Below are 267,742 nucleotides of genomic sequence, written 5' to 3'. Positions count from 1 at the left end.
TGTTCATAGACGGTTCACACGAACTAGAATTTCCATCTTCTCTACTCACTTCTGCTCGTGTCCTTTTTACCAGTTCTTGTGAGTCTTTGGTTCTTGGTAAATTTTTCCTGGAAAGGATAAGTGGTTTCACCAGTGTTTTTCCCAATTCCTCAAGAAAAATTCGCCGATTTGTAAGTTTATTGGTGTTCCATTGGGGATTTATTGATGTCCATAAAACGAACGCGTTGTAGGCAGAAATGTCCTGCATATTATAAAAAACAATCATGGGCCAGCGATTTGTCTTTCTCTTACATGTAGATGTACCAACAAGCTGATCTAGAGTATCCACTGCTCCCTTACTGGAATTATAATCTAAAATAATTTGGGGCTTTTTGTCATTTCTGTCACTAATAGCCTTTTCATGATGCAAAGTATTCATAAGAACAACATTTTTATTTTTTTTAGGAATATAGTTAACAACAGTGGTATCTTGCGTGAAGTAAAAATACGAACTATGAACTTCTTTATTCGCAATTTGTGCTGGAAGCTCTGGTTTATTTTTTCTTATAGTCCCCAGCATTGTATTTTTTCTTTTTAGAAGAAGTTGACCTAAATTGTACGATGTAAAAAAGTTATCGCAAGTAATATTGTGGCCTTTCAAAGCATTAGTCAAGTCGCACACCACACGCATTCCCTGATTTCGTTCTGGCGCGGCACCTGCTTATTTTCCTGTATAGATCTGCAATTTTAGAGCATAAGAACTTTTGGTGTCACATAAAGCCCAAATTTGTATACCATATTTCGCTGGCTTGCTTGGAATGTACTGTTTGAAGGGACAGCGACCTCTAAAGGCTACTAATTGCTCGTCGATAGTAACATTTTCATCAGGGTTAAAAAATTTTGGTAGATTTTCCACCCATTTTCCCCAAATTTCACGTATTGCAGCAAGTTTATCTAATCGTCTCCTATCCTGTCTAGTAGTCTTGTTATCAAAACGTATCACTTGCGAAATTTTTGTAAACACTTCAAGGGACATTATTGCTCGAAATATACTACGACCAGTTTCTTCATTCCACAAACTTTTAGTTGATTCACCATGGGACTTAAAAACTCCAGCTAACAATAAAAGACCAATGTATGCTTGAAAACCAATTTTATCCAAGTCTTTCCAGTGGGTTCCAAAAACACGCTGGCCTTCCATGTTTGTCATATTAATAATTTGGTTTGCAACTATGTCAGAAAAGAGAACGTCAAATGAATTTTTGATATCGAAAATTCGTGCACATCCGTACCTTGTAACTCCTGGAGCATTATTTATAACATTGGCGGTAGAAAAACGACCGCGTTGATAAGGAGGATCAAGCGACCACTGAATATTACCATCTTTCGAAGGAACTGTTACAGAAGGTTCTACAGGATGTGGTACGTAGAATGGAATAACAGAATCATCACTACTTTCTTCTTCACTCTCACTACTTGTATGGCTTTCTGTTTCTGATATGTATTCATCACTGTCTGACACGTTCGCGAGCTCGCGCAGCTCATTTTCGGTTAAAGTTTATTCGTTTACCAAATACCCATCAGTAAACATGAGCACGTGTTGATATTTGCCGTCTCATTCGTCAAGAGGCTATTAAATATAATTTATTAGACAGATTCTCATGTTACAGATCCCAACTTGCCATCATTTTAAATTCAAATTGTATCGTGTTGATTTTTAAGTTAATATATTGTGTTATATTTATGTTATAGTTATTGTTAAGTTATTTACTGGTCGTGTTATTTTTTAGAGTTTAGTTTAATTGTGATATAATGATTAATTTTCAAGAAATTCTTACACTAACAGTTTCAAAAGTAAATATTTTTAAAAATCATATGATACATAGGTCGTACATCAGTACGACCCTGTTTGGCTTACACGTGGTTCTATTGACGATTGGGAATTTGTAGAATGAATAGGGTTTAGCGTTCTTCGATGCGACATTATCAACATGCAAAAATAGACTTAAATGTATATGAATGGCATGAATGCGCTTGACATATCATCAGTGTCCTACTACTTGTCTATCACCCCCACTTCCTTCTACATGACGTGCCCTTCTACCTGACATCGTCCAGCTACACTTCAAATTTTTTACAAGTTCTAGCTTGCAGAAACTTGTTTTTATTTATAAACTTACATGACTGACAAACACTGTTAGAAAATATAAAACACTGCCAACTAAACATACGTACACAGGAAATTTTTAACGGTTTAAATACGTGGGTCATATTGACCCGAACGTATCATAGATAACAATTTTATTTTTATCAAAAAAATCAGGAAGTTGAAGTTTTATCTCATATGCAATTGAAAGACCTCAGATTAGGTAATAAAGTCACGGAATACCAAAACGTTACGCCGCGTAATAATTTGTAAAATAAGAAATAATTTTTATTTTGGGTCAAATAGACCCGAACAGGACAGCAGGGTTAAACAAAAATTCAATCTCTCTTGAACAAGAATTGAGGCGTTTATTTAAGAAACAACATAAGTCCAAAATTTTGATTTTGTAGAAAATGAAAAAAACGCTCTCTCGAGTTTATTACCATATTTCGAAAAACTTTTAAATTGTACATTGACGAATATAAGTTAAATAAAGGTTTTCTGACTATTACTTCTTAGGTAAAAAAACAAAAATCTTGGACTTATGTTGTTTTTAAAAGAAAAAAAAAATAAAATAAAAGTAATGTTATAAACTTAAGTTTTTATTGAATTTTAAGTTACAAAAAATAATTAGGATTCATCACAACCACTACTGTTGTCATCTTCATCGATTTTTAAGGCATCATTGCCCTGCAGATTTTGTCGCGTAAAAATGCCTTCATAAAATACGCTAAATACGGTAAGAGATTCCTTAAATTTTTCAGTTTAACAGATGAAATTGGCACAGCTTGCAAATAACTTAGTGTGAGTTTTATTAAACTATTATAGTTGTTGCTACTTTACTTCTGACAATAGAGGATCTCCATGGACCATTGTAGATATCCTTCAACTGCACTACAGCCGTTTCTGCAGTAATTTCGAACATGCGCACTAGTTTTAGAGAAATTGGCGGTTTAGTTGTAGTAGCTAACAGAATGACGAACATCCATTTTCATGTACTCATAAAACTCCTTTGCTCTTTTTGAATGAATCCGCTTTTCAACCATTAGCTGCGCCTTTTCAGCAGACCGTTCTGGTGCACTTTTAATTTGTTCTTTGAGAAGGCAGCACGTACTGCAAGTATCGGAGGCAAGTGACTTAAAACCTATGTTATACTCGTTTATAAAAATCCTCCAAAACGTAATGCATTTCACTTTTAACTCCTCTTCACACTGATCATTACACATTTTACTTTATTAATACTTAACTCACTACTCAGATACAATCTTTTGGACTTCTTTCTGTTGAAATGTGATTCAGTTCCTCTGAGCTCTTTATGTACTCTAACACTTTTATTTATAGAGAAAATTATACAATTTAAATTTATGGGTAAGCAAATTTTGTTAATAACCACTTCATTATAAAATTTATCTGTGCTTTGACTATTTAATGAACAACCAACTAGAATGTGTGTTAAGTCTCCAAGTTCACCACATAAACATGAGGAATCATCAATTAAACCAATTTTACATTTATAGCTTGGTGACATTGCATGACTTGCTCTTATTCTGTTTAAAGTAATAATAAAGTTCCTGTTGTTTTGGTTGTGGAACCATCTTATTATTGAGATTTGGACTTGACATGATTTATAATTTAATCCTATTTGTTTGCTGTCATATAGTTCTTGCCATTTAGTCTTAAGTTGAACTTTAAGTGTGGAATTCAAATCTGTTTATGGAATACACTGGTTAATAGAATCTCTGTGTAAGTCTGAGGCGGATTTTGCAAACTTATCAGCAATTTTGTTTCCTTGTATACCCGAATGCCCTTTGATCCAAACTATTAGCACCTCCCGTTGTGAGCTAAGTATTTTGTAATTGGTCTGTAGTATTTCTACTTCTAGATGACTTAAGTTCTTGGCCGCACTTATATTTTTTAGTTTCTCTATGACACCTCTACAATCCGTAAATATGACACTTTTGAGTCTATACGTCCTAAGTATATATTTTAAAGCTTCACTTATTGCAAACGTTCCTGTTGTATATATCGTTGCCTCATCTGGTAATCTGAACTCTTCTTGAAATGATATTTTGAGATGTGATCGTAAAAAGTGGAACCTGTACGACTTTGTTTTGATCCATTGGTGTAAATCTGATAATAGTCAGGCTATCGTTGATTGACCGTTTCGAGGAAGTGGTCGTTCTTGTCAATCTGAAACGTCTTAATTTTTTTTAGAAAAAAGGAAATGCGGATGTTCTGAAAATATTGGTTGGGTTTTTGATGTGTACAGTACTGACCTGAGTTGGGAAAGAGTGGTATAACTTTCACAAATTAGCGGAGTTTTCTTTCTTAGCCAATAAGACTGTGTGAGTACTGAAATTGACAGTTCATGGATAGGAATTATATAACTTGCGGATTTAGCAAATGCTTTTGTAATAAACTTGTTAATAATTAGTTGCCTTCTTAGTTGTAACGGTGGTTCTACAGCTTCTGCTTCCATAATATTTATTGGGGTTGACTTGAGATATCCAAGACATACCTATTTTTAGACTTTTGTTTTTTTGGGTTTCTATTTTGTCTAAATGAATTTGTGCCGCTGATCCATACAAATGACTACCATAATCCAGGATTGATTTTATCATGGTTCTATAAAATAACAAGGCGATATTTGGGTCAGCCCCCATTTTGTATAACAAAAGGCTCTTAGTATGTTAATAGCGTTTTCAGACTTTTTTGTTATTTGATGGATACAATCTTTCCATAACAGTTTCCGATCTAGATATAATCCTAAGTATCTCACAACATTTTTTATTTGGAAATTATAAGGTCCCAGTTTTACATGATCCTGTTCAATGTTTCGTTTTCGGCTAAATAATTTATAATTAAACGGATTTATACCTAAAAATCATTGAATATGTATCTCTTCCGGATGGTTACAGTAATAAAACTTACTTCAATAATGTAATTAATTAATATTCCAGATAGATATTCAATGATTTTCAAGTATAAAATTTGAATTCAATATATACCTATATAAATATCATCCTTTTAATTATAAATATAGGAATTAATGCGAATTCGAGAAATAATAAAAATGCAAAAAAAATAATTTCAAATGAAAGATAAAAAACAATGGACTACCTAAGCTCTGACGTCACAATGGGTGGGGATTTTAAAAACATTTCCAAACAAATCTGTTTTACGTGTATTTCTCCCATAAGAGCTTGGATTTTTTTTTATTTTAAAGAATAGATAAAGATTTATTATGGACTTTTGGTTCTGAACATTCATTCTGTGAGATTGGTTTTATTTGTTGTTTGTGAATTTGTGAGGTAAGAATATCAAATACTGTGGTATTACAATATTTACTGTCAAAGTTCATATTTTAAGGTTATATTTTGTTTGATTAAAACTTTAATTATTTTTTCTTTATTTCAAAGTATTTTGTTGTTGTTTTTATCAGGTTATTTCAAAATTAATCAATAAATCATTGAATTTATTTACGAAAATGAAAATATTTAACTTAATGTTTTCTTCTTTTTTAGGTGCCAGTAATTTTATCCCATAAAAAGACTAAAAAGATATTCGCAAATATTCGTTTTGGGGCAAACATTGGTTTACAGTTTAACCAAATGGAAGCAATAAAACAAGAAATCAGTGAGGAGACCTGTGAAGTAAAAATAGAGAATAATGGATTGGATGATGCTCTTTTGGATAGCTTTAAATACGAAATTAAGGAAGAATCCAGATTAGAAAGTACAAATTATACTTTTGATTGTTTAGCTTTGAAGGAATTTCCACTAAAGGCTGAAATAGAAGAACAATATGGAAATCAACTTATCTGTTTTAAAGAAGAAACCAAAGAAGGTAAGTAAAAATACCTACATTTCAATGCTTTTCCCAATTCAATAAGTGGATTTGGTTGGCACAACAGCAATTTTATTATAAGACAGTTCATGAAAAAATTTAGAGTGATGGATAAAGACTTGCAATCATATCTATTAACAAAGAATTCGTCTATATTCTTTGCTATTAATCTTGAGAAGGCACAAATTTACCAGAGATCCACTGTGGTGGACATTAGCATAGACATATATAATACCAAATACAAAGACATTAGGTGAGAAAGGGGTGCTAACTGAATGTGTGAAAGTGATGTATCAGAAGGTAACAACTAATATTAGAATAAATGCAGGTTAAACTGGCAAATTTTGTGTGGAAGTAAGGCTTCAGCAAGGGTTCTGTGAACCTAACTTTAAGGGGAGATCCTTGGTCTTTAATGTACACAGATGATGTTGCATTAGTAGGAAAGTTTGAGAGAGAACTGGAGGAAAGACTAGAGCAGTGGAGACAGGCACTTGAAGAAAAAGGATTAAAATTAGGACAAAACAGAATGACAAAACAAAAAAGATGGTATTCTAAATCCAGTTAGAGTAGTTAAGTAGCTTGCATAAAAAAGAACTCACAATAGATATGTTAACAAACTAAATTAAAAAAAATGTAGCAAACTACAAAAATTAACACAACAGCAAAATTCAAATAAAACAGCTGATCTAAAATAAATTGAAAAATAGAAAACTTTTGAGCTGGACAAAAAAACAATTTATTTTACTGTATACAATCATAAATTTAAGATTTCTTTACTGCCAGAATCTGAGCTGTGTCTATTATGATTGGTAGAATGTTAACCATATTTTTTTCTCTAATATACATTGGTTTAGTGCCTCTTTCCACATATTTATAACAGCACTATCCAAATGTCTATCTTTACCAAATTAATTCAATAGAGTTGAATCCCTAGTGATAAGGAGGTAGTCTCAACACTTCATGGCCATTTTCTCTTAGTAGCTCATCAATTAGGTATATACACATTATCTTCTCCTTCATTTTTGCAATTTGTAATAATTTAGGGTTTGTGAGTTTTGCATCATACTTGATGTTGTTTGTTGTCAATCAGGTAATAATTTTCATTCTAGTTGCAATAGTGGAAGGTTGCTTTTCTAAAAAACACTGTGATATGGAACATTATCTATCAAAGTTAATGATGGGTCTTACAAATTGGGAACTGGTTATTCACTTATCCCTTTCATTTCATTTCCAATATTTTTATGTCTATGTATTGTTTCATTCAGGCAACCTGTGGCTCTGTTTGCTGTATTCACTTGATCTTCCACTTCTCTTTCGATTGTTCATAGCTAAATGATGCAATAATGATGATGATAATGTAATGCCCTAGATATTTAAACTCCATCACTTGTTCTATTATCTAGCCTTCCAGCTCTAATTTACATCTTATAGTTGGTTCGCTATTCTCTGTTTGAACTGTCTAGTGAATGTAGTAATTATTTTTTTGCGAAGTTAAGTAGTTATTTTTGACAGACTAGAAGTGGCTGGAAATTATTATACAACCAAGCACATGTACTTCTAGCCAATGTTATTAGTACACAAACTAAACAGTAAATAAAATAGAACTTTACGAATTACTGACAATCAATATGTATTTATTTTCACCATATAATACATAGTTATGTTAAATTATACCAACTGAAATATATCTTTTACATATATGGGTTTAGTATGGTTTTTTTATGGGTTTAGCATACACTTCAACTATTTATAATAATTCTTCTTTTTTCAATGAAAGAACTCTGTAATAAAAGTTTACTTATGCTGTTAATACTGTGAGCTAGGAATTTCTGTGTTGTAGGTTTCCAGCTATGAATCTGTCAAAATATACCCTAGTTGATCAAATGGACCTTAGCAGACTTGCTGTTGTAACCATGCATATTTTCTTTTTTGGGGAAATTAACATATCAAGTTTCTGGGGGTTATATTAATTAATTAATTATTGGTGCAGCCTATGTTGTAATTCATCTTCACTTTGAGAGTGTAGTATTGTGTCATATGCATAACAAATTATTTTAAGTTGTTTTTCTCTCATTTGATATCCTTTTTTAGTTCTTACTTTTTTTATTGTGTCATCCATAATCAGGTTGAACAATGGGGGACTCAGGGAATACTTCTCTGTCTTATTTCATTGAAAGCTTCAGTTGGGTCAGTTAGTTGCTATTGTGTTGTTTTAGTACTGTAGATATTTTCAATCATTTTGATTATTCCTTATTCCTTCTTAAGGTCCACGAATTCCTTTGTAATTTTCTGGCTATGATTTCTCCCTTTTTGAAGATAGGTATTAGGATGGCTGATCTCCATTAACGTGGTATTTTGTTTTGTTCTATTATTTGTTGGATTGTTAGTGGAAAAGAAATTGTTAATGTGTGTTGCTTAACATTAATATTATTTTTCTACATAATTTAATACAGTACCAAAAGTTTGTTTATTTATATATCTTTTACTCATGGAATAAAGACCTTAGTGAAACTTACTAAGGTTAATTTTTTACAATATACATAGACAGATGAATTAAATTATTACACACACTGAACAAAATGCTACTGCAATTTTATGAATGATAAATCATATCATTTATAAAGTGGGAGCAAGTATTCATTATGTCTGAAAATGGTATATTTCCAAAACAATTCTTTGTGAATCTTGAAGTGCTCACAGAGAATAAAAGTATTTTAATATGCCATTTGACTATTATGCAGGTCCTTGGGACTTTGGTAGATCAGCTATATGTATGCTCTCTACCAATGTCTGATAGACCTCCTATTTTGCCCTTGTAAACCCTGCTTCTCATAGCAACAGTAAGTTCTGTCATAGCTGCCTTACTTTGCTTGAGGTCTATATGCAGAATTTTGATTGGAGCCATCGAAGCCTTTGATTCTCTTGATGGATACCTTTTTAAGTTCCTAATATGCATTGTAATGAGTAGCCCTCAAAGCTTTATATGATACCTCGTCAATCATGTAGACTAGGGTTTGTGCATCCTCCCCTATCTTCTGATTTTCTAACAACCAGTCTTCTGGCTTAAATTCTTCATTTTGCCTCTTTAGACAGGTCCTGATGATTGCTTCATCAGCCACAGGGTCTCTTTGCTAAACAACGTTTGATGGAACTGCAGAAATTTATTCTAACCTCCCATAGGAGCCTCATCAACTGGTTGTTCCAGCTTGTTAATGATCAGGTCTTCTTGATCCCGATCTAGTTGAGTATCAGGATGGTGTCTGTGTGTCACCGTCATTCTGAATACTTTTGTCACATTGGTATATTCCCTAGTCTGCTCATTAGAGGTCCTTGGTTTTTTAGCAACCCTTTTTTACGGGTGGGTGATGGTATTCTCCCAAGGTCTCTTTTAACCCCTGGTGTTCCCGATACTCCCGCTTTGATTTTCTTAGGATTTGCTATAGTCCATGGCACAGCAGCCATTTTTGCCTCGCTCATCTTCCTTTGTTGAACTCCAGAGCGGCGTTTTTGTGATATTTCGCTTAGAAGTCTTTCCCTTCCGAATGCCTTCCAGCTGAGTATTTGGGACATGTACATAATACGCGACAGGAGTCCTGAATGGAGTAGCGCGGAGCGTTACCTTTTACAAGCTTGGGAAGCTGTGAAGGTATTCTACTGGAGCGGCACGCCTCCACACGGAGCTCCAGCCCATCTTAGTCTCTCCACCCTAATAAATTTCACAATATCTGGATCTATGTATAACTGGTGTAATTCAAAGATATATCTTCGACGCCACAAACCATTTTCATTTATGGCTCCAAATACCTTTTAAAGTATTTTTCTCTCAAAGATACCAAGTAGTCTTTTGTTGTTTTGGGATTAGTCCATATTTCAGCCCCATTTGTCGATACTGGTCTTATTAAGGCCTTTTAAATGTTCTCTTAGCTATTGTTATGCATCATTTTAATTTGTTGCTTGTTGTGTATGTTGTATTGACTAGCGATTCAAGATATGCGAATTCTTTGGCTTGCTCAAAGGTATCATTGTTAATTTGGATTCTCTGTTGAAGATTGTGACGGTTTTAAGCAACCAATATATATTTGATTTTCTCATTTACAACAAGCCCTAGTTCACACTCTGCGTTTGAAAACTTTGTAAAACACTGCTTTATACTGCACGCTGGTGCATCGACCTGTCTTAGACCTTTATTAATATTAAAGAAAGTAGAGTTTTTTCCTTGAATTCTAACGAATGAGCTTACCTTTTGCGTTGCTAGTTTTGTGAATTAAATTAACTTAGGTGAGATCCCAAACTCTACTACTGCATTATATAGTGCAGTTCTTTTAACACTGTCATAGGCTGCTTTAAATACAGTGAAGAGATCATGTATATATATTATATTCTAGTGACTTTTCTAAAATTTGCCGATGTGCTTATATTTGGTGTGTAGTTGACTTTCCGGCAGTGAGTTTGCATTGGTAATGTCCAATAATATCTTTGTAAATAATTTAAGTCTCTCAAAAAGTATGTTTCCGAGTATTTTATATGCAGATACTAACATAATGGCTATATATTTCTTACAATGTAGTTCATCACCTTTTTTATGCACTAGGCATATTATACCCTTTCACCATTCGCCTGGTATCAATTTATGCTGCTGTATAAGTACTACAATATCAATAAATACCTAAATCAAATAGACAGTGACAGATTCTTACAATATTAAAATTATACTATTATCTTACATAATAAAAATGTATTAAAAAAATAAAAGTATTGTTTGTACTCAGTAAATTGCTGAAGATCATCTCTGCTGTGATAGGATCAATTCGTTGAGTTTTTCAGCGATGGAGAGAGACTTCTGGACTTCTCTAACGCACAGGGCCGCAATCAGGAGTAATAACCATCTAACAGGTTTATTTAAAAAAAATTATAAACAAGTTTCTTAAACAAATGATCCACAAAGTACCAATTCAATATGTCTACTTAGTTTATCAACAATATATAAATAGTCAACATATATATCACGGCATCTTATGCTTCTATAAAACATAAATGCAGATGCCTAATATAAATACTTATTATGTTTATGGCAATATATTTTTTGTATTGATTAATTTCTTATAGTAAATGTTTATAGTTGATTTATATTTTAGGTTTTACTCAGGAGGAGAACAAAATTAAAATTATGGAATCATTTTTTGAACATTCACCCCGTAAACGATACTATACGAGCCGACAGGCTGAAAGGAAAACCGTAAACAAAAATATAAAAATTCAGCCTAGTGAAGGACATTACAATGGTGAAATTTGTTTCAAGAAGTTTTCTGAAACATCTCGTTTGAACAGTCATTTGAGAGTGCACACTCAAGAAAACCTTCACAAGTGTGAAGGGTTTTCTATAGGAAGTAATTTGAAAAAACATTTAAGAGTGCTCACTGGAGAGAAACCTTACAAGTGTGAAATTTGTTCCAAGAAGTTTTCTGACACATATCATTTGAACATTCATTTAAGAGTGCACACTGAAGAAAAACCTTACAAGTGTGACATTTGTTTTAAGCAGTTTTCTATAGGAAGTAATTTGAAAAAACATTTAAGAGTGCACACTGGAGAGAAACCTTACAAGTGTGATATTTGTTTCAAGAAGTTTTCTAACACATCTAATTTGAACATTCATTTGAGAGTGCACAGTGGAAAAAAACCTCACAAGTGTGAAATTTGTTGTAAAGAGTTTAACCAAGCAGGAAATTTGAAAAGACATTTGATAGTGCACACTGAGGAAAAACCTTACAAGTGTGAAATTTGTTCCAAGAAGTTTTCTGATACATATCATTTGAACATTCATTTAAGAGTGCACACTGAAGAAAAACCTTACAAGTGTGAAATTTGTTTTAAGCGGTTTTCTATAGGAAGTTATTTGAAAAAACATTTAAGAGTGCACACTGGCGAGAAACTTTACAGTTGTGAAATTTGTTCCAAGAAGTTTTCTAACACTTCTCATTTGAACATTCATTTGAGAGTGCACAGTGGAAAAAAACCTTACAAGTGTGAAATTTGTTGTAAACAGTTTAGACAAGCAGGTACTTTGAAAAGACATTTGAGAGTCCACACTGAGGAAAAACCTTACAAGTGTGAAATTTGTTTTAAGCAGTTTTCTATACTAAGTAATATGAAAAAACATTTAAGAGTGCACACTGGAGAGAAACCTTATAAGTGTGAAATTTGTTTGAAGAGGTTTACTGAAACAACTCATTTGAACACTCATTTGAGAGTGCACACTGAAGAAAAACCTTACAAGTGTGAAATTTGTTGTAAAGAGTTTAGTCAAGCAGGTTCTTTGAGAACACATTTCAGAGTGCACACTGAGGAAAAACCGTACAAGTGTGAAATTTGTTGTAAACAGTTTAGCCAAGCAGATTCTTTGAAAAAACATTTGAGAGTCCACACTAAGGAAAAACCTTATAAGTGTGAAATTTGTTTGAAGCAGTTTTCTACAGGAAGTAATTTGAGAAAACATTTAAGATTGCACACTAGATAGAAACCTTACAAGTGTGAAATTTGTTTAAAGTTTTCTGAAACATCTCATTTGAACAGTCATTTGAGAGTGCAAACAGGTTCTTTGAAAACACATTTGAGAGTGCATAGTGAGGAAAAACCTTAAAAGTATAAAATTTGTTTTAAGCAGTTTTCTACAGTAATTTGCACACATTTTAGAGAGGACACTGGGGAAATTTATTTTAAAGCGTTTACCCTTCAAACTAATTTCAGAAATACATTTGATGGTACACAATGGAGAAAAACCTTACAAGTTTAAAATTTCTTGTAAACAGTTTAGCGAAACATATTATTTGATAACACATTTGGGAGTACACATCGGAGAAAAACCTTATGTGTTAAATTTGTTTTAAGTAGGGTAGTGACGCAGGTTCTTTCAAAAGATATCTGAAATTGCCCACTGGAGATAAACTTTAATTAACTATTCTTCTTGAGACTACTAGGAATGCACGCTGGAAATCCCGTCTCGTACTTTGTCCCGCGGGACGAGATGGGACAGCGATTTTTTCTGCGGGACGAGACGTTCCGCATGTCCCGCAAAAACTACCTTTTTATTATTATCGGAATGATTTCATTATATTTGAAAATAAAAAATATTTATTAAAATTAAAAAGTTTTCTGTTTTAATATTTCATTTTAATAAAACATACACTAGATCAGCGTTTCCCAAAGTTTTTTGGCCAAGGAGCACTATTCAGTACAGAAATTCTGTAGGGAGCACTTACCATAGTGCACCTGAAACCACATAGGTGCCACAGAGAACGAGAGATATTAGATGGGGGGGGGGGGGATATTAACCATTATATTTTCTATTCACTTTATAATTTTTGTTTTAATCGCAAACATGAGAAACTGAATTACATGTAACGAAAAACAAAAAAAAAATGAACACAAAGATCCTATTTCTAAAATCTTAAAAAACGTAATGTTTTCATTTTAATGTGAAGAATGAAGCTGCCTTGATTTGCACAGGTTAATAATATCCGGTTGAATTTGAGATAAATGCAATCCAATATCAGGTTCCGCGTTCAGTGGGGATCTATATTTTGTTTTAGTGGCGACATAGGCACATAATGCTGCTTTACATAAGTATGTTGTTGCAAAATGGAGAAGAATAATTTTCGCTTTACCTGACAAAATTTTACATTCGTCTTTGAGTTGACACCAAAAATCTACTAGCGATTTACTTTAAAATTTTTTTTTATCGCGAATTCTGATGTCAAATCTATCAGGCATTCATACTGCTGGGATGTTAATGAAGCTGGTTTTTTTTTAACATTGCAAGGTATGGATCTGCAACCCAGAAGTTTTCTTTAATTTTGTCGTGGAATTCCCCAGGAAAATAATTATGGAAGTTTTCAAGTAAATTTAGCAAATTGGAGTGTGGAATTCGTTAAAGACAGCTTTAGGTATATCCGATTCCAGTTCTTTTCGAAATTCTGTGATTAGTGACAAGCTATCCAGATTTTTACTTTTCACCAATTCTGCCCAAAACATTAATTTCTTCCTATACGCTTGCATTTTATCAGTGGCGTTAAAGACAGTTATTGTCATTCCCTGAAATGAGAGACTAACCTCTTTGACCTTGGTAAAAATATCTGTTAAATATGCCAATTGAATTAACCAATGCTCGTTACACAATCGATCATCCACGGCAAAATTGCTGTCAATTAGGAAGGTTCTAACTTCTGCTCTCATTTCAAAGAGCCCAGCTAAACATTTGCCGCGAGAAAGCCACATTATTTCTGTATGAAGAAGTAAAGATGAATGTATACTGCCGATGAAATGGCACATCACTCTAAACAGCTTCGTATTCAGTGATCGTGATTTGATATAATTAATTATCCTCACGGTTTCGCCCTAGATTACTTTTAAGGCGTCATTTTTTTTTACTGCGAGGCTATGGCGGTGGAGGATACAGTGCCTACTGCTGCATTCCTTGGTTTTTTCCTTTATTCTTAAAATGACGCAGTTATCCCAGGGAATGCCATTCTCGGCGAAAAAGCTTTCTATTAACTTGAAAATTTCCACACCAGTTGTGTTAGTTATCAATGGTTTGCAAAAAAGTAGAAAAGATCCTCTTGAAAAGACTCACAAGTGCTTGTACCTCACAAATGCTATTAAAATTGCCAATCCAGCTACATCTGTTGACTCCTCTATCTGTAGTGAAAACTTGGTAGATTTTATTCGAGAAAATAAGATAGCTCTCACATCCTCTGCCAAGTCTCCGATACGGCGCGAGATTGGATTATTTGACAAAGGTACCGTGCTTACTAGTTTCTTGGCTTTATTGTCCAGCATACATTCAATTATGTCCTTGACGCACGCTTTAATGTGATTTTCCGCGATGGTGTGATTTTCACCTGCTTGAGCAACGCGGTAACTGACCAAGTGGGACGCCAAAAAGCATTTTCGTTAACATTTTAGCTGGAAAAATTGAACTGTTTGGCAACACTTTGCCGCAAATTACGCAGTGGTTTGTTATCACCGGTCTCAGCGAATCCAATTTCTTCTCCTTTCTCTTTATAAGCAATTCTGCTTGTTTATTGGCGGATTAATACCTCTATGGAAGGTTGTCACTCCATCTTTTGCACGGTCGTTCCATACTTCTGCCGATTGGTGTCTTGTCTTGTAGCACTGCGTACTACAATGATATATGCAAGGCCAGAATCGCTCGTTGTCGAAGAATGTTGGGCAGGGTTTTTTTAAACATATAGAAACTATATCGTATCCAAGCACAATTAGATAATATGAAATTATAATTTATTATTGGACGCCACCCCTGGTTTATCCTCGAAGGGGACGAGCAAAAAAATTAAGATTTATCGAAGGTTTATAAGAAAACTATACTTTATTATTTCTTAGTAATGAACAAAAAGAAAACATTAAAAGTTATGTCATCCCAAAAGGATAACAAAATACCATTTCATGTTTACATTACCATAAACAAAAAAGCTTTGTATCGTATTAAATTAAGAATTAGTTATAAAGTAAATGAATATTCCCAAATTTCGAAATTTGTGTACATTGAAAATAATATAGTTATTTATCAACTAGGAATAATAGAGAAAATAAACCTTTAAATAAAATTAAAACACTTCACTACATTTTCATTCTTTGAGTTCATAATCATTTCTCGTTTTCTTGAAAGAAGATATAATAAAAATTGGTACAACCCGAATCTGCTCTGTTTCTTTTCTTATTTAATCAGTCAACCAAATAAACCATTGATTCGGCTCCATCCTATATCAATCCACCACCATCCTAGATAAGAGGGGTTAGGTATTCCATAAAAAAAATATGGCTATTGGACTAGGATTTGGAATAACTCCATACCAATATTATCTTGAGACATGTATCAGAAATATATCAGCATTATAGCCTCTCCAATAAGGGTCTAAAAATAAATATCTATCTGAAATATGGACAAGAAAAGGATTTCTTAGCTCACCTCTAAATGAGACCCACTTCGGAAACACGTCTTAACGGTTGGACGTTCTTAACAGAAAAAAAGGGAGACGCTATTCTTGCGCTCTCTGAAATTGGGCGTGAGTGACAAGTTGATAAATAGGCTCATCTACCGGATATATTTGGGAATTACAGAAGAATCCTTGAGTCGGCTACAGGTACTTGACAGATAGATGGGGTTAGTAGTTTTATTTAAAAAAAAAATAATCGAAATTATAATGATTTTCTTTTAAATCTTTTGAAACGGTTACAGTCTCTTGCTATTTTGACGACACGGATCTCCTCCATTCCGCTTATGTGGTTATTCCATTCTTTTTTTTCTATTTTGTGTCCATTCATTTATACAATGTACGTTACATTTTCTTTTAATGTCTTCACTTCTCTTTCGATCTCAGCGTATTTCCTGTAATTATTCTTAGTACCCCTATTTCTGCAGTTTCCAGTAGCCTTTGCATTGTGGCTTTGTCGGGTCGTGTTTCTGAGGCATAGGTATGTCATTGTTGGTCTAATTGAATCTAATTTGTATACGATAAATTAATATCCAATAAAAATAAGTTTTTGGTCACTTATTTCTGATTTTTAATACTACTGCACATATTAATTATCATCATCTTGTAATTCCAATTTGACATGATATCTCACTGTTAGTTTCAGCCATCGATGAGTGCTCCGCGAAGCACAGTTTGAGAAACGCTGCACTAGATGATCAAATTATTATGATTGCTCAGAAAATGTTTCATATTTGTTCTTTGTTCATGTTTTATAGTAAAATCATATGCTGCTACACAATTAAGGTGTGCCAATAAGGAATAATTCAAATTTACCGCGCCGTAATGCTTGTTTGTAATTGGTCCAACCTCAGGCAAGTTTACTCCACTAAATTATGACATTTTGACACTAATGACATTTATGAAATTTTAAAACTCAAAATATATCGACGATTTTTTGTATTTTCTGCGTTATTCCTTTAATTTTTAGATTTTTTGTTTGCATTTATATAAAAAACTTCCTCTTCTCTGACCAATGGGTCTATTAATTAAAATAGGAAGACTAAGATGGGCAGGATATCTGGCAAGATCACAGCAGAAGAACCCTCCTAGAAGAATCCTTATGTCACAACCTGTGGGAAGTAGAAGTAGGGGTAGACCAAAACTCAGATGGAGGGATGGTGTAGATGAGGATGGTAGACAAATAGGCGCAGCAAACTGGCAACAGTTGGCAATGGATAGAACTGACTGGCGTAATAGACTTGGGAAGGTCGAGGCTCTTTTATAGGGCTGTAGCACCAATGATGATGATGAGTTGTGATTTGTGACATACGTATTACTTTTTTCAGAGCCAGATTGAACAGTATACAGGGGAGAGGGTCTACCTGGCGCAGCCTGTTATTTGTTTTAAAAGGTACAGACAGTTTCCCCTGAATTCGTACTCTACATTAAACTTTTTTAAGAGTTAGTTTTGTTAAATTTACCAACTGATTTAGTATTCTTAGCTCTTTCATCGCGTTAAACATTTCTCTTCTATTCACAGATTCGTAGGCTGCTTTGTAGTCTATAAATATGTGATGAGTATCAATGCCATATTCCAGTGTTTTTCCCAAAATTTGTTTCAGGGTTGCAATCTGATGAATTGTCGATTTACCACCTCTGAAACCAGCCTGGTATTTTCCTACTATCCCTTCTACATACGCTGCCATACGGTGACATACTTAGTACTTAAAAATATTTTACACGTTGGATTTAGGAGCGTAATTCATATGTGGTTAGAGCATTCAAAGATATCTCCTTTTTTGTGTATGGTGCAAAGTATTCCAATATTCCGATCATTGGGGAGAGATTTCTGTGTCCATATTTCTTTTATAAGCTACTGTAATGCCATTATGGTATCATGGCCGTCTTCTATATATAGTTCAGCTGGGAGATTATCTATTCCGGGTGGTTTGTTTCTGGCTAGTTTTTTAACTGCGTCTTTAACTTCTAGAATCGTTGGTCGTTCCTTTTCCCTCTCGTCTGTTTCTCTTACCTCATCTCTTTCGTCTTTCAGGTTTTTTTTCCTCTATATTAAGTGCCTGGTTAAAGTATTCTACCCATCTATTCAATACATCTTTCCTTGTTGTTAAAAGGTCGCCATTCTGACTTTCTTATAGAATGCTGTGAATTTTTTTTTCTTTTGATACAAAAAAAAAGCGAAACCACTTAAATAAGGAACTTAAATTATATAGAAAACCTCTAGAGAGAAAAGGATTTCAGAGCATAAGTATGATCAATTTATAAAAAATTTCGTTTTCCAATTTTATGTTTTATTTATTTAATTTTTAATGCGAGCAATAATTAAAAAATAAAATCATAAGTTTAATTCGTATTTATTCAAAGTACAGAGAAATATGAAGTAAAACACAATTAGTGCTTGCTATTACCCAATGAGAGGGATGATCATGATGCTCTGGTACAAATTGTTCAATTCGTGATGGAACAGCTGTCAGTGTGAAGTCATTTAAATATTGAATACTGAAGATAAAATTATTCTTTAGTGATATTTTATTATATATGAATATAACACTAAACCAAAATGTGATACACAAACTTAGATAATATATAGCCCGTATTAGTTGAATTATTTTTAAGATGGGAGTTAAGTTTTAATCTTTCTTGTGACAAAATCGCTAAAAATCCATGAGAAAAAGTAAATTCACGCTATAGCAAGCATTTTTAAAAAAGTCTTTTTTTTTTTAAATAGCGCCCAGTAGTTTTTCAATTTTCTTTAAAAATATTATAAAATATCTATATTAAAATTTTTATATAATAAAACTATATAATAAAAAAACTAAAATAATTTTTTTTTTAAATGTCATAAAGGTTTTTCACTCTTTTTTGGTCTTTTTGTTTTGCTTTGAACAACACAGCTTAACACACAATAAATACAATACTGTAAATACACTAAAAATAAATATTGTGACAACTGCAATCACGTCTAATAGAAAGTATTGGTACCATCGTAGATCCATTGCTGCTACTCTCAGGTGTTGCGCCCCCTTATGCCTGACTACGAATTCAGTCCAATAAACTGCCAGATCTAGCGGTTTCATGGGACGATCATGGAATAGACTAGATCTGATTTTAGCGTTTTCTCTGTATCTAAAAAATAAATTATGATAAATTTATTAAGTAATTTTTAGTTTTTAATAAACAATTCAATTAATAGAGAAAAAATTTGTATGTTTAGGAATCTGTTTTTAAGATGCCTTGAGATTACTCTCATGGATTTTATGTTTGTCCTATAGATTTTTTCGTGGTATTGAAGAATGAATCATCTACGTTTTTAATCTAATAGTTTACATATTACGTAGGCCTAGGGTTTACATTTGCTGTTTTTTTGTCACAGAAAATATAACAGTTATCGCCTTATATTCAATTGACATACTTAGGGAAAGTGTTGTACCTTGAACCATTTTTTTTAAGTCGATATTTGGGTAAAGATAACTTTAAATAAAGAAATTATGGATAAACAAGATTCCTTTATTTAATCAGTTTTTTAATATACATTTACAATTTAAATATAAATGAAATAAGTACTTGAAAAATAAGTAAATAAAATAATCACACTCTGGTCTGGGGTACAACATAAGGTTGTACCTTGGAACAACTCCTTATTGTACATATTTTGTAAGAGAAAACAAACTTAAAAATAAACTTCATTTAACAATATAAATTATAAATAACCGATAAACTAAACAACATTGTATTGACTAAAATCAACTGCAAATATAAGTTATGCCTCTTGCCGTTTTGACAAAACTACAGATTTAGGTTCAGGAAGACGCAGTATCACATCAGAGTTGTTGACAAAAGAAGGGTCTTCATTATTATTATAGGTATAAAATTTTTAGATGCTACCGTACCGTCAATTTTCTTGTAAAATTTAACGTTATAACCGTCATTAAGGACATTAATAACTTGGGCTACAAAATGTCGCTTTATTTTTTTGTAGCTAATTCTACTAAAACAAAATTATTGCTGTTAATTTGATAATTTTCTTCATTTTCTTTGTCTTTCGCTTCTGCTATAATTTTCTCAAAAAACTCTTCTTCATCTGATGACCAATCTTGCAGTGTAAGACTTACTTCACTGTCATCTTCGCTACTTTCATTTTTCTTTTTGTTTATTATTTTTCTTTTCGGGATTTCTTCTGGTTCTTCTTCATTAAATACTTTCCGCTTTATCTATCTTCCACACGTGTTAAACTGCTCTTGGGTTTTTGCCGATTTATATTGTTTTATTTCTTCTTTAACAGGTGTATGTGTCAAAATTGCACTTCTTGCCTTTCTTCCCTTCCTCTTAGTTTCTGTTCTTGGTGCTGCCTTCGGAACAGGCCTAATTTCGTATGGAGAAACTATAGTTTGGTTGTCTCGACATGTAGAGGGTGTAGATATTATTTGTTGCGGTTATTGTCATCGTTATTAGCATCTTTATTACTTGCAATACTATTAAAAGGTTCTGGTTCGAACTGTTCAGGTCGCTCGGTGACGTAGGCCGATAAAAATTTATCTTCACTGAAAACAGTGTCATTAAATGGCCAAATTCCTCTCACAAGAAAGGCTTTCACAATATTGTTAATCGAAAAAGTCTTCGAATATGCCATTTTAATTATTTCGGAAATGTCTTAGATGCTTATAGGTTTTCCTGGATTATTTGTTAACCACTGATTTGAAGATTGGTTAAAAAACGTTTTATATGGATCAAAAACAGTTCTGCCAAGTGGCTTGTGAGATGTCTGGGACGGTATAGTTAATAATACCATTTCATTATCTTTTGCCAAATTTATTGCAGGAACCGAGATATGTGATTCATGGTTGTCACATATAAGAAGCACTTTGTCATTTATGGATAGCTTAACGTGAGCTATAAAGTACTTCATATATGTTACAAATAAATTTTCGTTTATCCATCCTGAAGGATTTGCATCCCCTGTTGCTCCGGAAGGAGCACCCTTTAGCATGTGTTCCTTAAAGTGTACTCGAGTGAATATAAGCATAGGGGGCACCTGATTACCAACTGCATTTATAGCTGCCACCATAGTTATGTTGACTCCTCGTTTTCTAGAAGTTACACTTACCTATACCTATTTGTTTTTGACCTTTTTGTGCTAATATTTTTGGAGAAACATCAACGGTAGTATTACCAGTTTCATTAACATTATATATTTTGTTTGTCTCAAAATGGTAGCGATCGTAACAACTTTTTGTTACGTTAACAAAGAAGTTTAAAACAGTGTTTTTGTTGAAAGTAGTAGCTCTTGCAATACTTGTAACTTCTGGTTGTCGCTACAGTTGGATTTTAAGTAAAAATCCTCGTATCTACTCCCTCCCAGCTTGTTTTTCTTCTAACTAAGGATTTGGAATTTTCTTATTATTCCTGTTAGCAAATTCGTATGCTAAGTTCTTTCTTTGGTAGACCATAATCTATCTGTTTTTGGGTAATCTATTAAAATATGTTCTTCATCGCCTGTGAAAATTAGCTTAGTGGTTTTTGAAATATTATTTTCTTTTGCTGCTTCACATATGGAAAGATGCCGTACAAGAACATCTTCTACAGTGGCTTTAAGGTTTTCTAGATTAACTACATTACGTTTGATTCCCATCTTGCTTCAAGGCATTTTCTAAAAACAAAAAAAATATTTTATTTTTAGAGCAGTATTTTGTCTAATATTGAGAGCATGTACCTTGGACCACTCCAAGGTACATTTCTTTTATTGGACCAAAGTACATTAAAAGCAGATACCATTTTCCAAGTTCATATTGTGTTTTAGGGTATGTTTAAAAATTCTGTCAGTATTGCATTTAAAAGAAGAATATACAACAAACTTACCTACATAGGAACTGTTACCCAATATTAACAGAAAATCATATAACACTTTAAACTTTAAAATCAAAATTTTTACTTTCACGCCGAATGAAAAAATATCAAGACCTACAGCTATACAGAATGATCTTTTATTCCAACAAAAACAGGATGTGGCGACATCTCTTGGAACCAGTACGAAACTGAAATCATGCGAGATCACACAGATTTCTACAAATACGCAAAATGTCAATTGGTCAAAGGTATATTTGGTTTAAGGTACAACCCTACACATATAACCGTCAAGTTTTAAAGACTCGTTATTTATCAAATGCTATGAATTCATTATTTCTTCTTCTTTATGTGCCATGTCCAAATATCGTGCGTTGGTTATCCAATTCGCTGTACTAATTGTGTTGAAGGCAGGTTGGAAAAGGGATGTAGAGGATCTAGTTAACCATTGCCCTAGGTTTCAAATTCATGAAGCTCTTCTTCGATCTGGCCTCTTCTTCCGTCTACCTTGCCTTCTATTAGTAAATGGATTAATTGTATCCCTCTGTACCTCTCATCAAGGTCCAGCCTCGGCACCATATAAAAAAGTAGAGAATACATAACGTCTGACTAATCTATTTTTCAATCTCAAAGTGATAACGCTTCCAAATAAGATTTTCTTCATCTTAAAAATGCAGCTATGGCCTTCTCTATACGTATTATAATTTCTTTGCCCTGTATCATCTCATTTAGATTACAACCACGTAATACTGTTGATTATTTCAAGATGTTCTTCATAAGCTGTTACCACTTCTGGTTGTATTGGCGATTTACAGAAAACCATCAATTTTGTCTTTGTGGTGTTAAGGCTTTAGTCCATATTCATCACTGGCTCTCCTATCAATATACTTCTTTCAATTAGATGTTGAAGTTCTCCTTAACTACTTGCAATTAACACCGTGTCATCTGCGTACCTCAAATGATCAATATTGACGCTTTTAATTTTGATACCGAATTGACAATTTTTTAATGTTTTATTGAAATCGAATGTTTTCCTATGAACGAATGATACGTAGGTTTTTAACATCAATATCTAAGTACCTGCTGAAAAATGTCCATCATTTTAGTATTTTCTTCTCGATCGAAGACCTTCTCAAATAATAAAAAATATATAAACCAGATTTGTGCATCGACATCTGTGCATCTCTGGACTATAACTTGAATACTAAACAGTGCTTCTTTAGTTCCAAGGCTATTGCGGAACCCCTACTAAGTGCCACTAACCATTAAGTTGTTCTTCTATTTTATCTTTGAGTGCAAAATTCAAAAAAATATTTTTAAAACATGGCTCATCATGCTGATGGTTCGGTAGTCATTACATCTTTTCGGATTTGCTTTTTTCGATATCGTCTCAAAACTCGACACTAGCTAATCCGTTAGCATATACCTAGTCTCATAAATTTTGTTAAAAATATGAAGAGGAGATCTTTTAATTTATTGTTTATTGGTTATATTGCACCATCAGTGGAATCACAGCTACAAGTCTGTTCCAAGCCCTTCTTTCAGTGCGTCACTAATTGTGACGTCATATAGGATTTTAAGAATGTCGAGAATTATTGCATGACATTTAAGTTAAATCTGACAGTTGAAGGATCGTAATCGGCTAAATGTGAAAAAGTTATTTTTTGAAAATGTGGAGTAAAAACTTTAAGAATTCAAATTTTTTTTAATTTACATATTAGAGGTCCCGTCCTGTATAAAAATTTTTATTGCGCATTATATTGGAACGGCAGTTTGTCATAATTCCTATTCTATACATTCCAAGGAAAGTGCTCAATTAGCTAAGATTTATTATAAGATTAGTATTTAAGCTACTAATATAAATATTTTTTAAAATAATTTAAAACTTACTTCACGAACGGCAGAAACTGGTAATAAAGTTGTCCCAGCCTCTTTTTCTAATTGAAAATAATTTAATAATTTTAATATTAGTCTTTGTACATTCTCGGTATATCTCGATATATTCAAAATATTTTTATGACAATAAATACCAAATTAAATTGTCACTGTAAAATGTCTTAGAATAATATCCTGGAATGACAATTATCATTTTATCAGTTGACATTGTCAAAGTACTGTCACTATCGAGACCATCTGCGTCAAATTATATTTATGCGCATCGTTGATTGGATATCTATTTAGCGTATTCTAAACTCCAACCAATTATATATCCGTAAATAGAATTCGCTTTAACATGCAAATACCAGTGAACAATATATAATTTTCTAAGTTCTGTGTATAATAATCACAAACTCACGTTTTTTTCTGTCACTTCTAGCTTAATGCGTTAGACAGAATTCGATCAACTGTGACGCACTGAAAGAAGGGTTTGGGATGAACTATAGTTATGAGTTGAAGCCTACTTCAGAACAATCCTCAATTAGCTCCTGTCTCTGACAATTTTTCTTCATGCTCCAATTCGAATAGATTTTAAATCAACCTGAGGACGTGACTGGATACCTTGGCCACTACAATACTCACACCGGCCTCCACTACCTTCGTATTTGACCCAGTGGCTCCCCCTATTATGTCTTATAAAACACTGAAGTTGTACTTTCGACGCTTTTGTAACAGTTTCAAGATTTTCTCTTCTTTGATTCACATTTGTTCATATTCAGTAATCCTTGAGAGACTGACCATCGAAACTTAAACATCTTCACTTTTTCAATAAAGTCACAATGAGTAATGTATGAATTAACAAATGCAATATCTAAATATCCCCAAAATAAACGATACCACTATTTTTTTTATCTACAATTCATACCATAGGTGGTACTATGGTATGAACAAGGTAAGTTGATCAGCATGATCTACCCCACCCATATTATGATTATAATCATCCACAACTACTGGACAACTTATATCAGCTTTTGTACCATCTTTATTTGTTCTTTAGACTGATGTCTGCTCGGTTCCGTGGAAGTTAGTTGCAAAGTTCACGATTCTATTGTCCTTCCATTTGAAAATACCTATGATTGTGTTGGAGTACATGTAATCAAAGTCTCCCCCTTTAAGAGCTTTATCTTCGGCTAAAGTTTTATGAAATTCCTTTCTATTATTGCGAATTGTTCCACACGCTAAAGTATGTTCAAGTCGCAGTTTTTCCATTAAATGTATTGATGTGAAGAAATTATCAAAATAGATGATTTTATTTTTGCCACAATGTGGCTTCGTTAATGTCAACACAACACATTCTCCTAATCCATGGCATCTAAATTCATTTTCCAGTAGTTGTTCTTTCTTGCCTTGATACATATTAAAATTTAAAATATACCCTTTTGGTCAGCTAAGACCAAATTTTATATTCTCATTTTATAGGCTTCTGGGGATTATATTGTTTTAGAGTCGACCTACCCTTGAAAAGTATCATACTTTTATCAACGGCGACCCTTATTCTGATTGAGTTTTTCCATAACTGGGGTAATTTGTATAGCCTGTCTCTGTTGTTTTTTGGAATTTATAAGTTATTGTTGCAACGAATATTTACTAAAATTTTCTCAAAGCGATTACGTGACATTGCGTTAGTAAATAGAGAAACGCCTAACTTGGCACTTCCATTCCAGTAATGTTTCCAGTTTGGCAGTTGGTGATAGGCCATAAAGAAATTGATGCCAATGAAACTGAGGAGCTCTTTTTCCGTGAGATTCAATTGTATATTTCTCTGGATAGCGTAGAAATTACTTTGGTAAGTGATATTGCCTATGATGGAGCCAAGAACTTTTAAGAAAACGATGGTAGGAGTTTCAGAACTATCAATTCCTCGACCACACCTTCCAGCTCTGGATAATCGGATATTATTTTGGTTTTAACACTACATTTCTTCCATCTATGAGTAGGTTGTTCTTGAACTTCATTATTAGCAGACTCTTTTGCTTCAACTTTTGATAAATGCAGCTTTCTGTTTATATTCTCAGTGTTTTGCCCAAAAGATTTTCTTGAAGTACACGCTTCCAGAGATACAGCAGTGATAGTGACTGATTCGCTTGAAATGGTTGGAGGGAGTCCAATATCTTGTAAAACAATATCCTGTTTCCCATCATTATTACCATCGGATTTATTTTCAAATGTATTTGGATATAAAGAATTAGACCCTGTGGCATTATCGTTATCATTCACTTCACTTAAAATGATCGGAGACAGTCTAATATCTTGTGAAATATTCACTTTTTTTCATCACCACTTGTTTTGAAATTATTTTTAAATGTATTTGGAAATAGCGAATCGAAATCCGTGTCACTATCATTATCACTTTTCTCTATATCAGTGTCAAAATTATTATCCAAGGGTAAGTTATCACCTGCCATAATTTCGTTGGCTATGTCTTGCAATTCTGTTTCAGAAAGAGGTTTGTTGTAAAACCATTTTATTTTTTTATGCTCGATATTATTCTTGACGGTACTTTTGCGGACTCTGAAACAAATACCGTTTTTGTACCTAAACCTTTTTTTTTACTTTGAACTAACCTTTGCATACTAGTAATACAAATTTACATTATACTCGTATATATATAATTAGAGCTTACCTTTTCTTGCGAAATGTCGAAAATACGATAAAAGTTAGGACTAATTGGATACTAACCTCACACCATGCACTTCAGAACGTAACTGATCAAATAGTACGTAACTGTTCACACTCTGTAGTACTTTAAAGTACAGTCGGGCAACAAAGGGTTAAACTACGTTTACTTCACTTAATTCCTGAACCCACAGAAGAACATACCTTTATATTTTCATTCTTAGTGGAAACGCCCTTAAATACCGAAATGCTTCGGTCAAAGACTCTGTGCACCTAACTATGATGTTGATGTTATCTACGTCTCTGACAACTTATACAGATTTTAAGAATATAGTGCCAGTCGTATTAATCTAGGACTCTCGAATTAATTTTTATAGGTTAAGGTTAAATAAGACACACGATCATCACCATCTCTTAATCTATTTGTGCGATGGAAGGTTCTTGAAAAATCATTCTAGATTTTGACCATGCTCGCTACTTCTGTGAGTATAAGTTTGGTTAGTTAAACAAAATGAAGCAGTATTTTGAATTCCAATATAGCCTACACAAGTTTATATCTATTAACTGAGTTGCATGCAGTGTTGAAATTCACGAATATGTGGTGGATGTCGACGCCAAACTCTAGGGTTTTTCAAGAATCTGTCTTATTTTAAAGATTTGATCTGCTGTTGATTTATTGGGTTCGAAGCCGTCTTGATCTCCTCCCACTATTCCTTCGGCGTAGGGGAGCATCTTTTTGAATAATATGTTATCACACACCATGATGTCTCCCTTTTTGTAAACTGGACACAGTATATACCCAATTTCTCTCCAGGAAAATTATCCGAACTGGATCTTGTTATTTTTCAATTTTAAAATGGCTTGTCTAATTTCTTCTTGGTAGGGAGTGGCTGCCGATCATTCTAATTCATTTGAATCATGGTAGTCTCTATATCTACTCTACCATCCCTATTTTGACAGGCTAGTAGTCTGGATTTGAATTTTTGTCTACAGATTTTTATGTATTGGTAGAATCTTCATGAGTCTTTTTTGTTATAAAGTTTAACAATCTCGTTTAGAACGTTTTCGTATTGCTTTCTTCTCCTCGAAATTTTCATAGTCTTCCAGAGTTTATCTCGTTCTGTGCTGCTGAAGTCTTTGTTTCTTCTGGAATTGTTAGATTTTAAACCACCTTTATCCACTGTGTGCGAAGCTTCTTTACATTTATGCTATGATTAGATTTTTATCGTTTTTTGGTAACGCTTTGTTTAAAATTTGCAAGTAACTATCTCTAGATTAATGATAGAGCAAACCCAAATAGAAAAAGTAGAGACATACAAATATCTGGGAACCTGGGTTGATGACAAAAATGACCAAAGCAGAGAAATCAAAGTCCGAATTGAAACTGCAAGGCAAGCATTTGTGAAAATGAAGACAATGCTTACCAACAGAGACCTTCAGTTGCATCTCAGATTGAGAACTCTAAGATGTCACATATTTTCTATCTTACTATATGGAATGGAAGCTTGGACATTGAAGAAACAACACATAAGAAAAATAGAAGCGTTCGAAATGTGGTGTTACAGAAGAATATTAAAAATTCAGTGGATTCAAAGGATTACCAATGCTGAGGTACTACGACGTCTAAATAAGGAGTTAGAAATTATGAACAGCATAAAAAGAAGAAAACTAGAGTATTTGGGTCACATAACCAGAGGAGAAAAATAGGAGCTGCTGAGAATTATTATGCAAGGAAGGATCCAAGGAAGAAGAAGCATAGGAAGAAGACGCATCTCCTGGCTGAGGAACCTTAGAGAATGGTTTAACTGTAGTTCACTACAACTTTTCAGAGCAGCAGCCAACAAAGTGACCATAGCCGTTATGATATCCAACCTCCGATAGGAGATGGAACTTTAAGAAGAAAATCTCTCTAGTGGTTTCAGATTTTAGCACCTTAGCATTATATTTCGTAGATTTTGTGCTATGGGCTTTTTTAGCGTTAGATATACGTGCTCTGAATTTTGCTCCTACAAGGTCTATATTAACACCTCTACGTGTTCCTACATCTAATAAATTGGCGAAATGGCGACTATCAATAAGTGTATGTTCAATTTAGTGTTTTTATCTGGTGGTTTTATGAATGTTTTGTGTGTGAAACATGTACTAACTACCATCATTCCCCATAGTGATTCGATTTCAATCAAGCACAAACCATTTTGGTTACAGACCGTTGGTCTGTAGATTGTCTTTTGATTAACTTTATCGTTAAGATTGCCAATAATTGTTTTTATATCGTAATTCTGAAATTGCCTATAAGTTCTTTTAAGTTAGTCATAAAATAGGTCTAGGTGGTAGTGTGTAAAACTACTTGTAGACGCCTGTGTACGTGGAAATCCCCTAGAAACAACGGAGAAGACGTTATTATAAGAAACCAAATAGACTATATACTTGTTAACAAAAGATATAGAAATGGTTTCAACAGTGTTAAAACCTACCCAGGCGTTGATATTCAATCTGACCACAATCCTTTATTGGGCGTGTATAGAACCAAGTTAAAGAAAACACGCGGAAAAACTGTAAAAAACATGACATAAGAAAAGTGAAATGTAATAAAGTAAAAGAAATAAAAGAAGATAGAATCCCTTAATAAAATGATAGACGACATTAAAGACAATTTTATGAAGAACGAAGAATTTTTTTTTTGGCATTTACTTTCGTCATTCAGCCAGTCTCGAAAGGTTATAATATATTCCTTAAAAAAGTATACACAGATAAGTACAGATTATTTCTCTCAGACAAATGCACAGCGATATCCCTAAAATGAAATAGACGAATAATTAATAGAAGAACACGTCGAAGGAAAATACAAGGACACTCGCTTCTCGTCTAGGGGTCCGTCAAGACATTTATTTTAACAGACAAACAATACTGGACCACGGATAAGGTATTGTATGTGTCTGACAAAAATATATATAATAACGGATTTATTACGGCTGTCGCCGCTTCTCCGCCCCCAATTTCCATCTTTTTCTGTCATATGCAGTTGCCTCTTCTAAGTCTCTTGCCGCCATTGCTTCATCAATCTCGTTGCGCCAACTTCTCCGTGGTCGTCCTCTCTTTCTTCTTTCAGGAGGGATCCATTCCAGTACTCTCCTAGGCCATCTGTACTCTGGCATTCTTTTAACATGTCCGAACCAGATTAATTGTTTTCTTTCTATGTCATCATTGATATTTCTCTCCATTTTCATTTCGTTTCTTATTTGTTCGTTTCTAACTCTCTCCAGTTTCGATCTACCGCAGCTTCGTCTCAGATAATCCATTTCTGTCGTCAAAAGTTTGTTTCTATTAGCTTTGGTGACGTCCCATACTTCCGAACCGTACAGTGTAATACTTTGGACTATACTACCGTAAATGTGTTTTTTGGTTTCTCGTCGAATTGTTTTTTGCCAGAGAAGAGAGTTTAAGGCACGGGTCGCTGCTCTGCCCTTGTTTATTCTTTCCCTGATTTCATCTGCGCTATTTCCCTTCTTGTTGAAAATGACCCCCAAATATTTGCAGGATTGCACGCCTTTGATTTTGTCGTCTTCCAAGACTAGGTCACATATTTCATCTGTTCCCACTGAGAGATATTCACATTTTGTCATATTCATGTTTAGACCTGCCACCTCATATTCTTCTTGCAGTTTTCTTACCATATAGCTAAGATCGTAGCTGTCTTCGGCAATTACTACCTGGTCATCCGCAAAGAAAAGTGTATATAGCTTGTTTTCTTCCACCGTTATTCCCATGTTTCTACATTTTTTTACCCATTTCACTAAGGATCTGTCCAAATAGATTTTAAATAAGGTGGGTGACAGACAGCAGCCTTGTCTTAGTCCTTTTGTTGTTTGAAAAGGAGAGGTGATTTCTTGTCCCATTTTAATTCTTGCAAAGTTTTGTTCGTAATATTTTTGAGTGGCGTTAATAAGAATTGGGTTTATTTTCAAGTTACCCATTTCTATCCATAGTTGGGAGATCGGTACACTGTCATATGCTTTTTCCAAATCTATTAAAGCTATATGAGTTTCTCTATTTCTCTGCACTCTGACAAAAATTCTATAATTAAATTATATATTGTTACAGAACCTATGGCTAACAAAGACTGTATATTATATGGAGCGTATGTATTGCATTTAGTTAATTTTGTATACAGGGAGTTTGAATGCTGAATAAATTTAGGACATTCAAAGAAGATGTGATCGAGGTCACCTAGCTTGCCGCAATGTTTGCAACTATCATCATCGATGACTTTAATTTTAAATAAATGGCATGGGTAGCATGCATGCCCAAAGCGTATTCGATTTATAGTAGTAATATATTTACGAGGAGCTTTGAAATTCTGAAACCAGGTTGTTTGAGGTAGAGTTGGTTGTAAAGAGGTAGAGGAAGAACGAATAAGGTAAGAATAAGACATGAATGACGGCCGAGATTCTGCAGCTGATGGAAGAAAGAAGAAAAAACAAGAACAATAACTCTATGTATAAAACATTACAACGAGATATACAGAGAAAGATCAGAGAAGCCAAACAGAAAGAACGAGAAAAAATGCCAGGAAATCGAAATTCTACAAAGTAAATACGACGACTTCAACGTGCATAAAAAGGTAAGAGAAATTACAGGCAAATGTAAAAACAGAAAAGTAAACTTGTTAATGGCAACGGAGAGGTAATCGTGCACAAAAAGAGTATTAATAATACCTGGAAAAATTACATACGAAATTTATTTTTTGATGAGAGTAAGAACCAGTCCCCAACACCTACAGAAACAGGACCACCTATACTAGTGGCAGAAATAAAAGCAGCCATAATATCACTAAAAGAAGGAAGAGCTCCAGGACCAGACGGAGTATAGTCTGAATTTCTTAAACTTCTTGATGATGAAGAATACTATGTAAAATCTTTAATAATATCTATGACACAGGCAATATTCCAAAAGATTGGCTAGTTTTAGAATTTATTACGTTACCAAAGAAATAGAGAGCGAAAAAGTGCTGAGAATATAAGCTAATAAGTCTAATGAACCATACACTAAAACTTTTTCTTAAAATTATTCATCGCAGAATATACAAGCTATGCGAAGAGAGAATACAAGACACACAGTTTGGATTCATGAAAGGCGTAGGTACGAGAGATTCACTCTTTAGTCTTCAGGTATTATTCATTATTTCAAAGATGCAGAGATATGACTTGTGATATCTACACCTGCTTTGTGGACTACCACAAAGCATTTGATACAGTTCAACACCGAAAAATTATGGATTTTCTAACAAAAGTCCAAATAGATGATAAAGACCCGCGTATAATACAAAATTTATACTGGAACCAATCAGTCACAATAAGAACAAATCTTGGAGATGAACCGACGGAAGCGATCCAGATTCTGCGAGGCGTTAGATGAGGATGTATACTTTCACCTATATTATTCAACCTATATTCAGACGAAACATTTAGTGAAGCCTTGGAAAATTGCGAACATGGAATCCTTTCAAATGAAAAACGCCTAAACAACTTCCGCTATGCAGATGACACCGGTATTTTTGCAGACAGTTTAAACAGTTTACAGCAACTAATAAACAAAGTAAATGACGTAAGTTAAAGATATGGACTGCAAGTAAACATATCAATAACTAAATTTATGGTCATCAGCAAAAATAAAATTAGAGACGTCCAACTGCTTATCAATAATACACCAATGGACCGAGTAAAACAGTTTACCTATCTTGAAACAGTAGTAAACGAACAATGGGATGACCTACAAGAAGTAAAATGTAGAATAGAGAAGACTAGGAGTGCATTCAACAACATGGCCAAACGCTTTAAAAGCCACAACCTTACTGGAGATATACAGATCCTTATTCTTAATCCTAAATACAGATTATTGAAAATAATCAAGGAATCGGGAGAAGAAGAATATCATGGTTAAAAAACCTGAGGAAATGGTTCTCCACAACAACAACTAATCTATTTAAAGCATCGGTAGTAAAATAATTATAGCCAGAATGATCGCCAATATTCGAAATGAATAGACACCAAAAGAAGAAGATAAAATAGGTTCTTCTAGCTTTCTTTATCTTCAGTGGGAGCATGGATCTTGACGAGATTGTAGTTAAATACCCTGCCCTTCATTCGAATTCTACATACTCTTACGTGTTTTTTTCAGTATGAATCCTACACCAAAAATATGATTGCTTTTATTTTCGATTTTATCGAAATTTATTTCGATATACTCTTTATGAGTACGAGAAACCAATTCCCTAAGGATGTTTGCTTAGTTGAGGAGATATGTTGTGGAATGCAATTTTAGATTCCCCATTTTCTCTAACTACACCTTTATCAACGTCTGTTTGCCTTGCAATTCTTAGAAGGCACAGATTAAAGCAAAAATCTGGATTTTGGTTTCGTTAATTAGAAATCTTCGGATTTTTAGTTCGTGATTTACTTCTGCCATCATTTAACACTTTTGAAACTGCCAGTTGAATGATATATCGGGTTCTGTCTTGTCATTATCACTTTATCTCTTGTAGGTTCCCATAGTTCTGTTGTAACAAAAATAAAGACGAAGCTTATACGACAAAATAAGGCTTCAGATAGATTTACATTTGGAGAAACATGTGCAATATAACAGTTGCTAATAGTGTCCAAATGCTTCGAAACCACTATTAACTTATTAATTCATTTTTACTTTAATCAAAGCTTTTACTTTAATAAAAACTGTGCTCGATATCTGCCTTTTATTTGATTAAAGTTCATTTATTCGAGCATCCAACCATATAGCACTTTATTAATTAATTGTAAAATGCCAACTTAATTCACAAATTCTAAAGACGTCAAATTATAGTCAAAGTATATTAGTGAAATTTGTGACGACCGATTTGATAGATAAAAATACGAAAATGTTGAGAATCAAAGTAACTACAAAGTAACTACTTGTACTTACCAAGGATGATTCTAGATTTATTATTTTCATTTAGTCAACTAGCCCCGGTCTTCCCTACTTTCAATATTCTTAGATATGCAGTTCATACTTCTGTTATGGGCAGTTCGATACATTTTCTTTAGAAAATGATTGTCTAATATTTATTCTAATATAGGGAAACGTAAAAAAACATATTATATTATTTGACTTACTTTGGATTTGTCAGTAACTCGTGTAGAGCATTAGTCAATTTATCTTCAGTTATTTCTAGGATAGGAAGGTTTAAACCGTAACCTGCCTGTTTCGCTTTAGCTGCGTTCATCTTCTGATCTGCGAATACCGGCAAGGCCAATATAGGAACTCCGTGGTAAACTGTTTCCAAAGTGCTTAGCAAACCTCCATGTGTAATGAAGAGTTTTAAATTAGGATGGGCTAAAATAAAGAAAATGGTGTGAAAAAATGGATAAGATGAGTGATTCTAAATCTTACGTAGGACAGACGATTATACAAAAATAAAGACATGGCCAAATACAAGAAACAAATACTTTAAAAAAATCAATAAAGCAGGCAGTGGCGTGCGCCGACATTTTTGGAAAGGGAAGCGATTCAATAATGGTATAAAAAATACTTTGATTACGATGGTCGAGATCAAAATATGTACCTACTTAATGGGTATAAACCTATATATTACTACCTTTACTACCTGTAACTTATAAGGTCTAAAAAAAAATTAAAATTAAAATATAAAATTACCAGTAAAAACTATAGTTTCTTTAACCCTTTCAGTTCCAGAGATACTTATAGAAGGATCAGTACCCGGAACCATCCTTAAATCCCAGATATTGATATCATAGAAATAATACCTTTCTAATGAATAGAAGCTCCTATAAACATTTTTTAATTAATTTTAAACAATTTAATTTTCATAATTGATGTTGTGTTGTTACTAAAACAATATGGTACTGAAAAGTACCGCTGGGACAAATTCAGAATGGAAAAAAATATTAAGGCATATTCAGTGCTATTCTATAACGTTCCTCAGATCGAATCGAAATGCTCCAGTCGAATCGAAATCTTTGTGAATCGTAATGTTTCACATCGATCACTGCTTGGATCGGTATTCTATAACCCGGGTAGAAGAAAACACAAATCGAAAACATTGATTTCGATTTCCCTCGGTTTAAAAACAGTGGCAACGTCGAATTTTATAGGGAATGACAGATTGATAGATAAATTTGAATTTGAATCCATTTTTTAAATTAATTATAAAATCCCAATGGCTACTCCAAGCAAGAAGAAAGTATCTGTAGAACAACTAAATTATATGGTGGATTTTTTTACAAAAAATAAAATTTTGCTTCACGGAAAAACCAAGCCTTCAGAAGCTAACAACAAGCTTGTTGAAAAATTATGGGATGAGATTACTTTAGCTCTAAATGCTATGGGTTGTGGTCCCAGCAAATTAAAATTGCAATGGAAAAAGGTAATTAGTTGTGTTTAATATTATACAGTATTATATAAAGATTTGGTAATACAGGCACCTATTAAATTTATGATTTTTTTTAGACTTTTATTGACTGGAAAAGCCATACCAAGAAAAAGGCCCGTGATGCTATTAGAGCTAAAAATAAGACGGGCGGGGGTGAAGCAGGCTCAAAAATATTAACTCCTGTAGAGGAGAAACTAATGGCTGCCCTGTCATATATTACAGTTACGGGGGCAGATGTAAATGAGATAGGTATTAATATGAATTCAAACAGCGAATCACTGGAAATAATACAGGATAATAATAGCCCACCTGAATGCCTAGTATTTGAAGTTGTCGAGGAAACCCAAAATTTGGAACAAATTGCTGGGGCCACAGAGGATTGCAGCACAATAAATCCTGGGAGAGGAAACGTTGACAATGAAGAATTTCTGCAATATTTGGGTCGATCTGTGAACCCTTCTCATAAATTAAAAAAAAAAATCTATTGTAAAAGGTACGCTGCATTTCAGTAGAAAGTGATTTTTGTTTGTAATTTAAATTAAAAAATTGTGTAAACGTGCAACACAGTATTTTATTTTTTCAGGAAAGTCATCCAATTTGCAGAAAGCGGCAGAAGCCTATATGGAAGGACAAAAGCAGACTGCCGATATAATTAATAAATTAATTGATTCTGCGGCTAAGACTGAGACTGGCAATAAATATAAGGAAAAACAACTTCAATTGAAGGAATTAGAATTAAATATACGCTTACTAGAAGCTAAAAATAAATCTAGGGAATTAGACTTAAGGCATAGAGAAATTAGGATTAGGGAAGTAGAATTAGGACTTGATGTTGCAGATGATGATGCACAAAGTGATAGTTCTGTTGACAACCTTTTTACAACAACATTTTAGACAAATGTATATTTATCTATTCTGTTACTGTGAGAAGTGTCCAACATATAATTTTAGATATAGGTAGTAAAATAATGTAAATAGTTAAAATATATATAGGTAGCAATTATTATTTTATTTTAGTATTATGACTTGCTGAATAAATAAATAAAATACACATTTTTTACCGGTTTCTTTATTTTTTAAATATACATAAAAACTTTTTTTTATAAAATTCCTTTATAAAATATATAATAATAAAAACCCTATCGGGCTACATTACAGAACGTTTTCGAAATTAATATTCCATCATCAGTACTATCTGGATGTACATGTTTGAAGCCACTAAATATGTGGCTAAAAACCCTTTACAATATTATTTGATTAACTTTGAGTTACATTTTTTTAAATTATAAACTATAATGTTTAAGTCACAAAAGGAATTAATTACATGGCAACACAAGACTACACTGGGGTTGCTATTCCTTAGATGAAGTGTCTGTGAGGACTTGTGTTGATAGCAACTGCTATACATAAAAACATTTATTTACACAACATTAAACATAAAAGAATGATAATAGGTCAAAAATTCAAGGTAAATAATATATCCGGTGCACTTTAACTTCAAGGGTCTATTTGATAAAAAAAATAAAAAATACAAATTTTAAATCTTAATTGAAATAATTTCGTATTAACTGACTTCTTACTCTTCTGCCAGCAGCCAATCTATCATCTTCTGGCACTACAACAAAAATACAAATTTAAGTTTTATACAAAAGTATGTTAATTTTTATTATGCTTTCTAAACACCGTCAAGAAATCGCCGAAAACACCGTCAAACATTGTCAAGCAAAAGCAAACTTACAATTATTTTGTTGCAAATTTTCCTCCAGGTCATTTACAAATAGATGTTCGTCTGGCTCTATATTGTTTGACACAAGAATGTTATGTAATACACAACATGCATTAAATATATGGGCAGCTCTGACAGGACTGTAATGCAAAACTCTATGCTTTAATAGGCAACGAAAACGGTTTCACCGGCAACGGCAACGGTTTCACCTTTCAACGGCAACGGAAGTACAGTTTCTTACTGTGGTATGTGCAGACGTATATCTTCCTTCTGGAGTATTTTGTTGAGCTCCTTCTATTGGAGTTAGTAGCCAAGGTTGTAAAGGATAGCCAGAATCACCTAAAAATATATTTAACAATTATTTATTCAAAAAACAAGTTTAGTATGGATACCTAACAACCAGAATCCTCGTTCGTCATGATTGTATCTTTCTTCCATATGTAAAGAAATTCTAGACATGTTCCATATGGCTGAATCATGCATGGATCCAGGATATCTTGCATTGCAATTCAAAATTTTCAAATTTGAGTCACATATCTAAGCAAAATATAAGTTAGTGGTTGTCCTAAATTTATGAAATTTTAATACATACCAGTTGGCAATTAATACTGTAAAATCCCTTTCTGTTCAGGTATGCAAAACCTGGATGTATAGGATGATCTACAGCAGGTGCCACTATAGCAATATGTGTGCAGTCAATGCACCCTATTACTCCTGGGAAGTTAAATTTGGCCATAAAGCTAAAATTTAAACCATATTTTTAACAATTTCTGATCAGCCAGATTAACAGATTCAAATAAATATAATTACCCTTGAGTTATTATGTGTTTCTCTTCTATTGTACTGGGAAATTGAATGTACCTTTCACTTATTTGAGTTGAAAGTATTTCACTAACATTTTTTATACATCGACTAACTATTGACTGACTCATACCCAATAAAAAGTCTTGTCCAACACCTTTTTGATAATTGCCTTGGCCATAAAAATGTAAAGCACACAAAACCTGAAAGCAAACTTATTTAAATACCTCATATAACTTAGTATATACAAGTATACTTTATTATAGTACAGATAACAATATTTAATGAATAAGTTATATCTTAAGTTGCTTTACCTTTAAATGATTCGGTACATGTGTAATTCTTTTTTTCTCGGCCAAAAAAGGTTCAATTTCATCTATAAGGTCCATTGCTATTTCTTTAGGCAAACGGTACAAGCCCTTAAACAAGTCTTCAGGGATTTCGAAAGGATTACTTGCATCCCTAACAGTTCGTCTTTGAAGATTGAATATTTGCCTACAGAAACAAAAAAATAATTGATAAACAAATACACATGTATCTTTTAAAATACTTCCGATACTAAAAGTTATACCTATATCACATTTTTTTTATTACAAAATGTTCTATTTACCTTTGTAATTCTTCTTCAATTTCAATTCCAAGATTGATACCGAAATTAAATTGAAAATCCATAATGAAACTTAGGAATACAATTTTAATTCAAATATAAAAATAAAATTTGAAGTTTTAGCAAATCAAATTTCGATATCGAAAAGTCATTTCGACAGAATAAACGCTGTCGAAATCAATTTCGATTTACGATTTCGATTGTAGAAATGAAAAAAGTTATGGAATATCATTTAGGACCATTTCTATTCGACTTGACAATTTCGATTCGATTTTACTCATTTCTATCATCGAAATGAGTTACGGAATAGGTCTGATTATAGTACCTAAATATATATTTCAATTATTTATCTCATGATATTTTATGAAACAGTTCTTATTTTGATTAATACATAGAAAAACTTTACATAAAGAACAAATTGACATAGGTTTAGATTGTATTTTGTTCATACTACAAACTGCACATCTTCCCCTTAAATGAACAAATTTTGGCCAGTAATTTCCTCTATTGAACAATCTTATTTCCAAAGAAACGCTAAAATCTTGCCGTCGTTTTTTTCCTCTTGTTTTTTCTGTGGAAGGAAGCAAAACAGAGGCTACTAGTAAGGTCTCTACGAAAATCCAACAAATTTTTTAGAGGTAGCTCTAATACTTTTTTAGCTATAAAGAAACTATTTACAAAGTTTAGTTCTAGGCATGCCCAAAAAATTCGATGCTACCATTAATTAGATCTTCTGTCCAAACCGTAACATTGCCTTAGTTGGTCGTGATGGTCTATACCGCTCATAGATTCGTTATAATCTTTTATTATTTGGGGTGCTGGGATGTTGATATTTTTACCATCACGTTGTTTTCGTTTCAATGTGTTTGATTCACTCCTGTGAAAGTTGGAAGCAGCGGTGACTATGCGATTATCCTTCCACTTAAAAAAAGAAATTTCTGTATTAGAAATATGGTAGTCAAAGTCACCTCTAGAAAGTTTTTTATCTTCTAACAGGTTTTTAGAAAGATCCTTTCTATTAGCTCGGATCGTACCACACGCTAAAGTAGTTTCAGCTTTCAGTTTCTCCAGTAGTTTTGTAGTGGTGTAAAAGTTATCGAAAAAAAAAAAAAATTATTTTTTCTTAAGTTTGCTTTTGTCAAAGATAAAACAACTGGTTCATCTAAATTATATTTAGAGTATTTCCCTTGATTTTTTTAGTTTTTGCCTTGATATACTAGAAATTTTTTTACAAAGCCATCCACGTCAGAGTAACACTAGATCTTATACCCTCTTTTTATCGGTTTTATCGGATTATATTGTTTAATACTCCTCTAATACTCCTTTAATTTCCCTCAAAGAGAGGAAAATGCAATAGTTGGGTCATGTGTTGAGAGGTGAATTACTTCAAGTTATACTGGAAGGAAAAGTACAGGGCAAAAGATCAGTAGGAAGACGCCAGAACTCGTGGCTGAAAGACCTGAGGAGATGGTTCGACCGCTCATCCGCAGAGATCTTTCGCGCAGCAGTTTCCAAAACTACAATTGCCATTTGGATCGCCAACCTTCGAAAGGAGACGGCGCAATAAGAAGAAAAAGATTGTTTAATAGATTATCGGACTGAAAATTTTACAATTGACTCGTCGAAACACATTTTCTGTCCACCACAATAATTACCAAATTGAGAATTTAGACAATCCAGCAAAGGTTTAATTTTATATAACCGATCGGTATTATTTTTTGGTAGAAACTTTAACATCTTTAATATTATCCATGCCTCGAAAACAAACCAAGTTAAGTCGGTGTGCTAATCAGTGAACGAAAATTGCGTGTTTAAATTTTTCCTTTACTTTAGCTTGAAGAGCTGCTAACTAACCAGCCATTACCGCAGCATCATCATAGCTCTGGGCGGCAAGTTTGGAGCACATTCTAACTTCTAACAAGTATCACAAATAACTTTAACACATAATATTGTTCTGAAGCTATTTTCTTGTGGCATTTTAAAGTAATTACTATTTAAATGGGAATAAGCCACAGTTAAAGGTTAAAGTACGTTTATTGACGTTTCAATTTCCACTTCGGAAATCGTTCTCAAAATACAAAAAATTTTGTATTAGTAAATTAGTAAATTCAATTAGTATTAGTAATAAATTAATAAATAATATTTTTATTACTTACCCAATAAATCTGCTTGTGGAAACCATTTTCCAAGTTGAACGTTCTTGGGTAAATTTGGTATATTTCCATCGTATTTCCAAAGAACTTTTTGTTTTAGTTTTCCTAAAGCATTGACTATAGCTCTTAGTATCTCGGGTGCCATCTGAGTTGGATCAACGTTCGTACCAAGACTAAAGTACACAACTCCTTCTTTGGCTTTGTCCATAAATACTTTTAGATCTTTCGGTAACTCTTTTGCAGGCTTGATGTGGTGACCACCAATGTTGATCATGTTGGGTACTAGAGGTATAGGTTGATTGGCGCTTTCATGGGTTACCAGAAATACTAATGAAGCATTATAAAAAGCAGCATCCTGATCTGTGCATTTTGGAAAATGTTCACTCATTAACTTCTTTTGTTGGGGCATAAAATATAAGTGTTTGGTAATATAGTTACTCAGAAGTAAAACTGAGTTTACTGTTCTTTGCCACAAATTCATGTTGCTATCGTAATTTAAGAAGAAATCTGGAAAGTACGATGGTTCAAGTGGACTGCCTACCATAGGGTTTACCCAGAAACTTGGTCCAGTTACACTAAAGACAATTAATGGAGCATTGTAATGACACTGCAGAATATTTAGAGCATCTGTTTTAAAATTTTGTACAATTACTACGTCAAATTTTTCATTTGAACTAATCAATTTTTTAAAATTTTCATGGTTTAGTGCAGCATTAGTAATTTGATTACCGATAAAGTTCATAAATCCACTTATTATAAACGGATTTATATTGCCCAATTCAATATGTGATGCTAAAAATAAACAAAAATATTAAAAATCATAATAACTTTTGCGCTTTCAATATTTTGCGCTTCCATTACAAGGTGTAGAAAGTGGGCCAAAAAACGATCGATTATCGACAAGTATGTGTATGTAGTATTTTGCAGGCAGTACCCAGAGATTCGCAGCAGTTCGAACAGAGAACAGAAACACCAAGTACATCAACATAGAACGAGAAGTCCGTCAAGGGTGCATTTTATCCCCCCTATTATTTAATGTATATGCCGAACATATAATCAGAGCTTCTCTTGAAGATCGCCCTGAAGGTGCCAGAGTCAATGGAATCATCATTAACAATATAAGATATGCCGATGACACCGTAGTATTAGCAGAAACAGAAGACCAACTAAATATAGTGATGAACATATTATCAGAAGAAAGTCACAGGTTGGGCTTGGACATTAACTTTTCCAAAACCAAAATTCTGGTATTCCACAAAAACCCCCAAGAACAAGTTACACCTAACATACAAATAAATGGTATCACCCTTCCCAAAGTTCCCAAAGCTTCATATACCTGGGCAGAGAACTAAATAGTCAACTAGAGCACTCAAAAGAAATTAGAAGACGCATTGAAATAGCAAGATCTGGTTTCATGAATATGCGTAAAATGCTCTGTAACCCCAAGCTATCAGTCTCAATAAGATTGAGAACACTAAAGTGTTATGTGTGGTCTCTATTATTATATGGCTGTGAGACCTGGGCATTAAAACAGTATGACGTCAACAAATTAAATTCATTTGAAATGTGGATGTACCGCCGAATGCTAAGAATACGCTAGACCAGCAGAACTACGAATGAAGAAGTACTGAGAGCAATGTTTTCTGAACAAGTATCAGTTCAATATAGGATCCTTCTCCTCATTCCTTGAGCCCTTGTTAGGGCGTGGTAACACTCTAAATATTATTAGCTTGGTGCTGTTTCCATTGGCTGCGATGCTGTGCCAGGTTCAGTCCAATAGTGATATTGGACAATATTGGACAGATATACCCAAGCTAATGAGTGCTGATAAAAATGAGTGCTTGAAAAACCGAAATATTAGAGGTAGACTTAATAATCTAAATAACTACTTACACAAGTGGAATTTTTTTTATGGTAGATGCAAAAAAAGAAAATACAGTAGACGGTACAGTAGACTAGCGCGAAGCTTCATGCTATGTTTTCCGTATTTTTAAAATTTAAAAATTGAATAAAGTAATTTGATTATTTATTTAATGTTTATATTTTAAACAAATTACATTATATTAAAATAATTCAATAAATTATTATGTTTGCTTCTAACGCTACCTGTATAGTATTAACCAAGCATGTTGTTTACTTCTGACAGACCAGTCAAATTTAACTAAATTAATAATTACATATAAATAAATATTATTTGATAGGGCAATTAATTATTGTATAAACTAAATAAGATGTTTAAATAATTGTCATAAAAATTTAAACAGATAGATGATTCAATATTGTTATTAATTGGGTGGCATTTATGATGTTTAAATTTTGACAATCGTTGCGAATCGAATCTTTTATTGGCAGATATTCCTTTAATTTTTTACGTCTTATTTAATGTCTGTATTTTGTTACTTATTTTTTATGCAGTTTTTAATTTAGATCTGCTTAGAATAAATATAGGGTGACTAATATTGAATTGATCTAGAGTAGTGAATTGATGTGAAGAACCGCTATCTGCTGTATCTGTAGAGTAGGGGGGGGGGGCGAGTTAAGTTCAGCAGCACTTAGGCCACAATTGATCCATTGTGCATTCTCCCAGGGAGCTGTTGTCCTTAGCTCATTGTCCATCCTACCAGTTCTAGGAAGGTGAACAAGTCACCAGGAGACTTCTCCCTTGGCTCAGGTGTGCGCCAGGACTCGCCGAACGCGTACTCTCATATTAACGATAACTCCGGGAATTCACATAGGATATGCTCTACAGTTTCGTCTTCTCGTTCACACTTCCTGCATAGAAGTGTGTCTACTAGCCCCAGTGTGTGGAGGTGTTTGCTTAGTTGACAATGACCAATTAAAAAACCAACTGTCAAGCGTAGGTTTTTCCTGGTCATTTCCAAGTATTTCTTTGATGCTAATTTTGCAAGGTTACTTAGTGTTACCCTGGCAAGTCTAAATCTTTGACCTTCTTCCCATCTTTTTACGGTTTGCATATGGGAGTGACATTTGACAATTTCCGCGATTGTTGTAGTTGACCAACCACAAAAATCCCCAGGTTCTAGCCAATAGGTTAGCAATGCGTTTGCCTTTCATCCTACAGTGTCCTTTAACCCACCTCAGGATGATGGTATTACCATCCGAAGCTTGAGTTAGTAACTCGTGACACTCCGTTACTAACCCTGACGTGACACGTGGTCTATTCAAGGTTAGTAGCGCTTGTCTATTATCTGTGCAGATAAATATAGTTTTCTTGGTTATACCCTTTTGGGTCATCTCTTTTGCGGCTATGGAGAAAACAGCCAGTTCTGTCTGAACTACGCTGGCATTTTTGCCCATACCCCTTTTACCCACTTTATACTTACGTTCTGTGATCTGGAGTATATCCCGCATCCTGAGCGGGATCGTCCATTTTGGAGTCATCAGTGTATATGCAATAGGCATTTGCCACGTTTGTATCCCTATACTGTCTTGTTTGGATTTTGTAGGGTTTGTCAAGGTAAAATCAAGGGTAAAAGATCCATAGGAAGACGAAGAATTTCCTGGCTAAGAAACCTAAGAGAGTGGTATAGTTGCAGCTCAGTAGATCTTTTCAGAGCAGCCGGCAGTAAGGTACTGTCATCGCCAGTTAACTTGGCGGTGCGCACAAACCCAAAATTGCTTAGTGGCTTAGGTGGTGGTCTTTAGTATCCTCCCAGTTATCAGGTGCGTAACACTTAAGTGATTTGCAGCTATTATTTTTCAGACTTCTTATTATTTCGGATAGTTAAGTGTATTTGTGACAATTTCTAACGATGGCGTTGAAAAATAGTAGAAAGAATAATTCTGTTATCAGTGGACAATCTCGGGAGATTATATTTAATGTGTTTAATTATTTCAAAAATATTAAACTCGAAGCAGAGACCCTAAAAACTGTGAAAGAAAATACAGCTAAAGCAACAGGTAAGTTTGTACTTACAATAAATTAATTTTAATTAGACGACTTCTAAATAATAACAAAACCGCACTACGGTGGTCTATTTGGACCAAAAATAACTCTATATTTTTATTTCATTTTAATTATATATTATTTTTAAAACACAATAGTTCTATTTCCATTTATAAGGCATTTTCTTCCCACTGGTGGAAATATTTTGTTTGTTTATGTCTACCTTGTATTAAATTAAAATAGATCAAAAATAGGTGAATATTTGACATACATAATAATGTTGACAGCTTACCACACTTACAAAAAATTTAAATTATTCGTTATTTTACAAAAAATGATCCAGAGTTCAGCACAATTCTATTACACATAAAATACAGAAAAATTAATCACGTGGATAGTTTCTTAGGTTTTTTGCTGATTACACACCTCACAGCAAGCTACAATATGATACATGTATATTTGCAAAATTTCGGGTTTCCCTTTTCGTACAGTATTTTCAATGCCCTCTTTTACCTATGAAAAAAAACCTATGACAAACAAACAAACCTATGGCTTGTTTTTAAACCAGGAGGAGTAATTCAAATTTACCTTTAATTTTTTTTTACCTTTAATAATTTTATAATGCTATAATATTTATGGATTACCGTCGAAGGCCGTCATGATCAACCCAAAAAGAAGATATAATATATTTGCAGAATTTTCTAGCGACTTTCTTGGCTGTGAAACTTTTTAGTTTACTCCTCCTGGTTTAAAAACAAAACATAGTGGAGGATTTGGTTGATTTTGTGTCGGCATTCCAGATTATTGCATAACAGTTTGTCGAATATACGAGAGCAAATATTATCCTCCACGGGTGTAATTTCCTCAACAAAATAATTGTTTGCCTACGTTTGGAAGAGTATGTCATAATCCCACAGGTATTTCCCTCACTATAGTCGAAGTTGTTATTTCACGTAGATTTTACTAAAAGACATTCGAGACATTATAATATTTACTTATTTAGTGTAAAAACATGTAAAATGTAAATAATAATTTTGAAATAATACCAAGAGTTAATGGATTTTGGGAACAGCTTTGACCTTGAAAATGCCACAAAGAATATAACTAAATATCTCTTTTCTTACTCAGACTCTTTAAAGTCTTTTACAATATTTTAGAATCGAAGATATGTAATTATATTATTAATGTATTGGATTTTGACAAGAGCTATGCATTACGCCTATTTAGTACACAAGTTTATGTGAAATGTTCAAGGTCATAGCTGTTCCCGAAATCCATTACCTCGACCTGTATAATTTGTTTACGATTAAAAAGACATTAATAGATTACGTCAAATTCAAAAAAATATTACTTGCTAATGACATAAGTATTTGTATAATACAGTTAAATAGCAAAACAGGTCAAATATTTCTCAGTATTTAAAATTTGGTATTTAAAACCCATTAAATTCATGACTTTCTCCTAATGACTGATTATGAAAGCGGGCGTTAAATTAGTTAGGACTAGTGTAATATATTGTGTACTGTCTTTCGATATGGCAGTAAATATAGACATTTTTATACACCTACATCCTAGATAAAATAAATCACTATAGTTACTAATTCTTTTACAGGCATTTCCATCAGAACAATCGAAAGAATAACAAGCGAGGCAAAATGTTCTTTGAAAAATACCGGCAGAGTCCATTTTTCCAGTCCAGGCAAAAAACGAGTCAGTAGATCAATCATAGATTTGCCGGAATACCAAATAAGCGACATTCGCAGAATAATTTACGATTTTTATAAAACAGAAAAATGTCGGGTTACGGTAAAAAAATTAAAACAAAAAATTCACAACGATTTGGATATCACAATTTCACAAACATCTTTAAGGCGACTTCTACGCAAAATGCAATTTCGTTGGAGGAAAACCGAAAACAACCGAAAAGTGCTTGTAGAAAAAAGTGCAATAAGAGCTTTGAGAATAAAATATCTGAGGCAAATCAAATATTTTCGGAGTCAAAATAGGCCAATCGTGTATGTTGACGAGACCTACTTACACAGCGGTCATACTTCTTCAAAGAACTGGACTGACGAATCAACCAAGGGGTTATTTTCAAATATTTTCAAAGGTCAACGACTAATAATAGTGCATGCCGGTGGGGATATGGGATTCATAAAAAATGGGTTATTAATCTTTAAATCAGGTTCAAAATCAGGGGATTACCACTCTGAAATGAATTCAGACAACTATGGAAAGTGGTTACAAGAACATTTATTACCTAATTTACCTGCTAACTCGGTATTAGTTTTTGATAACGCACCTTATCACAGCATTCAGTTGGAGCGGGCGCCTACATCAAACTCAAACAAAAATCAAATGATAGAATGGTTAATGCAGAAAAATATTTCATTTACACCTAGTGCTTTAAAACCTGAACTGTATGAAATAATTAAATATCATAAAACTCATCATGTAAAATACAAATTCGACGAAATTCTACGTGCGCATGGCCATATTCCTTTACGTTTACCTCCTTACCATCCTGACCTAAACCCTATCGAACTAATATGGGCGACAGTCAAAAATAATATAAGGCAGAAAAACGTTACATTTAAGCTAACTGACGTACAAAAACTCGCCGAGGAAGAATTCACTAATATTGATGCAAATGAGTGGAGAAAACGATGTTACCATGTCATTAAGAAGGAAGATGAGTATATGGACAGCGAGATAGTTGCTGATAACGCCACGCAAATAGCTCCAATTATTATAAATCTTGACAGTGACTCTTCCAGTACAGAGTTTTCTTCTTCCGAAGATGAAGATGAAGAAAATTATTAACAATCAATTAATTTTCAAATAGATACCACTTTTCAACACGGGTACTTGTTTTAGTGTTATAATAAAACCAAAATATTAAAATTAAATAATTACTGTGTTGCATTTATTTATACAATATCCTCCATTTAATTTGAAACCCAATATCAAAGTAGATTTGTGAATTAAATTCAGTCAATATTTTATAATTTGTTTACTAAGTTAAATAAATATTATAAACTGTTGTATAAACAATGGCTTACTATTTAAATTGAATAAAACAAAATTACAATTTCGTCTTTCTAATAATATATTAAAGCTTGCGAAAAATATTACTTTTTTAATTGTGTAATAATTATTTGACCTATACCGCTACGCTACTGAATATACTTATCAGAAATAGTAAACCAATAGGATGAATCATAGGGCGTAAACATAATTTATTTCTCTGTGACGTTGTGCGTACTCCCTCGCCAAGTTAGCTGGCGATGATTGTACGGATAGCTGTGATGATAGCCAACCTCCGATAGGAGAAGGAACTATAAGAAGAAGAAGAAGAGTTTGTCAAAGACAAACTTTGGTTTAATTGAGTCATAGCCTGCCTGTAGTAGGGGTAGCGCATCCAGCTCTCTCCGAGAGAAACGAGTTCTCAATTGTCCCATTCCTACATCAAGGTTTGCACCAGCTGAGCGCAGTCGCATCATTGTCACTAGCGCCACCTCTTTGACATATATATCTAGAGGCGTGATGCCAATGACCAACTTCATTACAGCAGTTGGTGTTGTTTTCATGGCACCAGTTATATAAAGGATGATTTTTTACTTATTTTTTCATACTGTCTTGTATTTATTTAACTACTGCGATATTGATATTAGGAGATTTTAACGCCAAAATTGAAAAACAAAAAAAAAAAAACAAGATTGGAAATTTCGGATTGGGCACAAGAAACGCAAGAGGAGGGAACTTATGGTATTCCTGGAAGAAGTAAACATGTATGCTATAAGTAATGAAGATCTTGGTGGGTAAGTTCGAATTGATTCTTCACATTATTACGACCAAATTGACCACATTAACAAAAATATAAATAAAAATCTTCTCGAAGCTGAACTACAGATCGCAAAGATAACAAGAACTAAAGAAGACAAAATAAGCAACGAAACTAAACAGCTAATGAAGGAAAGCAGACAACTACTAGAGGAAAACAAACGTCACACTCAAGCATACGTAGAACTTAATACATAAAAAAATTAAAAAAGAACTAAAACGCGACATAAAAATGGAACGAAAACTTAATAGAGCAAGTCATTGAAAAAAAAAAAAAAAAAAAACAGAGACCTTAAATGTCTAAGACCAACACTGGGCACCCAAAAAATCGTCAAAATTAAAAACAGCAGTAATAAGCGACAATAAGGGAAGGACAAATATAAAATAACAAAGATAGTCGAAGACTTTTACAAAACCTTGTACAGCTGGCAAAGAATGCTCTTAATGAATCAACAAAAGAAAACGTCAAAAGAAAAATAAAAAAAACGTGGGATTAGTGATACTACCGAACATAGAGGGATTCAAAATGGAAAGAGCTTTAAAAGAGCTATAAAATATAAAAGCTCCAAGACACAGCGGTATAATTGACGGACACTTAAAAACAAGCAAAACAGTAACAATCCCTATACTTATAGAGCTATTAAATATATGCTTCCATAATAGCAAAATCTCTAAAGACTAGAATGAGAGTCTAGTAGTACTCTTACACAAAAAAGGGGACAAATTTCGCAAAGGATATAGTACATCAGACCATCTGCTGACAATGAGAACACTGAGAGAAGGCCAATGAGTACCAACTACCCGTATTTCTTGCCTACATAGATTATGAAAAGGCATTTGCTAGTATCGAGATGGGGGTTATAGAACAAGCTATTAATAATTGAATAGATTAGAGATATATGCAACTAATACATAATATATATGAAAACGCAACTATGATAGTACAACTAGACGAAAATAGAAATCACATCTTCATTAATAGAGGAATTAGACAAGGGGACTTAAAATCTCTAAAGTTTTTTAATCTATCTCTAGAAGATGTCGTTAAAACTACAAACTGGTAAACATATGGCATCAACGTTAATGGGAACAAGTTAAACCACCTCAGATTTGCTGACGACATCGTGATTATAGCGAGCACATTCGAGGAATTACATGACCAACACAGACGATCCTAGACGTAGAACTATAAATGGTAGTGAGATAGAACAAGTCCGGGAATATATCTAACTAGGACAAATTCTGATACTTGACAAAGAAAGCTAAAGTGCGCAAATTACTAGATGAGCAAGACTGGCATGGAAAGGATTTGGAAAATTCAGTTGGATACTGAAGAACCGCAAAAGACCTCAATACTTGAGGAGCAAAGTGTGTAACCATTGCATCCTTCCTATCATGACATATGAAAAGAGCAATGTTAGGTATACGACTGTCAGATAAAAAGAGGAACAACTGAGTAAGATCAAAAACAAAAGTTGAGGATATCACAACAAAAACTGCCAAACTTAAATGGAGCTTCGCAGGTCACACTGCTAGACAAAAAGTCCAACGTGGGAACGCCACAATACAACATTGAAGACCTTACAAATGTAGACGACCAAGAGAAGGACCACAAATGAGACTAATGGATGACATCAAAAGAATAGCCGGAACAAATCGGAAGTATGTTGCTCAGGCTAGAGATCGACCGAAGGAGTTTGGAGAGGTCTATGTCCAAAAATGGACGAGATAAGACTAAGAAAAATATATTGATACGCTATCAAACTATTTTTACAATTATTGATAACTGTTCAGTGTGATAAGAAAAAATAAAACCTTCTTTAGACCAATAAATATTTTTGTTTTTTATTTAAAATATGTTTAAAGCTAAAATGTATTTTTTTGTGAAAGAATGCCAAATATTGTATTTTATATGATAGTTAAAAAACTTTATTACATAGCAAAAGAAATCACCTTTTTTTTCGTCTGCTAAACCTGTTAAAACGACATCCTTATAGCCTTTTAGCGGATTTTTATCTTCATAAGGACTAACTATTGTTACTTGGTGTCCAGCTTCTATAAGACCCCTTCCTAGTGCATTTGCAAGAATAAAATGGCTACGTGAAACCATAGGGCTAACCATGAGGACATTATAGTTATGCACTGAATATATTAATGTGGATAAAATTAAAATAGTTATCTTCATTATATCTGTAACAAAAAGACAGTAATAATATACCGAGCCATCAAGAAATATCGTAAATAAAATAGTAGGTAAAAATAATATATTAAAATAGTAGGTAGAAATATCGTAATTAATTGACAAGAATATATACCAAAAAATCGAGAAAAATCATAGAGTGGATCGAGAAATTTACAATTAAATGATGCTATTTGGCAATTTAGCAAAAAACGTTTATTTTGTCGTTCTCAAAATTCAACAAAAAAGTTGTTTTTTGTTTTGGTAGGGGAGCAGGAGGCTAGTTGTAACAATTTTCTTAAAATAAAATATATCTTGACAGCTTCTTCTTCTTCTTCTTCCTTCTTATATGTAGGATTTGAAGCCTGTTTCTTTTTTAATATTAGCCTCCTAAATTGTTTAAATTATCGCACCATCTTTTTCTTGGTCTGCCAATACTTCTTCGTCCATTTGGTGACTTATCTCCATTTATGTCTTCTATATTGCATGTTCTGCTTATGTTTTCGCTTCTCTCCCTATCAAACAGACTTTTTCATGATATTCGTCGAAGTATTTTCATCTTTGTTGTTTCTAATAGTCGTCTTGTTTTAGATGTGTCAGGTCTTAGGTATTTGTTCTTCCAGATTGTGTCCTTAAGAGATCCCGCTGCCTTACTTGCTTTTAAGCTTTGTTGTCGTACTTCTTCTTCAACGTCTCCGTTACTAGTTATGTCTATTCCCAGATATCTAAACCTTCCTTCCTGCTTTATTATATATCTTGACATCGATTTTTCCAGTTATCACTAATTAAACACTCAACGCTACTTTAACTTGTTCTAAACAAAATTGAACTAAAGAACAGTTCAGCAGTTTACCAAAAAAGTGTACGAAACTTTACAAACCATTAAAAATTTCATTTTCCAAATTTTTAATACAAAAAAGTAAAGTTTTTCTGATATATTTATTCTGCGTGTGTTCTGTTCACATAGTTCGTAAACGGACCAAAGAGCCCAACCTCTAAGGGTTGCAGATGATGGGAGCAATGAGGAGAAAATGATAACATAATAACATTATTTTCATTTGCTTTTGCGACAACAATAATATTCTGTAACATTCCCTTGGTTTATGACTGAACTACGGCCTGGAAGACCGCTGTCGCCGCTGTAATAACCTAGTCCTATATAGTTAAGGGAGACTTAGCTCTGCGAGCGGATGCGAGGCTTCTTGGTCCACTAGTCCGAACTGGTCGTGATTCCGCCTTCGCGGAATTAGAAGAGGGTAAGAAAATTTGGATAGAGGCTGAAGGACATTCAGATGTAGGCCCTGTAAAGAGTTAGAGGTTATTGGCTTACGTTAGAAGCCGGAGAGATGTGCAAAGCGAAAAATGTGTTCTCTTCTAGTCTCTACCTGAATCGGTCGGGAAAGAACAAGCCAATTTTCAATCTTACTATATATTTAATAAATCGTAAGTCTACAACTAATACAAGATATATGAGATAAGTAGTTATTGTTTTATCAAATTTTGCGAAGGGAGACGAGAATAGATTTTACCAAGGAAGTATAAAAGGCGGACAACCTACTATTATTTGTTTTCCCCATCGGTTAGTATTTATGTTTCGTTACCTTAGCGTATTTAGGCCCTAGCTAAAGAATACGTCTTGTAGTCCGATCTGGAACTCAGGAACAGTCTGAATGAACGCTGGGAGCACTGTACGTTATCGCGATTCTAAGAGAGACGAAAATTCGATACTATACTCTCTACCTTCCCGTCGGACACGATACCGCGCTAGTTGAGCTGAACACACGGGGTCCAACTAACACTTCACTGGGTGTCGGGCACTCACTGCTAGAGCGCCAAGTACCCACTGGCGCCGGTCGCCGAGCACTACTTCCTGGCTCGGTCGACGAACACTACTGCCTCGTTGACCAATTTTTTCCTTTTTATGCCCCGCAGCACGTACCTTCAATTACTGGTCACAGTCCGAAGTAAAGCATTGCGTCTTACCGCTTTCCCCTAGAGTTTTTGCTGATCGCGCCGTCTGCTCCACGTGCTAAAATGGATCATGCGATGTGTAACCTCCTAGCTCAGCTTAATTCTTATCGTTGGTGTGTCGCTTCATTTTATTATTTTTCAACGAAGGTCTAAAGTGTCGTAATTTTTAAACATTCGGAGCTGACCTGATACCGAAACTTACTTGTGTAATACACGTTAACTAGGTCAATTTTCATTCTTTGTTTAATTTGAAATATATACGTTAAACTATATCGAATTTTTTTATTATTTATTTAATTTGGAGTATATAATAATTATTTAATTAATTATAATTATTCTTTTCTAGGCTAACTACCCCTTATTTTGTTTCTTTTATTTTCTTGCTATGTTGACTTGTTACATACCGGGCTAACTGATTATCGATTGCGTTTGGGGGGTGGGGTTGTTTCCCTTGGGTATGTGGCTGATACATTACCATTCGCATGTGAGTTATGATTATTGAGTAACAAAAGAACTGGGCTCTTTCTTGGTGGATTCAGAATGCTTGATAAAATGTTCCATAAAGGCAATAAATTCTTTGACGCCAACGTTAGTCCTGTTAAAATATGTTGTTCGACTCGGATGTTCTAGTGACGTGGCTTCTGGTATTCTTAGTGATAAATGTGGATTTCTACGCACACAATTTTTGGAATCTATCTGGATCAGCTGTGTGATTTTGATCCCGAGAAGAAGGAATGGTAAAGAAATGGAAAATAGTACATGATGTGATGAATCAAAATTTACAAAAAAAGGGAATATTTAATAGGCACAATTCACATTACTGAAGTAAATCAACCCTTAACAAGAGTACGTGGTTTTCAGAAGCGATCAGAGTTTAAATTCTTCAGTACGATCAGGCACAACTAGGTTGTAGCTCTCCACTTTTATGATGATAACTTAAACTACTTGTTTTGGGTGAAAGATATCCCAATATATTTAAAGTAAATCTACTTAATATTCACTCAATATCACTCAATTTACGCATTCTTCTTTGTTTAATTCTAAACGAGCCATTTCTATTACTTTGTAAAAGTGTCAATAATCACAAAATAATGACAATTATGACATCTTTATGCAAGGTCTATTAAAATAAAAGTGTTTAGAAATTCGATTTCGATGTAAATTACTAAAATAACGTTACCTACTCTTTGCGTGAAAAACATTTCAAAAGATTATGATCGTAAATTGAAGAACTTTGAAAAGTTTGTCTCTATCTGTCAAAATTTTTGAGAAAAGATGAATAACTCAAAAACTATGAAGTTTTGACTTATGCTACTTTACACAAATTTTGTTTAGAATTTTACGCAGAATCTAAAAATGCAATAATATACAGGGTGTTCTATTTAAAATAACAACAAAATTGCTGTTTACTTCCGGTATAACAGGAAGTGGCATGTTTGTCAAAATATTTTCTTTAAGTTTATCATAACTTGTAATCCTAATAAACTAATTTTCATAAATATCGTGTAAGTAGTTTTCGATGTATAGCTAGTGTAAACTCGTCGTGAAACACCCTAATAACAGATAAAGTATCGAGTGACAATTTTTGTAAGTTATTATCACACAATAACTCAAAAGTCGACATGTATTTTGGTTCAACATTGAACTACGTACTATATTTAGACTACTTATTTTACTATTAATCTAATATTATCTAGAAAATAAGTTGTTCAAATAATCTTCTTCTTCTTCTTCTTCTGGTTCCTCTCCGTTTCCGATGTTGGAAATCATATTGGCAATCATGACCTTGCTCGATGCGGCTCGAAACAGCTCCGTTGAGGTTTTCTTAAACCATGTTCTTAAATTCCGCAGCCATGATATTCTCCTTCTACCGGGTCCCCGCTTACCTTTGACTTTACCTTGCAATATAGCCTGCAGCAGGGAGTAACGGTGCTGATTTTTCGTAACGTGTCCCAGATATTACAATTTTATGCGTTTGATCATAAACACAATCTCTGGTTCCTTCTTCATTTTTTCTAGAACTTCCTTGTTCGTGATCCTTGCTGTCCATGATATTCTCAGCATTCTTCTATAAAGCCACATCTCAAATGCTTCAAGTTTTTTAATAGTGGTGTCTGTAAGCGTCCATGCCTCCGCCCCGTACAACAACACAGAGAAAACATAGCAGAGTTCAAATGATACTTAGCTACAATGTAGATCTTATTTTATCATAAGTGCAATTCAATTTAGTTGCAAATTTAATATAAGATAACTAACAATGTATTAAAATACATTACACGTTAAGGTAGATAATAATATGTAACTGAATAAATATAAACTATTTCTTTTCAAAGAGTAACATTAGAAGAAAACCCCAAAAAAGCAAACCACAAAAAAAACAAAAGTTAACATTACGCGTAATCTTCTATCGCTGTCCTCTGTTTCAAGCGTCGGATTTCAACACGAAGTTCAACCACGATTTTATCGATATTTTAATCTTTCCAACCGCCATCCACTTTGTCTTTAAAATATTAATTTTAAGGCCTCTCCGATAACTTGTTTCACTGACTAAATTTACTAATGTCTGTAATAGATCTTATAGCTAATAATATTTAGAGTGTTACCAGGCCCTGGCAAGGGCTCAAGGAATAAGGAGGAGGAGATCTTGTAAATTTTCTGCAAGAACGACTGTATCGTCAGCGTATCTTATGCTATTGATTACTTCTTCGCCTAATGTTTCTCCATCTTGTCTGTAATCCAAAGCCTCCCTAAAGATTCTCCCTATAACTCCAATTATCCGGATTAATTGAGACCGGACCCGATCCGGATAATCAAAAATCCGGATAATTGGATATTTCTCGAAAAAGGCCTTTTCCGGGAAAGAAACGTAATTACAGCAAAACACAATGGAGAACATATACGGTATTTATTATGAAAAACAATACAGTATACACAACAATATGTAAATGACAAAGTTTACATTACGTAATATTGACACACAATACTGAATCACAGAAAATGAATTATTTTTTTCATATCAGGCAGAGTCAGTTGTTTTGCTGACTTGAATCGTTTCCGCGCCGCCAAGTCTCGCATTCTTTTGACGGTGAGGAGTTGCAGGTGGTCACACTCTGGTTGCCGCTCCATCCACTTAAGCTCGTTGTCTAGCCTTACAAATGCCTCACTAGCAGTCGGCCCCTCGTCTAGCTCGGTAGAAAAGTCCTCGTCTTCCGGTTCTGGGTCATCACTTTCTGCTGTCACAACACTTTGGACGACTCATTATCATCGAGAATCTGGAATCCGGTATCCGTAGAATCACTTAACAACCACTACTCTACATCCTTTGCACTGCACTCGAAACATCCATGATATGTCTGATTTCTTCAACCGTTACGTCGTCATTTTCCTCCTCTCTCTCCTCCTCTTCTTTTTGGCGCTGCTTCTCTTTCTGTAGCTCCTCCTTTGTTGAAATTCCTTTCAATTTATTTCAAGCCCTTCTCAATGTCGCCGTAACCATACTCCACGCTTCCGCCACCATATACGAGCAATCTTTTAAATTGATTTTTTTGTGATGAGCGACAATGCCTTCTTCATTTTCATTTTCTATCAACAGTTTCCTAATCAATTGCCTCCTGTAATGACGCTTCATTATTTCAGTAACCGACTGATCCATCGGCTGCAACAAACTCGTTACGTTTGGTGGCAAAAACATTGCTCGAAATCTTCCATCTTCTCTTTCTAGCAGGTTTTCAGGGGATGAGTGGGTGCATTATCAATAAGTAACAGCACCTTCCTTTCCCAATGTCTTTTGATGTTTTTTGACTTTAGGTATGAATACTTCATCAAACCATTCTGTAACTAAAGTAGCAGTCATCCAAGCCTTTTTTTGGTGTTTATAGACCACGGGAAGTTTTTTTATATTCTTGAATGCCCTGGGATTTTTGGATTTTTCTATCATGAGTAGGGGTAATCTATGATTTCCGGTTGCGTTAGCACAATTAAGGGTAGTCACGCGCTTTTTGCTTACTTTGTGATCAGAAGCACTTGATTTTCTTTTGGAAGCCAATATAGTTTTTGGCAAGGCTTTCCAGTTTAGGCCCGTTTTATCAGCATTGTATACAAACTAAGGGTCATAACAATCTGGTTCAACCTTAAAAGTCGTATTCCGTGCCTGGCTTTAAAATTTCGTAGCCACCCATTACTCGCTTTAAATGAACCCACACTGTCCATTTTCTCGGCAAAAAGCATAGCTTTTTCACAAATAATAGGGCCTGAAAGAGGGTTCCCCGATGTTCGCTGCTGCAAGAACCACTTAAACACCACTTCTTCCAATTCTTTATTTTCAGCTGTTTTCATATTCCTTCTCGATGAACTTCCGTCTTTATTCGCGAGGACGGATACAAAGTTTACAATAGAGAATTTATTTTTTTTTTAATGTCAGATACTGTTGACATTCCCACTTTGTACACCTCGGCTAAATGTTTACCCGACACACCTTTATCCAACTGTTTGATAATTTTAATTTTATCGGCCAACGATAATACCACACGTTTCCTCTTAGAACTCATCGTAGCTCACTGAAAACAATAATCAAAACACTAAGGAACACCGACAAGTCAACACATCAATTCACTCTATTGCAGGTTGAAGAAGCACTAAACGATGAGGATGCAGACAGTCGAGAATGTTCGAAATAACTCGGAACTTCTCGCGAAGAGAGACATCGGTTCTGGATCGGTTTTGCCACATATCAATAAATTTACTAATTTGGTAATTAAGGTTTTACTGTTTACCGTCAAGGTACATTATTATTGCATACATATATTGTTATTGTATGAGAGGGGGCGAGGTGAAACTAATTACGGAAAATTGGGTGTCAAATGGTAAAAGGTCGAGAAACGCTGGTATAGAGTAATAGTGCGCATACGTGTGCACAATTTCTTCTTTGTGCATTACATCTTAAAACAATATATTTTTTAAACACTAATCATATGATACTTATAGTAATAAATGCAAACCATGCATACTTAAATACTTAATTATAAAAAATAACAGTTGTGAAAATCAACTAAAAAACATGGACTCACCGTCTTATTTGCTCCAGTTGAAAATTTTTAAATAACATGCACGAAATCAAAACACCTATAGGTATTACACTATTTTATGGAGTAAACTATTAATTTTTAATATACGTATATTCCAACTGTAATGATGAAATAGACATGAGCATTGCAATGGCCACATTGAGAGCTCGAAGATAGACAAGAAAATTACCTGAATAAAGGTCGAGATATAACAAAAATATCCAAGGACATTTTTTTCACGAGATTAAATCATATTCTTATGAAACAGTGTCATTTTTTAACAATAATAATTACAAAAAAGTGAATACCAAATATAAATTGTATCCAGTAGGGGACTTTGCTAGTTTGTTTACGATGCATATGCATATTAAAATATATGAAATATTTTTATATGTAGGTACTTCTATTTTGGGTAATTTAACATAAAGCTTATTGCGTTTTATCTTGGAATTTGCAATTCGTGTAATAGTTCTAATATTGGTAAATATGTTTTTTTTATAAAATTTTGAGTTTCACAACATTGAATAAATATTATGCAATGTTGATATCATCAATCTTTAGAATCTAATAAAAAACCTTCATAGTTTATTGTGAAGTTCATGGCTTGAGTATTTTAAAACAAATGCCCCGGCCTTTGGTTTAAAATAAAATAAACAAACGTTTTACTATTACTTAAATTTGAAACACTTACATAATGTTATTATATCGTTGTGTTGGTATCCAATTCGAACAAATCACTAAATTTTTTTTAAAGTATTACTTAGTATAAAGATAGCACTGGACAGTACCGGATTCATGTGAAATTATGTTTTTTTTTGTGGCATTGACTTTCGTCATTCAGCCAGTCTCAAAAGGTTATAATTTATAATATATTCCTTAAAAAAGTATACGCAGATAAGTACAGATTATTTCTCTCAGACAAATGCACAGCGATATCCCTAAAACGAAATAGACGAATAATTAATAGAAGAACACGTCGAAGGAAAATACAAGGACACTCGCTTCTCGTCTAGGGGTCCGTCAAGACATTTATTTTAACAGACAAACTGGACTTTAATACTGGACCACGGATAAGGTATTGTTACATATAGGATAAACAAAGGGTACAAGTCTAACCCTATACACGCTCATGAAAATTTTCATGAACCAGTACCAGATTTATAAAGCTATGCATGTGTCTGACAAAAATTCTATAATTAAATTATATATTGTTACAGAACCTATGGCTAACAAGGACTGTATATTATATGGAGCGTATGTATTGCATTTAGTTAATTTTGTATACAGGGAGTTTGAATGCTGAATGAATTTAGGACATTCAAAGAAGATGTGATCGAGGTCACCTAGCTTGCCGCAATGTTTGCAACTATCATCATCGATGACTTTAATTTTAAATAAATGGCATGGGTAGCATGCATGTCCAAAGCGTATTCGATTTATAGTAGTAATATATTTACGAGGAGCTTTGAAATTCTGAAACCAGGTTGTTTGAGGTAGAGTTGGTTGTAAAGAGGTATACCTTTTATGGTTTATAGAACAGTAATGTTTTCATTGCTCTTTCCATCTAAGTTGCTGATTTTTTTTGAAAATCGTAGTAACATCTGATGTGTTAAGCATATATTTCAACGTAGAGCCAGTTGTTACACTCATTTTAGCCAAGTGATCTACATATTCATTGTGTTTGAGACCAATATGTGCTTTGACCCAAATAAATTTTATGTTGACTCCAGTCGATGATAAATGATACAATCGGTCTTTTATTTCAAATATGTAGGGGTTGCTAAATGTTGAGGGCAATTCAATGTTTTTTATGCTCTGCAAAACTGAAAGGCAATCTGACAGAAGTAAGATATGTCTATTACAGGTGTTTTTAACATATTTTATAGCCTCAAGTATAGCTATTGATTCCGCAGAAAAGATTGAACATTCATATGGTAGTTTATACTTGAATTCTACGTTTGTAGCGGGTAAAAAGTATGCGCATCCAGTCCCCTCTGTTGTTTTTGATGCGTCCGTGTATATTACTGTGGCTTCCCTATAATCCTGCAGTAGAGATATTAGAAGATTGCTGCTCATAATGGTATTCTCACTATAAGTGGGTATTATAACCTGAGTTCTGTGGAATAAAGAATAGTAGTCTAAGCTTCTGTCAACCGTGCCCAATTTCTTGAAAAAAATAGGATTATTCTGTAATGCCATGCATAAAGGCGGGGAAGGTTTTTTCTCCCAATATTTGTTTGTAAGATCTGACTCGTTAAGTTGACGGACGCTTGAAAATAACTGGGAGTTAGTTAATAGCATTTTAAGAAGGCTTTTTTCACTTAAAAACTTCTTTTATTTTCCAGGGGTAGCTCAGCGGCTTCAACATATAAGGGTTGTTTAGGGGTTGATCTCATAGCACCCAAACATACCCTCATAATAGAATTTTGAAACGTGTCGATTTTTCTTAAAAGGTTCTTAGAGGCGGAACCATAAAGAGTAGCACCGTACTCTAGAATAGATCGTATATATGCGCGATAAAACAACAAGGATGTTTCTACATCGCAACCCCACCAGGTTTTAGTTATCATTCTGAGGAAATTGCTGCCTTTGTTACATCTATCAAGCATGTACTCTATGTGTTGTCTCCAAGTTAACTTCTTATCCAAAATAAGGCCTAGATATTTGACATGATTTTGAAGCTTAAAACATTGATCGTTCAGAATAATATTTTTATTTGTAGGAATGTTATGTCTTGTGAAGATATATACTACTGATTTTTCTATAGATAAATTGAGACCATTCTCTAAGAACCATGAAAAAAGGGGTTCACATACTTTGCTAAGGCTTTGTATACAGGTTTCATATTTTTTGTTTTCTGTATAGATGCAGAAATCGTCGGCATACTGTACGATTTTGAATGAACTGTTATTTATTTATTTTATTTATTTATATTATTATATTATTATATTTATTTATTTATCCAGAATATTTAACATCTCACCTGACAAGACGATGTACGGTGGACGCCTACGCAGAAATGCATGGCACCTTAAGAAGAAGTTGTATGTCAGAGCTGTATATATTGAATAGGATTGGAGATAAAACTGAGCCTTGTGGTATACCTTGATAATTATATCGCGGTCCAATTAGCTTGTTATTATGATCTCTTACATAGATGATCCTCTTTGTGTAAAATACAATTATTGTATCCACGAATGCGATTGGCATATGAAATAAATTAACCATTTTATTTCTTAAAGTTGACAAGCAAACTGATTCGTATGCTCCCTCAATATCCAAGAATAGTCCTGTTAAATAGTTGTTTCTGGTTTAGGTATTTTGTACATCTACCACAATGGTTGTTAGAGCATCTAGTGTTCCAAAGCTTCTTTTATAACCAAACTGATTTTCTGGAAGCAAATTATTTTTTTGTAACCACCAATCCAGTTTAAATTTTATGAGTCTCTCTAGAGTTTTAAAAACACAGGAAAGTAACGATATTGGTCTGTATGAATTTGCAATATTTGGATCTTTACCAGACTTTAGGATAGAAACCACAATGGCGTTTTTAAATGAATCAATAACGATGTTATTTTGAATGATGTTATTAAATACCTGTAACAGCAGATCTTTAGCGGCTCTTGGTAGGTTGATTAACATAGGGTATTTGATTTGATCAATCCCTGGGGAGGTATTATTGCCATTTTTGAGAGCGAAATCTAATCCAGATTTAGTTAAAGGTTTCAACAAAAAGTGATTGGATTGGTGACTTTGTTCGGATTGGTTAGAGAAATATTGAACCCAGGGAGGAGAAACTTTATTAAAGAAGTCATCTAAAACTTCATTTCTGAAAGGTTTTATACTATTCTGCGGTTTTCGATTCATTTTGTTGGCCTGAGACCATATTTGCTTAGAAGAGGTATTTTTGTTTAAATTGGAGCACCATGTGATCCAACTGGATTTAGCTTTTTGCTTCAACTGCTTTTTTGTTCGAGCAGTAACTTTGACATTTTAAGTAGTTATCAAAACTCGATGAAAGTTTGTAAGCTTTTAAAGCCTTTTTTCTTTCATTAATTAATATATTACATTCAGGGTCCCACCATGGTGGTGGGGGACGATTTTTGAGTTTAAGAATTTTATATTGAGAGATAGATTTTGAAGCAGATTCATTAATACAATTAATAAGAAAATTTTAATTTTCGTAAGTGTTTAAAGAGATACTATAGTTGACAAACATTTTTTCTATTAAGGATGTATAAAGTGACCAATTTGCTTTATTGATATTCCATTTGCCGAATGTTGAGAATTTGTAGGTTGTGGCTGCTGGAAAGCATGTTTATTACCAGAACTTTAAGGTAGTTTCGGGAAACATGCCTCGTAGTTTGCTAAGACAGAAAAACGATTGTTCGTTGTTATTTCTGAATATGAAGATTGAAAAAGCTTTTTGGCTTCTAAAAAGGATACTTTCTGTTCTATCATCAAATTTTTAATACGTTTCTGTTCCTCGTAAATTGGGCATAGTTTGGAAATCGATGTATGCTGTGTACTCTTGCAATGTATACATAATTTATTAAATTCAGAACAGTTAGGTTCTTCGGTTTTTACAGATCCACATAAAATACAATGTTCTTGGCTGCTTTTGCACTGTTTTAATATGTGTCCGAATCTCAAACATCTATAGCATTGTGTGACCCTGCCTATAAACTTTTCCACATTAAAATAAACAAAATTAACGGATATATGGCTGGGTAATATGTTACCTTCAAAGCTGACTACAATGGTCTTCTTAGGTACATACTCAGCTTTATCATCTTTTTCAATTTTCCTGTGCATTCGTCTGATGTCTACAATCCTTGAGTTTGAATTTATGTTTTGTTTTAAATAATCAACGTCGTAACTTGTGTCAACGTCTCGAATCAGACCCTTGACCTCTAAAAGGTGATTAGGTATGAAAGCTTTTAAGTTCAATTCTTTTAAATTTTTATTTGTGACCAACTTATTAGCTTCTACTATTGAATTTAATATTACTTTAACGCGATTTCTACCTATTCCCTTAATTTCCTGAATGTTTTGTACGTTTAGATTTTTGTGTAAAATATGTCCTACAAACATAGGATGCAAACGACCCAAACTTTGCTGATTAGTTTTTTCAACATATACGCAATAATTATTTAACGAGTACTTATCTGGATTTATCGAGTCAAATTGTTTTGGTTCGTCCTCCTTAGCACCTATTGTTCCCATTTCCATGACGGCAGCAGTACTTTGCATATTGGAAAAACTATCACTTTCACAAATAACTCCACTATCCCCATCTGGCGTCTTATTTTTTACGCCCCCCATGGGGGAGCGAAGTTTTTAAAATCTAACTTATTTAAATTGTTTTGATAAATTTAGAAACACGAAAAAACAAAAACTTGAACACTAATTAATAATAAATCGGTAAGCCGGTTATTGTTTTTTGACTTCTCTCTTCGAAGGTTCAAACGAAACTGTGGTTTTAACATTGTTGAGTATCAGTGAAACTCGTTGGTTGGAAAATATAATCTATCATATTAAAAACCATGAAATATGCCATTTCGGTAAACAAGACTTAAAATCTAAACTGAGTAGGCATAATGATAAATCTGTACTTCGATATAGCTTAAACTTTCTCCCCTCGGGTCGTGTCATGATGTTGCAGGTAAATACACACGTCAAAATAATTTCTCTCCTCCTGTGATCACTCCATGTAGATGACTTGATCCTGTTCGTTGACGCACAGGGAGTAGAAGTGCAGGGGTATGCGGATGATTTAGTAATTATGGAAAGAGGAAGATATCGTAATGTTTTATTCAGCACACCCCTTCTTCTTCTTGTAGTTCCTTCTCCTATCGGAGGTTGGCTATCATCACAGCTATCCGGACCTTATTGGCGGCTGCTCTGAAAAGATCTACTGAGCTGCAACTATACCACTCTCTTAGGCTTCTTGTCAAGAAATTCTTCGTCTTCCTATGGATCTTTTACCCTTGACTTTACCTTGCATTATGAGCCTTAATATCTCATATTTCGCACCTCAGGTAATGTGACCTAAATATTCAAGCTTTATTGTTTTAATGTGCTTTATGACCTCGCAATCCTTTTGTAGCCTTCTTAACACTTCTGATGGGTCCATGGTATTTTCAAAATCCTTCTATAGCACTACATCTCTCTTTATATTATCCACTTTTAGTGTCCAGCTTTCCATTTCATACAAAAAAGTCGAGAACACGTAGCATCTTAAGGCTGTTATCCTTAGCTTCAGAGGAAGGTCTCGATTAACAAACATTGTTTTCATTTTTATAAATGCTTGTCTTGCAATTTTAATGCGTGTCCTTATTTCTCTACCTTGGTCATTGTTTTCATTTACCCAGGTACCCAGATATTTGTAGTTATTCACTCTTTCTATTTGTTTTCCCTCGATATCTAGCCTTCCTACTGTATGCTGCTTAGAAATAATCATGCACTTGGTTTTCATAACGTTCATTTGTAGTCCATATTTGATACTAACTTGATGTAATCTATTTACTACGCGTTGCAGTGCTTCTAGACTGTCTGCAAAAACAGCTGTGTCGTCTGCGAATCTTATGTTGTTCAAGATTTTTCCGTTTATTGATATACCCTGTTGTACCTATGATATTGGTTCCTTTAAAATAGCTTCGCTGAACAGATTGAATAACAATGATGACAGCACGCAACCCAGTCTAACACCTCTTTTTTTTTTGTATAGTTTCTGTATCGATATGTTTGATTCTAACCTTTGCTTTTTGATTCCAGTACAGATTGACAACAACGGTATATCTCTACCATCCAAATTCGTTTCTTTTAACAGTTTTACGAGTTTCTGATGTCGTCCTCTATCAAAAGACTTTTGATAATCTGAAAAGCAGACATAGAGATCCTGGTTCATATCTAGTCGTCTTTGCGCGAGAACGTTTAAAGCGAACAGAGCCTTTCTCGTTCCTAGTCCTCCTCTGAATCCAAACTGGGTGTCATCTATATCTTCTTCTATTTTTTTGTATAGTCTTCTATGTATTATTTAGAGAAATGTCTTAAGCGTGTGGCTTATTAAGGAAATTGTTCTGTACTGGAAGCATTCTGTCGCATGTACTGACTTTGGTAGTGTTACAAACGTGGCCAGCAACCAATCTTCAGGTATTACTCCTTATATACTTTGTTGAACAGATCTAAAAGTATATGCAGTGTTTCTTCGTCAATGCATTTAATTAGCTCAGTAGAAATCTGATCTGGGCCTACTGATTTTGTGGTCTTTTCATTTCTAATTGATTGTTCTAATGCGCATATTATTATTTTCAGTCTTGTTTGTTCCTGTGGTTCTTCTTGTATCATTCTATCAACGACGAATAGTTTCATTATGTATTGCCAAAATCTTAGTTTATCTTTGATGTCTGCAATGAGTTTACCATTATCATCTTTGAGTATCTCATAGTGTGCTCGCTTTTTGGTGTTTATTAGTTCTTTTTAGTTTATTAGTTTTTTTTTCTGTCATACTCTTCTATTTCTATGCATTGATCTGTTAACCACTTTTCCTTGGCCTTTTTATCTCTACTTTAATTCTACTTTGTAGTTCTCGATATTTTGGCTCATTTCACCTTTTTGAATTTTCCTCTCTTCCAGTAATGCTAGAATTTCTGAAGTCATCCACTTCCGTTTTTTATTTCTCTTTTCAGGATTTAAATTTTCTTCTGCAGCCTTTAGTAATGCCTTCTGAATATTGCTCCACTTTTCATTGATATCTTTTGATGTCAACATTTCTTCTCCTACTTCTGTTAGATTTGAGTTGGCCTATTTGGATTACTTTTTGATGATTCAACATGTCACTTTTTTCTTAATTTTGTATAATCAAACGTTGGTTTGTTTTTAGGTATTACAATTTTTTTAGTTTCACGTGCATTCTAGTCATCAGCGAGTTATGATCTGAGTTGACATCTGCTCTGTATCATTTTTACTGCTTTAATTGAGTTTTTGTATCTATTTTTGACTAAAATATAGTCTATTTGATTTCTGACTATGCGGCCTTTGTTGTCTGCAGGAGATCTCCAAGTGTATAATCTTCTGTCGGGTAGTTGGAACATTGTGTTCATTATTGCAAAATGTTCATTTTGACAAAAATCCATAAGTCTATCCCCTCTTTCGTTTCTGTCACCTAGTCCTAATTCCTCAACATATTCGTCAACTTTTCCTCTCCCGAATTTAGCCTTAAAGTCCCGCATTACTATTGTAATGTCTTATTTTTTAATAAAAATTGTGTCTAACTTCATGTAAAAATGTTCTGTCCCCTCTTCATCCTTATACGCTGTTGGTGCGTATACTTGAATTAAGTTAACTTGTATTTTTGTCTTCAGTTGAACCATTATCACTCTCTCTGAGTAAGGAGTAAAGCTTATAACTGATTTATTAGTTTCTGTGTCTAACAAGCTTGCGACTCTATAGCGATCAGCCGGATCGTTTTTTTACCACCCTATGTTGTCATAATATCTTTTCTTTCACGGTTTACTTTATTCTCGCGTGATTATTTTACCTTTCCTGTTATCTTATTCTATATATCAAAAGGTTTCCCTGTTCCTCTAAAAATAGGGTGGTGCCCAAATAATTCCCTTCTCTTATCTTCTAACTTCTCGTCTCTGTATCTTCACTACTTCTCTAACTGATTCTTTATATTTGAGCTGTAATAAGAGCCCCGACCAAGATACCTCTACCAGACTGAAGCCCGAGCCTAGTACCGTTCTTTGTGTAACCTCTAATCTATCATTGATGAGGGTACAATGTAAGCTCACAGATACTTATATTTTGTCACTCTCTCTATGTGCTGTCCACCAAGAGTTAGTTGTTCATTATTTATCGGACTCCTTGATACTATCATAAATTTGGTCTTATCTGTGTTGATGTCAAACTAACTAACTTTCATAAATATCGTGTATTTACTGATATTTCTATGCAATTGACCATTAATCGTTTATCAGTTATTGGGTAATCTATTTCATTGTTGGTATTATAGTCCGGGCTTAGCCATGTCCATCGTCTGTGTATTTTTTTGTAAAAGGAGCTGTTCATTTGGTACATATTCTTTTCCAATAGGTAATGGAGTAGTTTTTCACCGCTCTCATTTCTGCCTGGAGTACCATAACTATTCAGTACAATTTCTGATGGTTGTTTTTTTTTTATCGAATTGTTGCATTAAATGCAAAACTTATTATTTCGCTGTATTTCGCTGTATATTCATCCTGTTGTTAATTTCTGAATTTAAAAATTTAGTTATTGGTCGCGTTTTATTTTAAAATGTAACAAAATATGTGTGTAAATAATAAATTCATATAATAAACAATTTTGCTTCCTATCATTTTTGTTTAATATTTATACCACCGAAATTTTTAAATATAATGTACGCAATGAGTTTCAGTTTCCAACCAGATTTCACCAGAACTACCTACACAACACAAATAATTTTATTTATAGTTGTAACGTTCTTAGAATATTATTGTTTACTTTGATCACTGCAATCTATGTATGTGCGTATACTTATACCTGTCATTTTCTGGTCAGGACAGGATTCGTAATCAAAGTGTTTTCATTTGAGGAAACATTTCATCATGATTTCATCATCCCTGTGTTGGGAACTTATAACTAAAAACGTTAAAAGTTATTGTATTAAACTAAATTTTTACTACCGTAAAATATGGTGAATTTGATCAATCTAAAATTATTCATTCAAAAATATTGTAAATTGTAAAATTAACTACATATTTTTTACTAATATGATTCAACAAGATCTAGACTTATTAAATATTTCTTCATAAAAAATATTTTTTTGATTAAGATTATCTCCAAAAAAGGCAAACAACTGGATGAACAATTTCATACTCTGAATGGGTATGAAATTAATAAGTAAAATAGGCTACTATTTTACTTATGAGCCTTTCCAGGTCTTGTAAAGTATCGGCTATTATTACCGTATCATCTGCAAATCTGATGTTGTTAACTAAGACAGAATAAGCGTTAAATAATAGAGGTGATAGTATGCAGCCTTGCCTGACTCCTCTCTTTATATCCATTTCTTCAGATGTATTTTTTTCAATCCGTACAATTGCTCGCTGATTGTAATAAAGGTTTGTTATTAGGTTTAAATCTCTTTCATCTAGGTTTTTATTTTTTAGAATTTCCATGAGTCGGTCATGTTTTATTTTATCAAACGCTTTATTGTAGCCTATAAAACAGACGTAAAGAGGACGGTTAACATCAAAACATCTCTGCGTCAGCACGTTGAAGGAGAATGGTGCCTCTCTGGTACCCATACCATTGCGGAACCCATATTTTGTGTCACTAATATCCTGCTCCAGTTTAGAGTGAATTCTGGCGTGGATAATTTTCAACAGAATTTTTAAGGCAACAACAGAGGAAGAAATTACACAAAGATTAGGACAAACAAGAACAGCAATCGACAACTTAACTCAGTATGGTGGGATAGACACCTAAATATGAAGACAAAAACGCAGATTTATAAAACATTAGTGCGAAGTATTATGACATATGGGGCTGAAAATTGGACCATAAACAAGAAAAACAGCAGTAAGATAGTAGCAACAGAGATGGAATGTCTGCGAAGATGCTGCAGAGTAACAAGAATGGATAGGAGAAGTAATGACGAAATAAAGCAAAGAACATCAATAGAAACAGACATACTAACATATATAGAACAAAAAAGATTAAAGTGGTATGGACATGTAAGAAGAACTAGCGACAGCAGATGGATAAAGAGAATAACCGAATGGAGCCCCATAGGAAGGAGGAAAAGAGGACGACCCCGAAAATCCTGGAGGAACGAAGTAGACGACGCCATGAGTAGGAGAGGCCTAAACGATGGAGAATGGAACAACAGAGAGATATGGAAACGGTTGAGCGAGGGAAGGCAGTGAATACTGTAGAATCCCTAAATATATATATTTTTAAGGTATGTAACATTAAACTTATGGTTCGATAGTCACTGCACTCTTTGGCAGACACACAAATGCTGATTCTACTATTATGTCCAGGTTTTTCTCGTTGACCAACTTTAATAGCTCGCTTGGTAATTCATCTGGACCAGCAGATTTATTGATTTTTATTGAGTTTAATGCCTGACTAACCTCTGATTCGGTTATCTCTGGACCTACATCTCACGTTTCGCTATCTACAGATGTACTAGCTTCTCTCTGGTCATGAAATAATTCCTCGATGTACTCTTTCCATCGTCGTAGTTTTTGTTCTGTCTCCAGTATAATATTTCCATTTTTGTCGAGCAATATATACGAGGTTCTTCTACTTCCTACTCCGGCTAGTTCTTTGACTTTTTTATGTAGATTAACGTTGTCATATCTTTTTTGCAGTACTTCTATTTCTTTACATTTTTCAGAAGAGTAGGTTTCTTTAGTCTCCCTAATTTTTCTTCTTATTTGGTTTTGAAGCTTTTTATAGCGGATCGTATTGATGGTTTTGTTTTTTCTCCTTTCATTCATCAACTCTAGAATTTCCTCGGTCATCCACTTTTTTTTTACATTTGGTTGTTGTAAGTACTTTCTTACTTGGCTTCAATATGGAGGTTTTGAAGAATTGCTACTGCTGCTCTACGTTGCAATTATTTCTTGGGTTTCTATCTAGATTTGTGTTGCTTTCTTGTTTCAGATTTTCTTTTGTTTCTTCTGACTTTAGTTTCTGTATGTTAAGTTTATTGTTGTTGCGGCTTTTTTGCGTCTTTTTTGGTTGAAGTTGAAACCTAGCAATAAGAATATTGTGATCAGAGGATACATCTGCTCCTGGATATGCCTTTACTGCCTGAAATGAGTTTCGATATCTGTGTTTTATTAGGATGTAGTCAATTTGATTTCTGACGATTTTGTTGTCTTTGTCAGCTGGCGATTTCCATGTATAAAGGCGTCGCTTAGGTAATTTAAAAAATGTATTTGCGGCTATCACATTATGCTTCTGGCAAAATTTTATTATTCTATTATCTATTCTATAGAATCATTCGCAGTTATCAATTTCGCCCCTTTGAATCAATTTCACCCCATTTTACAGTACAAAATATATAGTGAAGTCAACTAACATTTTTTTTTGTCTTTACATATAGTTAAGTCCATGGTTCTTTACCCGTGCGTCATCATTTAAAGCATAGGTATGACGAAGAAAATATTTTGACAGATATGTCACTTCCGGTTATACCGGAAATAAACAAGAACAACACAGACTAGATAACGTTCTTTCAGGAATTGACATTCTTCTTCTTCAGTGCCTTATCCGGTCCGGATGTTGGCGATCATCAAGGCTATCATGGTTTTGTTGACTGCTCTGCGAAACAGCTCCGCTGAGGTCATCCCAAACCATTGTCGGAGATTTTTCAACCACGAGATACGACGGCGCCCCGGTCCTCTTCTGCCAAATACTTTACCCTGCGTAACAAGTTGAAGAATTCGATATTTTTCTTCGTTCCGCATCACGTGGCCGAGGTACTCAAGCTTGCGTTGTTTAATTAAATTAAGCACTTCTTTTTCTTTTGTCATGCGCTGTAGGACTTCAACGTTGGTGACATGGTCCACATAAGATATTTTTAGTATCCTTCTGTATATCCACATCTCGAAGGCTTCGATTCGTTTTTCAGTGGCTTGCGTCAGTGTCCAGGCTTCAACTCCATACAGTAACACTGGAAGAACGTAGCACCTCACTATTCGCATCTTGGTTCCCAAACTAAGATCACTGCAGCACAGCAAGGATCTCAACTTAATAAATGCCTTAACTTAAGGAATTGACATGGAAGTTGAATTTATAAATACAGGGTATTCACTATGACACGCCATTTCTTTAAACTCAAACCACAGTTAGTCGATAATTGTAAATAAATTACCATATATTTTATAATTTTATTAAAAACATTTAAAAGACAATCGACTTCAATTGTCTTTTAAATAGTTGTTATAATTGTCGTTATTTCTGGTTATTGGCACTTTCACAAAGTGATGAGAAATGACTCGTTTAGAATTAAACAATGAGTGGACCACCGGAAAGGACCATTGTTTTCTATTCATCTATCTTCCAATGTCTAATCTAAAAATTTGTTTACCATTGTGTAACAAAGAGGCGGAGCTAGATCGTCAAGAAAACATGGTTTGCTAAATTCATGCTGTGGTAAACAATCTAAATAATTGGTTTTTAATTCTTTTGACACCTTGTCTACCGATTACTTAAACTAAAACTTTATTTTTTTATTAAATTTTAAGTGTATCTTCTTTATTACTACGACAAAGTAAGTGTAAAAATAGTATCAGAAAAAATATTTTTGCCAAACATTCAAGTTAGCTAAAAATGTGTGCCGGTGACACGGTACACAAATTTTGCAAAAACGTAAACTGAAAATTGAGACCGTGTGAGATGCCGGCAAACACACAGTCCCTACCAACTCGACGTAGATTACGTTACATGCCGACATCAATCACGAGATCTTGCTATTCATTTGTAATTAGGAATGTTATATGTATTATGTGTATTGAAACGCCATTCTAATAGATTTTGAGTAGCCAGTATCTGCAGCCAATATTTGAGTTTTTCGTAAGTAAAAATCACACTTAATAATACGTTCGTTTTTCGATATCACTCTTTTTGGTTTCTACTATGTCTGCAAAACAAATGAACCAATGGCTGACTTGGTAGGACCAAATCCCATAGGACTAGGATAATACTTCTGATATCGAGGAACCATTTTCCACCAAGAATGGGGAGAGGTAAATTGTGTATACTAAAAAGATTTAGTACATTCCGGAACGGGAGGAGTTCATAATGTATTAGATTGTGATATAACTCCAATAAAAATTTTATCTGCTATCATGGATGATGACGTATTAGACATAATTAGAATTCAAACGAATATTCAAGAATTACGAAGGGTAAATGGATACCCATTGCGAATAATGTTAAACTGCGAAAATTTTTCGCTATCATAATTTACATGGGCCTTGTAGTATATCCAAAATCATCTGATTACTGATCAATAAATCTTTTATTTGCAAATAAGTTTGTACCAGAACTTATGTCGCGTAATAGATTTCAGTCTGTACTACGACACCTGCATTTCTGTGATAATAGCACTAATGATCCCAATGCTCGACTAGACAAAATTAGACCATTAGCCGATATTGTTATACAAAAATACACACACTTAAAAACTTCCGGAAAAGTCCTCGTCATTGACGAATCGATGGTACCTTTTAGAAGTAGAATAATTTTTAAGCAATACATCCCTGGAAGAGCTTCCAAATATGGTGTAAAATTATTTAAAATGTGTGATTCTCAAGGTTATAATTACCACGTTAAAATTTACGAGGGTCAAATGAAGCAGAAAAATAGAGAAGAGAGGGCAAATAATACAGATGTTTATGAACTGCTTCAAGATTATGTTGGATATGGAAGAACTTTAGTAGTAGATAATTTTGATACTAACCCACAAAACCCACAATTAGCTCAAACGTTGTTAGAAAAAAAAAAAACTCATTTAGTTAGAACACTAAGAAAAAACGTTAAAAATTGTCTAAAGTCAATTCTAGAACCTAAAAAGTTGAACGTGGGGAAATTGTAGGGGAGGAGAGTAAAACAGGATATGTAATTGGGAATTGGAAGGATAAGAGAACCGTAAGTTTTTATTAACAAAACATACATTGAAAATGTGTGAATTAGCAAAAAATATATATAAAACTTGTGTATCCGTAAACGCCAACTGTATTTCTGATAGAATGGCTCATTGGCCCCAGTATGAGAAAAAGACAGGAAGATGTAAGAATAACAAAAGTAAAATGCACCAAATGCGATTGTTACGTATGTTTTGTTTCAGACAGAAACTGTGTGTGCAACAGAGGATTAAGATGTTAAGGTATCATCATAAGGTATGTTAAAATATTTCTATCATCCGATCTTGTTTTTCTCTTTTTATTACCACTCATCACAATGGCGTGCTTGGTAGAATACGGAATCCCTGTTAGAAAGGCCGCTTTTCTTATGATACTGCCTTTACAACAGATTGTTTTCATTGAAAACAATCTGTTTAAAAGTCGAAAACTCTTTTCTACAGTTCCAGTCTCAAGGTCGTTGTTTTTTATATTACTTAAATAATTGTCGACCATTATACTTTCTCTACCATTACTTGAGTTCTCTTACTTCCATGGACGAAAATCTATAGGTGATTTTTCCCATGGTCTAAACATTTTCTTTACACAAAGATAGACAGTTTCAAAAAGAAGAGACTAACTTCAGGGATACGACCCTGCCCTACGCGAGCCTTGATTCTCTCTCAACTCCTGTGGAGAGAAATGATGTCCTAACCCCATTCCTACCCAATACCTACTATCCTACCAATTTTCCAAACCAACTCACCAACCCGCCTGGCAAGCGTGGTGTTTAAATGCCAAAACCCCCTCAGCATGAACAGATATTCAAGAAAACGGCCCTCAGTCCCCGGCAGCTCGCTAGTTTCCAACCAAGGTAGCGGTAGGACTCACGGACAGCGGGCAGAGGGTGCGAAGAATCCCCGGGTTGTAGGAGGCTACCAAGAACGACCAAGGCTGCACATAATTACGTATAATGTAAGAACCTTATCTAAGGATGAAAAAATGACGGAAGAAGAACTCAAACATGTGAAATGGGATATTATAGAAATTAGCGAAGTCAAAAGAAGAGGTGAATATCAGGTCAAACTAAAATCAAGGAATATATTCCACTATAAAGGGGAAACAGAATCGACAACTGGAGGAATAGGTTTATTCGTACACAAAAAATTACAGAAAAATATACAGAGCATAGCCTGTATTACCCCAAGAGTGATGTACATAAATCTAAGACTAAATAAGAGATAAAATCTGAAAATAATCCAGGTGTACGCCCCCACCAGCGATTACGAAGATGAAATTGCTGAAGCCTTCTATGAAGAAATCGAAAGAGCAAAAAAGCAGGAACCGGCTCATTACAATCTGATAATGGGAGATTTTAACGAAAAACTCGGAAGGAAAAAGGACGAACAAGAAGTGGCAATCGAAGATTTTGGAATCGGAGTAAGAAACGAAAGAGGCGAAATGCGTACCAACTTTCTACTGCAACACAAATTGAATGCAATGAATACCTTTTTTAAGAAGAAACAAAATAGAAAATGGACGTGGGCTAGTCCAAACAGAAGAACTAAAAGCGAATATGATTATATAATAACAGACAAAAAGCAAATGATTCAAGATGTCACTGTACTTAATAAACTATCAGTAGGAAGCGACCACAGATCAGTAAGAGCTAGAGTAATGATAAACCTACAAAAAGAAAGAGCAAAGACGATAAACAGTTGCAAACGCATAGTTTGCAATTCACCAAATCAGCCAGAAACATACATAAAAATATAGCCGAAACTTTACAGAGTAATAATTCCAAACTTCTAAGTATTGACGATCACAATAAATTAAAACAGACTCGGTTAGAAACGCACAACTTAAATTTTGCAAGAAAAATGACACCAAAAGTGAAAAGATTAGCAAAGATACAAAAGCTCTCATGGAAATACGACGAACCCTAAGCGAAAACGAAAAGGGAAACAAAGAAGAATATAGAAAACTAAATAAAAGAATTTCAGCGGAAATTAGAAAAGATGTAAGAAGATATAATACTAATGAAATTACTTAAACAGTAGAAGAGAACAAAGGTTTAAAGATAATGTAAAGAAAACTCACACAAAGTAAAAAAGAAATATACAAGCTGAGAGATAAAGACGGAAAGGCAACAACAGATAAACAAAACATTCTGAAAATAACCAGAGAGTTTTATAAAGACCTCTATATCAGCCAAAAACCACAAGACAATTTCCTGACACGAGTAAAGACTCTCATGAATCAGAGATAGGAAATACTTTTACCCATTACTGTGTCAGAAGTAAGAGCAGATTTAAAGGAAATGAAGAACCATCGATCGCCTGGTGATGATGGACTCGTTATTGAGGCAGGAGGAGAAATTCTATTAAAATCAGTAAGCGAACTGTTTAATAAATGCTTACATGCGGATACGATTCCAAAAGACTAGAACAATGCAGTGATAGTCTTGTTACACAAAAAAGGCGCTATTACTAAATTAGAAAATTATAGACCCATCAGCCTCTTGACACATATGTACAAACTCTTTATGAAAATCTTAACAAAGAGACTAACACCTAAACTTGATTTCTATCAGCCCAAGGAACAGGCAGGCTTCAGGGCAGGATAAGGCACAAATGACCATTTGCATACCATAAAGATCTTAATAGAAAAGTGCATCGAGTACAACATACCACTGGTTCTTGCATTTGTCGATTACGAGAAGGCTTTTGATTCTGTAGAGTTTGAAACAGTACTGGAAGCCCTAAATCAAAGCCGAATAGATTACAGGTACACGACACTAATCAAAAACATCTACGAGAACGCTACATTAAGTGTACGACTAGACGAAGACACAGAAAGATTCAGCTAGGTCGAGGAGTTAGACAAGGAGACACTATTTCACCAAAATTGTTCACGGCAGCTCTAGAGTCAATATTTAAAAACACTCAATGGCAAGATATGGGCATCAATATAGATGGAGAAAGATTTGCAGATGATGTATTAATCGCAGATAACTTACAGGATACACTTTCTATGATACATTCGCTTAAAAGTCTGTCTGAAAAAGCAGGATTAAAGATAAACTTTGAGAAAACTAAACTTATGACAAATCTCTGAGTGAGTGGAAATATAACTATAAACAATAATACCATTCAACAAACAGACACTTACAAATATCTGGCACACGAGATCAAAATAAGCAAAGACAATCAAACACATGAAATACAGAGGTGAATAGGCCTGACATGGGCAGAATTTGGCAAATTAAGCCATATTATAAGAAGTCCAATTCCCATGTGTCTTGTGCTCAAGCGAAAGGTTTTTAACCAATGTGTTTTGCCTGTACAAACTTATGGAGCAGTGACTTTAACACTCACGCAAAAATCTTCGAATAAACTCAGAGTTACACAACGAGCCATGGAACGTGCAATGCTGAACGTGAGCCTTCATAACCACATAACAAACCAATAAATCAGGCAAAGATCAGAAGTTCAAGACGTCTAAGAAAGAACGACGGCGCTTAAGTGGAACTGGGCAGGGCACTTCGCCAGAACACAAGATGGACGGTGGACAAGACGTATTATGGAATGGAGGCCCAGAAACTATAAAAGAAGCTGAGGACGACCACCGACTAGATGGACCGATGATTATAAAACGTGTAGCAGGAAACTGGCTACAAGCGGCCCAGTGTAGAGAACACTGGAAAGAACTGAGATGCCCAGCAGTGGACGCGATTGGCTGATTGATGAAGGAAAAAAAGCAAGTTCATTAGTGGAACCGAATTCAAAATTATTCTGCGCATTATATTTGAAGCATTATTTGGATAAAACATCTCATTTTTGATGGTAAAAAATATCTTTAAAGGTGGTATTTGTTTGAATTTGCCGATGGACGATAGATAGATGGAGGCAACTTTACCAGAGTGACAATATTTTTTAAATCTTTTACTGATTCACCATAAATCTATACGCTGTTGGTATTGATTCAAGCTCTATATATATTCTGAACTTCCTATTTTAATAAAAATGTTTTGTTCACATTTGATTTTATTATTCCATCGAATACTCAATCAATACAACAGAACTCGAAATTGAGTTTACTTGCTTTTACTTGTACTCATAGCATGAATTATTCCTCTTTATATTTCACTGAAATCTCTTTTAATGTATTAAAATATCTGCAGTGGATATTATAGTTTCCAGGGTATACTAATACAAGCGAAAGAAAAAAAGTCCTGATACAAAAAATCCTAGTAACTAAAGACAAGTATATATTTGTTGTATACTAACACAAGCACTTTCCTTGTTTTTATTACTTACATAGGTTTACTTTAACCTTATTACTCTCAGCCCCCCAGCTAGGAATTAAATATTTTACATAATTTTAAAATACTTTTCTTTTCAATTCATTCATTTATGCCACTGTTTAATGTTTATACAATATGCGAAATATCTCATTTTTGCTTTACAAAAATAGTGCTTCATTTTTTTATAAAGAGAATTAAAATGTCACAAAGGTTGTACAAACATACTCAAACTATTAATATTTTTATTTCAGAGATGTCCTTCAGATTTGTTACTCAGACAAAAAAGTTAAGTATATACAAGTAAAAAACGTTTTTTTTTTCGTATTTTTATCGGAGCATTTATAATATCTGTGGTGTATGGGAGACCGGAGCATATAAGACCACCGGGTCATGTAGGAACATTGACAGATATGAAATGATTAATTTGAATTTCGCGTTGAATTTGCTAAAAAAGGTTGACAATAGTAAACCGTGCTTCAATGTCCGTGGAAGCGCGTAATGCAGCGTGTCTCAAACCGAAATTTTTTTAAGGCACTTTTCACACACTTAAGTGCCATAAAGACAATCAAACCTTATCGTTATTAAAGTATATTTGTTTGTCAAATTTTTGAGCCAGTCGCTCTGGATCTGCCCTTGCAGTAAACTTAGATTAAAACATTAATTACCAAATTACCGAGAATAAGTAAATTTATTGATATGTGGCAACACCAATCCAGAACCGATCGTCTCGTTTCGAGTTCCCAGTTCTCCTCTCTCCTCCTCAGACGCAAACCTTAGTAGAGTCAGTTTAGTCAGTCGTTCTGCACATGTTAAATTTATTGTGAATGTTTATGTTGTAGTTTGCGTGTATTAATTGCAGTTCACGGTATTAAAATATTCCAAGCAGTAGGTAAATATACTTAAATTTATACAAAATCTTGGATAAATTTTAAACTGGGCGTAAGCGAGCATTCGATACTAGTGAAGCATCAACAAGTGTACAGGCGAGAGTGGTTCCAAAAATAAAATCAAGAAAATATACTTAGATTACTAAAGATTACTTTAATTTTGTGTTTACGTTTACTGAAGTAAATGAAGAAGACCGGCCTTTATGTATCATTTGCTCAAAAATTTTAGCAGCCGACAGCATGAAACCAAATAAACTTCAAAGACATTTGGAAACGCTTCATAGTGAGTGCATGAATCAACCCCGAGAATTCTTCGAGTTAAAATTAAAATCACATGAAAAACAAAGATCATATCTAAAAAAAACTTTGACTGTGAATGAAAAAGCTTTACTTGCCTCTTATAAAACCTCCCATCAAATAGCTAGATGTAAAAAGCCTCACACTATTGGTGAAGAGCTTATTTTGCCAGCTGCAATTCAAATTGTAGAAACTATATTTGGAGATAATTTTGCCAAAAAATTGGAGTCTATACCTCTATCAAATGATACTATTGCCCGTCGAATTTGTGATATAGCTGAACATGTACAGGATCAGCTACTCGGGAAGTTGCGCGACAAGCTGTTTTTGTTGAGAATCACTGAGATAATATCTTTTCAGAGCAGTATTACAAGAAAAAAAAGCTTCGCCCAAATGGAATAAATCTACAGCAAATGAGGCTACTATCGCTGTTCAGAATGGCATGAGTTTGAGAGATGCTACTGAAAAATTCCAGATTCCAAAAGTAACGACGCTTAAAATTAGTAAGGCCACACAACGTTTCCATTCAGGAGCTCTCCCAGAACAGTTTTAAGCTTGCTTTTAGTGAAGAAGGTGAGATAATTTTCGTAAAACATCTATTTGATATGCAAAATATATATTACGGACTTGCATCACTTGATGTCCGTAGAGTTGCTTTTGACTTAGCTGAAAGACTTAAAATACCACATTTCTTCAATAAGGTGTTAAAGCGAGCAGATAATTGGCTGGCTGGACTGTTAAAACGTCACCCAAGCTTTCAGTATAAAAGTCTGAAGATACTAGTCTCAATAGTTATAATAAAAATAAAGTTAGCCATTTCTGTGATCTTTTAAGTCAAGTGATGGACAAATTTAGATTTACAGCTGATAATATAAATAATTTTGACGAATTGGGAATCACTACACTACATTTTCTCATATATCTCGATCATTTTATCAAATACGCAAAACCTACTCAGAAATATCCAGTTCTGCTAATCTTGGACGTCCATATTGTAAGTTATTTTATAAGCTAGAGAAAATAACATAACTCTTTTAACATTACCTTCACACTGCAGTCATTAAATGCAGCCGTTGGATCTTTGCTTTTTTGGACCATTGAATATAATTATTACCTGAGAAAAAATATCCGTATACGAAACGGTAGAATTATGCTGCAAAGCTTTTCAAAAAGTAACACTGTTAAAAAGAGCACTAAAGGATTTGAAAAAAGTTTCATATTTCCATATAACAGATATTTGACGATACTGAATTTCTGAGTATGTAGGGAACAGGGTTCCTGGCGCAACCCCTAAATGACAACCCTAAAATCGCAACCCCCGGTCGTAACTGCCAAACGGCTTAACGTAGGATGACGTACGAGGGTTCGTTGGAAATAGGATGAAAAATGGGATTGAACGCAATATGTGCCATGCGCATCGGAGCATGCCAAAAGGGCATTACGTCATATCTATGTTTCTATTGGTCCGATCGTGCCGTACGGGGGCTTATTGAGACGTTGAGACAAAAAACAAAGATGACGGCATTGTCAAATGGACGCTCTAACGTATCTTCGTTGCTATTGGCCTGATTTTGACATATAGGGTGTCAAATGAAAGCGGTGGTGGCACACACAGAAGCCAACTGTTTGGCTTCTGTCAACGTTCAATATTAACTGCCAATTCTTCTTCTTTTCCGTATAGTGCCTAACAGAACGTGACATTCGACGCAGAACGTGATGGAACGTGACAACGTCTACTGATAGACATGCACTACGTTCACCGTTAGACTTGTAACAGGAACAAGATTGATGATTTTGAAAAGGCAAGAGGTCCACATGTGAAGCAAATTACATTATTTATTCTGAACATCCATAAAAATATGTCAGATGGCATAGCACGACATATATGCTACACCTGTTTTCCTTACTATAAGATGTAAATTCCGCTGTGAACTGCTACTACTCCTTTGGCTTGTTTCAGAGATACATCAAACGCTATACACAATTTTTATTTACAAGCAACTCTGCTCACTTTTACTGCAGGCTATGGAGCAACGAAACAACCAACTTCTTCAGAACTGCTGAACACAGTAAAATCTCCTCCGTCATCGCAAAATCGACTTGGCGTCGTTCCGAATACCTTCCGAATCTACCAATCAGATTCCAGCATCATACACTCCACACCTTAAATTCCAACCAATCACATTCCATACTTTCTTAGTAAACAAACGCGCTGTCGTCATGACCTTATATTATTTGGTATTTCCAATTTCATAAAAAATTACTTTTCTTTTTGTTTACAAGTCTCGATATAACTAAACATCAAGATTACTATCTACCTTCATCTTTAACTAAAAGCTTTTTCCTTACTTTCAAAATTCTGTGTACAAAAGATTTCTATTTTGTATTCAAAGAATTATTCCTATACCTATGCCTTTGACATAATTGTTTATTAAAAATCGACTATTGTTATGATATCGATATTTAGCTGCTTTATCGTAGCTTAGAAAAACCATTACTGATTCTTATCTATTTGGTTTTTACAGAAATAATTCTCCTATTTATTTATTAAATCGAGTTTATTGGTCGATGCAATTAAATTTATATTATGATCTTTAAATATTTTAGACCAATTTAAACCAATTCTTTTCCAATTTTATGTTTTATATATTTAATTTTTAATGCGAGCAATAGTTAAAAAATAAAATCATAAGTTTAATTCGCATTTATTCAAAGTACAGAGAAAGATGAATTAAAACACAATTAATGCTTGCTGTTACCTAATGAGATGGATGATCATGATGCTCTGGTACAAATTGTTTAATTTGTGACGGAACAGCTGTCAGTGTGAAAGTCATTTAAATATTGAATGCAGAAGATAAAATATTCTTTAGTGATATTTTATTATATATGAATATAATACTAAACCAAAATGTGATACACAAACTTAGATAACATACAGACCGTATTAGTTGAATTATTTTTAAGATGAGAGTTAAGTTTTAATCTTTCTTGTGACAAAAACGCTAAAAATCCTTGAGAAAAAGTAGATTTACGTTATAGCAAGTATTTTAAAAGTCTTTTTTTTTCTTAAATAGACCCAGTAGTTTTTCAATTTTCTTTAAAAATGTCATAAAATGTCATGTTAAAATTTTTATATAATAAAACTATATAATAAAAAAACTAAAATAATTTTTTTTTAAATGTCATAAAGGTTTTTCACTCTTTTTTGGTCTTTTTGTTTTGCTTTGAACAACACAGCTTAACACACAATAAATATAATACTGTAAATACACTGAAAATGAATATTGTTACAACTGCAATCACGTCTAATAGAAAGTATTGGTACCATCGTAGATCCATTGCTCCTACTCTCAGGTGTTGCGCCCCCTTATGCCTGACTACGAATTCAGTCCAATAAACTGCCAGATCTAGTGGTTTCATGGGACGATCATGGAATAGACTAGATCTGATTTTAGCGTTTTCTCTGTATCTAAAAAATAAATTATGATAAATTTATTAAGTAATTTTTAGTTCTTAATAAACAATTCAATTAATAGAGAAAAAATTTGTATGTTTAGGAATCTGTTTTTGAGATGCCTTGAGATTACTCTCATGGATTTTATGTTTGTCCTATATATTTTTTCGTGGTATTGAAGAATGAATCATCTACCTTTTTAATCTAATAGTTTACATATTACGTAGGCCTAGAGTTTACATCTGCTGTTTTTTTTTTCACAGAAAATACAACAGCTATCGCACTATATTCAATTGGCATAGGGAAAGTGTTGTACCTTGGACCATTTTTTTTTAAATCGATATTTGGCTAAATATAACGTTAAATAAAGAAATTATGGATAAACAAGATTTCTTTATTTAATCAGTTTTGTAATATACATTTACAATTTCAATATAAATGAAATAAGTACTTGAAAAATAAGTAAATAAAATGATCACTCTCTGGTCTAGGGTACAACATAGGGTTTTACATTGGAACAACTCCTTATTGTACATATTTTGTAAGAGAAAACAGTACAATGTAACTTAAAAATAAACTTCATTTAACAATATAAATAACCGATAAACTAAACAACATTGTATTGACTAAAATTAACTGCAAATATAAGTTATGCCTCGTGCCATTTTGACAAAACTACAGATTTAGGTTCAGAAAGACGCAGTATCACATCAGAGTTGTTGACAAAAGGACAAAAGAAGTGTCTTCATTACTATTTTTTTTTTCAAATTTTTTAGATGCTACCGTACCATCAATTTCTACTACTTTCTACTTTCATTTTTCTTTTTCTTTTAGGAATTTCTTCTGGTAGTTCTTCTCCATTAAATACTTTCCATTTTACGTTTCTTTTACACGTTTTAAACTACCCTTGGGTTTTTGCCGATTTATATTGTTCTATTTCTTTTTTAGCAGGTGTATCTGTTAAAATTGCACTTCTTAGTTTCTTTTCTTGGTGCTGCCTTCGGAAAAGACCTAATTTCGTGTGGAGAAACTATACTTTGGTTGTCTCGACATGTAGATGGTGTAGACATTATTTATTGCGGTTATTGTCATCGTTATTAGCATCTTTATGACTTATAGCAATACTATTAGAAGGTTCTGGTTCGAACTGTTCAGGTCAGTCGGTCACGTAGGCCGATAAAAATTCATCTTCACTAAAAACAGTGTCAATAAATGGCCAAATTCCTGTCACAAGAAAGCCTTTCACAATATTGTTAACCAAAAAGGCCTTCGAATATGCCGTTCCAATTATTTCGGAAATGTCTTAGATGCTTATAGGTTTTTCTGGATTAGTTGATAATAACTGATTTGAAGCTTAGTTAAAAAACGTTTTGTATGGACCAAAAACTGCCAAGTTACTATATCTTGTGAGATGTATGGGACGGTATAGTTAATAATACCATTTCATTATCTTTTGCCAAATTTATTGGAGGAACCGAGATATGTGATTCATGGTTGTCACATATAAGAAGCACTTTGTCATTTATGGATAGCTTAACGTGAGCTATAAAGGGCTTCATATATGTTACAAATAAATTTTGGTTTATCCATTCTGATGGATTTGCAACCATTATTGCTCCAGAAGGAGCACCATTTAGCATGTGTTCCTTAAAGTGTACTCGAGGAAATATAAGCATAGGGGGCACCTGAACATGAACAGTAGTATTAACAGTTTCATCATCATTATATATTTTGTTTGCGTCAAAATGTAGCGATCGTAACAACTTTTTAAGTTAAAGAAATTTGAAACAGTGTTTTTGTTGAAAGCAGTAGCTCTTGCAATACTTGTAACTTTTGGTTTTCGTAAAGCTACAGTTGGATTCTAAGTAAAAATCCTCGTATCCACTCCCTCCCAGCTTGTTTTTCTTCTAACTAAGGATTTGGAATTTTCTTATTATTTTCGTTAGCAAATTCGTATGCTAATTTTTGAAGTTCTTTCTTTGGTAGGCCGTAATGTAACTTGGCCGCCGTTTTTAGATAATCTAACAAAAGATGTTCTTCATCATCTGTAAAAATTAGCTTAGTGATTTTAAAAGTGGTTTTTGAAATATTATTTTCTTTCATATGGAAAGATGCCGTACAAGGACATCTTCTACAGCGGCTTTAAGGTTTTCTAGATTAACTACATTACGTTTGATTCCCATCTTGCTTCAAGGCTTTTTTAAAAACAAAAAAAATATTTTATTTTTAGAGCAGTATTTTGTCTAATATTGAGAGCATGTACCTGGAGCATTGGACCAAGGTACAATAAAAGCAGATACCATTTTCCAGGTTCATATTGTTTTTTCCTATGTTTAACCTATGTTTTACCTATGTTTAAAAATTCGGTCAGTACTGCATTTAAAAGGAGAATATAACAAACTTACCTACATAGGAACTGTTACCCAATATTAACAGGAAATCCAATAACACTTATAAAAAATATCAAGACCTATAGCGATACAGAATGATCTTATTCCAACAAAAACAGGATGTAGCGACATCTCTTGAAAATAGTACAAAACTGAAATAATGCGAGATCACACAGATTTCTACAAATACGCAAAATGTCAATTGGTTCAAGGTAGATTTGGTTCAAGGTACAACCCTTTCCCCTATCTATATAATTGTCAAGTTTTAAAAACTCGTTATTTATCAAACTCTATGAATTCATTATTTCTTCTTCTTTATGTACCATGTCCAAATATCGTGCATTGGTTATCTAATTGGTTGTACTAATTGTGTTGACGGCAGGTTGGAAAAGGGATGTAGAGGATCTGGTTAACCATTGCCTCAGATTTCGAATTCACGAAGTTCGTCTTCGATCTGGCCCCTTCTTCCGTCTATCTTACTTTCTTTTATTAAATGTATTAATTATATCTCTCTGTACCTCTCATCAAGGTTCAGCCTCGGCACCATATAAAAGAGTAGTGAATACATAACATCTTTCTAATCTATTTTTCAATCTCAAAGTGATAATGTTTCCACATAAGATTTTCTTCATCTTAAAAATGTAGCTCTGACCTCTATACGTATTATAATTTCTGCCATGTCTCATCTCATTTAGATTACAACCACGTAGTACTGTTGATTCTTTCAAGATGTTCTTCATAAACTGTTACCACTTCTGGTTGTATTGGCGTTTTACAGAAAACCATCAAATTTGTCAGTGTGGTGTTAAGCTTTAGTCCATATTTATCACCGGCTCTCCTATGAATATACTCCAATCAATTAGATGTTGAAGTTCTCCTTAACTAATTGCAATTAACACCGTGTTATCTGCGTACCTCAAATTATCAATATTGACGCCATTAATTGTGATACCAAATTGACAATTTTTCATAATTTTATTGAAATCGAATGTTTTCGTATAAACAAATGATATGTAGGTTTTTAACATCAATAGAGAACAAAGTCCTTTACAAAATCGATAGAATACCTATAAACCAGATGATCGACATCTCTGCATCTCTGTAATATGACTTGAATACGAAACTGGTGAAATTCCATTCCACTCGATATAAATTTTCAACCATGTCGATATTGCAATTCTTACAAGAAATAAAGGAAGATATTTAACGGTACTTCTTGGGGTAAGAACCCTCCGCTACCTGCCTACATAATTTGAATATTATCAGTTAGTTGAGAAAAAGCTATTACCAAAGTCGGTTCATATAAACAGATCATTTATTGAAACCAGCAGTGTTGCCATTAGTTCGCTTTATACATAGAAACCACATTGCGTTAAGCAATTCTATTTGTAATTATATATAATACATAGTGAAAATAGCCTCAGTGAAAAGTGTAGTGAGATATTCCATATTACACTGTTTTCGGACAGATATCAGAAATAGCTATTTAATCTTAGCATTAAATATAAGGTAGTGTTTAATCTGTTTTTCATTCCAGCCTTTGGCTGGTGGTCCTTCAGCAACAGCTTATTCAGCCTTCAGCTTACAGCAACAGTGCTTCTTTAGTCCCAAGGTTATTGCGGAATCCAAACTGTGTGCCACTAAGTTGTTCTTCTATTTTATCCTTGAGTACAAAATTCAAAAAGATATTTTTAAAACGTGGCTCATCATGTTGATGGTTCGGTAGTCACTACATCTTTTCGTATTTGCTTTTTATGATATCGTCACAAAACTCGACACTAGCTAATCCGTTAGTATATACCTAATCTCATAAATTTTGTTAAAAATATAAAGAAGAGATCTTTTAATTTATTGTTTATTGGTTACATTGGTTATAATCTTAGATATGATTTTAAGTAGAAGGTATATAGTGTTCCTGTGGTCATCACCATCAGTGGAATCACAGTTCGTTATGAGTTGAAGCCTTCTTCAGAACAATCCTCCATTAGCTCCTGTCTCTGACAATTTTTCTCCATGCTCCAATTCGAATAGATTTTAAATCATCCTCTAGGTTGTTTTGATAACTGAGTCTCGATCTTCCTCAGGCTCGTTGTCCCATCGACCCTCTTCGGTCAAAAACTTTTCTGACTGTTGTACTCTCCTCTCGCCTGATTACATGTTCTACCTATCCAAAGCATATTATCTTAATGAATTTTACAACGCTAGGTTCCCCAAAACTTCTATATATCGTCTGCGTCACAATTATATCGTTATGGGTCACAACTAGTTCGAGTTTTAATTTCGGCCCTGATGTAACAGTAATTCTAGTCGAATTAACCACTTTGTCAGCAAGTGTTAGTGAAAGCCGGTACAGACAAACTCCAGGAACAGTTAAGAAAACTCTTTCAGACTGCTTGAATGGAGCCGAATTACCAAAAGAGTGGAAATTATCTATCATGTCAACTATCCACAAAAAGGGCAGCAAGGATCAGTGTGAAAATTACAGAGGAATTGCGGTAAACAGCACAATAAGTAGGATGTATGGGAAACTTATTAAGAACAAAATAGAAAATGACTATAGAGATTACGAAGCAGAGGAACAAGCTGGTTTTAGAGCTGGGCGATCCACAGTAGACCACCTGTACTCTATTACGCAAGTTATTGAAAAAAAAAACAGCCGTCAATAAAGAAGTTCACCTGATGTACGTAGACTTACAAAAAGCATATGACAGTGTACCCCTAAGTAAACTATGGTCAACCCTACAGCAAACCAACATTAAGCATGGTCTTATCAAAGCAGTCCAAAGTCTGTATAATGGAACGACTGCAAAAATTAAAACTGGATCAAGGATATCTGAAGGATTTAAGGTCACGAAAGGACTAAAGCAGGGTTGCTGTATTTCGCCCACCCTTTTCAAAATTTATCTGGAACAAGCACTCAAGCTGTGGAAAAGAAAATGTAATGGCATGGGAATTCCTCTCAATGACGAGACTACACTGTACACCTTATGTTTCGCTGATGACCAAATACTGATTGCTCAGGATCATGACGACTTGAGTTACATGACTCGGAAGCTAATAGAAGAATATAACAAATGGGGTCTCGAAGTCAACATTAAGAAAACTGAAGCCATGTGTATTGGAGGGACAAAACAGTCCATTATATTAGACGATGGGGTAGAAATTAGAAACTGTGATGAATACAAGTACCTGGGTATGAAGATAACTCAAGATGGAACACTCGATGCTGCTATAAAAGACAGAAACATACAGGGTAGAAAAGCCATATCCATGATGAACGGAATTCTGTGAGACCAAACAATATCTAAAGCGAACAAACAACTCATATACAACACCATACTTAAAAGTGTAATCACATATGGCAGCGAAGTTTGGCAAATGAAACAAAGAACAGAGAAACTGTTACTAGCAACAGAAATGGACTTCTGGAGAAGAGCAGCAGGAAAATCAAGAAGAGATCGGATACCAAATGAGAGAATACGTGAAATGATGGGAGTCAAGCATACAATAGTTGATGACATAAAAACAAAACAGTTAATATGGTACGGCCATGTACAGAGAATGCCAGATGACAGGATTCCAAAACAGATTTTGACGTGGACACCACAAGGGAGAAGGAAAAGAGGAAGGCCGAGAAAAAGATGGAGAGAGGGAATTGAAAAAGAACTAGAGGAAAGAGAAATCCCTCCAGGCCTATGGCTGAATAGAGAAGAATGGCGGTTAGGAGTCGGAAGGCGTCGGAGAACGCTGTAAACCGATAGTAGTAGTAGTAGTCAGCAAAGTTCTTAAACTCTTTATCTGTATTTTTCTGGAATATTGTACTAAAGTGCTGATTCGACATTTGTACCTTCGATGAAACTCTAGAACAGATGTTCGTGTGTATAAACTGCTCGGTTCCTTTAAATAGACAGTAATTAGACAAGTGTTATTGTAAGTGATACCCATATGATTTTCGGCGATAAATATTAGTGTATTTATAATTGTTAATGAGATATTTGTTATTTAGGGAGTTTATTTTGTAATAAGTGAGTCAAATAAAATTAGTTAAACTACGTTTAGGTACTTCACTTAGTTCCTCAACCCACAGAAGAACGTAACAATATTTTATATTTATATTTAGTTCCATTCTCAGTGAAAACGCCCTTAAATACCGGAATGCTTCCGTTAGAGAGTCTGTGCACGTAACTATGATGTTAATGTCATCTGCGTATCTGACAACTTAAACAGAGTTTAAGAAGATAGTGCCATTCGCATTAATCTAGGACTCTCGAATTAATTTTTATAGGACAAGGTTAAATAAGAGACACGATCATCACCATGTCTTAATCTATTTGTGCATTGACAAAATTCATGTACCCCCAACAATAAAATTGTTAGCAGGATGTTGGTCTTCTTGGCCTTTCGGCATACGACCGTTAGCTAGCCACTAACCCATACGAGTCCGACAACCTCCCAGTAGTACCTGTGTTGCAGCACTCACCCACCCCCCGGGGCGGAAAGGTGAACGCAGGTCGGGGCTTGACCTCGCACGTAGACAGGTAGCCGCCTAGGAGCTCTCCTCTACCACTCTTAAGTCTCCCAAGGTGGGTACGTGCCGTAAACCCACGCCCTTAATGGGGAAAGGGTGTATCAGGGACGCTGCACGTTCAACCTCATCTTGGTTCTGTAGAATAAGAGTAGAGTGGTCCCACGAGAGTCTCGTCTCGGATACTAGGAGTGTAGTCCGGCGACCTAACGCCAAAGCGCCCTGCGTGGGTTTCTACAAACCCGACACCTCGAAGGACGGCTCTCTACCTTTTCATTCCTTCCCATTAATCGCCTCTTACGACAGGCAGGGATAACAGCCCAGGCTGTATTCTTGTCTCCGCTGTTGTGTTAAGTTGTAAATCTACCTTAATATTTGTAAACTTACCTTAACATTAGTGACATATATGGCATATGACAAATAGAAGAAGAAGCCCGGGAGTGCAAGAGAAAGACAGACATTGACAGTCGACTCTTTAGAGATAATTATGTATTAGTATTAGTTTGTCTTGTAATAAATAAAATATACAGAAATAAGTCGTCTATTATAACAAAAAGCCCACAGAGAAGAACAAACATAGTGTCAGAAGTGGGATAATGACATCTTTTTAAAGCTTTGTTTAGATTACGGGGGCCCAGACAAACTCTCAAACTTTTATTATTTTTTTCGACTAAGACTCATTTTGTGTGTTAACTCTTTTTTTAATTATTAATTTTTACTGATTTATTTTTGCATATTGTTAAATTCAACTATGTCAGCTGGTTCTATACTCCTTCAGGTATTATACGTACATTTTTAATTTATTTGAATTCTCCGTAGAAAAAAGTTTAATCAAGCAAATTTTGACTGTCTTGCAAAATAAGTCTTCTAGCCCCGAGTGCGGGTTTAGTAATAATAACGGCCTGGTGTTAGTTGACTCAGTATTTTCTTATAATATTATAAGGGTAATAATAGTGGCACAATCCAAAAACGAATGCAGATTTAATTTTTTACGTTTGTTTTGACCATTGACATTAAGAAAATCTAACAATGAAAAACGAAACTCCCAAATCATCATCTGAATCACAAATGACGCAGAAGAAACAGTGATATTACTTTTGATCTTGCATTTGATGTCGAGTCCATCTGCTGCAATGGATGCATTGCACCTAGTCATCACCTATAGTGCTATTTCGATAGGGTTCTTCACATACCAGGTACTTAGTTTCACCCTTAGATTCCGAGGATGTAGGGTCATAATGAGCTGCAGACGTAGATGGAATCGGGCTTTCTTTCCGGAAAAGAAATTTTCGACAGTCTCTAATTTTCGTGTTCTTGATGTCTTTCTTTTGGTTGCATGTTTTTCTTTTATATGAACCTTTGTTTTATCTAGCATTCTGTCTTTCTTTCGCCAGATCATGTTTTATCAGAGTTTCGGTTAAAATAGCAGTTTGTGTCGTCGTCCGAGATTTTTTCGAATTTTGTCGAAGACCTGCTTTCGGAAACGACCTTACGTCTTCAGGAGAAAAAAATATCAAACTCGCAGGTTCTATTGTCAATGCGACTGTGTTTGCAAACAAATTGTCGTTAACATCTGAGAAATGTTGTAGAATTTTCGGTGGATTATGAATTCTCCATAATTTTAGCTTGCTCCACTATTGAAATATTTCTGTTGTTTTCGATAGCGTTTCCTTCTTTATTTGGTAGTGTAGGCCTATTTGCCACATATGATGGAAACTGTCTTACCTAGATTGTTTACCATCCAGTTATCCATAGCTGAATTGTAGTATTTTTTAGGGGTCCGTAAACACTCCTATTTAGAGCCTGCAATTTATGCGAGCAGTGCTCGCATATGGTTGTTGAGCAGCAAAAGTATAGGGTACCCCTTAGAACATCTTGTGTGAAACACAAAATTCTTGGCACATTTTACAAAATGCTGGCCTTTCATCCATCCTGATTAATTTGTATCTCCTAGGCTTCCGACAGGTGCATCTCTAATAAAGTCGACCCTGTAGTTTACCCTCGGGAAAATAAAGAACGGATGAAGAGTATTACCACTTGTTGAAGCTGCAACAGTGAGGGTTACAAGGGTTCCTCTTTCTGCCGACGTTAGTTTGCCTGTTTTCTTGAAGTTACGTCGTGCCACTATTTTATCTGGCTTCTGAACAGTTGTGATATCCGTCTTGTGATCGTTCCAAATATCCGAAGCTTGCAAATTCAGACGCTTATACACCGTTTCCAAATTGTTAAAAAAAATGTCTACATTTGATTTGTTAAATGAAGTGGCTCTTGACAAACTGATTCCTTTTGATATAAGATGTATACCAATCTGGATCTACCATTTTATTGTTTGTCCAGCTATCTGGAACTCGTAGATGGTTTGCACTGGCATACTGGAAGGAAAATTTTCTGAGCTCTTTGGGGGATAAACCGTACTAAATATATGAAGCTTGTCTATGTAATTATCTAGAAGTGTCTCTTGTTCCTCGTTGCACGCTTTAGCTGCACGTTCTAGCTTTACATTCCCACCATGTGATCTGGCTTTAACTACATAGCGCTGATGTGTTTTTTTGAGGTATTGAGAAGTCTTTTGCAACACTATTAACACTTCTGCCGTCATTTAAAACTGTTGAAACTGCAAGTTTAATGATATATCGGGTCCTGTCTTGTCCTTATCACTATTCCTCTTGTAGGTTGCCATAGTTCTGTTGTAAAAAATAAAGACCAAGTTTAGACGACGAAATAATGCTTCAGACATATTTATATTTGGAGAAACATATGCAATATAACAGTTGCTAATAGTTTCCAAATGCCTCGAGACCACTATTCTTCTTCTTCTTCACTGGGTTTACAACTCGGGGTGAGTCTTCGCTGCATCCACTATCGGCCTCCATCCTCTACGATCTTGCGCTTCTAGTTCCCATTGTTTTACCCCAATTCTAGATAAATCGGCTTCAACATCATTCTTCTATCTCTTTCTCGGTCGGCCTACTGATTTTCTACGATCTGGTCTTTCAAAAAACACTGTCTTTAACACTCTGTCATCCTCCGATCGTAACACGTGACCTGCCCATCTTATTCGGTTTGCCTTGATATGTCTAACTATGTTTTCAGTTCCATACAGAGTTACCAATTCAGCATTGCGGCGTCTTCGACTTATACAGTGTTAATTTAGATTTTCTCTTTAGCAGTTTCTCTTTAGCAGCTTCGAGCTTAATAATGTTGAAAGGGAGTATAATGCTCTATTTTCCGCAGCTATCCTTGCTGAGACCTCTTTTTCTATGTGGTTGTCCGCTGTGATTATCGCCCCTAGGTATTTAAACTCCTTTACTACTTCGCAGTTGTGATCATTAATACTGATGTTCTGCCTAACTCTTGGTCTTGGGTTTTTAGGTTACTACCATGTATTTCGTCTTTTCTTCATCTCAAGACCACTATCAACTTATTAATTCATTTTTACTTTAATCAGAATTTTTACTTTAATAAAAGACTGTGCTCGATATCTGCCTTTTATTTGATTAAAGTTCATTCGAGCATTCAACCATATATTACTTTATTAATTCATTGTAAAATGCCAACTTAATTCACAAATTCTGAAGACGTCAAATTATAGTCAAAGTATGTTACTTATCAGAAATCTTTAGTGAAATTTGTGACGACCGATTTGATAGATAAAAATACGAAAATGTTGAGAATCAAAGTAATTACTTACCAAGGATGATTCTAGATTTATTATTTTCATTTAGTCAACTAGCCCCGGTCTTCCCTACTTTCAATATTCTTAGATATGCAGTCCATACTTATCGTACGGGCAGTTCGATACATTTTCTTTAGAAAATGATTGTCTAATATTTAGTCTAATATAGGGAAACGTAAAAAAATATTATATTTTACACACTTACTTTGGATTTGTCAGTAACTCGTGTAGAGCATAAGTCAATTTATCTTCAGTTATTTCTAGGATAGGAAGGTTTAAACCGTAACCTGCCTGTTTTGCTTTAGCTGCGTTCATCTTCTGATCTGCGTATACCGGCAAGGCCAGTATAGGAACTCCGTGGTAAACTGTTTCCAAAGTGCTTAGCAAACCTCCATGTGTAATGAAGAGTTTTAAATTAGGATGGGCTAAAATAAAGAATCATATGTCATAATCAAATACCGTATCATAATCCAGTAGTATCTGTGAGAGAAGCTTGACCAAAGAAAATAAGAAAAACCATCATCCCAGCGTTAGACTTAAGCCAGCTAAAAAGTGAACACCTACGACAAACAGTGCAAGAAGAAATAAACACCAGCCTCAGAATAGCAGAAAGTCAAATCCGCAGAACAGACAATATAGATGAAAAACTTAAGTATATGAACACTACAATAAGAACTACGGGAAAGAAATACCTAATCAGATCTGCAAAGAAACACAAGGTATGGATGACACCAGACATACTAGGACTAATGGATGAAAGACGTAAAATGAAGAATAATGCACAAAAATACAGAGAGGTTGATAAGTACATAAAGCAAAGAATAAAGAAGGCCAAAGAATTATGGATTGAAGAACAATGTGTAGAAATGGAAAACTATGAAAGAAAATAGTCACATTCAAATGACACATTCAATGTACATAAAAAAGTAAAAGAAATTACAGGAACTCAAAGAAGACATCAAATAAGTTTGCTTATAAACAAAGACGGAAAGATTATTATAGATTTAACAGAAAAAAATTAATAGATGGAGTGAATACATAAGAGAATTGTTTGAGGACAACATAAATAACATTGTTCAGGTAAATGGTGAAACGGGAGATGAAATCCTAAAATGTGAAGTAGAAGCGGTACTTAGAAATTCCAAAACTGGAAAGGCAAATGGACCTGATGATGTTCCTACTGAATTGCTAAAGCTCTTGAATGATGACTCAATAGGTATAATATTGCACTTATTTAACACAATATACAAAACTTTGATTATACCTCAAGAGTGGCTGTTGTCTACATTCGTTACACTGCCAAAGAAATCCAATGCAAAAGAATGTTCAGAACATAGAACAATATCTTTAATGAGCCATCTACTAAAGATATTTCTAAAAGTCATCCACAACCGAGTTTATCAAAAGTTGGATTCAGATATTAATGATACACAGATGGAGTTCAGAAAGGGATTAGGTACTCGACAAGCTCTCTTCGGTTTGAATGTTCTTACACAAAGATGCCTAGATGGTAATCAGGAATGCATGTTTTATCGATTTTGAAAAAGCGTTTGACAGAGTACGCCATGATAAGCTAAAAGACATTCTTGAAAGAAAGAACATAGATAATAAAGATCTGCGAATAATTCTCAATCTATATTGGAATCAGAAAGCTAACATCAAAATAGAAAATGAGATATCACAAGCAATAGAAATACGTAGAGGACTACGACAGGGATGCATTTTGTCACCGCTGCTATTTAATGTTTAGAGTGAAAGCATCTGCCAGGAAACCCTTTTGCAAGCAAACGAAGCAATCGTAATCTATGGAGAGGTTGTAAATAATATTCGATGCGCAGACGACACTGTACTAGTTGCAAGAACAGTAGAAGAATTACAAGGATTACTTATAAATATAAATATTGCCTGCAACAATTATGGCATAAGTATCAATATTAAAAAAAATAAGTATATGGTCTTCAGTAAGAACATGACACAACCAACACATAATAGTATAAACGGCATTCAAATTGAAAAAGTATTAAGTTACAAATACTTGGGTACTTCAATAAACGAAACTCAAGACCAAAACAATGAAATAAAAAGACGTATCGAAATTGCCAGGGCCACTTTCATAAAGATGAGGAAATTCTTCTGCAACAGAGATATAAGCATCCCTCTCCGATTAAGAATGCTAAGGGGCTACGAAGAATATCACAGAATATCCCCTTACCTATAAAAATAAATGGGAATATTTTAGAACAGGTAAACCAATACAAATACCTTGGCTGTTGGATTAATTGCAAGCTGGACCCAGAACAAGAAATTAAAGCGAGAATTGCTCAAGCTAGGGATAGTTTCTTTAAGATGCGCGTTCTATTCTGCGATACACATATAAATATTAAATTGAGATTAAAACTTGTAAAATGTTTTATCTGGTCTGTTCTTCTCTACGGAGTCGAAACATGGCCTTTAAAAATAAAGAGCCTGAATAGAATCGAGGCATTTGAAATGTGGGTGTACCGTAGAATTTTAAAAATTCCTTGGACAGCACGAAAAACAAATGAAGAAGTACTAGCGAGACTCAATTTAGAAAAAGAACTATTGAGAACAGTCAAAAGAAGAAAAACCAGTTATTTAGGGCATTTGTTGCGCAACGAGAAATACTACATCCCTCAGTTGATAATAAAAGGCAAAATAGAAGGAAAGCGATGAATTGGAAGAAAAAAATTGTCCTGGTTACGTAATATCAGAAACTGGACAGGACTTGGATTTGAGGAACTCTTAAGAACAGCTGAAGATAGACAAACGTTTGCCACCATAACCGCTAACCTCCATTGATGGAGACGGCACTTGAAGAAGAAGAAGGGGCTACGTATTTAACACGCTATTATACGGTGTAGAGGCCTGGACTCTCAAGCAGAACAATATAAAAAATATTGAAAGTTTCGAGATGTGGTGCTACCGTCGAATGCTGAAGATAAGTTGGGTTAAAAGAGTTACAAATTTTGAAGTAATGCGAAGGATAGGAAAAGACCCAGAAATTTTGTCAACGATGAAACGAAGAAAACTCGAATATTTGGGTCACGTGATGAGGGGACATAAATACGCATTACTTCAAAATATAATGCAAGGAAAAATAGAAGGAAAACGGAATCCAGGCCGTAGAAGAATGTCATGGTTGCGTAATTTGAGAGAGTAGTTTGGCTGTACCACTAATGAACTCTTTAGGTCAGCTGTAAACAAGGTCAGGATAGCCTTGATGATTTCCAATCTCCGATAGGAGTGGCACAAGAAGAAGAAAAAGAAAATAAAGAAAATACTGCTAAAAAATATGGTGCGTCAACGAAGCAATTGATCAGATGTGTGATTCTAAATCTTACGTAGGAAAGACGATTATACAAAAATAAAGACACAGCAAAATACAAGTGGAAAATACTTTGAAAAGACAGCGAAAAGCGATTCAATAATGGTATAAAAAATATTTCCTTACGCGAGGATCGAGATGAAAATATATACCTACCTACTTAATGGGTATATACCTATATATTAGCGTCTGTTAACCCATTTGCTGCCTTGTTCCAAATCTGGAACAATTGTTAGTTTCGCTGCTGGTTACATGTCAGAGTTGGTCTTAAATCTGAAAAACTGTTTGTGTTTGGTAGTGTCAGAATAATACGTGCATACTGAATTTACCCACTGGTTTCGTATAAGTAGTGGCTTTTGTTGTGTGATTCATATCAAAATTTCAAGAAAGGTGCAGTTGTATAACTTCTAGCTTGATTATAGATATCTTCTTTTTAAGTTATATTATATGCAACAAAAAACACTGAAAACCTTGTTTTCAAAACTTCCACAACATTTATTATAAAATCTTAACACAACAGCTGTTTCTGCTAATTGTCTTTCTCAAGTGATCTATTTTTGGCATGCGTTTATACTTTATAGTCTTTAATGAAATAGGCTGAGGAGGGGAGAACTGTTTGTCTCAAGTTGGTCATTCAGACTTATATCTGTGTTTGTTAATTTGTTAATTTCCATAGATTCTAACAAGGATAGCTTAAGGCCTTTATGAATGTGAACAATTTGAAATTCGACATTAAAAGAATTATTATGATCTAGAAGATGAAGTGCGTATGTAGAATCTGTTTTTCTATTATTGAAAGCCCTTTTCTGTTCTTCTTCGTCATGTGCCATCTTCTCTAAGAAGGTTGGCAACCATCATGGCAATTCGCACTTTCGATACCGCTGCTCTAAAGAGGTCAGCAGAAGTGCAGTTAAACCAAGCTCTCAAATTGTTTAACCAGGAGATACGTCTTCTTCCTTTTACCCTGTATTCTTCCTTGTATTATTAATTGCAGGAAGTTATAACGCTCGCCCCTCAGGATTTTATGTTCTGCTATTTGTTTATTAAAATTTCTACCAGTTTGACCGATGTAAGTTTTTGGGCAGTCGCCACATTTAAGTTTGTATACACCACTGTGTAAGTGCTTTGTATTTTGGCTCTTGTTGTTTTTAATATATTTGCCTAAGTTGTTATTTGTTCTGAAAGCTGGTGTTATTTCTTCCTTTTTTATGTGTTTGGCTATTTTTGTTGATATTTTGCTGCTATTTGCTTAATTAAATTTAATTCTGTCTAAAAGTTGTATTTTGACATCGAAATTTCTGTTAATCTATGTAACATACTATGATAGGCTGCCAGTTTATGTTGTGTGGGATGGGATGATGAATTGTGTATATTCGTGTCAGTATGGGTAGGTTTATGAAATATGGAGAAGTTATGTTTGTTTTTAAGGCTGATAATTTTTAAATCTAAAAAATTTATGGATTGATTTTGTTCTGTTTCTATTGTAAATTCAATATGACTATGAAGTGAATTAATATACGATAAAAATTAGTTGAGTTGCCTATTAGTTCCTGTGAAACATACCAGTACGTTATCTACGTATCTCCACCAATATAAAAACTGTTTGAATATGGGATGTTTTGAAATCTTTGTCTCTAGATGACCCATAAAAATATCTGATAGCAATGGGTTTAGAGAATTGCCCATTATAAGTCCTGCACTGTTATTTGTATATATGTCTAAGCCCACTATGTCTGTATGTGATGTCTTCTTCCACTTTTCTGAAAATTCTTAAATGGATAATTTTACATTACATTCCCTTGCATTAGGTTTTTTGGTAATGTAATAAATGTTGATTTGAGCCAATCTCTCGGAATAATACCCGTATTATATATAGTATTATATAAGTCTACTAATACATTGATCCGATCTTCTGATATTAATTTAATTATTTCAGTTGGAATTGTGTCAGGCCCCGCAGTTTTATTAGATTTTGCCAGATTTATTGCATGTATTATTTCATCCTTAGTTATATTTGGACCTATATCATGTTCCTCGCAATCGTTCATGCTATCTTGTTTTGTCCTGTCATCCTCAAACAATTCTTGGACGTATTCTCCCCATCTGTTTAGTTTGCCTTTGATATCAGATATTATTTTACTATTCGTATCAACCAGGGTGTTAATATCGTTGGACCGTCTTATATCTGCTAATTCTTTAATTTTTTTGTGCAATTCAAAATTGTCATGATTTCTCTGGAGTTCTTCCATCTCTAAACATTTGTCGTTGTACCACTTCTCTTTAGCTGCCCGTATTTTTATCCTGATCTCCTTGTGTGTGGCTTTATATTCGTTTAACTTTTTTGTTTTTGTATGATCTTCTTTTGTCCATTAGTTGCCGGATCTCATCTGTCATCCATGGAGTCTTAGCTTCATCGATTTTGTGACTACTCAGCGTATCTTTAATTGGCATCATTAATGTGTTCTTAAATGTTTCCCATTTTTCGTTGGAATCTTCATTATCATTGATTATTGTTTTGCTTAACTCTTCGTTAATTTTCAACGTTAGTTCTACTTTTATATTTGGGTGTTTTAGCAGAGTGCTTATTTGTTGTGTCTTTTGTTGATTTTTTATTTTTTTTAAGTGGATTTCGAATTTTACGATTACTGGATTGTGGTCTGATGACACATCTGTTCCTGGATATGTCTTTGCCGATTTGATGAAGTTACAGTATCTCTTATTGATAAGGATATAATCTATCTGGTTCCTGGTAAGCTTCCACGCTTACCCAACTCTTGTTCCACCCATATACCTATCCACCTCTGCACATCTTCAATCTCACATCTCATTTTTACTTTTCACTACTTCTCTTTTTACATCTTGATTTAATTTTTTATATATCTTGTAATCTTTTTCCTTTTTCGTTGACATCCATTTCTAATACGCAGTTTTCTTTTCTTTTCTCTTGTTTACTAACGTTTGCATATTCTCCGACCACCATTCTTGATTTTTTGTTTCATGTTTGTCTTTATACCCAAAAGCTTCACTTGCAGCCTCATGAATACATTTTTTAAGTTGCTGGTATAATTCCTCCGCTGATATATTTTCTCGTTCCACATTTTGTAATTTTGTGGCCAGTCGTAATTTGTAAAGAAATTTCGTTGAATCTTCTTTTAAGCTTTCTAGGTTATATTTAGGGGATGTTACTTTTTGTCCCTTTTCTATATTCTGTATTCTGTCAGTTGCTTTCAGCTGGGAAGTTTGACGTTGGATTACATAGTCGATTATCGAGCGCAGATTCCTAGTAGGTTGTATCCATGTAAATTTGTGGATGTCTCTATGTTGAAAAAATCCATTCATAATTTTGAGGGACATTGTTTCACAAAAATCTCTAAGACACATTCCGTTGTTGTTTATTTGTTCCCCATATCTTCCTACGGCTCTGTTATTTTCTTCTCTCCCTACTCTGCCGTTTAAATCTCCTAGTATAAAGATTTCAGAGTTTTCTTTAACTTCAAAAAGTATTTCATTCATCTTGTTGTAGAAATCGTCTTTACTTTCTGGATCTGCATCTTCATTTGGGGCATACACTCCGACCTCCTTCCCGTTAATCGCTAGTTATGTTTAAAAATTCTAAGAATCGCTCTTGATGAATGCCATCAATCACATATCGCACAACAATGGATAACTTACGAAAATTTACGAAAAAGTTTTTATCAAGTGCATTTGAAACAAATGCTGCTTTGTTAATCTAATTTTTAATGTAAATCATTACAACGTCAGCAGTGCATTTAATTCAATCGTTTTGGATTCTGTTTGGTAGCTCAAAATGAACTGTCAAATTAATAAAATAATCTTTTAGGATCTCATCATATTTTGTTAAAAAGTTACAAGGTCTATATAATTTCCTCGATTAGCTGATTCATTTGTTTCATTATGACCTCTGAACCTTGATTCATGTTCTCCCAAGAAACAAGATACATATATTAATCGTTTTAAGATATCCTTACCTTTTTTACCCTTTTATTGTGAAATATGTTGCTTATTTTCAAATGATTGTCCAAACTATGTTCAATGTGATATGTCCCGAATGTTTTTTCTTTAAATTGTCAAAATTTTTTATTGAAGTTATACTTCTATACGCGCGCTCCACGTTGGAAATTTGTATGGGAGTGAATCTGTGAAATCATTACATATGTAAGATAATGAGTAAGAGAGAGACAGAAGATATATTTTCTCTCTCTTCCTCTCTCGAATATAAAAATGTTCCATTTGTATATATAATTTAATATTATATATATCATATAAAGATATATATACATATAATATTATACATATAATAAAATATTTATTAATATTATTATTTATGTGATGTTTTGTATTATTTATTAAATGTTCATAATTATATTAGTCTTTTGTATTTCAAAATAATAATCTCAATAAATCACTGTATGATCCAGAACTGTCAATTTTGAAATATCTTTGTGTCATGTCCTCGGTATTATAGTAGTCAGTATCCCCGCCTGTCACGCGGGAGACCGGGGTTCGATTCCCAGTCGGGGAGGACTTTTTTATTAATATTATTAACTTATTGTCATTTTTAAATACTTTTGGATATTGCATTTTAATTTGTATTGTATTATTATATGGAATTATGTTGCACTGTATTGTAGTGTATTTTTTTATGTATATTATTGTCATTTTTAATTTTAATACTTATGAATATTGCAGTTTAATTTGTATTGCATTATTATATTAATAACAAAATAAACAATGAATTTTACTGCAGAGTATGTGTAAAAAAAATTTTGCACTCAACTCCTTTCATACATATATGAAAATAAAAATATACATTTTCATTAAAATGTTGATTCAATCCTTCATTGTTAGTAAGTTGTTATTAATTATGTTTGTCTTTCTGCTATGTCTTACCTATAGAATTACATATGTAATGATTGTGCAGATTGACTCCCAAATAAATTTGTAACGAATGCGTGTATAGAAGTGTAACTTCCACCGGCAGTCCCACTGGACTGCCATACCCGTTTTTTTTCTTTTGTGAAAATTATTTAAATCTGTAATCATTTCTTCAAGGTCTGCTTAAACTACATATATAGAAGGAACATTGACTTTACAATAAAAACTGATTCGGCAAGTAGACAGCAAGATAATACATTATGAAAATGACAAATGATAATAAATTAGGGAAAAAATATTTTTATTACTTACCCAATAAATCTGCTTGTGGAAACCATTTTCCAAGTTGAACGTTCTTGGATAAATTTGGTATATTTCCATCGTATTTCCAAAGAACTTTTTGTTTTAGTTTTCCTAAAGCATTGACTATAGCTTTTAGTGTCTCGGGTGCCATCTGAGCTGGATCAACGTTCGTACCCAGACTAAAGTACACAACTCCTTCTTTGGCTTTGTCCATAAATATTTTTAGATCTTTCGGTAACTCTTTTGCAGGTTTGACGTGGTGACCACCAATGTTGATCATGTTGGGTACTAGAGGTATAGGTTGATTGGCGCTTTCATGGGTTATTAGAAATACTAATGAAGCATTATAAAAAGCAGCATCCTGATCTGTGCATTTTGGAAAATGTTCACTCATTAACTTCTTTTGTTGGGGCATAAAATATAAGTGTTTGGTGATATAGTTACTCAGAAGTAAAACCGAGTTTACTGTTCTTTGCCACAAATTCATGTTGCTATCGTAATTTAAGAAGAAATCTGGATAGTACGATGGTTCAAGTGGACTGCCTACCATAGGGTTTACCCAGAAACTTGCTCCAGCTACACTAAAGACAATTAATGGAGCATTGTAATGACACTGCAGAATATTTAGAGCGTCCGTTTTAAAATTTTGTACAATTATTACGTCAAATTTTTCATTTGAACTAATCAATTTCTTAAAATTTTTATGGTTTAGTACGGCATCAGTAATTTGATTACCGACAAAGTTCATAAATCCACTTAGTATAAAAGGATTTATACTGCCCAATTCAAGAGGTGATACTAAAAATAAACAAAAATATTAATAATAATAATAAATTTTACCAATAAAGTGACAAAAATGGGTCAACAAACGATCGATTATCGACAAGATTTGTATGCGGTATTTTGCAGGCAGTACCCAGAGATTCAAGTTTCTGAACAAGTATCAGTTCAATATAGGATCCTCCTCCTCATTCTTTGAGCCCTTGTTACGGCGTGGTAACACTCTAAATATTGTTACGATAAATATACTGGCCTAACTTTTATGACTAATTATTCTGTTTTATTGTAGAAATTTCGGTGGAAGTCTAGAACCAAAATTATGGTGAATGAGCCGGCTAAGCTTCTCGATCTTTCGATGCTGTTCTAGTATATCAGGATTTCGTATATAAATACAACATTTTTATATGGAGGGCAGTTAATACTCAAGACCCGCGCTCGCGAATTTGTACGTACGGATATATAAATTATTGTCAGATAAGTTAATATAAATAAAGAAATAAATTAAATCCGTAAGTGTTATAAATATTGAACCTTTTAATAAATTCACAACAAATGGTGTCAGAGTGAGATCGAACATAAATTAGACATAATAATAATACAAGTGAATATAAAATAAATTGTGAAAATGGCTACGATTTATGAGCTGACAGTGACTAATTTAAGAAGACATCTTGAAGACAGAGAATTAGCTTCCACCGGAAAAAAGGCTGAGTTAGTCCAACGACTAAAGAACGCTTTGCTAGAAGAAGGTCTAGATCCAGAGACTTATATATTTGAAGACGCTGTCATCTCGTCGATTTCGAAATTGGAGAACAAAGTTTCTGACGATATTTCGAAAGTTTCTTCTGATGTAGCCAAAGTTTCTGGTGATGTAGCCAAAGTTTCTGGTGATGTAGCCAAAGTTTCTGGTGATGTAGCCAAAGTTTCCGGCGACATCGCATCATTGGAGAACAAAGTATCCGGCGACATCGCTTCTTTAGAAAGCAAAGTTTCTAACGAGATTTCTTCTCTGGAAAGCAAAGTTTCTGCTAACATCTCTAAAGTCACTTCAGAGATATCTGCTCTTGACGATAGAGTGTCTTCGTTAAAAAACCAAGTTGCTGCCGATATGTTGGCCTTCGAAGAAAAGATATGGAAAGAGATGGAAAGGAAGATGGAGGAAACAGGGACAGCAGAGAGAGGTAACAATCCGATTACAGTGGAGATAAAAGAAGACGAGACGAAATGTAAGTTGGAGACACGGCCGAAATTTGAAGGAAGTGGAGGTTCTATTCATGTTAAAGTCCCAACTTTCGACGGAAAATCATCATGGAACAACTACATGAAACAGTTCGAATCAGCCGCAAGAGCAAATGGATGGTCTGAAAAAGAAAAGGCTGTAAACCTGACTATCGCTCTTCGAGGAGATGCCTTAGATGTGCTTCAGACCATAGCCGTAGAGGAGACCGATGATTTCGAACAACTGAAGAAGAGGTTAAATATGCGATATGGCCACGAACATTTGGAGCATGTATATCAGTCGCAGCTCAAAAATCGTAGACAGAAGAAAGATGAGGCTCTTCAAGAATATGAGGTAGATATTGCCAGATTGGTACGATATGCTTATCCAACAGCTCCCGAAGACATGATGGAAAAATTGGCCGTTCAAACGTTTATTGATGGTCTTCGTGATCATGAAATGCAGAGAACACTACGATTAGCTCGTCACAAGACGCTGGTTGATGTTTTATCCGCCGCCCTCGAATACGAGTCAGCTACGCAGGCCTCTGGCGGTTACAGTAAAGTTAGGACTGTAAAAGAGGAAGGAGATGAAGATAAACTTGACCAGCTCTTTAATTTGATGAAAAGCATGACATGCAAGAAAAAGAAGACCATAAAATCAAGAAACTCACCATCAGGAAAACCAGAACGAGTCAACCTTAGGGGGGCAGCTTCGACCCGGAACTCTTCCAAAGACCCTCTTATACTAATAGCTTCTTTGAAATGTCGTGAAGATAGTGTATATGTAGATGGAGACATAAATGGTAAAAAGCATACGTTGTTGGTGGATACCGGAGCGACCAGAACCATTATACGCCCGACAGTTATAAACAGCCGAAAGAAACTGTTACCAACGAGGTTACGACTTCGGACCGCTACAGGTGAAAATGCCAACATTCATGGAGAAATCCAGGTACAATTGGGAATTGGGGCAGAAAAGTTTGTCCATACTGTTATAGTTGCTGACATCGAAGAGGATGTTATATTAGGAATGGACGTAATGAATATGCATGGATTCCAATTGGATTTTAAGAATAAGGTAATCAAAGTTGGCAACGAGGAGGTATTTCTCCATCCACATAATGACAACACTGTGCAAGCAGCCATTACAGAAGATACAGTCGTGCCTGCGAGAAGCGAAACGATCATAGTAGCGCGACTACAGGGAATTGTAGACGAAGGGAGACCTGTTATGATGGAGCCTTGGAACCACGACGATGAGGTTGGCCGTGGAATCATAATTGGAAAGGAATTGGTGACTTCGGCTAAGGAAATTCCTGTGAGACTTATCAATGTCAACGACTACCCAGTGACCATAAAGAAAGAGACAAAAGTAGGAACTTGTGTACCTGTGACATCCATAATCCGTCAGGCGACAACATCTGATAATTCCAACGACAAATTCGACCAAATGGTTGCAGTTGCAGGACAGTCTCTAAATCAGATGGAGAAAAGGAAATTAAGGGAATTTCTGCGGCAGTATCGTGATATTTTCGTACCGAAAGGAGGAAAGACGGGAAGAACTACCGTTGTTAAGCATAAAATTGATACTGGTAATGCTAAGCCAATTCGTCAAACAGCTCGACGATTACCACAGGCGAAGAGAGAGGAAGCTGAAACGATTGTTCAGGAAATGAAGAAAGACGGGGTGATAGAACCTTCTACGAGCCCATGGGTCTCTCCGGTGGTCCTGGTTAAGAAGAAAGACGGAACGACGAGGTTCTGTGTGGATTACCGTTTGCTGAACAACGTTACCAAGAAAGATAGTTATCCTCTGCCTCGGATCGATGACACATTGGACACATTGGCTGGAAGTAAATTGTTTTCTACTTTAGATTTGAAGTCTGGATACTGGCAGGTAGAAATGGACCCAGTAGATAAAGAAAAGACAGCCTTCACCACAGGATCTGGATTGTGGCAATTCAACGTTATGCCATTTGGACTCTGTAATGCTCCTGCGACATTTGAGAGGCTTATGGAAAATGTGTTGAGAGGGTTATCTTGGAAAACATGCCTGGTTTATTTAGATGACATAATCGTCTTGGGGGAGACATTCGAAGATCATTTGAGGAATTTAGAAAACGTTTTTAATCGACTTAAAGCTGCCCAATTGATGTTAAACCCCAAGAAGTGCCAGCTATTTCAAGGTAAAGTCAATTATCTGGGTCATATAGTCAGTAAAGAAGGAGTGGCCGTGGATAAGGGAAAAATCGATTCCATTAAGGAATGGCCAAAACCAACTGACAAACATCAAGTGAGAAGTTTTCTTGGACTATGTACTTACTACCGGAGGTTTATTAAGAAGTTTGCAGATATCGCTAAGCCATTAACGCGACTTACAGAGGAAGCAAGAGAATACCGCTGGGATATAGACTGCCAAAATGCCTTTGAAACGTTGAAAAAGCATTTAATAACAGCACCAATTTTGGGGTATCCACTGCCAGAAGGAGAGTTCATCTTAGATACGGATGCAAGTAATGTGGGAATTGGGGGAGTGCTGTCTCAGATTCAAGGAGGACAGGAACGAGTCCTCGGATATTTTAGTAAAGTTCTTTCAAAACCTGAGCGGAATTATTGCGTCACGAGAAGAGAACTTCTAGCAGTAGTTAAATCAGTAGAGCACTTCTATCAATACCTCTATGGAAGGAAGTTTTTAATCCGAACCGACCATGCCGCCCTTAAGTGGTTGATGCAGTTTAAGAATCCAGAGGGTCAGATAGCCAGGTGGATCGAACGACTCCAAGAATACGATTTTAAGATTGAGCACCGAGCCGGAGTTAGCCACAGAAATGCTGATTCTCTTTCCAGAAGGCCATGCCCCGCAGAGTGTTCCCACTGCAACAAAACGGAATCCAAGGAAGCAGCAGTGCTAAGAACGACGATTGTCAACGACGACTGGACGCCTACTAAGATAAGGGAAGAACAAGAGAGAGATCCAGTTATACAGAAAATCCGAAAATGGAAAGAGGAAAACCGTCGACCACCTTGGCAGGAAATATCAAACCTATGCTCAGTAGTTAAGACGTATTGGGCCCAGTGGGACTCATTTATCATCGAAGATGGCTTGCTTAAACGAGTCCTGGAAAATGATGACGGTTCAGAGAAGAGAAGACAGTTGGTGATCCCAAGGAGCAGAATAGCCGAAGTACTTCGTCAGTTACACGACAGTCCATCGGGAGGGCATTTTGGTGTAAGGAAAACCCTTCAGCGAATTCGGGAACGGTTTTATTGGATGAACAGTTCCGACGACGTAAAAGACTGCTGTAAGAAATGTACTATTTGTGCTACGAGTAACGGGCCTCACCGGAAAAGGAGAGCTCCTATGAGACAATATAATGTTGGAAGCCCGTTTGAAAGAATAGCTTTGGACATTGCAGGGCCATTTCCAGAAAGTGAAAATGGGGGCAAGTACATGTTGGTAGTAATGGATTACTTCACTAAGTGGGTCGAGATTTACGCACTTCCAGACCAGAAGGCCGCCACCGTTGCAGATAAGTTGATCCAAGAATATATCAGCCGATTTGGAGTGCCTTTGGAGATCCATAGTGATCAAGGCAGGAACTTCGAAAGTGATCTATTCCAAGGAATATGTGATAGACTAGGCATGAAGAAAACAAGAACTACCGCGTATCATCCGCAATCGGATGGTATGGTAGAACGAATGAATAGGACAGTTGGCAAGTATTTGACAAAGATGGTGTCCGATCATCAGCGAGACTGGGACCAATACCTTCCGTTCTTCACAATGGCCTACAGATCTGCTGTTAACGAATCAACAGGCCAGACACCAGCCAGAGTCCTATTCGGACGCGAAATGCGACTACCTTGTGATCTAGAATTTGGGTGTCGACCTGGAGAAGATGTAGCAGGTGAAGATTATGTGATCGAATTACGAAGAAGAATGGACGATGTACATGAGTTGGTCCGTTCCCACCTTCAGATTGCTAGCGACCGAATGAAGAAACGGTACGATACACAAGCCGAAAAGGGTTGCTTTAAGAAGAACGACAAAGTATGGCTGTATAATCCCAAGAAGCGAAAAGGTTGTTCTCCCAAATTGCAGCAGTTTTGGGAAGGTCCATACCTCATCATGGAGAAGATCAACGATGTCATCTACCGAATAAGCAAGATTCCGAGGGGAAAGCCGATGATAGTACACCATAACCGGTTGGCATCTTTCGAAGGTGACCACGACGTAGATGAAGAAGTGGAAGTAAACCAAGTCCAAGATGTGTCTGACCTCACGTTTGAGGAATTCATGGGTGCCTATGGAGGTACCGGTAAAGCGAGACATGGTGTTACCACTGAAGAAAAGCAAGATCTACTCGCGCTCCCCGATGACTACTCGCTGGCCCTTACCATCCCGGCCAGTATCAAAGACGCACCAGGGTTGGCATCCGTCTTTCGAAGGAAGTTTGGTCGAGTTGCAGAACTTCAATGCCAAGTGCCAGCTCCCGGTAAAACCTTGAAACTCCAAGATGCATCACGTTACCTTTTCTACCTGGTAACAAAAGATACTGCCCGTGACCAACCTACCTACCGAGATGTATGGGAAGCCTTACTTCAATTGAGAGGGCACGTACTAGAGTCCGACGTGCAAAAGTTAGCCATGCCAAAGTTGGAGTGCCGCCAATTAGATTGGAGGGTTATCCGAAATATGGTGGAGGAGATCTTTAAAGACACCGAAGTCCAGGTGTTAGTCTGTTGCAATCCGCATAGTTACTGGTGCGGAGAGAAAACCGTCCCTTGTCATTTTTATACAACTGGAAGTTGTAAAAGAGGGTCCAGTTGCCGATACCAGCATACAGTTCCGGTTCCAGTCCCGACAAGGTTCCAGGAGGAACCATCTTTTAAGAGGGGGGCAATGTTACGATAAATATACTGGCCTAACTTTTATGACTAATTATTCTGTTTTATTGTAGAAATTTCGGTGGAAGTCTAGAACCAAAATTATGGTGAATGAGCCGGCTAAGCTTCTCGATCTTTCGATGCTGTTCTAGTATATCAGGATTTCGTATATAAATACAACATTTTTATATGGAGGGCAGTTAATACTCAAGACCCGCGCTCGCGAATTTGTACGTACGGATATATAAATTATTGTCAGATAAGTTAATATAAATAAAGAAATAAATTAAATCCGTAAGTGTTATAAATATTGAACCTTTTAATAAATTCACAACAATATTATTAGCTTGGTGCTGTTTCCATTGGCTGCAATGCTGTGCCAGGTTCAGTCAAATAGTGATATTGGACATTATTGGACAGATATACCCAAGTTAATGAGTGCTGATAAAAATGAGTGCTTGAAAACCCGAAATATTAGAGGTAAACTTAATAATCTGAATAATCACAAAGTGGAATTTTTTATTCGTGATAGATACAAAAAAGATAATACAGTAGGCGGTACAGTATACTAGCGCGAAGCTTCATGCTATGTTTTCTGTGTTTTTAAACTTAAATAATATTTTGAAAATTGAATAAAGTAATTTAATTATTTATTTATTGTTTGTATTTTAAACAATTTACACTATATTAAAATAATTCAATAAATTACTACGTTTGCTTCTAACGCTTCATGCTGTCATATTAACCAAGCATACGTTGTTTACTTCTGACAGACCAGTCATTTCAGACGAAATACTAAATTAATAATTACATATAAATAAATATCATTTGATAGGGAAATTAATTATTGTATAAACTAAATAAGATGTTTAAAAATAATAATTGTATTTATATGAAATTATTTTAAAACGAGATGTGTCATAAAAATTTAAACAGATAGATGATTCAATATTGTTATTAAGATTTAATCTTTTATTGACAGATATTCCTTTAATTTTTTTACGTCTTATTTAATGTCTGTATTTTGTTAGTTATTTCTTATGCAGTTTTTAATTTAAATCTGCTTAGAATAAATATGGGGTGACTAACATTGAATAGAGTAGTGAATTGATGTGAAGAACCGCTATTTCGTGTTTAAAGTTCCGCAGCACTCAGGCCACAATTGACTTATTGTGCATCATCCCAGAAAGCTGTCGTCCTTAGCTCATTGTCCATCCTGCCATTTATAAGAAGGTAAACAAGTCACCAGGAGACTTCTTCCTGCATAGAAGTGTGTCTACTAGCCTCAGTGTGAGGAGGTGTTTGCTTAGTTGACAATGACCAATTAAAAAAACGACTGTCAAACTGTCAAGTGTAGGTTTTTCCTGGTCATTCCCGAGTATTTCTTTGATGCTGATTTTTCAAGGTTACTTAGTGTTACCCTGGCAAGTCTAAATCCTTGCCGTTCTTCCCATCTTTTTACGGTTTGCATATGGGAGTAACATTAGACAATTTCCGCGATTGTTGCAGTTGACCAACCACAAAAATCCCCAGGTTCTATCCAATTGGTTAGCAATGCGTTTGCCTTTATTCCTACAGTGTCCTTTAACCCACCTCAGGATGATGGTATTACCATCCGAAGCTTGAGTTAGTGAAACTCCATTACTAACCCTGACGTGACACGTGGTCTATTCAAGGTTAGTAGCGCTTGTCTGCTATCTGTGCAGATAAATATAGTTTTCCCGGTTATACCCTTTTGAGTCATCTCTTTTGCGGCTATGGAGAAAAGAGCCAGTTCTGTCTGAACTACGCTGTCATTTTTGCCCATACTCCACTTTATTCTTAGGTTCAGTGATCTGGAGTATATCCCGCATCCTGAGCCTTCCTCCTTTTTGGAGTCATAAGTGTATATGCAATAGGCATTTGCCACGTTTGTTTCTCTATACTGTCTTGTTTGGATTTTGTAGGGTTTGTCAAAGACAAACTTTGGTTTAATTGAGTCACAGCCTGCCTGTAGCAGGGGTAGCGCCTCCAGCTCTCTCCGACAGAAACAAGTTCTCAATTGTCCCATTCCTATATCAAAGTTTTGTACCACCTGAGCGCAGTCGCATCATTGTCACGAGCATCACCTCTTTGACATATATGTCTAGAGGCGTGATGTCAATGACCAACTCCATTGCAGCAGTTGGTGTTGTTTTCATGGCACCTGTTATATAAAGGACGATTTTTTACTTATTTTTTCATACTGTCTTGTATTTACTTAACTACTACGATATTGATATTAGGAGATTTTAACGCCAAAATTGGAAAAAAAACTCCAAAAACAAGATTGGAAATTTCGGATTGGGCAATGGAAAGAGCAATGTCAGGTATACGACTGTCAGATCTGTGGCTGGAAGGCAAAAGGGGATAAGTCGATTTTTTGCAAAATAGTGTTATGTATACCATTCGACAGCATTTTTGATTCTGCACAATCTTGGTAAAGAGAGTTAAGTGAAAGTTTACTAATTAAAATATTATTATTGATCAAAAAGGGGTAACTTGGCTACAATTTAATCGTTACGACTGTTTTAAGGATATAACTTAAGATATCTTCTGGAGAGCAAAATAGTAATTACTAGTAAAATGGTATATGTGCACATATTTTCTAACATTATGAAATTAACTGAGAATCAAAACGATTTAAGTCATGTTAACTTGAGAATTATTCGAAATGTGTGCTAGTAAAAGGCATTAAATCAAGATATCCCCTTTTGCCGGAATGTGATAGAAGAAATATATATGAAAGTATTGCTGGGATATACAAAGTTATCCCTTTTTGCAAGAATGCGGTGTCCACGCAAATCATATTCGTATCAGTTTCTTGTCAGTACTTGTCTAGATTGTGAAGAGAGCACACGCAAATTTTATCAAGGAACGTTCACTACGATGGCAACTCGAAATAACAATTATTATTCCTCCACGTGTGGTATAATTGTTGATTATTGATCACTACATTCCATATTTTTTTTTTTAGTAAAAGAAAATGTACAGCAAGATTTTGACTCAGACGACAACGTAAAAGACCCGGCCTATGATCACATTCAAGAAGACCACCATAGTGATTCTGACATCGAACTGGAGAAAAATGACTCAAATGAACCAAATTTTGAAAACAATGAAGAACATGGCCAACCAATGCACAAAATATTGAAACGAAAAGTAGGAAAAAGAAAAAATAGACAGGTTTTACGAAATACGGGTAAAGGATATGAAACAAACAAAGGAAACGCAATAAAGCTAGGCAGTCACGGTCACTGCGAGATTGTAGAAGAAAGTGTAAAGAAAAAATATTTGATGAACATAGATTATCTCTGTTTCAAAATTACTGGGGAATGGGCAACTACGATAGAAGGGTAAGTTGTATTGCCTCATTAATTTAAATTTCTGACAAGAAGATTACTACTAACAGAAGTAATACTGATAAACCTTCAAAAAATAGCGAAAAGTGTTTTACATATTTTATAGAAATCCAAGGAGGAAGAATCCAATGCTGCAAGGTATGTTTTTGTGCTATTTTTGACGAAAGTAATAAATTTATAGAAACTGTTACAAAAAAGAAAATGTCATCCAACTGTGGTATTCCTATGGCTGATGGCAGAGGCAGGCATAAACCAAAAAACAAAATTTCCGAATCTAGAATGGAACTCACATATCAAAATTTCCTGCGTATGAGTCTCACTACTCACGAAAACATACTAGTAAAAAGTATCTAGTAGCAGAATTAACAAAAGCTAAGATGTATCAAATGTATACCCAGGACATAACATCTGAACCGGTTTCTTATAAAGTTTACTCTCAAACAATCGATAAATTAGTTTTAAAGTTTAAAAAACCAAGCAACGATGCCTGTAACAATTGTGATATTTTTCATAATCATATTAATATCAATAAGACAGCTGATGCAAGGAAAAAGCATGAGAATTTATTAGCAGATCATCATATAGAAGCTGAAACTGCTTACGAGTCAAAGAGATTAGACAAATTAAAATGTATAAACAGCAAAAGTAAAAAAATATTTGTATTTGACTTACAACAGGTTTTTCCTACTCCTTAGTTACAAACTAATACCGTATTTTACGTGCCAACAAAATTGCTTCTGGTTTATTTAAGAGTTTTGCTAATTTACCTTTTGAAATGCTTTCTGTTAAAAGAAATGTTAATAAAGAGAAAGAAGAGAGACAATACGACTGAAATTTGCTGGAGAAATATGAAATGGCTAAGATACACCAAGGAATTTGGCATTATTAATTTTAAAACATCGCTTCAGGAATATCAGCCATTTCAAGAAATAAATTTTAGAAGACAAAAAAAAAGATACACCCATCGATATCAAGAACATTACTTTAGATAATTTGTATGATAAGCCAAGACAAATAAGTGAAAAAAAAGTAAGCGATCTTTCAGACCTTATTGAGTTAGTTGATGAAAGTGCAAAAGAATGTTATCGTGGACTTGCCCAAATCCCACGAAATTCACAAGATCTGGATAATACAGCTGACACAGACCTAGACATAGATAATTATTTTAGTGATGACGATTTTTAATAAAATATTCTAAAACAAATATTTGTGTAATTTATTATTTTAAAGAAACAGCTTCCGAAAAATATTTGTGTTTATCAAAATTTTTTTTTCTTCCTGCGAAAGCTATTCTGTTCGTATTATATAGAATATATGTTTTTATTTTGTGTTTAGAATGCGCCTTTAATTCTCTTTCTAAGTATCATCTTGATCAATTGTTAATTTGTAAACGTATCATCAGATTGCTGTAGAAACATCCATGTTTAATAAACTTTTTGAAAAAATTTACGTTTATTTCTTGTTCTGTCAATGCTATATCCAGAACAAAATATTTTCTCTTGCTTTATTGTGGTTGCCCGTTGTAAGTAGAAATAACTGCAGTTAACACTACGGTGCACATATAATGTTAGCCAAGTTACTACCGAGCATAAGGGTATAAATCTACATAACCCCCTTTACCAAGATGATTTTATGTGAATTTCAACTATAACTTGACTTATCTCCTTATGCTTTCTTAAAATAATTAAAAATAATAAATATCCTAAAATATTTTTTTTAATTTATCAAAATATTGGACACATAGATATTAATTTAAGAAAAAACACTTAAATATATCTAACAGAATGTAAGTCGGATCTAGAAATATACAAACGTTACTAATATTACGTCTATAAGGTAACAAAAAGACCATATGAACTAAAAATGTCTGTACTGAAAAACTTCCAAATGAGGGTTATCCCCTTTTGCCTTCTAGCCACAGAGATAAAAAGAGAAACGACTGAGTAAGATTAAAAACAAAAGTTGAGGATATCACAACAAAAACTGCCAAACTCAAATGGAGCTTCGCAGGTCACACTGCTAGACAAGAAGACCAACGTTGAAACACCACAATACAACATTGGAGACCTTAAAAAGGTAGACGACCAAGAGGAGGACCACAAATGAGACTGATGGATGACATCAAAAGAATAGCCGGAACAAATCGGAAGTATGTTGCTCAGGCTAGAGATCGATCGAAGGTGTTTGGAGAGGTCTATGTCCAAAAATGGATGAGAGAAGACTAAGAATATATTGATATGATATCAAACTATTTTTATAATTATCGATAACTGTTCAATGTGATAAGAAAAAATAAAACTAAATAATAATAAAAAAATATTTTTGTTTTTATTTAAAATATTTTTAAGACTAAAAATATGTTTTTTGTGAAATAATGCCAAATATTGTATTTTATATGATAGTTAAAAAATTTTATTACATAGCAGAAGAAATGTGCCTCACCTTTTTTTTCTTCTGCTAAACCTGTTAAAACGACATCCTTATATCCTTTTAACGGATTTTTATCTTCATAAGGACTAACTATTGTTACTTGGTGTCCAGCTTCTATAAGACCCCTTCCTAGTGCATTTGCAAGAATAAAATGGCTAGGTGAAACCATAGGGCTAACCATGAGGACATTATAGTTATGCACTGAATATATTAATGTGGATAAAATTAAAATAGTTATCTTCATTATATCTGTAACAAAAAGACAGTAATAATATACCGAGCCATCAAGAAATATCGTAAATAAAATAGTAGGTAAAAATAATATAATAAAATAGTAGGTAGAAATATCGTAATTAATTGACAAGAATATATAGCAAATCATCAAGCAAAATCATAGAGTGGATCGAGAAATTTACAATTAAATGATGCTGGTTGGCAATTCAGTAAAAAACGTTTATTTTGCCGTTCTCAAAATTCAACAAAAAAGTTGTTGTTTCTTTTAGTTAGGAGCAGGGGGCTAGTTGTAACAATTTTCTTAAAATAAAATATATCTTGGCAGCTCCTTTTTCTTCTTCCTTCTTGTATGTAGGCTTTAAAGCCTGTTTATTTTTCAATATTAGGCTCTTATGTTTTCTTACTTATGTTTTCGCTTCTCTCCCTATCAAACAGACTTTTCCATGATATTTGTCGAAGTATTTTCATCTCTCTTGTTTCTAGTAGTCGTCTTGTTTTAGATGTGTCAGGTCTTGTCTGCGCCGTGTATGTTAATATAGGTCTAATTGCTGCTTTATAGATTCTTGTTTTTGTGTCTTGTCTTAGGTGTTTATTCTTCCAGATTTTGTCCTTAAGAGATCCCGCAGCCTTACTTGATTTTAAGCTTTGTTGTCGTACTTCTTTTTCAACATCTCCGTAACTAGTTATGTATATTCCCAGATATCTAAACCTTCCTTCCTGCTTTATTATATTATATCTTGATATCGATTTTCCCAGTTATCACTAATTAAACATTCAAAGCTTCTCTAACTCGTTTTAAACAGAATTGAACTAAAGAACAGTTTAGCAGTTTACCAAAAAAGTGTAATATTACAACTTACCCCGCGCTTGGAGTTAGTGGTAACATCTATTGAGGCAGGTTGTAACAGTACGAAACTTTACAAAACATTAAAAATTTCATTTTCCAAATTGTTAACACCAAAAAGTAAAGTTTTTCTGATATATTTATTCTGTGTGTGCTCTGTTCACATAGTTCGTAAAGAGACCATAGAGCCCAACCTCTAAGGGTTGCAGATGATGGGAGCAATGAGGAGAAAATCATAACATAATAACATTATTTTATTTTGCTTTTTCGACAACAATAATATTCGCATGTGAGTTATGATTATTGAGTAATAAAAGAACTGGGCTCTTTCTTGGTGGATTTAGAATGCTTGATAAAATGTTCCATAAAGACAATAAATTTTTTGATGCTAACGTTAGTCCTGTTAAATTATGTTGTTCGACTTCCGGTGTTCTAGTGACGTGGCTTCTGGAATTCTTAGAGATAAATGTGGATTTCTACGCACAAAATTTTGGAATCTATCTGGGTCAGCTGTGTGATTTTGATTCCGAGAAGAAGGAATGGTAAAGAAATGGAAAATAGTAACATGGTGTGATGAATCAAAATTTACAAAGAAACGGAATATTTAATAGGCATAAGTCGCATTACTGGAGCGAAGTAAATCAACCCTTAACGAGAGTACGTGGTTTTCAGGGGCGATAGGAGTTTAGAAGTCTTTTGTATGATCAGGCACAACTAGGTTGTAGCTCTTCACAACTAGGTTGTAGTATAATGATAACTTAAACTACTTTTTTTGAGTAAAAGATATCTTAATATATTTGAAGTAAATTTACTTAATATTCACTCAATATTATTCAATTTACGAATTCTTCATTGTTTAATTCTAAACGAGCCATTTCTATTACTTTGTAAAAGTGTCAATAATCACAAAATAATTACAATTATGACATCTTTATCCACGGCCTACTAACATAAAACAGTATATATTTTATCTTTAACATTAAACCATAATTATCTCCAAGAGTATCTCCTTTAGGTATAGAGAATCCTAATACTAATTGAAAGGCTTACTTACTTTTTCGTGTCTGGATCCGACTACAGTTGTTCTGCCCAATATCGGGCTACGCGTACACCCTTTGTATTTGCGAGCCATAAATCATCGAGGGTGCACTGTGATGGGCAAAGTCTGCATACTCTCAGGTGCTCCACGTTCTGTATTTCCCCACATTCACAAAGTGCGTCGCTGTCTGTCTTGATGCCCCATTTAATGAGGTTCTGTTTTACAGGGGCAACACCTGTGCGTATGCGATTCAGTGTCCGCCAGGTTCTCCAGTCCAGGTTCATTCCATTAGGTCGTTCTGGATGTAGGGGGAACAGTTCGGGTGGTTCGACGCTGACATTTCTCATAAACCTTTTCCTTGATTTAAGTCGGCTGATTCCTGACGGTTCGTCAAACCCGTATAATTGGTGCCTTTCATCGAAAGTTTGCCTGAACTTCTCCACATATGAAAGGCTATTTTATTTAAAATGATTGACTTACTGTGGTCTAAGGTTTAAAGAAATGGCGTATCATTTGTGAACACCCTGTGTTTAGAAATTCGATTTCGATGTAAATTACTAAAATAACGTTACCTACTCTTTGCGTGAAAATTTTTTCAAGTATTATGACCGTAAATTGATGAAATTTGAAAAGTTTGTCTCTATCTGTCAAAATTAAAAAAAATATATATATAACTCAAAAATTATGAAGTTTTGACCTATGCTACTTTATACCAATTTTGTGTAGAATTTTACGCAGAATCTAAAAATGCAATAATATACAGGGTGTTCTATTTAAAATAACAAAGTTGCTATTTACTTCCGGTATAACCGGAAGTGAAATGTCTGTCAAAATATTTTCTTTAAGTTTGTCATAACTTGTAATCCTAATAAACTAATTATCGGGCAAGTAGTTTCCGATGTACAACTAGTGCAAGCTCGTCGTGAAACACTCTGTATATTATAACAGACAAGGTATCGAGTGAAAATTTTTTAAGTTGTTATCACACAATAACTCAAAAGGCGACATGTATTGGTTCAACATTGAACTACGCACTATATTTAGACTACTTATTTTACTATTAATCTAATATTATCTAGAAAATAAGTTGTTTAAATATTATCCAGCAACAATGTAGATATTATTTAATCATAGGTGCAATTAAGATTAGTGTTAAGTTTAATATAAGATAACTAAAATTTATTTTTTTTAAATGTATATTACTCATTAATGACCGTACTTAAATCAAAAATACTCTCAATACCAGCAAAAATAAGAGTGTACAAGACAATAATTCGTCCCACAATAACGTATGGAAGCGAGACATGGACTCTGAACCAGCGGGAAACGACAAAATTACTGGTACTAGAAAGAAAGATACTGCAGAATCTATGGGCCTTGCAGAGAAGAAACAACAGGAGAATGGAGAAGAAGACACAATGATGAACTCCAGATAGTATATGGAGATGAAAACATAGTACTCTACATTAAAATAAACTGAATAAGATGGGCGGACCACTTACTAAGATCGGGTGGCGAAAGACTCCTGAACGCCACATTCTGGGAAAGGCCCGATCGCAGGAGGTCAGTTGGTCGCCCAAGAAAGAGATAGAAGGACGCAGTAGCCAGTGATCTACGCAAAAAGGGAATACAGTAATGAGAAATAACTGCTCAGGACCGACAACAATGGAGGGAAATAGTAAACGCGGCCAAGACTCACATAGAGTTGTAGAGCCAAATGTTGATGATGATAAACTAAAAACATATTATAATACATTACATGTTAAGGTAGATAATAATTATGTAATTGAATAAATAAAAACTTTTTCTTTTCAAAGAATAACATTAGAAGAAAACCCTAAAAAAACCAAACCACGAAAAAACATAAGTTAACATTACACGTAATCTTCTGTCGCTGTTCTCTGTTTCAACGGTCGGATTTCAATACGAAGTTCAACTACGATTTTATCCCTTTTTGGACACTGAAAACGTCATATGAGCTAAGCAAAAAAAAGGAAATTGAGATTTGAACCAGGGTGCGTCTTTCTGAAAATGTATTTCCGATTAATCTTTCCAACCACCATCCACTTTGTCTTTGAAATGTTAATTTTAAGGCCTCTCCGATAACTTGCTTCACTGACTAGATTTACTAATGTCTGGAGATTGTATAGCTAATAATATTTAGAGTGTAACCAGGCCCTAACAAGGGCTCAAGGACTGTATCTGCAGAGTATCTGATGTTGTTGATTACTTCTTCGCCTTATCTTTCTCCATCTGTCATTCAAAGCCTCTGATGGGTAGTTTTTCAATACTACTATCTCCCAGTGGCGGCTCGTGGCTTTAGAGACAGGGTCGGCAAGGTTTTTTGTCTCTTCAGATAGGTATCCCGTCTAATAAAAAGGCTCAATCATCATTTTTGACGTGACAAAGTCTTAAATTAGGTTGTGGCTCGGAGTCATTTAAGAAAAAGTGTAACGCCCGCTCACGTCTGTTATAGTGAGTCACCGAACGAGAGAGAGGCCCACCGGACCGGCGAATGCCTTGCGTCTCTCTCCCACTCAAACATGATCGGTCCGCTGCGCGCGGCACTAGAGAATTCGGCGCGTTGAATCGCTAAAGTTGAAAATCGTTGAAAGTATCGTCAGCTGTGTCTGTAGTGAAAATGTGGAGTGCTTAGATTCGTCATTTACAACAACTACAACAATAAAGGTAAATAATTGTACACTAATATTTCATTATCGTAAACTATTATTGATTGATTAATTGTTAGATTGACACAAAAGTTGAGAAACTGAGTTTATAGGTTATGTCATACTATTGACAAATGTTGATAGTGTTAAGTAAATTATTAGTTTAAATCACTCTGCAATCAATCGTAATTCAGTCGATTGAGAAGAAACAGCGCGTATTGCTAGTCAAACATTTAAAATAACAAATTATAACTTCTAACCTGTCAAAACAGGGCGACCAAACAAACGAACTAAACCGACCAATCACCACGCGCGGAGTTAGAATTTAACTGTGTTTAGCAAGAATTTCAAATTCCAATTTTAGTAAATGTTTTAATTTTCAACTTTACCATTTACATTTACAAATTTTAATTAATTTCAAATTTATTTAGCAAAAATTTGAACCTTCGATCTGAATAAGTGTTTTGATTTTCAAATTGATTCTTTAAAATTAAAAATATATATAATCAGAAGTGAACGTCACATAACATTATCTGTACTTATTATTATTTAATATGTAGGCAAATACATGTGACCATACTTGGTAGACACAATTGGAAATAGTAATTTTGACGTGACAACGTCTTAAATTAGGTTGTGGCTCGGAGTCACTCATGAAAAAGTGTAACGCCCGCTCACGTCTGTTACGATGAGTCACCGAACGAGAGAGAGGCCCGCCGGACCGGCGAATGCCTTGCGTCTCTCTCCAACTCAAACATGATCGGTCCGCTGCGCGCGCAGCACTAGAGAATTAGGCGCGTTGGAAATTAGTTAAGTTTAAGTTTACATGTACAATGTTTTAGTCTTCTTCTTCTTCTTCTAATGGCGCTACAACCCTTTGTGAGTCTTGGCCTGCTTAACAATGTTCTTCCATTCTGCCCTGTCGGATACTTTCCTTCGCCACTGCCTGATGTTCATGGTTTTAAGATCCCTCTCTACGTCGTCTATCCATCTTTTACGGGGCCTTCCTCTTGTTCTGTTTCCTTGGGGCTTCCATCTCTGGACTACTTTTACAGCTCGATTATCTGGCATTCTTTCTAGGTGACCAAGCCAGTTTAGTCTTTGTGACTTTACAAATCTGACAATATCTGCGCTCTGCATTAGTTCATCCAGCTCGTGATTCATTTTAATTCTCCACGAACCATCGCTGCATTGGGTTGGTCCAAATATCTTCCTTAGTATTTTGCGCTCAAATATTCTCAAATGATTTTCATCAGTGGTTGAGAGGGTCCACGTTTCACATCCATATGTGACCACTGGTCTAATTGCTGTTTTGTAGATTCTCAGCTTAGACTCACGATTCAGTAACTTACTTTTCATTAAGTCTTTGTATGCATAAAAGCACTTATTACCGCTAAGAATCCGTGCTTGTATTTCTTGACTGATGTTGTTGTTGTCATTTGTTATTGAGCCTAGGTAGGGAAAAGTGGAGGCATATTTGTAGGTATGGTTGTCTACCTTCAGATTCTCATGTTCATTCGATTTTGTGCACTCCATATATTTTGTTTTGCTTTCATTTATATATAGACCAAACGTAGCAGCTTCTCGTTTCAGTTCTATAACTTTTTCGCTGAATACACTTTTGTTGCGGCTTATTATGGCAACATCATCCGCATATGCGCATATTTGCATAGATCTTGTATTAATACAGCCGTTTATATCCAGTTTTCTAACAACAGCTTCTAAAGTTAGATTAAAAAGTGTTGTTGATAAGGCTTGTCTAACTCCATTTTCAATATCAAAGGCCTGCGTCATATCTCCATCTATTTTCACCATAGCTTTGGAACCCTCCAGAGTCATTCGTATAAGTTTAACCAACTTATTGGGTATCCCTAACATAGATAGTTGCTTTAACATCTTTTGTCGATCTACTCCATCAAACGCCTGTTTGAAATCGATATACAAGTTGTAAATAGGTATGTTATATTCAACACATTTTTCATGTATACCTCTTAACATATGTATTTGGTCAATAGTTGACCTCTTTGGTCTGAAGCCACATTGGTATTCACCAATAATCTCCTCCGAAAACGATTCCAGGCGGCTATATATAATTCCTGATAATATCTTGTAGATGACATTTAAAACTGTTATGCCCCTATAATTTTTGCAGAGTCGTTTGTCTCCCCCTTTGTACATAGGAAGTATGATTCCCACTTTCCAATCTTCTGGGATGACTTCTAGTGTCCATATGCGGTCGATTAGTTTATGGATACGCCTCCATAGCGCATGTCCACCATTCTTTATCAGTTCTGCAGTTATTCCATCTGTGCCAGGTGCTTTGTTATTTTTTAGATGTTTTATGACGTTTATCGTTTCTTCCAATGTTGGTTGCTCAACTAGTTGTTCTGCTGTGTGGTGAATTATCTCTTCATCTTCGTTTTGTTCTTTTTCTGGGTTTAACAGCTCTTGAAAATGCTCCTTCCACCTTTTCATTATTTCCTCTTTCTCGCTGATAATTGCCCCATTTTTGTCCTTGCAAACTGTTGATCTTGTTATGTATCCTTGGGTGCATTGCTTGATTTCCTGGTAAAATTTTCTAGCCTCTCTTCTGTTATTATAATCTGTAATTTGTTGTATTTTTCTATTCAACATTTCTCTCTTTTTCCTTCTGCATATTTTCTTTGCATCTTTTCTGAGTTCTTCATATGCCTTTCTATTCGATCGGGAATCCCTTTGTAGACATTTTTGTCTAGCTATATTTTTGCTATTTATTACTTGTTGGCAATCTTGGTCAAACCATTCCTCGTTTCTTTGGCTTGAGGTTTCACCCAATGTTTCCTTTGCCATATTTGTAATTGTCGTTTTGATGATATTCCATTCTTCTTCAATGTTGTTTTGTTCTCCTCTTTCACTTAATATTACTTTTATTTTCTGCTGGTACTCATTCTTCTTTTTAGGATTTTTAAACATATATGTATTCCATTTTCTTTGTTTGGCGCCTTTCTCTTTTCTTACCATTGATATTCTTTGTTTTATCTTCGATATAACCAAGAAATGGTCCGAATCGCAATTTGCGCCTCTATATGTTCTAACATCTGTTACGGAGGTTGCCCACCGCTTAAATATTAATATGTGATCAATTTGATTAAATTTATTAGTACCAGGTATCATCCAGGTTCCTTTATGAATATTTTTATGAGTTTTTGAATTTACGATGTTTTAGTAAACAAAATATATTTCTATAGTTAAAATTTGTGCAATTCTTATTTTCATTCAATTCCTTGTTCCTATTGTGCAATTTAATAATATTCATATCAATAAATATTCTACCGAGAAAAAGACGTTGTCACGTAAAATCTTCGCCCGTAAAACCGACTTTACAGGCAACCGATTTTTTTGTTTTTTTCCCTATATATTAAGAACCTTATCATGTCTATAAATTAACTCTAGTCTACGTTGTTTGAAAGTAGCGAAATAAATTATAATGTCATCGTAAAATTTATTAGTTGTTGAGAGATTTAAAATTTTTTTTTTCTGTTGACATGAGACAAGCTTGACATTCTCTCTGTTTCATGTTGTTGTTTGGACAATACGTTTTGATTCTTTTTAGGCAATAGAAATCCCGGTCATTTGACTCAGAAGTTGGTGGTAATGAGAGATTTAAAAACATTAATTTATTGATTTCGATAACAGTTTGTTGTGCTGAATTGCAGTATACAAAATTATACATATCTTTTAACTTATCCCACCTTTGGAAAAATATTTGGATCTGCATATAAAACTTTTAATTCATTTTCTAATTTTATTTTATTAAAGAATGATGGATAATTTTATAATTAACATTCCTAATAGATATCTTGGAAATTCTTTGACGTAACTTTTAAATTTTGAATCGTTACAGAGGTCAAAAATTTGCAAATCTTCAAAATTCAAAGAACAAGTATCTATTTGCATATTAATAGTATACAAAATTTCAAAATAATTTAGCAATTGTATTGCCAAAAATAAAATTTTGTTTAAAAATTCTTTTTTGTTTAGTAACAAAAAAGAAGATTTATTCACCATTGATAGATGTCTGAAAAAATGTAACAAATATATGGAAAATTAAATCAAAATGTGATATTTTACAGGTTTTATATATAAACTACAAAGAAATAATATAATTATAAATTTTGCTTAGATTTTGAATTTCTGATCTTTTGTCTAAATTATTATCACTTTTGCTAATACAAACCATTTCCAAAAAAGTCCTTTTGAATTTATTACTTTCACTACATAAAATTTTAATATCAAAATTCATAATATGGTCTTTATCGATTACATGTTCTGCCAAAGCACAAGATGGTTTTTTAATTCTGCAATCACTTTTGTGAGAAATAATGCGATTTGAAAGATTTCTTCCGGTCTCACCAACATACTCAGCTTCACACTGAGTACAACTAATGCTGTATACTCCATTTGTTTTATCTAATTTGTCTATAGGATACTTAGTTTTGGAATATAAAGATGAAATAGTTTTGATGTTTTTTGTTGCTATTTTTATATTGTCAATAACCTTTAGTGTTTGTATTAATTTAGGTGTTAATGATGGCATAAAAGGTAATGAATGATAATAGATCTTCTGATTGTTGGATACAATGTTCTGAGATTTAGCAAAAAAAGTGTTAAGTTATTTATATTAACAATATTAGAAAAAAGCATCCTATGTAGCATATCTGGAGGATAAGAGTTTTCAATTAAAATATTATTTAACAATTGAAGATTTCTTGTAGATAATCTGGATGAGAAAGCTTTAAAACACGTTCTTTTAATCCTGTTATAAGGTTCATTTTCATCTTATTGTCTGTATTTCTTGCAATTCTCATGTCAAAGAATGGTAGAGAATTATCTACGACTTCCTCAACATACTCAATTGTATATGTTGATTATGATTGTTGAAAATGTTGACTGTTTCATAAATTTTGTGTTTAGGAAGTGCCAAAACTAAATCATCTACATATCTTTTAATAAAAGGAATGAAAAAAGTGCACTTGTTGATACAATCACTGATAACATCATCCATGACATATTATTAACAATTAACAATTGTTAAAAGTTAAATATATATTTTAATATAAAAGTATTGCTTATATCTATTTTCTTTTACTTTGTGGGATTGCCGTAATTTTGATAAAATGTATCAGTTTATAAGTCCGACCTTGTATACAAATACCTAGAAGATTAAAACCGAAATATCTCGCAACGAACTGTACATAGGATTAACGCGACTGATCAGAAAGAACTCAGAACTGAGAACTTAGTAGATGACTAATGTCTAGAGCCCGACCCACTATTCTGAGCCGCGTAATGTAGGTTGCCTATTATGAATTTGAATCGGGGAAATTACTGACAGACTTACCAAAGAATATAGACGCTTATTAATTATAAACGTCTATTTTCTTTGGACTTACGCATGATGTCCGACATCGGATAATCATTTTTGACTAAAATAGATGTTAATAATTATTTTTCTTTCAAAACGAATTGTCATTAGAACAGGCAATTTTAGTTTTATCATATAATGATTTAATGACTCCCTTTATGGGAGTCAATAAATCATATCAACATTTATGTTGTGATTTGATTTATAAGTTAGATATAATTATGTTCATATGTGTTGGTTTTTTGTATTCATGCGTCCCATATCCACTATTTTCCTTTGAGATTAAAACATCCAGAAAAGGCAACGATTTATTTTATTTCTTTTCCATTCTAAGTTTTATTGACTCATCCTTTTTACCTTTTATTTATATTAATCAAAAGTGTTTCCAACAGATCATCTACATATTTTCAACGTATTGTGAGCTTTAAATTTTGATTAGGAATATTTGTTTTGAAGTCTTCCATCAATATATTAGCTAATTATGGATTTAAAGCACAGCCCAAAAATTTTGTTTATAGAAATCATTGTTTAGATGAAAATAAGTGTTGTCAGTAGATAATGTCAACAGCTCCGTTATAGCTGACACATTTAATTTGGTTCTAGTTGTTAATCTATCATTTTACAATTTGGTGCTAATTGTTTTCAAAGTTTCATCTAATGGTACATTTATATATAGACTATTTATTTATATAAAAACTTACTTAGAAAATATTAAATATAAAAATCAATGTACCAAATTATACTAACATTTAAAAAATATAGATAATTTTAATATTTGTGATTTTTTTTCTATCTAATCGTTGTTTTATTTAAGTCAAGCATAGCCACAGCTATACAGATCCCTGTTTATAGTAATAACTTCAGTTTGTTTTTGAATAATACATCTAGAAAAAGGTGCTACATATTTGATTCATTCATTCCTTGTAATGTGATTTTTTTGGCTTGCTTAAAAACGTTTTAGAGACCTTTTCTTTGTAATATCTATAAATGAATAATTTCCCCGTTTCGAAATACATTATTCAGCACAGTTATATAAAAATTATTTATTAAATGATGGTTAGTTCCTCGAAAAGCTCTGGCTTTTAATACTTTTTGTTGCGCATATGTACATATATCCAAATTATAAATCAAATCACAACATAAATGTTAAAAAAGGAGTTATTAAATCAATATATGATAGAACTAAAATTGCCTGTTCTAATTACAATTCGTTTTTGGAAGAAAAATAATTATTATAACATCTATTTTAGTAAAAAATGATTATACGATGTCGGACGTCATGCCTGAGTCTATCAGTAATTTTCCCGATTCAAATTCATAATAGACAACCTACATTACGCGGCTCAGAGTAGTGGGTCAGGCTCTAGACATTAGTGAGAAGATGCAGATGGTATAAAGAATATTCGAAATAACTCGGAACATCTCGCGAAGAGAGACATCGGTTCTGGATCGGTTTTGCCACATATAAATAAATTTACTTATTCTCGGTAATTTGGTAATTAATATACATAATAATTAATATAATAACATATATTGTACGAGAGGAGGCGAGGTGAAACAAATTATGGAAAATTGGGTGGCAAATGATAAAAGGTCGAGAAACGCTGGTATAGAGTAATAGTGCACAATTTCTTCTTTGTGCATTACATCTTAAAACAATATATTTTTTAAACACTAATCATATGATAATTATGGTAATAAATGCAATACCATGCATACTCAAATACTCAATTATAAAAAATAACAGTTGTGAAAATCAACTAAACACCTTGGACTCACCGTCTTATTTGCTCCAGTTGAAAATTTTTAAATAACATGCACGAAATCAAAACACCTATAGGTATTACACTATTTTATGGAGTAAACTATTATTTTTTAATTACATATATTCCAACCGTTAGGATGAAATAGACATGAGCATTGCAATTACAATGGCCATGACCACCTCACTTCTAGACAAGAGAACTACCTGAATAAAGGTCGAGATATAACAAGAATATCCAAGGACATTTATTCACGATATTGAATCATATTCTTGATTGATGATACAGTGTAATTTTTTAACTATAATAATTACAAAAAATTGGACACCAAATATAAATAATTGTTTCCAGTAGGGGACTTTGCCAGTTTGTTTATGATGCATATACATATTAAAATATATGAAATATTTTTACATGTAGGTACTTCTATTTTGGGTAAATTAACATAAAGCTTATTGCGTTTTTTCTTGGAATTTGCAATTTGTGCAATAGTTCTAATATTAGTAAATATGTCTTATAAAATTTTGATTTTCACAACATTAAATAAATATTATCCAATATTGATATCATCAATCTTTGGAATCTAATAAAAAACCATTGCTACTTGCTTGCAAAGGTCATGGCATGAGTATTTTAAAACAAAGGCGCCGGACTTTGGTTTAAAATAAAATAAGCAAACGTTTTCTTAATAATATTAAATTTGAAACACTTACATAATGTTACTAATATATCGTTCTGTTGGTATCCAATTTGAACAAATCACTAAATTTTTATTTAAAGAGCTGCATAAAGATAGTAAAAGTGGAAATAAGATATTCATAGATAATTCATAAGATTTAAAATACAGGGTGTTTCAAAAAGGTAATCACGTATTTCGGAGACAAAAATAAATTGATTGGATCCAACTTACTTTAGTACAAAAGTAAACACACAAAAAGGTACAGCCCTTTGATGTTGGAAAAATAAAAATTGTTTTTTTGCATTATCTCCTAAACTACTTGACATTTTGTTATAAAAATGAGCACGTTACTTTCTTGTTCTGAAAGCATTTTTCATACAAAGGAAACAACAAAATCTAAGCGCACAGAAAAATTTTAACGGGGGTGTGCAGCTCTAAATTCCCCAAACTTTTCAGTACCTTCAAGTCAAATACATTTTGTGGCCGCATTAATTTAACACGTTATTATTAAAAAAAAATTGCCCCTTATCACTTTTTTCAAAAAACAGTTTACGGTCGAGTTTAGGGCCAAGTTACGGCCCTTTTCATTAACCTTTAAAAAATTACGTGCAACTAAATAAATGGCTTAAATGAATTAAAAAGTACAAAAAGTCTATAACCTCTATAAATATGATATTACAATAAATGTTCAAAATGACCCCCTTTTTCTTCAATACACATTCGGTATCGTTTTAATAAGGAAAACCGAATGCGCTGAAAAATCCTTCTTTTCTGACGAAATTGATTTGCAGCTTCAATTATTCTAACCCTCAATTGTTGTTCGTCCTCTATTGTTATAGAATACACGTTCTCTTTCATAAACCCCCAAAAGCAAAAGTCCATGGGGTTAAGACTTTTACTTCTGGGTGGCCAAGAAATAGGTGCGTCACGACCCCTTTCAATCCACCGACCAGGATACTGCCTGCAAAGGTATTCCCGGACTTCATTACTGTAATGCGGTGGAACGTCATCTTGTAGAAACCACATATTTTGCCTTATTGCAATATTCACTTCAGAACCACAAATAATGATCAGTAATGATCACCATTTAAATTGTTCTAAAGAAATACTGGGCCTATTAGATTGTTATCCACAATTTCTGCCCAAACATTAACTTTGAAAGTCCTTTGGTGATGAGTCGTTTTTTTGGCGTGAGGATTTTCGTCGGCACAAATGTGCTCGTTATATATTTGTTATTCCATTTCTATTGAAGGTAGCCTCGTCGGTAAACAAAATATTTCTAATAAAATTAACGTTTCCAGTGTTTTCCATTAACAACAAATCGCAAAATCCAATCCTTTTAGGATAATCTTCAACCAATAACTCTTGAACCGTTGTTAAGTGATAGGGTTTAAGCATCTGATCCTTCAAATGCCTCCAAACCCTTACGTGAGGAACATTTAGTTAAGCAGCTATTACCCTTGCACTTGTTTCAGGTACTTCTTCAATGATTTCTAAAATCTCTTCATCAGTTGCATTCATTATTGAACGACCACTATTAATTTCCAGCAACTTGCAGTTGGAATGTACCCGTTTTCCGTAAACGACGATCAATGATCAGAAATAATCGTCTATCGGGTGTATTTCGATTGGGGTATTTTACTGCATAACACCTTGCGGCTGCTGTAAAATTTCTTTGACATTCACCTACGATATTCCCGATAGTTTATTGAAATCATAGTTTAATCTGATCCAACTTACCCAAAGTTAAACACATATCTGCCATTTCCTGAAATGTGTAGGCCATTGTAATATCAAAATTTTTAATATTAATCTTATTCACACAATAAATCATAGGTTCAAATTATTGACTATTATTGATAGAACTGTTTATAATTATTGTATTCTTAGAAATTAATTGTAATTTGATGGCCAACTAGGAAAAAACTAGATTTTCGAAAAAGTGATGAGAGGCAAAAAAGTTTTAAAAATAATGTGTTAAACTAATGATGCCACAAAATTTATTTGAGTTAAACGTACTCAAAAGTTTGGCGGAATTTAGGGCTGCACACCCCCCTTAAAATTTTTCTGTGCTCTTAGATTTTGTTGTTTCTTTTGTATGAAAAATGCTTTCGGAACAAGAGAGTAATGTGTCAATTTTTATTACAAAATGTCAAAAACAATTTTTATTTTGTAACTTTAAAGGGCTGTAACTTTTTTTTGTGTATAGTTTTGTACTAACGTAAGTTGGATTCGATCAATTTATTTTTGTCCCCGGAATACGTGATTTAATTTATAACATACCCTTTTGAAACACCCTGTATATCTATTTAAGTATCATTACGTAACTCATAAACACTGGACAGTACCGGATTCATGTGAAATTAAATATGCGCGCTGTTTTAACATTGTTGAGTATCAGTGAAACTCGTTGGATGGAAAATAGAATCTATCTTATTAAAAACCACGTAATATGCCTTTTCGGTAACAAAGAATCAAAATCTAAACCGAGCAGGTATAATGATAGATCTGTACCTCGACATGGCTTAAACGTTCTACCTTTGTCTGGACATGATATTGTAGGTAAATACACACGTCTCCTTCTATGATCACTCCTGGTATATGACTTGATCTTGTTCCTTGACGCACAGGGGATAGAAATGCAGAGCTTTGCAGATGATTTACTAATTATAGAAAGAGGAAAGTATCATAATGTTCTATCCAGTAACCTCTATTGGAACCAAACAGCAAAAGTGAGTTGAAAATGAACTGACCGAGGATATCCAGATTCGCCGTGGGGTCCAACAAGGGTGTATTTTATCATCCTTGTTATTCAATTTATACAGTGAAGCCATCTCAGAATTAGCTCTTGCCGACGTCAGTGAGGGCCTTATAATAAACGGTGAGCCACTTAATAATATAAGATATGCTGATGATAGCGTCCTTCTGACAGGAACACAAGAAGAACTGCAACACCTTGCTGAACAACTAAATATATATTGCAACGATTATGGACTAAAAATAAATTTGAAGAAAACCAAGTTCATGGTATTTACAAAAGCACAAAACATCAAAGTTAAGCGAGTACTAGATAATACAGAAATTGAACAAATATCTTCGTACAAATACCTTGGAGCATGGATCATAGAAGATACTGATCAGACAAAAGAAATAAGATGCCGCATTGAAATTGCACGGTCAACTTTTAATAGAATAAGAAAACTAATTTGTAATCGCGATATCAATATATCGCTCCGAATAAGAATGCTTCGATGTTATATTTTCTCTACCCTTTTGTATGGAGTTGAAGCTTGGACACTTAAAAAACCCAACATTGAGAACCTAGAACCATTCGAACTGTGGTGTTACAGACGAATTTTAAAAATATCATGGATGGATCGCTAAACAAACGAACAAGTTTAAATTCCATAAGAATCAGGAAACTGGGATACTTGAGACACATCATGAGAGGTGAAAAATCCGAACTACTAAGGAATATAATGCAGGGTAAAATCAAAGGCAGAAGAAGCGTAGGAAGACGTAAAATCTCGTATCTACGCAATCTCCGTGAATGGTTTGGATGCAGTATAATTGAACTATTCAGGAGAGTAACCAACAAAATTATAATTGCCAGAATGATTTTCAATCTCCGATAGGAGCGGAACTTGAGGAAGAAGATTCACTATTTGTTTAATTGTAATTTTGTAAAATGGCAAGGAAGTTAAACCCCTTTTGATGTGTCTCTCATACAAGTTATTGTTGTATTTTTAGTTTATTGGCGGCTTTATTGACGATTCTATTTAAGACCATATTTTATTGACCATATCCACGTGTTTATTAACAATTTTATTCAAGACCATTGGAGGACCTAACCTAAATTCTAATTAAATCATGAAAATTTATTGACCATTTGAGGACCTAACTACAGGACTTAACTAAACTTACTTAGGAAGCTACGTCCACATGTTACAACTGCAGCTCTCCGGAGTAAACACCTAATTAGTAGGACACACAAGCAGCTCATCGACGCCATAAGTATCATCCTCACTAATTAATTGTTAAGCATTGGCAGGGTTGATTATTGTTTTTTATTTTTTTTAATAAATATGATTGGTTAAAATTTGTTTTATTTGCTATCATCTAAGGGTTCAGGTTCAATTCCTAGTTTAAGACAAGACGAACTCACACTTGAGATACTGAGCTAGGTAAGGCATAGACGATAAGCTCCCATGGTTGATCGAGGTATTATTTTTATAATAGTACTTCAATTCTCTTTGGTAGTCTTATCGTTACACATTTTCAACAAAATATTGATTCAATCCTTCATTGATTATACTTCTATTACAGGTCAAATGTTGTTTATATACAGCAAACGATGCACCATATACCTATATACCTAATTATGTTTCTCTTTCTGCTCTCTCTTAACTATAGCATTAATATGTAATGATTGTGCAGATTGACTCCCATATAAATTTGTAACGGCGAACGCGTGTATAGAAGTATAACTTCTACCGGCAGTCCCACTGCTGGTAGAACCCCATTTTTTTTTATTTACTGAGTGATCCCAACATTGAAACTTGGCAGACCCTGTTAGGCATGTGTTTCAGCATATGGGTCATCGTTTTGCATTTGGTAGCTATAAAAACTTGAATCCTAAGCTCTTTATTCATACAGTGTTATAAGCAGTTGCAAGTTTGATGATAATTGGGCCTATTTACATGTGTTGTTCGTAGCCTTGCTTGAAAAATGTTGTTAGCAATAGGACCTAATCCTCACAATTTCGGTTTCAACTGAAGCCTGCCTGATCTTTTAGTAGAGATTGAAGTATAAGTGAACTTAACTTTAAAAGAGTACTTCCACAAAAGTGTACTACTCTTATTTATATACCGCAGTGAAAATGAATATAGTTAAACCATTTAAAAAATATATAAAACACGAAATATTTCAAACTAATAAATATTTATATTAAATCATTCATATTTATTCTTTCTTTTTTGTTTTACACAACACAAGCTAACACAAAAGATATATAATACTGTAATCACAAGAAAGATAACGACGGATACAGCTGCAATCACGTCAAGCAGCAGATATTGGTACCATCGAAGATCCATGGATCCTACCCTTAGGTGAGGCGCTCCCTTATGTCTAACGATGAATTCGGTCCAATAAACTGCCAGATCCATCGGTTTCATAGGGCGATCATGAAAGAGACTAGATCTGATTTTAACGGTTTCTCTATATCTATAAAACAGATTGAATTCAGTTAAGAAATAGAAAAATTGATCAAACTAGAAAAACTCGTATTGAATCTATAAAATTAGATATTTATGTAAAATACAAAAAACATAATTTGATAATACAACTTACTTTGGATTTGTTAACACCTCGTGTAGTGCATTAGTCAATTTCTCTTCAGTTACTTCTACTAAAGGAAGGCTAAAACCATAAGCTGCCTGTTGAGCTTTGGCTGCGTTCATATTTTGGTCAGCAAATACTGGTAAAGCCAATATGGGGACACCATAATAAACTGCTTCTAACGTACTTAACAAGCCTCCATGTGTCATGAATAGTTTTAGATTCGGATGAGCTAAAATAGAAAAAAAAATCTAGTTTGACAATGCAACAAGGTTAAACTATACGCTTCCTATATTCTAGGGAAAATGTAGTTTGCTATATTTTTACTCTAAATAAAACTCAAGTTAAACTTATTTTTATATATTCTTGCATCTTCTAAATTCATTGCTGTCATTGTTACACTGCGCTACTCCGTTTCTTTCTTTTCATCAGAGGAACCGATTCTAATATCTTTCGAGACTATAAATATATTTTGTAACATTACTTTACGTGTCCAAAGCAACCGTAACGTCGTCTTATTCTTCGTTTTCAACAGTTAATTTTATGAGCTTTATTAGCGCCTTGAATCTCCGAATCTTAACAGTTTTTCGTTTTGTACGTTGCCTGATTTTTTACTAGATTTGTGTCCTTGCACTTCCTTCGTTAATTTTACTTTTACTATTTAACTTTTTAATACAGATTACTCCTAAACATTTGCAAGTGTTAGGAACTTTTTGACTTTTTAATCAATATGGCAACTTTGCATCTGCATGTGCGTAAATTCAGAAACCAGAAGACGATATGCCTAATTGAAACGACATCGAACAACAACAAGTGCAATCGTAACCAGTGGCGGATCCAAGGGGGTGGTCACGGGGGTCATGATCACCCCAAAAAAAAATTAAATATCAATCAAATAATCCTAAACAAAAATAATTTAAATTCGATCAACCCTATAAGCAGGAAGTCAAGAGTTGAAATGATTCAAACTCATTTATTCTAGGGGTAAGTGTACAATTATGCGGAAGCCTTTTTAAATTGCTCTCTAAAAAAATCAATAATTCTAAATACGGTAATACCTAGACTAAGACTTCCACTACATAGTATGTAACACCAACTATGTAGAAAAGGGATTTTAAAAACAATTTAAAATATCTACTATTTTTATTAATTTATTAGTTAATTTATTAATTAATTTATTATATAAATGAATGCAAACGATTCCATGTAGGGCGATTACTGATGTCATTAATGCTATACTATGCAACAGATGTTTCCAAGTCATCATGGGCGACAAGACTAGTACCGAAATAAAACTGGTCACAGTCCGCATATCAAACATGTTGACGTAAACCAGGTCTCGCGTGTTATATCAGACGAAATCAAGACCATTCCAAAGTACTGACTACCAGCTCTGGGCCACATAGCCTCTTCATATGCTCGCCAAACATATACCATTGTCAAGGAGTATAGAAAAGTTAAAGCTGATTCTGAGTTCCAGTCCCCCAGGTTGGTATCACCCGCAGATACATAAGTAGGCTTCGATCAAGAAACAATCTTCTATTCCTCTAGACTCCGCAACAATTCTAGTTAAAAGAAACTCTAAGATAATCGATCGTTGGCAAGCAGAATGGGAAAATAATGCACCTCTTTCCTCTCGGAATATGTCATGTATTACAAGCAAGCCATAGGGTTTTGACCAACCTAGACGAATTACTTTCTGGTGGGTATCAATCCAAATTGCGATTATGGTGCTGCAAGACAAACCGTTAAACATCTAGTTGAGGAATTCCCGATCACATCCGACAGTGGAAATTCGTCGATTCCTTAGTTGCGACCAAATAGTCAATTTAATATATTTGTCAACAAAATGGTTGTTTATAAAAAAATAATTAATTATTATTATTTACCGTTTGTAATGTATTGCCCTCTTTGTTTATACACGGAACTTAACCGTGATTTAGCATACGTTAAATAAAAAAAAAATAAAATGGGACATCTTAGTTGTGTTAAATGAATCTTTTTTATTTTTAAATGCATATTTACAATCTACTCATAAACATATTGAGTAATTAGTAGATGTGATGGGGTACCGTTTAACGACAGTTCTCTATTTTCACCTATGTAACCAGGTCTTCTGGCCAAGTCCTCTTCAGTCTTGGTTCCTCCATTGGTGACTGATATAATTCACTGATAATTTGGCTGTGGTGAGTTGAATTAAGAATTTTGGCCCTGTTGACGGACTAGCTCTTAACATAAAGAAAACCAAATTTATGACAATTAGTAAAAAACCAATACTAAACGCTCAACTTACAATCAACCAACAGAATATCGAAAGAGTCGAGCAATATACATATCTAGGCACCAATTTAAATAGCCAATGGGACCACTCAACAGAAATTAAACAGCGAATAATAAAAGCAAAAGCAGCATTCGTTAGAATGAGAACCATTTTCAACAGTCGGGACATATCATTAAAAACAAAATGCCGTCTATTGAACTGCTACATATTCACAGTTCTGCTCTACGGAATGGGAGCATGGACGCTGACTATTGCATCTATGAATCTGACGGTTGACAGAGTTACTAATGTGGAGGTCCTGCATAGAATGGGGAAAAAAATGTGAAATTCTCATGACCGTCAAAACTAAAAAGTTGGAATATCTAGGACATGTAATGAGAAATCAAGAACGTTACGGCCTTCTCCAGCTGATTCTCCAAGGGAAAGTAAATGGTAAGAGAGGACCGGGAAGAAGACGCATTTCCTGGCTTTAAAATTTACGAAAGTGGTATATCACGACTACCACTGAACTGTTCCGCGCTGCAATAAACAAAGTAAAGATACCCGTGATGATCGCCAACATCCGGAACGGATAGGCACTTTAAGAAGAATAAGAAGGCCCTGTTGGCTTTAAGTGATATGATATCTTTTACAGTTGGTGCTTCTAGGTCATTGTGTATGGTTGCATTGCTCACACATCAAGGGGCGTTAGCTATCATACGCTGTGTTTTTGATTGGAAGGTCTGCAAACTTTTTGTGTTTAAGGGCTTGCTACAGCTCCAGAGTTCTACGCCGTAAGTCTATATTGGTTTTAGTGTGACTTTGTAAAGCAGTATTTTGTTTTCCAATAGCAGTTGTAATTTTCTGCCAAGTAACCAATTCATTTGTTTTAATTTTATATTGAGCTGAGTTTCTTCGGCGTTAATGTGTTGCTTCCAGGTAAGTTTTCGGTCCAAATGCAACACAAGATATTTCACAACGTCTCTAGCAGAAATGGGGCATTATTTAGACTAACTAAATTTTTCATTTTGAAAATCAATTCTCTAATGTATTCAAGTAATTTTGAAGCTTTTCAGATGCTATGTCTGTGTCTTTGTTTGAAACTAAAACGGTTATATCATTGGCAAAAGTCACCACTGTACCGTCATCTGTAATAGGTATATCAGCAGTAAAGATTAGGTACAGGAAGGGACCGAGAACACTTCCTGAGGAACTCCGGATTGGCTTGTGTGATCGATTGAAAATCATTATTAATTTTTACTTGGAACGGACGTTCGTTAATATAGGATTTCAGGATAAGGTACATATCGCTAAGCAGTGAAGATTTTAATTTATATAGCAAACCGTTATGCCAGACTTTATTAAAAGCCTGCTGAATATCGAGAAATACTGAGGCACACATAGTCTTTTCTTCCAAACTTTTCTTGATTTTATTTATTCTTCTATGACACTGTTGGATTGTTGAATATTTTTAAAGGAAGCCAAACTGATGTTCGGGTATTATGTTCTCGAGTTATTATAGAAACATAGGAATAAGGTTCTGTAGGCAATTTACCTGGCTTTCCAATTATTATAATATAACTGCAGCATTCTATTATAGATAATAGTAAGCATCAGAACTGCTTTCATGGGTAGATGTTTTAGGATTCTCCCATCGATTAAATCGTATCCCGAGACTTTGTGAGAGTTGTTACTCATTATTATTCTGTGAACCTCAAATGATGAGAATGCTTTTATTGGAGGTGATAGTTGGCAGTGTTCATCTAGATATTCGCTAAATACATCATCATTTATGTTTTGACCTAAATTTGAGGTAAATATATTTTCAAAATCTTTTCAACTAACGGAACTTACAGTCACAGGCGTAGAGAGTGTAGTCAGAATCCAAAACGACTTTTCCAGACCCTTCCATTGTAAAAATGGATTGAGACAGGGAGATGGACTGTCGTGTCTCTTATTTAACCTTGCACTAGAAAAAGTAATTCGAGAGTGCCATATTAATACGAATGGCACCATCTTTAATAAATTTGTACAAGTGGTCGGATATGCAGATGGCATAGACGTTATTGCTAGGTCCACAGAATCTCTGATCGAAGCATTTCGATCACTAAGGGCGTCTGCACTTAGAATGGGATTAAAAATAAACGCACAGAAAACCAAGTATATGTATTGTACTAGATCAGGCAACCAGATACCTAGACTATTAATTGATGATCTGGAACTGGAAGGTGTGGACTCCTTCGTCTACCTGGGCTTGCTGCTGACCAAAGACAATAATATCAGCGAAGAAATTAAAAGAAGAGTAGTGCTTGCCAATAAGTGCTATTATGGCTTGAGGAAACATATGGCCCCAAAACTACCCAGAAAAATTAAAGTTACCATATATAAAATACTAATAAGGCCAGTGTTAACATACGGGTCTGAAACGTGGTCACTTACACAGAACGACCAAGAATTGCTTTAACGTTTCGAGAGAAAAATTTTAAGAAAAATATATGGACGAATCCAAGAACAGGGTTTGTGGCGCAGGCGCTACAACTTTGAGTTATATAGAAGTTTTGGGGAACCTGACGTTGTAAAATATATTAAATTAGCACGCCTTCGATGGGTAGGACATGTAATTAGGCGAGATGAAGATGCAACGATCAGAAAAATTTTCGACCGAAGAGAACCAGTGAGAAGACGAGCCAGAGGAAGACCAAAACTTAGGTATCAAGATAACGATAGAGGGTGATCTAAAATCCATCGGAGTAAAAGCATGGAGAAGAGTTGCCAGAGACAGGGGCAAATGGAAGATTGTTCTGAAGAAGGCTTTGACTCATAACGAGCTGTAATGCCACTGATGATGATGATGATATTTTCTAAATATTCTGCAAATATATCAGCTTTTTCATTGTCAACAGCAATTTCATTGCGCCCAACTTCTATCAGGTTTTCTTATTGGAGGAATTGATAATGTCGGTTTCTTGAATTTTTTAGTTGCTCTCCATATAGAGGTGTCATTATTAGCTTGATTTAGCGCTAATGTTAGCTGATGTGTTAGTCTATTTAGCTGTGTCTTATCGGGTGGATTTTAAATGAATCTGATTATGTTAAGTAATATGTATATAATATGAATATTTTTGCCCTTACGATAATGATTCTAGTAACTTATTGTTCGTTTCATCACTCTTAGGTTATTTATTCTTATTTTGATGTTTGCTAGATTCTTAGGTAATCAAACAAACAAGTCATCCATTATATCATTATATTGAGGTCATTATGTTAAGATCATTATTTACATTATCTAATATCTAACTTATTGCAGTATTACAGATTTTGAATAATTGGGATGCAATGAAAATAAAGTAACGAGTACGATCAAATCTGATGTATTCTTTAAAAGGATAGGAAACCTTTTAATTTTTTATGTATTTATGTAAAATTTTGATGTATTTAGATATACATGTATATACATGTATATGTGTACATATAATAAACATAAAATTTATTAAAATATTAATTTTTGTCATCACTCACCTAATAAATCGGATTGTGGAAACCATTTTCCTAATTGAACGTTTTTGGACAAATTTGTTACGTTTCCATCGTGTTTCCAAAGAACTTTTTGTTTTATTTTTCCCAAAGCATTGACTATGGCTCGTAATTGCTCTGGCCTCATATTAGTAGGATCGACATTTGTACCAAGACTGAAGTACACCACTCCTTCCTTGGCTTTATCCATAAATTCTTTTAAATCTTTCGGTAATGTTTTTGCAGGCTTAATATGGTGACCACCAATATTGATCATATTGGGTACTAGAGGTACAGGTTGGTTGGCGCTTTCATGAGCTGTCACAAACACCAGTGAAGCGTTATAAAACGCTGCATCCTGATCAGTGCATTTTGGAAAATGTTCGCTCATGAACTTTTTTTGTTGAGGGATAAAATATAAATGTTTATGTACATAGTTAAATAGCAATAGAAGTGAATTAACCGTCCTTTGCCAAAAATTCATATTACTTGAATACTCTAAGAAAAAGTCTGGAAAATATGACGGTTCTAGAGGATTACCGACTATGGGATTTACCCAAAAGCTTGGTCCAGTTATACTAAAAACAATTAGTGGTGCATTGTAATGACATTGTAAAATATTTAGAGCGTCTGTTCTGAAGTTTTGTATAATTAAAACATCGAATTTTTCGTTCGAATTAATCAGCTGTTTAAAATTCGGATGGTGGAATGTATTATTGACAATTTGGTTGCCAACTTCAGCAAAGTGACTACTTATTGAAAATTGATTCATGTGGACCATGTCCATGGGAGAAATAGCTAAAACAAATAAAAATATGTATAAATTTATGTATAATTTTATGTATTTTAGTTAAATTTCCATATGTGAAATTAGGGAATGTTTGATTTGTTAAGCAATACTGTGAAATTGTCAGTGTTTGTTTGTTCAAATTAAAACGTCATTATAAAGAGACTTGTCACTTGAAACTTCATAGTCGATAATTTTTATTATAATGATGAGTTATATATGTAGTGAAATAACCACGCAATAGTCGAATAAACGCAGTAACAGAAGACCCAAAAAATACCCTATCCTTATATTTTATTTCTTTTATTTAGTTATTTTTTTTTAACACTTATAACCTTGTGTTACAGCAGCAATGCAGCACTAATACAGTACACAATGGTAGAGTGAAGTAGCACAGGCAGAAAAGCCGTTCAGGTAAAAGGTCCTTCAGGTAGGTCAAATGGACTAAGTTGGAACTTGAACATTGAGGTCACGTACCGACAAACGTGGGCTCGATGGCTAGACCGTTCGGATGCTCAGCCGACGAGGAGAACAAAAATTATTTTGCCAATTCGGCAGCTGAGTGACTGAGCACACACAATCCGGGCTGGGAGTCTTAGGTCCGTGACTTGCTGTCCGGAACACACATTTTGGGACACAAGTCCAAAGTCATGTAAAAATTAACTTCATATATTATGTCCTGCGATGGGGAGGGGTGGTTGGTTATAGCTTGAGGGTCAGATAGCTACCACTCCATTACGGAGTGTGACCGGTTGAATCTTCGAACATGGGTCCCACTGTTCCATTGAAACACATCTCACTCGGAGCTTCGGTTCTAAAAAAATTGTTGTGTGTATATAAGTAGCGGTCTGGAAAGTTCTTAGCTTGATAGTTAAAAACTCAATTTATTTTTTTATACAAATAATCTTTTCTTATATCAATACACTTTATTTAGCAGATTTGCAAAACGGGTATGTCCCACCTGTAGCGTTTTCCTTTAAACGTTGGCGCTGTCTGACTGATCCAAATCTGCGAAAAATGGGAAAATACTTCGTAATTAATTCTGTATATCTTTTAGTTTCCCCATTACAAAACAGTTTTAAGTAGATATTTATAGTCCTGGTAAAGATTTTTTTCTTTTTTAAGCTAGGCTCTTCTCCCAAGGGCTATCTGGCAGTCCCCTTAAAAGTTAAAAATAACATTTCTCTTTAATCCCAAAATACTGATCCCATGATCTGTCTCACCGATGGCGCTATTCTCGTCATCTTTTAAGATGAAAAAGTAGTTTATATCCATTCCTTAGATCGTTGACTGCTTTTAAACCCTTAACACATCAACCATTTCTTTAACATGTGTGTCTACCGGATAATCCTCAAGATTTTATGGATATCGCTTGCCTCAAACGAAGAAGTGCTACAAAGAATAGGCAAGGAACGAGAACTGTTTAGAACAGTGAAAGCTAGAAAAACATCATATCTAGGCCACATACTGAGAAATAATAAGTATCAATATGCTCAACTAAAGCGGGGAACACATCTAGGGGACCACGATCGCGATCGCGTCCACGATGGCGATGACGATTTCGGTTTCTATAGAAAGCGAACACATCGGACTGATAGCGACCTGCGATTTTATTAGTATAAATAATACAATTGGAAATATAGTTTATAAAATGTGCGATTTACAAGACGAAGAAGCATTGCAAAAGTAAATAAACGGTTTGACTTTATGTTCAATTTTTTTCATTTAAAAATGAAAAAAAGGAAAATATCATAAATCGTACCCAGAACTTCGCAGAGATAAGAACCGTTTGTATACATATTTTAAAATGAATTTTGAAAGTTTTGATGAAATATAGTAAAAAATAAAATGTATTTACCTCTTTTTTGTTTTGCTAAACCTGTTAAAACGACATCCTTATAGCCTTTTAAAGGATTTTTATCTTCGTAAGGACTAACAACTGTTACTTGGTGTCCAGCTTCTACAAGACCTCTACCTAGTTCGTTTCCAAGGATAAAATGACTTGGAGAAGCCATTGGGCTAATTAGGAGGATATTATAGTTATGTACAGAGCATATTAACGTCAATAAAATCAAAATAATCGCTTTCATCATCTGAAAAAAAAAACAAGACAAATGTTACGGGTAACAATAATATAATAAAAAAAAAACGAATTAAAAAATCAAGAAACATCCATCTCTATACGATTTTAAGAAAATACCAACCAGCTTTCAATTATTTTTTTACTTAAATTTTAAGAAATCTTAATAAAAACTTTAACATGTTCTATTTTAATTAGTGTAATATTTAATTCAAAATTAAATTAAAAATCCAAACGGATTACAAAATAAAGCAAAATTTTATTGTTATTATAGAGTGCCTAATACAGTACTTAAAAAACCGAAATCTTTGCAAAATACTTTTTTTTCATTAAAATAAACAATCCGAAATTTTAACATACGATATCGTCATTACACTTTCTTTTTTAACTTGATTTGAAACTTTTTTTGTGTTTATTTGTTTTATATTCCAAATAAATTAAAATGAGGTTAACTAAACTATTATCATATGAGTGCTTATATATAGTAATGTATTTTTTTTGTTTATTGTAGTAAATTCTTGAAATATGAAATGAAGAGGGCACTAACTACTAAAGAGTTCATGGCTTTGTTAGAAGGAGACTCAGATTGTAAAACTGCTGACTCACTTGATGTGGTTTATGTGTCGCCGGAATCAGATGAAGTTTTCGATCTAGAAGACATTGATGATAATATTATTTGTGAAGAAGAAATAAAATCGGATATTGCAGGTACATATGAAATACAAGTAACTGGGAATTCTGACGATTCTGATTATGATAATTGGACCACAGATCAAAACGTCCAAAGAAAAAACCAGGCAAAAATAATAAATCCAAATTTGTCCCAAGTTGAGAAAAACAGATACTCCTTCGTACTCAGTAGTAATTCAATATCAGTATGATTGACATTTAGACAATATAAAAGCCAACCATGGAGGTAAGTCACATATTGAAGTTTTTTCACTCTTTTTTGATAAATAAGTAATTGAGAGCATTCTATATTTTACAAATATTTATGCATCGCAGAATAACGTCAGGATTTTGAAAATATTGCATATATTATCTGGTTATCACACTCCGCGTCAAGTTGATATGTATTGGTCGAAGGATGAGAATAAAGAATTGTACATTATAAGAGAAAGCATGAGCCGACATAGATTTCGTTCAATCAATCACGAAGATAAGAGAAAAGTGAATAAGTATTCATATCTACATTAGTGTCAAACTTAGTATGTGGACGTCAATCTAAATTTATTTTACCAGATGAAACTAGATTTGACAATATTGGCCACATTACAAAAATTGACGATACTAGTGCAAGAATGTCAGATGTGCAAAAGTACTACTATTTCTTTGTAAGTAGGTACATTTTAAAAACCCTTAGAAGGGCTTCATCAAAATAACAAACGTTTTCGGAATAATAATTCCATCATCAGGTTAAAAGCAGGTTAACATGCCTGAACCACCAAAATATTAGGGTAAAACCCTTTACAGAAGTTAAAGTTGCCAAAAAATGTACATATTGTTGGTAAAAATGAAGGATGTTTAAGATTTTATTAGATTTAACTTCAGGCAACATATAACTATGCCTCACGTGAGTACCAGCGTCCGGAGGGTAGACCTCTTCAAACGGACTTCAGCTGGCAACTGAAGTTCTGGGTAACATTAATTACTTTAATGTTTTCAAACGTTCTAGAAAAACATCCTGGCTATTGTTCGATAGAAATGTATAGGTCTACCATTAAGGACATGTACATTTCTTTAAAAATGCCAAAATCGAACAAATGTCTAGAGTGTGAAGTTTTCAAAAACTTAGAAAAGAAAGCAGACAAGGAAAATAAAGAAATACCTCCGGAAAGTCTAGACAATTATAAAATTCACATTAATAAAGCAAAAAAGGCTAACGAATTCTATAAATCCGATGTTGTTCTTGCAAAAACCTTACCAGCACATGTAAAGTTTTTCTCAATGCTCAATGGACATACAAAAAGTTATTTTGCTTCTCATAATGCCAGGGATTAAAGATATCGGCACGATGGAATGGCTGGTCGAAAGGCACCCAACATTGTTGACTCAATTTTTACAGTTATAAATAGAGAACGTGATTTTACAAAATTTATTTTTTGGGCAGACAATTGTTCTGCTCAAAACAAAAATTGGACGATTTTTTCGGCATTGACTGTGATTTTAAACTGTCCAGATTTATCAGTAAAAGAAATAACTATAAAATATTTAACTAAAGGTCACACCCATATGTCAGACCATGGAAATATTGAAAAGAAAATACATAAAGTTGAGAACGTATACGATTTTAATAATTTGAAAGATGTTATCAAATGCTCAAGAAAGGCTTTAGAAATTTTAGAGGTCGAAAAATAATATAAATGGGAGTAAAAAAGAACATCCACAAGAAAAAATAACAATGTCTTAAAAAATTTTTAAATAAATTTGGTTGTAGAAGTGACTTTTAAAAGAGGATCAAAAACACTATTTTTCAAAACAATCTTTACCGAAGACAACACCGCACTTGACTTTTTGCAAAAAAAAATATGCAACTGAGCACTACTTACCCGCACCACTAACACTTACTAGGGGAATTCCAGAAGAAAAGAAAAAAGCTGTCCTTAAGGCTTTAGTTTCTGTTTACAGTTAAATAAAAAATATTTCACTTAAATAGTGTTTATAGATAAGTACAGCGAAACTTTTAAAGTTAATTGCATTTTTCTCGAAAAATATATGTCTGCAGATACTGTGTTTTTCATTGGGGCAGCCGAGCTGTAAATAAAGTTTGAATAGCCTTGATGATATCCAACCTCCAATAGGAAAGGAGCAGAAAGAAAAAGAAAATACTTTCTCTCAGAAGAGATCAAATCAAAAGCAATATGACAGTCTATGAAAGGTATGTGTAATATGATGTTAAATTCCGGGGTTTTCAGATGTTTTAAAATTTAGTCTGTTGAACTAGTTGATTTTCAAGTTTTGCTCTCAAAGATGTTACCATGGCTTAATTAGACACCTAAGATCAGATAACGTCGCAAGAAAGACAAAATGCCAAATATATAAAACCTTAATAAGACCGGTACTCACATATGGCTCAGAAACCTGGACACTCGCTAAAAGAGAGGAAACGTTGTTAGCCACCTTCGAAAGAAAAATCTTGCGACACATATATAAGGGCACAAAAGAAAACGGAATATGGCGAAGACGATACAACTCTGAACTATACAAAATATACCAGGATCCGGATATTATAACATTTATTAAAATAGGACGGCTGCGTTGGATAGGACATGTAGAAAGAATGGAAGAAGGCGAAATACCAAACAAAATATTCAAACAGATGCCAGTAGGAAAAAGAACAAGAGGAAGACCGAAACTGAGATACTTAGAACAAATAGAAAATGATATAACAACCTTAAAAATTAAAAAACTGGAGAAAAAAAGCACGAAACAGATCAGAATGGAGAAGAATCCTGGAACAGGCCAAGACCCAAAAAGGGTTGTCGAGCCAGTGATGATGATGATGATGATGATGCTCTCAAAGATTTTTTATTGTTCATATTATATAACTAAATTATTGTTCATATTATATACTATTGTTCATGTTATATAACTATATTTCAACAAAATTTAAAATAATTTTTTAGTAACCATGATAATAAAAAATATTTGATATTTTTGTCCATTCTTTAAAATAAATCTACTTACTTTGTACCATAAATAGATAATTTTGAATAAACAAACATTTTAAAACAATTTCAAGATGATAAATTTTAATCTACACTACCTGTATATTTTATATAGCACACCTAACTTTTTATCTAATAAAAGATATAAATAAATAATTTGAACAGCACTGCTTAAGAAAATTTGTAGAACAATTGTTGCAGGGTCACACTAAATTTTTACTAAATTTAGTTATAGTGTCCCCCTATTGACCCGACGAACTTTTCATTGTAAATATCTAATAATTATCACGAGATAGGAATAAACAGATTCGGACTGATATTAAGTTATACCCCAGCCATACTGAAATTGTGTAAGCACAAGTGATTAGCCATAATTAATTTACACAGAATAAAAATTTTAAATAGAAAGTTATTTGTAAATTGTGGTATCATAATATGTATAAACTCATGGACAAAAATATCGAATATTTTGGAATTTTACAATTTTTTGTGTAGTCACTATTATTTCAAAACAATTTTAGGTTATTGATATTACTCAGATAGTAGGATGATGTACTCAATTGGTTTAAAGTATTTTGACATTTATTAGACGTTTATTCAGCGTTTAGTGTCATTCGTAAATTTTATCATAAAAAACCTTTTTCACGTAAAGGAAAAACCATAGTAATTCGGCTATTTTTAGTTTAATTTATCAAGTTTAATTAAATATTATTTTGATTCAACTTCCTATAAACCCAAGCCCAAACAGCACAGATTGTAATTTTGTACGAAGAAGGATGTATACACAGATATCGCACGACGTCTAAGGAAAATTCAATCTACAGTTTCGAATACTTTAAAAAGGTACCACGAGACAGGAAATTTTGTATGAAGGCTTGATCAAGGAGGCCCAAGGCACCTCCGCAATTGATGACCATTTTTTGGTTCTTAATTCTACACGAAATTGCTCATTGATATCGATGCATCTCAGAAATGAGCTGCTAAATGTTAGACAAGTTAACGTGAGTTCTAAAACAGTTAGACGGAGATTAAAAGAAGCAAACTTAAAGCCTAGACGCCCTGCTAAAGTTCCACGTCTTCTCCAAAATCATAAAGCTTATCGTTTAGAATTTGCAATAACACATATTTAGTGGAATATTGACAACTGGTAAAGAGTTCTCTTCACCGATGACATCACGATCCTGTTATGGAAGCCAGATGGTCGAAACCGCGTCTACGGAGGAGTTGGAGAACGATTCGCTACGTAAAATTTCGCCCAGACCGTTAGTTTTTGAGGCATAATGCTTTGGAGAGGTATTAGTTGGGAGTGACGCATCATATTTGTGGAAGGGATTGAAAGGATGAATGATGACTCTTACGTTCAAAACATTCTATAAGATCATGTTTTGCCATCTGTTGGTTACATTGGAAATGACAGATTCATGTTAATGCACGATAATGCTCGACCACATGCCGCTGCCATATTGAGTAATTATCTTGATCAGGTCCAAATTCGAAGATTGGATTTGCCAACACTTAGCCCGGATTTAAATCCAAAAGAGCATATGTGGGATCAACTAAAACTCCACATACGACAAAGAAATCCCGTTCCAAATACGATAGAGTAGCTTCGGCTTGCTACACAGGACGAATGTAATTCAATTCCCCAAGGATATGTCCAAAATTTACTTGCAAGCATACCGACAAGTATACAAGCAGTAATATGAGCTAGAGAGGGAATATTCATTACTGATTATGTACTTGTTTTATTTAAAAAGACTTGTTTAAGCAATTTAAATTAGCATTTAAGTTTAGATTAAAATAATCTTATTTATCTAACATTAAGCATTACCTTTTTCTCAAATTTCTCCGCAAAAAAAACTTAAAATTGTTTATTAAATTTTGTTAAAATAAACTCCTCGTCACAATAAACAACTTGATTGACAAAATACACAGTCCATAACCTTTTTGGCGGTTTGTGGCGCCTTAGTTGCTTTGAACGGCTCTTTCCGAATGCTATTTACTCACATATCTGCCGATTTGATTCCGAAGTGAAGTAATGAATCCACTCAGTCATTTTGTGAGGTTTGTCCATAGTTATATACCGACTTATTCTAAAAAAACATGTACAGACAGCACAGATACTCTGAGACTCTTATTTTTGCTATGTTGTGAGAAAACACGGCACCCATTTGGAAAACAGCTTTCTTGTAACTAAATGTTCATGTATAATAGTGAAAACGTTACCCTTTGATAAATTTAGAGTATCAAAAATCTCTTGTATGTTACCTTTGCGGTTTTCCATAACAACTTTAAGCGTTTTTTTATGTTTTCAGAAGTTACTATCTCATTTCCCTGAAATCAAACATCGTCCATCAAAATTAAACGTAGGGTCCGACAGGGATGTATACTATCACCCTTGCTGTTCAACATATACTTTGAGGAAATCTTTCAAGAAGCAGTAGATGACGTTGAAGCCGAAATTCGATCCAACGGAGAATAACACGGTGGTATTCGCTGACAGTTATAAAGCCCTCCAGGAGTTAATGAATAGAATCACAGAAGTGAGTCAGATATAGGGACTTTCAGTAAGCATTAAGAAAACAAAATGTATGATGATCTCTAAGCAGGAATAGCGAATTAAAAGTATCAGTGTGAATGGTCTACCAATAGAAAGAGTAAAAACATACACCTACCTTGATACGAACGTCAATAAAAACTGGGACCATTCCCTAGAAATATACTGTAGGATAGAGAAAGCAAGATCTGCATTTCAAAAAATGGCTAAGCTATTTAAATGTCATGATTTATCAGGTTACTATGATGTTATATCTTTCTGTCCTATGCTATTCTAAGGAGTTGAGTTGTCGACTCTCACAGACGCTACCTGCAAGAAAATTGAGTCTTTCGAAATGTGGCTTTATCGTCGAATCCTCAAGATATCCTATACCAATCACGTTACTACAGGACTTTTTTTTATTAAGAATGTTTATTCTTAATAAAAGGACGTTTTATTAAGAATATGGGAATGCAGGAAAAGAGTTGTTAACTTAACAATTAATTCTACAAGGAAAAGTAAAAGGAAAAAATGGACACAACATCGACAAATGTTTTCAGAGCAGCAGTTTGCAAAATCACTCAGGTTTTTCCTAAAAACTGGTGTTTAAAAAGGTTTAAGATGTTCACAATTGAGTCTTTTTCTATAAAACGAGCTACTCTGTTAAGATGTTCACAATTGAGTCTTTTTCTATAAAACGAGCTACTCTGATGCAGATTTTAAGACAACGGAAGTACAGAAAAGGAAAGCTAAAGTAAATAGAGAATTATTTTCAGAAGGTTTGAAACTTGTGTATAATAAAAAAATCCATTACCTAATGCTAAAAAAATGATATTAACGAACTTATTGAAAAAAATATAATTCCGAAAACCTATTATGATAGTTATTATAAAAATGTATTAGATTAGACCTAAATTAATGTATTGATGTCAGTTTAGTTTTCTTTAATTGTGGATAATTTTCATGTTTTTGTCAACATTGTGTAAAAGTAATGACTGATTTTGAACATTTTTTGTATAAAATACTTTGTTTAAAATAAATAATATAATTTTGAAATTAAAATATGACTTTAATAATTACTTTTTCTAAAAGTCTCTTGTCTATTTCAATAAAAAACTACAGCTTTGTGTTATGATTCACATTGACAAATTTAGATTAAAAGTGTTGCATCTTAATTGAATTGCAACAAGAATGAATTAATTCAAAATAATTTTGAAGTCATGACGTTTTTCATTTTTTGAAAGTGTAATAAGTCAAAAATCTCACCTTTTTCTATTAACAATGCAAGATTAATACTCATGTGATACCAAAATACTTCGTAACCCAATGTGTCTCCAATATGATTTACAAAAATTAAATCTTTTATCATATCAAATGGATTAGATTTTTTCAATTTGTAGAAAAAGTGGTTTTTTTGAGTTACTACACTTTCAATATAGGTGTACGATATATATATATATATATATATATATATATATATATATATATATATATATATATATATATAAATATATAATATATATCAAAATTTGCACTGTATATATACATATATATATATATATATATATATATATATTTATTTATTTATATAATATATAGCTAATTAGAATTCGCCACAGACTCCAACCCTGTCCTCTTTTACTACCAATATTTATTAAATTTTATCTTAAGTAAATGTTGTTATCGTAAAATCGTAAATCGTAATATTGTTGTTATCAGAGTTGTTATTATAAAATTAAAATATTTAAACATTAGTAAAAACATCATTTTCTCTATTTTCCTTGCTTATAACTTTAAATCGATTTATTTTGGAGCAAAGTTGTAATAAGATAAAATGGCAATAATTGAATATTTTATAAGATACGATTAGTTAAAAATATTTTAATTTATTACCATTAATGCCAAATAGCAATACATAAAAGGGAGAGGAGCTTCTTTTTATTCGTTGATTTTAAACCACATTATGTAAAGTATGATATAAATTATAATTTTTAAATCTAATAACGTTAAATGTGGCATACAATAATGTATCACAAAAAATGTTAAAAAAAATAATACTTTGAATATGAAATAAATAATAATTTTTAATATTCAATTCTATAAATTATATCTAACCACATAACATTATATTCTTGTAAAGTTTATTTTTATTAATCTATAATAAAAAAATATTAAAAAAAATTTAATTTGTTACAAAGAATGTTTAAATACTGATATAGCTTTTAAATGAGAATATTTGAGATGCCAACGGGAACTGAAAGAGTTAAGTTCTGTGTGTGAAGTGCCGAAATTTTGTCAATATTTTCGGATATAAACAAAACTGTTATATCTAAAATTTGAACCATATAGTTGATGGAACATAGTGAATCGTGTAATGATGTTATAACTGACTCAAAGTGAGTTGTACATTAATTAATTTACCTTATATTATTTGGAAAACATAACCAACAAAGACACTAGTTCTGTCAATTGTAATAAATATTGTTCTGTGATACTAGCATCAGAATAGTCGTTAACTTCCTGGTTCGTATAGGCAACCAGTTTTACGGCATGCCGTATTTGAGGTTGCCTATAGCAAACACCACCCACAAATATTAGCGACCAAGCTATTATCGCTTCTGACTACAGGGGCGAGATGAAATCTAATATAAGTTCCCCAACGGCAAATAACAGTAATACAACTGAAAGTAATAGCTCTCCAGTTTCATATGTTGCTGCTGCCAGATCTATACCTAAAACTACGTACCCAAAAAAAGAGCAGGCTATAGTGTTCCATATAACTGATAACAATCTAAAATTATTTGACTACGTCAAATCAATTGGAAATATGTAGCTAACAATTGCCCAAACACAAATGTCCCTTCAATTTCTACAGAGAATCCATCAACAACTGAAGAAATACCATCCTCACCTGCCCCTGGAATGAAGAGAGCCTTTGCGAATTCAACAGATTCCAACGTAATCAACGTGTCAAAAACGCAAGAAGAAATTTCACCTGTAATGCCAACTCCTTATCAAGATACAAACAGAAAACCAATGAAACAAGCTAAGAAGTTAAAAAAAGATTCGTCTGATAGTTCCAAAATCACGGATGCCTCAAAAGAAGCAATAAAAGACTGTTTTAGTAACTCATCACACTCTTTTTCCACTTCTGTAGACAATTTCATAAGTTTTCTTGAAAATAGTTACGGTAGTAGCAATCTATTATCTGAAGCCCAACAGTTTACACATGACATCCAATCATTACTCTCTGACATGTACAATGTTTATCCTTTTCTAACAGATAGGTCACTAAAAAACAGATTTACATGAATATCAAAAAAACTTAAAAAAGATTTTCAGTCTGACACAGCAGACACAGTGAGCATAAATTCCCTGTCATCACTGGAACCTCCGGATGAGGAATATCTCTCAGATACCTCCCAACATTCCCAAAAATCCCCTTTTTAATAAATTTCAATCTAATTCAATAGAATTGTGATAGATTTTACCCTAGACTTGAATACCTTCAAAAGTTAATCGTTGATACTACTGCCGACATAGTATGTTTACAAGAAACAAATTTCAAATCCGACCACAAAAGACTTCTAAATGGTTTTGTAGGATATCATTTCTTGAGAACTGACTATCTTAGAGCTAGCGGTGGAACATCCATATTCGTATCCAATGATCTCTACTCCACACATCTTACCATTTGCACAAACCTAGAAGCTATTGCGGTTAACATTTGGTGTCCAAACAAAATTTCAGTTTATAGTATTTATATTCCTCCAAATTATAGTTTATTCGAAGCTGATTTAGTGGACCTCATATACCAACTTCCTTCACCTTTAATTCTTGTTGGAGATTTTAATGCCCACAATACATTGTGGGGTTCTGAAAAAACCTTCGGCCAGGGAAAGACTGTCGAAAATGTATTAAATATTACCGATACTTGTATGATGAATAATCATTCTAAAACTCATTTTAATATTGCTGCTGGTACATTCTCCTCAATAGATTTAAGTTTGTGCCACCCAAAAATATATCCTAACCTCACATGAAAACCAGCTGACTATCTTTATGACAGTAATAATTATCCTATTTTAATATCTGAAAAATCTGCAAAACATTTCGACCCCTTTAAAAAGTGGAACATTTCTAATGCCAACTGGGATGGCTTTCGATTATATACTGAAAGCAAATTAAATCAGCTGCAGTTATCGGAAGATGCAAATGAAAATATTGGCGCTTTCAATAACTGTATAATCTCCGCTGCTGAAGCAAATATCGGACAAATAGCAATTTCTTCGTCTCGTAAAACAACACCTTGGTGGAATGAAATATGCTCTCTGGCTTTACAACAAAGTAAGGCAGCATTAAACAAATACTGCAGAGACAGAACTAAAGAAAATTTAATTACCTTTAAAAAACTGAGAGCCAAATCCTAGTATGTAATTAAACAAAGCAAAAAGGACTTTTGGAAAAAACACGTCTCATCCATAAATACTAATACTCCTTCTAGCAAAATTTGGAAAAAAATTAAATACATGACAGGAAAGAAAACGTATTCAAAAATTTCTGCCATACTTACTCAAAACAGCAGAGTCACTTGTAGTCAACAAATTGTTAACATCTTGGGTGAAACTTTTCATAAGAAAGCAACTAATAGACTTACTTCAAATTGGCAGCTTCCCATGTCTACTAATCTAAACTCCAGTTTATCTGATAGCAGAAAATCCGATCAAATTTCTCTAAATATGCCGTTTACATTACAAGAATTATCAGACACATTGTTCTGTTGCAAAAATTCAGCTGCAGGTCCAGATAACATTCCTTTTATCCTTATTAAAAATCTTTCAAGTCCTAGCCTAGCTAAACTGCTGGAAATTTACAATTTAATATGGACCAAAAAATCATTTCCAAATTTGTGGCAAAAATCCATAACAATTCCTGTTAAAAAACAAGGCAAACCTTCAACTGATCTAAATTCCTACAGACCAATTTCTCTTACATGTACAATGTGCAAACTTATGGAGAAAATGATCAATAAAAGACTCCTGTGGTTTCTAGAAAAATATAAAATAATAAATTTGGCACAATCAGGTTTTAGATCACACCGAAGTACAGCAGACAATCTAGCAATCCTCCAAACTTCAATCATTAACGCCTTTCAATGCAAACAAGACCTAATAGCTGTTTAGTTTGATATCGAAAAAGCATTCGATACTCTGTACAGGCCTCTTATTATAGCTAAACTCGAGGAGTACAGTATATCTGGAAATATATCTTCATTTATGAATCAATTTCTAACAAATAGAACCTTAAACGTAAGAGAAAATGGCAAAATCTCTATGACTTTCAAACAAACTGATGGCGTTCCCCAAGGGTCGGTATTGAGTCCTACACTCTTTATTCTTGTTTTAAACGATATATGCAATAAAATTGAGCTTCCGGTCAAGTTCGCACTCTACGCAGATGATTTAATAATTTTCTGCCGAGGCAAAGACACTGTTGCCACTTGCAAATTACTTCAGAATTCTACTGACCAATTGCTCGAATGGACTTCAGTAAGTGGATTTAACTTTTCTGTTGAAAAGACAAAAATCATTAAGTTTTCTCGCAGGACAGCCAGTACTATAATTCCTAAAATTACCATAAATGGCACTTGTCTACCTCCAGTAAAGAGTATGCGGATTTTAGGACTCACATTCGACAGTAAACTTACTTGGAAATGCCATTTAAAAGATCTCAAAACTAAGTGCATGACAAATCTTAACTTATTAAAAACTCTGTCCAATCATCATTCGGGTGCAGACGAAGACTCCTTGCTTCAGATTTATAGATGTCTTATTTGTTCTAAAATAGACTACTGCAGTTTCATTTATATGTCAGCTAGCCCATCAGATTTAAAACTTCTTAATTCTGTACACAACACTGCACTCCGAATATGTCTTGGAGCCTTTAGGTCGATCCCTGCAGAGTTTATACAGAGAAGCTAATGAACTTCCCCTCTGGCTACGTCGCCGGCAACTCCTTTTAAAATATTCGTCTCGAATCTCAGCTAATACCGAAAACCCAGCTTATAAATGATTAAGTAATGAACTTTTAAACTCTCCTTCTCCTATTAAACTTCAGTCTATGCCACAGTATCTCTCACCACATCTGAATAATATCGATCTTTCAGTCACAACTCCAATATTAATATCACCTAAACCTCCCTGGAATAAATCGATAGCCGATTTTAATCTCTCGTTAACTAATTATGATAAGCATCAGACAAATCCACAATTTCTAAGGCAAACCTTTAAAGAATTAATTGCTAACAACAGATTTGACCAAATTTTATACACAGATGCTTCTAAGAGTTCTACAGCTGTTGGATGTGCTGTAACTTCAAACACGGATTTAATCACATCTTGTAATCTTCCGCTCTTCTGCTGCATACATACTGCTGAATTATTCTCTATTCTCCAAGCTACAAACTTATTATATATTATCTCCAAAATATAAAAAATTAGCAATATGTACAGACTCTTTAGCGTCTATCTATTCTCTCAAAAGTACGTACACGGTACATCCTTTGGTTCAAGCTATTCAAAACTCTTTCGATAGTTTAATCTCAATGGGAGTATCCATAACCATGATCTGCATTCCTTCTCATGTAGGAATCCCAGGTAACGAACTAGCCGACCTCTTTGCAAAACAAGCCTCGTCTTCTAATATGGAGACTGAAAACATACAACTTCATACAGATTTACAGTCGCATTTTAAAAATATTATCCAAATGTCTTGGCAAGATCACTGGAATAAAATCCCTTCCAAGCTTCGTGACATCCATACCAGCGTTAAAAAGCTTGAGTTTCCTTCCATGACACGAAAAAACAAAATCTTAATTCGCCGACTTAGAATCGGCCATACAAGACTAACTCATAAACATTTAATGACTTCCCAAGATCAACCTACATGCACACACTGTGGTAATATTCTATCTGTTAAACATATTCTCGTAGACTGTCCCCACTTTAACAACGAAAGAAAAAATAATCTTTTGAGTCAAAACCTACATGATATTCTTAGTTCGCCAGATCAATTCCAACACCTTACTAATTTCCTCTATGAAACCAAGCTTTACCAGGATATTTAGAAGAAGAAACGTAGTTTAGAATTTGATAATTAATAATTGTACCAATATTTAATGTATTTCTTTATTAATTGTAATGTTACTGTATATTCTTGTAATGTAATGTAATAAAATTGTACCTGTGTCAGTGACCTACGCTGTCGAGACACGTAAAGTTAAATAAAAAAAAAATGAGAATATTTGTATTTAGAGCGTTAAAAGGTACACATTTAGTCATCATAGGAAAAAATATGTTGTTTTGTTTTCTCATAAATAAATAAATTTATCTATAACAAAACTAAAGCATCTTTGGGATTTGTTACTGCCTTATTTAGGTATCTCTATTTGAGTTACATCGATTTAAAAAAATAAACAAGAAAATTGCTCCATTTTAAGCTGAGAAAATAAACTTTTTACGTATACCTATTTTAAACGTTAATTTTTTTAACTTAGTTTTTTTTTTTAATTTTTCACACGTAATACCGATCGTTTTTTTATTATAATACATTATAATATATGTATCTTAAAGATATAAAAAATTTTATCAACAAAGGGCTCCAAAAGAAAAGGTAATGATTCAAAGATTACCATCCTTTTGTTTATAACTTCGTCGCAAATGCCGGTCAAATTTGACTAGTTGTATATCAGGAATCACTGCTCGTAATTTAACATTATTTCTTCTAAAATAAGAGTCTTGCCGAGTATTTTTAACAACGTTTTATGAATTTAGTTTAATCTAATAGTTACCGAGATCTTCTATTTAAGCCAACAAATTGTTTATAATTTTAAAATATTTCTGAGGCCGCCAAAATAACCCGATTTTAATTATATAAAGTAAGTTAGACAGGTGAAGTGCTGTGTATTATACAAAAAATTTGCCAAATTCTACACACTCACACACACAAGTTGTACAAATCCCAGCTCCGTGTTCCAATGGATCAGTGGGACCCACATGTCCCAAGATTAAACAGGTCACACTTCTTAATGGAGAGGTATTATCTGATCCCCAAGCTATAACCAACCACCCCTCCCCATCCACAAGGACCTAACGAACGAGGAGACTTTTGTACTGAGCGTTACCTTGGACACCCTGGGTAATGGGACATCCTCTGTTTTGAATGATTGAATTTATTATTTGATTTGACTTTGGACTTGTGTCGCAAAAGTGTGTTCCAGACAGATCTCCGGTTTTTTGTGTGCTCGGTCACTCAGCCGCCGAATCGGCAAAATAATTTTTTTTAATCAAATAAAAGGCAGATATCGAGCACAGTTTTTTTATTAAATCTTGCCCAAGTACTTTCGCTCCTAGAGCATCTTCAGGGGCATTTCATCAAAATTATATGCTATTCAACAATTTGGTGAATGTCATAAATATTCAATAATACATTTACACAATACTAGATAAAGGAGAAACGGTTTAAAATTTCTTTATATTTGAAGAAGTTACATAGTAGGTGACAGCAGGAGAGAGAATGAGAGCATGAAAATAAATTTTGTTTCCCCCGTCGGTTAAGTGCCCGAAAGGACTGGCCACCGAGCTCACGGCTTGTCGCACGTGACCTAAATGCTCAGGTTTTGCGACTGTAGGTTCTTTCACCTGCCTGAGGGGCGTCTTTATGTTTGTGCCTCAGAAATCGCTTGATGTGGTTGCATCGTTGGCATAACTGCTATAATAAAGGGTTGTTAGTAAAGATTAAGATGAGATAACAATAGAAAGAAAGTGGCAATGGGTGAAGTGTGCACTTCCAGGTGTATACGGCCATCACACACCCCGTCTATATATTTTTTGGTTTTTATCTTCAACAGTATAACTGGTTAGTGAAATAAAACATAACTAAATAAAAGAAATAAGATAATGTAGGGATTTTTTTCTGTTACTGCGTAAGTTAGACTATCGTATAAATATCTCATTCTTTATTAATTTTCTATGTTATCTCTATATCCTGCTAGCTGCTGCCTGGGCCATCTATGTATTGTCCTAACATTTTCGTCATAGTCTGTCAACTCTCTTAATAATCTGCGCGGGTGGTTCCTGAGGTTGTTAAATATCTTGTGTGCTCTTGTTTCCATTTTTCTGAAGATTCCTTTTGTTGTGAGTCCTTAAATACGTACCTTAATGGAACGTACTTAGGAATATTCAGAGCTTCTCAGCTCATGAAGTTCTGGACAATTTGTATCCTTTTTATGTTGGTTTTACACCCCATCCTGCTGGGGCGTATGTTAGCAAAATTATGCAGTTTGCCATCCAAATCTTTCTTTTAAATTTCAGTTTACTTTTTAGACCTATTAGTGATGAAAGTTGACTTCTGAGTGCTTTAACTTTGTTGACCGTTTGTTTTACGTACTCTGTGAAGGTCAGGTTTTGTATCCAACCTTGTAACGATTTGCATCACCTCGATACCGTCAGCGCTTCGTAGTCACGCATCCCTACCAGAAGTTTCTCCTTCATCGATGTGCGCTAGAGGAGATAGAAGGCCTTCGACCGTATAAAAGAGCAGCCGGCGCAAGAGAAAGCAGAGTTATCTACGCATAGGGTCCTGGAATTCCGGTAGAATTTTCAAAAAACTCAACCTTTTGGATGAGATGATCAACAGATTAGAGCTCGATATCGTAGCCCTTCAAGAAACCAAATTAGTGGAAAGGAAGAAAACCAAATTTCCAGGCTACGATATCTACAGAACTGACCACAGAGCAAGATCAGGAGGAACAGCCATACTAGTTAAAAAAGGCTTAGAACACGAACATATACCAACACCAGATGGACTGGTGACAATATAAGCCACGCTAGTCAGGTTAAAGGCCTACAACGAAACACTAAAAATAGTGTCAGCTTATGTCAGACCTACCGATTTGATATTCGATGAAGATTTGAGCCTAATCCTCGACACAGAAGAGCCCACAGTAATTATAGGAGACCTTAATGCGAGATCTCCCTTATGGTTCGACAGAGCAACCAATAACAACGGGAGACGACTTTGCGGCCATCTCGAAAATAGACCAAATACCTACGTGACCGGACCAACAGGACCGACCTGTTTTCACGGACAACTCCCTACACATCTAGACATTGCAATCCTACACAACGTGGGTCAACAACACGAGATACACTCTCTAAATGAAGGCGATTCGACGCACAACTTAATCGTCCTGACCCTGGGTGCAATAGAATTAAACTATTTGCAGCCCCACCAAAAGAAGAAAACAAGCTGGCCAAATTTCAGAAGTATTTTTAGCGAGAACATCGGTAACATCCCAACAATAAACAACATCACGGAACTAGAAGACAGCGTAACCAAACTAGAAACAACTATAAATAATGCTATCGATGCCAGCTCAAAAACCGAAACAATTACTAGACAAAAAGGAAGATTCGGAGATATAAGTCAAGAACTACAAAACTTAATAAAATAAAAAAACAGGAAAAGAAGAAGAGCCTATCGCACCAGAACTCTAGAAGATAAAAGGATTGCAAATGAGCTAGATAGGGAAGTTAAAAGACAACTACGAGAACATAGAAGCGAAAACTGGGACAACTATATCCAAGAATTAGACCCAAACAAATCCGCCTTCTGGAAATTATCGAAAATACTCCGACAGGACAAGAAACCCATACCTCCCTTACACGGAGAAAACGGGATTATTCATACGGAGAGAGATAAAGCTGAAGTCCTAAAGGACGAACTAGAAAGAGCATGCAGAAACAACGAAAATCCCAATGAAGACATAGACTTCGAAGAAGAGGTAGAAAGAACAGCTAGAAGATTAAAGAGAAGAAAGGGTAGAATAGGAATAACTCATACATCTCCTGATGAAATTAAAGAGCTAATAAAACTATCAAACGCCAAAAAAGCCCCAGGACCTGACAACATCACAAACAGGGCACTAAAAAACCTACCCAACAAAGCTATTGTCTACATAACGAACATAGTAAACAACATGCTCAAACTAAGATATTTTCCAGACAGATGGAAGGAGGCACAAATAATCATGATCAAAAAACCAGGGAAAGATGGCACTTTTCCGCAAAATTATAGACCTATCAGCTTATTATCATCAATAAGCAAGATAGCGGAAAGAGTTATATTGAAAAGACTAAACGAAGAATCGGAAGCACTAGGCACCATACCAGAAGCGCAATTTGGATTCGGAAGCGAACATTCATGCGAACTACAAGTTCTACGTTTCACCGAATTCGCAACTAAAGGATATAACGAAAAAATGTACACGGCAACAGCATTTCTGGACGTCAGTAAAGCATTTGACAGGGTCTGGCATGATGGACTCATATATAAAATGAACACCATGGGATACAGCGAGGCGATGACATGCCTCCTTGGATCATACTTAGCCAACAGAAGGTTCAGAGTTCGGACAGGGGCAACCCTGTCCGAGGTCGGGACCCTGGAGGCGGGTGTGCCTCAGGGAGCTGTTTTGTCGCCTTACCTGTACACCATCTATACGGCCGACACGCCAAAAGAACCAGGATCCCTGTTAAGTCTTTACGCTGACGACACGGCAATAGCTGTTAGCTGGAGAAATCCAAATCATGCAGCTAATCATCTGCAGAGAGCACTTAACAGATTCGAAAGATGGTGCACCAAATGAAAAATAGCCATAAACCCAGACAAAACACAGGCTGTAATGTTTAGTCACAGAAAAAGTGTACCGAACCAAGAATTAACGATTGGAAACACCCCAGTACAATGGACAAACGAGGCCAAATACTTAGGAGTGTTATTAGACAAAAAACTCACTTTTACGCAGCATATTAATCAGCAAACGTATAGAGCCAAAGCGCTGAAAAGTCAGCTCTCATCGCTTATTGGTAGAAGAAGCAAGTTAAGGTTCAAAACCAAAATCAGGATGGCGAATAGCATTATCCTACCAGTCCTCTCGTATGCCTCCGCTGCTTGGGGACACACCAATTAATAAGAGACGCCCTGAATCTACCAAGATATGTACCTCTGAGAAATTTATACAGAGACTCAGGACAAACAAGGATTCTTCACACAATGGACAAAAAGGTATACGAACTTTTCAACGGACTAAACACCCACCCAAGTAGCATGTTAAGAGAGCTGACTAACTACAACGCAAACACCAGGACGGTACACAGAAGACCTAAACAGCAAATAGCCGGATATAGGGTCCCAAACGAATAAATGAAGAATGAGATGGTCGCAAGGACGTCTAAATAAACGAATGCAGTCATCAGAAAAACAACCAACCAAAAAAATCCTTCTCTTTTAGGACTCTGGCGAGAGTATATAGGTGCCAAGGCACTTAGATAAGGACACTATACACCGGGGTGTGTGGAGGCCGTATACACCCTGCAATGCACACCCCAACCCACCCACACATTAGTGTAAGATTTTAGTGTAAGATAAAAAGGGTAAGAATTGTGCCGGCATATCATAGTCCCATCGCCAAGGAAGACCCCCATAAAAAAAAAACGGTTGTTTTTCTTTTAAATTCTGTTATTTTAAAGTCAATTTTTGTCACTAAACGTTTCAACGTAAATTCACATTTATTTCTCCATATAGAAGACCCCTCAGGCCTTCTATATACCGCTGATGCGGATTAGGCCCTTAAGGCGGATCGAGTGATACTGATCCTCTCGCGACACCCGAGCACTGAGGTCATGTGCGGCAAGCATGGGCTCAGTGGCCGGACACACATCGGACACCCAGCCGGCGAGGAAAACAAAATTTATTCTTGCCAAATCGGCGGCTGAGTGATCGAGCACACACTCTTTCCGAACATGAAGTCGACAGCTCAGGCTGTCGACTCCATGGACGGAACACACGCTACTTTTTCTTTTTGTTTTAGGGACTCGAGTCCCGAAGTGCAGTTAGAGTAAAATCTATAGAGTCAGTAAAGTAATTAGGGAGAAAAGCCTAGATGTGGCTACCCCTACAGTTAGGTGGCATAACCACAATAATTAAAAACGGGAGTTGTCTCATTACCCAAGGCAACTCTAGTAACTTTCAAGATCATAAGCCTCCTCACGTATGTCACACGATGAGGAGGGGTGGTGGAAAAACCTGGGGGTCAGATAGGTACCACTTTGACTAGCGAATTGTGACCGGTTTGATCTTCGGACATGTGGATCCCATGCTTAGTATGGTATACACATGTTCCTAGAGGTTGGGTTGATCGCTTAGCGTGATTGTGTGTGAGAAAGCAGAGTTATACTTCACTGGCCCTAGGGTATTGACTGAAGGTCAACCGCTTTTACTATTATTGTATTGATCTAGAGGCAGTTCCATTAGAGGAACTGCCACTAGAAGATTATTAAAAACTATTTGCGATCTTCACTGAAACAAGATAGACTTTCTGCTTTAGCAATGTTATCTATAGAACATGAAGTGTGTGCGACATTGGACAGATATTGGACCGAGACGAAAGCCCGAAAAGTGCGTTTTTAGTTTTTTTATGTGTTTATGTTTCTATTCACGGTTAATTTTAATTAAATGGACGTTTAAATTAGGATAGTAGGATATATATATATTCTGGACGTTGGATCATGGTTATTAAATTAGGATAAAGGACGTTTAAATTAGGATATTAGGATGGGATATTAGGATATACATTAGGATATACATTAGGATAATATATGTACGTTGGATCATGGAGATTAGTCTAAATGTTAAAGTAAGTATTTATCTATTTACAAATTATTATTGTTATATTATGCATCTTCTGCACATTTCTTTAAATAATAGTATGTATGTCTAAAGTGTAGGAAGGGGGGGGGGCGGCAAATATTAAGTTGCACACGGGCGGCCAATACCTTAGCGGCGGCCCTGTCCGTGACCCAATCTAGTTTGTCTTAAAAGCAATGTCTTGATGGGTCCCTAGACGAGAAACGAGTGTCCATGTTTTATCTCTATCCTATCATTAATAATAATTTTATTGCTTAAAATTTGTAATGCTACTTAAGTTTGAAATTTATATTATCTTTTTATATTGTACTACACAATCTTCTTTCTGGGTAGAATATTTTCATGTTGCGACTGACTATATGGCACTTGCCTATGCCATAAAAAACAAAAAAAACAAAAAATATTATAATCTACAAATTTATTTGATTTGTTTATTTCATTTAATGTACTTACTTCGGTGGTCATCTGATGATTAGCATGCTCGCTTGTAGGCCCTAAGGCTCTGAGTAGTTATTTATCACTTGTCCGTAACTTTTATACATAAATATAGTTAGTTACTTACACTAATTAATCACTTTATTTCGGTAGTTTATCCGATTAATAGTCTTTATATAGTTTATTTGGCGTCAAGTTCACACCTTTTCCGGATTTTTATTAGTTTCGCGCGCTCCGGCCGCTACGAATGAATAGACTTTTGATTTTATCACTATCCACTATTTACACGATTAGAACTGTAAAAATAATCGTTTGAATATTTAAATTTTTAAGAGAAACTTTGTCAAGGTCTACTCGTGATCTACTAAATCGATTTTAATAAAATTTGGTGGACTGTTTTATTATACCATAGAAATTATGTAGGAGAACTATAAAGGTCCTAAATGCAATTTAAGTGGTTAAAATAATTGAATAAAAAAAGATTTTCCTTTTTTTTTGGATTTATTAAGTACTATTTTTCAGCAAGAGGAAACATTTTTAACTAGTCGTGTCTTATAGAAAATTCAATTATAGCCATTTTATTTTATTACAATTTTGCTCCAAAAGGAATCGATTTAAAGTTATAAGCAAGGAAAGTAGAGAAAACGATGTTTTTTATTAATGTTGACCTATTTGATAGTTAGGATAAGTCGATTATTATTACTGAAGTTATTACACAACTTTTTGTGCAAAAATCAGAATGTCATACTTTAGTAATTATTAGCAAAGGAGTGAGCAATGTTTTTTGAAGATAAAAACAAATTACGACAGTGTCCCTTAATAATTTACGTTTTTTAACATCAAACTCCTTCGCAGATACTGCTTGTTTCGCTCTGGTAAAGTTTAAATTCTACTATTGGGTTACTGCTAGAAGTTTTACTTCCTTGAAGGAAATAATATATTGTATGCTATTGTTTAACCTTTCATAGATATTGCAGGTATAGAAATATAAATAGTGGAATGGTCAATTAAAGTCACTCTTGAAACTATGCTGGAAGTAATATTTTCCACGGAGATTTGGTTGAACTCTTGACACATTGCACTATATAATCCATACTTTTTTTTTCCGTTTCTTTGCATTTTATTGTCCATTTTTAAATATAGGCCTCTTCCTACTCCCTTCATCGATCTGTATTTTGAGCAACATACTTCCAATTTTATCCGGCTATTTTTTTAATGTCATCTACCTATCTCATCTGTAGTTCTTCCTCTTGGTCGTCTACCTTTGTAAGGTCTCCAATATTGTATTGTAGCGTTCCAACGTTGGTCTTTTTGTGCAGAAGTGTGACCGGCGAACCTCCATTTGAGTTTGGTTATTTTGGTTATACTTTTTTATCTTACCTAGTAGTTTCTCTTTCTATCTGACAGTCGTATACCTCAAATTTCCCTTTTCATTGTCATTTCTGTTGTGGCTAGTTTTTTCATTTTAAACTGGGTTTGACATCCATAGAATACAATAGAATTTATTTATTCAATATACAAAAATAGTTTTTTTTTGATAAGTCAAAGGAATAGTGACAATTTACATACATACATATAAAATTTTTGCGAATTTAAACATTACAAACAGATATTTAATATTAACAATTTAAGAAACCCACTAGGAAACTAAGTTCCTGTAGCTGGCTCTATACCATGTATCACAAAAATTTTTATTTCAAATCCTTTATAAAAGGTATATAATAAAATGCCCAAACGGGCTATATCACAATTACAGTTATTACCAACAGGTCCTCGAAGACACTTTGTATCAGGACCATGTAACCTATGTAGAGCCATACGTCGCCATGTTACCAATTCCAACGGTAACTTGAACATCCTAATTTGTAATAATATATAATGTAACATAACTATAAATTAAGAACATTTAACGGGTTTTTACCCATATATTTTAGTTGTTTATAGCATGTATACTTCGTTATACTATGATGGAAATTAACTTCCCGAAAACGTTCTGTAACGTAATTGTGATATAGCCCGTTTGGGCATTTTATTATATACCTTTTATAAAGGATTTGATATAAAAAAATTTTAATTTAAGAAACAACAAACTCACTAAATAAAAATATAAAAACATAAAATATCATCATAATAGACAAATACCCTGACTAAACTAGTATTATTGTGTAAAAGCTGTACTTAGGTAATCCGTTTTTTAATAGAAACAGTGTTTCAAAACGTGTGATTTGATTTTAAGCTTAAACAATAACAAGTAAACACTTTTTACTTTATCTGCCACCAAAAAGTTATACAAACTAACATCAGTCGAATTTTTTATGCTATTTCTCAACCTAAAACGTTGTGGTCTAATAGCATCTCTAGATCTTGTATCGTGATCATGGAAGTTGGAGTTTATGTTGAACTTACCTTTGTTGGGATAAATTTTAATCAGCGTCCCATATATACAGAGTGAAGGTAATGGCATAATATGTACCAAAATCCAGAAATAAAGGTTTACAGTGTCCCTTACACTCTGCTCTTGCAAGTATCCTCACTACTCATTTTTGTAGGTTAAAAATTCGATCTGCGTGAAAAGAATTACCCCAAACAGTTATTCCGTACTGGAAATGGCTATGGAATAGTGCAAAGTAGCACATTCTAAGGATACTTTTAGGAATCATATAAACTAAGTTGCGTATTAAAAATATGCTTGTAGCAAGTCTAGAACTTAAGTAACCTGTATGAGCACTCCAATCCAAATTATCATCGAGAAATATATCAAACTAATATCGAACATTGAGGTACCCCATATTCGACAGTGTTAAACTCAGAATAGCTGTTATTAAGAAAAAATGCCTGTTTTGTATTTGTTAGGTATGATTTAAATAGATTAAGAGTGTTTCTCCTAATACAGTATTTATGCATTTTTTCCAACAGTAATTCATGCGAAACATAGTCAAAAGCTTTGGATAAGTCACACAATGTCAAAGACACAAACTGACATTTCTCCAAGCCATCAACTATATCTCTCACAATTTTCTGTATAGCTAGTGTAGTGCTACACTTTTTTCTAAAGCCATATTGATTACAGTGAAGTATTTTGTGTTTTTCTAGATATTCTATCAAACGAACATTTAGAATACTCTCAAAAATTTTGCCGAAAATGAAAATGATTGAGATGGGACGATAATTTCCGATTTCATCTAAAGTTCCCTTTTTGAACACCAGCAGCACTTTTGTTACTTTTAATACATCTGGGAAAATCTCTTCAGTAAGATAGTTATTATAATGTATAATTAATTTGTCAATAATTATATCGATTGTTTCCACAATTGTTTTTTTGTTTAAGAAATAAAAATTCGTGCAGTGTGAATTTTTCAATTTATGCAAAACATTTCTGATTTCAGTATCACTAACAGATAATAAAAATAAAGAGTCGCAAGGAGAGTGTACATCTTTCAAAAAATCTATGGCTATATTTTCAGGTGTAGAATTAAAAGAACTTCTAATATGTTTAGCTGAAGTAAAGTTCAAAAATCAAATGATGAAAATCAAAAAATCTTACAAGAAGTTCAAAGATCAAAATCTATAAATCCATCGTCAGACCTGTAATAACATATAGATGCGAAATGTGGACCATGACCAAAGCAAACGCAGAAAAGTTAAGACGCTTTGAACGAAAAATACTTAGAACAATTTTCGGACCTCACCATGATATCACCACAAACCAGTATAAGATCAGAACCAATATCGAATTAAAAGCACTCTAGAATGACGCCGATATTGTCCAAGACATTAAATCACAGCGACTAAGATGGGCAGGCCACGTGCACAGACTGCATAACGAGAGACTTGTAAAACTGGTGTGGGAAGAGATTCCCACACGCAAAAGACCACTCGGACGTCCCAGAATGCGATGGAGAGATAACATCCAAGCAGACCTTCGAAAAATGAACATTCCATTTGACCCTAGGTTGATGGAATACCGAACAAATTGGAAAAAAGTTGTACAGTCAGCCAAGACCCACCCATCGTTGTAGCGCTACGTGATGGTGATGATGAAGTAAAGTAATAATTATTGAAATCGTTTGATGTAATCGCGCTTGGACAGACTTTTTTATTTTGAAATTTATTTCTGTAATAATTTATAACTTTCCAACTGTCACAAGGTATATTTTCTGAATTGGAAAAGGAAGTCTCATAAGCCAGTTTTTTCTTTAATAATATTGTTGATTTATATTTCTTCTTAAACTTTTTATACTCACTATATTCACTTGTTGCTGAAGTTCTTTAAATTTATTTATTATATATAATTCAATGTAATTTACTTTTGATTTAGAATTTCTGACACTAATTTTAGTTAAAGAACTTTTGCTGTCACTATAAATTATAAACTTTGAATGATTTATATTAGAAAAATATTTTAGGGCTTCCACTATCGCTATTAATTCAGCTGTGTATATACTCATGATGGAATTGAGTTTAACTCTACTGTTTAAGTAGTTAAGTTACTTTAATTTTACTGTTTTTATTACTGTTATCCCAGTCTGGGATCTAGTAGATAGAAACAAACTAGGGCAATATAAAGAGTTATACAAAGACCTATTAAAAGAACAACTTACCCAAAAATTAGACAGTGATGATAAAGATATAGACGAAATAGACAACATACTTACATCAACGATGATTACATCAGGGAAAGAAATAGCAAAAAAGGATCTAAAAAGAACAACTATGTATCAACATAAACAAAGAAGCTTATGGATAAAAGAAGAAAGCTGAACGAAGAAGGCAAAAGGAAATCTATAGAATATGTAGAAATCAATAAAACAATAAGCAGAATGATAAAAGAAAATAAGAGAAAAGAACAAGAAATAAAAATAGAAGAAGTAATACAGAACAACAAACATATGAAATGCTTAAGACCGAAACTAGGTAAGTGTGAAATAAACCAAATAAAACACGTAAACGGAGTAGAAACAAACATTAAAGATGACATAAATATTATCCACTATTTCTACTCAGAATTATATAAAACAAAAAAGGAACCACCGGAAGAAATTAAAAACCAACTTAAGGCTAAAATAAAAAATGTCAACTCAGAGCTACAGCCAGAAATAAGCAAATCAGAAATAAAGAAGGCATTGAAAGAAATGAAAAACAACAAATCGCCTGGAAAAGATGGAATAACTGCAGAGATGCTGAAATATGGTGGAAAAGTGGTAATTATTACTCTACATTCCCTTTTTAACAAGATATTAAAAGAAAAAAGAATCCCAAACAACTGGAAGGAATCCGTAAGCATTATCCTACACAAGAAAGGGGATAAAGCAGATATACAAAACTACCGTCCTATAACTTTCCTCAATGTAATGTTCTAACTCCTAACAAAAATTTTAACTAATAGATTGACGACAAAATTCGACGGATACCAGTCGAAAGAACAAGCTGGTTTTAGAAAGGGATTCAGCACAAGTGACCATTTACTAAGTATGAAAATACTTATAGAACGAGCAAATAAATACCACATTCCTCTATATATAGCGTTCATAGATTTCGAAAAGGCTTTCGACAGTGTCGAACATTGGGCAGTGAAAAGTTCTTTGATTAACAGCAGAATTGACCACAGATATACGGAACTAATAGCCAATATATATAAGGAAGCCAAAACAACAATTAAAGTATATGAAGGAACAAAATTAATACAAATAAATAGAGGCGTGAGACAGGGTGACACAATATCACCGAAACTTTTCAATCAGGCTCTGGGAGATATTTTTAAAAGATTAGAATGGGAAGAAAAAGGTATAAAAATTTGTGGACAACGCTTGAACCATCTAAGGTACGCTGATGACATCAAATTGATAACCGATAAAAAAGAAGAATTATTTGAAATGATGAAAGAACTGGACGTAGAAGCTGGAAAGATAGGCCTTAATATTAATTACAGCAAGACCAAAATCATAACAAATACAGACAAAGACATCACAATGAGGATCGGACAAGATGAAATAGAACAAGTTCAGGATTATATATATCTGGGTCAAATTATAAAACTTAACAAAGAAAACCAATCAGCAGAGATAAAAAGACGAATTAGACTGGCATGGGCGGCATTTGGAAAACTAAGCTACATTCTTAAAAACAAAAGATATCCACAGCATCTTAAGACCAAAGTATACAATCAATGCGTACTCCCTGTTCTCACTTATGGTTCCCAAACGTGGATATTTACAAAAGCAAACATGGACAAAATCATAAAAACCCAAAGAGCAATGTTGCAAAGACAAATGTTGCACACAAGATTAATGGATAAAAAGAGAAATGAGTGGATAAGAGAGAAAACAAAAGTGAGGGATGTTAGACAAGAAGTTGTAAAATTGAAATGTAGATTTGCAGGACACAATATAAGACAAAAAGAAGACCGATGGAACAAAATTCTTATAAGTTGGAGACCGTGGGAATATAAACGAAGCAGAGGAAGGCCCCAAATGAGATGGGCAGATGATATCAAGAAGCACGTGGGCTCTAGGTGGATGACTATAGACACAGAGAGAGAAGAATGGAAAAGGATTGTGGAGGACTATGTCCAAAGATGGACCGAAGAAGGCTAATTAGATAGATAGATCCCAGTATGCACATCTTACACTTTAGATACTTTTGGATGCATCTGTATATAGCATATAACAATCTTTGAACAATTGTGGACTATCAGATATAAACATTAATTTTTTTAAAGATAAAGCAAATTGCTGTAGTCCCTTAACAAGTACACCTGAACGTGTTCCAGAGTCTTAAAGTCAATATTGTAATTTCGGTTTATGTCATATTTATATAGTTGTTTATCATAATTGTCATTTTTGAATAGAAATCTACTATATTTGGAGTGTTTTTATCCAATATTTTTCTGTTAAGTCTGCTAGGAACAGCTGGTGTATTTTGGATATTAAACTTGACTTTTTCTCGTATAATCTAACTAAAAGTTTGATGCCAAGTTTTTTTTTTCTAAAATGAAATAATTTTAAACCCCTTGTTTAAAGAGAAACATTGCATATTTAATTTTATTTCACATAAACAGTTATTACAAATAAAATTATCCAAATTTATCAACGAACTTTACATTGAGTTTAACCTTTTAAAAAAACAGAATTTAAAATTTTGGTTATGTACCAATTGACAGGAAAGGATATTACTGCCTGTCACAGTCGAAATGAAATATCACACTTTTCTGAATTATTAATTAATTATCAAGGTTAACTTTATTTAAAAGAAGACTAATATGACAATTAGCAGATCCATAAAAATTATAATTTTATTTATTTATAGTTTTTTAATTTGTCATGAAAGCAAATCTTTGTATATTAATGAAAAATGTTTATTTTACTGACAAAATTTAACAAAAACTGCCTTGCGTCACTGACTGTGTATTTCCTTTTAAGTTTATTACCTTGGAACTGGATACAAATCAAACACACTGTCCCACACAAACTGCAAATGATCTGAAATTGACCCATGTAGACACAAAATGGACAAATCTTGGGTACCTAGGTCAAACATTAAATTGGGCTTCAGATTATACTAGATGATAACAAAATGTATTCTTCAAAACTCGGCTACTCAATTTTCACTTAAAACCATGTAGACCTCTTAAAACGTTGGAAACGCTGTTTAAATCCGTCGCATGGGAGACAGCATACAAAAAATCGGTGAATAACTAACTCACTAAATAAAGACTGCCAAATAGCATTTTGAGATTAAATTCACCTCTTAACTCATGAAATTAACCAAAAAAACTGCCGGTTTGTTTTGAAAACTATATGCCGAGATCTTTAGCTGTTCAGAACCCAATCTGCTTCTCCCTTTTGACTGCTCACTCGAATTTCTGATAACAAAAACAATTAACGAATAACGATAACGAATTTTAAGAAGAAAATCCGGACTCAAACAATAAAACTGACTGCTATCGCGGTTTATCGAAGAGTGACATCATTCTTTCAAATCATTCTCTTCCCCGCATCACCAACCTAAGTGGAAATGTTTATATTTATTTGACGCGCAATATCCCTGCAGAATCAATATCAAACGAAATAGTAATTAAAATTATTATAAACAGACTCGAAATTGTTCAATGTTCAATCAATGTTAGCGATGCAAAAAGATTTAGAATATTTTTTGGTATTTTAATATATATACGAGGTAAAACGAAATGCTACATTATAACGCAACTAAAAAGACGTTCCATGTATTATTGCCTTTCTTATTTGCTACAGATTTTATTTTAAATGTTTACCTATTTTTTTTTTTACTTGCGATAAGGCTTTAGTGTTGATAATTACTTTAATTTTATGCTTACTATGGTAGATATTGCGAAAAATTCGTAAGTAATATTAGGAATTGCTAAGTAAAACTACAACATCTACGGATGTTATGTTTATGCGGTGTTTTTTCTTAGCATAATGTTAAAGAAAATATAATTAAACAAGCAAATAAGTTTATGAATGATTTATTAAAACTATATATTTAGTAAAAAAACCACATTTATTAGACCGGATAAATCCTAACAAAAAAAATTTAATACAAAAGAGAAAAAATTAAATATAAAAAGAAATTATCTTATTAATCCTTATCTTCCTTAAGGTTTTGCCAAAATGGTAATCATGGTTTTGAGATTTTTAATAAGGGTTTCTTTTTTATTTATGATACTCCACATGGAGATGTAAATACCTGAGGGCTGCGAAGTTTTTTATTTAAAACTTTATTTTGAAGAAACTTCATTCCAAACATACTATCGGAGTTACTTTTTAACTTGTACTTTAGAGAAAAGGATCCCATGTTGGCAACAATTTCTTCTTTTTTCGCCAAGTAAGGACGAGGCTCTATTTTTTTAATTTTTACTTGTGAAGCGAAATATTGCCACTTAAAAAAACCTGTATACTGCATTGTTTTTAAATGTAATCTATTTTGAATTTGCATTTTCAACAGCTGTCACCAAATCGTTAAAATCGTAGGTTTTCTTTTGTTTTTTTAAAGATAGTTTCACCTATCCATCTGATGGTTGAAGCTCATCGGCGGACATAAGGTGTGTTCTGGTTCGAAATACTAAATACAGATACCTTGAACAGATATAGCGTTAGAATCTACAAGATATACAAGGGAATATAAAAAACTCCAATTTTTATTTTAACCTGAACAGTTATCAGCCCAACGGTCAAAATGTTCGACATACCTGTAATGTAAAAAGAAAGCATTATATGAGCTAATTATTTCTTCTTTTCCCGTCTAGTAATACCGTCATACCATAGACATGCAAAAGTTTTTGTCTTTTTATTTACCCAGGGTATAAAGCTTTCATTGAATGTCGATATTCTTTGAATAAATATTGCTTTCTTAAACATATCGATTCTTAGCAACACTATGACTTTTTGTAAGTCAACATAGACGTTAAGAGTCGTTGATGTATCTGGTTAATTTGTACCCAAACGGTATAATTCTCTTGAATCTCTGGCACGTTGAATGTGTTCTTTCCAGCTATCATATTGACTACATGCTTGACCACATTCAAGTTCTCAGAATTATGTTCTTTATTGTGTAGTTGGAATGCTTCACACAGTTCGCACTCTTCATGGCCCAGATTTGTGAAACATGTGTTTTTATTTTTATGGTGATTTCGATAAACCTTATACGAGCATTGATTAGGAGGGTAGGTTGCTAAATCCTTGTGCATGACCTTTATGGTTAAATCACTAGGGAGGTATCTACGATACAGGGCGTGTTCTAGCCTGTAATGGGATATACTGGGATTAAAACTTTCTATATGCGTATCAAGGTTTAGAGTAGATATTTTGCTTTTACAAGTCGCCTTCACACGTCTATCTTTTTTAGAGCAGATAAGAGTATACGATTGAAACACATTTTGTCTGACAAATGCTTTCGCTAATCGCGTCAATTACGTGGCAAAAACACCGCGATTGTGTATTGGTTAGAATAAACACAGTAACTGCAGGCTCCGTCATGTATATGCAGGGTTTTACGTAAGTAATAGGTAACCTAAGTAATAGGTTAACTGACTTTTTGTGTTTCATACAATTTGCAGTTGAATGATAAATACAGTTCTTAATTATACACCGTGGCATTTTATAAAATAAAATCACTTACACGGACACAGTCGAAAAATTAATCCACAAAAGTCACAATTTAACGTAAACAATTTAAATCAGAGAACAACTTATTGGCGGCGAACAGTGCTGGAGGGGTATAATCTGTCTGCTTATTTTGATTGGCAGGACAAAGGAGTGGGAATTAAAGGGAAACGTACAGGCTGCACACTTGTCGATGTTCTATCTACCGGTTTCATTAATCTAAGGTTTTACCACTAAACAAAAGTGAGTATTGTCTATTGCAGCGGTGCTCAAAGAGTCGATCGCGATCGACCAGTCGATCGCCAAAGTTTTTAAAGTCAATCGCGATTCACGGAGAAAATACGAGAACTGTATAAGACGCAAATATTAGAAAATGGGCAAATATAAATTGAAAATCCCAAGAATAAAAGGAAGATGATAGTCCACATAAACGAAACTAAAATAATGCCTAATATCCTGACTTACCACACGTGCATGATAGAAATAATTATAATGCTATCTCTTCACCCGAAAGTTGCGATAATGCTGATTCGTCATATCAGCATTCACAGATAAATTTAAACAGGGAGTGTGCTATATCGGTATTGTATTGCTGTTACTCAAGCATTAATCATTCATTAGTAAGTTATTACTAGTAAAACATTTTTGTAATATATTTATTCTTTTCATTAATATTTGAAACTTGATATGAGTGCTGCGAAAAAGAGTAAAACATATCATTTTAATAACGCGTGGAAAGAAGAATTCTTGTTCACTATGGTGAAAGATGGTGAAAGTGTGTTTGTCTTGTTTGTCTGTCTTCCGTTGCTCTGCCCAAACGCGGAAATTTAGAACGGCATTATAAAACTTTGCATAAAAACTATGAAAATGATTTTCCGCAAAACAGTTTGTTTAGAAAACGGAAAGTACAAGACTTGAAAAGTAGTTTGAAGACGGAAAAATCAATGTTCACTAGGCCTGTTAAACAATCAGTAGCTGCAACAATTGCGTCGTTCAAAATTTCTTATATATTGGCACAACATAAAAAACCATTTGAAGATGGAGAGGTAGTGAAGGCAGCATTCATTGAGGCTGCGAATGTGTTATTAAATAAAACAGATATTATGTCCGCCATCAAAGAAGTCCAGTTATCACGTCCAACGGTTACTAGACGTATCGAAATCATGAGCAAAGATTTGGAAAGCCAAGTTAAAAGTGATATTATGAAGTGTATGTACTTTTCTTTGCAATTTGACGAGTCAACCGATATGACTGATATCGCCCAGTTGTGTATTTTCATTCGGATGGTATTTTCTGACATGTTGGCTAAAGAAGACTTGTTAACAACGCTGCCTCTGAAAGAAAAAACTCGCAGAGAAGATATATACAACGTTTTTATAAATTTTGTGAAACAATACGAGCTACCGATTTACAAACTCGTGTGTATTACAACAGATGGTGCACCATCCATGACTGGCGTTAACAATGGATTTGTTGTATTATGTCGAGCTAACGATGACTTTACATCGTTTTTTTATTTCACTGCATCATTCACCAGCAAGTTATGCGTTCCAAAATTTTAAATATGGACGACATCATGAAGATGACAACAAAAATTGTGAATTCAATCCGAGCGCGAAGCTTGCAACGAAGTCTTTTTAAAGCGCAATTTGAAGATAGCGACTCTGCAGAATACACTGATTTACTTCTGCATACAGATGTCAGGTGGTTGAGCCGCGGAAAATTTTTAGATAGGTTCCAGGAGCTATTTCCCGAAATAATTTCTTTTTTAGAAGAACGAAGGGACGACACTCATCTACTTCAAAACGAAAAATGGCTCAGTGATCTGGCTTTCCTAACAGATTTAATAAATTATTTGAACCTCCTTAATTTTGAACTACAGGGTAAAAATAAAACAATTATAGATATGATGAGCGCAATACATTCTTTTGTCAATAAATTGAAATTATTGATTAAGTAAATTAGCAGAAAGGATTTAAACAACTTTCCATCTTTGACAAAAAGGGTAGCCTCTCATTTAAATTATGTTTATTATGAAACGGAGCTGCAAACACTTCATGGTGACTTTGAAATACGCTTCGCTGATTTTAAATAACTGACAGATATTGTAACATTGATGTCTAATCCATTTTCTTGTCAAGATGTGGAAAAAATATCCGTTACGTTCAATATGGAGATCATTTCCGTCCAAAATGAGGTACTGAAAATAATTTCGGATATACATCTTAAATCCAGAGCGACCGATACGAAATTTTGGTCTTTTATATCGTCTGAGAAATATCCGTCTTTGAAACAGGTAGCTCTGCAGCTCACAGCATTCTTTGGATCAACATACTTATGTGAGTCTGCATTTTCACAAATGAAGATAGTGAAATCAAAATATCGTAATCGGCTAACTGACGAACATCTCTCTTCATGCTTGCGTTTGGCCCTTCGTAATTACGTGCCATCATATGAAATACTTGTGAATAATATGCAGTGCCACGCATCAACATCCAAATAGAATTAATATGAAAAACATGACTTTATTTACAACCCACTGTAGTTACAACTTTTTATTAACTAGAAATGCGCAATAAAGTTTTTTATTTTCAAAATTGTTTTTTTACTATGCTTTGTTTTTAAAACAGGAGGAGTACACTAAAAAGGCATATTCACACCCAAGAAAGTCACTAGAAAGGTTACTAAATACATCTTCTTTTTTGATTGATCATATCGGCCTTCGACGGTATTGCAAAAATATTATATTATACTAATACGTCGCTAAAGAGTTCTAAAAGCAGACTAAAAATCTAAAAATTAAAAGAATAACGCAGAAAACACAAAAAATCGCCGCTATAATTTAATTAAGCTATGAAATGCCATTAGTGTCAAAATTTCATAAAAGTGGAGTAAACTTGCCTAAGGTTGGACCAATTACAAACAAACATTGCGGTGCGGTAAATTTGAATTACTCCTCCTGGTTTTAAATCAGGGTATAAATGTCGATCTCCGGACGCTTGCAGTTTATGTGGTAGATCCCATGCAGTATAAATCTGAGCACCACTGGTCTATTGTATTGGATACTTAAGTCAAAATTTAAAATGGTATTACCGCGCTTTTGCTGCTTACCATTTCAACTATTTTTAATTAAAAATATTTTTTTACAATATATATTTTTAGAACAAAGTGGCATATCTTTTTAATATAAAAACACAGAATTTTGAGACTATTTTTTTAATCTACTTTCGCTTTTTTATTCTTTCTACAACAACACTTTCTGCACAAAATAAAGAGAGTTGTAAATGTCATGACGATAACAATAACTGCAAATGCAATGACATCCAGCAGCAAATACTGATACCAGGTAAGATCCAGTGCGGCTACACGTAAGTGAGGTGCCCCCTTGTGTTTTGCAATATATTCTGTCCAATAAATTGCTAAATCCATTGGATTAACCGGACGATCACGAGATAAGTCCGATAATTTTCTTGCTGTTTCAATATATCTGCAATCAAAATGAGTTTATATTTTATTAATATAATGTGCCACGACTATATAATTATTTTTAAATCATTTATAATTCTCAGGAAGAAAACCAGAAAATCTTCCGCCACGGATCAGTCATGTGTATAGTTGTTAAAAGATATACAATTCCAGACTAAATGTAATAATTGAAAAGTTAATGACAGAAGATATAAAAGACGTAAAAAAAGTCAAATGACAGAGATCTATTATCAGGTTTTGAAACTAAATATATCTATGTTTTACTATAGGTATACTACAGTCGTCAGAGACGCCACTGAACCTCAAAAAATCATAAGAACAAACTGAATTTTGCGTCAGTTACGCGCGTGAAATCAATTTTTTAAATAAAATGTGTATCAATTCCACTGTAAAAATTCGATATCTTTTTATCAGAGTGTTCTATTGACAAAAATCTAAACACGTTTTCAAGGTAAAGAGTGTAGTTTTCCTACTTAATTTTTGAATTTTCTGCAAATAAAGTAAGTTTCTATAAAGCTGTTAAATAAATAAACGTTGTGCCATTTTTTCCATTGTTTACGATTTCCGTTTCCATTGATCTCTCACTATAAAATTTCTATTGTTAGAGCCTTATTTTCAAAAACTATATTGAAATTGTGAGTTTTGTTTTACGCAACGTTTATTAATTAAAGAGCGTTTTTTGTTTTTCCTAAGCCGTACAGATTCTTGGTAAATTAATGTTTTCAGCTGCCACTAGGAAGGAGGTTTTAGGACAAGCCCGAGGGTAGGAGTGAAAACTTTTGCTACATCCTTTTTGGAGTTACAAAATTAACATTCTCAGCAAAATTGAGCTTGTTTGTATGATTTTTAGAGATCAAATCTTTAACGACTGGATTAGTGTTCTAGTAAGGCTAAACCGTGAATACGGAGGGGGTACAATCCCCTTCGTATTTGCGGATGACCTCGGTGTGCTGGTAGTTTCGCGGGGTCAACCAGATCTCAAATACCGGAAGCCATCATTCTGCAGCAAAAAAAGGAACAGGCAAAGTGTGTAACTACAAGGTTCAGGAGCGTGTATATTACCCAAGAAACACGTAGAGTACCTGGGAGTGTCGTTGCATTAGAATGAAAAGTGGGGGAGCACGTACGGGAGGTGATCCGAAAGGCTGCGAATAGTGCGGTTGGGTTGGGGAGGGTAATACCCAGTATTGGGGGACCAAAATCCCAAAGAACGAGGACCTTACACGATATACAAGTCTGTTGCGAGTGGCATGCGCCTACAGCAGTGGTTCCCAACCTTTTTCGGCCTACCGCCCATTTTTCCAAAAACAAAATACTTAACTCTTAACAAAATACCCTAAAAAACTCTTCCATTCTTAAAATTAGTAACGCACTTTCATTCACAATTGTTTTACCTTTTTTGGGTCAAAGGCTACCTTAAATATGATTCGACGGCCCCTTAACTAATCCAAGCAACAACAAATTAAAAAAAAATGTTTTATTCAAAAATACAGTATTCATGTATTGATCAAACTTTAACTTAAATACATATCATAAAAAACAACATAATAATTATATAACATTTTTTATGAGAAGGCTGAGCTTGATGTAATGATAGTAATCTGTCAATATTTGGTTCCATACTTGTCATTAGCAATCTTAAATCACCGCGCTCCACTATGGACAGTCTATTTCTCTTCTTTGTTAATAAATTGCTGACTATGCTAAATCCTCTTTCGGCTAAATACGATGAAGGAAAGGCAATGAAAAACTTCTTTGATGCAGCCCATAAAGCTGGATATAAGACTGAAATTTGACATTGCAGCCAAAATTCTTGATATCCATTTTTAAATTTCACTTTTAACTCTTCATTTGTTGACAATTCTATCAATTCCTCCTGTAGTGATAATTCTGCTGTTTCTAAACTTGAGAACGGTTCTAGCACCCAATCTGGAATAATCAGACCAAGGATATCCTGAAATATATTCCTAAAATCTTCTTAAAGTGCTTCCAAGTGCTGGCAATATACCAGAATAGCTTCATCATTTGTCTCCACAGAGGAAAGATTTTGAAACTGATGAAATTGTCTCCGACCCAAATTTTGCCTATACAAATTAAGTTTTGACACGAACGAGGAAATAGTTCCTTTTGCTTTGATCAAATTCAAATTATCACCTTGTAGCAGTAGGTTTGTTTCATTAAATTTATCGTATAAATCAGTTAAATAAGCAATATCGCTCCTAAATTTTAATAAATTGTCTCTCAAAGAATCATCTTTGCTTTCAAAAAAAAACTCTAAAACTGAGTCAAAGGCTTATTAAAAATTACCATACTATACATATATTATAAAAATAACTTTATATTCAGTAAATAGTTTATTTTTGGCAGTCTATGATCTTCTTCTTCTTCTCCAGTGCCCTATCCGGTCCGGATGTTGGCGATCATCAAGGCTATCATGGTTTTGTTGACTGCTCTGCGAAACAGCTCCGCTGAGGTCATCCCAAACCATTGTCGGAGATTTTTCAACCACGAGATACGACGTCGTCCCGGTCCTCTTCTGCTAAATACTTTACTCTGCATAACAAGTTGAAGAATTCGATATTTTTCTTCGTTCCGCATCACGTGGCCGAGGTACTCAAGCTTACGTTGTTTAATTAAATTAAGCACTTCTTTTTCTTTTGTCATGCGCTGTAGGACCTCAACGTTGGTGACATGGTCCACATAAGATATTTTTAGTATCCTTCTGTATATCCACATCTCGAAGGCTTCGATTCGTTTTTCAGTGGCTTGCGTCAGTGTCCAGGCTTCAACTCCATATAGTAACAAGTCTATGATCAGTATAGTAAATTTTATTAAGATTTTTTGTACTTTTTCCCCAATTTTTCTCTCAGTGTAGGTAGGTCCCAATTAACTTTTTACTTTGATCCAGTTTGTGCAAGTTGATACTTTTTGAATATTTTACAATAACTATACATATAAGGAAACAAATTAGATTTATTACATTTTTACAAATACCTCGTAAATTACGATAGGGAAAAATAATAAAGAATTATATTAAGTGATATAAATGCCACGTAGATACTTACCTTTGTGACAAATATGTATTACAATAAAATATATTTCTAATAAATGCACTGCAACTTTCTGCAAATAACACACAGAAAATTCACCACCCTGCTTTAGCGAAACAATCTCGAATGATTAAGTTATGCCTGACCATGCCGCTGCGCGAAAGAGGAGCCAAATTTCACTTAAAGCAGAAAGGTTCTACTGGAAGTGGAATTATACTAACCAAACTGAAACGTTCTACGTTCGACTGCAACGTCGAAATTGTTGCAGTGTTGGACTGAGTGATAAATAAAAGATTGCACGGTGCATAACCAAAATGCATTTTGTGCATTTCGTTTATATTTTCGGATTGTTAGAAGTTGTTAGAAGCAAAGAAGCAATGAGTTACTTTAGGGGGGCGGCAGCTGTTCCTTAACGCCCCCCAAATTGTCCTTGGACCCAAAAAGCCCCCTTATCTCTCTTCAACGCCCACCGGTGGGCGGTACCGCCCCCGTTAGGAACCACTGGCCTACAGCATTGTGTTTGCGTATGTGTTCTGCTGTATGCATTGGAACTGGAAAGAAAAGAGCTATAGCAGAGAAGATACCCAGACTCTACTATGGCCGAGAGAAGACAGAAAAAGCAAAGGTCAATTGAAATATGGCAAAAAGAATAGAGCAATACGGAAGATGTGGTACAGTAGACAAAGATGCCGAATACAAGAGATTAGGCATACTGAGGTCACAGGCGACTGGATTATTTTCTAACGCAGGTGCTCACAGAACACGGGTTTTTTGGGAATTATGGGAATTATTTTTGGAAATGGGTTATTTAACCATAAAGGAGCTTTAGCTATATGTCCACGTACATTTAAGAACATTTCTTGTACCAGCATCATTTTTTAGTTTACCATACCTGAACATGAATAGTGAATTGTAGCATGCGAAACCAGACGTCGCATGTAAAATCGTAAAATAAATTGATTATGAAAGTCTTTTTATTAATGTTTCTTTACCTAAAATTAAAATTATTCAGATAGGAAGATTATAACATGTATCAAATTTTGTACAAGCATATTATATGTATTTTTTAAAGATATTTTGTTGTTTCCCTATGTCTAAAGCGCTAAGTATATCCGAGGCTTACTTGTCTTGTCTTAATGTTCTGATCGATCTTTGAGCATCTACTTTGTATCCTAGTCTGATATTCACAATTATATTTAAAAAACGATGACATGAATAAAAAAAATTGTGAGAATATAAAAAAAGAGGATAAAAAAGTCCAAAATATTTTGAATTTATAATAGAAATAAAAAAAAAACAAAATAATTATACCTTTCTCAGCAAGCAGGCATCCGAAGCTTGCATAAAAAATACAAAATAATCCCATAAAGGTGAGATGGCGAATAGACATATACTCCAAAGCAATAATCCCCAATCACAAATGCACTTACATTCATACTTTAAATTCATAACTACTTTTCTCAGTTGGGTTTGAAAAACATAATAGTTTTTATGAGAATGAATTATTAGCTGCTCCCCCAACCCTCCTCCATTGTTACCGGAATTTTGAATAGCAGTGAGAGTCCAGGGCTACTAGATGCACATCGCAGACACCATAGGCGAACAGAAAATTACTCTCCACCAAAAGTTTAACACACAGTCTATGATACGAAGCGACAAGACCAGATCCGACACGAAAAACATTCCGCAAGAAAAAAAAATTTACTGTATCGCTATTAGATGTTGTCGTTTTGGATCATTGTTGTATGGTACAAATAATAGAATCAAAAAATGCTTTTAAAATCTAGTCGTGTCGTATCGTATTGACATTTCAGATAACACAAATAAGTACGTCTGTAGTCACTGAAAAAGTAATCCATAGAAGCGCACCGCCTAACTATTTCGATTAAATACACAGGAAGCTAAGCCAGAAAGATTTCTAAAATCAGAGAATCGAACATAGAAAAGTTTCTCAAAAATAAGCTGAAAAGTTCTAATATCTATACCTACTTGGGATCGTTCAACAATTTTTTTAAGGCATCGGTCAGTCGTTCTTCAGTTATTTGTGAAAAGGGTATTTGAACACCATAACCCATACCTTCCACTTTAGCAGCATTCATTCTTTGGTCTCCAAATACTGGCAATACTAGAACGGGAACTCCATAATGTACAGACTCCGTCAGACTAAGAAGACCTCCATGTGTAATAAATAGTTTGACATTTGGATGAGCTGTAAATTATAAAATTAATAGATCCCAAAAAGCACAAGAACATTATAAATAATAATAATACATATTGTAAGTAGTCACTCAAGATTATTAATGAATAATAATCATACTAAGTTTGCTGCCTACTTTAAAAATATTTGCAGCAGTGGTAAAAAAATATCGTAAACAATTGACCATTTACTTAACACTGAACATTTCAAATTCAAAAACACTATCAATAACCCACTTCTGTTTTTAATACATTTTAATTCACTTATTAAAGTGTAATTAGCTATTACCCTTTGGGTAATAACCTTATTAGGTTAAAGTGGGTTTTTGTAAAGAGAAAAGAAGTATGAAAATAAATATTTTGTAAACCCAGTTCATGATAAATTTAGGAACTTGTGCCTAGTTACTTGAGAAATTAAAAAGGCTGGACAAAGATACACACACACACACACACACACACACACACACACACACGCACAGAGATCAACCCTGCCCCTAAGGAACATGTGTATACCATTGTAAAGTGGGATCCCAATGTCCGACGATCAAACTGGTCACATTTCGCTATTGAAGTGGTACCTATCTGACCCCCAGACTTTTCCTCCACCCCTCCTCATCGTGTGACTTACGTGAGGAGGCTTATAATCTGAAAGTTACTTTGAATGCCCTGGGGAATGGAACATCCTCTGTTTTTATTGAGTGTGGTTAGGCCACCTAACTGTAGAGCTGACTCCATTAAATTTACTTCAGCTTGACATCGGGACCTAAAAGAAAAAGTTTGTGTTCCGAACAGAGAGCAGCCAGCCTGAGCTGATGACTCTCTGTCCGAAAAAATATATGTGCTCGGCCACTCAGCCATAAATTTTGATCTCCTCGCCGGCTGAGCATCCGAGTGGGGTCCGCTCACCGAGCCCATGTATACCGCACATGACCTCGGTGCTCGGAATTCGCAATAGGATCTGCATACGATCTGCCTGAGGGAAGGTAGGCCTATACGGCGGGTATAAAAGGCCTGACAGGGCCTTTTATAATTTAACCCATATTTTGGGTTGAATTATTTACGAGGAAACATCATTCACATGATATTCGATGTTCGGTTAAGACGTTGGTTTGGCTTAGACAGTGAGCGATTTTTTTTATATTATCTACTACTACTAAGCTAACTTAACTATGAGATGTGCATTTCTAAGTGTATACTGATCTCACACACCACGTGTATATGTTTTTTGCGAGAGTCTCGCCAGACTGTGACTGAATTGGTGCAGTTATCCAAACTTATCCAACCAGCTATCTCTTGATTGGCTGTAGCAATTCTGCAGCATTTTTCTTCAGTGCTCTGTCTATAAACGTTGATTTGACTACTCTGCGACTATCTCAGTTTTTTATTATCCTTCTTTTTTCCTTTTTCTTCTCATCGCGCCGCCTCATTTCGAAGGTTGGCGATCCAAATGGTAATTGTAGTTTTGGAAATTGCTGCGCGAAAGATCCGCATTTCTGCGGATGAGCGGTCGAACCATCTCCTCAGGTCTTTCAGCTACGAGTTCTTAATGGTACATATTTTGGTATTTTTTGTGCACTTGGGTGCCAGTTTTGGGCTATTTGGACATTATTTCTGTTACTTTTGCATGTATGTCCCAATGTGACAGATGCATATGTTAGTGAGGGTAATATTCTGCTGTTAGCTACTCTCATTTTTGTGTTAAAACGAAGTTTGCTCTTTCTGCCTATTATCTAAGAGAGTTCTTAGGGCTTTCGCTTTGTACACCGCTTGCTTTACATGTTCAGTAAATGTAAGCTTTCTATCGAGTATCACTTTAAGATATTTTGCCTCATTTGTCCATCCTACAGGGGTGTTGGCTATGGTGATCTCCCTGTTTGGTCTCCTTCTACGTTGTCTGTACATGACGGCCTGTGTTTTTCGAAGTTTAGGGCAATTTTCCACTTAATACACCATCTTGTCTATTGGAGGATTAGCCGTGTATATAGTATATAGATACGGCGATAGCACCGCTCCATGTGGCACACCAGCTTTCAGGGCTGCGAGTTCGGACAAGGTTGGCCCAATCTGAACTCTGAACCTTCTGTTCACTAGGTATGATGCAAGAAGACACGTCATCTGCCTCACTATAGCCTAAGTTGTTTATTTTATAGAGCAGACCTTGGTGCCATACTCGATCAAAAGCTTTACTCACGTCGAGGAACGCCTTTGCTGTGTACAACTTTTCGTTAAAGCCTTTAGTGATGAATTCAGTCAGCCTTAAAACCTGCAGTTCGCAGGAGTGTTCGGATGACTCTTTCCGCTATTTTGCTTACTGATAATAGTAGGCTAATAGGTCGATAGTTTTGTGAAAAAGGGCCGTTTTTTTCCGGTTTCGCTATCATAATCACGTGAGCTTCCTTTTATCTGTCCGGGAAGTATCTTAATATAAGCATACTGTTTATGATGTTAGTGATGTATACTATTGCTTTCGCCGGCAGATTTTTGAGGGCTCTGTTTGTGATATTATCCGGTCCTGGTGCTTTTTTTGCATTTGACATCTTTATTAGTCCTTTGATTTCTTTGGGGAGCTGCCTGTTAAACCTATTCTTCCCTTTTTTCTTTTTATTCTTCTGGATGCTTTTTCAACTTCTTCTGTAAAGTCTATATCTTCGTAGGGATGGTAGCTGTTATTACCCGCTCTTTCTATTTCAGCTTTTAATACCTCCGCTTTATCTTCTTCGGTGTATACAATTCCGTTTTCCCCGTGTAGTGGTGGAATAGGTTTTTTGTCTTCTCGTAGAATTCTCGTAGGATATAGGTGTCCCAGCTTTCTTTATTGTGATTTTGTAGGTGTTTTTTAACTTTCTATTTAGCTCGTTGGCAATCCTTTCCTGGGTCCTTGTACGATAAGCTTTTCTTCTTCTTCTATTTTTTCCCTGATCAGGTCTTTTAGTTCCGTGCTTATATTATTATTGTTTCTTCTTTTGGGCTGGCATCGATGGCGTTTATTATGGTTTGTTCCAGTTTCACCACAATGTCTTCAAGTTCTATGATATTGTTTATTGTGGGAATTGCACCGATGTTTTCGCTCACGATTCTTTTAAAATTTGGTCAGCTGATTATTTTCTTTTAGTGGGGCTGCAAATAGTTTATATCTATTGTGCCGAAGGTCAGGACGATTAGATTGTGTGTTGAATAGCCTTCGTTTAATAAATTTATTTCATATTAATGACCCACGTTGTGAAGGATTGCAATATCGAGGTGCGTGGGTGGAGAAAGTCCATTGTAACACATTAGGTCCGTTGGGCCGATTACATATGTATTGTTTCTTGTTTCGAGAAAGCCGCAGAGTAGTCTTCCATTTCTATTGGTAGCACGGTCATACCAATTCGGTGATCTCGCATTTAGGTCGCCTATAATATTTGTGGGTTCTTTTGAATTCAAGATGAGGTTCAGGTCTTCGTCGAAGATTGGGTCATTTGGTCTTTCATAGGTTGAGACGATTTTTAGTGTCTCTTTTCTTGTGGTAAGCCGGATTTTCGTGTGCTTCCATTGGTGTACTAGCATATTTGTCATATGCTACTTATTGCTGTCATTACTTGTGTCATTTTTTCCAACATGTTGGAAAATTAGCCATCTTTGCGTTGAAATTTGTGTTAAAGCTGGCGATGGGCACTGCGGCTTCGTTAGTTGCTGCGGGATTTTCGTTTGCTGGGTTTTTTTATTGTCTGCGCGTAGCTAACACCTTTGTTGGTGGTGTTGCTATTATTGGATCTGCCTTTCGGTTGTTGTGGGGCAGCTTTCTTTTGTGGTGCCTTCGAGCATCCTCTGTAGTTGGCCGTGTGTGCCTCTCCGCAGTTTGTGCATTTTGGATCGGTGTTTCTATCCTGGCCACATTCGCTGCTGAGATGGTCTCCTCATTTGACACATTTTGCGCCACAATGACAGGCTTTTGAGCTATGGTAAAAGTCTTGACAGTTGTAGCACTGTATCGTCTCTTTTTTATTTTCAATCTCTTTCTCTACATGATTTTCATGTAGCAGAGATCAGAGATGTTTTTTATTTTGTTATCTTTAACCTTAATCGTAACTATTAACAGAAGAAGAGGTTTTTGTCTTCTCTTTTGGAGATCACGTTAATGACTTTCGTTGCTTTAACCCCCTTGTTGACAAGTTCGTTAAGGATTGTTGTGGTATCTGTATTCGCAGACAATCCTCTGATAATGACCCTTTTGAGCTTATCGCTATCAATCGGATAAGCAATGAAGTCAACGCTGGGGGAGTGGTTTTCTAGCAACCTTACCATCTCGAGATACTCTTCTCTGGTTTTAGTCTGGATGACTATTGATCGTCTAGACTTGGCAAATTTGTTTACGAAAATAATCTTCTTAGTTTCAGCTATTTGCAATATCCGTTGGTGTTCTTTATCTGTTTTAATATGATTGCCGATGGGTTTGGCAATCTTTTTGCTGCTGCTTCTTCTTGATTTATTTCCTTGGCAGGTTTTTCCACATCTTTGCTGGTGCTATGCTGTGTTACCTTTGCGCTTCTTTTTGTTTGTCTCTCTTTGATAGTTTTGTCCATCTCTTTTTCTTTACGTTTTTGGATTAGCTGTGTTTGATTTTCCGCAACGCTGATTTTTACTGCTTCCTCTGTAATTGGTTTGGCAGATCTTTTCTTTACTGTGTATGTTTACCATCCGGCATCCTCAGTTTTCATGTCCTGTGTTGTTTCCTCGTTTATTATTGGTTTTACCTAAATTTTGTAGTTGGAAGCCTCAGTTTTTTTCTTTTTTTTTTTTGGATTTTGACTTCTGTTCCATTAAGGCCACAAAGACTACTAAACCTTGTATGCTCGCTCCTACTAAAACACACGACTGCACTGCTCGACCTCCGCTGTCGAACGCTGGACAAAGATACAAGCTCAGCAGAAAATTAATAAAAATCTTTTGTTATGAAGATGACGCAATCGTGAATGATAACTTTCAGCAAATTATACAAACATTTAAATAACCGCTCAGATAAACAATATGAAAATATTTACGTCTAGGATAAAATCTTTAGTATTTTTAGTGACAAAAGAACCCAAATTGTAATTAACGGCGAACTACAATTGTTGAGACTCGAGTATCTGGGAGTAGAAGTATCTAGCTAGAAAAACTTTAAAAGCGTGTAAGAAAGCCAGGAAATAAAGCAGCTTATATATCAAGATGTCATCTGGAAAAATTGGGATATTATACGACAATTCATGGGGATAATTCATTGCATAATTCATTGGAATATTATAAGCATAACTCATATATTTAAGACCACCAACGATATAAACGATAGAAATAAGAGCATATGCAGCATAAACAAAAAGAATATCTAGAAAATCAGAAATAAAAAGTGAAATTAATTGCTAGGAAAATATTAAACGAAAAATACCAATTAACCAAATAATAGATCACTTCAAAATACATTATCTTGAACGATGGGGAAAACGGAAGAGAAGACGGAACTGGAACCAGTATGTTACACGAATAGATAGTGAGAGACAAACCCAGACAGAAAGAGATTCAACATTAACAGGTACCAAAACACCAGGAAAAATCTATTAAAATATAAATTAATACCTAGCAGTTAACGATACAAATACAACTACAGATCATAAGATAAACTTTAACATCAGATCTGAACTGAATCCTAATTTAAGCAGTAGAAGAAGAAAACGGGAGTACTAGCTAGTTGTCTTACCTAATACATCCTGCTGAGGCAACCATTTCCTTATCTCTACATTTTTTGGTGATTTAAAACCTTCATCTTCATATTTCCACAGTACCTTGTGCTTTAGCTTTCCCAAGGATTTAATAATAGCCTGCTTTATTTCTGGTTTTATATCAGAACTTTTGACGTTAGAACCCAAACTAAAGTAGATTATACCTTCCTTGGCATCATCTAGTAGGTCTTTTAAATCTTTTGGTAATTCTTTGGGGGGATCGATATGAAATCCACCTATATTAATCATATTAGGTACCAAAGGAACCGGCTGCGTTATGCTTTCATGTGCGTTTAAAAATACTAAAGATATATTGTTAGAAAAATTATCATTTGCACAATGCGGAAACTTGGCCACAGCCATTGGAAATTGCTTTCGATGTATAAAAAAGTCCATTAGAACATGTTCAGTTAGTATTATAATAGAATTAAACGCTCTTTCCCAGAAATTCATCTTTTCCGAGTACTTCAAGAAAGTATCTGGGATATATGACGGGGGTGCAGGATTGCCGACATATGGGTTGATCCAAACGTTCGACCCTATTGTATTTAATAATATTAATGGAGCTTTATAGTGGCATTGCAGAACATGTAAACCTTCATGTTTAAACTGTTCAATAATTATAACGTCAAAAGTTTTATTTGAATCCAAAAGTTTTTGCAAGTTTGGATGATTTAATACGAAGCTAGCACCTTCAGTTAGAAACATGTTCATGAAAAAGACTTGTACAAATGGGTTCATATGTTCAAAGTCGAAAATGTTCATCTCCGCTACCTCTGAAATAAAAATTATTATTAAAATTAAAAACTATGATAATACTAAAAAATATTATGGAATTATATACAGTACGCGCATCAAGTATGGAAATATAAAAATATCTGTGACACTCCGTATGAGTAGATAGACTATGTATATCTGAGCGCAACCCCTAAATCGCATCCCCTAAAATCGCAACCCCCGGTCGTAAGTTCCAAACGGCTTAACGTAGGATGACGTACGAGGGCTCGTTGGAAAGGGGATGAAAAATGGGGTTGAACGCAGTATGTGCCGTGCGCATCGGAGCATGCCAAAAGGTCATTACGTCATATCTTTGTTTCTATTGGTCCGATCGTGACGTACGAGGGCTCGTTGGAACGGGGAGGAGACGGGGACACAAAAAACAAAGATGGCGACGTTGCCAAATGGGCGCTAAAACGTATCTTCGTTGCTATTGGCCTGATTTTGACGCATGAGGTGTCAAATGAAAGCGTAGGTGACACACACACACAGAAGCCATGTCAACGATCAGTATGAACATTATTCTTCTTCTTCTTGTCCATACAGTGCCTAATAGAACGTGTCATTCGAGACAGGACGTGACATTTGACGTAGAACGTGAAATGCCACGTGACATTCGACGCAGGACGTGACATTCGACGTAGAACGTGACAGTTATGTGACATTCAACGCAGGACGTTGCTTAACATACATACAGAGTAATGGAATTTAAATAAAAACAACATCAGCATAAACGGAGCATTTTTATTCGTATATAGTTACAATTTTGTTTAACAAAGTTCTTAATTGTTTTAATAGCCCGTCGTTGGGGCAGGGTATCCCAAAAAGTTCCCAGCTAAACGTTCCTGCTGCTACAACTTTACGTGTGTATTCGCTGTACTTATAATAGGTGTTGTTCTGAAAAAAGTAAATAAACCCATCAGTATAGCGGAATGCTGATGTTATTGTATCTGGTAGTCCGGGTAAGAGATAATTCATGGGTCCACGGTTTAAGACATCTCCAGCTTCATTAAATTCAATATAAGAATCATCATTGTATAATAAATACGTTTGACCGCTGTTTGTTTGAAATAATGCATTTATTTTGGTTCTCGCAGGTATAGAAGGAAACATAAAACGTTTTTGAAGTTTTAAATTGGGGAAAGATGCAGCGTAATACTGATTATTGCGTATAGTTACTAAGTGTCCCTCGGAATTCTGAAAAACATGTGAAACGTGCGTAGACCTCAACTCTTTAGGGAGATAATCGGTAATTAATTCGGGATGTTTTGGAAGGCGCATTTCATTTAAATCAAACTTCCATATATACGGACCATATCCAACGTACATTCTATAATTTGGAAACTGAGGAGAAGTAGCTAGAAACATGAAATCTGGATACGGAATTAGACATAATATGTTTTGTATTGCAGGTGTGGTAGTTGTTGTTGTTGGCAAAGAGGTCCTGTGTTTGATGGTAGATGTTTTCGACATATGGTTCTTGTTGTGCGAAAGTGGTGTTTGTGCTAGCGTAACTGGTGTTGTTGTTGGTATGTAAGAGGGTGTTGTTTTTGGTCCATATAGATTACTCATTGCCTTTTTATCATCATCACCAAAAGGTGGTACATCTTGTTGATACCAAGGATACATAATAGACGAATCAATAGTACTGTGTGCTAGTCCGAGAGAATGACCAATTTCATGCATTAGGACAGCCAAAAAATTGACTTCACCATTGGGAGCGCTGCCATTTCCTACATACCATCGTTCACTAACATCAAGATGAATTTCGGTACACTCTCCGTGTGCGCTTGGAAAGTATGCGTGAGCCAATACTTTTCCAGGACCATCGAAATTAAATGAACATTTAGAGGTTCCTTGACAACTTGCTCGAAAATTATGAGTATCTGGTACCACAGTTATAGTAATATCAGGCCTCGGAGAAGGTATTATTACTTGTTTAAACTTTAAATTAGATATTGTCTCCCATCTAGCGAAAGCTTCTGCAGCAAGATTTATATAATCGGGATTACTAATAGCCTGAGGGAAATACCAGCGTAAAGTCGTTTTATTCCACTTCGAACGAATGGCATAGTTATTGTCACCAACAGAACATCGAGGCTTATTCATCATCATATTTATAGTATCATTATTTAATGTTCCAGTCACAGGGAGATTGTATTTTTCCTGAAAGGCAACTAGAACCATATCTATACTAGAAAGAGCATTATTTGATGTATTTAGATATCCGAAACGTTTAAGAAAAGAACTAGCATACTCCAGAGTGCTATTCTGTGCACACACAGACACAGAGAGCAACAATAAGACATGTAAACAGACCAGCATCTTGATTTATACTAATTTCCAAAAATTGGTACTATAGTTATTTATACAAAATTCACAAAAACAGAATTATATACTGAAATATTTAAAATATAATAATAATATGTTAAAATAGTGCATTTGTTAGCAAACAGGATGAAGCCTCGTGATAACGCGGTACCGCATAATTCAAAACACGTAAACAAGTGTGATAACAAATTTTATTTTAATCATTGGAAAAACAAGTACACCGGAAAGAAAACCGCAGTTGCTACATTTTGTAAAATATATGATGATAACAGCAACCACATTAACAAAATTCTAAATTGATAACAACGATTCGCTTACCGCAATATCTATTTATTGTATACCATAAAAATTAGTTGAAGAAATAAAAATAAATATATAAATATGAGCATTTCTAGAACACAAGGTGTTGCTTATCAATGAAACGAATCAGTTGATGGTACCGTAGGCGCATTAGGTTGGCGCAACTTGGGCTCGCGTGGGGCGATATGCTGCTCTGTTCTTTAAAAGACCGAGGAGCGCATACGGTGTCACAGTTCGCATCGCAAACATACAACAACAACAACAAGTTCGCAGTAGTCAATACGGTGTGCAGTGACTTACATATATCTGATAAAGGTAAGCGGTTTTTGTCTTTTGTATATTTCTATGTATTTATTATGTCCTTTTTATCATTGTATTTTATGAGAATTGTACATCTCTCTGGTCGTTTTTCATGCAGTATTTTATGAAAAATGTATACTGTTTTTTGTATTTATTATGTCCTTTTTATCTATTTGGGTGTTGAAAAAAAATTTCACGTCTGCTATTTTTTATAAGAAGTATTCTCCGCTGTTCGTATTTCGATTTCTTGTAGTATATGGTTCTTCTCTATTGCCGAGTATGTAATGCATCTCTCCATTCACGTTAAGCGGAAAAACTATAGTTTGTTCTATTGTTGTTGTAGATGGATCTATCAAAACTAAATAATTCATCCTTGGTTGCAGAACGTAAGCCAATAAAAAAACTTAAAGATCTGCAAATTGGAGAAAAATTTACCATTCACAGTGCAAAGGTGGTAACAACACAATTTGGGGATACAGTTCTGCTGGATTTGGGCGCTGAAGTTGTTTTCTTACCACAGCGGGTAACCAAAGCCTACCAAGCAGCAATAACGGACCTCAACAGCGGAAACTATTCGCTGATATACGAAGGGGAAGTTGATATTGGAAAAAGCAGACTCCTAGCATCCTTTAAGATAGTTGAATAAGGTAAGTGATTTTTTCTTATTGTTTGTCTGTGTGAGTAGCCATAGCCATGCATATAAAACAAGTGATTAAACAGTCTGATGATTTGATGCACATTATTAAAAAGCTTAGTAAAATAATTTTCGATAAATTCACTGAAAGAGATCGTAAAGTTTGGACAAGACGGTTAAATAGTCAAATGTTTAGATGCAGTAAAGTAATTAAAAACAATAGACTATCCGTAGGAACAGTTAGAAAATTGCAAACTTACATAGGACATTTTAAGCATTTTAGACAAATTATTTTAAATTTCAATAATAAGTACGTTGGGTTGGGGCTTAATTCAAAATTACACAATAGAGTTAAATGGGAAAATGTTATTTCGTGTTTTGCTAGTCGAATTAAAACTGGAGTTATAGTTAATTTAGTGCATAAGGACTTAACACAGTTCCTAAATGATTGTTATATTATTTTTAGTAGAAAAATTAAAATTATTTTAAAAACAAATAGAATTCTTAAAGTCAATACTACATTTTGCGGCGAATTCATTAAAAAATCGAGTGATACCGAAAGTTTAGATTTAAAATATTTTAACACTAAAAATGCTATTATAGACACATCGACCGATTTACATCTTTGGTTTAGTGAAAATGTTAAGGATAAAATTTTTACAAAGCTGTCTGAATTTGCAGAAAAAGATTCGGGTGCTGCTCTGTCTAAAGTAATTTCATTAGAAGTTAATATTAATAAAGTAGAAATAGGAAACGGTTCATCGTTCATTGACTTGCCAATAGAGATTCAGAAAAAACGAGCGTGCATTAATGTGCATAACGTTGATCAGGCTTGTTTTTATTGGTCAATAGTTAGCGCTTTGTGTCCTGTTACTAAGGATCCACAGAGAGTTTCGAAATATCCACATTATTCTACTGTTTTGCAAACAGACAAATTAGAAAGCCCAATGCCATTAAGTCAAATTTCAAAATTTGAAAAATCAAACGCCATATCTGTCAATGTGTTTGCATTAGAATTAAACGTAGTGAAGGACAAACAATTTTATGAAGTAGTACCTGCCAGACTGACACCGCAAAAGATGGAAAAGCATGTTAATTTGCTCCTAATACAGGATAAATATTTCCCAAAGTTAAACGATTACGATGCTCCTCCAGAAGATGATGATGATCAGACTGAAATACACCTTCATTATTGTTGGATTAAAGATTTAGGAAAATTAGTAAGATCACAATTGAACAAAAACACACGTAAAAAATATATTTGCGATCGTTGTTTAAACTATTTTCACAGCGAAAGCAAACTAGCAGAGCACGAAGAAATGTGTTCAGATGTGAATAAATGCAAAATGACTGTTCCCAAATATGACCATGTGGCTTTTCGCAATTTTACATACAAACAAACAACTCCGTTTATAGTTTATGCTGATTTTGAATGTCAATTACATAATTTTACAGATTCAAATGTCTCATTGAGTAAAACAGCAAAATATCAGAAACATGTACCTTTTAGTGCAGGTTATTATTTGAAATGTGCTTACGATGATAGTTTATCTTATTTTAATAGCTATAGAGGTGAAAATTGCATGGAGTGGTTCGCAAAAGAAATGGCCGAAATTTCCAAATTTGTAAATTCCAAAATAAAGACAATTGTACCTATGGTCGAAAAGCCCAACACAAATATGGCAACTGTTTGCCATATTTGCGAAAAACGCTTTTTGGCTACAGATACAATTGTTGTAGATCACGATCATTTTACGGGACAAGTACGGGGATTTGCGCACCAAGCATGTAATTTGAACTTTAAAAAATTGTTTGTCGTCCCAATCGTATTTCATAATTTTAGTGGCTACGACTCGCATTTTATGATTATAGATCTTTGCAAGCATGGGCACTTGAGCTTACTTCCCATTAATAAAGAAAAATATATTTCATTTACATTACAATCTGACGAACATCAAATTAAATTACGATTTATTGATTCACTTAGATTTATGGGAGCTTCACTCGATGAATTGGCATCTCTTTTAGATATATCAGAAAAGAAGATTTTAAAACGAGAATTTAGTCAATTAGATAATGATACATTTAATTTGTTAACTTGTAAAGGAGTATTTTGTTACGATTATATTGATAGTTTGGAAAAATTGGATGAAACTTCTTTACCCTCAATTAACCATTTTTATAGTAAGTTAAATAATGAATACATTAGTGAAGAGAAGTATGCTCATGCCCAAAATGTTTGGCAGAAATTTAATTGTAAAAATTTGGGGGAATACAGCGATTTGTATTTAAAAACAGATATTCTGCTGTTGGCTGATGTGTTTGAGCAGTTTCGACAAAAATGTCGAGACACATATAAATTAGATCCAGCATGGTATTATACTATGCCAGGATACACTTGGGATTGTATGTTGAGATACACACAATGTAAATTAGAATTGCTAAAAGATGTGGATATGATCTTGTTTATGGAAAAAGCCATAAGAGGTGGGATATCTGTTTGTAGCAACAGATATTCGGAGGCCAACAACAAATACATTTCGTCGTATGATCCCACACGGCCCTCTAAGTACATCCTCTATTTAGATGTAAACAATCTGTATGGCTGGGCCATGAGTGAAGCTTTACCAATAGGAGGATTCAAGTGGATCGAAGACGTAACCAAATTTGGTGTTGGTAATCTTCCCGAAGGCCATATAGATATTATGTCAATACAGGATGATGCAAAGGAGGGCTATTTTTTCCAAGTTGACTTGGAGTATCCACGCGAATTACACGACAAACATAAAGATTTTCCATTTGCTGCCGAACACCGCATTCCGCCCGGTTCAAAATTGCCAAAGTTAATACCAACTTTATATCACAAAACCAAATATATTATGCATTATAGAAATCTTAAACAGGCATTAGCCAACGGGTTAATTTTAACAAAAATACATAAAGTTTTGAAATTTAATCAATCTGCGTGGCTGCGACCGTATATCGAGTTAAATACAAATTTACGGGCGGCAGCCACCAACAGTTTTGAGAAAAATTTGTTCAAATTAATGAATAATGCTGTGTTCGGCAAGACCATGGAGAATCAAAGACGTCATCGTATTGTAAAATTATGTAAAAAGTGGCATGGAAGGTACGGAGCCAAAAATTTTATTGCGAGTAGTCGATTTCACAGTCGTACGATCTTTAGCGAAAATTTGGTAGCTATCGAACTTAAGAAATCAGAAGTATGTTTTAATAAACCCCTGTATATAGGCGCAGCAATCCTCGATATATCCAAATTATGTATGTATGATTTTCACTACAACTTTATGCTTCCAACGATGGGAGAGAAAAACTGTTCATTGCTGTACATGGATACAGATAGCTTTATTTATGAATTGCAATGTTCAGATGCATATAGAGAGGTTTTAAAGGCGCATCCAAGTAAATTCGATACCTCAGACTATGCCGAAAACAACCCATACGAAATAGAAAGGTTAAATAAAAAAATCCCCGGATTAATGAAGGACGAGGCAAATGGGAAAATAATTACACATTTTATTGGATTACGATCAAAAATGTACACATTTAAACTGCAAATAACTGACGAGGAGAGGGAAAAAGAGAGACAGCGTCTAGAAAGAAAACAACTAAACAAAGAGAGAATTGAATGTGACATAGGAAATTTGGGGATAACGAAAAAAGCAAAAGGAGTGAAATATAACATCGTTCGAAATAAAATTACGTACGAAGACTATGAAAAATGTCTTAAAGAATTTAAACTTCAAACCGCGAGCCAAAGATGTATTCGGTCATACCAACACTCAGTATTCAGCATCGAGCAATCCAAAACGGCTCTAAGTCCTTATGACGATAAGAGGTACTTAATACCAAAATCATTTAATACGCTTCCGTGGGGACATTATCTTGTTGAATAACATGTATTTGTTGTTGCAGAAAAAAAAAAAACAGCAGGATGGTACCAACACTACGCACACAATCTATAAAAACTATTTGTGAAAATATTTTGGACATAACTGACTTTGTTGAAATATCTCCTCTACCGTGGAGTCTTACTTTAGAAATTTGTAATAATTATAGTATTTATCGCTTTCGAAAATTATATGAATCTGATTATTTGCATCTAATACAAATATGCGATCAAATGAATTTTGAACAAAGAAAACATGAAAGTGAAGCAGAAAGAATTCATCTTTGTGGATCACATTATAAAGAAAGAGAATTTAATATGTATTGTGTCCGTTATTCTGCATTTGTAGCAGATGATATTGCTTTAAACTTTTGTTTTGGTTGTTATGAACGTTTCCGAAACGTACTGAAATTAAAAAATAAATGCTATGGCTATGAACAGGTTGTTAGTTGGGATGAACATCATGAATATGCCATAAAATATTTGTATGATGTAGCAGATAATTGGTGTCAAAATTCATTTGATCATGTCTTGTTTGATACTACCTGGACCGTTCAATGTACATGCTCTTTGCATAAATAATTATCTTCTTTTAGTATATGGCTACTCATAAGATCAAAAAAAAAAAAGAAAAGATCACTTATCACAAAGTTTTTGTAAATTGTAGTTTTTGTAAATATAAAAAATAGTATTAATTTTATAATGTAAGTTTTAATAATAATAAATTTGTGTAATTTTACATTTTTTGGTTTTATTTATGTTAGATTACAAATAAAAGACAACATATTTATATTAATATTATTTATTCAGTTAAATCATTTACAACTTTAATTTTATAATAATATACAAATTCCTTTAAAGCTAAACTTAACAAAGTGTTTGGACAAATATTGCAATATGCTGCGAAGGCTTCAACTGGTCCATGTAAAGAGTCTATAGCACCAAAATTGTTCTTGATGAAAGTTGAAATGTTTATATAGTATTCGTGAAATTGTAAACTCTTTAACAGCACCACTCTATGCGACATCATGCTCTGGTCTGCTTCTATAATTTGGTTGACGTCATCTTCCCACAAATAAAATGCGGCTCCAAATTTCTCGATTGTCAGCAGCTTTACATTTTCCATCACCAATTGTCTTAGTTTGCAAAAATCACCACACATAAATTCGATGGGATCATACTCATCCGCATAAGTCGGTAGATCTGCTTGGAAAAAATCACTCATTTTTTCTTTAAACCACTCAATTATGGCTTTCCACTCGAATGTGCTTAAACTGATTCTGTTAAAATTACCATGTTTACACAGAATGATGGATGGTGAAAAATCTCGAGCTGGAGATAGACCAATTTTTATATGGAGAGAGCTCATTGGATATGTAGTTTCCAATAAACAATATACTTCATTTGTGGCTGCTGCTTCAAATTTTGCCAATACTCGATCTAATTCGGCGCCAGGACTAGGTGGTTGACCATCTTCATCGTAGTCAAATTCTATACTAAATTCACTGCTATCATCATCGAAATTAACAGGCTGACTGTCATAACCACTATCTTGAGAGCTCATCATCATCTTCTTGTTTCGAATACCGTTGACGAAATGGGTGTAAACTGAACATCGTAGTTTGTCTTAAATTTATACTTTTGTCATTCCCCACTCCTTGTGGTTGATTGTAAGCCTTTTTTAGAAAAGTGTATGTCTACGCGGCGAATCGAAATATAGATCCTCAAACTATATTCGATTTATTTATCCAGCTGTTGTGTTTGCTATCCATTCCTAACCATTTCACATACATCTTATTGCCTTTTCGTCTGAGTACTTTTTCGACCAGGTATATGTTAGGGCTTGATGTTTTCTGCAATTCTTCTTCGTAAAAACCGCCACTAATCGGCGCACCTTGCATGTCTTCGAGCAAATACGTTATAGGATTTGTTATCTTAACTTGTACAATTTTAAATAATTCAGTAGTCCAATTGGGCGTGTATGCCTTTTCGAAGAAATGTTTTGCCTTTGATACACGTACAATGTCGCCAACTTTAAACTTTCGTGGACCGGCAATCTTTAAATGAGTATAACTTTTGTTTAAAATGGCTTTTTCGTTGGATTTGTTAACCTGAGACGGTTTGTATCCTGTTTTACTGTGTTTTGTGTTGTTGTATTCCTCGGTGATTATGGGTAGAGCATCTAACCATTTGTACGATCCATGTAAACTGAAATACTTGTACAACTTTGCTTTCAACGTTCTAATAACTCTTTCGCAAATAGCAGCTTTTTTGATCGTGTAGGTGCTGTAATGATTAATTTCATGTTTTTTCATTAAATTTTGAAATTTTCTGTTGTAAAATTCGGTTCCCTGATCAGATTGTAAGTTTTTTGGAACTCGTCGAGTATGAGCGAGAATATCCGAAAATGCCCGAGTAATTTCCTCACCAGTCTTCGTTTTTAGAGGACGTGTCCACACAAATTTTGAAAAACAATCAATTACAACTAGTATTAGTTTGTAATTTTTATTTTGATGTGCATAAGGACGCATTTCAGCCAAATCCATTTGCCACAAGTCATTGATTCCTTTGATTATTGTTCGACGACGAGGATAGTTTTTTCGTGCTGGTTTATGCAATTCGTTCACCACCTCTTTCTTTTCTTTAGACATTATTTTTTCATCACACCTTCCACTACCTTAAGACGTTTGTCTATATCCCATGAATGAACGCTAGCTACTATGCTTTTTAATGATTGTTCCACTTGTTTTATCCTCTGTTCCAGCTTTATATCGTACATCGTATGCTTTGCAACTGTTTCTGCAGCAGATTTTAAATTGTTCTCCATATCCTTTTTCAGTGTATTCAAATCATCTTGGATTATTTTTTTCAACATATTTATACTGTTCTTCGCATCATTTTTTAGTGTATTCTGACCATCTTTGATTATTTTTTGTAACTTTTGCTCAAGAGCATCCTCTATATCCTTTTTCGTATTCAAATCATCTTGGATTATTTTTTTTTTCAACATATTTATACTGTTGTCCGTATCATTTTTTAGTGTATTCAGACCATCTTTGATTATTTTTTGTACCTTTTGCTCGAGAGCAGATTTTAGATTGTTCTCCATATCCTTCTTTAGTGTATTCAAATCATCTTGGATTAGTTTGTTCAACATATTTATATTGTTCTCAGTATCCTTTTTTAGAGTATTCAAATCATTTTTCATTATTTCCTGCCACTTTTGTTCGAGAAGGGGAAGTGCGGTGTTATGTATATCATCCAGTTCTTTTCCTAAATCACGTATATCATCTGCAAATAATTTTGTAGCAGTGTCTAGAGTTTCCTCCATTTCCCTTTTAAATGTATTCAGGTCATCTTTGATTCTGGTCTCACACTCGAGAAGTGGAAGTGTGGTTTTACGCAACTCATTGATTTGTTTATCAACGTATTTTTTCGTTGCAGCATCGTCATTGTCTGATGGATCCTTGACATTGCAAATTTTCACATTTTCGGCATTAATATTTCCGTCAGACGTATGTGGAAATGTAACTCGTGCCACCTTTTGGGCATTACTACTACTGTTACGAGAGTGATGACCGAATTTGTCGACACTCATAGTGGAAATGATACTGACATTCCCAGTTACTCTATTATATTAGCTTCTTTTAGTTCATTGATGATTGCTACGATTTCGTTGTCGAGAGATGTGTTGCCGGCGTCTTTCGAAGCCACCAATAGTTTAAGACGTTCAACTAACTCATTTGGATCATCCCAATAAATATACTCCATGGGGGCAGTGTTGTATGTTAAACGAGAGTCATCCAATCCCGTTCCTTTGGTCGTAGATGAAGATGATCGTGTTGTTGTTGTTGTTGTTTTCGTTCTGTGTTCGAGTTCTTTTTTGGATCGAGTTGCATGCTTTTTCATTGCTGCATCAGATGGTTTGAATAGAGGTTTAATAATAGAATGGTATTTTTCTCCACTAGAACCTTTAAGACGTCCCAAGGTATCCAGATGAATCTCTGTGTTTTTCAACAGTGTTTTATACTTTTGTAAATCCTCATCATTATACTGTTCAGGGTTGGCATAAAATAAAAGTTGATATAGACCTGGCGTACCACCTAACCTACGTTCTTCTAAATCACGTTCTCGAATTATTATTATGTCTCCATTGCGTTTGTCAAAGTTTATTCGACGTTTTCCCATTATCCAGCCACTAATAGAATCGTAAAATGGTCCATAGTTTTTATCAATTTTATCGTCTTTTATTAAATATTCTTTTATGTACTTGTGACTTATTGGAGGATATTGATCGATATATTCGTCTGTGGCATCCATCGGAATCTCGATTGGTTCTTGAATAATGTTTTCATTAGGTACCGCTAGATCAGGTGCATCAAGAAATACATCATCATCATCATCACCATTCTCCTCCTCCTCCTCTTCCTTTTTCATTTCTTCTTTTTTAACTTGTTCAAACTTGTTAGTGATAGTATGATGTAACGTTTTTGATGATTGTGCAATATCTTTGAGAGGTTTCGAGAGTGGTTTAAACAGTTTATTTAGGGACTCATCTTGTTCTGTTCGACCTAATTTTAATGCCAAATATTTTTTGCGAATTGATCTAGCCAATTCGGCGACTTTCTTCTTGCGAAGCGCAATGGCAACCGTATCATCTGACATTGTGATGACAACTAAACAATTATCTTACAATTTTATATATTTATCAAATCCTTTGCGATATCGGCCATTATTGAGAGCAAAATCTTTTATAATTACCAGAGTACCATACCTATCACACCAACATTCAGAACAAATTTTTTTAAATTCATCAAATGACAAGTTTGGTGATACATGCTCATCAAATACATGCTTTAAATTTATCTCATCTTGCTTGAATAGTACAATCATGTTACAGTTGTCTCTAATTAACTGCTTCGGTATTTTTGAATATGTTTGGCATAAATAAGCGGCATCGATATCTTTATGCCTGCCCATGGAATAATACTCGCGAATCTTTTGCTGACCATCGCATGCAACATCGTCAAATAAAAACACAGAGTGAGGTTTAGCTTCGCTGGGACTAATAATTTCTTCGTTGTCTTTAAATGGGTAATATCCTACACCTTTAACTTGCGCTATTACATCTTGCAGTAGTTGGTATTTTGGTTGAAAGAGGGATTTCGAATAAACATAGACATTTTTAAACTTGACGCCATTCGGATTGAATAGAAGAGATAGCATAACATTCGTTTTGCCGCACCCACTTGGACCGCAAATAATCGCTCTGAATGAATTCGGTAGCAATTTACCATGTTTACTGTTGGTTGTTTTTTGGACAATGTCCAAATTATCAATTGGTAGCGTCTGCTCTTGCTGAACGACCTTCATCATGTGGCAAGTGTAGTACATAAGTACGGTAATATATATTATAGATGTCACCACTTGCATGGCATCAGTCCAATGTTGGTTGTTGAAGGAGGAGGTCTCGTGAACTCTCTAATTAATAAACTTCCAGTTGAACTACATATTCCTGGTTATCAGTATTGTGGACCCGGAACAAAACTAAAAAAACGTCTTGCACGTGGAGATCCAGGAATTAATCCATTAGACGCAGCTTGCAAACGACACGATATCGCTTATTCGCAGCATTCATCTCTCGAAGAACGCCACAAGGCCGATAAAGACTTGGAAGATAGAGCTTGGGAGCGCTTCAAGTCGAAAGACGCTAGCATTGGTGAAAAAAGTGCTGCTTTAATTGTAACTGGCGGAATGAAAACGAAAAGAAAGTTGGGGATGGGATGCTCTCGTCGTCGTGGAAGACGGGGACGTTACTCTTTCAATCGAGATGTTGTCTCAAAAATTGCAAAGTCCATGAAAAGAGGAGCATCGTTAACAGATACTGCTTTGACTGCTGTACGAATAGCAAAATCCATAATCAAAAGACTTGGTGGTCGTAAAGAAGTTGATGTTCCACGAGTGCTACCACTAAAATCCGGAGGTTTTCTACCCCTCATACCTCTATTTGCAGGCCTTTCTGCTTTGGGGGCTTTAGCGGGGGGTGCAGCTGGGGTGGCGAAGACAGTAGTCGACGCTAAGAATGCTCAAAAGAAATTGGAGGAGGATATTCGCCATAACAGGGCAATGGAACACATCGGTTCGGGCCTGTACCTACGTAAGAAACCGAGAGGTGGATTCGGCTTATATTTGAAAAAAAACTTCCAATAAAGCTACCCAATCGTCCGCTATATGATGTGGAGATTGCACATTATGCGAAGATCCTTAAAATACCACATTTTCGAGGTGTTTTCATGAATGACGCTCTGCCTAGAGACGGTCCTCGACAACGAGAATGTGCAATAGTAAACTTGGATGTGTCCACACATAACGGAACACATTGGGTAGCATACAGAAAGATAAACAACAACGTAGAGTATTTCGATTCATTTGGTAATTTGAAGCCGACCAAAGAACTTGTTAAGTATCTGGGTGGTGCACGTGCCAACATTTCCTATAATAACCATCAGTATCAAACATACAATCAAATTATTTGTGGACATTTATGCTTAAAGTTTTTATATAATGGAGCCTACTAAAAGTACAGAACTGCTTATGGACCATATGTTTTACAAAAAATGTTTTACAGAATTCAGTGAAGAAGAACTAAAATACATACCGCTAGATTATATTACACGAACTGTACGACCTTACGAATTGTTAAAAATATGGCATAAATTGCCTGAAGAATATCGACGAGAATTTAACCTACAGATACTACTTCCCTGCTTCGTACATTATAACAGACCGGATTGGAGGACTCACTGGGATGGCCCACCTAATTCTCAAGCTTCATGTTATTTTTGTAAACTTGCTTTGGAACAAATAAAACTATTAAAGTAAATATTGTTGTTTTTTTTTTTTTTTCTAATATAATAACCTATTAATACATTGACGTGAGTCAGTCATCATGTCGCAGTTGTTGAGAGTAGACAGCACCAATTACATATTCTCATTTCAACCTCCAACACCGATCGTGTTGGATCCGAACAAAGATTATGAGATAGCTCTTCGATTTTTCCATTCCTACAACAGTATACCAAACATTGAAAATAACAAGTTTTATTACTACAATGACAAAAACAAATTGCAACAATTTGATATCCCCGATGGATGTTATGAAATTGCCGATATTGAAGAATACATACAACAGAAATTGGGTGCTGATAATGTGCCTAAACCCGAAACGATATTTAGTCTAAAACCTAACCATAACACGTTGCAGTGTCAAATTTTCAGCAAATATAAGATTTCGTTTAAGCAACCTGACAGTCTTGGTACAGTATTGGGATTTTCTCCTGCACTACTAAATCCAGGACAGACGCATTCTTCAGATCGACCTGTTAGGATTATTAAAGTATCTAGCATACGCTTTGAATGCAACATTAGTACCGGAGCCTTCGATGGTAACAGACCTGCTCACACGATCTACGAATTTGTCATACAATCAAATCCTGGGTACGCAATTGACGAAACTCCACACAATTTGTTGTATTTACCTGTTGTACCGCAACGAGAAATTACCAATATCACAGTGTTGGCTGTCGATCAAGAAGGACGACCTGTAAACTTTAGAGGAGAACAGAGCACATTGGTGCTGGAACTTAGATCAAGAGGGAAATGGGATTATTAATAAGGCAATCTACTGCTCATAGTACACCATTAGTTGAGCAACCGTCTAAGCGGCAACATCTTACGTCTTCATCTAAGCGGCAACATCTTACGTTTGCAAACAAATTATTTTTGCAATCACTTGGTTTTAAACTAACAACATGACAACTATGTATGGAAAACGATCACGTTCAAACAGCATAATGCCTCCAATATTTGATATTTATCGTAAGCCGATGTTTGACGAGTCGATTCGAAAAGCCGAATACCGAACATATGCACCATTCATCAAATCATTCAATTGCAATGACATTGTGGAATTTAGCATCAATCAAGTCGACTCGTTCTTTGCAATGAGCGAAACCTTGTTATGCATTAAAGGATCGCTCGCAATTAACGGAACTGGTGACGTTAAACTAGCAAATAATGTTGGTGCTTTTCTTTTCGATTCGTGTACGTACAGCGAAAGCGCAAGGGAGATGGAAACAGTGCGGGATCCTGGTATCGTAAGCGCTGTACGTGCTATGACATGTTATACTCAAGAAGATTCCGGTCATATGGCAATGGCAGGCTGGAATTACCCTAGGGATCCAATTCTACACGCTGCTGATCATTCATTCAACATACAGATGCCTCTTAAGCATGTGTTCAACATTTTCAATGATTATCCTTTGATTACGTGTGGCCGTCAAACAATAAGACTAGTTCGAGCTCGAAACGACAACGATTGCATAATTGTCAAAGAAAAAACTCAAGGCCAAGTTACTACTGTTAAGATTAACATTACCAATATTGAGCTCAGAGTCAAGCACATATTTCCCAATGATGATATTAAATTGGAACTTATGAAATCCATTCAACAAGATCAACCTATAGTTATTCCGTTTAGAAAGTGGGAATTGCATGAATTACCAGCACTTACCAAAGGCGCTAGACGTGAAGTTTGGGCTGTAAAAACTAGCAATGCAGTGGAAAGACCCCGTTATGTCATTGTTTTCTTTCAAACCAACAAACGTGACAAGAATTCAGCTGATCCCACCTTATTTGACAATGTCGATATTCAAAGTATCAGATTATCTTTAAATGGAGAATATTGGCCAAACGAGAGAATGCAGTTGGATTTTAGCAAAACTGACTACAATGAGGCCTATTTCAACTATACCGAATTTTATCCTAGCTACATACATTCCCAACAAAAGCGACCTCTACTCGATTTCTCAGCTTTCAAGAATCACGCATTGTTTGTCATCGATTGTTCGAAACAAGAAGAAAGCATGAAAGCATCCACTGTTGACGTAAAACTTGATATTGAAGCGAATAATGGTTTTCCCGAAAATACCAAGGCTTATTGCATTATAATTCATGATTGTGTAATGGAGTACTTCCCTCTCACCGAAATTGTAAAAAGTCTAAATTAAATGCATAAATTGTCAGTAGTGAACGAGCAGTCATCATGAGAGTAGCATTCGTAGACATTCAGGGATTCGATGTGGACGGATGGTTTGTTCCCAAAGAACTTACCATTGAAATAGGTTTTAAACGAAGTCATTACATCTTTTTGCCCCAGAAACCATTTAATGCGCTAAGTAATGGGGATAAGAAGACTGCCTCATACGTGGAGAAAAAACTGCTTGGAATTCGATACTCTGATGGGCAAGTAGAATTGTCCAAAATCAATGAAATACTAGAAACCAAGTTGTTGTATGCAGCAGATTACATCTACGTTCGAGGAGAACAAAAAGCAGAATATTTGGATAAGAAACGTCACGTTTTTGGAGTTTTTCCCATTATTATTGATGTTTGCAAGTTTGATGGTACGCCTCGTGCTACTGGAAACGTTGGCCCTACTGCAAACCCATGTCATGCCGCTGGATTATTTTCATGCACCGAAAGAAATGTGGATCGTCTACGTCACTGGTTTGCCAATAACATAATACCATTGTAATTTTTGTATATGTATAAATAAATATATTAGAAATTAAACGCTTTTTTTTATTTAAAACATCTTTATTGATTGAGTCTTATATTACATGAAGATTCAAATTTTCTTCTTACAATTTCAAAAATAATTTTTAAAATTAAGATAAATACAGATGCTAATATTACACAGGACATTGTAAAGACATTATCTATTTCACTTTTCATATACTCGCTGGTTGTGTTGTTGTTGTTGCTGCTGATACCTGTGGTGTTGTTGTTGTTGTTGTTGCTGACAAACATGGTATTGGTTGAATACGTCTTAATGGATATGTAGCTGGTGGCAGTTTTCTACAGGCCCAGATGTCTTGCTGCTGCTGCTGCTGTAGATTCAACTCTTCGGGTTTCCACGTTTTGTTGTCAAAATGCAGGTTATCTAATTGTCTTGTAATATGTTTAAAATCCTCATATGATTTAATGTCGATCTTTAACCGATCAAGTTTTCTTTGAAATTCTATTACTCTATGTATGTACTCGATGGGATTCATACTACTACTAACTATATCCTATGTAGAATGTCACATTTTATGTCTAGCAACATCTTGACTAACACATAACTGCCACGTTCTGCGTCGAATGTCACGTCCTGCGTTGAATGTCACATAACTGTCACGTTCTACGTCGAATGTCACGTGACATTTCACGTTCTGCATCGAATGTCACGTCCTGCGTTGAATGTCACATAACTGTCACGTTCTACGTCGAATGTCGCGTGACATTTCACGTTCTGCGTCGAATGTCATGTCCTGCGTCGAATGTCACGTTCTACGTCGAATGTCACGATCTGCGTTGAATGTCACATAGCTGTCACGTTCTACGTCAAATGTCACGTCCTGCGTCGAATGTCACGTTCTACGTCGAATGTCACGTTCTGCGTTGAATGTCACATAGCTGTCACGTTCTACGTCGAATGTCACGTGACATTTCACGTTCTGCGTCGAATGTCACGTGACATTTCACGTTCTGCGTCGAATGTCACGTCCTGCGTTGAATGTCACATAACTGTCACGTTCTACGTCGAATGTCACGTCCTGCGTCGAATGTCACGTGGCATTTCACGTTCTACGTCAAATGTCACGTCCTGTCTCGAATGACACGTTCTATTAGGCACTGTATGGACAAGAAGAAGAAGAATAATATTCATACTGATCGTTGACATGGCTTCTGTGTGTGTGTGTCACCTACGCTTTCATTTGACACCTCATGCGTCAAAATCAGGCCAATAGCAACGAAGATACGTTTTAGCGCCCATTTGGCAACGTCGCCATCTTTGTTTTTTGTGTCCCCGTCTCCTCCCCGTTCCAACGAGCCCTCGTACGTCACGATCGGACCAATAGAAACAAAGATATGACGTAATGACCTTTTGGCATGCTCCGATGCGCACGGCACATACTGCGTTCAACCCCATTTTTCATCCCCTTTCCAACGAGCCCTCGTACGTCATCCTACGTTAAGCCGTTTGGAACTTACGACCGGGGGTTGCGATTTTAGGGGATGCGATTTAGGGGTTGCGCTCAGATATACATAGTCTATCTACTCGTATGATATATTAAAAAACGTTGTTTATGCATATTAAATGGACCAACGATTTAAAATTTTATATTTCCGGCATTGCCAAGTGTACAGTTTCTAAGATATACGGTTAATATTGTAACCGTTTCAAAAGATAAAAGAAAATCATTATAAATTTCAATAATTTTTTTTAAATAAAACTAATAGCCCCATCTATCTGTCAAGTACCTACCTGTAGCCGACTCAAGGATTCTTCTGTAATTCCCAAATATATCCGGTAGATGAGCATATTTTTCAACTTGTCACTCACGCCCAATTTCCAGATTCAGGCGCCATGACAGCGCTTCGCTCTTTTCTGTTAAGACCGTCCAACCGTTAAGACGTGTTTCCAAAGTGGGTCTCAATTCAGAGGTGAGTTAATAAATCCTTTTCTTGTCCATATTTCAGTTCAGATAGATATATTATTTTTTTAGACCCTCATTGGAGAGGCTATAATGCTGATATTATATTTCTAATACTCGTCGCAAGATAGTATTGCTATGGAGTTATTCCAGATCATGGCCCAGTAGCAGTATCTTTTTTTGGAATCCCTAACCCCTCTTATCTAGGATGGTGGTGATTTTATATAGTACGTAGCTGAATCAATGGTTTATTTGGTGACTTATTAAACAAGAAGAGAAACAGAGCAGATTAAGGTTGTACCAATTTTTATTATACCTACTTTCAAGACAACAGAAATGATTATGAACTCAAAAAAAATGAAAATATAGTGAAGTGTTCTAATTTAATTTAAAGGTTTATTTTCTTCATTGTTGCTAGTTGATAGATAACTATATTATTTTCAATGTAAACAAATTTCGAAATTTGGGGTTAATATATATATACATTCATTTTCTTTATAACCAATTCTTAATTTAATACGATACAAAGATTTTTTGTTTATGATAATGTTAACATAAAATAATATTTTGGAATCCCTTTGGGATGACGTAACTTTTAATGTTTTCTTTTTGTTCATTACTAAGAAATAATAAAGAATAGTTTTCTTGTAAACTTTCAATAAATCTTAATTTTTTTTTTCTCTTCCCCTTCGAGGATAAACCAGGGGTGGCGTCCAATAATAAATTATAACTTCATATTATCTAATTGTGCTTGGATTTAAAATACGATATAGTTTCTATATATTTATGAAAACCCCGCCCAATTCTCTTCCGACAGTGAGCGATTCAGGCCTTGTATATATTATTGTAGCACGGCAAGTGTTACAAAATGGCACCCTCCGACGTGGGGCATGTATTAGATTTGCTCCATTTGTACCTTCGTTACAAAATGTCGCCCAGCGTGTGGGGCTTTTGAATATTCCTGTATCTTCAGTTTTTTTCAATATTATTAGTTGTTTTGTACCCCCCTGTATATGTGGTTAATTAAGTCTGTATGTTTTGAACGATTTTTTTGGTTAAATTGTGTATTTGTTTTATCCAATTTTTCATTAAATCAACACTGCTACTATTTTAGAATTTTTTGCAAAGTATTTATATGTATTCGTTTTTAGTCTTCGTAAAATTACGTAGAAATATTTCCGTCTATTTTCTGAGATCAAAATAAAACGTATTTGGAATGATGTGATGTAAACATTCACTGCTTAATTTCTTTTTGTCGGTATTCTTAATGCGAACGATATTAATTTGTGTATTTACAGACTCGTCTAAAAAATAAACATTCCATGTTAGAAATTTTGTTTACGTTCATGAAATAATTGATTTGGTATCTAAACGCTGGCCTTTTCTTAGAAGCGTTTGTAAGTAATATAATATTTCGTCGTTCTTTTTTAGTGTTTAGATTGAGTGAAACCTTGAAATTATTCCGGCTAATATGTCTCGACAATTTGTATAGTCCTCAATTCTTTTTCTTTGCAGTTCAGTCTTTTCTTTATAGAAGCATAATAATTATATTCCTCAATGTGTTTATTTTAAATAAACGAAATGGCACTTAGCGTTCGTTATTTGAAAAATCAATTAAGTGAATTTTATTTCTTAACCTTGATTCATGGTTTTTATTTGCGGCAAACTGCTGGGAACTATATCTATATACAGGCTGTCCCGACCTACCTAATTCTAAAATATGTTATCTGGATTCGTGTAGAATACTTACGCGAAATATTTTTTTTTTGCGAGGATTTGAAGTTGAGTTCCTTGATCTTGGATGTTTTTAATATGTTTAGTCTGTTACCTGTTAAATTTTATTTTTAATTTGTCTTTCGTTTATTTTAAAAATTTATTTTTTCATAGTTTAACTTTTTCGTACTTTGAAAAGAAAATTTTATTTCCTGAAAAGGAAAATGCTTTCTATATTTTACAGTCCATGGTTCTTTTGTTTTGCATGTATAAGGAAGTAATGATATGACTTCGTTTCTCTCTGCCTAAGGCGTGTTTGTTGAGAATATAGAGCGGAAATATTGTTACTCTCCTTCTGTTATGTTAATTTTATGTCTTTGTGTGGTCAGATGTAGTAGAAGTATGTTTTTGGTACTGGAACTTATTGTTATTTGTGGTTTTACCTTTTTTTTTTCTCGAGATGTCCTGTAGGACGAACAGGCACGTGACCTGTATTATTGTATCTTGAGTTATTTGTGTTGTTGTCAGACTACTGGTATATCCAGCAGCTTTCTTTTTTTTGTCGTTGACATTTTTGCGGTGTTCTAATAGTTTATTAGACCACATATATCTTTTTGCTTTGAGTCTTTTGGCTAAGGCTCAAAAGCTTTCATTTATTATCTTGTGTTCACGATATGGTACAAGTGAGGTTGAAGTAGTTTGCTGTTGTCTATTGTGACTCTTTGTATATACAGAGGTGAAACAACCCGCTGCCGCCTATTGTGAATTTATCTTTAATCTTTATGTCGACGTTAAGACCACGTTTGTTTAACAATTGAAATAGTTCTGGTACTACCGTTAAATGACCCACTGAGAATTAAAAGTTTATATTATTTTGACTCTATTGGAGTTCTGCTAAAGAATGGTAAACATTTCTTTGTGATTTGTATGACGACCATATTGGATTCAATTAGGTGTCAAAAATGTTTTACTGTTCAACTTTTTTTATTGTTGTGGTGTGTTACATCCAACATCACGATTTTTTATTATTGACGATGAACTGTAATATTTTTCTATTTCTTTGGAAGATTGTAATGATTCTTCCGTTCCTTTTAAGTCTTATCGTAAGTTTTTGCTTCGTGGAAGACTCCTACGATTTTTTTTTGTTTCTTTTGGAAACAACAGTTTGAAACTGAACTTTTTGTGTAGCGATTGTGTCTTGTATGCCATATACCCCTTTTCTTTCTGCTTCTCCAAGATGTGTATTAACGGTTTGGATTTATTTTCTTCTTTTTTCCTTTTGGGAGTCTTCTTCTTGCTTGGAAATTTTCCACTGTGATCAATCCCAGAGGATATTCTTATGGAACTATTGGCCATCCTGTCTTTCTTCTTTTGCGTTAGTTCAATTTTCAACCAGTGGTTGGAAATTCATTCATTGCTTGACTGTCATAGTTAACTTTATTATTGTTTGATGCTATTTAGGTTGTCTACCTAGTGGATAACCATAGCGAAGCTTGCTAAAACTATTTAGTTGGCCACCCGCCTTTGTTGAGCTGGAAGCATCCCTCTTTTCGCTCCCAGAAACTTTAACACTGGTCTGTTCCACACTTTTGGTTAGGTTAGAGCCATATTTATAGAAATCTGCCATTGGTCGTTGTGCCTAATAGCCAACGAACTGTACCTGATGTCGATTCATCAAATCGAGCATCCAGTTTAATTTTGCATGTAAATATGTCATGATTTTTGTTTATTTTTTTTTGTTTTATTCAGACCTAAAGCTTATCTAAGTCAGTGTTTCGACAGATAATTTAGATTTGTCTGAAAACGAATAAATCAGTTTTCTTAAATTTTTAATACCTTTCTTCTAAAATGTTTAGTCCATTCTTAATTTTTAATTTTTTAGTTGATTCCCTTTACGCTTTGCGTACTTAATCTTTGCTACCTTCTCCAGCGACTATTCAATCCCTCCGTGGCCCGTGTACAGGAAGAGTTGCGCTAACGCGAACTTTATCCTGGAGAGGATTCGTTTCCTTTCCAAATTTTTTTGGCGTGGGGTCAGTACAGCACTGATACCCTAGTACTTAGTACATTGAATACCACTTTGCTTCGGCAAATCTGTCCCTTAGTGCTTCTTTCCCTTCAGGAAGTTGACACGTTTCAATTTTTTTTTTGAGCTGTCTCGACAACCCTTGTTTTATGTCGGCGGTGTTGACTATTAGTCAGGGAGCATCCTGCTATAGTCAAGTGGATTAGTGGACCTATCTCTATTCCAATTAATAATTTTGTGTATCTCAGATGTTGTCGCAAAGAGACGAGCCTCTGGAAGTAGTGTAGGAGACTCCGCACGTCGATCTCCAGAGCAACTCAGTTTGGCTCGCACCCCAGTTCGTTGAACTGTTTTACTTTTTATTATTAAAATATTGATTATTTATTGTGTTCAATATGTCTATATATATGTATATATGTCGTATTTCTTTTCGACATAAATTTTATTTTTATCTTATCTTATTCTACCTCGGTATTATTCTCTCTCTAGTTTGTATTGATCGAGATCTTAAGTTTATGCTACCCCGACCAAGAACCTATATTGATTTTAAGGGTGTTTGCAAAATTTAATCTCATTTTATTTTTAGAATGCCTTGGTAGAGTGTGATATTTTTATGCTTATGTTAGTTTATATTACAATAAATTGTACATACCTTTAGTTGTCTTCAAGTGGATACAAAATTCAATTTATCTTATTTTACGGATTTATAAATCCAAGTAATTTTTTTGGTATCTATACCAAAGATATCAAGATTCCTCTGTCTAGTTACCAATGATAGTTCATTATAGTATCTGTTCATTTGCCTAAGTTTTACTCTTAGTGTGAAGACCTTCGAATTTCGACTCTCTATTCGAAACCCCCCAAAATAATGTTTGAAAAGATTATTGCTGTCTAACATCCTATATTCTGAATGGCCAGACACTGAGGAAGGCTAGGGATGAAGTAAGCGGATTCCCGCTAGTTGACTCGTCGGAATGATAAGCCATTCATAATTGTATTTCAGTAATAAATCTAGAATAACAGCCTCCCGCGTCAGGAAACTTTTTTTAGTTCTCCAATACCTGTTTAGTTATGTAATCTAGAATTATTTAGACCCTACCCGAAGTTGACCCTACCCGAAGTTGACCCTACCCGAAGTTGACCTACCAATGTTGTCCCTATTATAGGCGGATGATACACGTTAGTTATCACAAATTCTAGTTGTCATACTAATAACTAAACATCAGCTTTTTTTGTTTCTAAATATAGATGTGTCTTACAGAAATTCTGATGTCTACCTCTCCCAGTGAACTTATTAAGGCTTGTCTTTGTAGAACTTTAATGTACCCAATTTTGAACTATTAGTAACTCTTTCCTTTTATTTGTGTATTTCTAAATGTGTCTATAATGACGCGCTGCGTTATTACCTTATGTTATTCGTGGATTAAGTCATAGATGAAAGACTCTATGCTTCCGAACAAACGATGACACATTTGTATTTTGTATCTTATGGCGTTAATGATACGATTGTATTATTATTCTTATGTTATTCGTGGATTAAGTCATAGATGAAAGACTACGCTTCCGAACAAACGATAACATTATTTTTTTGTGTTTTATTGTGTTAGGTCTCATAACGACTACGCAGTAAATTATCTGTTTTGTATCTTGGTGACAACACTAGTATGTTTTGCTTTATATTACTTATGAAATTTCAAATAATAATATCTTAATTATATTGTTTCGATTGAATGCGAGCATTTGGTCTCAAATAATGATTTGTAGATATGTTTTGTTTTATTCCGCTTTGTTCATGATATTGGTTATAGGTGAAATACCCTATGCATTTTGAGAGTGAGCATGCAATTTTTTTTTGTTTACATTTTTATAGTTGAGTCATTTCTATGCGTTCTGTTTCGCTTTGTTCTGAAATCTTTGAGTTGTTACCACGTGAGTTGTGAAAGAAGGATTCTGTGAGTCCAGATTGTAGCTACATTTGTCCATTCTGTTTGTCTTACCTCTCCGTATATCTATTTCCACTTTTGAAAAGGTTAGTATGGTGTGCCACCATGCCTAGTCCGATTCCACGCTGGTACCCAGTTGAAATCGTGGGGAGGGCTGTGTAACCGTTTCAAAAGATAAAAGAAAATCATTATAAATTTCAATAATTTTTTTTAAATAAAACTAATAGCCCCATCTATCTGTCAAGTACCTACCTGTAGCCGACTCAAGGATTCTTCTGTAATTCCCAAATATATCCGGTAGATGAGCATATTTTTCAACTTGTCACTCACGCCCAATTTCCAGATTCAGGCGCCATGACAGCGCTTCGCTCTTTTCTGTTAAGACCGTCCAACCGTTAAGACGTGTTTCCAAAGTGGGTCTCAATTCAGAGGTGAGTTAATAAATCCTTTTCTTGTCCATATTTCAGTTCAGATAGATATATTATTTTTTTAGACCCTCATTGGAGAGGCTATAATGCTGATATTATATTTCTAATACTCGTCGCAAGATAGTATTGCTATGGAGTTATTCCAGATCATGGCCCAGTAGCAGTATCTTTTTTTGGAATCCCTAACCCCTCTTATCTAGGATGGTGGTGATTTTATATAGTACGTAGCTGAATCAATGGTTTATTTGGTGACTTATTAAACAAGAAGAGAAACAGAGCAGATTAAGGTTGTACCAATTTTTATTATACCTACTTTCAAGACAACAGAAATGATTATGAACTCAAAAAAAATGAAAATATAGTGAAGTGTTCTAATTTAATTTAAAGGTTTATTTTCTTCATTGTTGCTAGTTGATAGATAACTATATTATTTTCAATGTAAACAAATTTCGAAATTTGGGGTTAATATATATATACATTCATTTTCTTTATAACCAATTCTTAATTTAATACGATACAAAGATTTTTTGTTTATGATAATGTTAACATAAAATAATATTTTGGAATCCCTTTGGGATGACGTAACTTTTAATGTTTTCTTTTTGTTCATTACTAAGAAATAATTAAGAATAGTTTTCTTGTAAACTTTCAATAAATCTTAATTTTTTTTTTCTCTTCCCCTTCGAGGATAAACCAGGGGTGGCGTCCAATAATAAATTATAACTTCATATTATCTAATTGTGCTTGGATTTAAAATACGATATAGTTTCTATATATTTATGAAAACCCCGCCCAATTCTCTTCCGACAGTGAGCGATTCAGGCCTTGTATATATTATTGTAGCACGGCAAGTGTTACAATATAAGTTCCAATCAGTTCCAATGTGTCAACGTCTTTATGTTAACGAACAAATGTGTTTAACTAAAATGGTTTCACATTTGTGGCAATATATAGAACATAAATATGCTTTATTGTCACTGAAAATTGTATAATTTTATGGACAAAGCTTACAAAAAGTCGAAAAAATAACAATAAAAATTAAAATTTACTAAAATTACATAAATCGTCAATATCACAAAATAAAACATAATAAAATATACAATCCATTGCGAAATTTCACTAAATTACAAATTGTATTATAAAACCTTACGAACTAGTTTAGGAATAAGTTTAAGCTGCTGCATTTGATACCCAAATATAAATATATATATATATATATATATATATATATATATATATATATATATATATATATATATATATATATATATATACAAGGTGGTCCAGAATTATGTAATTTAATTTCTAGAGCTCATAGTACGTCCAAAAATAAGGGTACTTCTTTATGTACACTTTTTTATAAAACTGAAAAGGGAGATACAACCCTTTAAAGGGGTGAATTGAAATTCTTATTTTTTCAAATATCTTCCAAACGGTTTTGAATACGGAGTTCATATTTTGGTAGTGATTATAAGGCATTAGGATAATTAATTTCGTGTCACCACCTACCACATCCTATATTAATACAGGGTAGTTTTGGAGGGTAAGTGGAGGTTATTGCGTCACATGTTTTTTAATTTTTACATATTTAAAAAAAATATTTTAAAAATTGTTTCCTTAGACTTTTCTACGCAAAAAAGGTGCTCTTGTAATATTTCGATAGATATCACCGTTTTCGATTTATTTAAACTCAAAGGTATAAATGTATTTTATTGTAATCGTTACATTTCTTAATATTCATTAAGTATGCTTTGGAATTGACACTTGTGTTAGCAACAACACTTTAATCTCAAGTAGTCTATGAATTGTCAGTGACGTTTAATAACAATTAAATTATTTTATCTACACTTTTATTGTACTCGACAGTGAAATTTGTTTAACACGTCTCTTTTGCTATATTTTTAAATTTGTTTGCCCGCAATATGGCACACTATTCAAATTTTGAGATGACAGACATACTTTTAGTATTAGGGGAATATTCGGGAAATGCTGCTGCCGCTGTAAGACGCTACAGAGAAAAGTATCCGAACAGAAATATTCCCAATGCCAGGACTTTTGTACGTACTGAACGACGACTGAGAGAAACCGGTTGTCTTCAAAGAAGGAATACAGATGTTGGTCGTCGTAGAGAAGCAAGAAATGTTCGCGTTGAACAGCAAATATTGGATGCTGTAATAAGTGACCCCACAATAAGTACACGCAGGTTAGGATTAAGAACGAATATTTCCCATCAAAGTGTTTTAAGAGTTCTGCATGAAGAGCAATTACATCCTTACCACTATCGACAGATGCAGGAATTGTTACCTGACGATATGTCACTTAGAGTTGATTTTTGTGAAGTATTGTAAAATAAAGTTCAAACTGCACCAAATTTTTTAAGCAACATTCTGTTTACAGACGAGGCCACATTTACAAGAGAAGGTATGTTCAATTCTAGAAATATGCACTTCTAGGCTGAAGAAAATCCAAGGGCTACAATGGAAACTCACTTCCAACACACGTTCTAGATAAACGTTTGGGCAGCTACTTTAGAAAATAGTTTCATAGGATACCACATCTTTCCCGGAAATTTAAATGGTAACATGTATTACAATTTTCTAGACAATATTTTACATGATATCATGAAAGATATTCCATTACAAATACGAAGAAACATGCTTTTCATGCATGATGGTGCTACACCACATTACACAAGAATTTGTAGAAGGTGGTTACATGAACATTTCCCTGATAGGTGGATAGGCCGGGGTGCGCATGCACCGATTCATTGGCCTGCTCGTAGTTGTGATCTTAATCCAATGGACTTTACAGTATGGAGTTATTTGAAATCAAAAGTGTATAACACTCCAATTAATACAGTAAATGAGTCAAGAGACAAAATTGAACAAGTATTTACCGATTTACAAAACGATCCAGTAACATTAAATGGATTAATGCGTTCGCTAAATAAAAGAATTAGATTATGTATTCAACAAAATGGAGGACATTTTGAACAGTTGTTGTGAAATATTATTTTCGCCATTAATTAAATGTTAAGTATATAAAATACATGTATCCTTCGAGTTTAAATAAATCGACAACGGTGATATCTATCGAAATATTACAAGAGCACCTTTTTTGCGTAGAAAAGTCTAAGGAAACAATTTTTAAAATATTTTTTTAAAATATGTAAAAATTAAAAAACATGTGACGCAATAACCCCCACTTACCCTCCAAAACTACCCTGTATTAATATAGGATGTAGTAGGTGGTGACATGAAATTAATTATCCTAATGTCTTATAATCACTCCCAAAATATAAACTCCGTATTCAAAACCGTTTGGAAGATATTTGAAAAAATAAGAATTTCAATTCACCCCTTTAAAGGGTTGTATCTCCCTTATTATTCAGTTTTATAAAAAAGTGTACATAAAGAAGTAACCTTATTTTTGGACGTACTAATGCTCTAGACATTAATGTACATAATTCTGGACCACCTTGTATATATATATATATATATATATATATATATATATATATATATATATATATATATATATATATATATATATATATATGTATATGTATAAATACTTTTTTACTTGTACCTAAACGTACTGTAATTTCTTAGTTATTCGTTAAGAAACTCTTCGACTTAATTATATGGACTTTCAGATAGATAGGATTTTGTCAATTTCAGGAACTTAAGGAAAGAAGTTGCAAAGGAAGATAGTTGTATAATTTTTTTGCCGAATATAATATAGATTTCTTTACTAACTCAGTGGACGAGATCGGTAAATACACATCAAAGCTTGAATTTCTGGTAGAATAGTCATGATTAGGTCTTGTTGGAAATACATGTAGGTCTTTACGAATTAAACAAACAGTTTCTAGAGTATATAGAGAGGAAAGAGTTAAAATCCTGTGATTTTTGAAGTAACATCTGCAATACTGAGGCCAAAAAGATACCGTATTGCTCTTTTTTGTAATTTAAAAATAACATCAGATTGGGCAGCTACACTAGAACCCCAAAAAGGAAGGCCATATCGAAGATGAGACTCGAATAAAGAAAATTATGATATTTTGGAAAAAGCTAAATTGATTTCCTTCGAAACAGATCTTATTGCATAGCAGACTGAGGCTAGTTTCTTACTTAACAAATCGATATGAAGGGACCATTTAAGGTTTCTATTATAAAAATTATAATATTATATTATATAATACAGTGCTAGTCAAAAGTCCATTCCCCCCTCATGTCTTTTGAACGGTTATTGTTATAATAGTGGAATTTTGAGGGAAGTAATAAACAGACGTAGGCTTCTCAACTAGTCATAACAGGTGACGTAATAGTAACAGATGACGTTACAGCTCTACTGTGACAGATAATTTTAAATGGAACCTTATGGCAAGTGATAACTCGTGAGTTTAAGCTCATTTTGATGAATAAATTAAATAAATACTAAAATTGTAGCTTCTCATTTAATTAATAAATATTTAACAAACAGTTCTTATAGTAAGTATTCAAAACTTGCTCCATCTACTTCCTGGCAGTAATGCATCCTATTTCTAAATTCTTGCCGTAGTTGTTCAAATGTGTCAGGGGAAATTGCCCCACATTCTTCGTTGACAAACATTTCGCTACAAATTCGTTGTTTCAAAATGTCAATATTGTCAGGTGCTGTAGGGAAAACTTTAGATTTCAAGTATCTCCACAGAAAGAAATTCATCTTGATTATCCTCAAGAATTTCAAGTATTAACGGTTCAATTGCATTTTGAAACATCTCCACTTCACCGGTTAAGTTAGTATTGGGAAAAACAAGCCCAACTAAAAAATTTAAGCCCAAATTTAAGCGTAAAAGGCTTTACAAAATCCAGGAATTGTATGTTTTGAAAGTAACTGTTTCAAATCTTTTAGTTTGTTATCACCTAAAGGAACTTTTGAAGAGTAAGTCCTACGCAGCTTCTTTTTTGTCCACGTTGATTGTTTATAACTTTTTTTTATACAGAGAAGTAATCTTTTCCATTTAAGCTTTGAAGTAGCATTGCTTCAGATATTTTGAAGTCACGGCCTTCCTCGTCTTTGGTGAAATCTAGTCCCATTTTATTGTACAGTGCTTTTATATCGTAACACTCAGTGAAATCAATTTCTTTAACGGTTAAAGGAGCTCCTGTTTTTAAGCATTCCTAATTAATTCAACGTATTGCTCGGGAATGTATATGGGCCCTGATTTGGTTGCCCTCTTCACTGCTTTTTCTATTATGCTGTGGACTGAATCACCTTCATTTTGGGTGTGACCACAAACAAGATACTTGTGAGTAATAGAATTGATCTCCAAAGTATTGACAGCAAACAGGTACATGGCTATTAGGAAATTAGGAAAACAGCTGCCTTTATCAATTTTACAAGTGCTATCTGTTTCGGAGACTTGGTCTTTTTTCGCCTTTACTTCTCCTACTGTAAAATTATAACAGTTTAAGCGAGATTTGTAAAAAAATGCAGCAACTTTGTCCTATTGGTACAGGTAACACTACTTGTAAATCATAATTAGCCGGATGTATATTGTTACTAGAAATTTTATTTTCAGTTTATCGTTAGTTTTTTCTTTACGGCTTAGATCCTTTTCCTCGTAAGTGACTTTCAATGGTTGTTTGCATATTTTCTATTTTTTCTGCTCCGGCATTTTTAAAACATTCGCATTGGTCACAAAGATCTTTTTTCGGGATAGGAAAACGCTATATTAAATTCGCTATTGAAAATACGAGAATAACAATCGTAGGTTGCTGACTCTTCTTTTTTTGCTTCTTTTCATTCATTTTTAAAGTTCCTGTGAAGTTCCGCAATAATTAAACCACCGTCTATGTATTGCCTGGAATTGATTTTATATGGCTATGAACAGAATCAAAAATTTTGTCACTTATTTTCTTGTGACTCTCATACTTCCCACGTTTATCTTCTGGTACTAATAGTAATAGTAGTTTTTTCACTTAAAACTGCTTTAATTATAGAGCGAATAGCTTTTTCAGTTATTTCAAAAGTATTAATGAGAAACGTTTTAAATAACCGTTCTTGTTTTCCCTTGCCTGTAATGAAAAATGCACAATTTGTATTTCTGAGAGTGGTTTTTGATGAAGAAATACGTCGGTAGCTCAACTTAAGTGGCTGAATACAAGAAGACAAAATATCTCGCTGTTTTTGCAAGGATCCTGATGCCCAATACTCTTAACTGTGTCTCTCTCATCTTTTCAGATACCCTATTTGGACATTTCAAATGGCATTTGTCGGTACACACAGGTCCCATTTTTTTAGCAGCTACAGGTTTTCCTGTTCTAGAAGTATACCCCTGTTCAGAATTCTTTAGTCATTTCCTCTTTTCTTTCAACCAATTATCCACATTTCTTTGTCTTTTCTCCCTTCTTGACTAAGAGAGCATTACGAAGTGTTGGTGTTTGCGATTCTTGGTGTATATTTTACTTACATAAACTGCACTTATGTCAAATTGTGAAACAATCTTAGAGCAATAATAACATAAAATACAATTGCGTCAATGTAGCACCGTAGGTACAAGCACACACTCGACCTATCGAAGCACAGCTATACATTCTGTCATTGTTTCTCCGAGATCGGCTGATTTTTCAAATATGACGCATCTGCTCCCTGGTGGCTAAAAGCTGAACAACACGTCTGACAGTGATCTGACGAATGGGTTAACCAAGTTTGGACCCAATGACGACATAAACTCATTTTGTCCGGGACAGCGATATTACGTCAACAAGCATGTTTATGCCTTTAAGACTTGTTTTTACGTTCATTTTATTGTAAGTAAACTGAAATTGTAAATTAATGTAATAACTATTGATTTGAATAAACGTATATTATTATTATTAATGACCTCAAAATAATCCCGCGGTAATTTTTGAGATTGCACTAGAGGGTTAAGTATATCAACCGTTAATATAGCAAACCTTTTAAAGAAAAAGGTATTAAAATGTCTCTAAAAGGCCACAGTCATTTTGGTAAATATATTAAAAATAATAAAAATATATATGAAAGAATCGTAAGAGAAGAGACATGGGCGCCCATATATCAAAATCCAGGGGGGGGGGGGCAAGTCAACTCAAATTTTTATTTTGATCCATGCAACTTAATAAAAACTAAAATAGCCGATTGCAAAAATACAAAAATATAAACATGATTTACAAACAGTAAAGAAATATCAGAAAAGTAAAAGTAATCTTAAACAAAAAATTATTAACAACATATTTTATGGTATGACTTTATACATACAAATTTTATTATACAAAATTTTTTATGTAGGAATAAAAAAATCAATTTTAAGCAAGGATGTTAAAAAATAGTAATAAAAAAAGCAGGTACTCTGAGATACAAAATGCAACACAAGCAATAGTGTAGTTTAAATAATATGTAAGTAACATAATATCTGAATTGAAAAATTTCTTTTACTAGGAAATTAAAACAAATATTCAAAACTGTACTACGTTGAAAGGGTTAGGGTAGGGTGTACAGTACACCCTTCTACTACCATGCTTAGCCGAAATTGCATAAATAGTCAAATATGTGCAATCTTCAAATACTTCGCTGGGTGCCAACTTATTTATATTTGACATTAAAAATTTGTACTATGTTGTAAACAATTGAAGAAATTTAATTAAAAATTTATTTGTTATAATTTATTATAAAAAAATTAACATTTTTTTTCAGTTAGTATTGTATGTATTATAATTTATTGAAACGAATAATTTCCCAATAGAATCTAAAATGGTAAAATGTTAAACCCAACAAAACGTAAAAAGTAAACTTGATATTGAAGGCTAGTGCTCTGTATCTTGTGAAAATAAAAACTGAAGGTTTCTGGGCTTTTGTCCAAACTCATCTATTACTCTTTTAATAAAATTATTTCGATTGTTTTCTATTTTATTTCTATGAACGCTCATCATACATAGTCCATCTAATTTTTGTTCACTTATAGTGGACCCAATCCAGGTTTTAACCCTTCGAAGAGTTGAAAATGATCTTTTAATCGTGCATGTAGTGGGAGGAAGGCACAGAGAAATTTCTATAGCTTGGGCTATAGCTGGGTAAAATAAGCAATGGTCTAGTAGCTCTATCATTGAAATATCTTCTACATCTAAATTGGTTTGATTTTTCCAATAATAGAGCCAATGATGCCTGTTCTTTTAGATTAGTAATTTTGTATAAATTATTTATGATTTCTATTATTTTGGCGAGGTCTTCTTCAGTTAATTTTATTATGTTTTTGGGATGCAAGTTATACAATAACATACCAGGATCATTGTCTTCTGAAAATCTGACACCAAGAGAACTAATTAAAGAATCTAGGTACGGAATAAATAATGACACTCTAAAAAAGTCTTCAGCGGAATTAACCGCATGGTTTGACCGTTGTGTTTGTTTTCTAGGAGCGATTCGTGGTTTTTCAAGGGTAATCGGCATCATTTGTACTCTTTTCAAAAATTGTTTTAAAAGTTGTTTCCGCTTCTTGTCTGTGCTTTGTTATCATATCAAGAAATAACTGTATATGATTTTTAACTGCCAGCATATCTATTGATTTAGTTTGTAAAATGTTTACTATTGGTTCTAAGAAATAAGAATATTTGGAAATCAAATTTAGGGAAATTATAAAAGTGGAATCAGATGTGGCACATGAAAGCTGCTGTGCTCTTGATCTTGTTGAGCAATTAAATTTGTTATCTGCTATTATTGTTTCTAAAACATTTTTGATTTCAATAAAATTTACTAGGCCACTATACCAAATATTTAAGTCAAACAAGTAAAAACGTGTAGCATTTATTAAGCGGATATTTTTTTGTAAGAGTAAATTTTGCATTTGACATGGGACGAAATAAAGTTTAAAATTGTTGGTACAATTGGAGGCATTGTTAAGGAAGTACCTACCGCATTTCTCGGTATTTCGCTAGATTAGTTTCCGGTTGTTTGCTGTTTTGAGGTATTGTTGCAAGTTTCTCGCCACAATATGCGTAAATAATGTATTTTTTTTTTAAATATACTTACATACATACTGATTTTTTAAATAATATTACTAATGATAGGGGGGGGCAACTGCCCCCTCTTGCCCCCCCTCCTATGGGCGCCCATGAGAAGAGATCTATAGAGAAGCCTCTGTCTGGAGTACAACATATCACTTGTGGTGCACACCCAAAAGTATATAAGATAGATCAGACAGGTATAAGTTTCAAAAACGAATAATTGAGTATAAAAATAATTTTAGACAAATCATGAATTCTTCTATTCAAATGTAATGTTTAACGAACAAATATATATTAGTATGGCTCCGTTATTGTTTATAGGTATTTAGTTGGATATGGTAATAAATGAGTTAGTTAGTTATATGTATACATATTTATTAAACACAAGAATATTATAATGTAAATCTATAGGTAATAATTATTACAAAATATATATTCTACGTACCATCTCTTTTTTCAAGAAATCCAGTTAGCATTACTTCACTATAACCACTAGGAGGATTTTTATCCTCGAAAGGGCTTACCACTGTCACTTCATGACCGCTTTTGGCCAACGCTCTTCCTAGAGAATTTCCTAGTTTGAAGTGGCTATGTGAGAGTCCTGGAAAAACTAATAAAACGTTGTAGCACCGAACTACAACCACCATGAAAACTAAACATAATAAAATCTTTCCCAATATTTGCGACATTATTTTACCAGTCCACTAAAAGGTAATTCTAATTATCATCAACTAAAACCATTTAAACTAAATAAAACCAGATCTGATGTTTTGACTTGTTAAATATTACTTGTTTAATTTTTGGAAGGAGAATCAAGTTGCAGGTATATAATACACTGACTTCCCGGAGTCACTGAACACTAAAGAATGGTAATACATTCGCTGTAAATATAATTTTCGGTTTATAGCAAATTATCAGCGTTAAGATCATATCAGTGGTCGTCTTATGACGCAACATGTAAATTATCAGTGGCGGGATCTACAATGTTTGATAACGGGTATTTGTTAGCAAATTCTTTTATTTATTTTAACAAAAATAAAGTTAATTTCTTTTAAATTATCAATTATCACATTAACTGCGAAGGTTAGTAGCGGTGGAATATTATATTGCTTTATAATTAAAGACCATATTATAATTATGACAGGAAAACAAGCCCAAACTTTTGTAAAAATAAGCACAATACGTCTGAAATAAACAAGATTTAAAAATAAAATTGCTATAAATAAACAAAAAAAGTTTTCCAGTGATTGGAAAAAATATACAAAACATTGCCCAAATTTAAGGAATACTTGTAAGACTACCAAAGAAGAACATTAACACCATACTACAGCAGGACAACACACTTATGTCGAGTTTAAAAAAATCATAAAGATAATGTGCCCCTCAGACCGATTTGTAGCATCATGGGTTCCCCTTGTAGCAGACTGTCAAAGTTCCTCCTATACATAATACAACCTCTGGCACATAACACAACATTTTATGCAAAAACTAGAAGAAATAAATTACAATTCTAACAACATGCTGGTCAGTTTAAATATCACCAGTCTTTTCATCAATGTACCATTGGAAAAAACTTTAAAAATAATAAGAAGCAAACTAGAAAGGGGTGATACACTGACTACAAAAACCAAACTGATTATATCAGATATTATGGAGCTACTAACACACTGCACATATAACATTTATTTTTAACTTGATAATGATTTCTGGACATAGGTCTCCCTTAAACTTCTTAATTCTTTACGATTTTGTGTTCTTTGTTGCCAATTTTTGGTGATACGCCCGATGTCGTCAGCCCAACGTGTAGGTCGTCTTCCTCTACTACGAGTTTCGAGTTACAGTACAATGACCGCTACCATCCAGTGAATTCTACCACGTGGATTCAACACGGGGCTCTTGAACATTCTGGACTGAATTGCAAAATCAGCAATTATAAAATTATAAAAACACCATGTTAAAATCAATATTTTCAGTCTGATTTAATTTATTGTTGTTGTTACTAAAATCTTTGTAAGTCGAAAATAAAAGTTTTAATTGTGAGTTCAGTTTTAAAAAAAGTGTTTTTCCCAAGAACATTCATAATTTACGTTTATCTGTTCTTGGCTCCCAATTTGTAATTTTGCTCCTCCATCGTGAGTCGTGCATTCTTGCTACATGGCCTGCCCAGTTCAATTTCAGTTCTGCTATACGTTCTACAAAATTAACAATACTCTTCGCAGATATACTCTTCACTTCTCAATACCTTCTTCGCAGATATTCGTTTCTTATTCAGCCATGCAACGTCACTCCCAGCATATACCGTTCCATTCGTCTATGTGCCACTCTCAATTTCGAAGCCGTAGTATTGGTTAGAGTCATAGTTTCCGCCCCATAGGTCATGCTCGGTAGTTTTCCAAAGGCTGCCTACGCTAAAGTAATTCATCTTTGGATTTCGCATGTTTGGTTATACCTGCTGATTCTTATTTCATAACCCAAATACTTATATTTCTCCACCAGTTCTACCACTTTGTCTTAAATAGTTAAATGGTTATTGGGGACCATATTTGTCACAAACTTAGTTTTGGTCAAGTTCATTCTGAGGCCCATCTTCGAACACACACACATATATATATATATATATATATATATATATATATATATATATATATATATATATATATATATATATATATATATATATATATAGGTTTTATAAATCTGCGTTTTTGTCTTCATATTTAGGTGTCTATCCCACCATACTGAGTTAAGTTGTCGGATTGCTGTTCTTGTTTGTCCTAATCTTTGTGTAATTTCTTCCTCTGTTGTTGCCTTTTTCGTGATTATAAACCCCAGGAATTTGAATTTATCCTTTCCTTTGATTGTTACGTTGTCATCAATCTGTAGATCTTCTATGTCTTCTTCACTTGTAGATAGGTACTCTGTTTTCGCGAGGTTAATATCTAGGCCAGAATTGGTATATTCTTCTTGTAGTTTCTTCATCATGTGAATCTTCATCATTCCTTCGCATTTTCTTTTTCATGTAGTCAAGGCTTTTTCTAAGTATATTTTGAATAGGGTTGGAGATGCGGAACAACCCTGCAGGAGCCCTTTTGTTGTCGAACATACAAAGTCCAATTTATTTAACATATCTGTGGCTTCTAAATTATCTGTGATAAGGACAATAACATCTGAGAAACGGAGATGGTGAAGCTTTTCGCCGTCTATTGTTACTCCTCTGTGGTCCCAACTGACCATCTTAAAGGCACACTCTAATGCCGTTATGAATAATTTCGTTGACAATGTATCTCCTTGCCTTATCCCACATTTTATTTTTATTGGTCGGGTTTTATCGTGTATCTTAACAGTCACAGTGGCATTTTTGTACATATTGTAAATAATGAATAAGTTTAATAAGCCTGTATAAGTTTATTTCAAATAGGTAAAAGAAATAAAAATAAGACTTACTCACAATCTATTTACTAACGACCGGTTTCGCATACTATAATTTACTATGCATCTTCAGGTCTTAGGTACAATGGTAAACTAAATGCTGAAATTAGAAAAACCCGTTTTAGGGTGCTGTCTGGTAAAGAAATTATAGCAATAATGCCAATATTACATGTCTATGATTATTAAATATCACTTGAAATGAAATGGATTTCAACGAGAACTTCAGCAATTTTCACATTTCGCATCCGATGTAAAATCTTTTAAAAAAGGAACCTCATGGTTCCTTGTGGTCAATGGTCATAGCTCCCTTATATTTCCAACCTTCCTTTTAATCAGATTTATATAAAAAATTTGACTTTTCAATTCTGTCCTGCTTAAACGAGTATTTTTGTTATCTAGTTGATTTTTCGTACAAAGTCTGATTTCCATAGATAGAAAGCCATATTATTTTTGTTTTTCTCTTCGTAATAGTTGAGCCCTTTCTGTCAAAAATAGTTGCTTTTTTTAATTGCTTTGGTGTCTACAACAATAAAGTTAACTTTCTATGCTTTTCTTTATAAAATTTTTAAAATTTTTTTAAATTGTTTACTAAGCTCTAATTAAAACAAGTTACTTTTTCTCCTGGCTTCATGTTTAGATATATTGTACATCAGCGATAGAATAGAAGTATTGTATTATATTATATTGTTTTCTTGTTAACATATTGTGACATTTTTGTGACTTTTTAAAGTTTGTATAAATTTAAGATAACTCTGAATGTGTTTTTTACTGTAATTTTATTGTAGTTACTAAATGTATTTTCTAACACCTAAACGTATGCATTTGATATTGTTTGACATCTTTATATGACTTTACAATCATTAGAACTGAAGAAGAACAGAAATACTGCACGAAATGTTTTCTATTAAAAGATTGAAATAGTTTTTTCATTTTTTTTTCTCCTTGACCGTTATCCTCATTTACAGTGAGATTTTAATCTCACTCACATTGTGTATTTAAATTTAGACGGTCGTATTCCTTTCAATATGTATACATATTGCAACGAATATATTTTGCCTACCATAGGGTAAGATTATAAGGGGTAGAAGATTGGGGATAGAAATTACTGGGGGCGAAGATAGGGCAAGCAAAACAAATCGAAACTTATGCGGTCGGCACTCAGGGTTTGTTAGGAGAGCTGGGTGGATAAGCAAATGGCAAGGGGTCGGATTGAAGCAACTACAAAAATATGAAACAAAGGGTTATAAATCTCTTGGGACAAATAAAACAAAACACACAAAGGAAACTGGAAACACCTCTAGTAATTTAAAAAGGACGCTACTTCGAGGTGCCTAATTATAAATATCACAACACCTAGTTGTAACTATCGAAATAATTATTAAAAATGAAAAACATATCTTTTTCAAATGAAACTCAAAAAAAGGTTAGTTAAAAAAAAATAACCAAAATGTTAAAATTTAATGTTAAAAAAATTAAAATTTATTGTGTCTTACACATAGTAATATTAATATGTAGTTTCAAAGGTTTATACCAAAACAATAAAGAAGAAAAACTTAGATATGTCCTATTCGTTTTACAAACTTACAAATGGGAGTTGCTACAAAAATTACACAAATTGTTACTGGACTATAAACATGTGGCAGAAATAAATCATTACAATTAAAGAATTCTTTTTAGATAAACTATTCATAAAGGTTAACCTTTTTTTATAAAAACAAAGCAAATTAACTTCACCAAAATAATAAAGCTAGCTGCTATCTGTCAACATAAAATCTTACAACTGAACAAATAAAATGACAGCTAATACCACGCCCTAAGATTTACAATATTAAATATCAAAATTTTAAATTGTATGAGAACAATTATTATTTTAATGTTTATTTTCCTTCAAAAGTTTAAAACAAAAAAAAAGAGTTACCTTGGTTTCACTAAAAACACTAAGATTTCTGGGGTTACCTTATCTGCCACACGATCACATCCATTTTCATACTGAGGATACCATTTCCATGCAAGAGATACTCTGAGACGGCTTCTTAGGACAAAGAACACAGATTTGAGATTGAAAGTCTGGAACACAAACTCTGGATTGGGCTTCTTAAAAAACAGGAATATATAAAACTGGACACAACGGCAACATGTGGGTATCTTTCGGAAATTATTGCAGATAACACAAATCCCGTATCTACTTAGAAAAATGGAAATAGTGATTACTCTTTTTTCTACACTATTTTCAACAATTTTTTTGCCGGTCTCTTTACTGACTAACTAAAGCGTCTTCATTCTTTGGTTACTTCTTTCAACCTGACCTCAATTCCCATCGGCCGATCTTTCTGTATCTCGGCCGGCTACCTAGGCCACCCTTTTCAAATCTAACCTGTTCTCGTAACAAAATTTCTTGACAAACAGGGGATTTAACCTTGAATCAAAACAACTCTTTTAAATTCGTAGAAATAACACGTATTATATTGATTATTTTAACTTCGTAACTCGATTTTTTCTTTGGGGGATTTAAATGTAAATAAAGACAAACAGATTTATGTATATAGTCCAGGAGTTATTTGAAAATTTTTATATGCATTTTAAAGGAAATTATTATTGCTACAATATATACATAAGGAGCAACGACTCTCAAACTCAGTAAGCAGTTATAAAGCAATAGAAAGGGTTGAAATCTCTTTCACAATGTAACTCTTGAAGATCTCAGTCAGATAAGAGGAGAAAAGAAACAAGCTAGATCTTCTTCTTCTTCTAGTTCCATAACCGTTATCGATCGTTGGATATCATGTTGGCTACCATATTCGCTATCGTGACTTTATTGATAGCAGCTCTAAATAACGATATAGTTGATTTTCCATACCATTGCCTTAGATTTTTCATCCATGATGTTCTTCTTCTACCAGGACCACGATTACCTTGGATCTTTCCCTGAATGATCATATTTTTCAGGGTGTCTCATAATGTAACCGAAGTATTCCAGCTTGCGTTTCTTTATTATATTGACCAGTTGTGTTGTTTGGTTCAGCCGTCTAAGGACCTCCTCATTTCTCTGTCGACCCAGCTTATTTTCAGTAGTCGTCTGTATACCCACATCTCAAAGGCTGTCAAGCGTCTAAGGATAGCCTCAGTTAAAGTCCACGCTTCCACTCCATACAGCAGGACAGGAAAGATGTAGCAAGATGTCATTCGAACTCTAAGGTCAATGCTAAGATCGTGATTGCAAAGTACGTTTCTCATTTTTACAAAGGCACCTCGGGCTTGTTCTATTCGGCTTTTAATATGTGCGGTTGGATCCCAGCTCTCATTGATATTACTACCGAGATACACGAGTTTCTCTTCTCTGTCGAGTGTGGCATCTCCGCCTTTTATACTGTCATCCTGTATATAATTTTGTTTGCTAACTATCATATATTTAGTTTTCTTAATGTTGAGTTTTAATCCATACTGATCACAAGTCTGTTTTATTTTATTCATTAGATTTGAAGGTGTTCTCCGCAATTAGCAAGCACTAAGGTATCGTCGGCATATCTCATATTGTTGACGGTTACTCCATTCACATTAAGGCTTACTTAAATATTTCCTCCGAATATAAGTTAAAAAGTAAAGGCGACAATATACAGCCTTGTCTCACTCCTTTTTTTATTTCATCCGACAGTTCTTATTCAACCTTTATTCTTGCCACTTGATGCCAGTATAGATTTGTAATTATTCGTAGATCTTTATCGTCCAATCCAGCTGTTTCCAATATTTCTAGCATTTCGTTATGTCAGACCTCAAAAGCCTTTTCAAAATCGATTGCACAAATGTAATTTATATCTCTGCATCTCTGTACTAACACCTGTATACTAAACAAGACTTCTCTTGTACCCAAGCCACCCCTAAACCCAAATTGAGTATTGCTAATTCTGTCCTCTAACAGCTTGTTAATTCTGCTGTGTATTACTCGCAGGAAGATCTTCAAAACGTGACTCATCAGACTTATTGTCCGATAATCACCGCATGTCTTTGGACGATGTTTCTTAGGTATTGTGACAAATGTCGACTTTAACCAATCAGTTGGTGATATCCCAGTGTCATAAATTCTGTAAAATATATTACACAGAGCTTTAATTCCATTTTCTCCCAAAAACTTTAGTATTTCAGCACTTAATTCATCGGGGCCAAGTGCTTTTCCATTTTTTGCCGTTTGTATTGAACGTGTAACCTCACTTTCTATTATAGATGGACCTGATATAGTAATCGGTGTATAGTGTTCTACTCTCTCATCTTCAAATAATTCAGGAATGTAGGTTTCCCATTCTTTTAGCTGTTCATTGATATCTAATATTCTGTGTTCGTTTCTGTCTTCTAAACTTTGGGATACTTGTTTCCGTTTGTTTCCAGGGACCTCTTTTAATTTCTTGTGCAAATGAAATGTATCGTGTTTCTTTTCATATTGTTCAATTTCATTACATTCTTTACTATGAAATTGTGTTTTCGCGTGTCTTATCTTCTGCCTGATTATTGCCTGGATCCTCTTGTATTCGTTTTTATCTTAAGCTAGATGTTAACTATTCCATATATTAGCAGAAACGTTTTGTTTTGTACTTACAAAACAGCATCAGTCAGTAACAGATTTAAACAAGTATAGTTGAAATATGAAAATAGCCTTAAATACGCAGAAAACTAGAAGCATTTAAGATGTGGCTATATCGGAGAATGCTTAAGATCCCGTGGACTGACCGAGTCACAAATGAGGAGGTCCTCAGAAGAATGAATAAGAACCGAGAGGTACTGACCACCATCAAATCTCGAAAGTTACAGTACTTTGGAAACATTATGCGAAATGAATCCAGATATGCCCTTCTACAAGCCATCCTGCTAGGAATATTTGGAAAACGGGGTCCAGGAAGAAGAAGATGATCTTGGTTAAAGAACCTCAGAATCTGGTTCAATACAACATCTGTGCAGCTTTTTCGCGCTGCTCAAGAAGAAGAAGAAGCCCTTAATGCTAAATAAAACTTGGAAATAAGCCGCCTGGCAATTATTTGAAGATTTAAAAACAAGTAGTGACACCGACATACGAAGCACGGTCTGTTTTAAAGTTAAATTGAAAACCAATGTAGTTAAAAAACATTTTACAGTAAAATTATCAAATAATTATTAAAAAAACAATTAATAATTACTTGTTAGAAAGCACTTAAAAGTGCATACCGGCAAAATTGATGACAGATGCCGCAAACATTTAAAAATGGCAGTGGATTAGATACATTGGATGTATACGATTGTAATATTTTAATAACATGAGTGATTATGAATTAACAAATTAATAACATTTGAAAGGCGGAAAAAGGGAAAAATTATACTATTAGAATAAAAATAATATAGTAATATGACTTCAAACAAAATGCTAGGTAATAAAAGGTGACTATGTGACTATCACAAAACAATTGACAGTTGGGATACAGAAAACCAACCTGGCCGCTAAAGAGAGGATGATCTCAAGTATTATTTACCTTAACAATAGGGATGTTCACTAATTTTTAAATATTGTTAAATTCAATAGGTTATAACATATATAAAAGCATAGCAAACATAAAATTGTTTAAAAATATATATTTCTTAAGATAAATCAATTCTTAATTTCAATTCTGATGGAGGCTAGAAAAACGGCTCCTCGCAGCGAGGCTACGGTGTGTGACGTCAGCAGTCGTATCGACAACTTGTTTTGTATACGTATTTACGAAGTGTGACCAGTTCTTTAAGTATTTAATCACTGATAATAAAGCCAAATAAGTGGTGTTTTGTTCCTGGGTGTCTAAATACATCTAAAAACAATTCTGAGAAAATTTTTATTACAGTTCCAAACAATTTAACACCATATTCACTTAAAATTGTCAAACCACAGGTTTTTATATCTGTACCTCGGAGGGATACAACACTATGTCCATTTTTTCAATTTTGACCCTTTTATAGACTAATAATTAACTTTTATAACTTTATTTAAAGAAATAGAGCACTAGATCCTAAACCATTTGCTAATAAAGAAAGTGGCCTTTAAAAGAACATCAAGGCCATTTTTACTTAGAGGGATAAAACACCATGTGGAGTTAATGTTTTGTCCCTCTACGCATGTGAATTACCGCCGCGCATATCTCTATGATGAGAGGTAGACTGTTAGTGATCTAATAATAATACTTTTGCCATTTATGGTGTGTTTACAGTGGTTTGTTACTAATAATAAGTACAATGAACCATAATTCTCGTAGGAGAAAGATTCTTGAAGTACCTACTAAAAAGTTCTGCGAATTCTTCTACTGCATTTACAGGTAAGCTACCTTTTTGCTCATTATTTTTAAATTATTAAAAAACAACCTCAAAAGGGTAATGTAGTGATTTGATACCAACCTTAGACTAGCAATATTATTAAATCTTTTGCAACCAATATTATACGCCTTGTTTAATTTCAGAATCAAATAATACACCAAGCAATGATGTTTTAAATGAAGAGCATATTATTAGAGATGCCTTGAGTTTTGATAACGAAGATTAGTCTGATATAGACAAAAGTTCTAATAAACTATTCGTAGTGGAAATGAAATAAGATCTGCATTACTAAAATGGGCAGATACCGTCATTCCTGACAGTAACATAGAAGAAATCATACTATGGTCTTACAAATGTTATAGCCAGAATAAAAATGTTAGCATTAATACTTGTTTGAAAAAGTAAAAATTATCATCCGGAAGTTTCTACTAAAGAGTAATACCCACAGGGAGGCGGACACTGTCCATGCGCTGATAGAGCGAAAGAGAAAAAACTTAACATTTCTATTTACACGCCCTGGGACTGGCAGCACTTAGATAAACCTCAATGAAATATACCGTACATAATATGGAACTAGAAGATTTTAAAAATTTAAGGTCTTTGTATGATGTCAAAACATCTTAAAATCTGCCTTTGATTAATAGAAAAGAGACGTTAACAAACAACAAGTTCTTCTGTCAAACTGTGTTTAACTGCAAGTTAAACAAAATAGCATTGGAACTCTGTTTTTAATGTAATAATGTTTAAAGTAATTTTCATGACGAAAACCAGGAGATTGACCTTGTTAGGTTTCGAAGCGACACCTTACATTGCCAAAAGATTTGCAACTGGTATCACAAAGTCCAATACTTATATCACAACAAAAGTATAACGATCTACTGGCATTACTGTCATATGTTTCTACATTTTGCCATGATTTTTATCAAAACTTAAAGCATACCTACTAGTAATACTAATAGTGACTATCCAGAAGGAGACTTACTTGGGGATGACTAAGTGATTTGTACCTAAAATGCCATTTTGGTTAAATACATAGATGTATTATTTGTATTTGTAAAGGTAAATTGTATGGTTAAATAAATTTTGTCAGTAAAAGTCAAATAGGATTGTAGTTGTTATTGAATACCCCATACTAACTCTTACAGTACAATAACTTTATTAGATGGATACAACACCATGTCCGTTAAAAGGATTAAAAAACACAGGAACAAATTTGTTTTTAATTATAACAAAATGTATTATGTAAATAACAATAAACAGAATGTTCTATTAAAATATTGTTTCGATATCTCAATAAATAGCTGCAGCAATAATACTTTTTGGTGAAAAAAAGTTTAAAACTGCTCTCCTGTAAAGTTTTAAAAATGAACATAGTGTTGATTCCTTCCGAGGTACATATATTTGCATTTATTTTTTTTCTAACTTGCATAATAACTGCCTTTTCTAGTTTTTCCCTCTTTTTGTAGCAAACACTACTTATTTGGCTTCATTATCACTGTATAAATACTTAAAGAACTGGTTACACTTCGTAAATACGTATACACAACAAGTTGTTGATACGACTGCTGACGTCACACACCGTAGCCTCACTGCGAGGAGCCGTTTTTCTAGCCTCCATCAAAATTTAAATTAAGAATTGATTTATCTAAAAAAATAAGAATTTTTAAACAATTTCATGTTTACTATATTTTTATATATTTTATAATCTATTGAATTTAATTAAATTTAACTATATTTAAAAATTAGTGAACATCCCTATTATGAAACAAAGGAAAGTGGAGCAAAAAAAGGGGGCAATCTACGAAGCACATTCCTGCAAATATATTCTGCTTAAGTTTAAATTAAGTTAAATTGAATTGAATTAAATTTAATTGAATTATATTGAATTTCTCAGAGTTCTCTTACTACAAACAAAAATAATTTTTTCTTCAATTCGTGGCTAATGTATTTTCTAGTGGCTTTCTTTAGGATAGATAAGGAGAATAAATATGATGTACACAATTTATGACCTTTTAAAAAAACACCATTTATTTTAATACCATATAGAAATATACAAATAAAGATCGTGTTCAATTTATTATTTATTTCTCAGAACAAAAGAAAACTTAATTTTGTTATCTCACTTTTAAACCAAGTTATTTAATTTACCGTAAAAACTGTTCTAATTAACTTTCTTAAAAAAACAAACAAAATTTGTTTACACAATTCACAATTCACAATTATATGATTTGTGAATTCGAATGCTTTTAATCAATAACTTTATGGGTTTAAAAAAACATTGGTAAAAATACAACGCTTATTTCACAAATAATTTGACTGACTTTTTTTATTTACTCTCTGCGATGTTTCCAACTGACACTGATTTAGCCTCCGGATTGTGTTTCCGCAAAACAATACAATTCTACAAACACGTGTGGCTCTGCTTCCTCCTTCCAAAACTGTTACACAAAACAGCACTCGTTCAGATTTTCTCCAAAATTAAACCTTCGACTTGTTTCAAAATAATAATAATGGCACTCTTTCAGCCAAATGGTTTTCCCGCCTCGACTGGTTATCTCGTACAAACTCTATATAAATTTTCTTTTCATTACTTACAGAGTTAGGAGTCTCTTCGGACACAAGGAGTTTGGGATTCTCGACCTGGTCTCGATTCGCCTTCAACTATTCTGCTATGGCCAACTTAACCCAGAAACAACAAATTATACTTATTTTTCACACACTGTTCTCAAACTGGACTTCTCGTTCTGCATGGTACAAACACAATGATTGAAATCTCCTGGTTCACTTTTCAAATCGTCTGTCCTATTTTTTTATCCTCGTTCTTCCTAGCCAATCACACACATTCATTCTTCTTAACTATCTTCAAAATTTCCTATTTTTAAATTTTAAGAAATTAAGCGTGTTTTACCCACTTAGGCTTTTTCCTAAATTAACAGAAGATAATACCGACTAACCTTTCTTTTGTGTCTACAGGCAAATCCATATTTGCAAAATATCACGTCTAATTCATAGTATTAAATTCGAAGAAAAATAATATACAAATCAATGCCTATCAAACATTAATTTGAAATTCTTATCTGATACAAAACCATGTATAATTAGTTGTAACATTTTAAACAATATTTAACACTTTTTAAATAACCCCGAAATGTTTTTCCTATACAAATTGTTCTTAGAAACTATCTACTATCGAAGTCCACTGTTCTGCGACAACACTTCTTAATTATAAATTATTATATTTACAAATTTTTAACCTATACAGGGTCTTGAATATTTATTATCCCATGGTATTTGGCATACAAAAATTTATTTCATTCTTAATCTATTTTAGAATCATAATAACATATACATCAGGTGTGTTTAAAAAACTTAAAAGTATTGATTTATAAAATTAATTTTAACATTTCTTTTAGTACTAGTACTAGTGCTAGGAAAAACATCTGGTAAAGGGCCCATAGTGAAAAAGAAACTAGTTGGTGGAACGATGAGGTGTAACAGCAGGAGAGAGAGGAAAGAGGTGTGACAGGTTTAAAAAAGAGGAAGATAAAGATATACATAAGGTGGCAAAAAGTGACAAAAAGCAAGCTGTAGCTACTGCTAAGGAAAAAATGTCTGCACAGTTGTATGAAGAGTTGCAAACACCCGAGGGGATGAAAAAGTTATACAAAATTGCTACAGTAAGAGATAAGTCATCAAACGACTTGACCTACGTGCAGCAGATTAAGAACCGATGTTAAATTAAACCAAAGATGATATAAGTACTTTAGTAAGTTGCTAAATAATGAAGCCAAGAGGACTAAACACCAGAGGAAAGGCAGAGGATGCGGGATCCCAAATGAGAATGTAATACCGGGATAGCGAGAGATAAAGTTGTCGAGGCGTTAAATAGAAGGAAAAAAGGTAAGGCAGTAAAACCTGATGGAATACCTGTGCAGGTTTGGAATTTGGAAGGCTCTAGCAGAAGAATGGGTATATATTTTGTCGCAAATTATGAGTAGGATATACAAGGTAGAAGGGATGCTTAATTTATGAAGAGGAAGAATGAGAGAGAGAGAGAGATAGAGATAGAGAGAGTCTGATGGTATCATTGTATAAAGGTAAAGGGGACATTCAGGACTAAAAACTATAGAGAGAGAAAGTTAATGTAGCACACAATGAAAATTTGGTAGATAACTGTAGAGCAAAGGTTAACCAGAGAGATATCGATAGGATAAGAACGGTTTGCGTTTATGCCTCGAAGGAGGACAACCTATGCCTTGTTTGCGTTATGACAGTTGATAAAGAAATACATCAAGACAAAAAGAGAGCTATATTTATTATTTATAGATCCTGAGAAGGCGTATGACACAGGTTCTAAACAAGAGCTGTGGAGATGTATGAGAGAAAAATGGGTTCTTGAGAAGTACGTAAGGCTCCTAAAGGATATGTATGAAGGAGCGTACACTAAAATAAGGACTGCTGTCGGATGGACCGAAAGTTTTCCAGTGACGGTTAGTGTGCATAAATGCTCTTCACTGAGTCTTTACCTGTTTAATCTTGCTATAGATGTACTGCCAGAGAAAGTAAGGGAGGAGGTCAATGCTCTTTGCTGATGATATCGTGTTAGTAGAGGAGAAAAAGAAAGAAATGTTGGAGTACACAGTGTATGTGCTTGGGAGGAAAAGGAGTGGTTGGGTTCGTAAAATTGCTTGGAGAAAAACTAGGACAAGTGAGAGAATTTAAATATCTTGGCCCCTACATAATGAAAAATGGGACACTATTAGATCGAGAAATTGCTTACAGGATATAGGCTGGTTTGTTTAAATTTAAGCGGGTAAGCGGGATACTTTGTGATAGAAAGATTAAGGGAAAGGGGAAGGGCTTAAAAGAAAGATACACAAGATTATGGTGAGACCTGGATTGGCGAACAGCGGTGAATGGTAGCCTATAAAGAAAATACATAAAAAAGAAATGGAGGTAGCTGAAATAAACATGTTACGGTGGATGTTGGGTAAGATATTAGAGAAGACATTAGAGAGTAGAATACTATGTGGGATGAAGGATAGAGCTGTTAGGTTCTAAGTTAATGGAAGAAGAGGTATAGGAAAACCGAGAAGATGGAATGACTAAGTTGCAGATAACTTGAGAGAGAAAGGTTTAGTTGAAGAAGGCCCGATGGACAGAAATGAATGAGGACGAAGAATAAGGAACAGCGATCCCTGAAAAGGGAAAAGCTAAGGGAGAATATATATATATATATATATATATATATATATATATATATATATATATAAATATATATATAGCCCCAGGTAGCTGTAGCTTCCTCCGTGGTTGGCGTTAGTTGTTGCCCTGGAAACCATCAGGGTCTTCTAAGTCTAATGCCACATTGGTTGCATTGGTCCTGTAGTGATCCTTTCCCAAGTTAATATGCTCCTTTTCTAACTTGGATGCACCATACTGAACACGACCAATAGTCAGAAATACGTATATAGGGTTGCCTTTCATCGATATACCATTTTTGGTTTTCATATATATATATATATATATATATATATATATATATATATATATATATATATATATATATATATATATATATGTGTGTGTGTGTGAGTTTGAAAAAACTTTTAAATAAACAAAATATAAATATTTATTTACAAAATTAATTTTAACATTTTCTTAATCTCTTTTGGTTTTTTTGATCTTTTTACAAAAACACTTTTTACACAGAACATAAATAGTTGTAAATGCAATGCCAACTACAATAAGTGCAAAGGCAATGACATCTAGTAGAAAATACTGGTACCAGGTAAGATCTAGTGCTGCTACACGTAAGTGAGGAGCCCCTTTGTGTTTTGCAATATATTCTATCCAGTAAATAGCCAAATCCATTGGTTTCACAGGGCGATCATGAGATAAAGCTGATAGTTTTCGTGCTGTTTCCAAATATCTATAACCAAAATGAGTAAATAACATATTGCCGTGTAAATTTTGTTTTTAGGTTTCAGAGTCACAAGTCCCAGTTTAGAAAATATTCTAAGAAGGTCTAAGGTATTAGTATGGCGTTTGAAACATTAAACATAAACGATGAGGAAATTAAAAATATATTAAAATAACATAACTAGTGGGGTGCATATTGTAGGTATTAAATATTATATTTTATCGGCTTTCCTCCACGTATAATGTTGCACGAAATACACGTAGTTGGCCGGATGGCCCATGGTTATCTTTTACGGACTTCTCAATGTTTCTGGTATAAAAGCCTTTGTTATACTATATAAATTAAATTTAAAAGAAAAAAATACAAATACCTCAGGAAAAATGTTTTTAAAAAAACTTCCAATGAACTTCTAGTAAACAATATGAAAGTAATGCCCGAAGTGAAGTAGTTCACTAAGTTCACTAAGTAAGATTTCCTAAGTGGGCTTAGATACTTCCTATCTCTATGGTTTTGCGATCTCCCTAAACATTTTAATTATTACTACCGATAGTTGAAAGTGAGGTTATGTTTTTACAGTTTTGACGGACGTACTTGTTTGTCAATAACTTGCTTCTTACCTTAATTTGTGTTTTGTTATTCTGTAGTTAGTTGTATTTTTGTATTATCTTTTTTTTCAGTGTTGCTTTAGTATTATTCATGATATGGAAGCACTACAATTTATCGAAACCGTGGGTCGGTTCGAATCGTCATCTGATTCTGAAGAAGAAACAGAAAGAAGACCTCGAGTTAAACTCGGTTCGCTAATCCCAGTCCGAACTGTCTAGTGAATTTAGTAATTATTTTTTTGCGAAGTTAGTTACTCTTTGACAGACTAAAAGTGGCTGGAAATTACTATACAACCAAGCACCCGTACTCATAGCCAATATTAATAGTAAACAAACTAAATAGTAAATAAAATAGAACTTTGCGAATTACCGACAATCAATATTTATTTATCTGCACCATATAATAAATAGTTATGTTAAATTATAACAACTAAATATATATTTTTTAAATATATACTACCCAAAATTTGATGGGTTTAGTATACACTTCGACTATTTAGAATAATTCTTCTTTTTTTAAAGAAAGAAGTCTGTAATAGCAGGATACTTGAGCTATTAATACTGAGAAGTAGGAATTGTTGTGTTGTAGGTTTCCGACAATGAATCTGTCAAAATTTGTCCGAGCTAAGCGAATGGAGTTTATGAAAACTTTGGACGATGTGGATCTTTTTCGACGGTTTCAAATATCCAACCCAACATGTTTTTGTGTTTTGGAACAAATAGAAAATGATTTGTAGTTTTTTACAGACAAGTATGTGCAAATTTAAATACAAAATGTTAGTATATTACATTTCATTTCTTTTTCAGGAACAACTCTTTATCATCCATAAATCAGCTATTGCAAACGTTGCGATTTTTTGCAACTGTTATTAAATTTTGCAGTCAGCACATCCCAAGCATGATCTTTGGCTTTATTTTTAGCATCATCTGTTTTTTTTTATTAAGCAGGGCTGGATGCTGTTTAATAAAATCAAGTAATTTTAATTTTTCGCTATATGTGAAATTTACACCTCTTTTCTTTTCCTCCACTTCACTATACGTATACAAACAACTTACAAAACTAAACATACTTAATTTACAAATAACTAACCACTAAATAAAATAACTATAATACGACAAAATTGAATAAAATCAACTTGGCAAACAAACAATTTAATAATAACAAATAGAAAAGTAAGGTTATGACATCTATTCTTTTTTATTTATCGACAATAGTTCAAACGTACCAGAATTAATACCTAAGAAAGAATTTCCTAGATAAGCTATTCTTTTAGTTGTGAAACGCTATTGTTCCTTGACTCCTTTCGTGAGAAAGTTCCTTTCGTTAAGAATTATTTCCGAAGACAACTTTTTAGATATCATTGGTAAAATCGGGCATAAGAATACATTCACAATATTTGCAAAGAGAAATACGTCAGCTCGCAGCTAGAATAAGTGGCATTGAACTTGTAGACAAAGTGGAAGTTTGTTAAAAATAAACGTGGACGCTGTGCGTTCTGTAACTATCGGAAAATGCGTTTTCATGTCGTTTTTGTAAAAAATTTATATGCATGGAGCATATAGTATCTGTGTGTAAAATGTGTTCAACGAAATTAACTCTAACTAAAATATTTCAGGAAGTTCTTTTTGGATAATGCTAATTTGGATAAGTTTACTTGAATGCAGTAGTTCTAGGCAAATGCTGTTGTCTAAATCTTGGAAATAAACACTTATTACAAAAAAAATACATAATTTTTCTGGGTCTCTCAGACCCAACGTGCCTATTCGAGTAAGTTTTTGTCACTCGTCTTCTGCAGGCTTAAGGACTTTACAACTCTCGACAATAATTTTTCCGCACTTATGTTTGGTTCTGGATAATACAGTAAATAATATTGTTTTATTACATGAATATGATTTGATGTAGAAAATTTATGAAACTCTTTGCTACAAAAAACAAAATTAGAAATTGTACAGCAGTTTAAAAAAAAAACTTTCTTTCATTTTTTTTTTGCATGGAACCCAGAGTTGCGAACTATGTTGCTACAGCCGTCAGGGACGAAAATGCCACTGAACCTCTTAAAATTTTTTATAAAAAAAAGATGCAAAAAAGTTTACTACTTTTACCCCAGGGCTTTTCCCTATAACCATCCTCGTAGAGGGGGGAAAATGGAAAAAAATCGGTTGCCTGTAAAGTCGGTTTTACGGGCGAAGATTTTACGTGACAACGTCTTTTTCTCGGTAGAATATTTATTGATATGAATATTATTAAATTGCACAATAGGAACAAGGAATTGAATGAAAATAAGAATTGCATTACCGATTTATTAGGTATTTTATATATTATTTATATTTTATATATTATATTTTTATATATTATTTTATATATTATTTATTTTATATTATATTATTGATCTTATTATTTTCTACAAAATTTATTTGAAAATTTTTTCGATATGTCAATTAGTTGCGGAGATATCGATCATTGAAGTTATTGTTTGCTACCAGTATTTTATATATTTATTTTTTTCAGTTATAAAAAATTACTATTTCCAATTGTGTCTACCAAGTATGGTCACATGTATTTGCCTACATATTAAATAATAATAAGTACAGATAATGTTATGTGACGTTCACTTCTGATTATATATATTTTAATATTTTTAATTTTAAAAAATCAATTTGAAAATCAAAACACTTATTCAGATCGAAGGTTCAAATTTTTGCTAAATAAATTTGAAATTAATTAAAATTTGTAAATGTAAATGGTAAAGTTGAAAATTAAAACATTTACTAAAATTGGAATTTGAAATTCTTGCTAAACACAGTTAAATTCTAACTCCGCGCGTGGTGATTGGTCGGTTTAGTTCGTTTGTTTGGTCGCCCTGTTTTGACAAGTTAGAAGTTATAATTTGTTATTTTAAATATTTGACTAGCAATACGCTCTGTTTCTTCTCAATCGACTGAATTACGATTAATTGCAGAGTGATTTAAACTAATAATTTACTTAACACTATCAACATTTGTCAATAGTATGACATAACCTATAAACTCAGTTTCTCAACTTTTGTGTCAATCTAACAATTAATCAATCAATCATAGTTTACGATAATGAAATATTAGTGTACAATTATTTACCTTTATTGTTGTAGTTGTTGTAAATGACGAATCTAAGCACTCCACATTTTCACTACAGACACAGCTGACGATACTTTCAACAATTTTCAACTTTAGCGATTCAACGCGCCTAATTCTCTAGTGCCGCGCGCAGCGGACCGATCATGTTTGAGTGGGAGAGAGACGCAAGGCATTCGCCGGTCCGGCGGGCCTCTCTCTCGTTCGGCGACTCACTGTAACAGACGTGAGCGGGCGTTACACTTTTTCTTAAATGACTCCGAGCCACAACCTAATTTAAGACGTTGTCACGTCAAAAAGTCGAGTTTCCAGGAATGTGTAAGCCATAGAAAAACATATTTCAAATGAAAAATGTAGCTAAGATAATTTAAACAAGAATGTTTATTAGAATTTTTTGTGTAAAATAAACCGTTCTCTCAGAAAAAAACGCTTGAAGCGATCGGTGATTTTTAATGTCAGTTACGCACTCGAAATCAATGTTTAACAAAATTTGTATTAACTCGGCGGTAAAAATTTGATATCTGTCGATCTGAGTGTCCTATCGATAAAAATTAAAATTCGTTTTAAAGGTAAAGAGTACAGCTTTTGTATACAAATTTTGTATTTTACCGCAAATAAACACAGTTTTTATAAATGTAATAAATAAATAACCGTGGCGCAATTTTTACCAGTTTTTATGATTCTCATGATATCAATACCATTTATCATTTTCATTGAGTAGCCACTAACGAGTTTTAATTATTAGGGGGTAATAGAGGGTTATTTTTAAAACCTATAGCATGAAATTTTAGTTGTGTGTTTGACAACAAATGTGATTCGTTTGAAATATGTTTAAAAAACGCTGAAAACGATCTAATCAGTTACAGTAGTACGTTTTTTAAAAGCACTTAACTTCTGCTACGAATTACACCTAAAATTGTCTTCTTGGATGCATTTCCTGTGACGTAACATCCTTTGTTATTTAAACATTTTAAATTCTGCGTTTTTAGTCATATTTCAAATGCCTCATATTGGTTGCCACAACTCAACATTAAAATTTCATATTATAGGTTTTAAAGATTGGTCTCTAAAAATGGAAATTTCGCTACGACTCGTCAATGAAAATGATAATTTTTTTTGATCTTACGAGAATCGTTTATATATTAAACATATTTATAGAAACTAACTTCATTTGCAGCAAAATACAAAAACGGCATACGAAAGCTGCAGTCCTAATCTTTAAAACGCATTTTTATTTTCTATAAGACGCTTTAATCAAAAGATATCGAATTTTACCATCGAGTTGATACAAATTTTATTTCCCTTCGTCTGTTACGCCCTGTCTAGTGGACAGAAAAATTTTTTTTTTCTGTTCCATCCGTATGCCGATGGGTTAGGGGTATACCATTTTAGGTATTCCCGGAAAGTGGTAGTTTGTATTCAGACAGCTATAAACCGCTGTTAAACGATTATTGTACAGCGTTACAGACGACGAACATATTTTACGGTAGTCTTGTGTTGTGCTTAGGTGACGTTTTGTAAAGAAATTTTTCCATTTCCAAACTTTATTAGTTCATTATGAATTATGAAAACGAACAGGAAAGGTTACAACGTTTATTTGATGATATTTTGAGTAATGAACTAAGCGATCCAGACGTAGATCCAGAATACAGTGAGGAAAGCCTTTTAGAGGATAACGTAGAAGAGCAGTTAATTTATAGTGACACGGAAGATCATTTAACTGATAATAAACATGATATCAGTAATAATATGTTTGTTACGAGACATCGAGTACCTTGTTTTATAGCCAAAGATGGATCCAGATGGAAAAGCATGTTAACGAAAAACCAAATGTTAAAACTCGCCAGCATAATCTTATAGCACACTTACCTGGACCGAATGGTGATATTAAAAGGGGTAAGGAACCATATATAACTTGGTTATATTTCTTTCCAAACAATATTTTGGAAAAAATAGTGCAATATAGAAATGAATTTATTGTTTCGAAAAAGTATGATTCCATACAAAATAGAATCTACAAGACTACGGATCTAACTGAAATTAAAGTAAAAGTATATCTTGGCAAGCAGCCATTGGGTCCGTTTTATGTAGATAATTCGAACTTATCTTTAGTTAGCCGTATGATTGAGCTAGTTCGTAATTCTAATTGCATTATTACCATGGATAATTTTTTTACAAGTTTAGCTGTAGCGGAAAAGTTATTACAGGAATTTAAACTTACCATTCTAAGAACTATAAGAAAAAAATAAACTACAAATTCCTGCAGAACTAACTTCTCTGAAACGGAGAGAACATAGTTCCATGTTTGGGTTTCAAGAAAAAGCTACTCTAGTTTCCTACGTACCTCTTAAAAACAAAAATATAATATTATTATCCATAATGCATCACGATGACAATATCGATTAAAAGACAGATAAACCAGAAATGATTGTAAATTATAATAAGACTAAAGGTGGGGTAGATACTGTTGATCAGATGTCTGAGACATATAATTGTGCAAGGTCAACTCGACGTTGGCCTTACGTCTTATTTTTTGATTTTTTGAACTGATGAACCTAGTGGCAATTAACTCGTATATTATTTATAAAATCAATACTTAGTCATCTATGAAGCGGCGTGTATTTCTGGAACTGCTGGGGTATGAATTAGTCCAATAACACCTTTTACGAAGAGCCCAGCAAGATAATCTCCCCAGAGCTCGTCCATTACGGCTAAAGGAAATCTTTGGCCTCAACGTCCAAACTGATCCACTAGATCAAAATAAAACCCATGGAAGATGTAAAGATTGCGAAACAAAAAAAAAACGTAAAACTAGGTTTAGGTGTGAAGTTTGCAACGGATTTATCTGTCTAGAACATTCGCATTGTGGTGACTGTTGTCATGACCATAATGTAAATGAATAATTTTAGTTTATTCTTGACGGTAGCTTAATGTTATATCACTATTTTTTACTTTAAATATTACTCTTTATTAGCAGAAATGTTTTTTGTTCTTACCCTTATTTTTTTTAATAAAACCGTAATTAAACCAATTAGAACTTTTTTCTCAACTTTTTTTACTAGAAAGATACTAGTTAAAAAACAACCCACAAAAAGTTATTCGCAAACAAAATTTATTGTTAAAGGTTTAAACTTTTCAGTTATTTATTAAAAAATTAAAAAAAGAAATTTTAAAGTATGATTAATTTTTCGGTCCGTGGGACCCAGCGTTCCAGAAATTCTGGCTTCGAAATACGTTACCGACGAAGGGTTAACATTGATTTCGCGAGCGCAACTGCCATTCAAAATCGCCGGTCGCTTCAAGCTTTGTTTCTGAGGAAACGATTCATTCTACATAAAAAGTACTAATAAACATTTTTGTCCAAAATTATTTCAGCCACATTTTTCATTTAAAACATTTATTATTACGGCGCAAAGATTCTTGGTAAATCGATTTTTTTGCGTTTTTCCCCATCACGAGCGAGATTTTAGGGGAAACTCGGGGGTTAAAGTGGTAAACTTTTTGTATTTTTTTTTGGAGTCCCAGAATTGATATTTTCGGCAAAATTCAGCTTGTTCGTATAATTTTTAGGGGTCAAATCTCAGACGACTGGACTATGTAGTTTAACAGGCAACAGAAAATTTTTAGCCAAAAAACATGACAAGAGCTAGAAAAGTTACTCGTAAGAAAAAAACAATAATCTGTATAATCTTATAAAAAATCTGTCAAATACTTACTTGTAATCATTTAGTAATTTATTTAACGCATTGGTAAGTCGTTCTTCAGTTATTTGTGAAAATGGTATTTTAATTCCATAACCTGCATGCTCTGCTCTAGCAGCATTCATTTTTTGGTCTCCTAATACTGGTAATACTAGAACAGGAACTCCATAATGTACAGTCTCCGTCAAACTAAGAAGACCTCCATGTGTAATAAATAGTTTGACATTTGGATGAGCTGTAAATTATAAAATTTATAGATATCAAAAGCACAAGAAAATAAAAAAAGTAAAATCATAAATGTGTTGCTTGTGTGAGTCCATTTCAAAAGGTAAAAGAAATAATAAATTAGACTTACTCACAATCAATTTAATTTAACTATCCAGACGACCGGTTTCGCTTTCTACAATATGCAAAGCATCTTCAGGTCTCGATACAATGTGTGTTGTTTATTTTATTTATTGAGATTTTTTTGAGAAAATTGATTGAGAATTGAAATTTGATTGAGAAATAACAACATTTCATAAATATATCTCTAGAATAAATTTAAATACCTTTTAAATAACTCAATGGTATGGAACATTACTTTCATCTAACAAACAACCACATTACACCTATCTCTACTTCATTGGATAAAATCTGTCTCCTTAAGAACTTCCCCGTTTACTGTCAAACAATTACAATAGCAGACTTAAGTTCTCCATTCAACAATACAGGATAGTTTGAACCATGTTCTTTCAACCATCAATTAATAGAGTACCGGCATGTAAGTAAAGTTTTATTTATTTGTTGATTTATTAATTAATTACAATTTAATAGACTATTTTACCAATTCGTGGGTCTTACCTTGTCGGCTTAAACATTTTATTCATTTTGAAAAACCACAGACATGTAATATTGGCATAATTACTGTAATTTATATCATCTATCTTTGTTTATCTTTATTAGACAACACCCTAATATGAGTTTATTATTTCAGCATTTATTTAACTTTATATCGAGACCTGAAGATGCTTTGCATATTGTAGAAAGCGAAACCGGTCGTCTGGATAGTTAAATTAAATTGATTGTGAGTAAGTCTAATTTATTATTTCTTTTACCTTTTTAAAAAAGTAAAACTCGTGTAACCTTCTGGCGCAAGCGCCCCTAACGTAACTTTGAATTTAAACATCTAGTACCACCTAGGAAAGAAATCTGAACTACTAACTGACATGAATAAACTTATCTGACAGAACAAATTTAAAATATTTATTTGCCAAATAAAGTACAGAATAAGAAGTTATCTGGAAGATAAATTGTGTTCATTGTAGTTAGTTATTATGTTGTAGTTTGTCGCAAAATCAAAAATATAACCTAAATATTTTTGTTTATTGTGGGTGAAAGACATGGATCCGGCATTAGAAAAATTTATAAAATCGAAGAGTATGATATTGAATGTTTATAAACTTAGTGAGAGAATATATTATTTAAGTGAGAATCGACCTTTTTATTTTTGTAATGATTTTAAGAGGTTTAGATTAAGTAAACCGAGAGTGATCTATATTCTGAGAATAAATTGTTCTTTTTTATTCTAATTCTTAAAACTTACAGTAAATCATCTATAGAATCTATAAAATATTAATTTTAAATTCTGACAATTTCGTGATAGTTCTTGGATATGTTTTGTAAATACCTACCAAGTAGGTATAAATAATTCTGTATTGATATTGATAAGTTTAAATAAAGATAATAGAAATGAGTTGTAACTTGAAAATTTCGATTATACAGTTAAGTCATTTTTAAGGAGTCCAATAAGCAATCCACGAAGAAAATTTCTATAATGAAAATAATGGGGTTTAGTTGTGTAGTTGTTGTGTATTACGACGGTACCATCAGCGTATCGGATGTTGTTTCCGTTAATCTTTATTCCACCTTGAACTTCGTCTAATGCTTTTCTGTATATAGATTTCGAATACAGATTAAATAATAGTGGTGATAAGACGCAACGTTGTCGCACTCCTCGTCGGATTCGTATATCTTCTAGATGTGTGCTCTATTTCAATTGTTGTTGTTTGGTGCCAATACAGTTCTGAGGTAATTTGCAAGTCTCGTTCGTCGATTCCAGTTGTTGTTCTCAGAATTTCTATCATCTTTTTTTGATACTGCAAATAAATACTTTTCGATAATCAATAAAACATGCATATACATCTACATACATGTCTCTGCATAGTTGTGTTAACAACTTTAAGGCAAAAAAAAATTCTCGTGTTCCCATTACTTATCTTACAGATAAGTAACTGCAACATAATTCGGCGTGAAAAGGCGGGTACATTTTACTCTATAAATAAATATCGTTCCTCCAGATAACTGTGTGTTAGATAGGACAATATTTTTTTGGAGGCAAAAAAAAACCGACGCTCTCATGCAAGAAGTTTATTATTATAAAAATTTAATTTTTAGTTCTTTTGAAAGTTTGTTCATCTTAAAATACTGCTTGCTAATTTGGTAATCGGTAAAAAATATAATACAAAACTCAAGCTTTCCCAACAAATGAATTGGCAAACTATAATTACGCTGGTTTTCGTATATTTTTGAGCAAGTAAAAAAAATTGAGTGAAGTGAATGTGGATGGCAATTGATTGAATCCCCCATCCCATGATGACGAGCAAAATCACTAGTTTTAATATAAATAGCCACAAGCATTTTTTAGTTCTGATTTAGTTCTTTAGTCAAGTAATACTAACAAACGAAAACTACTATTATTAATATTTATAAAAAAATATGCATCGACTTACCTAAAATATCTTGTTGAGGTAACCATTTCCGAATTTCGACATTTTTCGGGGGTTTAATACTTTCATCCTCGTATTTCCACAGTACCTTGTGCGGTAGTTTTCCCAAGGATTTTACAATTGCCTGCTTTATATCTGGTTTAATATGAGAACTTTTAACATTAGAACCCAAACTAAAGTAGATTACACCTTCTTTAGCATTATCTAACACATTCTTCAAATCTGCTGGCAAATCTCTGGGTTCCCCGATATGAAATCCACCAATGTTAATCATATTTGGTACTAAAGGTACCGCTTGAGTTGTGCTTTCGTGAGCGTTTAAAAATACTAGAGATATATTATTTGAAAAATTTTCATTTGCACAATGGGGAAACTTTGAGATTGCCACTTTATATTGATTTTGATGTATTGAAAAATACAACAAAACTCGTTCAAATAGTACTAAAACCGAATTAAACGCCCTTTCGCAGAAATCCATCTTTTCTGAGTACTGACTGAAAGTATCTGGAATGTATGACGGAGGAGCAGGATTGCCGACATACGGGTTGATCCAAACGTTTGCCCCCAACGTATTTAATAATATTAATGGAGCTTTATAGTGGCATTGTAGAACATGCAAAGCTTCCTGTTTAAATTGTTCGAGAATTATAACGTCAAATTTTTCGTTTGATTCCAGAAGTTTTTGAAGATTTGGATGGTTCAACGTGGCATTGGTGCTTCGAGTCATAAATTTGTTAAAAAACAATACTTGTGTAAATAGATTCATATTTTCAAATTTAAACATATCATCTATGTCAGCTGCTTCTAAAGCTAAAAAAAATTACAATTAAAAATTAAAAACTAAACTTGGTATATCGATTATTAGTTACTGGTTAATATAAATTGCAAATTATTAGGCACTGAACAAGTAATGTACATTACAAGACCGAAAGTAGTGTTGTCACGTCGAAGTTACGACATACATCTCAAACTGACCCTTTGAAACTTTGCTGTCTGAGAATAGGTGTGCCTTTTTATATCTACTATGTCTCAGTCTGAGACGTGTTAGGATTACTTGGGGTTTTCTGCTCGTTGCTGTGGATGGTCACGGTGAAATGCAACTTTTAATCTGTTTAACTTTTAAAACGAATTTAACTTAACGCACTTAATACTTTGTTTATGAAAAGGGCTTTTAAATCACCTGTCACACTTCGATATTCAATCTCTGATTCGATATTACTGATAGAATCGTAAGCACTTATATCTGGTAATTCATTGATTTCGATACTAATGTGGAAAGGCAGTGGCAAATCTAGATATTTGCCTTAGAAGGGAAACTTTCAACTGGGAGGGGGAACTTCCAATGAAACACCAGCCAAAAGACATAAAAGGGATAAACCCAAAATACACAAAAGACATAAATAATTTGGTTGTCACCTCGGAAACCTTTTTTGGATGGTGCGAAAGGTCACCAATGGAGACACTGCGGACGGCAGCCAGATGGTTGGTGGAGAGCGAGTCGTGGGTTCGAAACTAGCTTTTGGAACCAGGAATGGGTCCAACGGACGAAATAAGTAAATATACAATAAGAGCTATTGGAAAAGACACAGAAATGAACAAAAATATAGATGGGTAAAATTACCAAAGATAAGATAAGATACGGAACAGGGCGCCACTTAATTTTTTGGGGTTTAAGGAGAAAATTAAGAAACCTTAGAAAAGAAAAGAGATAAGGAAAGATATTTAGGTTCAGAGATCAAACCCAAGAAAAGATATCACAGTTAATTATTGAATAAATTTGGTCACCACTCTACATAAACAAAAAATAAATATATAAGTTATTACACTTACTTACCTACGAAACTTAATAAGCCTGATCTTTCTACTGGTCAAAGGTATAGTTATATTTAAAGGTAAAAAGCAAATATATCAGGGAAATTTGTTGGGAGTCGACAAATAAAATACATACATAAAACAATAACAATATATTAAACAACAACAAAATTACGACGCTGCTGAATGCAACACAAGTAATAAAAATACACAAACAACTATGAACTGGTGGTAGGTATACATATAAAAAAATAGCAGAAATATAATTAGAAAATACCTTTACAAAGATATAAGTATAACACAAGCATGCACAAATAAAGTTTTGGCGTATCTCGAGATATTACAGCAAAAAAAATGAATAAAAAATTATAACAAAAACCAAAGATAACAAAAATTAATAAAATCTAAATTTACAAAAATACAAAAAAATTACTGAAGTGAAAACATAAAAATTTAACCAAACCGCACTTGGTTAAGTCGATTATTTGGTTCGTAACAAAAAAAAGTATAGAATGTTCTTTAATTGACTGCAAAATTCAGTAGCTACTCTCAACTACATTTGATGACATGTATGATCGTTGGATACGTCCAGATAATGGAAGATGATATGATGCTATACCATGTTAATTGCCCAGATAGGTGGAGATATTAAAATTATGTCAACTTACAGTAATTCCTGGCGACTGCTGCTTTAAGTCACTGAAGTTAATACTGTACTGGTATTAAACACTGAATTTATTTACCCTTAAAGGTGCTTTACAACTATACATAAACTAATATAGTGTAAGATAAAAAAACTCTAATAAGCAAGTGTATACACACTTATAAAGAAAATGCACAGAGACGGTAAGGAAGCAGATACGATAATGTGAACTAAGCGTCTTAACTCGACGGATGCCCACCGATAAGTAACTTGGTTCCTCTAAAATTTTACCAAGCTACCCAAGAAAAGGTGAGGGTATCTTCCCCCCAAAAATGATAGGCCAGCCTGTATCTATTTTTAAGCAGATAAGGTTCTAATTAACATTGAACATAACGGTATACTTCTACCTACAAACGTGATGAAACATCAAATCTCCTAGATTAGGTTTTTCTCGAAAAACATTATAACGGGCGTTCGACGACAATTACCGCTTTTATGAAAAAGAGGATTAGCTAAAGATTAGCCAGACCGGCGTCTTTAAATAAATACTTAGGTAGATTCTTCAGTCATATTCCGGTAGTTTTCCAATAAAAATTTCTGATCGTAAACACGACCATCAGCGTATCATCCACATGGGTAAAAGGAATTAAAATTAATTTAATATATTAATTAAAAAAATGGGCCTGCGTAGCGCAAGCGGTAGGATGCTTGACTCGCAAGCCGGTGGTCCGGGGTTCGAATCCCACCGCCGGCAAGAACATCTAGACATTTTAAAAATGTCTATAGGCCCCAGGTCGACTCAGCCTGAATAAAAATGAGTACCTTGGGTAAAACCAGGGGTAATAATAGACGGTTGAAGCGTAGCACTGGCCATGTTACCTTCCTTGTATACCGTAGGCCCTAGATATAGCAGACTACCCTGCTATACTCCCAAAGCCGCGACAGCGGTATAAAACGGGAGACTATTATTATTATTATATTAAAAAAATGTTACAGGGTTTCTTTAATTTTGGACTTTCTTGGGGGAAGGGGGAAATTTCCCCATTATCCACCCCTGCGAAAAGGTATCCATAAGAAATTTACTGTTCTCAGATTTTGTTGGACTTTCTGAAGTTCCAATTTTATCATTTTTCCTATGGAATGTTACACGTAGAGATTTTGCATGGATTTAATTGCACTGAGACAGTTGGAAAGAATGACACTATAGAGATATTTGTGGCATTAATATATTGGAGACCTTTAAAAGATTAGTTCTGGCATTATCTACACTAGATTGTCAGAATACCCCGAAAATATAATTGGTGATTATCAAAATGGATTAAGACCAAATAGAGCCACCACAGACAACATATTCATACTTAGAACAATGCAAGAAAAAGCTTATAAAAAGACATAGAACTATATAATATGTATATACACTTTAAACAAGCTTTTGATAGTGTGAAAAGAGACAAAATGCTGGAAGACCTCCGAAATCTAGGTATACCAAACAATATATCAGCCTCATAAAAATAATGTTGCAGGGTTCAAAAGCCGTAGTTAGAGTAGATGGAGAACTGTCTCCCCTGTTTGACATTAACATGGGGGTGAGACAGAGATACGCACTTTCAACCATGCTGTTCAACCTATTTCTTGAAGCAGTCATCAGAAAAACCAATGTAACCGGCCATATAAATACCAAAACAGTAAAAATTACTGCATATGCAGACAATGTCGCCATTATTAGTAGAAACAAGACACGACTAATGGAAACGTTCAAAGAAATTGATCCTGAAGCACAAGAAAGAGGGCTTAAATAAACGAAAAAAAAAATTAAGTAAATGACCATCAAAAGAACACCTGAAAATGAAAATATTATAGCAATAGACAACTATACTATTGCACGTGTGGATGCCTTCACATATCTGGGCACAGAAATCAATCAGAAGAATTCCGTTAGTAGCGATATAAATGTACGTATTTCCAGTGAAAATCGTACATACTATGCTAATAAAAGATTGATGACATCGAAATTATTTGACAAAAGAACCAAATCGACTATCTACAGAACTTTGATTAGACCCGTAGTAACCTATGGTTGTGAAACCTGAGTAATGACGAAAAAAAAGAGAAAGCCCAACTCAGGACATTCGAGAGAAAGATACTGAGAAAAGTATATGGTCCAGTGCAAGAGAAAGGCGGCACATGGAGAATCAGGAGAAACGACGAGGTTAATGAACTGAATGAAGGGTATGACATTGTAAGATTTGTGAAAAGTCAAAGACTGTCATAGCTGTAATATGTTTAGCGACAAGAAGACATGAAAACGACAAAGAAGACAGATAAATATTTTCCACCGTAATCACTAACCTCGATAATTTTCGATTTCGATCACTAACCTCGATTTCGATAATATCGAAATGGCGCATGAAGATTTATGTATATATATATATATATATCCTGTAGTGATCCTTTCCCAAGTTAATATGCTCCTTTTCTAACTTGGCTGCACCGTACTGAAGACGACCAATAGTCAGAAATACGTATATACGGTTGCCTTCCATCGATATACCTTTTTTGGTTTTCTGTTTTGCGAGACATGCCATTACATATTACTATATATATACATATATATAAAAAATGTGCACTCGTAAGTGAAAGGGATATTTTCGGTCAATTTGGAGATTAAAAAAGAAAAGAGTTGTGCTACTTTATCTTTTTATTGAATACGTTTCGCCCACTGTTCAATGGGCATCGTCAGTTCATCTAAAAGAATGGTATTAGCGATACATCTAATATAAAAAACAATAAGTAAACGATCTTACCTTTAAAAGATCTGTAGCATTAAGATATTAGTATGGTGAAGACACATCAAAAATTAATTTACTAAATAAAACAGCAAAAAACACAGAATGCCGAAAGATTCCCAATTTAAGTAATTTTATATTAATTAGTTTTATAATTTAACTTTTAAAAACATTGATGGATTCTAAAATCTATCAAAAAAAATTTAATTGTCAATTTTGGAATGTTATATTAACAACGGCAAGGCTAGGGATCTTGACTGTCATGATCATATCATGCAAAATAAAGTATTTGAAAGTTCGAATGTCAGAACTGACAATCAGATGGTGAGATTGAAGGAAAAGTTTTTTAGATGCCAACATAAATGTTATGATATTATGAAACGTATTCAATAAAAAGATAAAGTAGCACAACTCTTTTCTTTTTTAATCTCCAAATTGACCGAAAATATCCCTTTCACTTACGAGTGCACATTTTTTATATTAAATTAAACGGTCATATTCCTTAAAGATATACATATATATATATATATATATATATATATATATATATATATATATATATATATATATAAGATCTAATAAAAAGGACACATGATACCTACTGCCATTTAGGACAAACACATTTAGGATGATAAATAAAATAACTTCATTTTAAACAGCAAAAAAGTTGTTAAAAAACATAAGATAAATATGCAATTACTGTGTAATTTGTTTGAAAAATAAATCAAGAAGAAAACCAAAATATGGATGGATGTCACATTTAGGTGCAGCAAAACGACCATTTGAAATAGTTTCTATACACACAGTTGCATGATTTGGTGGGTGTCGGTCAACAAAGACGTACCTCCATATATTAATTGACCATTTTACAAGGTACGTTTATATTTTAACATCTAAGAATCAAAGTGCAATGGAATTTATAAAATTGACAAAAATAGTAACAGACAATTACCAAGTAGACATAGTGTTGACAGACCAATACCCTGGAATAAACTCAAAAGAATATAAACAATTTCTTAAGCATAATAATACAAAACTGGTATTCGATGCCGTTGATGCATCATTTTCTAATGGGCTGAATAAAAGAGTAAACCAAAAGCTTATAAACAAAATAATATGTAAAATAAATGAAACAAAAAACAAAGTTGCGTGGGAAATAGTTGCACAAAAATGTGTAGAAGCCTACAATAAAACAGATCATACGATAACACAGTTTTCTCCAAAATATCTACTAGAAGGTGCAAACACAAACATACTACCTGATGATATAAAACCTGAAACATACATGGCATTGAAATATACATTAAAATCACATGAATACAACAAAAGAAGATTTAATGCACATCGAAAAGACCTACGACTCAATGTTGGAGACTAAGTTTAGGTGGAAAATGGTAATACATTAAACAGGGCAAAGCTAAATGAATTGTGAACTGGACCATACACAATTAAAAATAAGTTGTCAAACTCAATCTACGAATTAGACACTGGACACAGAAAAGAAGACTCAAACCTGCTCCACGTCACAAAACTAACACCGTTGTTTGAAGCGAAACACCGAAAAAAATCTTAAAAACAATATTAAATCGTGGACTGAAGTAAATAAACAACTGCTAATATTGAAAATGAAAAAGAATGGGCACAACATCGTAATTGTTGGAGTGTATGTCCCAAATGCAGATGCAGATCCAGAGAATAAAGACAATTTCTACAACAAGATGAATGAAATACTCTCTGAAGTTAAAGAAAACTGTGAAATCTTTATACTATTAGATTTAAACGGCAGAGTAGGGAGAGAAGAAAAAAACAGAGTCGTAGGAAGATATGGGGAACAAATAACCAATGACAAACAATGTGAAGCAATGTCTCAAAATTATGAATGGCTTTTTTTAACATAGGGACATCCACAAATTTACATGGATACAACCTACTAGCGTTAATTGAATAACCAAAACCCAAAAAATTTGGGTTATTCAATCAACGCTACTAGGAATCTGTGCTCGATAATCGACTATGTAATCCAACGTCAAACTTCCTAGCTGAAAACAACTGACGTAAGGGTATACCATGAATCAGAATGGGGATCCGACCATCGTTTACTTATGGCCAACGTCATAGTTAACTATCGCAAAAACAATAACACTCAGGTACAGAATATAGAAAAGGGACAAGAAGTAACATCCCCTAAATATAACCTGGAAAGCATAAAAGAAAATTCAACGAAATTTCTTTACAAATTACGACTGGCCACAAAATTACAAAATGTGGATCGAGCAAATATATCAGCGGAAGAATTATACCAGCGACTTAAAAAATGCATTCATGAGGCTGTAAGTGAAGCTTTGGGGTATGAAGACAAACATGAAACAAAAAATCAAGAATGGTGGTCGGAGAATATGCAAACGTTAGTAAACAAGAAGAAAACTGCTTATCAAAAATGGATGTGAACGAGAAAGGAGGAAGATTACAAGATATATAAAATATTAAATCGAGATTTAAAAAAAAGTAGTGAAAAGAAAAAATGAGATGTGGGATCGAAGATGTGCAGAGATGGATAGGTTTATGGGTGGAACAAGAGTTGGGCTAGCGTGAAAGGTGATACAATTTTTCCGGAGGGAAGGAAAGGAAAAATCTAACTTACAGTTAATAGATCTAGAACAGTGGAAACACCATTATGAGGTCTTACTGACAGAGGATAGATGTAAATTCCAAGAGATCGAAATGGAAGAAATATCTGAACATACACAAATAATTGAGAAAACAACGGGAGAGTTAAGCGATGCCCTCAAAAGATCAAAAAACGGTAAAGCAACAGAACCTGGAGACATCCCAATTGAGTTGGTAAAGTATGAACCAAAAATATTACATAAGATGTTGGTTTAACTATTTAACAAATGCTTAAAAGAACAAAATATCCCTGATGATTGAAATGTTGGATACATCAGCTCAATATTCAAGAAGGGGATAAACGCAAATGCTCTAATTATATCGGAATAACTGTTATCAGCTCAGTCGAGAGGTTGTACCGTCGAATAGTAAAAGAAAGAATAGAATCAGAATACTAAGGCATAGAAGAACAAAATGGATTTAGTGCAGGAAGATCGTGCACTGATGGTATATTCGTTTTGCAGGAGGTAATCGAAAAACGGAAGGCAAGGAATCCATCTACCCACCTATTGTTTGTAAATTTAGAGAAGGCATACGACACGGTACCTTAAAAAAAACTTTCAAACATTGACGAAAGTAAATCTTAGTAGGGAGTATGTGGATGTTATCGCAAATATATACAAAAATGCAAGAAGTGTCGTTAAAAAAGGAAACTTTATATCTGAATCATTTCCAATAACAAAGGGGCCTAAACAAGGATGTTGTCTATCTCCGACCTTATTTAAACTATACATTCAATTATCGCTAGAGCAGTGGAGGAAACAAGTATCCGGAATAAGAATAGACATCGGCGGTGGTAAATGTCTAATAACTTTATTTTTCGCAGATGATCAGGTAGTCGTAGCGAATGATAAGGAAGACATGGACTACACGTTTAGAAAACTAAAGAAAGAATATGAAAAATGGGGCCTCAATATGAATATGTCAAAGACAGAGTATCTTAAAATAGAAGATAATGAAGAGGGTCCAGACTTAGAAATTAGAAACACAAAAACGTGTAATGAATATAAATATCTCGGATCTATAATATCTAAAGACGGCACTTCAAAAGAGACATTGAAAACAGAACGCAACAGGAAAAAAAAGCGGTAAACATTCTCAACTCTCTACTATGGTCTAAAGATATTAGACAAGAAACGAAATTGACAATCTATCGAACCTTGGTAGAGCCTATTATGACTTATGGGGCAGAAGTTTGGCAGATCATGCAAAAAGATAGAAAAAGAATAGAAGTAGTAAAAATGGATTTTCCAAGGAGAGCGCGTGGTGTATCCAAAAAAGATCATATCAGGAATGAAAATATTAGAAGGAGGACAAATAGTGTATATTCCAGTGTAGACAGAATTGAAACGAGGCAACTAGTGTGGTATGGTCACGTGAAGCGAATGAATGAAGATAGATGGCCAAAGGAAGCTTAAAATTACATACCACAATAAAGTAGAATAAGGGGAAGGCCTTCAGTGTGCCTGGGAAGAAAATGTACGGCACATAATGAATGGCGGTCGAAATTCGAGAAGCGGCAGAGGCTGTAGGAACCTCGCTTATATATATATATATATATATATATATATATATATATATATATATATATATATATATATATATACTACTTCAAGCTAGACCTGTCAAGACAAGTTCGTTGTCTCATCTATACTTTCTACTTTAGACAGCGCTGTGACTTCGAGCCGAAATAAATCTTTTTTCAAACAAGCCAAAATGTCTTCTAAATATTAAATGTTGGATGCGTAATAAATGTTGGATGCGTAATAAATGTTGGATGCGTAATAAAGTTCAATACTTTAAAATTAAAATGATATCCTCTTTGATTAAGCCTGAATATAAAAAAAACCGGTTAGTAAGGGTTAAATTTCCAAATGTAAATAAAGCCGCTTGATATAAACTACTTTCTCTATAATATTAAATACATATAAAAATAGAAACAGTCTACATACCGTCGTCGTCTGCTAAAAAGTCAGTCAGCACAACTTCTTTATATCCAGTAAGCGGTTGTTTATCTTCATAAGGGCTCACCATAGTGACCTCATGGCCCTTTTTGACCAATGCTCTCCCTAAGGAATTTGCAAGGAAAAAATGGCTCGGTGACAATCCAGGGAACACTATTAAAATTTTGTAACTTTGAACAACCGCGATGAAAACAAAACAGAACAAAATCTTGAGCAATATTGGCAACATCACTTTTAAAGTAATTACGAGCAATTAAAAACAACAGATTTATATGATATCTGAAAAAGGTTTGAAAATCTACCTAATATTCACTTATAAAAGGTAATAATATATCACCGAACACTAAATTTCAAATAATGTAATTTTATCTTCTCGCGTAAACTTTTAACGATAGCTAAGCCGGTGTTGTTTCGGTTATTGCATCATTCAAGATAAGTCATCATTCATAAGTAGTACGTGATCGTGCGTGATACGTAAAATGTAAACAAAATGTTTAATAAGTATTACGAGATCAATATCTCCTAATATTTATTTATTAAACACTTATTAAGAATTAAGATAATACAAAAACCAGAAGTGGGAGGTACATGTCACGTGTGAAACAATAGAAATGAAAGAAATATATAGAACAGTGTATACGGGGAATTACTGCTAAAACGATGCAGTATCTACAATTTGGTTTATGTTAAATATAAATATCACCAATAGAATTGAGAGTGAGGAATGAATAGCGAACAGTGTGTTACCGATAGCTACTACAAATTTTTACTGCAAAACCGGCACAGCCGAAAACTACATAGTTAAAAATAACCTGACAGTAGCGCCATTAACAAAATAAGCCATTATATTATATCATATTAAACCGATTCTCCAGTTTATTTTAAATGGCTTCTTCAATATTTCAGAGGTGGACTCGGCAATTTAAATGAAGGATAATAACAATAATAATAAAGTTTATTGTTATTAATTATTTAAAATATTATGTGAGTATATAAATTATATAAAATATTTATTAATTATTAGCTTAGCTACTCATTTGGTATTGTTAAGTGGACAAAAACGGATGTAGAAAATCTTCAGCGAAAAGTACGAACACACCTCACAAAGACACAAAAACATATCCTCGAAGTGCAGTAGAAAGAACGACATAACCGCGGTATTTAGGACGAGGACTTATGAATATAAGTGAGCAACTAGAAAAATAGATTACTAATTTAAGAAGTTATAGATATTTCCTGAAACAGAAGGTTCATTACTCGCCATTCAGGATCAGGTTATACCAACTACAAATTACCTGAAATATATCGTCAAAGATTGTCAGGTCCAAAATGATAAATGCCGATATGGATGTCAATCTCAAGAAACCATCCAACATCTTACAGACGGCTGCAGGCATTTGCTGCAACTGATTATAAGGAACGGCCCGACTCAGTAGGAAATATCCTTCATCAAGAGATAACTGGGACTTCTCCAAACAAACCATCTCCCGTATTATCAATACGTTCATGAGAGTATACTTGACAACTACCAGCTATACTGGGACCGCACTGTGCTCACGGAGCAAGCAGTGGCACATAATAGACCAGATCTCATACTAATTCTTCTTCTTCTTCTTCAGTGCCTTATCCGGTCCGGATGTTGGCGATCATCAAGGCTATCATGGTTTTGTTGACTGCTCTGCGAAACAGCTCCGCTGAGGTCATCCCAAACCATTGTCGGAGATTTTTCAACCACGAGATACGACGGCGTCCCGGTCATCTTCTGCCAAATACTTTACCCTGCATAACAAGTTGAAGAATTCGATATTTTTCTTCGTTCCGCATCACGTGGCCGAGGTACTCAAGCTTGCGTTGTTTAATTAAATTAAGCACTTCTTTTTCTTTTGTCATGCGCTGTAGGACCTCAACGTTGGTGACATGGTCCACATAAGATATTTTTAGTATCCTTCTGTATATCCACATCTCGAAGGCTTCGATTCGTTTTTCAGTGGCTTGCGTCAGTGTCCAGGCTTCAACTCCATACAGTAACACTGGAAGAACGTAGCACCTCACTATTCGCATCTTGGTTCCCAAACTACTAACATCATACTAATTAATAAACTAAAAAGACAAACAACACAAATTAATGTGGCAATATCCAACAAAAATAATCTTCGTTTTAAACAGATCAAAAACATCGCCAAGTACAGGGATCTGGAAGTTCAAATACGAAGACAGTGGAGAATGGAAAGTACCCAAACAATACATATTATTCTCTCTAGTACTGGAGTTATTCCGAATAACCTCCTAGAAAACATAATAAAAAAGCTAGGTCTGAACGAACATCTCTACAAGACCATGCAGAAAGCTGTACTACTCTCAACATCCAGATGTGTACGAAAATTTTTGGGAGATACTCCAGCATACCAAGTCACCTAGGGACTCTATAACACGGAAAGAGTCCCACCAGAGCTCAATCCTTTTGATACCGTTGTTACGTTCCAAATTTAAAGTAGAAAGTCCCACCTCTATTTTATCAAAATTTAAATAATTCAGGACGTGTAAGAGCGGTTGCCTATAATATATTATAAGCAAGGTGGCGAAAATAAAATTAGTAATTTTCAAATAGGGGTAATGTCTGGCAAATTGTGCTGAAGTTAAGGGAACACGTCCTCTTTTTTGTGAAGAAACTAATTTAGATCGTTCTTTCTAGAGTTATCTTGGAAGAATTGGGATCATAAAATTGAAATTTTTGAATCTCGGTACTATTCGGTGACCTCCGTGTGTCAAGTTGTCAAGTGTTCGGAAAGACGACGGAAAGAAAGTGATTCCAGGTTTGAGAGTGTTACTGAAAGGTTGGGCTAGATTAAAAACGGCATTTTTGTTTTTTTGCTTTTGCTGCTGTTCCATGTGGGATCTGGACTAGTCCGAACCGTGTGGATATTCAAGGGGATTTGCTGCCTTCGTGGAAGGGTTTTTTTTGGAATATCCACAATTTCGCTAAAAAAAGCGGATCTACAGTACACGTGAATACCGGGAGTCGTATTTAGATCAAGAAATTAGCCTTAATCACGAGTCCAAATAGCCGGCTACGCTTCGGTCCAATTTGGGATATTTCAAACCCCTAATCTGGCTAAGAAGGGTGAGTGTTAGAACATTTCGTTTTTAATTAATTAAAAAGTTGTAGTTATTTTTTTATCCCATCTCTAAAAAGCTATTCACATTTTTATCAGTTTTCATACATTCAAGTTCGGAGACAAGTTTTTTTTTGTATTGCTCCATTATCGCCAAAAGGCAGATAAACAAAGTGTTAAAATCAATATATTTATTTCCAAATAATTATTTTAGACACAGATGGTAATTAATGTTTTCTTGCTTCAGGGTTGGTTGGTTGGTTTGTTTGTTTTTTTCTGCTTCTTCTTCTTCGTATTTTTCCATCTGGCTGTAATTTTCAACTTTTCAACATTGTCACACAAGTCTATGTACATCGGCAATCGTATGGGATTTTGGATTGAAGACACGCTGAACTATAACTGGAATTCCACGCGGTGAAGTATATGAATATTCGAGGTATGGATCGATAATTAATTTTCAACGGAAGATTTAAGCACCGTCTAATTTGGTTTGCGGAATACAATAGTTTTTTTTTAAAGATTATTTGCTGTTAGTTTTTATTTTCATATTTACAAATACTTTACAGATTTTTTTTAAAGATAATTTGCGGTTTATTTTATTAATTCAATATTTACACATACCTATTTTAATTTTGTAAACTGCGTCTAAGGGGGGGTTATATATTTGAGATTTATTTTTTTTATATTATTTTCTGCGCACGCACTTGAGCTCACGTGGTGTCCTATTTGCGTTAATTATTTTTTTTTGGTTGGTATTGAACCGCACACCCCTTAGCGTCCGGTACTTTTGACACGTCTTACCTTTCATTTTGTTCTGTTAAGTAGAAATAACTTATGAATTTTTGTTAGGCAAGCAGAAGCCGCATTTTTATATTATTTTTTTATTAAGCCTATGGTAAAGTTAAATAATATTGTAATATGTAATATGTATGTATTTATTTTCAACTATCTTGGGAATCTATTTATTAAATTGACTAAATTCTAATCTGACAATTTCATTTATTTTTTTATTTATTCAGGTTGTATACTGTTACTTAGTATTTTAGTAGTAAACCTATTGGTAAGTTGGTGGTTTATTGAATAGCAACGTAGGGAAGGCTGTGGGCCAATTTACCTGGCGCCCCTGATATAACTTCGGATTTTTTTGTTTTGTGGACCGCACGACCATCTCCACTGTTTTGTCTAGCCGCGAGCCATTCCCAGACTGTCACCGTATAGTACTTTTCTTTCCGGGTGTACGTCTGATTTATATTTGGTACAATTTGTAATTTTTTTATATAGATTCGGTTTTGTACGCCACATATTTTGGCGCCCAACGTGGGGCCCTTAATTAATTAACCGTTTTTTTGTCAACCCCTTGTGTAGATTCCTTTTAATTAGTTAACCTAACGTGTTTGGGCTTTAATTGACTAACTTTGATTTATTTACTTTACCACTGGTTTTGCACTTAGTAGTAGTCTTAGAACTTCGTGTTTAGTGGAAGTGTATGCCAAGAAGTGCTTACTAGTTTTTTTTTGTGTGACGTGAAGTTGGAAGAAGCCAAAAATGGAACTTAAAAGAAGATACTTTGAAGTGGTGTTGTGGAACTTAGAAGAATTATGGATATATTAGGACTTTGAAATATTTCTATTTCAGTTGGAGTTCAAATTTATTTTTTTGAGAAGTTGGACTTCGAAATTCTACATTGTGGTTTAACTTACTTATGTTAGGGAATGTAAAATCTTTTTTTTTTGAGATTATGTTGTGACTTGTAATTTGTTCTGAAACAATGAAATTTTGAAAATCTTTTGTGAAATTTTATAGATTGAATAAAGCGACTATTACTTTTATTTTGCTTTTGGTTTGCTCCCATTAATAAAGTAAACTGTACCTGTGTGTTAATATTTTTACTTATATCTTGATTTTGTTTGAATATTTGCTCCTTTCGGTTGATACATTTTTTTTTAAATTTTGAACTTTGGCAAGATGGTGCGAAAACTTGTACCCAACTACTTAAGGAAAGAGGAACTGGAATATGAACTCAAAATTCGTGGAGTGTCTACTGGCACTGTTGAGTCTATGAGGTCTAGTCTGTCTGATGCACTTAGTCGTGAGGCAGCAAATGAAAGCTTTAGATATCCTGAGCACCCATTCACCTTTTCACAGGATAAAACTGCAATCGAGACTAAACTTGCGGAGCTGAATACGGCTGTTGGAAAGTTTGCCGGAACTCCTACTTGTGCTGAGTCCTTGAGATTGCGGACACAGATTAACCATGTCTTGGGGAGAATTGATCTTATGGTATTGCCAACAGGTGATGATGCAGACGCAGCCCAGGTTGTTAAGTCAGACTTTCTTGCTGAGATTTTGAAGTTGTCACAGGATTTACATGATAAGCAGCATCCAATCGGATCTGGTTCGGTACCAGTAGCGCTCGATGTGATTTCGGTTTTAAATCAGTCTTTTCAGGCAGGGGTAGGACAAGTTCATGCTTCTTCTCCTGGAGCGATGTCACAAGCTGGTAATAATGTTTTTTCAGGGTCTGTCTCTAGTTTTTCTTCTGGGATGATACTTCCTCATAAATGGGGAATAGAAAAGTTTTCAGGTTCTGCTAGGGGTATGTCTATTTCTGCATTTTTTGAGATGGTGAATGAATTGAGTCTCGCTCGTCATGTACCAGATAGTATACTTTTGGAATCAGGTATAGATTTATTTTCGGATAAAGCCTATCAGTTTTATAAAGATGTTCGTCTACGTGTAGGGAGTTGGGCTGAATTAGTTGAAGAGTTTCGTAGGGAGTACCTGTCAGCTCACCATGGGGAAGCGCTTTTTGAAGAGCTTCGGAGGAGAACTCAGCATTCGTCTGAGACTATTGGAGTTTACTTGGCAATAATGAATAGTTACTTTAATCGCTTGCGTTGTCATGTTCCAGAGGAAGTTAAATTGTCTATAGTTATTAGGAATTTGCATCCGTTCTATCAAGATAGATTACGTGATCCTTTGCCAGCTACCTTGGAGGAACTTCGTGTTCTATGTCGCAGTATGGAGGAAAGACGTGATTGTATTAGGAACTATGTTGAACCGAATAGTAGGAAAATGAATACTTTGGAAAAGGACCTAGCTTATATCAGTGTGGATGCTGAAAGTTTTAGTAGTGTTAGTGAGGGTCCTGTTGCTTCATCCGAATCGGAGTCGGCTAGAGGAAAGTTTAGGACTTTAATCTGTTATCGTTGTAATCAGTCAGGCCATAAGGCAGTAGGGTGTCTAATGAAGAAGGAGGCTGTTCACTGTTTTAAGTGTAAGAAAGAAGGGTTTACAGTCAGAACTTGTCCTTCGTGTAATTCGGGAAACGGAAGGAAGCGCACCTAACTGGTCGAAGAGGTGTTGCCGACGTTGACTCGACCAACCTACGTCCTATTTTAGACTTTATTTTACATCATTCCGAAGGAGATGAACGTCCATATTTGAAAGTTAAAGTCTTAGGAAAGGAAATTTTGGGATTATTGGATTCTGGTGCTTCAAAGACCATTGTAGGAAGAACTGGTTGGAAATTTTTACAAAACTTGGGTTTAGAGTTGGATACTTCGAAGAAGACCGTTTGTAGAGTGGCGAATGGTCAGATGTGTGAATCGTTGGGGGAATGTTTAGTACCTTTCATGGTTAGGGATCGCTTGCGTGTCTTGCCAGTATTAGTTATTTTGGACGTACCGCACATTCTGATTTTAGGATCTGATTTTTGGCGTGTTATGGGTATCGTTCCAGATTTGAGGCATAACGAATGGTATTTTTCGGACGCTCCAGCAATGGTAGGTTCAGTGGATCATCTCCGAGGTCAAACTATTTTGACCGATGCAGAGAAGTCGCAATTGGAGGAAGTTATTAATAGAAGTCGTGAACTAATGGGCACTTCTCTTGGTTGTACTGATGTCACTGAGCATGTGATTGTTTGTAAATCTGCACCCATAAAACAACGTTACTATCCTGTATCCCCAGTAATCCAAAGCCATATTGATAAAGAGCTAGAAGATATGTTGGCGAAAGGAGTAGTGGAGCGATCGAATAGTGCTTGGTCGTCCCCGATTCTCTTGGTGAAAAAAAAGGTTCCAGAAGGTGAAGAACCAAAATGGAGGTTCTGCGTAGACTATCGAAAGCTTAATGCCGTAACAGAGAGGGATGGCTACCCATTACCGTACATCTCTAATATTTTAAATAAATTAAAGAACGCGCATTATCTTTCCACCATAGACATTAAGTCGGCGTATTGGCAGGTACCTGTTGCTAAGGCTTCCAGGCCTTATACTGCTTTTACGGTTCCTGGTCGAGGTCTTTTTCAGTTTTGCAGAATGCCTTTTGGATTACATAATGCCCCGGCTACATGGCAGAGGTTGATAGATCGTGTCCTCGGTCCGGAGTTGGAACCCTATGTTTTTACTTACTTGGATGACGTGGTCATCGTGACAAAGTCTATTGAAGAACATGTAAGGATCTTAGAGGAAGTCTTTAGACGCTTGAGAGAAGCTAAGTTAACCGTTAGCTGGGATAAATGTCAATTTTGTAGACCGGAACTAAAGTATTTGGGTCATGTGGTTGATAGGAATGGACTACATGTTGATGGTGATAAGGTCAAGGCTATGCTACGTATCCCAACACCCACATCCGTCAAGGAAGTTCGTAGCATCATAGGCACATTTTCCTGGTATCGAAGATTTATTCCTTCCTTTGCGACACTACTAGCTCCAATTACAGCGATATTGAAGAAAGGAAGAAAATTCAATTGGACCCCGAGTTGTGAAGAATCTTTTCAGAAAATAAAAGAATGTCTAGTTTCTGCTCCGATACTTAATTGTCCTGACTACAATTTGCCTTTTGTTGTCCAATGTGATGCCTCAGGATATGGAGTGGGCGCCGTGTTATTGCAGCCAGGCCCGGATGGTGACGAAGTAATTAGTTTCCTGAGCAGATCACTAACGCGTCAAGAAAGGAATTTTTCCACGACGGAACGGGAATGTTTAGCTGTGTTATGGGCAGTCGAAAAACTGCGTCCTTATTTGGAGGGTGTTCCGTTTACGGTCGTGACTGATCACGCATCCCTCGTATGGCTTCAAAATTTGAAGGATCCTACTGGAAGATTAGCTCGATGGGCGGTAAGATTGCAACAATATGACTTTAAGATTGTGCATCGGAAAGGAAAAGAACATGTTGTCCCCGATTTGTTATCTCGGTCAGTTCCCGTGCTTGATATGGTTGAAGAGGTTGTACCGCTTCCTAGTGGTGATAGTTGGTATGATAAACTTTGTAGAAAAATCGAGTCTAATCCCTTGAAGTATCCTCAGTGGAGAATGTCTGGTGGCAAACTTTATAAATACATCCGTCCCAGTTATGGATTTTTGGTCGAGGAAGCGGACAATTGGAAGGAAGTCGTTCCTAAGGGTCAACGATTGGAAGTGCTGAAGTTGTGTCATGATAGTCCTTTAGCAGGTCATATGGGGATCCTGAAAACTTATAAGCGTATTAACGAGAAGTATTTTTGGCCGAAACTGCGGAGTGATGTGTCTCGTTACGTTGGACGTTGCTCACTGTGTGCCATGCATAAGGTGGAACAAGGTAAGCCCAAAGGCTTTATGACTCCTCAACCTAAAGCTACTCAACCATGGGAGATAGTAGCAACCGATCTTATGGGACCTTTCCCAAGATCAACTCAAGGCTATAAGTTTATCTTAGTGGTAATGGATGTGTTTAGTAAATTTTCTTTGGTATTTCCGTTGCGATCCTCAAAAGCCGTGCATGTCGTTAAGAAAATAGAAGAAGAAGTTTTCCTCGTATTTGGAGTTCCACGTCTGTTACTATGTGATAATGGTGTCCAGTATACTTCGGGTATTTTCAAGAAAATGATGGAAACCTATGGTGTCTCAGTTCGTTATAATGCGTTGTATCATCCACAGTGCAATCCATCTGAACGCTATAACCGAACCCTTAAAACAATGATGGCAACTTATATAGCTGACAACCATAAGAAGTGGGATGAAAATTTGGCCAAACTAGCATGTGCTACGCGCACTGCATACCACGAGTCGACTGGTCAAGATCCCTACTTCATAAATTTCGGTCGGAAGATGGTAGTGGATGGACGAGATTTTTCCCGAAAGGACAAACTCGGAGACCCGGAGGACGAAGTAGCTAAAATGGGATATAATCGATCGCGTGGACTCCAGGAATTATTTGTTGATGTTAGAAAACGTTTAGATAAAGCTTCGGCTAAGTGTGAGAAGACCTATAATCTACGGAGACGTCCAGAGGAATTTCAGCCCCATCAGTCAGTATGGCGGAGAAATTTTGTGTTGTCAGATGCCGCTAAATATTTCACGAAAAAGTTAGCTCCTAGATGGATAGGACCCTACTTCGTGAAGAAGAAAGTTTCCCCCTGGACATATAGTTTAGAGGATGAAAATGGCAAGGATCAAGGTATTTGGAATATTAAGGATTTAAGGATTAGTAACCCGACTGGTGATCCCGATAGGATTTAGGTCGGAGTAGAACGGACTAGCAAAGTTTTGTCTAGTCTAAGTAAATTCTTCTGAAATTGGTTGTATTTATTTTTTTTTGTTGTGTCCGTGAAGGATGACTGAGTGTTGGCTATGATCGGTTCTTAGGATGTATTTGGATGGTCAACCGATTCGTTTTTTTTTGTGTTAGGTAGCCAATACGAAGTCGTAGGGTTGCGGTAGCCTTAATTTCTTTTGATTTATGGAATTGAATGTCACTTAGGTTTGGTCAGAAATATGTTGTCTTCGATGATATGGCGTTGGGATTTGTTTTGATGTTAGTAAGCCATTCTATTTAATTGGGATTTTTTCGAAGCCACATAATTATGTTTTGGTGAATCTTGTTGGATAATAGCTTAGTTTTGGATGATTCACTAAATTTCGTTGTATACGGATTTAAATTCTGAAAGACCTATCTCATTTTTATTTTAATGAACAATTGGAATTACACTACTGTTTCGGTAGATGTTTCTCGCAGTATCAGTAAGAGTCGAGTGGTGGAGAGTTTCTTATGGACTCATGTTATGCGAGGTATAGTGAAGTACTAGCGATGCCCCAGAGCTGGGAGGTCGCGAATAAGGGCAACATCCAGTAACCGACCAAATCAGTGTTGTCAGATTGACGTTGGAATTTGAAACTATTCTACTTGATCTCATACGATGAGAGATGACTGTTGTGTGGAAGTGGAGTAAGTGTTGTAAGTAAGTTGTTGCTTTGTGCGTGTGGTTTGAGATTGGTATGTCTTTCGTTGTCCAAGTACTTGCGCATGGTGAAGACGGTGTGGATGATGATTGTGTGGATTGTGTGGACTTCGCTCAGAGTTTAGGTAGTGTGTCGCTAGCGCGAGGGAAAATTTTCTTCGTCTAGTTTTTCCTCGTAAATTTTCCTCTGGGAAAGGGAGGTGTTGTTACGTTCCAAATTTAAAGTAGAAAGTCCCACCTCTATTTTATCAAAATTTAAATAATTCAGGACGTGTAAGAGCGGTTGCCTATAATATATTATAAGCAAGGTGGCGAAAATAAAATTAGTAATTTTCAAATAGGGGTAATGTCTGGCAAATTGTGCTGAAGTTAAGGGAACACGTCCTCTTTTTTGTGAAGAAACTAATTTAGATCGTTCTTTCTAGAGTTATCTTGGAAGAATTGGGATCATAAAATTGAAATTTTTGAATCTCGGTACTATTCGGTGACCTCCGTGTGTCAAGTTGTCAAGTGTTCGGAAAGACGACGGAAAGAAAGTGATTCCAGGTTTGAGAGTGTTACTGAAAGGTTGGGCTAGATTAAAAACGGCATTTTTGTTTTTTTGCTTTTGCTGCTGTTCCATGTGGGATCTGGACTAGTCCGAACCGTGTGGATATTCAAGGGGATTTGCTGCCTTCGTGGAAGGGTTTTTTTTGGAATATCCACAATTTCGCTAAAAAAAGCGGATCTACAGTACACGTGAATACCGGGAGTCGTATTTAGATCAAGAAATTAGCCTTAATCACGAGTCCAAATAGCCGGCTACGCTTCGGTCCAATTTGGGATATTTCAAACCCCTAATCTGGCTAAGAAGGGTGAGTGTTAGAACATTTCGTTTTTAATTAATTAAAAAGTTGTAGTTATTTTTTTATCCCATCTCTAAAAAGCTATTCACATTTTTATCAGTTTTCATACATTCAAGTTCGGAGACAAGTTTTTTTTTGTATTGCTCCATTATCGCCAAAAGGCAGATAAACAAAGTGTTAAAATCAATATATTTATTTCCAAATAATTATTTTAGACACAGATGGTAATTAATGTTTTCTTGCTTCAGGGTTGGTTGGTTGGTTTGTTTGTTTTTTTCTGCTTCTTCTTCTTCGTATTTTTCCATCTGGCTGTAATTTTCAACTTTTCAACATTGTCACACAAGTCTATGTACATCGGCAATCGTATGGGATTTTGGATTGAAGACACGCTGAACTATAACTGGAATTCCACGCGGTGAAGTATATGAATATTCGAGGTATGGATCGATAATTAATTTTCAACGGAAGATTTAAGCACCGTCTAATTTGGTTTGCGGAATACAATAGTTTTTTTTTAAAGATTATTTGCTGTTAGTTTTTATTTTCATATTTACAAATACTTTACAGATTTTTTTTAAAGATAATTTGCGGTTTATTTTATTAATTCAATATTTACACATACCTATTTTAATTTTGTAAACTGCGTCTAAGGGGGGGTTATATATTTGAGATTTATTTTTTTTATATTATTTTCTGCGCACGCACTTGAGCTCACGTGGTGTCCTATTTGCGTTAATTATTTTTTTTTGGTTGGTATTGAACCGCACACCCCTTAGCGTCCGGTACTTTTGACACGTCTTACCTTTCATTTTGTTCTGTTAAGTAGAAATAACTTATGAATTTTTGTTAGGCAAGCAGAAGCCGCATTTTTATATTATTTTTTTATTAAGCCTATGGTAAAGTTAAATAATATTGTAATATGTAATATGTATGTATTTATTTTCAACTATCTTGGGAATCTATTTATTAAATTGACTAAATTCTAATCTGACAATTTCATTTATTTTTTTATTTATTCAGGTTGTATACTGTTACTTAGTATTTTAGTAGTAAACCTATTGGTAAGTTGGTGGTTTATTGAATAGCAACGTAGGGAAGGCTGTGGGCCAATTTACCTGGCGCCCCTGATATAACTTCGGATTTTTTTGTTTTGTGGACCGCACGACCATCTCCACTGTTTTGTCTAGCCGCGAGCCATTCCCAGACTGTCACCGTATAGTACTTTTCTTTCCGGGTGTACGTCTGATTTATATTTGGTACAATTTGTAATTTTTTTATATAGATTCGGTTTTGTACGCCACACCGTAGGTATCTGGGATGGTGAATTTTCCCCTTAGAGGGAGTGTGAGCTGTATGGCTAAATCTGGGATGTTTATTGAATTCAATGTACAAGAAAGCATTATAATTAGTAGTTTTTTTACATACATGTTAGTTTTACATTTGTCACTCAAAAACCAAAAAAAACATTTACTCATTACCCGTTAAAACCTATTGGTCAAACACGAGAATAGTGTGTGACGAAATTTAATTATATTTATGTAGGTGTATAATAATCTACAAACATTCTATAATATGACATTGTGGGAAACACTGTCACCAATGTGAAGGAGACTTTTAATAAATTGGAGGTAGAGGCAAACAAAACTGGTTTAAGGGTAAACGAAGAGAAAACCAAATATATGTGCATCAACAGACAAAAGGGACGAGATAGAATAGGGCAAAATGTGACAATAGACCCATATAACTTTGAAAGAGTGGAGAGTTTTAAATGTCTCGGAGCAACAATCACTGCAGATAACGATATCGCGGAAGAGATTAAAGGAAGAATTCAGGCAGCAAACAGATGTATGTACAGCCTCCACA

General features: G+C 34.1%; 10 protein-coding genes across 18 annotated transcripts; 5 read left to right on the top strand and 5 right to left on the bottom strand.

Annotated features, from left to right (window-relative positions):
• Positions 1 to 5,454: 5,454 nt before the first annotated feature.
• Positions 5,455 to 13,077, top strand: LOC140436708 (uncharacterized). Its single transcript, XM_072525756.1, has 3 exons — positions 5,455 to 5,494; positions 5,650 to 5,971; positions 11,107 to 13,077. Exons 2-3 carry the CDS (start codon positions 5,737 to 5,739, stop codon positions 12,486 to 12,488), a joined length of 1,617 nt encoding a protein of 538 aa, XP_072381857.1. The 5' UTR covers positions 5,455 to 5,494; positions 5,650 to 5,736; the 3' UTR covers positions 12,489 to 13,077.
• A 5,242-nt stretch (positions 13,078 to 18,319) lies between these two features.
• LOC140436707 (UDP-glycosyltransferase UGT5-like) lies at positions 18,320 to 57,841 on the bottom strand. 3 transcript variants are annotated; one of them, XR_011950301.1, is made up of 6 exons: positions 57,052 to 57,212; positions 49,789 to 50,025; positions 40,089 to 40,877; positions 33,522 to 33,741; positions 18,769 to 19,107; positions 18,320 to 18,512 (listed from the first exon to the last, which is right to left on the bottom strand). XR_011950301.1 is itself a non-coding variant. In XM_072525755.1 (5 exons), the coding sequence occupies exons 2-5, from the start codon at positions 50,018 to 50,020 to the stop codon at positions 18,834 to 18,836; spliced, it is 1,515 nt and encodes a 504-aa protein (XP_072381856.1). In that variant the 5' UTR covers positions 50,021 to 50,025; positions 57,740 to 57,841; the 3' UTR covers positions 18,320 to 18,833. The 3 variants fall into 3 exon arrangements, 2 of the variants coding, with proteins under 2 accessions (XP_072381856.1, XP_072381855.1); XM_072525755.1 differs by lacking the exon at positions 57,052 to 57,212 and adding an exon at positions 57,740 to 57,841 and having other exon boundaries at positions 18,320 to 19,107; XM_072525754.1 differs by having other exon boundaries at positions 18,320 to 19,107.
• A 14,665-nt stretch (positions 57,842 to 72,506) lies between these two features.
• On the top strand, positions 72,507 to 76,289 carry LOC140435749 (uncharacterized). The gene is made up of 3 exons (XM_072524468.1): positions 72,507 to 72,848; positions 72,957 to 73,133; positions 76,251 to 76,289. The coding sequence occupies exons 1-3, from the start codon at positions 72,507 to 72,509 to the stop codon at positions 76,287 to 76,289; spliced, it is 558 nt and encodes a 185-aa protein (XP_072380569.1).
• An 837-nt stretch (positions 76,290 to 77,126) lies between these two features.
• Positions 77,127 to 77,585, top strand: LOC140435748 (protein FAM200B-like). Its single transcript, XM_072524467.1, has one exon. The coding sequence runs from the start codon at positions 77,127 to 77,129 to the stop codon at positions 77,583 to 77,585; it is 459 nt and encodes a 152-aa protein (XP_072380568.1).
• A 2,287-nt stretch (positions 77,586 to 79,872) lies between these two features.
• On the bottom strand, positions 79,873 to 125,212 carry LOC140436706 (UDP-glycosyltransferase UGT5-like). 2 transcript variants are annotated; one of them, XM_072525753.1, is made up of 5 exons: positions 125,141 to 125,212; positions 112,487 to 112,723; positions 99,786 to 100,574; positions 91,437 to 91,656; positions 79,873 to 80,655 (listed from the first exon to the last, which is right to left on the bottom strand). In XM_072525753.1, the coding sequence occupies exons 2-5, from the start codon at positions 112,716 to 112,718 to the stop codon at positions 80,382 to 80,384; spliced, it is 1,515 nt and encodes a 504-aa protein (XP_072381854.1). In that variant the 5' UTR covers positions 112,719 to 112,723; positions 125,141 to 125,212; the 3' UTR covers positions 79,873 to 80,381. The 2 variants fall into 2 exon arrangements, with proteins under 2 accessions (XP_072381854.1, XP_072381853.1); XM_072525752.1 differs by lacking the exon at positions 125,141 to 125,212 and adding an exon at positions 124,444 to 124,617.
• Positions 125,213 to 130,045: 4,833 nt separating this feature from the next.
• Positions 130,046 to 167,443, bottom strand: LOC140436705 (UDP-glycosyltransferase UGT5-like). 6 transcript variants are annotated; one of them, XM_072525746.1, is made up of 5 exons: positions 166,860 to 167,443; positions 138,865 to 139,099; positions 136,226 to 137,017; positions 130,459 to 130,678; positions 130,046 to 130,332 (listed from the first exon to the last, which is right to left on the bottom strand). In XM_072525746.1, exons 1-5 carry the CDS (start codon positions 166,983 to 166,985, stop codon positions 130,059 to 130,061), a joined length of 1,647 nt encoding a protein of 548 aa, XP_072381847.1. In that variant the 5' UTR covers positions 166,986 to 167,443; the 3' UTR covers positions 130,046 to 130,058. The 6 variants fall into 6 exon arrangements, with proteins under 6 accessions (XP_072381847.1, XP_072381848.1, XP_072381852.1 ...); XM_072525747.1 differs by lacking the exon at positions 166,860 to 167,443 and adding an exon at positions 159,511 to 159,752; XM_072525751.1 differs by lacking the exon at positions 166,860 to 167,443 and adding an exon at positions 147,712 to 147,770.
• A 3,111-nt stretch (positions 167,444 to 170,554) lies between these two features.
• LOC140435747 (protein FAM200C-like) lies at positions 170,555 to 171,172 on the top strand. Its single transcript, XM_072524466.1, has one exon. The coding sequence runs from the start codon at positions 170,555 to 170,557 to the stop codon at positions 171,170 to 171,172; it is 618 nt and encodes a 205-aa protein (XP_072380567.1).
• A 1,631-nt stretch (positions 171,173 to 172,803) lies between these two features.
• On the bottom strand, positions 172,804 to 219,877 carry LOC140436704 (UDP-glycosyltransferase UGT5-like). The gene is made up of 4 exons (XM_072525745.1): positions 219,433 to 219,877; positions 184,056 to 184,853; positions 178,136 to 178,355; positions 172,804 to 173,097 (listed from the first exon to the last, which is right to left on the bottom strand). The coding sequence occupies exons 1-4, from the start codon at positions 219,674 to 219,676 to the stop codon at positions 172,827 to 172,829; spliced, it is 1,533 nt and encodes a 510-aa protein (XP_072381846.1). The 5' UTR covers positions 219,677 to 219,877; the 3' UTR covers positions 172,804 to 172,826.
• On the top strand, positions 187,510 to 196,089 carry LOC140437888 (uncharacterized). Its single transcript, XM_072527682.1, has 4 exons — positions 187,510 to 187,800; positions 188,129 to 189,892; positions 190,811 to 191,894; positions 195,981 to 196,089. Exons 2-4 carry the CDS (start codon positions 188,479 to 188,481, stop codon positions 196,087 to 196,089), a joined length of 2,607 nt encoding a protein of 868 aa, XP_072383783.1. The 5' UTR covers positions 187,510 to 187,800; positions 188,129 to 188,478.
• A 14,449-nt stretch (positions 219,878 to 234,326) lies between the features above and the next one.
• LOC140436703 (UDP-glycosyltransferase UGT5-like) lies at positions 234,327 to 255,469 on the bottom strand. The gene is made up of 4 exons (XM_072525744.1): positions 254,688 to 255,469; positions 244,831 to 245,637; positions 242,075 to 242,294; positions 234,327 to 234,651 (listed from the first exon to the last, which is right to left on the bottom strand). The coding sequence occupies exons 1-4, from the start codon at positions 254,926 to 254,928 to the stop codon at positions 234,381 to 234,383; spliced, it is 1,539 nt and encodes a 512-aa protein (XP_072381845.1). The 5' UTR covers positions 254,929 to 255,469; the 3' UTR covers positions 234,327 to 234,380.
• Positions 255,470 to 267,742: the final 12,273 nt, after the last annotated feature.

Source organism: Diabrotica undecimpunctata, chromosome 3 (genome assembly GCF_040954645.1).
Source record: "Diabrotica undecimpunctata isolate CICGRU chromosome 3, icDiaUnde3, whole genome shotgun sequence".
In the NCBI taxonomy this organism is placed as follows: domain Eukaryota; kingdom Metazoa; phylum Arthropoda; class Insecta; order Coleoptera; family Chrysomelidae; genus Diabrotica; species Diabrotica undecimpunctata.
This window is presented reverse-complemented; position numbering and strand designations above follow the sequence as displayed.

What these genes read in the sequence shown, in the direction of transcription:
- LOC140436708 (XM_072525756.1), top strand. Translation starts at nt 5,737, where the DNA reads ATGGAAGCAATAAAACAAGAAATCAGTGAGGAGACCTGTGAAGTAAAA. An exon ending in TAAAGAAGAAACCAAAGAAG is followed by an intron (nt 5,972 to 11,106) that starts GTAAGTAAAAAT and finishes TTTATATTTTAG; the next exon opens with GTTTTACTCAGGAGGAGAAC.
- LOC140436707 (XM_072525755.1), bottom strand. Translation starts at nt 50,020, where the DNA reads ATGAAGATAACTATTTTAATTTTATCCACATTAATATATTCAGTGCAT. An exon ending in TCCACAAGCAGATTTATTGG is followed by an intron (nt 33,742 to 40,088) that starts GTAAGTAATAAA and finishes TCTTTATTTTAG; the next exon opens with CCCATCCTAATTTAAAACTC. An exon ending in GAGTTACTGACAAATCCAAA is followed by an intron (nt 19,108 to 33,521) that starts GTAAGTCAAATA and finishes TTTATTTTTTAG; the next exon opens with ATACAGAGAAAACGCTAAAA.
- LOC140435749 (XM_072524468.1), top strand. Translation starts at nt 72,507, where the DNA reads ATGAACAGATATTCAAGAAAACGGCCCTCAGTCCCCGGCAGCTCGCTA. An exon ending in CTGGAGGAATAGGTTTATTC is followed by an intron (nt 72,849 to 72,956) that starts GTACACAAAAAA and finishes AAAATAATCCAG; the next exon opens with GTGTACGCCCCCACCAGCGA. An exon ending in TCGAAGATTTTGGAATCGGA is followed by an intron (nt 73,134 to 76,250) that starts GTAAGAAACGAA and finishes TTTTTATTTCAG; the next exon opens with AGATGTCCTTCAGATTTGTT.
- LOC140435748 (XM_072524467.1), top strand. Translation starts at nt 77,127, where the DNA reads ATGAAACCAAATAAACTTCAAAGACATTTGGAAACGCTTCATAGTGAG.
- LOC140436706 (XM_072525753.1), bottom strand. Translation starts at nt 112,718, where the DNA reads ATGAAGATAACTATTTTAATTTTATCCACATTAATATATTCAGTGCAT. An exon ending in TTTAGCAGAAGAAAAAAAAG is followed by an intron (nt 100,575 to 112,486) that starts GTGAGGCACATT and finishes GTTTATTTTTAG; the next exon opens with TATCACCTCTTGAATTGGGC. An exon ending in TCCACAAGCAGATTTATTGG is followed by an intron (nt 91,657 to 99,785) that starts GTAAGTAATAAA and finishes TCTTTATTTTAG; the next exon opens with CCCATCCTAATTTAAAACTC.
- LOC140436705 (XM_072525746.1), bottom strand. Translation starts at nt 166,985, where the DNA reads ATGGGTCAATTTCAGATCATTTGCAGTTTGTGTGGGACAGTGTGTTTG. An exon ending in GGCAGTTTTTGTTAAATTTT is followed by an intron (nt 139,100 to 166,859) that starts GTCAGTAAAATA and finishes TTTTTTTTTCAG; the next exon opens with ATGATGAAAGCGATTATTTT. An exon ending in TTTAGCAAAACAAAAAAGAG is followed by an intron (nt 137,018 to 138,864) that starts GTAAATACATTT and finishes TATTTGTTTTAG; the next exon opens with CTATTTCTCCCATGGACATG.
- LOC140435747 (XM_072524466.1), top strand. Translation starts at nt 170,555, where the DNA reads ATGTTCACTAGGCCTGTTAAACAATCAGTAGCTGCAACAATTGCGTCG.
- LOC140437888 (XM_072527682.1), top strand. Translation starts at nt 188,479, where the DNA reads ATGCATATAAAACAAGTGATTAAACAGTCTGATGATTTGATGCACATT. An exon ending in AGATTCAAATGTCTCATTGA is followed by an intron (nt 189,893 to 190,810) that starts GTAAAACAGCAA and finishes ATACTATGCCAG; the next exon opens with GATACACTTGGGATTGTATG. An exon ending in AACCCATACGAAATAGAAAG is followed by an intron (nt 191,895 to 195,980) that starts GTTAAATAAAAA and finishes AGCTTCTTTTAG; the next exon opens with TTCATTGATGATTGCTACGA.
- LOC140436704 (XM_072525745.1), bottom strand. Translation starts at nt 219,676, where the DNA reads ATGTCGCAAATATTGGGAAAGATTTTATTATGTTTAGTTTTCATGGTG. An exon ending in ATTTCTTGAAAAAAGAGATG is followed by an intron (nt 184,854 to 219,432) that starts GTACGTAGAATA and finishes TTTTTATTTCAG; the next exon opens with AGGTAGCGGAGATGAACATT. An exon ending in AAATTGTTGAACGATCCCAA is followed by an intron (nt 173,098 to 178,135) that starts GTAGGTATAGAT and finishes TTTTGATTGCAG; the next exon opens with ATATATTGAAACAGCAAGAA.
- LOC140436703 (XM_072525744.1), bottom strand. Translation starts at nt 254,928, where the DNA reads ATGTTGCCAATATTGCTCAAGATTTTGTTCTGTTTTGTTTTCATCGCG. An exon ending in ACCTCAACAAGATATTTTAG is followed by an intron (nt 242,295 to 244,830) that starts GTAAGTCGATGC and finishes TATAATTTACAG; the next exon opens with CTCATCCAAATGTCAAACTA. An exon ending in AAATTACTAAATGATTACAA is followed by an intron (nt 234,652 to 242,074) that starts GTAAGTATTTGA and finishes TTTTGGTTATAG; the next exon opens with ATATTTGGAAACAGCACGAA.